This window comes from Scleropages formosus, chromosome 2 (assembly GCF_900964775.1).
Source record: "Scleropages formosus chromosome 2, fSclFor1.1, whole genome shotgun sequence".
NCBI lineage: Eukaryota > Metazoa > Chordata > Actinopteri > Osteoglossiformes > Osteoglossidae > Scleropages > Scleropages formosus.
The window spans coordinates 29,165,019-29,444,541 of NC_041807.1; the positions used below are offsets into that span (position 1 = coordinate 29,165,019).

The 279,523-nt window shown below is 41.9% G+C and overlaps 8 protein-coding genes across 12 annotated transcripts in view; 5 read left to right on the plus strand and 3 right to left on the minus strand.

Moving 5' to 3' along the window:
- LOC114909194 (zinc finger protein 585A-like) overlaps positions 1-1,732 on the plus strand; it is a 2,401-nt gene extending 669 nt beyond the window's left edge. The window contains exon 2 of the mRNA XM_029246751.1: positions 8-1,732. Coding sequence (XP_029102584.1) covers positions 8-573 — 566 coding nt within the window. The 3' untranslated portion in view covers positions 574-1,732. The remainder of the gene's footprint in view (positions 1-7) is intronic.
- Positions 1-8,128, plus strand: part of LOC108936983 (zinc finger and BTB domain-containing protein 46-like) — a 46,387-nt gene extending 38,259 nt beyond the window's left edge. Inside the window, 3 exon segments of the mRNA XM_018756670.2 lie at positions 4,529-4,630; positions 4,633-4,703; positions 6,950-8,128. Coding sequence (XP_018612186.2) covers positions 4,529-4,630; positions 4,633-4,703; positions 6,950-7,372 — 596 coding nt within the window. The 3' untranslated portion in view covers positions 7,373-8,128.
- A 5,784-nt stretch (positions 8,129-13,912) lies between these two features.
- Positions 13,913-55,309, minus strand: slc2a4rg (SLC2A4 regulator). Of its 2 annotated transcripts, XM_018756740.2 has the most exons (9): positions 54,787-55,309; positions 53,418-53,659; positions 28,489-28,589; positions 26,697-26,938; positions 23,962-24,062; positions 22,978-23,245; positions 21,474-21,578; positions 20,257-20,378; positions 13,913-18,246 (listed from the first exon to the last, which is right to left on the minus strand). In XM_018756740.2, exons 1-9 carry the CDS (start codon positions 55,081-55,083, stop codon positions 18,135-18,137), a joined length of 1,590 nt encoding a protein of 529 aa, XP_018612256.2. In that variant the 5' UTR covers positions 55,084-55,309; the 3' UTR covers positions 13,913-18,134. The 2 variants fall into 2 exon arrangements, with proteins under 2 accessions (XP_018612256.2, XP_029104451.1); XM_029248618.1 differs by lacking the exon at positions 21,474-21,578 and having other exon boundaries at positions 54,787-55,308.
- Positions 55,310-57,530: 2,221 nt separating this feature from the next.
- LOC108936928 (uncharacterized) lies at positions 57,531-93,684 on the minus strand. 2 transcript variants are annotated; one of them, XM_018756582.2, is made up of 7 exons: positions 93,567-93,684; positions 74,230-74,409; positions 71,149-71,206; positions 70,943-71,030; positions 69,503-69,996; positions 65,428-65,565; positions 57,531-60,621 (listed from the first exon to the last, which is right to left on the minus strand). In XM_018756582.2, exons 2-7 carry the CDS (start codon positions 74,352-74,354, stop codon positions 60,157-60,159), a joined length of 1,368 nt encoding a protein of 455 aa, XP_018612098.2. In that variant the 5' UTR covers positions 74,355-74,409; positions 93,567-93,684; the 3' UTR covers positions 57,531-60,156. The 2 variants fall into 2 exon arrangements, with proteins under 2 accessions (XP_018612098.2, XP_029105648.1); XM_029249815.1 differs by having other exon boundaries at positions 93,417-93,683.
- A 6,096-nt stretch (positions 93,685-99,780) lies between these two features.
- Positions 99,781-135,042, plus strand: LOC108936932 (sodium/potassium-transporting ATPase subunit beta-1-interacting protein 4-like). Of its 3 annotated transcripts, none has more exons than XM_018756585.2 (7): positions 99,781-100,125; positions 116,494-116,631; positions 120,400-120,507; positions 122,456-122,653; positions 128,859-128,919; positions 132,684-132,768; positions 133,786-135,042. In XM_018756585.2, exons 1-7 carry the CDS (start codon positions 100,072-100,074, stop codon positions 133,793-133,795), a joined length of 654 nt encoding a protein of 217 aa, XP_018612101.1. In that variant the 5' UTR covers positions 99,781-100,071; the 3' UTR covers positions 133,796-135,042. The 3 variants fall into 3 exon arrangements, with proteins under 3 accessions (XP_018612101.1, XP_018612102.1, XP_018612105.1); XM_018756586.2 differs by having other exon boundaries at positions 120,427-120,507; XM_018756589.2 differs by lacking the exon at positions 132,684-132,768.
- A 1,721-nt stretch (positions 135,043-136,763) lies between these two features.
- On the minus strand, positions 136,764-142,230 carry birc7 (baculoviral IAP repeat containing 7). Its single transcript, XM_018756621.1, has 7 exons — positions 141,640-142,230; positions 140,672-140,771; positions 140,008-140,089; positions 139,779-139,821; positions 137,757-137,966; positions 137,596-137,661; positions 136,764-136,966 (listed from the first exon to the last, which is right to left on the minus strand). Exons 1-7 carry the CDS (start codon positions 142,190-142,192, stop codon positions 136,764-136,766), a joined length of 1,257 nt encoding a protein of 418 aa, XP_018612137.1. The 5' UTR covers positions 142,193-142,230.
- Positions 142,231-142,998: 768 nt separating this feature from the next.
- Positions 142,999-151,412, plus strand: ythdf1 (YTH N6-methyladenosine RNA binding protein F1). Its single transcript, XM_018756752.2, has 7 exons — positions 142,999-143,378; positions 144,123-144,147; positions 145,010-145,089; positions 148,006-149,559; positions 150,249-150,293; positions 150,702-150,717; positions 150,985-151,412. Exons 1-7 carry the CDS (start codon positions 143,352-143,354, stop codon positions 151,020-151,022), a joined length of 1,785 nt encoding a protein of 594 aa, XP_018612268.2. The 5' UTR covers positions 142,999-143,351; the 3' UTR covers positions 151,023-151,412.
- Positions 151,413-244,133: 92,721 nt separating this feature from the next.
- bhlhe23 (basic helix-loop-helix family, member e23) lies at positions 244,134-245,508 on the plus strand. The gene has a single exon (XM_018756615.2). It carries the CDS (start codon positions 244,325-244,327, stop codon positions 245,006-245,008), a length of 684 nt encoding a protein of 227 aa, XP_018612131.1. The 5' UTR covers positions 244,134-244,324; the 3' UTR covers positions 245,009-245,508.
- Positions 245,509-279,523: the final 34,015 nt, after the last annotated feature.

The window sequence follows — 279,523 nt, forward strand, 5'->3', positions numbered from 1 at the left end:
GCCCCAGGTCTGGATGGCAGCCAGCCCCCAGGAGAGCAGGATCAGATGGCGGTGGAGGATAAGAACTGCAAGGACCCGGCGGAGCTGCCCCAGGAGCTGGCCTGCTCCCTGTGCAAGCGGCTGTTCGGCAGCCTGGACCAGCTGAGGGAGCACGAGTATCGGCACACGGTGTCCCTCATGGCGCTGTCCTTGGACTGCTTCGACATGCAGCGCCCCCTGCTGGTCCCCGAGTCCCCGGTCCGCTACTTGTGCTCGCAGTGTCCAGCCAGCTTCACCCTCAAGTCCAACGCAGACCGGCACGAGAAGACCATTCACTTCAAGCGGAAGATGATGCAGTGCGCCTATTGCATGAAGCACTTCCGGGACCGCACGGACCTGAACCGCCACCTGTCCTCCGTGCACTCCAGCGAGCGCGTCTTCGTCTGCCCCCTGTGCGCCAAGGCCTTCAGCACCCAGAAGAACCTGGCCACCCACACGAAGGTGTGCTACCAGGCCGGTGGCATGGTGGAGCGCCTCTGGGAACTGCTCCCGCTGAAGAGTGAAGCCAGAGACCAGGCCCAGGACCATGACTGACGCCGCCCACGGCCGGCCCGTTCCGAGATCTCCCGTCACGCAGTGTTCTTCGCCGCATCCAACACTCAAGACAGCCTATGTTTCTCGTGGATGTCAATTTGAATATATGCAAAGCACTGTTATTTTTTCTACCGCTTGTGTATTATTTGTATATTTTGTATTTTGAATTAAAGAATATCTATTTAAGGATCTGACATTTTATAATTCTGGTCCACTTTAATAGCTGAAAAGCATAACTGCTGCGCACAAAAAAGGAGGGAAAAAAAGAGAACGGTTCAGCACTTCTCAGGCCAGGGAGCAAGGTGCCCGTGTCTATCGCTGTTTTTCGAGATGTGGTTAAAGGAGACGTTACATGATCGTGCTCGAGGAACGCCGTACTCGTTTGTGGCCGCTAAACCTGGGTGGCGCTGCTCCGTGTGAGCGCTCCTCGTGTGTGTGTGTGTGTGTGTGTGCGCGCGCGTGCGCGCGTGTTCTATTCGTCCCTGGGTTCCGCTCACTGCTCTGTGCAGCCTGGAAGGCTGCCATCCGTTGCCCTTTAAAAACTCAACCTTCTGAGGGTCTGTAACGCAGAAGTGCGACTCCCCTATCAGACACACACCAGCGCCACCTATTGGACCGTAAGGTGGCTCATCTTATCTTTGTGTTTCCTGTCTTGTGTTGTTTGATTCACCGCGGTGAAGCTGCGAGATGAGATGACATTTGTTGCAACAAATCCTTCTCCCTCTGCTGTCCTCAATGCCTTTGTCTGAGCTGAACTGAATAATTGCGGTAATTGGCTCTGCGCTGGCCTGGCCCCGTTTGACCTCCGACCCCGGATGAAAGAATGGGAGGAGAGTTGTAGGCGTGGTGGGCCAGCAGATAGGGCTGTGACCTCTTGTGAACTGCACGGTGACCTCATGGTGATGTCAATACACCAGGGGATGAATAAGTAAGGCCTCTCCCCAAGTGTGCATTGGGTTAAGAAATAGGGAGGTTGGAAATGAGCAGGGAGCACAGAAGTTCAGGCTTTGCCTCACACATGCTTTAAAAGTGACGTCTTGACTTTGCCTGCTTTCTAATGAAACAAAACTGTAAATAAATAAAAGCAGCTCTTCCTTCGCATGAGCACCCATCAGCGTGGACTGGTGCGCAGAGGCATCAAAAAAAAAAAAAAAAAAAACAGAAATATACAAAGCACTGCCGTCAGTGTTTTTAGGCTTATTATCGGTGTAATGATTTTTAACAACTGTAATTTTAAATGGAAACAATTTTCAGTGCATCAGATCGCAGTATTTGATGGACTTTACTGGTGTAATACAATGTATGCAATGCAAGCAATTACTCGAAGGGTAAATCCGGCAAAACTTTTTAATTACGCCTCACGGTTTACAAAGCACCGAATTTTATTCCTGTGTGGTGTATGATCCCTAAAGGCACTACCTCTCTCTCGAAAAGAAATCCTCATGCTGCTGCTGAACTTTTCTTGTGTCTGAGCCATATGAACCTTTAATTGAAATTATTTTGTCAGTTACATTGTAACTTTTCTTTGTTCTGTTTTTATTTTTTTTTCAGCACAGTGTGTTATGCTATTAATAGCCGTGAAGGACAAACACATTAGTGTTTGCGCTGGCATTTGCTTTCGTTAATCATTCCGAGTCTTTTATTCCTCTTTGATTGTATATGCGCTGCGGGTGTTGTCCACGTTTAGCCGTCTATGAAAGTCTGATCTCCGGCTCTCGGTAAAGCAGGCAGGATCTGCGCGACAGACGCGATGTGCTGTTTTGGGTCTCCGTAGAACCGGGTCCGTGTGACTGCGTCCGGCTCCTAATGCTTGTATTATAAGGGCACGCTGTAGCCTATGCAGGTATGTCACCAAAAACACTAGTGCGCCTACATCGCGCCAGTGTCGTGTACCGGAGTGGACAATCATAAGGAAAATTATGAGTCAGGCTATTAGATGTGTCATTTGACAGTTGGGCTGTTCCGACGTGCCATCTCCCCACGCACGGCCTACCGCTCGAATCGTCACGGCGACTCCACGGTGGAGGGCATCGCCGGAACGTTCTGAAAGGCAGCGGGGTTAAAACCAATTGTTCCTTGGCGTGCGGGTTCGCCGGGCTCCGCAGCGGCTCCAAACCGAGCGGCACGTGGATTGCATTGTGGAACATTTAATAGCGCCAACCTGAATGTAAACTGTGCTTGAAAGGAACTCAGCGATGTAGAGTACAAAAGGGGAACTGGGCTTGAGCAGGTTTCGAAGCCCCCAGGTTGTAGTCTCCTCAGGAAATAAGGAGGTTCCTTATATCTTTTTCTGCTCCTTCTGTACTGAAGCCGAATAAAAGAAAACATTCATTTGAGATGAGAGAATATTTTAGAAACATATTACCGTGTGTATTATCTCTTCGGAGCAGCCAATGTTGCTGTAACGCGTTGCACTCTTGTGATTTTGTGAATTCTTCACAAAAAGAAAAGTCCATTTTAGACAGTATTATATCTTGCTTTAACATGCAAATTGACATAGAAAATATGTATTTTTATAAAAAAATAATGGAACTTTGTAGTTTGTATCTGTACTCAATAAAATTTTGAAAAAGCCGCTTAAGAGACTTGACCTTGAATTGTCTTTTTTCCTCATAAATTGAACTAGCGAAATGTAACCCGTCACGGCCTCTGTAAAATTACTTTTTTTGTCAGTGTTGCCGAGGAGGGCGAGAACTGTCTTATATGCGGGCGAAGTGGTGAAGAATTACAAAAAGCTCGTCGCGGAATTAGCTTTTTGTACACTAACCCTTGTACTAACCCTTCGTACGCTAAGGGTTTCAGATTTCCCCGTCTCGGAAACGGAGAGGACGTTTCGGGAGGCGAAAACACGCACGCGGACGGACGTGTACCGATTTCAGAGCCTGCGCTCTTCCCTGTCCCTTATGGTATCCGTTATCCTGCACAGCAAGCCTTTGAAATGGGGCCACGATGCAAACAGCGTGATTGACCTTCTTTGCATCGTCTTAACTCCACGCAAGTCTAGACCAGGGGATAATTGGCTTAGCAGCCTCTAAATAAGAAAGGACATGCTTCTTAAATGTACTGTGATGACCTGAAGTCACCGCTCTACCTACTGTTTCCTCTCCGAGTATATTTTGTGGGCTACAGCATAGATTTTCTGCATTTTTACGTGTGTGTGTGTGTGTATTCATATATACACACACACACACACACACGTATATATATTTATATATATATACATACACACAGTGTGTGTATATATATATATATATATAGAGAGAGAGCATTTCTTCTTTCTTCAGGCAAGGGCAGAGGTTGGCTATTAGTCCTACTTTTTACATGCCTACTGAAATAACTGGGAGGCTAAGAAAACTGGCATGTCGCGAGCTGGCATTCCACACTTAAATTACATTCTGTACAGCCATGGATGTGTACAGTCAACCCTCTTCTGATGCGTCTGCTCTCATGTATGAACAGATAAAGAGGTCATACATACTCACTGCCCACCAAGCATTGGTTATTTGGCCGAAAATCTTCGTTTTATTTGGTTGTTTTCACGGGACTGCGTGAGTGGGTCTTTTGGTGTGTTGTTTGTGTGTGTGTGTGTGTGTGTGTGTGTGTGTGTGTGTGTGTGTGTATTTCAGTCCAGTTTTATTCCGCTTTTTCCGGCGAGGGTAGCGGTTCAAATGTGTACGTTTATGTTTGCGGTATCTTTTTGAGACAACCTGTCCATATAGCCCAGAAAGGACTTTTGTCTGAGAAGAACCTATATGAAAAATTGCTTGTGCAGGTCATATTTTGACCATTTCTGCTCATACGTATAAGGCAGCAAAACGCTGGCTACACCGGATCTAAAGACCTTTGCTAACTTCAGCAACTGTTCCTAAGGGTGGTTTCAGCGAAGCTCGTAGTTGTGACACGGCGATGAGTGTGGCCCACGGTGCTCAGCTGCAGTTTCTCCCTGTTTCCCCAGTGAACGACTTCACCGTCATCAGGAAGAAGTTCAAGTGCCCGTACTGCAGCTTCTCAGCCATGCACCAGTGCATCCTGAAGCGGCACATGCGCTCCCACACCGGGAGAGGCCTTATCCCTGCGAGATCTGCGGCAAGAAGTTCACCCGCCGGGAGCACATGAAGAGACACACGCTGGTAGGTGCCGCTCATCGCGGGCAGAGGGCAGCACTGAGGCGTCACACGCGGGCAGCAGCCATGGGCCACTTAGGGGCCCGTTACCCCCTGTCGCTGCGAAACAGCATACGTTTACATCCGGGTCAGTTCAGAATACTGCACGGTCTTGGAGTCGGAACGGGGAGAGGATGCACTTTCCCTCCGTGGGGCCGCGGCCACAGGTCAGGATCCAGCTGTCCTGTCGTCAGGCCCTAACCCTAAGGTCCCGGCGCGCGCGGCCGATCCCCCCGTGCTCCTCCCTTGCCGGGCCTGCAGCGCAGCGAGCGAAACAACTCGCAGTTGAACATATGTGCTTAATCTGATGCTGGTGGAGGAGCACCGCAAAAATGCGCTTTGGTTAGCGACAGATGAAAGGCAGCCAGCGCCACGACATGCACACTGCTGGCGGCTTCATGGGACGAGTGCTGCGCTAGAACGACTGCGGTTACGCGACAACTGGCCCGAGCGAGAGACTCAAGCGGCCGCTGCTCCGCACACCTTCTCACACACTTCCTCGCTCCCTTGTCCTTCTTCCTGCTGCTTCCGCAAACTATAGTATTTATCTCACTTCTCGGTGAGATGAATGAGCAGTCAGTCGGACAGGTAACGCGCTTTTACATCAGATTTACTGGGAAATTAGCGGGGCTGTCAAAGGACCGTTGCTCGATTGGCCCCCTGGGTCCTTAGAGGGCAATATCGGGGTGAGGTTTTTACACTCCTTCTTTGAGGACTGGCTAAAAAAAATCAGAAGTCAGTTTATTGTCAGCATTGACACTTATTTAAAACATATTTGTACTATGATTTTTACTGTTCATTACCAAATCCAGTGTGAAATTTGTGTGGATTACCTGACCTGAAATGAGAGACAAGTGTAAATGTTCCCTCTTCTCTCCAGTTACTTAGTAGTTTTGTAAGTAATGTTAATTTAGAAGAACTAGAGGTGACAGTTGGCTACATTTACATTTACATTTCCATTTATTCATTTAGAAGACGCTTTTGTCCAAAGCGACGTACATCTCAGCAAAAGTACAATTTATGCATTATATTGAGAGAAGGAGGCATAGCTGCAGACACGAAAGTCTCAAGCAAAGTAAGTTCACATCCCGGAAATGTCAGCTGATTTGACAGCGACGGTAAACTGCTGCGAGGTAAAGCTGTCAATGGAGGTGACGTGTGTGCCTTGCGAGTGGCCAGCTCCCAATCGGACAACACCATATTTGTTGTTTTGTACTGCAGCTACATCTCAGGATAATTTCGCGAGTCGTAAACTGAGTGGGAATTTAGTGTTCACACCAGTGTGAACTAAGATGCTGCTGGGTAATACCTGCTCGATTCCCAGGTAGGCAATTTGGTGTGATTGAGGATTTACATTTACATTTATTCATTTAGCAGGCGCTTTTTTCCAAAGTGACGTACATCTCATAGAAAATACAGTTTGTGCGTTACATTAGGATTTGAGTTGCTTTTAAGTGTTAGCAGTTCACTTGAAGGTACATTTAAATTCAAGTTGGTCCAAATGCTGTTTCTTGGCATGGCTCTGGAACTGATGTGTGTGTGTGTGTGTGTGTGTGTGTGTGTGTGTGTGTGTGTGTGTGTGCATTTTAAATCGTCATCCTCTCTGACTTTTACTTTGCATAACCCCACTGTCACGGTCCCCTCCCCTCCCCCCCATCTCCCTCGCAAATTTAGAATTGGCCTGAATTACATTTCTGTACATATGCCAAAGCCAATAATCCATAAAAAGGCTGTGTATCGTGTAACCCTGCCCCTCAATGATAGGAAGTGGTGTGTGTCAGTATAGGGTGGTTCTCCTGCATCCCTAGGGATAAGGCAGGCGCTGATTTCCCCCAGTGAGTACCTAATGGTGCTAGAGCCATGCTTCCAGCTGTCGGAGTATTTTTTTCGGTTTATATACTTTATTATGGTCACCTTTCTTTTGTCCATGTAGACTATATCTACAATTCTGCATCTGGTAAAAGGCAGGTACAAGGAACGGTAAAGCCATATAATGCTTGTATCAACGTGCTAAGTTGGCATGTCAGGTATCCCCTACAGGTGCCCAGTAATGTGTGTGTGTGAGACAGTATATGTGGAGACCATACTGTATGTGGACATGTTTGACTCACGAGATGCACAGTAAGAGCGCATGAGTGTGTGACCGTACAGTACGTGCGGTAGCGCGCGGTGTGCGCGTGTACGCTATACTCAGGCGCGTCCCTCTCGCACAGGTGCACAGCAAGGACAAGAAGTACGTGTGCAAGGTGTGCAGCCGGGTGTTCATGTCCGCAGCCAGCGTGGGCATCAAGCACGGCTCCCGGCGGCACGGCGTCTGCGCAGACTGCTCCGGCCGCGGCATGGCCACCCTGCTGGACCAGAACGGAGACGGGGCCGAGGAGGGTTCCCCCGAGGAGGACCTGTACCCCGGGGACCACCGCTTCCCCGATGACCCCGTCGACGGGGACGGCGAGGAGGAGATGCTGGCCGACGGCGAGATGATGGTGGATGGCGACGAGGACGGCGGGAAGTGGAAGAAGCACTCAGGAATGTCTCACCGGGACGCCATGTTGGACAATGACAAGGAGGAGAGCGACTCGGCACAGGAAGGGGAGAACCAGACGGGCAGCGACAAAGATTTCGCCTGGATCTCTTAGTCCGGTTCTTGCTCTGTCACAAGCGTAGTCACGTGTCAGTGAAGAGATAGCCTCTGGCCTTGGGTAAAGTACAACGTTCGAGAGCGTGCGTGCCGGGCGCGAGTCGGACTGCCGCTCTCGTGCGTTCGGTAGAGCTGCAGTGGCGGAGATTAGGGTTATTTTCGGTTCTTTTTGCTGACGAGGTGTTTCGCGGAGGATCAGCTAGCTAATGCTCCCACACTTGCATTGGCATTTTGTATTACTCTGACATTTTGAAACTGGAGATTTTGACGTGTCTTCTCTAATTGAAATTACGAAGCATTGGCCTGTGTTGTTGGTGTTTGTGGAAATATGATGCTTTTACTTTTTTGAACAAGACGAGTACTGTCCTCTCGCCATGCAGTCAACGGTCCCCGTAAAGGGGAGGGGTGGGTGGGGATGTATCTACTGCAAAACTGTAGGTGTCTGATGATGATTTGCAGCAGTTTGGCACATTTTTTGCAGAAAACTGCCACAGACTTGCACTTTAATGTCAACCAGATTCCTATCGATTCCTATTCAGTGGTTTACATTTTTACTCTAATTTACGCAGAGGACTTGGTGACCGCGCCTACCTTTAAGGATAAACGTCCTCATGACTGTTATCTATATTTCTGCAATTTTTTGCATTTAAGGTATGCCTTTTAACATTTTCTTTCTTCTGCCACATCAGATTCTAGAGTTGTACTAAATGCTCTTAAGATACAACAGATTTGTACATACAAATATTATGCAGGACAAAATGGAACAGATGAGGGGCTTCACTCCTACGTTGGTATAATATTTACTGGACGGACGGAGAAAGAGCGAAAGGGAGGGCGGGAGGAAGGGACAGCGAGAGACAGGAAGATGTGGACGCCCCCCGTAGGAACCGGTCACAAAAATTCACTTCGTCCATTCGGGCCTCGACCGCTGGATGCTCAGCGATGGGCTGCTCATTGTTTCAGTTTTCTCCTTCTGTCTCCTACAGAAGTGACATGGCGTCCATTCCGGTGAAGGAGCGGAAAGCAGTGCTACATGTGACTTTAAACTTTTTTTCTTTACTCTACAGGTGCAGGTTTTCTAAGGGGAAGAAGGGAAGGGGGGCAGGAAAGGTGGCAAATTCAAGGGTGGTTTGGCGAAGGTGGAGGTCCATATGGAAAGTATGCAGAAGCCCCGTGAACATCAGATGGCCCTCGAGCGCATGCACATTTACTTAGCGGTTTGATTGTCTTCTTCCCCTCATTTTCTCTCTTTCCGTCTCCCAAAGGCGTTCCGATGTTCCTTTGTAAAGAATGCAAGGATTCAAGGACCTATTGTTCTTTAACGGGTGTCGTCTAGCCTTTTTTTGTACTCAAAGTTCGTATTTATGTTGGTTGTTCAGATATGCACCCTTTTATGTATTTTTATGGGATCTAGCTGTTTCATTTTCCTTTAGCGTGAAATCTTTACTGATGTATTTTCTCTTAATAAAAAAAGGAGTCACAAAAATACAAACAAAAACAGAAAAAACAAGCTGCTTTGCTTGAATCTTAATACAGAAAGTGACCTGTTATAAAGTGAATTTTTGACAGTTTATTTTGGTCGAAAGGTTATTTATTGAAAGTTGTTTTAAATCGAATAACTGTTTTATAAGACATTCCTTCCATTCAGTTCAGCCAGTCCTAAAGGCACAAATGGTTGTGTGTGTGTTTATTTTTTATTTTCGGAGACTATTGCTCTGTTTGTGCCAGGACATTTGACCTTGGGAGTGAGATTGATCTGATTTTTTAAGTGCTGGATGCTAAGCTTTATTATGTGTTTCATTTAAAAATTTTGTATCTGTAAAAGAAGAAAGCTTTTATACTTTGCCTTGTTGTGGACAGCAAGCTGTGTGTCTTTCAGAACTTTTTAATTGTGCCAGTTCTATGCTTTTTGTTGTAATTATTTTTTTTTTTCTTTTGTACTTGTTCTGCAAAGAAAGGATTTTTTTTGAAAAGCTAACTTATTGGTTATATATTGTTGGAAAGATATATGCTTCTACAGCACATGCTTCTATATTACTAACGTACACTAAATAACAAATATTATACCAAAAATTATCTAACATACATTGTATACATTAAGTGCTTTTGTTTCACCAGTTGGTGTGCAGGTTCAAAGCTTTGAATTTATTTTGAATTTGTTTTCCATAGTTTTGAGCAAGTTATTTACAATGCTGTGTTATGAAGGCTCTTGCAAATGGCGAATGGTGTGTTGGGGAAGCGGCCGCCGTGTCCCTGCTCCCGGTACCCGAGTTTCCTGAGAGGAAAGCGAGTCTGTCGGCGCGAAGGGTCCGGCTACTGCTGCATTGCGTTTTTTTTGTGTGTGGGAAACAGCCTGTGAATCTGGGGTCATGAAGGCAGGGTGCGGCAGCTCGTTTGGCAGAGGGGGAGGCTCACGGTTCAGAGGCGGTCGAGTTCCCGTGAACGAGCTGTGGATCTCGCTGCAGAACCCTCTTCCACTGCTCCGCCTGTTGAATGTGAACACAAGATTCTCAACCATTCTTAGTACTTCCTTATAGTTGGCACTGGGATTTCTTCTCTTTAAATTATTTATTGTGTCCTTTATAATTAACACAAACGTCTTGCAAAAAACAGAAAGGCATCGTATAAGTAACATTCAATTTACATTTTCTCGCCGGTAATAAAAATTATTATAATTTATGGTATAGTATTTTTAGAAATCATTTTTAGGAGTATTAGTCTACCACTGGTGCTTTTACCATCCAAAACCATGTACAATAAGGTTTTAATTTACCTCTATATTAAATCTCTATATAACTACACACAAACTTGCTGGCTATGTTGCAGAGATTTTGGATCTAACAAATAGTTAGTATTACTCTTTATTCAGGAATGAGTCATTCAGCCCAAAAAATGTGCCTAGATGTATTTTAACTAAGAGTGTTGTCTTTCTTCTTTTTCACTTTCAGTTTTCTCCTTACTCAATGACAATATGAGTGTTGTAACGGAAGGGTCTAGTTGAGTTGACCTTAATTGCTGCAAAAACATGGGATCTACCCAGATGTTTACAAAGCAGTGGAATCAGGCTGAAATTTCGAAAGGATCTAGTGTACGCCGTTTTATTTGACGTCCGCAGACGCACGCGCGTCGCCCCGTCGTGCCCTCGGCGGGGCCTGTAATGGCACGCTTGCGTTCATTCGTTATACCAAAGCTGTGTTGGACTTGCTGCACGCCGCTGGTTTGTTTTACGTAATGCAAAACTGGAACTCTTTGCAATATTGAAGATGGAAAGACTATTTAATAAGAAATATTAAGGTCAGATCTTAACCCGTTTCGCTTAATTCAGTATGTGCAAATCATGAAGCCATAGAGATGGTTGTTTTTAGATTCTACTATATTTCAAATTTCTTCTTTTTATTTTAGGTTTTTTGTTCTTTGCTAAGAGTGTTGTGTGTATACCTTCACATTATATATAAATAAATATATATAAATGATATATTATTTATTTTTTCCAAAACGTTTCAGGAGTCCTTGGTTGAAAAGGACTGCACTTGAAGCGATTATAGTTCTCTGTGGGGAATACTGTTCATTATAATACTGACTTTATAATGATTATTATCAACCTGTGTTTGCAATGAAGAAGTGTTGAATAATTGAAAAACCAATTTAGTTATCGCAATTAGTGGATGAAGATAACGGTGCATTGTACTGTTTTTCTGTATACGTATGATAGTACTGATCATGACCTTTGACCTTTTTCTAGTTGAAACATGAAACTCCTGTTCTTTTGTAGGCGCACCTGTGGTGTGTCTATGTCTCTTCTTAACTTCATGTTAGTGGGATTAGCTTGACTATTACTCGCAAAACCAATCAGTCTCAATAAATTGGAAATTGCTGCTGAAAATGAAAGCCTCTGATTTTTTTTTTTTTTCCCTCCCCTCCTTTGCATGCTGTGGTCTACAGTGACTCTTGGTGTGCAGAGCTTGGGCACGCAAGAGCGCCTTGTACTTTAAACAAAGCTGTTTTAGCAAGTGCCACATGGGGGTGCAGTAGACACGATGCAAGCATTAACTGAGCCGAAAACGACGACTTGTGAAAATGACCCTACACGCATACACATGCATGTTGTGTATTTCAGTATTTCTGTGGCATAACTCAAAAAAAAAAAAAAACCAAAATGACAAATGTTCACCAGCACACACTCACTGGGTGTATGTTGACAGACATCCTACTTTCTTCTCCCGCCCATTTCTGATGCCTTTCCTCTTATTTCAATGCTCTTTTCAAAAACTTGTTTCTGCAGCGTGCTGTTTATCCGTAGTCCTGCAGAAATGTGTTTAACACTGGTGAGCTCTTTTATAGAAAAGACTGATCTGCATAAGGCCAGGGAGGTCTCACCACCCAAGAGCACCAAAGGTGGAGGTCAAACCACCAGCATCTCCGCTGCAACACTCCACATCACAGAGATCACTGACCAGTGTCAGGATGGTGTGCAGCTCAGCGACTGACCCCCAACACCCACACACAAGTCTCAGAACTTGTCTGAGCTGGGTAAACACAGGCCTGAGAGCAATCGTGTGTATGAGATGTAGAGTTAGTCAGGATCTTGAAGAACAACACAGAATGTATGTAATAAATAACTGAGCCTTCAACAAGTACAAGAGGAAGCCAGACTGGAAGTGGGAAGCAATGGGAAGCTTTTTACTTCCATTTCACCTGAACTATACAACGGAGGGGAGAGAAGTTAAAAACAAGTGTGTGTGTGGAACGGCCTTTACACATTTCAAAACAGCATACAGGGGTTATCCGAGTTGACGGGAAGGGCAATTGACCAGCCACATACTTGTGGGCAAATTTGGGCTCACACCTTGCAGCGTTTGTGGTGAGGAAAGTGGCTTGGAGGCCATCCCTCTAGCGTCCCGGAAGCAGCCATGCCGTCCACCCAGCAGGGACACTTATTTATTTCCACCAAGTCCTACTGGTGCATTTATGATACGCTGTTACCCAGTCCAGGGAAACTGTTACACTGACTTTTTCTAAACTCTTCCCCATCTCGCTAATATCAAATTGTATAATCGTTAATCTTGTACTTTGTGCAGCACTACATAGCTTCATAAACTATACATAAAAACCTTCACAATTTGGTCATTCAGTTTTGTTTTTCGGTTCATCTTCTACTTCACAAGGTCTCAGAAGCAACACATGGCAAAGCAACTACTTGATGTGAATTAAAGCAGACAAGTCATATTTTTTCACACATTTATTTTTTTTTCTTTTCTTTTAAACCATGTGATTATCCAATCATAGGAGTATTCAGGCTCTATGCTCTGGCTGTCAGAAAGCTGATAGCGATTCAATGCTACAATTCTTCAGGCAAAAACAAGTCTTTCTATCACAGTGACGGTACCCCCCCAGCACCCCAACCGTCCAACAAAGTCCTCAACATCTTGTTAGGATTCCACAAAAACTAACAGCGCAGAAGCAACACTGGACATGCAACACTAAACTGTGACTAATCAAATGAAATTGGCCAATTAAGTACAATCAAAACAAAATGTCAGTTCTGCACGACCCGTGACTCAGTCACACGCTGACAGCACGCATCTGAAGGAGGAAACAAGGAAGGAGAAAACAAGCACTTACAAAAGGAAACAACACAAGTACAGATTCAATATTCTTGCGCTCAATGGAGCTGCCATAACATTTTATAGAAATCCATTGGCTTGCTGTTGACTTTTTTTCAAAAAACACACATAAAAGACAAACAAAATCAAACAAAAGCAAAGAAAAGTATAACCACATGATGCACTGGATACACACCAATTGGGTTTGGTGTTCGTTTAGCTTAATGTCCCGATTGGATCAGAGCGCATCTAGAGGATGTTCCCAGTGCTACAAAGATGAAGACAGACGTGAGAGAAGTACATGGGTGCTACACACAGACAGGTGGGTGAGCGGGCGGGCGGGTGGGCGGAAAGATGGGTGGACGGACAGACGCTGGAAGGCTGCCCACTGGAATGTGCAGGGCAGGACATGCACTCACACATACAACTACAAACACATTTTGAGAGAACATATCAGCAATCCAGAATTGGTCCTGCCTGACAAATAACAAAAGTAAAACAAAAATATAAAATAAAATCAATATCTGGAGGAGAGAAAAAGATATCCATTGCATCCCCACAGCACAACCAAAGAGTGGAAGCTATTCTAATATATGTGCTTACACCATTGATAGGAATAACAGGTAACAAAACAGCCGGGTGTGTTAATGGTCTACATAGTGAATTCAAACCACAAGAAAGCCAGATATGTGTTGGAAACTAACAAAAGCCTGTAAAAACATTCGCAGAAACATCTGACAAGCAGGATTGTGAAAGAAGATAGGCTTTTCTTTTTCCTTTTATACATTCATCAGTGTTTTTCCTCTCCATCCCACAATATACATGGAATATTTACATGATATCTTCACTTGAACTTCTCAATCGCTTAAAAAAGCAGAAATCTGAGCAATTCTATCTTACAAAGTTTTTTCCCCCCAATTTTATATTACAAAATAAAAAAAAAAAAAAAAAAAAAACATGACAAAAAGTATCATTTTCTTTACCTTATACATCTAAACGAAAACCTCAAAAATATATTTCAATAGTGAATCGTCACTGCCTCTACATTGAGTGCAGAGTTATCTATACACCAAATCCTTTCTTCAGGATGGATCTTCACATGAACCAGTTTGCCCTTCCCCTAAGTATTTCCCGCAAACTCCACATGCTGAAAGTGTTACAAGAAATACTAATGTAGCTCACTTTGATTTTTGACTATTCTGATGGTTTCAATATCTAATCTGTATTAAGACCGAGCCCTGAAAAGCAAGTTTAGTGCAAAAATAAGGCCGAAGACCGGCAACACTACACTCTCTCGTTTTGTGAAGTGGGGCTGGGCTGCTGTCAATCAAACAGGAAAAGATCCAAAATGTTATGCAACACTACAACACTCCTCAAAACCTCTTAAAAGGGAGAAACAATATTCCTTAAGACACGGGAACTGTTGAAAGAAGTTATGCCTACTAAAGAAAGCACAGTTCTGGTGGCATTTAACCTTTTACTCACCAACACCATGTATTACATCTAGCATCCTACATAAACAAATTCTCTATATTAAACAGCATTCATTCTAACCCAGTTTACTGCCCTAACAGCTTACAGCACGAGACCCCATCAAGAAATACTACGGTCCTGAACCCAGCTCTGAAAAAGGCAGTGACGACCAAAGCTAATTTTCTTTCAAATTTCAAATGCTGTATATAAAAACTCCACATACAAAATGTCTTTGTGCAGTACAAGTTAGTGCAATTCAATTAGATACTTTTTTGCTCTTCCCATTGGCACTTGGTGAAGTTTCCGACAACGATTTGACACTAACACGCTTTTTTAAACTGGATGAGAGCAAGTGCTGTGGCCTGAGAGCAGAGACCTCACCAGCCGCATGGGAGCTGCGCACAAGGCCCGCCCCCCCTCCCCAGCTGCTGGACAGCAGCCTAGTGCGGGGGCGGAAACAGCACCAGGACCGCCTAGCCACATCCTACCCTGTGCCAGGCAAAAGATGGACCGCAGAGGCATCGCTGGAGGTCATTGGGTCTGATAACTGTCTCAGACGGCCATCAGAGAGACACGGCATCGGTCCAGTGTTGAGAAGGAGACGGAGCTTGGGGGCACATGGTCTGGGTTCACATGAAAGGGACCGGCAGTCTCGGTCCAGTTGGAAGTGGAGTGGGGGGCGAGGGGGCAGTATGGAATGTTCCCATCAGCACCATCACAGCCACCAGAGCTGCTACTCCGGGGGAGACAGGAGAGGCAGCAATACAGTTCTACAAATTGCAATGTGTAATATTGTGAATAAGTACAAGTGAATAACTGAGTTATAAAACAACGGTTAATCCATATGAGAAGCTGCGACTACAGATGACCCCAGAACAAACGTGAGTTACGAAAAAAAAAAAAAAGTACATCAAGAGGCAAAGATAAAACAGCTGACTGGGATTTCCACATTTTTACACCGTCAAGCTGTTCTGAGTCAAATATCAGTCCAAGTAATGTTTATGGGAAGCAAATAATCCCTTTGAAAATAATGCATAGATTTTTAAAAAGCTATATACTCTAAAAATAGTTTTTTAGCCATATAAATGTGTGTTACAGTGCCTCTGGGGAGGAAGGGATAGACCCTTTAATGGTACCACAAACAATAGTTTCCAATTCCAGTCAGAAAATGATGGCATCCCAGTACTCTACAAAAGATAAATCTCCATTCTGACAGCAATTCTACAAGGACAAAGAAATAACCCCATAAACATAGGTTTAAAACATCCTACAGTAACACTTGCAAGAAAAGAGAGCCATGTACAATCATAATACTGCGTCTGCATATTGTTACAAAAATACCAGATTATCAAAAATACAGCAGTCTATTACTTGGCTTTACATCTGAACGAAACAATTTACCGAAGTATTTCAAAGTTAAATTTTAATGAAATGCTAAGATTTCATTTTTGTTTTTTTTTTTTTTTGTTGTTTTTTTTAATTCTACGCAGCATCATCTTAACTGTCAAAGGTATCGACAACCTGCAGGTGTGTACAGATAAAAACCTACTTCTGTAGATACACTGCAGATTTAAAAAACTGACTTGCAATAATATGTAGAAATCAATGTAAAATACAAAAAGGTGCAACTCTAGATAGAGGTATAGAAAAGAAGAAATATATAATTTTATGTAAAATAGTTTTGGGGTCTCAGAGCTGAACTTTATTTGGTGGTACAAAAAAGTCGAGAATGCATTTATCCTTGAGCAGAGAGAGTTGAAAGCGTTGCTCTAAATGCATTATTTGCTTCCCAAAAAAAAGCAAAAGTTTAAACATCCGAGTTCAGCTTCCAGGTAAGAGCTTAATTCTTATATTCCTGGGCGGAATGTAAAATATTCACTGCAATTCAGGTTTAAAGCGAATGAAAAGGTTCTGATTGTTCTCCTTTGGTAGAAGTGCAGCTGAGTGACGATTGTAATAGCAATTCTTTACAAAGCAGTTCAGGAAATGAACTAAATCTGGGTGCTAAAAGGGCACTTACCTGGAAAAACAAAAAAGCAAAGAACAGACTTAGAGATTCCATCTCTGGCATTTAAAACTGTTGGTACACAGTATTTCACGCTAAAAGAGACTGAAAGAGAACCATAGCTGGTGATCAGTGTGCACATCTCTAGTCTCCCTAATAACCTGTCTACATGCTTCACTGTTAAATTCACTGGGAAGCGTGTGCTCAAGTCACACACTGGGTGTAGACATGGAGCAGCGACACTGCCCTGGTGAACTGTTGGTTGTCCAAGTGCCCTTAATCTCACACTAGAACCCGAACACAGACGTGGCACTTCGCTCAAGGCCTACAGAAGCGAAAATTGAGCAACGAACCAAATTAACAGAGGTGAACATACTGGGATTACAAAAAATAGCTGTTCTGTTATTGCGTCTTCATTTTGTTTTCACCCATGATTCCCTCAGCGCATCTCCTCCAGCTCCAACTTAGCAACAAGACCAGTAGTTTCACAATGCTGGGGATTTGTTTTCTTGGGACTGAAAATCATTTTGTAAAAACTAGATAGTTTGTTACGAGCTTTTAGAGATTTACAGTGTTTCTGCACTGGTGGAATGTTCAAATTACAGTGCTTGGCATTTAAAAGCCAAGTGAAGTTTTGTCAGTTTGTAGTAAAACTTTTGTGCAACATATATATTCATATAAAACATATTCATCAGCATAATGCTGCTGAGGGGGCTACACAGTTTTGATTTCAGATGGATTTACCCATTCAGAGCAACAACAGCCACACTGGACAATCAGCTCGTCAGATATACTCAGAAGCATACAGTGCATGTACCATAAAACGCTGCCCTTGATGCCAGCAAAGATGCAGGTGTCACACTAAACACTTGGCTACACAATGCAACAACAAGCTCTTCTGCGTTGTCTGTGCTGTTCGCTTCACAGGAGGGTCATGGGTGACTACTGGCTGCAACAATTTTTGCCGTTTAATTGTGGCAGTCAAGAAGCACTCTAGCTTATTGAGTCATCCTCTGGCTACTGCGGCACTGAAAATCTGAATAAGACAGCTGAGCGCACATACCAACAGCTTTAAATGGAGAGAGATAAATCAAATGCTGAAATGACCCTCCGATTTTAGAAGACGTTCAAGGGGTCAGTCTAAAGATATAAAAAAAGAAACACTGACAGTTCAGTGACAAATATAGCTTAATCTTTTGACCAGGATAGAAGGACTTGCTAAAAACTGAGTCCACAAAGAGCTTATCTGAAATCTTCGACCAGTAATGTCTTCCACCGAAAACATAGGGAGGGGGGGGAAGAGAAAAAAAAAAAAAAAAAAAATCGAAAAATACAAAATGAGCAGACTAATCAACTGAATCAGGTGTTTTTGTTTTGCAAGTACATTCCCAATAAAGTATCAACCCACATAAAACAATGCTGCCCCAAGCAAACATACCATTTTTTGTCCAATTTTTACTTTTGTGTATTTTTATCTTGTTTTTTCATTTTTCTTAAGTGTAAGCCTCCAGTACACTTCTTTTGCCAGAGGGCCATTGCACGGCCCCCTTATTGTACGGCACACAAAGGGGCGAGTCCCTGGAGTTTTGTCACGAAGAAAGGTGCCTGTGTCTGCCCATGGCATCGTGGGGTCAGAGGTCAGGGGTCGCTCAGGAAGTGCCTATGCGTCGAAGCGGGGCTCAGTCCGTGAAGCGCTGACAGGCCTTCTTCCAGCGGCAGGCTGTGCACCACAAGTCCTTCTTCTCCATGCCATACACCTTCCGGCATTTCTTGGCCTCTCCGCGTGGCTTCCTGTAGAAGGACCCCCCCACAGAGCCAGGCCTCAGTAAAGTGGTGAACTTTCAGCTTGCGCAGGTTAGCCCCGTGAGGCTTTCAAACTCAGGCATCTCCCACATAGTCAATGGGTTTGCTCAGAGACAAGCACTGAAGACAACTTTTGCTGCAGTTGATTTATGCTTCTTCTTTTTAGTCTTTTATCACTTTAGTTGATGCTCTTCTCTGAAGTGACTTACAATGTTAGATTTGTGTACTAAGATATTTAAACGAATTTAGTTATTGATATGGCAAGGTAATTTTTACTGTAGAAGCTCAAAGTAAGCACCTTCAGTACTGTGCATTTGTACCTCAACGTACATTTACATTTATTCATTTAGCAGATGCTTTTCTCCAAAGCGACGTACATCTCATAGAAAATACAATGTGTGCACTACATCAGGAGAAAGAGATATAGAAGACGTGTGATTCTTAAGTACAGTTAGTTTGTTTTTTTCACCATATGCAGCAATGTTCATCACACGAGTAGCTGCATAAGGCTTTATCCTAATATTGACGATTCCTAAACATCTTCCTAGTAATAATTTTTCTATATATACAGGTATGCGCCAATTAAGGATGGGGTTATGTTCTGTGAAACCAGTCGCAGTGCGACTTCGTCATTAAGCGAACGCCATGGAGTGTACAGTACCGTCTTACATTACGAAACTTTAAGTAGAAAGAGTATACTCTAAAATAAAAACTACTGTACAATAAATACATAAACCAGTAACAGAATTGTTTATTATCATTATGTACTATACATAAATCGTATGTGCTATACTTTCATATGTCTGGCAGCACAGTTGGTTTGTTTACAAAACACGTTTAAAACGTATGAGCGATGCATCGCATTACGACCCATACGACGGCTACAATGTCGCTCTTTGATAGGAATTTTTCAGTCCATTATTTTATGGGAACACCGTCGTATATGCGGTCTGTCGCTCCCTGAAACGTCGTAAAGTGGCGCATACCTGTATATATACACATAAACATTTACGTTACATAATAGCAGTAGCGAACTTAGGAACACAAGTGGAACTGGAAGTCTGTTTGGAACGTGGAATTGTTCAAGCTAATTCGAACCACTACATCACAATCAATAAAGCATAATTATACAGCTTAATCTCTCCATTTATTCAGGTTAGGCTCTGCTGGACAGCTCACGTTGTAATGAGTTTAAAATTCACTGTAAGGTTTTATTCTACTTTCATAAACAGCTCATTTAATTCAGGGTTTTCGAATTCTTAGTGTTCCTCTAACCTTGAAGGTCAAGGGGTGAGACAAGAAGCAACATAGACTGGATGCCAGTTCTATTTTTTATTAACATGAAGTAACATCAAAGTCTTCTACTTTAAAATGACTGAAGATCCCCAAAAAAAAAAAAAAAAAAAAAAAAAAGCAACAATCACCATCTACTTTTCAGTATGTTGTGCTTCAGGCAGTAGAGGAGGAGTTGGAAAAAGTATTTATCCTGTCTGTATTTTACTGGTGATGAGAATGGGCCAAATTCATTTATTAAATGTTTGTCAGCATCTAGTTACTTAAACTTGACCATCAAAAAAGAGTAACAATAGACACATTCCTCCACTTATTTGATAGAAAAATTCTGTAAAAGTCTTGGATGTAGATATATTAATAAAAAATTCACTGGATGAAATCACTCCTGCATGGCTTAGCAGAACTGTTCCTCCCTCCACCCCCCTTTACTCATCATTCCTCCTCCTCCCCCACCCCCCGGGTGCATTTTACTACCATCTAATGGCGGAAAGAAGAAATTAAAACTAAATCATCTTGGAAATGTTTGCATCTTTGAAAATTCTTTAGTTAGATATTCGTAAGATGAGAAAAAATTCTAACCTGACCTCTTATACCTGTCAGCCTAGGGTAAGAAACGGATTCCGTTTTCTATGCGGGGACTCGGCTCACTGTGTCGTGCCCACACACATTCACGGCAGACATCCCTCTAGGAAGCGACACTTGTACCTGGTTCCTGTGGTGGCCTTGGAGGCGAGGACAGCTGGGGGGTGGCTCTTTGTGACAGTAGTATGCTGGAGAGGCTGTCGCTTCTCCCCAATGCTGACAGTCCGGATCTGAGCTGCAGGGCCCTGCATGGGGGAAAACGGTGAACGTAATCAATGTGCTGACTGTCACTATGCACTTAAACTGATCTCTGAAACTGGAGACAGCAGATCAGTGCAGAACATAAGCAAACACGAAGGCAAGGAGATAAGCAGGTACACTTTGCCCTGTTCTAACTGCTCGAAAGTTTCCTTAATTATAGCCACAAAAAAGAGCACCACTCTGGGTCAAGAAATAAAATGGAAGAAAACTGCTCAACTAAATTTCTGCTCCACACCTGAAGCACAGCTGAGCTGGAGAAAACAGAACGTCACGCAGCATGACAATACTTTTTTTTAGCAAGGGTGCTGGAAAGACAGGAAACAGGAAGTGATGCGAGAGTGCCAGCAAGCACAATGTTTTTCAGGCATCTAGAGGGTCTGACATGTTGCTGGAGTGACAGCAGCCTCGCCTCCTCTCCACTCCATGCCTAGGGCTTCTACACAGAGCAGGTGCTGCTTTTGACACATTATTTGCCAGCTCAAAAGTTAAGGCTGGGGGTAAAAGGTTAAAAAAAAAAAAAAGTGTCAGAATCTAAAGGTCTTTTGCTTTATGCATAGATGTAAGTGTGTTTAACAATACTGATAACAAATATCAGGGAGAGAAATGTGTAGATGCACTGGTAAAGACTTTGAGTTTGGAGCTTCACAGAGGATTTAGACATAAAATAAATTTTAAAATCCTTTGCTCAGGCCTCCTTATGCTTTGGTGGAACTTTTCACATTGTGTATGCACCATATTCGGCAGCAGGTAGTGCAGAGTTAGATCTACCTCAAATCTGATCTCCTGCTGAAAACCCTCGATCAAGGTTCTTGCCCAAAAATTGCTCCTGTAAAAATTACTCTGCTCTATAAATGAACAAGCAATGGTAAGTAGCTTAGTATAAAACCATCACCCTGTAAGTAAGCAACCACTTAATTTATGAATGAGTAAATAAGATACAACTGACTAAATTTAACTGAACAGAGGGACTGTTTTATTAAGAAAAATACATGCGAAGTGGCGAAGGCACTAGAGGTCGGACCGACCTGAAACGCCATTCTACAACAAGGAGGGAGAAGAATGAAGCTCAGCTAGCTCACCGGTAACCTGTTAAATAGCACCGGTGGGGACTGCCAGGAAATACTGATCCCACTCTCGCTCTGTACGAACTTGGAAGGCACAGGAACGCTCACAGGAGCAGTTGCCTGAAAAACACAGTGCAGGCCAGTGTGAGTGTGCCGAGACCACATGCGCAAGTGCGCCCCCCTTTGGCCAGAAACAGCGCCGCAGTCACTCTCCTTCTGAGACCAGGGTAAGACATGCATGTGAACACACACCCACACAATGTAGGGAAACAAAGGCCAATGACACCTTCGGTGGGTAAGTTGCTATAGAAACACGCCCCAGAGAACATGAACCGCATCACTTAAGAAGAATAGCCCCTCAAGAAGTCAGATGTGTCATTTCTTTAAAAGAAAAATTTAACAAAAACAAACCACTGAGAGTTAAGCGAAAAGCAAACGGTACCACAAATCACAACTGGATGAAATCATCATAAAATGGTGTTTGAAAAACAGAAGTGTTTCGGGTTCTTTACTCAGATCAGTAAGCACACTGACCTACTTTGTCCTATGATGGCAACTGATTAGTAACCACAAATTACTAAAGAACAGGGTTTTCAACCCTGACCTGGGTTTAAACCCCCTGTGTGTGCTGCTTTTTGTTAAAGGTGAGCTTTAAATTTCCTGTTATTGCTATCGAACAGGTCAAATATTTCAGACCTGACAACTCTAAATGTTTGGCTCAAGCACTCAATATGCTTCTTCAGTTATGTCCGATCAAATTTTTCTTGGTCTCAGAAAATTGTTGACGGGGTGTCAATACAACGTTCCAGTTATTTTTACCTGCCTTGAAGCAAAACAGAACAGATCAGTACTGAACTTATTTTTGATTAATGAATCACTTAACAGCTGAAAAATTCAAGAATGCAACAGTTGGCTACAGAGATCAACAGTTATAATAATAATAATAATAATAATAATAATAATAATAATAATAAAAAAATTATTCTGGCACCGTTTAGAGTAACATTATCTGAATGATGCAACGCATCCAATTAAAAAAAATCAAACATTAAAGCCCTCAGCAGGGAAACAAGGGGGAGGTCCACCTGAACTGTCACTGGAAACCCCCTGGTATCAAAATATGTACCCGATTATCACGGGATGTCAAAAGATCAAATTCGCACGTTTACAACTTTGCAGTAGTAGAGTCCCTTCATATACTGCAACTCAAGGTATGTTTCCATGTTAATTAAAAACATTAAAATAACGTGGATCATTGTGCTATAAGAATAAAAGCTTATGTGTGCCGGAAGCTATGTACCTAGCTCAATCTGTTAGCTAGGCTGAAAAAGTTAGTGCAAAAGAGAAGTCATGCTCTTTTCTTTATTAATTCAGTAAAAAAACCTTAAGATTCGAGTACACAGAACCAGAAAGTGAAAGTGAAGAACGAATTCCTTCGACAGGAAATGCAGAGACACAAGAAAAGGCAACACTGAGAATGCTGGGAGTGAAGCAGAACCTGAGAGCAGTGGGCTGTTACCTGGTAGGCGTGGTCAGTGCGAATGTGGCAGAGAGTGGAGGGCGCAGACTGGCTGAGTGGGGTGGGGCACAGCGGCCCCCGCTGAGTGATGTGGGCCGGCTCCGAGTGGGCCGGCTCGGGAGCGGGGAAGACGGGCGGCGATGTGGCCGTGGTGGGCGAGGTGGGCGTGAGGCTGGACAGCCCCTCCGACAGTGTGTCCATGTTCACCTCGATCTCCGAGTAGTAGAAGTCCTCTTCGCCGTCGCTGTAGTCTGAGTCGCCATTCCGCCTGCCACACACCAAGGCAAGAGAGCAAGGAGACACAAAGCTTGGTGGAGGAACCCTTCAATGCGCATGAGTAACAGCGGCTGAAAAGAGTCAAGAAGCAGTGTTGTCCTCACTGCTCATTGCCTACATCCAAGGGTAATGTTAAAAAAGACCTGTTTTTCTGCATTATTCTCCGCTGTCTTGAAGAAGCAAACACTACAACTCATGAGTTCTATGTTCAAATTGTTCTTAAAGAAAACAGACTGCTGTCCTACTGGATGTCTGCTACAGCAGGTTCTTTAAAGCATTTATGATATACCTCCTCCAAAGGACAAAACTTACTGGGAAACTACCACCATGTAAATTTATGTGTGGACTACTGCTGGGGGGGGGGGGGGTTAAAAAGCAAAAAAGAAAAAAAAAAAAAAACTGCCTTTGGACATAGCCCATATTGGCCAGCAGGGGGCATGGATACTCGAGTTCTTTTTCCATACAGACAGCTAGTATTAAAAGAGCAGCAAAGGATTGGATAAAAATACACAGCTCAGATAGTTGGAGTGCTTTCCGTTGTCAGTGTTTCTCACCCATTCCCAATTTAGTAAATTCCTAATAATAATACTAATCATACTGTATGTGAATAGCAAACCAGAAGACTGGAGGGGGGAGGGGGGAAAAAAAAAAAAAACTGGCGTTACACAAACACCCTGAAAATAGAGTCTGTGGCAGAGCGCAACCTACCCCAGGTGGACAGTGCGGATGTGTCTCTGGATCCCTGAGGAAGTGCTGAGGACCTTTTCACAGTTCTTCCACAAGCATTTAAACATAACCTTCATGGAATTCTGCAAAGAAAAGTTCAGAAGTCTTACGCGGCACTTATTGGCTCTCGCACTGCAGCTGAACTTGTGCCAAGGCCTCAGTACCTAGCTGAGTTGCAAACCACACCTTTATATAGTAAGGTCCCTTAAATACTCACAGAATGTCAACCCTTATGCAAAAAAAAATACCAAATGAAGAGGCTGCATGGAATTCTTTCAGACAAAGAGGTGTTGAACACAAGGAAGGAGTGAATACAGATAAACAAGGCTGATGGAATTCCAAAACTAAATATGCAGGTACACGCAGATAGCACTATTGTAGCATTTCATCTGAGGAGAAGGTAAAGGTTTCGGCGCTGGCAAGGGACATGCAGGTTCGGTGCTTTTTGTCCGTGTGTTTAGTTGGGTATGTTTATTCAGGCCTATCGACTGATTAATCATTAACTGCTGGCTCAGTACAGGAACAAGCAGAGCTAGATGTTGCCACACAGTGAGAGATGCCACCAGCACCATCTCTCCCCTGCTTTGTCTACAGACAGCTCAAAGAAATACCAGAGGCAAGAGGGCTGCTGTTTGGGGGGACACCGCCCTTTTCCAAAAAGCTAGCCTGAGAAAATTGAGCAAGGCAAAAGGTCCCACAAAAGAAAACATTGCACTAGTCTGGCCTAGATTGCATCCACCGGTGCCGTTTGCGGTGATCCTAGAGCAAACAGCCTCTCTGGCAGGGACCTTGTAACCGCCCCGGTGTGCCGGCAGCTACACGGCCCTGGCGCAGAGCTCACGCTGGAGAGAATGCACCAAGCAATTTACAGGCAGATAACAACTCTTGGACTCAACCTGACCGCTTTCCAGTTACTGCTCGTTGCTCTCTGCCCCTGTTTTTTTTTTTTTCCCCCCCCTTTCAAAGGCCCGTTTAAAGTGTTGCATGAAAATAGTCGGTGATTGGATATTTACTCCATAAAAAGCCTATCTAATTTTGGCACCATTTGCAACTGCAAGCCTGGGCCCGCTGGTCCATCTTTAATGAAGAAGGTGGGCGTATTCACATTGGTTTTCAGCAACTTCAGGCAAGCAGAGAGACAAAAACACCTAACATAACAGGTTTATCTTGTTTAAGTTAACCCTTCTTATACCGGAGGACGGCACAGAAAGTTATTTCTAACTTTAACAGCACTTCACACAGACCACTAAGCACACCACATAACTGCTTACATCACAGTAAATTATAAAATCTGTCACATTTCTTTATTTTTACAACTAGTAAAAAGTGACATATACACAGAATGAAGAGCATGAAAACTACCACCAGGGCTTTTGCTGTAGAATGAATGCTAGTAGGTCAGCTTATGAACAGAAGGGCAGGGTTTTAAAAAGTTATCCCCTATGGCAATTTAAGATTTAAACATCACACCCACTCCAATAATAAATATGAAGTTGTGTGTTTTGTATAAACTAATATGAAAAAACCACAGCAGCACTGAATAAAAAATTAAAAATGCTTTTATCAAACAAACCATAAAAAAGCAGTGAAAACAAATCCTTAAAAACAAAAAATAAGATGGGTAAATGCTATTGCCCACTATAGCGACTTCAGTCATCAGGGTGTAAAAATAAAGCTTAGTAATGAATTTTAATGTTACCTCAGACAAATGTGTACACCATCAACAAACCCTGGAATGTTATTCATCCTTACAAAAAACTATGTAAATTGTCTGTTGGTGTTGCAATCAGCAGTGGTTGCACAAAGTCCAGATTGTTGTCTTCCTACAGTAACTAGGCTCTCAAATGAAGTGGATGGACTTACTCATATTTTACTCCTATTTTACTGTTACTTCTACCTGAAAATTCCCTGTCAGACCCATTCTCGTTTTCCACCTCATCCGATCAGAGATTAATGGGGGGTGTAGCGAAGGGCAGCATTTGCTTCTTCATATTGAAACCACATTTTCATGCTGGACTGTTTCCAAAATTACTCAGACAAGGTGATAAAAAAAAAAGCCTTGATTTCCGAAGACACTCCATCATGCTCTGCGACTGCGGGAATACGGGCTGCTGCCCTGGGCGCCAGGCAGAGCCAGAAACACTCAGTCATGCTGGGTAATCGTGCTCAGGCCCTGCTGGTTAAGCTGGGCCCCAAATGCTTTAAACGAGGCTGTGGTCTTCAGTTTGCTGATCTACGCAGCTTCATGTTGCCAAGGGGCAGAAAACCCTGGTCACGTTCCACACCCAGAAGACCATCGGCCCCCTACCTGCCTGCATCTGACCCCGGCAGTGTTCTCTCCGCTTTGCAGTTAGCACTATATAGTATATTAATTAAAACTTACATCACCCCACTCTGTTCCTTCGACAGATAAGAACAACTTATTAAATACATGGCAGGAAAAAATCAATCATACCATCATGAATGACACCCAGCGATACAGTCCTCCGTAATCCCAATTCTCTCATATCAAATCAACACCAAAGATCACTAATAACCTAGTAAATGTAACTGTAAACGTACATAATGTAGTACATTCAATCCGAAACTACTTTACACTTCCAGTGCAGAGATCCAACATTAGGTTCCACACATAGACCCAAAGCACCGGATAATGCCATATCCAACCCAAATGTATCTTCCCAATTTTATGTGAATGTAAATCCAACCCAAGGCACCTTGCGTTTCCTGGGGATGGGGTCCTCGAACAAGAAGTGCGTGGTCTCCGTCTCCTCTGTGTTGTCATCCCCCTGAGAAGAGAGCAGGAAGCCCTTGTTGACGTCATTGGAGAGCGGCGGTGATGGTGTGGAGGGCACAGACTGGTCACTGGCATCCCAGCTCCAGTTGCCACTGGTGGAGCTGCTGTAACTGGCTGAGAGGCACTCCTTCCATCCCCTGCTGGCAGGCTCTGGAACTGCAGCTAGATGAGAATAACAGGTTTGGGTCAGTCTTCAGCAATGTTGCCAGAACTTGTGAACCTGGGATTCAGGATCAACCTATGGACTTCACGACCCTCGGCTGCTGCTCAACTCTATTTTACAAAGGAGTGAAAAAAATGATGAAGATCATAAAATATTTTATCTCTCATAACAAGAACATTTCAGAGATCTACTAAAGCAAACATGAAATCTCCTTTGCCAGAACAAACTTTATCAACAGTAAAAACAAATCCACCCACAAATTCAAATGAAAATAATATCTGACAATAATAATTGTTATTAAACACATGTTTAGCTTCAAATATCCCATAGTTTGTGTTAGTGGTGTGTATGTGTCTGGTTACCATGTTATGGACTGGTGTCCTGTTCAAGGTGTACCATGCTTAGCGTTGCACCCTGTGTTTCCAGGGTAGTCTCCAGACCACAAATATCCCTAAATCTGACAATCACCTACCAATATTGAGTGAGTATTTTAAAAAAGAATAAATATATATTTCTCAACGGGGGTTAAAAAATTTAGTTAAGTTTATTTCCAAGTAAATCGTAAAACAGCCACTCATTGGTGGAAACTAAGTGATGTTAAACTCCTGGCAAATCTTGTTAATACCAAATGAATTGTGCATTTCAAATGTATAAAATAAGATTAATAGACGCGAGTTAAACGTGTATTTCCATTAGCCCAAGCAAACCCTTCATTAACCCAGGCATAGCTTATGTGTCCTTCAGAAGGAGAAAACATTCTTTTATCGAGATGTCACCAGATCACAGATCAGTTTTTTTTCCCCAAAAATTTATCTTCACTGACAATGAAGTAAAACATATTTCATCTACAGAAGACAGTCCAGAAAGCTGGTTTAGCTCATTTCCTGTAAAAGTTCATTTCTTTTACAATGAATGTGCCTCGGACAGAACAAACATTAACATGACAGAAATACAGAAATAAACGTACACACAGTTTCCACACTTGTCCTTCAGAGACTGATGAATACCAAACTGCTCTGCTTTGGTTTTATAACCATCTCCAGGTTGATAAGCACTTGGAACTCCCATTCTGAGCTCTACTTGGATTCTGACAGTTTGTTACCCTGTACATCTAATAATAAGTTTAATTAATTTGATTCTGTCTGCTAAATGAAGTAATGTAACATAAATATAACGATTACCTTTATTCAGGAATGAGCCGCAACATTTGGCCATGGAATTAATGTTTGGTTCTTTTAACTCTGGCAATTTTCTATGCCCTTCAGGGTTTATTTCTTTTTGAGCGCACGCAATCCTTTTTTGCCTATTTTTGTTGTATTGCTTTATTTACTGTTCAAAACAACATGTATAATATGTGGATTTAATCACTTTCTTCATTCTTGAGAAAAGGAAAGAGGTTTTAAACATTTCATTACACCAGTGACATAATTTCATAATACATTTACAGAGCGAGATTAGGAGTTCACATACTTTGAGCAGTAATGTTTATTCTTTCTGTATTTGCTGTTTTGATAAAGCCTTGGGGGGAGTCTGGGAGAGTGTGGGATACCTGGTGGCCCAGATTGGGGGTTGAGAACCAGGGGGCTGGTGGACAAAGATGTCAGCACCGTAGCAGCCATCACCTCCTTGTCAGCGTGACCCGATGGCTTCCTGTAACACAGACAGAGGGGGCCCAAGTGAGATACAGCAAGAAGAGGCAGCAGACGTCACCCTCAGAGTCACCATGATGACCACTAGGCTTCGAGGCCCAGAAGAAGACAGAAGAACCCACTCTTCAGTCACATCTACTGGCAGTTCAAAAAGACAGGAAAGGTGATGGAAGGATGGCACACTTCACCGTGGAGAGCACGGCAACGCAGCGATTTGACTCACTGGACTAACAAACAGGTGAAACTACTCCCTGCCAAAACCAGGTTTTTAAAGATCTGTCCAACTTCCTTTTTTTGCCATGACCAAGGTTGTGTGGGATATACGTAGTGAATTCAGCCTCCCTAACGCTCCGGAGACACTGACCAGCCAAGGATGCCAGATTAATAAATGCTCAGAAAAACCAGAGCTGACTGATAAAAAAGATGGATGTACAATAGGTCTTTTTTGTTGTTTGTTGCCAGTAATGGAAAATTACAGTACAATAATAAATAGTGTTGCAAGTCCCCAGTGCATATTTCTTTTGTTGTGCTTTATAAAAACAGCTTTCCTCCCTCTGTCCGTATCTTACTACTTCAGTTTTTATGTGCAAAAAACGTGGCTGTGATGCACCAGGGCAGGCCTTCTGCATGGATGCAGTTTATTCATGGGAGAATAAGTGTGTTTGCCTCCACTGCTTTCAAAGCAAGCTGCAAATGGGCGTTGATTGTGCTTCTGATAGTGTAGCACAATGTACGTTGTGCCTTGGGGGCTGGACTGTCAGAGAGAGACAGTAAAAATAGAGGGAGGGGGGGAGAGAGAGAGAGAGAGAGAGAGAGAGAGAAAAGACAAGCAACACAAAGAGAGTGAGACAGTGTGAAGGACAGAAAGAATGAGAAAGCAATGGAAAGACAGACAGCGTGTGAGAGAGTGAGGGGGTGAGAGCCAAGAGACAGGAGGTGTGGCCCTGGACTGGGATATGAAACTGCACAGGCCCCGGTGGGACGTGAAGGGGCCATTCTGCGTGTTGGTTTAACCTCCCTCCGACCAGCACGCCAGCCCTCTATTTATACAGGCCTGCCTGGACACTGCACACACACGGAGACGTTGGCATTCGAGGGGAAAGGTCAGTGGGCAAAGCGCGTGCGCACACACGGGCTTCCACAGCAGAACACATCAGAAGACGGTGGCAAGGTTTTAGAACGTTCGAATGAAAAGGAATCATTATTCTAAAAAACTAGGGGCGATGCTCTGTTGCATTACATAACATAAAATTCCCACTAAGAGAGAGATGACTTTTTTTTTTAAAGAAGGAAAAAACTTTCCTAAAGCCAATGCCCAATTTCCTTTTCCCCTCTTTCTTTTTCCCCTGTCCAGTCCAAATGTGGTTTCATGCTGGAGTAGGGGCACAAAAATGGCCGAGAGCTGAAAGTGAAGGGAACCATCCGGCGACAAAACAAGGTTTGGGTTCACAACAAATGTAATAAAGCAATGCCCTGCGGTGTTTTCCTCAAAATGCAACGGCCGTGTGAGCACCTCGCCCCCTGTGGGCAGTGGCAGGGATCCAGGAGGGAGAGCAAGCGCGCAATGACAGAGCGCTGTCCCTTTAAGAGAGACTTGCTGGAGCTCATCCATCCCCACCCCCAGCCTGCTCCACTACACAACCAGAGCAAACTGGTTTGGGCCATGCAGCAAGCCAAGCCGAGAACTTGGCAGAGCTCAGCAAAAAGTTCAGGCCGTGCCAAAACTTTTTTTTTTTTTTTTTTTTTTTTTTTTTTAAATTTTTGGGTCAACTTCCAAATATCACACAAAACACGGACGGGTTTAATAGCAGACGGAGCAAAGCGAATAAATAAAATACGAAGCAAGAATGCTCTTTTTAAGGCAGGCGAGAAAGAAAGCAGAGACGGTCGTGCTCTTGCTGCGTTCCTCGCAATGCATGTCTTTCCCCCCCCCCCCCCCCGTTAAAAACAGAGCCTTTTCTTTGCATTTGTGGAGAAACGCGACTCACGAAGCCCACTGCACTCCCGTGATAGCGTCGTGAGGGTGGAAACGTCCCACAGGAAGCGCCGCGGTTACTCGTGGGTGCTGGTGGAAGGGCAGGGGGTCCAAATGGACAATAGTGATGAAGAGGAACAGGGATACATGCCCTGTGCACTAGCCACAGCATGCGAAACGTAGCTGTTAGCTTGAATGTCTCTTGCCACTGAGCTGTCGACACGGCAACTGACAGGAAGTTCTGTACCCGTAACCAGCACTGTTATGGAGACAAACAGCTTAAGACCAAAAGCAGAACGCCCCATATCTAGTACAGCTTTATCGCATAGGTTCTTATTCATCAGTCCGTTGAAATTCTAAGGAAAACAGTTTGCAGTGGAGCCTGACTTCCAGGACCGCACCATAAATCAAGTAAAAGTTAAAAACACTCCACTATCAAAAGGGTGACAGAATAATTGGAATTGATAGTGTGGAATTGCTGTTAGTCAGCTCACAGAGCCTTCAGCTTCATTTTTTACCCTCCAAGTCCATCAGCTCCCTTTCTAGATCAGTGCAAGATACCACTCCCCCATTTCTTCTGACAGTGAGGCTTTGCAACCCCCTTAACTTCCCGAGAGCCTACGATGACACAACGAACTCAGATGTGCGTGGGTGCCCAAAGACACAGGAGAATACTTTTGTGGAGTACTCACTCCTCTACATCTCTTATGCAGTATTTACTGTCTCATTTGATAGGATTCACATTCTTCAAAATTTCTAGCAGAGTATTTACTGTCTTCGGGGTGGGGCGTGGTGGCGCAGCGAATTTGGCCAGGGCCCCCTGTGTGGTGGGTCTGGGGTTGGAGTCCTGCTTGAGGTGTCTTGCGGCTAACTGGCGTCCCACCCTGGGTGTGTCCCCTCCCAGCCCCGTGCCCTGCGCTGCTGGCCTAGGCTTCGGCTCGCCGCGACCCTGCTCAGGAAAGCGGTTATAGACATTGTGTGTGTGTATTTACTGTCTTATATGGTAGGCTACCATATAAGACAGTAAATACAGTCAACATCTTTATGTCTCATTTAATGGAGAACTCATTCTTCAACATCCCTTTTGGTGTACTTATAGTCTCAGTCTGTCAAGTACTGTATTCATTCTACATCTCTTATAATTTATTTCCCGTCTTATTCAGTGGAGAAATCATTCAACATCTTACAGTATTAACTGTCATTTGGCAAATACTCATTCTTGAATATCTCTAAGTGTATATACTGTCTCATCTGGTGGACTGCTCATTGTTGAACATCTCAAAGTATTTACTGGCTCTTCAGTGGGGTACTCATCCTCCCATATAACACAGTGTATTAATGACCTTGTTTTGTTCACAGCTGATATATGTGTACTGTTAGTATGGCAAGAATTAAACGTGTCCCATAAGTGACAGGTACTGCTTTCAGTGAGAGGAGAGCTTTGTACACTGAAAGCACAACTGCGCTTCTCTTCCCTCTACGTACACAGAATCATGTGAGTAAGGGATTGACTTGGCTTCGCCAGATTGCAGGAAATCACACGATGTAAAAAGTGAACAAAACAAAAGAAGAGGGGGGGGGAAAAAAAAATAGGAAAGTGGGGCGCTCGACAACTGAAATACACATGGCTGCAGAGAAAGGCAGGAACCAGCGCAAGGTGCCGTGTAGGCCAGATCCACCAGGGAAGTGGCTCCATTGGGGTGTTTCTAAGTAGAGCCTGGTCCCCTTACCCTCCATCCCACTTGTGAAGGCGGAACTTTCCACTTCAGATGGCCACTGTCACAGGGGCAGAAACTCCTCTACTGCAAACAGAAACCTTTATCCAAAAACAGACAACCTTGGCACTGCTTGGCTAAACAATGGCCAAATTACAAGAAAGAGGAGCCATTCACACATTTCTGCTGGAAATCAGTGTTATATAGAGTAGAAACCTGTTGTGAACTGTTTCCCTGTGCAGTTGTAAGAAAATGTTTGTAAACCATTTGGAATGATCTTAATTTCTGTATGAATTGCTCAAAAGGTTATGTGATCGAAGTCATAACAATAAAAGTCTTATTAACAACACATGCACACAACATTTTACATTGTCATATATTTACTGAACAAATGGCTTAAACAATCAAGGTCACTGACAAAAATAGTATGTGAACCCTTATACTTAGCAACTACTAGTACCTCCTTGGCCATAACCTCAACTAGTGCTTCCTGTAGCTGGCTATGAGATCTGGACAGTAGTTAGGAGGTATTTTTATTTATTTATATTTTTATATATATATATATATATATATATATATATATATATATATACACACACACACACACACACACACACACAGTACTTGTGTGTCTGTGTATACACACACATATATATATATAACTTAACTTTGTTTATGTATATTATTGGGATGTCATACTCGAAACTGCCTGCTTCAGCTCATACCACAGCATTTCACTGAGGTCAAGACTAGGCCTTGGCAATTCCAAAACACTGAATTTCCTCTGTTTAAGTCACCCTGCTGTTGACTGATTCCTTTGATTTGGATCATTGTCATTTCGATGACCCAAATTCTTTGTTTTACATCTGTGAGTTTTAGGTCACAGACAAATGCCCTGACATTCTGCTGTAGAATTTCTGAAAACAAGCTGGAGTTCATTGGACCCACATCGATTAATGACAAGCTGCCCAGGCCCACAGACTGCAAAGCAATGCCACACCATTATACTCCCTCCACCGTGCTTCACATTTGGGATGAGGTTTTGCTGTTTGTATGCAGTATTTAGTTTTCTGCGAACATAATGTTGGCTACATTTACCAAAAAGTTCAAATTTTGTCCTATATGTCCACAGAACATTGATCCATCCACTCATGCTGTAGAGGATCCAATTAGTCTTTAGCAAACTTGATATGGACAGCAATGCTTCCGTATTAAGAAGAGTGGTTTCCTCTCTGGTAACCTCCTATAAACACAACTCTTGTTTGGTGTTTTTCTTTTGGTAAACTTATGAACACAGATATTATGAAGTGCAAGAGACAACTGCAGATACTTAATTGTCAACTTAGGGTTCTCTGTTACTTGTCTGAGTAGTGTATGACATTCCTTTGCACTCATCTTTGTAGGATGCCCACTCCTAGGGAGAGTGGCATCAATCCTGAATTTCTTCCATTCCATTTGTAAAATATCTGCCTGATTGGTCTGAAGGAGCCGTAAATCCAGAAAATTTTTACAACCCTCTGCTGTCTTATAAGCTTTAACTACCCTCTTCTAAGATCCTCCGAAACATGTTTTGATCAGGCCATATTGCAGGCCTGGACTGCATATTGAGTTCTGCTGTCAATATCAGTGAGGTTCATATACTATTTCCATCAATAACCTTGGTTGTTGAAACCATTTGTTTGATAAAGATAAGGCAATGTAAAACGTTGAGTGTGTTTTTTAAATGAGACTTTTGCCTGTGACTCAGTTGAAGACCAGATCACATTTTAGGAGCCATGCATGCAACATTTTAGATAATCCCAAACAATCACAAACTTTCTCTCACAGCTATATTTTCTTCAATAAACAGCTCTGCAAACATTTCTGTTCTGTGCTCTCAGACTTTTACAGCTATAGAGATTAATTCTCCCAACACTGGATGGCAAATTACAGATATGGAAACTTCATGAAAGTTTAGCACCATTATGAGCTACACACCACTTGCTTGGTGTGAACATTATGCATGTTAAGTAAACAGGAGGAGGAGGATGTAAAGTGTAACGGGCCCGCAACTGTTCTGCAGGTTGCTGCAAGAAAGCATGGCCCTACTTCCAACCACCCCCATTGACTTCCCCGCTGGAGCTGCAAGTGTCAGCCGATAGCCAGCTTAAGTAAACAAGCCTAGCAGTGCAAGATAGGGCTCCGGAGGCATAGGTTGACTAAGTGTCCTCGCTCCAATTGGCTGGAGAGCAGCCAGCAGGCCGGGAACTCGGGCCGCTGCGCTGACTCCCATGACAGAATGCTCCACCAACCAGCACTGGGACACACAGGGAGGCAGGGCCTAAGAGGGGAAAAATGAAAAGTAAAAAAAGGCAGCGGCAAACCACCCAACCATAAGAAAGGCTGTTCACCTACTGCAGGTCCCTGTCTCCATGCCTTTCTGTACAACAGCTACCCAGTCAAGATACCACTGTATCCACAAAAATACACTGTTTTTAACAAAGTATCCCAGGGTTGGGATCCCAGGAAGGATAAGCTTTAACTTGAAACAAGTTATAAACGTCTTAGAAGCATTTATTTCTCTTTTAATTTTTAAATGATAAATGTGTTTGAGTAGCATAGAAACACTATGATGAAATTAGGAAGGAAAAGCCAGTGAGGAAGGAGAAGTGGGGGCTGTAAAAAGTGAACAAGGCCCACTTTCCAGCTGGATCAGCGTCTGTTTCCCTTTCCTCCTTACCACCACCTCAAAAGGTATGAACACTATGCCTACAGGACAACCCCACACACCCCCCACTCACACACACTTCATTATTGATCTCCATTAGCCTTTAATTGATATGGCTGAAACCTATGTGTTTAGTACATAAAGTTAGAATATTACCATTAAGGGAGAAGCTAGATTGCAAGTTTAACTCAAACAAATGCATAGGCAAAGGCATCACAGAAATTATTTTTAAATGGGAACATACGAAGGCCATTTATCTTTTGAAATCCCCATTACGTATCAAAAAGTACTTCCGTTTTATGGCAATAATCCTAGATTTTATGAGCAATAAACTGATAATTCATCTCATTCATACAGAAAAATATCAAAATTCATTTGCCGCTTAATTACCAGTGTACTGGGAATCATACAGTTCAACATGGTCATCTTACTCCCTGTCTATCATCAGCTAGATTCCACTGAGAGTCCAGGTGATGAAATGTAGACCAGCAAAAATGGACACGTTCTGCAGTGCATATATGGGTCTGGTGTCAATGTCTGTTTAAATATCATTTGACAGCCTGCAGGGAAAATGTAATGGAAAAAGATGAAAATGAGCTGTATCAGCTTGCACATGGTTCTGTACCCTTCCACTCACTCTTAATTACACAGTAAAAGTGGACACAGCATGTCCATGCGCAATGTCTTAACCACAAATCATATCAAGGAAGGAGCAGAAACAGAGAATTTTACTCCCACTCCCACAACAGGGCAGCATTTACAGAAACCATATATTATAGCTATAGACTCATTTGAATGGTTTGCAGCCTTCAGTGCAGCTGTGGTGTTTTACTCCGGGTGGACAATAAGGAAGGCAGTGTGAACTGGTAATGTTTACCTTCGAGAAACCTCCCGCCCATACCCAAACCCACAGTTGGGCAGTAGTCGTGAAACATATCACTATATTTAACACAGGAGTCATGTTACCGGTGTGGCACGGATTTGCACGGACCTGCCATGCTGTTGTCGCATGCATCTTGCCAGCGCCCTCATTCTACTGACATACCGTCACACAGAGCATGCTAAACGTAGAAACGAAGACAAACATGGGACCACCTTAAAGTTCAAAACCAACATCTTTATACTTCAAACATAATCCATAAATAGCTCATACATATTATTAATATTACTTTATTGCTTGGTCAACACTTTCATCCATACTTGCAGTTTCATCCAGTTTAACTCCTGGGTTACCGGAGTAGTTCAGAAAAAAAAGTTCTCTTAAAAGGTAGCACAGCAGGGCACCCTTTGCTATCCGCAAAAATCTGGAACGTCGGCCACTCTGGTGTCGACCCTAAGGAATTACACCTCCCCCCAAGTCCTCCAAGTCACACCCAAAGACCTACTGACCTTCTAAATCCTCAGGCACTTCCACCTGAAGAAAACGCCTTGTGTTTTCAGGAAGCTACTCTGTGTCATACTGCTTGGCAGAAGAGGAAAAGGCATCACACAACAAAAATGCACAGATCAGCATATTTTATTGTACTTGTGAAGCTAGTGCCAAAATAATTAAGCTTCACATTTTCAGGTTTTCAAACTCAGCCAACAATATTTTTGGTATGTGTTCTACTGACCGATCTCAAAAAGTACAGAAAATGGACACTGCTGGACTGCTTTTCGTTTTTAGGTCTGAAGAAAAACGATTTCCATTAATTTATCTTGGCTTTGCATGATCTCTTTTCAACAAGCTCAAATTTTTCAGTGCGGAACACCCCTCCCGGTAGGAAAAAGGCCCTGTCCTATTGTATGTGTTTCACAGGAAGTCCTTCACCTACAGGGAAATATACATTTCCAATTCAGTACTCAAGCTATGAATAAGACAGAAAACGCACTGGGTGACGCTCAGCCATGTGGGCATGAACCCAGCCTTCCAACACAGCCATGCCTTGGGAGTGCATGGCCTTCTTTGCTTCCTTTCCATTTGATTGGTTCCACCATGCGGCTTGCTCCTTTCCACAACGATTTTCATGCCAGCTGCCCTGTGATCAGACGGCGGGAGCAACCTTCTGCTTCTTCTGCAGCTCCGGATGGATTTGGCTTGAGGCACCAGCTTCTGCTCATTCATCACTGATATACATGATCATCCATGTGCATTTACCAGAATGCGGGAGAAGAGGAGTTTTTATATATTGGTGGGCATTTCTGCCTAGGCACGTTTAAACAAGTCTGCTGCGCATTCCGGCTTCTACCCATAAATCCCTGCTCTCGCTTTTCTGGCACATGGGCACCTCTGGGCTTCTGAAACGCACAGCTCTGTGGCAACACGAGCGCTGCTTTGCAAAGTGTTTTAGTAAGGGATCTGATGCCTGCCACCACAGAGTCAGGTTATCAGCTGGTGGAACAGTAAGAAAGGGTTTTCCCCTTCAGGCATGTAGAGCGGTGTTGGGTTCCTTTATCTACCTCTCCTTTTCTTTCTTTCTCTTTCCCTCCTACCCTCAGGCTGTGTGGACCCCTCCCCCACCCCTAATTATAGAAACCAACCACTCCTTCCCCTACAGTATTACATAATATGCCTCCACAGTCCAGATTACATTCTCTGCTTGAGAAGTTCTGCTGATTCCTGCTTATGATACTAGAAAAAGTACGTATTTATCATGTTCAACATACTTAGGACAAGAAAAAAAAAAAAAAAAAAAAAAAAAAACACACTTGATAGCTAAAGAGGCACATGGTCAATGATTGGGAGGGCCATTTCTTTAAGTCAAACTACAAATAATGTTGGATCCTTTATGGCCACTTAAAGCCAAGGTGGTATTTTGGGACAAAATCAGATGGGAGGGATTTAAGGTATATCAGGCTCCACTTAAGAGGAGAATAAATTGTGTTTCTTCCACAGAACCAAGCTCTCTCAAATGAAACTCGATGAAGGAAGCCTTTAACTTTCACTAGTCTGTGCTTTCACCTCTTGCTTCAAGCCCACTCCAGCAAATAAATTTAGATAAACAGAAAAACCATATTGTACCCCACTTCAGAACAGGAAATAAAGATGACACAGGGGCAAAAAAACAGCCATCTCTAATGAGCCTACAGAAGCTTCAAGGTTAATGTGTAACTATGGAGACAAGTTCACCAATAAAAACACAGTTGGTATGTGACAGCATTCATTTGAAACTGACCATAATCCCTCCCCTCATGCAGACACAAATATACATTTTTTTTTTTTTTTTTACACACACACGCACACGCACACCCTATGCTTGCGATGCTAGGTGTATTGTTTCTCAGCTACTCTGGTTTAACAAGCCTCCCCCCCGAAAAAAAAAAAAAAAGTCAATAAACATATTTAAACAGTTTGATTTAAATACATTTCGCATGATTGAAAAGTTCATTGTGATATCAGTTCATAAAAATAGACACATTAGTAGGTTTCTACCTACAGAAGCCATTAGTCTGTCAACCTATCAGAAATTGGGGGCTCTGGAAAAGGCACATGAATAATTGAGGAGTGGTTTTGCCATCTGAGGATGTGAGCCGACCGTAACAAAACGATGAGTATCAGGTGACATCAACAAGCTAATTCCGACACTGTTAGCAGAGACCATGCCGCTTTTCATTTGTCTGTAGGCCTCAAAATATAACCCAGACTTCTCCAAATTTATCAGATCATAAATCCAAATAACAACAGTAACTTTTTACATCCAAAAGTCCTGGACCACAAGCAGAAAGAACAACAGCCATGAAGATTGAAGCAGGAGACAGCACTGTAGAGGTACTGAGAGGAACATCAGTAACATGTTAAATGCCTTAATGGATTATAAAATGCAATTTGAAAGCTCACTGCAGCAGTTTAGTACACTGAAGAAGATACTGACGATTGTGGAGGTGAAAACAGCTAATGTACAGCACTTTCCATTACACACATTTGCACTCCTTTCAGCATTAGTCCATTTTCCAGGCTTGGAAGCTAAATATGATATGATCCTACTTGTCCCTCATGTCAGTACGTGCAGTTGGGCTGGATGCAGAAATCAGAGATGGAAAGAGGAACAGAGCAAGAGAGACAAAACAGGCAGCATCTGCCCACTGTGGCCATTCATATTCCAGATTTTTGCACAGGCGGAGGCAGAGACTCAAAGACACAGACAGCTTGCAGATCATCCATGTGGGCTGGTGGACTCCCAGAATGTGACCTCATCGCGTTCGTCACACGAGCTTCCTGTCCAGCAGGCCCGAGCTCTTCACACTGGCTCCCTGAGGCTGGCCAATGGAACCAAAGTGGGCAGAGCCCAAACAAGCTACAGTGCCGACTGTAGTTGGGAACCGTGGTTCGGCAGAAGTCCCATGACTCCATTACTTTCCACAAAATGTGTGCTTGAATATGATCACAAGTAGTACAGAGGTCATGAATAATCACACAGTAGGTGCTTTAACGTGGGCAACAGGCAGTATGGCTGCTACGGATATACCACATTGGCATCTGAGACTCCAGGAGTGACTGTGCTGTAATATTCTTAATCAAGATACTAAACCTTACCCTGCAATGGGATGACATCCTGTCCAAGGTGTAACCTGTCTCAAACCCTGTGCTTCTGGGATAAGATTTGGTACACCATAACCCTCAGTTCCACAAACAGTTATTGATATTGAATGATTGGGTAAATGAAGACATTAAACTTACATTTATTCATTTAGCTGATGCTTTTCTCCAAAGCGACTTACAATGCTAGTCTACCTACAATTATTTACCATTTATATAGCTGGGTAATGTTAGTGGAGCAATTTTTCAGGGTTTGTACCTCGGTCAAGGGTACTACAGCTGGAGGTGAGAATTGAACCTGCGACCTTTGGGTCCAAAAGAAACAGCTCTGACCACCACGCTACCAGCTGTCCCTGGCTTAATTCCTCCAGTTAAATACCCAGCTATATAAAATATAGAAAACACTTCTTCAAGGAGGAAAATGTATACACTTCCAAGAGAGTAATTTCAAACAGCATTCGGAAAACTGCTTGTATGTCTTGAGGGATGAGCAAAAACCAATCTGAAGTCAAGAAAGATTCCCATTACCCAAATGCTTCTTAAGGAGTCCCGTGTAAGTGAACCGGAGCAATTGGCGGTCTATAGTTACAGAACCGCTTCCTCTAGCCGCGGCGGAACTCGGCCTAAGCTGGGACTGTTTTCACTGGCTGTGTTCCTCTGTTGTACACATCAGACTCTCCGTACCAGCTCAGAAACCAAGTGCCAAAGTGCATCCACTTGCAATAACACTGGTGAGGGTGCCTTAATCCCACAACCAGTTAATATGACTCATTAAAAAAAAAGCAGGCTAAAAAAGACATTTACAGGAGAGGGTTTCAGGCCTGGTCTAGCTTTTGGCCATGCTGTATTTTGTGATATTTGTGTTTGTTGGGAATTCGCTTAATGCCTTTTTCCATAAAACAACAAGGCTACAGTTACAGGTACTTTAGGCTGAGTAAATAAAGTTTCCTTAGGAACTTGGCAGTGTGCACCTGGATTTGCATAAGAACCAAACTACTCTTCTGTTGTAAAAGTTAAATATGGGGCAGGTGGCAGTAAAATGGCATTATTTACATTGCCATATCTCCTGCATTGCACTGTGCCCATAGCTGTGAAGGAGAGATGCGCAAGAGACTGCTCTGCACTGCTTTCTTTTATCTTCAATAACACATTAAGATGTCCCTGTTTTCCTGCACTGAGATAAATTTCACAGCAGAGACAATGTGCACGTAGCACCAAAGGAAATATGTCCATCTTCTCTGGAGGTCGTCCAGTATTGCTTCTGTCGAAATGAAGTAGACCTCTGCGCCAGTTGGTCATCGGATCCCGAACTGTAGACCCAGAGGTTCTGCTCCGGGGGTTGGGGGAAGCTGGCTACAGGCAGTGCAGCAATGATATGTGTTCACTAAAAACTGCTTTTGGCTTCCTTCCTCTTTTCGTCAATCGACCGCAGATTGCATGAGGTGCCTCTAACCGAAACAAAAACAACTCGATTCTAGACCCTCTCTGGAACCTTCCCCCCCCCCACTTTTATTACTTTATAGTGCATTTAACGCATTAACTGCTCTGCTTCAGTAAAAAAATAAAAATTCACAGAGAAGTGAAAAAGGTTGTTTTCCTGTAACAAAGGAAAAAGGGTAGATTTCCTGTGTATGTATGTATATAAGTATTGTTTGTGAGCATGCACGTGTGCACAGCCAAACATGCACATGCATGAGTCAGCTGCACACAGTGTACTAGAGAGATATCCTTTTTGAATGTTCATGTCTATATTTCACTATGAAAATTATTTGTTCAGTGCGACTTTTTGCTCAGCCACCACAGCTGTAATTTTCTGAAGATTTCCGTCTTGCATAGACCTTTCCCTTAGTTTCCTGTGTTTGTGAAGGAAAACTTGTCACCTCATCGTTTCCCAGTGTAACTTTTTTTAAATAACGTGAAAAGTTGTGAAATGCAGCAGACGACAACAGACTTATTTTCAACCTAAGAAATTGCCTTTTCCTTTTATGCATCAGGAATGGTAGTTTGAGGCATTTAACCCCCCCTTTTTTGCCACAAGAGGAAATTTGATACTTTTCTCAACAATGACTTCAAGTTGCCATTACAGTAACAGCTGACCCCTCTGTTCACTTATGGTATAGGACTGTTACCACTAATATTTTCAGAAATAATTCCCAGTGTCCCTAAGGTTCCACACTCCTCTTTCACAACCTCAGGTGATGCCAATTTGAAATGCACTGCTTTCATTTACTCCATGTCCTAAATTGTTGATATCCGTTGATAATAAAAAAAAAGAACAAAAAGCTAATTTTGTTCTAAAGTAATTTGATGTACTGGGAGTAGACCTGTGTCTTGCTGCACTGCTGATGTAGTGCATTAAATTTACACTTTTGTATCACAGAACCAAATCAGTATTAACAGGTCACAGCCCTTGTGTGTCCAACTTTTTTTTTTTTTTTTTTTTTTTTAAAATCTGATTCTGTCATGACTGGTATAACAGTATTCATTACGCTGTTGAAAATATATCATGAGTAAAATTGGTAAGTAAAGAAAAAAAAAGCTCCAACAGCTTCCAAAAGTCAGTAAATCTGGGCCAGGGTTCTGGAATCCAGGCTGGAATTAAATCAAAACTCTGTATACTGGAACCGTGCAACCAAGCCACTAATTTCAAAAATCCAGAAATTAGAAACCCGACACAACTGCAAGTGGCGGTGTTAACTAGTTAGAGGGGAACTGATTCACCTGTGGTCTCAAACTTCTAATTTGGCTGCTTTATGTGATTGTTAATTAGAGTGGGGGGATGTTTTGAATTCAGTTACACCACAGATTGAAAATGGAGCCTTGAACACTGGAGCACCAAAGTTGGTCTGGCGTTGCAGTGGGTGGGTGCGCATATGGATGACTGAATGAGTGTGCCTGTCTGCTTGTGTATGCCTGTTGTACTGCAAACTAATGGATTTGGTTCTTCAGCAGTAGAGACACCCCCTTCATCCTAACTTGGCCTGTTTCTCTCTCTGACAAACATACACACACAGTGTAGTGCACATCCGCAAACCTCATTTTATCCCAGCTGCTACCCAGACCAACTGTAAACACTGTTTACAAACATATAGTAAAGTAAATCGGGGGAGAAAAAAAAAAAAACACAGCTCAGCACATCAAAGAAAATGTGTCATTTGTTTCAAACCAAAAGAAGCTTCCTTTTTATGGGATGGACTGAGAAAGTTACAAGAGGCTGAAAGAGTCGGTTGATTTAGGTATTTCAGCAACAGGGAACGGAAACTGGGCAGGCCTGAGTTTGGACACACGTTCTCTGTTATTTATTAATAGCAGCCCATATCATAAATGGATTTCCACTTAGATCAAGGTTTTCTCAACTTCCCGGTGCCAAGAGATACAGATAAAGAGAATTTTGCAAATGCTGTTAAAGCATACTGTTAGGCAACAACATGGCTGGCTATCACATGCCCATGCCTTCCTCACACTAACGGTATGACTCCACAAGCTTCCAGGAGCACTCAGCCCCGCCTTTAGTCAGGTGGGAACGTTTGGGAGGGATTGGACTGCTAAGTAACCCACCCTGGCTCCTTCACAAACACATTCTCTGCACTGCAGAGCTCATCTCATTTAGGCCTTGTCATTTTGGGCTGCAGTCAGCTTTCAAGCTAAAAGCCATACAGTTGAAACTAGATTACTTTATGACTCTCCCAGATGAATCTTTTCACTTGGCCTAAAAAAATTAGAGCTCCCTTTGAAAACACAACCCAGAGCCAGGTTATTGACAGATGAAGCTCATAAGATTCAATTATGGAAAACATAGTGATAGTAATGATATTACACTTGCACTGCTGAAGAAATCATAGGAATTGTGCAATAAGCACAGAAACATTCCTTCTGGGAGACATCAGCATGGATAAGATATGGAGCAATTCTCCCTGGCTGGAGTGAGAAGTTCAGAAGGAGGAGGCTCTGTGGGCTGGGACAGCGATGATGAGCAATAGAGTAAGCACCCAATTGCAGGGGAGCCTGACAACTTAGGTTCCAGTGACTCTCAGGTGAGGACTTCTGGAAAGATTTTTTTTCCCCTAAATAGTCAAAAGGTCGTCTTTTGCTTCAAGCTCAACACTACTGAGCCAACATTTGAGGACAACTGGAGAAAGGTGTTTTTAAAAAAAAAAAAAATTAACAGCACTATATTCTCATAACTGATTTGACTTTAATCAAAGCAGTCAGTGTTCTGAGAAATAAAAACACATTCCTACAGGAAAACTAATGGAATCAACATATCAACATGTATTTGCTAGGTAAGATCAATCCAGCACTTGCGATTTCATTCAAAATGAAACTGATGAGGACTATAAAGTCAACGAAGGCCTTTTGTTCAATCTTACACAAATGGTTTGCTTAATTTACTTGAAATCCTCATCTTTATGAATGCTGCAGTCTCTGCAGCGCATACAGTGTTGTTGCAAGATGTAGACCTGATCCATTTTGACAATTCCACTGTGAAGAGTATTAAACTGAACTTCAAGCACAGACTAATTTAACTCTATATTATTGGTACAAGCCACAATACACTATTGAATTAAAGTTTTTCCTGATGTTCCCTTCCAAAAACAAGTATTTTGAATATTCCAAACTGAGTACTCACTTTTAGTAAAGAAAACAAAAGTATTCTAAACTGAATAAAACCAAGAAACCGAACCATGGAGAAGGAAAGGGTTACCACTAACAGGTTAATGTATAAGTGCTGCTATGTTGTTTTGGCATGGCAAATGAAAGATTAATTGACTAGGCCAAGGCATCTAGGCATTTTAACAGTTAAGAATGGTGAAGAACACGACATATTATTATAAACCTTCAGCATAAAGACAGTCTTTATGCTGTTAGATTCAGTTTTTCACACAGAAGTCCCCTTTACTGTTAACTTAGAAAAAGGTAATTAAGAGAGGTGGTAAAACCCTGAGCTCACATGTTTTGAATGTAAAAGAAAGAATACAAAGCCTGCATTTCATAATAATATATGGGGATTTCAAGATATAAAAGTCCAAGCCACTGAGTCAAAATATCAACATAGCCCGAGTCCTGCACATCAACATGTTTTGTGGATCGCTAATGGTCAGATGTCAACACGTTTACCCTAACCTCATGAACGCATGCAAACAAGGTTCATAATATCAACTTTGACCACAAATGTGTATTTTTGAAAGCGTCATCAGCCACTAATTAATTGTATCCATTTGATTCCTATGTCAACAAATCATTACCCTCTACTTAATACATGGAATCTGCAGGAAAATAATCAGTGAACAAGTCATTATTATAGTACACAGTACATCCCAAGGACCACAGTGGCCCATAGTGTCTCACTTAGAGCTCAGCAGATTTACAGGGTCTCTATAAGGAGATCTGTTTACTGATAACCTTCACCATCAGATGAATAGGCAAAATAAACCCATGTACTCACCAAAAATTCTGTATTATTCAGCCTACAGAACTTCCTAAGCAGTACTCGAAATTATGACTCAATCATTTGTAATAACAGAAGTCTTCAAAAACAGCATTGTTTTGAACTGTAACAAAAAAATCTTGCACATTGTGAAAAATAAGAGGATGTGCAACATTTTATCAACAGCAACCACGAACTGAGCATGGTTGCCCTGTATTATAATGACCAGTATTCAATGAAACTGCATTAAAATCTGAAGCGAAACCAGAGAAAGTATCAGCTGGCAATCATATCTATAAAAAAACAAAAACTTAAACACTGAATGCTGCACATTACAGTTCCCAGAGATGGCAATCATAGCATTTCAGCACTGGGACACCAGCCCTTAAAAAAATGTCCGTGGTATTTTATTTCTAGAAAATGTGGTCCCTCTTTTTTTCTCTTCCTCCCCCTAGAGACGTACAATTATCCTGAACTGCACACAGTAAATATAGACCCATATTATTTATGCGAGAGGATTTGTGCCGGTCTAAACTGGTGCAAACCATCCCAACGACAGGAGTGACATATTCAGGCGGCTCTCAGAAAACAGACAACACAAGGAAAGACACACAAACACAAGAAACCCTTAATTGCTTCCTTGGCTTTGTGTGGGCTTACTTTGTTTTCCATGTATATTTCCATTAAAAAAAAAATTAAATCGTCATCAGTATCTACTCACTCGCATGCAAGCTCAAAGTCTGCCTTCTGAGATGTGTCAAGGTAAGTCTCTTAAAAACAAAATTTCTCCCGTAACCAGCTGACCAAACAATAGTGAACACATGTATACATTTTCAACAAAGTTTAAGGTTTCTGAGAATGTTGGCTCTGAAGGATTCACTGCCAACACCATGATATGCAAAAAACAATGATTTACAGTAGTAAACCACACCACAAACATAGACAATAAAACTGGTCTGGGCACATGATGATGGACATATGGGGATGTGTGAAAATATGCAGAGAGGGTGGAAAATTGACCCTCTAAACTTACAAAAAGATCAAGGCAGCCGCCCCACAGTTCTGAATGACTAGATGAATATATAAAATTGAATTACCCTTCGAAGTAGTAAAAATATATGGGTGTTTTGATTGTCATTAAAAAAAAAAAAACTGAACGAGTACATAAGAATCGAAGAAGGAAATGAAAGTTCATCAAGCCTTCTGGAGATGGTAAAGATAGGAAAATTGCAAATGGAGGAGGAAAAGGATGAAAAATGAGAGAAATATTTCTGCCAAAAGCAGAGCTCAGAAAGCAATGTTTCTAAATGCTTTTAATCATATGTGATGGGTGATCTTCTGTAATTTCAATAGTTTTATCAGGAAAAAGTCCACTTGAAACAAATGTTCATAATGCACTTATATATAAATTCTTAAAGGAGTTACCAGTCTGAAAACAGAACCCTGGGTTACATAAACTCCCAAGCAGAAGAGAGTGAAGACAACTAGTTACTGAGATTCAGTGCGAGTCCAGCAAGCCACATACTAGTATTAGCTGAATGAGTATGACCGCATTGACCAAGATACACACACAAACTTATGCCTGCAAAAACTTGTGTAAGGACACAACTATGGACGGATTTGCCTATTATAAAAAGCCACATCTAGCTACTACCAAATGGATCCTCCCTCGTTTTCTTCAAAGAACAAAGCCTATTCTTCATCTCAACAATTAATCTGAATTAATCTATGAACTAAAGTGGCAGCCAGGTAGCCACACTTCGGTTACGTTCCACTGATTTTATATAGAAACAGGCCAGTAACACAAGGTCAGAAGGGCATCTTCTACTGCACATAGAGAACCTTTGGCAGATGCTGGAGGTTTTTTCAGCGAACCACAAGGAATTTTAAGCAAAACCCACACACCCACCCTCACTGTGACCTTGAGCAGACTCAAACTAGTGAGTTTAGAGAGAGGAGCAGACATGGATGTTGTGTCCATGTTTATTTGAACTATGATGGTTCCTGAATCCAAAGGATTCAGGAACCATGAGGCGCTTCGTTGGAGAAAGACATGACTGCAATGGGACGGGACTGACTTCTTGTGGTTAGTTCCAGGATAGGCTGAACAGCTTGACTTAAAACTGCAGTAGCAGATGAAGCAACCACCAGGAGTCTGGTGAGGATGAACAGCCACTCAAATACATTCCTCTGTTGACTTGGGCCGATACCTTATGCTTCAAAGGAGAAGGAATCATTACAGCCCCGTCCCATTTATCTCACACTACCCCATGAATTCAGCCTTATCATCATGTGGTAAACGCTCACTGTCCTTGTGCAAAGTGACGAGATAAAACACAGGGGCTGAATTGTGAGCTCCATGTGGAGAGCGAAAGAACAATTAACACTCAAGGGGAAGCCTGTCTGCAGGTTCTCATGTCGTGTGGATTTGGGCAGATTTAGTGCCATGCTCTCACTAACTGCACGGCAACCACGAGGGGAAGGCCAAGGACGGCCACAAAGGAGATACAAGAAAGAAAGAGTGATAAAGAACAAGGGGGTCACAGACCACGACAGACATGTGTAAACCTGAGCAATCTCTACAACGACTGAAATAATCATGAGGGGATGCTGAGGTAACCACTCTCCATAATAATTCAAACTGCAAAAATTATTCTAACAAAAAAAAAAAAAAACACCACAAAATTATTTTAACACATTTTAACATTAAAGTATTTCTACTGACTGAATAGGAAACATTTTGTCCATCTCATTTAACATATATCTAAGAAAAAAACATCAAAAATAACACTAGAAATGGCAAAACTGAACTTACAAAAAAATGCCGCATAAACAAAAAAGACTGGTGTACAAAATACTTTCAAGTTACCAGTTCCCTCATTTTTTTCCTCCACTGGAGAAAAACATTACATATCTTCAAAGTTAACTTCAAAGTCTCATTTTAATCAGACCTTTACATACAGAGATATAGATTTATAAATGCAATGAGCAAGCAAAATCACAAAAAATGTAAGGTTATTTGAAGTTATTAAACGCCGGCTGTAACTTTCTGTCCCACACATGGCATTAAGCAGTGTTCAGGATGCTGTGGGTGTAGCAAACTGCATAAAAAATAACCATAGATGCTGGTATAGGAGGTTTGCCTGCTACAGTCATGCCAAGGGCCAAATTATTACAGAGCTGTGACACTTCACGTCCTGTGATGATTACTTCATAACATCAAAACAGAGGGCAGACTTTCTACACTTCTGTTTTCAAGTGGAGCAAAACAAGCAGAGGAGAAAGGGCGAGCAAGAAGGTAGTACGGGTCAGAGGGGCTGACGAGGAGGCCATCAAGAAAAGTCACCAAATTCAATTCATTACTTTGGGAAAATGGGCCAATAAGTTCTTATAATCTCTGGTCTAACAACTGTCATGGCAATAATTATTATGGCTTATATAAGTGTATTAGTCTGGCTATGGGACTCATAAAATGTTCAAGGGGCTGCACAAGATGTTTCCTATCTGACAGAGATGCAGCTCTTTCTATCTCCACCTGGCTAATGGCCAAGTCAGCATAATCCAGCTGGAAAACTGTAAGGACTCCAGTACCAGGACCCCTCACTTGTCAGAAACAAACACACACACACACAAGCAAGGGCCAGAACCAATTAAGTGGTGCTCTAGTGGGTGTCCCCAATCCACCAATCTTAAGACTGGCTGACAAGACAGAGCCTCGTTGCCTTATTGGCTTTGGGTCTGCTGCTAATAAACATGAAGGAAATTACACTAACAGGGCCAAACGGTGCTTTAAGCCACTGCAATTTTTGCTGAGGATGATGATTCCACCGCAGGTCGCCGCGCTGAATCAACCCTCTGAAATGAAGTGAATGTGTTGGTGAGACAGCTTTCTGTAATACGATAAAGATCCTCGTTGATTTACAGGCCGATTAAATATCGGAACAGCTACTCAAAAGACACCCTGCAGGTCCAGTTTGTTCAAACGATGGTCGCGCGTAGCATGTTGTCCGACAGAACCGATCCGACCACGAAGACATATTTTCACTAAATAAGACACGGTTTATCACCGCATTACTACAACAATAAATGTTAAAAGTGAGACGTACAATTGAGAAGAAAATAGCTCCGAGCAAAAATGACCAGAAAGCCAATAAAAACGCCGAATTCATGTATAGTGCAAACCGAACACACCGAAACAAGGGGATACTCGAAAACTTTCCAAAACAACTGTGTGCTTGTTATAACAGATGTGTACTTCCCCCCAGACTAAACCAACAGACTATTGTTGGTCTCTATTCTGTTTTTCAGAGTCACACAGCATTGAGAGTCTGCAGGCCTTTCTCTCCCATGTGTCTCCTGACATAAGTGTCCATGTACGGTGTTTTCCGAGTCTCAGGATCCACTTTTGACAAGCTGATGTCACATGGCCCGCAGAGTGCCCGTTTCGTTCTACTACAGTTCCATTCCTCCTAATGACAAACGGCAACAACTAATGCTTTTGTGGGCTTAAGTAAATCACAATGTGGTGCTGAAAGTTTGTGATTCTTGTTCCTAGTAATTTAAGAAGTCGTTAGTAAATGAACACTCTGCACGAGCCAATTCCGGTGTTCCTTTTCGGACCGGCCTTCCAGCACGGTCTCTCATCCAGGAGAAAGGCAGGAAGTCAGGTTTAACAATGACAGCGATAGCACACCAACAAATAACACTTTTTCCTCAGTTTTACTTCTTTCAAACAACACACACTTATGGTGACTTCTTTAAATATACAAAAGAAGATAATTATTTATCTACGCATTTAAATTAGCTGTGTCCACCAAGTTACCAAGATATTTAGCAGAGTAAACACAACAACGTGGACTTATACCAACGCACTGTTCTAGATAGAGGTTCGACTGGGCACAAAAATGTCTAAAAAAACTGATTAATCAGTCTGAATATTTTAAAATTTATGCTGTATTTAGGAGGGTATAATCACTGATTTCTACAGCAACACAGTAGCACGGGGTTAGCCTAGTTCCTTGGGTTTCCTCCCAACAGCCCAAAAACATGCATTTCAGGAGAACTGGAGACTCTAAATTATCTCGAGTGTACGACAGAATGAATATGGGCGATTGCCCTGAGCTAGACTGGCATCCTTTTCAGGACGTAATCTTGCCTCACAGTCTAAAAGTCTGGAATATGTTCTGGAGCATTGCATCTTGCACTGATAAAAAAAATATTCATATTACTAATATATCATCACTGTGCCTTATCTGAACCTTTTCGCACTACATAATATTGCTTCAATGGTTTACAATGAAACAAGCATAAAAAATGTTTTTTAAATGTGTTGATGTTTATGTATGCTTGTATATACATAGATTTATGTTTAAACACATTGTGCTGCACAATGGCCACCAGCTGTGAGACCTACATACCAGTGATGCTTAAAAAAATAATGTAATATTTGTCACATTCCACACATGCATGTAGAGAACGTGAATGTAAGGTGTTTTGTATTTCGGGGGCGCAAAAGCTTATCTAAACAAATAACGACAATGATGCAGCTCAATCTGCACAAGTAAACCTTATTTTTTTTAACCAACAGAGCCAGTTCAGTAGTTCACAGACACAGACGGTGAGCGACAGACACAAAGCGGGGATAAGCCACATATGACTTGTGAAGCGTAATGTGCACTTCCAGGACAGTTAGAGGAGGTCTGCATCTCCTTGGCTTCATGATCTCACTTTAATATTCTTGCATCCACCAAGAAAAACTTAAGGTCCTGTCCTAATTCACAATGCTTACGATATCTTCAAATACAGTAATTTCATATATATAAATGGTATGCAGTTTCCCAAGTTTGAATAGTGGAAAACATATTTTATCTTTCTACTGCTTTAAAAACATTTCAGAAGACAAAGGTTGGCATGTGCAAGTTCCAGCCATTGATGGAGTATACATTTACTGCTGAGCAAGGATTAAGAAAGGGGTTGTAAGATATCTTCTGTGGCCTTTAAACATCAGAGTATTCATCAGATGGGAAAAGGAACATGGCACTGGAGATTCTGCTGAGACCTACAGCTCGCAGGTCACTGTGACAATGACGTACAAATCGGGATCAATTTCAAAGGTCCATGTTCAACTCTAAAAATGGGGCTTGTGAACTATTCTTTCGTAAACTTTTCATTGACTATGTTAGCAAAACCCTGTTGTCAAGATCAGACAGTAGGATTTAGGGATAGATGCCTGGCACACACAACTGTATAGAGGGTGTGACTGCACTGATTTTCCCAGCAGAGACATGTTTAGACACGTCAGAAGTTCAATAAATCCCCAAAGTCTTGACATTAACGTTAAATTAGAATGTCCCCCTCACCCAAATTGTGATTTTTTTTTTTTAATGCGAGTACCTATAGACATGTGGGTGCCATGAATAACTTTTATTCGTTAAAGATAATCCTAATAAGTAACACTGTAACTTAATTAAGTTTAACACAAAAAAACATGTTACTTCCATTTACCACAACAGGTCAATAAAATGAAGAAACAAACAAAAAAAACCGTCCAATTTTTGTCTGCACTGTAAGGGTTGGTTTAACTTCTTCCAATTTTTTTTTTTTTTTTTTTTTAATTTTTTGGCACTACTTAATGTTAAAAAAAATTTTCTTACACAGCTGTAACATAAGAACAATTAACACAAGTCTGCATGTGTACATGTATATTTACAACATAACCAGACAAGTCAAAAGTGGCTCAAGGCGAGACGGTGGACATCATGTAAAGCAGTGGAATAACATTTTATATTTTCATTAAAACAAAGGCAACACAATCCAATGCATCAGCCAAGTGTAAACACACATTATTTCTGAACGCCTATGCACAAACTGAAAGGACTCATTTCCCTAGATTTGAATGAATTAATGTACCTGGGGAGTAACACTGCAGGCCAGCCAGCAGCATCACTCTCTAAGAACAAACCTCAATGTGCTGCCAACCAAGAGTCCCAACACCTGCAGTAAAAATACAGTAAAACGGCAGTTGCTGAGAGAAAAGCGGTTTCAACATCCTGCCGATCCTGAAGTTGAACATCACACAGCCGTTCTAGGTCAGCTGCATTTTCTACAACGCGGTCCCACCCCTTGAGCTGGGATGCGCAGACTTGTTTGATCATGCGTGGGTCCCTCGGGACGTGCATGGCTGCGTGGGCACAAATGCGTTTCTCAACAAGACGAGCGTGTATAATGTAACTCACATATCTGCAAAGCCATCACACCTGCCCATCACTCAGTCAGTCTATTTGAATGTGTAGCAGTGTCCTTTAAATGCCTTTGCAACAAAGTGAAGGATAATTGGAAAAAGTTAAGGTTCTCACAGATAAACAAATACAGTAAAAACAGAATCAGTGACAGACAAAAAAAATGTCCTGCTATATAAAAAATCTTATCTGTAGCTGTACCCTAGCAGTGATCTTGGTCAGTCTCTACATCCGTCAAGCAATGATCCTTAACTTACTAGTATTAGGCCTTTCCCAATACATTAGGTTACCAGAGTAACAGTAAAATGGGCTTTAAAAAGATGGTAACACTGATTAAGGACAATCGACACTGTCAAGCACCTTTAAACAGCAAAATCAAGAGTCATCAGTCAAAATGCTCAGGTGAGGAAGATTTCATTTAAAAAAAAAAAAAAAAAAAAAAAAAAAAAAAAACATAGAATAAGGGAAGAATGACCATAGTATATGCAAGAGATATTTACAAAAAAAACAAAGTTTAAAAAAATGATCCCAATATCTGAGAATATCAAATAGTAAAACTAAGCTCTAAATGAAGGAGCTGAGCAGACAAAGCATAATTTCACCAAAAAAAAGGTAAAAAATTAAGGGTTTGTCATGAAGGGCCAGAGAAGCATCCACAGGTGAAGCAAGCCTTAAATATTGACCAAGACTGCCTCCGTGTTACACTTTGGAAGCTGAATCCTAGACTAAAACACATAAAGCAGAGCAGCGATATCCTCTTCATATTTTCTCTGAGGTCAGCTTAATTCAGCCATGAAGCAAAAAATAAAAATTCCTGCTACTTTATTTCACAACTCATAAAACTTTTCCCCCCCAAAAGCAAACACAACCAAGTGAGTCAGCAGTGCAAGTCTTTTTTCCCCCCTTAAATTAAGAATCAGATTTTCTTTTAGATAATGTCATTTGGGCATGTTTTTTTCCACTATTTCAGTGCAGTTGAAAGAAAAAAAAAAAAACTTTGAAAAGTTCTGCACCTTTGGCCCTTCTCAGCAAACTGCCCAATGAAGCATGGCAACATGCCTTGGAGAACCTAGAAAAACTTCACAAATAACAGGATGTTGTCATGCATCCATAAGCTACCATGGGACCATGTGAGGAACCCTTAACCCAACCCCCATCACTGCAGAGCTCCAGAAACCGGCAGCCAACTCAAAGGGGAGGAGGAGCGCTCAGCCTCGTTGGCCAGGGCTGACCGCTATGACCGGCTGTACCTGTTCCGTGGCACAGGGATGTGAGAAGAGGTGTGCAGGTATCCTTCCTCGGGTGGGCCGTCGGCACTAGCTGCCAGGGGGTCCCTCTTGGACTCCTCCACTCGCCGCCCCATGCCCCTGCTCTCCAAGTGTGTTTGGTCATCTAGCTTTCTTCCATTCATGTTCAGCCGATGAGTGGGGCTTCTCTTCTGGACTACGGGCGGTCCAGCATCCCTGTGGTCTGCTGCGCCGTTACCAAGTACCTGAAAAAAAGAATGCTATTCAGCGGGCATGCACAGCAAGGCAGCAGAAAGTCTTCTGCAATGAGCCCTCTGTGCCTTATCTGGTATGAGTATGGAGTGAAAGAAACTAAGCCTAAAGGAGACTGGTGGGATGGGTTTACACCACCACTGCCGGAATGATCAGTCTTACTGGACCTAAACTTTGCTAAAGCCTGTTAGGAATATTTTTTTTAAAGGACCTACTGTACTACTGCTGCTGATACAGGTCCAAAAATGCTACACTGGAGTGGCCCGGATGAAAACAACAGTAATTGCTTTTGCATTTCTGACAACCCGTGAAGACATGCTTTGAAATGCGTGCCACGAGCTACGGCGCAAGCGAGGAGGAAGCGGAGTGGCTGGAGTGGGGGGCGTGTCTCGCGCAGCTGCACCGCGCCGTCACGCGCCACAGCCGGGCCCGGGATTCGGCGGCTTCTCAAAAAAAAAAAAAAAAAAAAAAAAAAAAGAAAAAAAGACTGTCGCAGTTTGCTCTTCTTTTTTTTTCCAGAAGCACGTTTAAAGTAGATACTTCCATAGTTAATGCTCGACTCCGTTTGACGTACGAAATGGGACTTCCAAAGGAGCGAGCCGGTCACGACTACATTTAGCCCCCGCACCCGTCCGGCTGTCACTGAGGGGCGCACTTGAAACAAAAAGCTATAAAACCGCCCTCGAATTTTCACAAACCCACATAAACTTAGAACAACAAACAGACGTTTGTTACCCGGACGAAACGCACGATCGCCAGCGTTCAATGCTGTACAGTACGATACTCTCTGTGGGGGGAGGGGGCTGAGTCCCGGCCCCCTTTTTCCTTTAAACTTTGAACATGCGACGAGTCGCCATTTTAACAAATTAAAGTTCGCGCAGAGAGCTTGAGAGCGACGTGGATAGAGCTGCGTGGGAGCCGCGCGGCACCGTGACACACTGCCACGCGCGCTTATAATGCGTCTGTTGGGCGCAGGTGAAGCGAGCGAAGCTGCAAAAAAAAATAAACAGCCAGCAGCGCCGCACAACAAAAACCAAATAAGCGGAATAGGCGGAGGAGGGAGCAGCGGTGCGGTCTCAAATGCGCCGAGCACATTGACATGGCAGTACAGAATACCTACTGTGGTCTGATCGAAAAGGAGCTTCTCCTTCCCCGCTGTCACATTAATTCCATTGAGAAGGACATCTTCTCTGGGGTACTCTTTCAAAGCGCCTTCTTCCGACATTAGTGTGTATAAGAAGCTGCCCGTGGTGGGGTCGTGTTTGCACGCCAGTACGATCCCGCAGTCCACCGGTGCCACAGTTCTGCTGAAAGACTGGCCGTCGCCTGTGTGCTGGTTACCGGCTTGACCCGTAGCGGTGCTGGTGCTCACTCTAATTCCGACCAAAGAGCGGTCAACGAGACGTTTGGAATTCATGATCACAGACACAGGAGGAGGAAAGTGTGTTTAGCTGTACTGCAAAGTTTAGTGCTGCTGATCTCGCAAGAAAAAATATGCATTTAACAAGACTGTCTTCAGCTGGAGTCGCTCGGCTTATCGCACGGCACAACCAAGCGGTTTTCCTCGCACCCCACAAACCTAACAGCCGCCGGCGCACGGGGGGAAAAAGAAGATTGTTTTGCTTTTTTCCTCCGAATCGATGCCACGCCCCCCACCCTCACCCACTCCTCTGCGCGTGTGACCAGGCAAGACTTCGCAGGCCCCGCCTTCCATTCATTGCCATTGGCCGAGGAAATACATAAACATTGTATCTTGGCACGCGCCCGACCAGAAAGCGTGCGCTGATTGGCTGATGCGTGAAATGTCAGTTTTTTTCTCTTCAAACTCGGCGGAGGTGTGTCTGTTAGGTTTTGCCGGCCGGCGTATCCTGCAAAAAGTGCAGTTGCGCAGTTTGACGCCTTAAATCCAGTCTTCTGAAAGTCACCATAAGGTTGCTAGACCCCTTTTTTAAACGTGTTAGGTTTGCCGGTTTTATTCCACACGCCCACAGTTAGCGGTCCATTTCCGGACCGAAACTGAAGTTTCGTTGAGAGTTTTATTAATCCCTTTTCATACCGGCGTGTAAATTCATGTCTTGCCTGATTGTGGAAAACGACGCCATTATATATTTATGCTTGTCTTTTGTGGACTATCTATTGATAGACTGTCGTTGTAGGCAGACGGGGCAAACATAATGATTCATTATTTAAATGTTTCATTTCAAATACTTGCAAGTTTTCCACGATTTCGGTACTAAAATAAAATTGCAGAATAAGAGAGCGGCGGTTAGCACGCTGTAGGACCCCTCCCCCCACATGAGAAGTACGTGCGCTGGCTCCCGTTGTGCGGCCCCTCCCTCAGTGCAGCGCTAACGCGTAAACAGACGAGACTTGATCGATTTAAGATCCGCAGGTCGAACGAGACATGGAACAGCGGCGCGTTACAGCCCGTGCAGCTTTTGTGGGACGAAACGGTCTCGTGAGCTTCTTAAAGCGACCGTTGATTTCTCACTGCTGCCGTTTTAAGAAATAAAAGAACTCGGTGTTACATTAGAAACACCGGAGTTTTAAATTGATATATTTAAGTTAAGCTGAACAGGAAATATGCGCAAGAAGAATTTTGCCGTCGAGTTTGCGGAAACAGAAAGTGTAACGCGAACAAAATCACCACAGCCAAGTTTCGCTCAGACCCACACACCTCCAACGTGTATATTGTACCCCAAAGTGATTATAAGCTCTCGAGCTGATGATGATATATTCCTCACGAACATATTTCTGTCTGCTGCGTAAAGTTTGAACATGATTTTACTGTTAGAAGTACAAGAGGCAGTGAGTGAGCATTTCAACGTTATCGGTGGCCTCGGGTTAATGAGTAACATTCATTCCCCACAGTTCGGCAGGACGAAGCTCGAGTGCCTGTGTGTGTTCCTGCCAGGAATTATGCAAACGCCTCTAAATTGCGTTTTATTCATCTTCCCACATTCTTACGTTGGTTGTTTTATCTGAATATTCACACATCTGTCGCAGTCGCGGCTATGTCGTGTGGTTTTAGGAGGTCAAGAAACTGGACGAGGCTGAAAAAAGCCTCAACAAGCTCGTCGTGTCGAAACTATGTCGGTATATTTAAGTATATGATCCCAAAATTAAATCCACATCATTTATTTTCTACCAAAAAAAAACTGGCACAACGCGTTGCAGATATGTTAAACATGATACTTACCTGCTGTGGAGGTAAGAAAATGTATATACGCGGATATGTGTATAATATTGTGCCGAAGTACATTGCAAGGTATATCTGTGCAGATTGAATCAATATCTGCAGAAATTTTGAATGGCACAGAAAAGCTTTTTGGAATATAGTTGTATACCTTAATGCCAGAAGTATTGAAATATAAGTCAGTGACAATTTTTGCTTTTTGGGGACAATGATCAACGTTAAGGGATACACAGACCAGCACTTGGCAGAGCTGGAAGAAGGAGAAGATGTTCAGATGCGGAGACTTATTCACAGTAAAAAAAGAACAGGAATTGTTCAAACAGATTTTTTTCTGTCACACTAAACATGCTGCATGGGCTCGAACGCAGTAACAACAACATGCTCCTTTCAATACATGTTGAAGACAGCATTCTAGAGGCACTGTGGTTCCCAACAGCTGACATTGACTCAGTGGCACTAATTATCAGCAACAGTGAAACATATCCTGCCTTACATTATTGAATGGGGTAAATGAAAAGTCAAAAGGCACTGGAGATGCTCACTTTTAAGGTGCTACTTTATTACAAAAGTAAAAACTTCACTAGCATTTTTAAATGAATAACATTTCTGATATAAAACATTACAATCTTTTATCATTTTAGCACATAGTTACACAGCTTCATGATATATATTTTAAAAGTAAACCCTGTATTCTTTCAGCAAACATACAATATACAGTAGCTGCCGCACTAAATTCAGTTGGACATCGTCTGTTTAGGTTACCAGGATATATTTGTAATGACAGAGAAGTTAAGTGCTCTTACACATGTTCATGAATTATAACAAGATGTACACATGAAACACAACCAAAGAAAGATCTTTGATTGTTAAACAGTATCTATGACATTTTTCTCGTCTTTAATTGTTTCAACATACCACACAAAATAAGCAAATTTGTGGTAAACCATAATGTTCAAGAAATATACATATATTCTGCCAGTGTCTACAGGCACTGAGAACAGTGAGGAGTATTAAATATTTTGGTGCTCTTTCTTTGATATACTGTATATAGATAGCTGTTACCGTGTGATGCATTCCCGATGTATTGTTGTTGGTCTCAAAGTTGTCTCAAAAAGTGGCTGAAAATGACACAAAACTATGAAGTATTCCTTAACTGTCCCGGTATGGTTGAAATCCAGTCTTTGCCAGCTCTTTCATCTGTGATTTCAGACATTACACCCACTGTTACTGCAGCTGATGTAACGTAAGGGGGCTGGTCAAAACTTTATTTCCCCAGGGGGTTTAGATCAAAGATTGAACTGGTGCACAAAACATGCCTGTTCTTTACTGGATGGGTCTGAGGATGAGAAGAACAGGACAGGCCACGGGGAGTCGATCACCTCCCTCAGCAGCATGTTTCAAGGACGCTGTTTAATTATGGGGGGGCAGCTGGCTTACTTGCCCTCCTTGATTTGGCCTGCTTTTTCCTCCAGCCTTATGCTCCGCTCATAGAGTAAACACAGACTTTTCATCCACTGCTGGCTTATATCCTCTTGCTTTTTCATGGGTGTGTGCTACCTATGAACTACTTTACTCTGCACTGCGGAAAAAGCTTAATCTGAAATAAAATGTCATTGTGTTCTGATAAAAACTTTTTTCTCCCTTAAATAATGAACAAAGCAATAACAGCAAAAAAATTATTCTCAGGTATCACTATACATATTTCTATTTGCATGCATGTTCAAGCAGGCAATCTGCATCAACAGCATAAATAAAACAGAACATATACATATGGCAGTGATTTTGCCTGAAAGTCATGTATAATGTGCTTCACTCACTTTGCAATATAAAAAAAAACACTGCTTGTAAGAAAATATAGACTACATCTCTAACTTAAAATAAAGTGACATAGGGTCAGTTTTAATAGTTCACTGTGGTTGTCCTGACTTTTTCCCTGTACCTTTTCATTAAGGAGAGCTGTTAAAACCAATAAGTATTTATTCTATCTAATACAGCATTACATTTCTTTCCCTGAGCTCATTTATTCATCTTCTGTGTCAAGAATTATGCTGCCTGTAATACTTTAGTTATAAATCGCATTTCTCAGGCAACATGGGAAAATGTTTGTTTATAATAGAATGAGTACCGAGCACTAGAATAAGAGGCAAGATTCCAAAAACTCTGGCTAGCAGTTTTGTGCTCATTACTCTGTTTTCTTTGGATTCCTTTAGCCACTGACAGTAGAACCCAGAGACTGTGACTTAGAGCGCTGGAAAAGAGTCACGGCACTGCTATAATTATGCCAATAAGCTGTGTGGGATTAAAAACCCTTATGACTTTTTGCACAGTGTAACTGTAGCCTTGAGGCCTATCCATACTCATGAATTGGCTGCTAACTACTCACAAAAGAAATGACACATAAACTACAACCACTGAGAAATCTGGTGTTAATCCTAACAATTCTAAATAAGAGAAAGGCATGAAAAGGCTTTCTTCCAAATGGAAACCTTTTTCACACTGAAAAATTAACCCCCCGCTGTCAAAATTCCCAGGACTGGGCACAAGTTTCCATGCAAAATATATGTATGTCCAATATCAGCTTAAGACTTTATATCTTTTTAATCACCAATAGCAAACAAACAGAAACTATAGGCAACACTTGGAGGCCTCACTTTTAGGGTTTGATTTGTTTTGTGAAATGTGAGTATGCACTTAGGTTTAAATCTCAGACTACCCCATTTAGGTGATAGTGGAGAGCACTACAATACTGCAGAACACCACTGCAGCGACCCAACCAAACACATAGCTGTCACAATGCCCCAGTGTACGTACTGTATAACCTCTGAAAATCCACAATAGTATGCTGTTAATGCAAAGAAAGCCTGGTTGATATGTTAGACACTGAGAAAACATTTGAAGCAAGATAGATATGACTTGAATGTGAGCATTAGCATGAACATTAACTATGTAAGCATAAGTATAGAGAGAAATGTATATTGTCCCTTATTGCATTGCCTCAGCAAGCAATTTTGACTTGGTCTTTCTGGATAATGAGTTCTGCAGTCATCTTTGTAGTAACTTCTATAATGTAATACCCTCTGGTAGAAATTTCAGCTAGTGCAACAACAAAATCTGTTATGATAACAGATTGTGAAATTAGCTGCAGATGACAGCTGTCACTTGATATGTGGGCAGTTAACTGCCATTGACAGTTACTTGAAGAGGGCACCCCAGGTTATAGAAGCAGACATTAATAACGACCAAGTGAAGTTGGGAACATGAAGAACTGCAGGTCCTGGAGAAGAAGGAGAAGCACTACAGCCCGGTGACGTACATTTCCATGCCGTCGTTAAAGGTGAAGATGGTGGTTGTGCTGGAGTTGGCCAATCCATGCTTTGCATCATTGATGCTCTCATAGAAGTTTTCTCCAGGAAGCACTCTGGTTGATACTTGTTGCTTCTTCTCTTTCAGCTTCAGTGTGGCATTGGGAGGCCTGTCACGCTTCCAGTTGGTGTCGATGGTTTCGTAAGCAGGATCTGCCTCCTCCGTGCTTCCCCCGATGAACTCGTAGCATGGATCAGCCATAGGATTTGCTGTGCTCTTACCATCCTGTTGCTCCTCCGCCGACCAGGTCTGGCTTGCTACTGTCCCCGAATCACTCTCCTCACTGCCTGAGGAGCGAGGTGGGTTTCTTTGCCCGTTGCTCTCCTGTGATGTGGGGGGAGACGTCTGTGCCCACTTCTTGGTAGGCTTACACACTTTGGAGTACATCTCTGCAATCTGCAAAACAAACCAACTTGCGATCTACTGCAATATATCATGATTCTGCTAGCTTATTACAGGGGAATACACATCTATGAACCGTAATTTGTACTTTTCCTGAAAAATGTTTTTCGGCCAAAAAAATACCTATTATAGATTTGAGGTCGCCTCAGAAAAATGCATAATGTGTAACTGGCTAATTAATCAGTAAACAGATTGATAAATGTTCATTGGATGAAGATGTGGAAATGACAGAGTGGAGTATGAAGCTGGGCAGACTGCAGATAAAAGTCTTATCAAAGGCTCAGTGTGTCACCTGTCATGTACTCTGAAACTTTTCAGTAAAAGAAAATTCATGGCAATGTACTGTTTCCTGCCCCTATATAACTCTGTTGTAAAGAAAAAAGAGAAAAAGTACAGCAAAGGACTGAAATTATATTTACTACAGAAATATAGTCTGAATAGCAAAAGGAAGTGTGTGTCTGTTTTCATGTTTTGACTTTAGTTTTGGCTGACACTCTTGCTTCATTTTAGTGGAAGTCTGCATTCCTGTTATTAGGGTCGTCTTTTGTCTCCTTGTGTCAAATGTTTGTGAGCATCATTACTCCATCTTCCCTCAAGACATATATTTATTAGAAGTAGTAAATAACAGTTCATGCCCCCTCCAAGACCCATTCATTTTTTAGTACATAGGAGTCTTGACCGCAACTGTTTTTGATATCGGCTTAGGTTTCTTTTGGCACGACATGTGACTGAGTGTTTTGGGTAAAAAAGCTTTTCTTATACAATCTGTGATATAACTGTTACTAAATACCTTCAGGATAAATGGCACACAACAGACTGTCTGTCTAAGTGGAACGGCTGTCTGAGTGTGTATTAATTTAAACTCCAGTCACCATAGTTTGAATAAATATATTAGTTACTCATAAAAAGAATCGTTTAAAAATCAAAATTTTTGTGTAACTGGCAAACAGATTTAGAAGTGTGTTAAATGAATTGATTAAAAATGAGAATCCCATTGGCAGTATCAGAAAAACATGCTGCCGTACTTTTTAAGTGTTCAGAGCGCTCTTACACATTTTTTTAGAGAAATGTTAACAAGAGCTTTCAAATCCAAATAACACATTAATTGCTAATTCTGTGTCAAATCAAAATGTATTAAAATACCACCGAGATATGTTTCCATACTTTTATTAACTTGAAATACCATGAAAGTCTATTTTCAAATGAATGAATAGAAAAGTGCCATGTTCTGCCTGCACACTAGGTGCCACAAGCAAACAAAACAGTGGAGCAGAGAAGGAAGAGTAAGTAGAAGTGTAATAGAGGATTGTGTTGGAAGTGTTTTACCTTAAATACAGACTAAATGTCTCATTTGCCTCAGCGGACAAATGTGGTGGTGAGGACGGGACCGACCCATAAAAATGTGTGTTTGTCGGGATTTTGTTACTTTTCAGTTTACAAACAAAAGAGTGTAATAATAGGCACATATCTATTTATTTACTGGGTACTTTCTGTAAAAGTCTTGGATAACCGTATGAACCGTATGAGTTTTTGAATAATCTGTAAAACATTTAACATTTGTTCTAAGTTCAAGCTACATTAAAACTAATTCAAAATGACTCAAAATGAAGATTTATCATATTCATTAACTCTATTCTTTGCTGACTGTTGCCCTGACACATGTACAGAATTCCTAACATTTTTACTGATTATCAAATTCAGGAAAACCAGACAGGAGCTGTAAACATGGTAAACATTGTAGAAGCTCTTGTAATCAAGGCTATTTTCACCTCCTATACCTTCTGACCTGTACCCGCTCTCTGGCGGGTCTGGGTTTCGAGTCCTGCTTGGGGTGCCTTGCGACGGACTGGCGTCCCGTCTCGGGTGTGTCCCATCCCCCTCCAGCCCTGCTCCCTGTGTTGCCGGGTTAGGCTCCTGTTCACCCCAACCCTGCTTGGGACAAGCGGTTGTAGACATTGTGCGTGTGTGTGTACCTTCTGAATCCATTTTACTGCCAACTAATGGTGACAAGTGGAAGTGCAGGCTATTTTTGCTCTGCAGCAAAAATTTTTGAACATAGAAAGGTCAGTAATAGTTGAAAAAACCTGTCATGAAGGATTTAATGTGAATGTTTATTATGTATAAATATGTTGATATGAATATGTCTGTTAGGTATGTACATAAATATATGCTCATATATGAGTGTATATAAATAAATGTGTAGCCATAACTGTGACAGAGATCTGCTTGGACATGTATGTATTCGGGATGTATTAGGGACATGCTGCTAGCTGTAATCCAGTGAAAATGCTCCTGTCTGCCAAAGCTGATGGAAAACTGCAAAAGTGCCACTCCACAAGCAGACAGTCTGTTAAATATCCAACAGCATATTCCGGAAACCTGCATGGAATGCTGAAGGGGAAACCGGTTTTCAACCTACCATGATTATACGTGAAGTCATGTTTCTGTACTGTATTAACAGTAACATCTAGAGAATTCAGTATCAACTATGGATGCACTCACTGGCAAGCAGGTTTCGCCTGTTTCTTCGGCTTGGTGATTTTCTAGGATCCACTGCTAACCATTGAATGGCACCTAGACAGCCTGGAGTGAGAGCTCAGCCTACTGACAGGAGAGCTTTTTCATCTCCTTCATCTCATTGATTTGTCATCACCTAAGCTGAGGCATTCTGGGATACTATTTGTTTACCCTTGCCATGAGGCCAAGTGTGCAGCTCTCCCTGCATGCTGGAATGATTTTGATCCCCACTGGCATTTAATCTCTTTCTACCATACAGATGCATATGTTGATGCAGGGGTTTGCCATAGTTGGCCAAAGAAGGGATTACAGCAGGTTACATTTTCTACCTCTATAGAAAGGATGTCACATACAGTTCATGATTGGGAATAATGATATTTTTAACACAGATAGTCTTGGCTAGGAGGGAGAAAAGAATAATAAAGATACATTTTGGGTTTTTTTGAGTCATTTCAAAAAAAACTCTTGACTATTTCATGGTGGAGGATGTTTTAATAAGTCCGCTGTGGAGTGTCTTTGCACTAGCCTTGTTTCCCAAAGTAGATAACTAGTAGATACAAAGGTAGTGCGCTGTGGCTGCCCTCCCTCTACCCAAAGTGTCTCCTCCATTAATTAGCTCTTCAAACAAAGGCAGACAGGCTTTACTCTGTGGTGTACATATGGCTGCTTAGGGAGGAAATCGCAAGACAACAGAAGTCTTGAAATTCTGCAACAGCTGTTGAGAAGCTTTTTTTTCCTCATATATTGTTTTAGCTTCCACTGCACCTCCAACCACGCAGTCATGTTGCTGGGCTGCTTCTGTCAGGGTTACGCTTGTCTGTCCTAAATGGGTTACTTCTTTCAAACTGTCAAACAATCACAATTCTTGGTTCTGTTTTCAGTAGTGTTGGAGTTCTTAGCAGAACATTAACATCATGGTTGCTCAAAACCTTTTCACCGGGGTGCTTGGAATATAAATGTCTCCATTTAATAAAAAAGAATTCTAAAAAGAATTTGGCATCCACTCAGATGTCACTCTGCATTTCCACTCTACACATTGTTGGTGCTGGTTTGGCTATTCTCATAACCTTAATACATATCTTCAGGATGTTAACCCCTCTTTGGTTTTTTGTCAACACAAATCACTTGTGTCTGGAGGACAACTGCAATTGCAGAATTGAAAAATAAGGTTTTCCCTTAACACTAAATCCAACTCATCAGTTTAAAGCATCGACGCATCCTCATGCTCCCCAACTGTGGGCTAGGGCACTAAAGATTAACACAAACCTGGAGTAGTCAGATTGCTTGTTTACAGAAGAGTCTTTTAGAACCAGAGTCCCCAGGATGTCAGAGCCCAAACAGTCAGTGGTTTGGTAGTGTGGAAATGAAACATGTTGCGAGTGACGTAAATGTAAACAACCGACTGAGTCCCAGGGCCTGGACAGGAGAGAGAAGCTTAGTACCACACTGCCCCAGTTCTGCACACACTAGTGATAGCCTATCTCTGTCCAGACCGCCACAGGTTAAACTCCAGCTTTAGAGCAAAGGTAGAGTGCAGGCATCTGTTTCTAGGATCCCCCAACACATACTGCAATTTCTCCAGCTCCATTCCCTTTTGCACAAAAATGCAGTCTCACATTAACATTTTTGTGTGTGATGTACAGTGCAATGCAAAGTACAACCCAAAGTATACAAAACTGCATCCCACAAGAGCTTTACATGCAAGCGCATGATTATTAAAGGACACCTTTAGTCTTGTAATGCAGTTTTATACAGTTTCTACAGTCACGCTGTGTTTTGCAGTCATAGAACTGATATTTTCTGCAGCACTTATTTCCAGTATAACACATCTTTCCCTTTCAATAACCGTTGCATTTCTTTGTAGCCTTAATAATGTTGTTTTCGGTACAAAAACTCCCCTGACGTTCCTCCCCTCACAATCCCATGCAGAAGATGGCACAACTGCACTGATCCGGAGGTCATTTGTCACAGCAAAGACTCAACACTCCCTGGAACCCAAGTGTTAGGCTAAGTGTTCTTCCTCTAGTTCCTCCCAAAGCCCAGAATCACAAGTGTCCTTAATTTGCCATGTGTGCTGCTCTGTCCTTCCACTTCCTGTTCAAACATTGCACAAAAATATCTTTAAATATCACTTCTTCAAATAAGGACTGAATTGAAAAAAAATACTGTTAACATAAGATGTTATGACACGTGCTCCTGCTGTGAGAACATAATCCAGTTTGCCCCATACTTTTTCAAGCTACCACAGTCGGTGCGGTCACCTTCCCGTGGTGCCATCCTCACCTCTGCAGAACGATCCTGACCATTCTCACCATGGACATTGCTTAGAGCACCTGGCAGCCCAGGCTGGGGCACGACGATGTCATCTTCTTCCGGTGGTTTCCATATGTACTGTTCTCCATTCCCCATGAAGATAGACTCCTGGCAGACAGAGACCAGACACCAGCATGAGCCCAATCGCCATTGCGCCGCTCTGCGAGGCCGCGTATGAGTTATGGTTACACATCCAAGTGACCCAGGAGGGCAAGCATAAGAGTAAACAAGTATTACTGAGCACAGGCAGCATGCTTTGCTTTGGGTCTGGGGGTGTGTCAGCAGCATGGCATAAGTATTTTAACATCTAGATTTACATGTAGGCCTACATTTATGAATATAGCAGGCACTTTTCTCCAAAGAGAAATACAAGCGTGAAAAAAGTGTATTTCACAACAGATGAAGAGCTTTAGATACAGACACGTATTATCTAAGCATAGTTCGTTTTGTCTGATGCCATCTTTTTGGAAAATTGCAGGAGTAGCAGCGTAGAGAATTGTTGTTGATAGGAAATACAAAGGCGCGGTGATAGATGGTGTCGTGTTGATTTATGGAGCTGTTAAATCAGAGATGTATTTTGAGACCTTGCAGAATTCTGGAAGGAAACCGGAAGTTCCGAAGGACATGTGCAACTATGCACTGCATGTATTGCTTTTGTGTTCTGTACAAAAAAAGCCTGGTTTACACTTATCAAGCTCCCCAGTCTGACACCGAGGGCAGCCCTGTGATCAGCCTCTGAATGGAAGTACGTGCATCACACGCTCTTCAAAAGAGCACACAAGACAGAGGTTCTCATTAGCGTTCACCCCGTCCCGCACTGCACGCTGCTCAACTGAACGGAGCACATGATGTTTTCATCCGCTCGACCGCGTCAAGCTCGTGACGGCATCCTGCACAAATGGTGATGGCGGCGCAGCTTTAGGAGTCATCCCTCTTGCAAACAGATCGACACCGGCTGACGGGGATATCATATTGCACGTGCACGATTGTTTAATTAAAAAGCATGGATCTCCGTGCCTCAAGCAGCTGCAGCGTATGAGGCCGCACAGAGTTTATGTCACTCACGGCGAAGTAAGCTTCCACCCTCGCTCCTTAATGCACATGCGATAAACGGATTAGCCGCAGAGCTTCCCAGTATTCCGGAAAGTGTGGTGATTAATATAATGAGTTTCATATAAACATTCTTTCTACAGATGTAGCATCCACTGTGAAATCCACAGGCCGTCATACAGTGGCACTGAAAACAAACTAAAATTATAATGGAAATCATATGCCAGCCTCGCGTTTCATTGAGCTCCTCATCACTAGCTCTTCCTTGGCTAATAAATGAAGATATCCCTCACTGTAATCTGTGCTTTGCCAAACCAATGAAGTGACCTGTCCATCAAAGGCGCTGGCATCACAAGCATACTTCTTTTTTTCGTCCCCCACAGAATAGCCCGAAACCACGTACGCCTTATAAAAAAACCCTTAATTTATTTAACTGCTTTGCTTTGGTTTTGGAGTTTTCTGCCAGGGGGCTGAATCACTGTCCTTCTGCAGACTTGTATGTAAACTCCGCATTCCTCAGTTTATGAAAGCCACTTTTAAGTGAGTCTGATGTGCATCAGTGTTTGACATGAACACTCTTGCTATGTGCAATTTATTCCCCCTGTTATTTGTTGCTTCTTCCCCCCCTCTCTCTCGCTCTCTCGCTCTCTCGCTCTCTCACCCCCTCCCTCTGCCTCGATGTCTCTAATACCAAACACACACTCACAGCCTGGCTGCAGGCCAGACCCTTACATAATCATCCCCTCTGTGTTGGCACTTCACGCAACATGTGCTCGACAGCAGAGAGGAGCGGACCGACTCACACGCACACATGCGCAGAAAAGGACACATATGCTCTTGAACACACAATCATGTGCGTACACTCGAGGGTGCGTGCACAGACACGCACGCATAAACGTCTGCAGTGTCACACGACAAATATGCCCCCGCAAGCATGCATTCCCTCAGCAGACACACGAGCACACACATGACGACATTTCTGCACAGGAAAAACTTTCAAGTGCATCATGCATTTGCACGGAGATCCGCCATCTGCCGCAGGATCTCTGCCTCGCGCTCACACACATACACGAAGACGCTGAAACACACACTGTAAACACAGCTATTGGAGCTTGTTTAAACAGCACCATTTCTCTTAACTCATGACAGATTAGATTAGAATCGGCCTGTTTGTGCTCCAAAGAGACAGAAAACAGGTAGGACGAAAGGCTTGTCATTTGGCCACTGGCCTGATTATTTCCTTGTTTCCACAGAGGCCTCCATGTGATAAATATACAGCACAATTAAGTGCCTTTAAAACCTGATTTGCTTATTGGGGAATCCATTATTCGTACGATGGAAACAGACTTGGTTACGTTCAGAATTCTGGAATGAAGGATGACCCTACTAAGTAATGACACATATCTGCACCTCAATAAACTCTTTTACCAAAAGTGCATACAATAATAACTAAATGCAAGTGTGAATGTCAGCTGAATGTGAATAAGACTTCTACATTTACGTTTATTTATTTAGCGGATGCTTTTCTCCAAAGCAACTTACAATGGATACTACGTAGTGGTCCCAGCCCACACACCTTATTCACCAAGGTAACTTACACTGCTAAATACACTACTTACACTAGGTCACTCATCCATACTTCTCTTCCCTTTCCCTGTTCATAGGTGTGACACAGCCACATTAAAGACCCCCGAAAGGTCAAAAAATTGCGCTTCTCTTAGCTCTGAGATGAAGATGCAGCAGCTCTGCCGCGGAAGAAACAACGCACGCGGAGTGCAGTGTAAACCATGATGCTGATCGGAGTTAAACCTGCAGTTGGGGTCATGAGATGCAGCCATCGCGATGCTTTTCCATCAAATGACTGCAGGAGAGTATTAGTTAGTGGTGATCAGGATTCACATATCCTGAGTTTTATGCACCTACTCATGCAATGAACACACACACACACACACACACACACACACTTTCAGAACCGCTTGTCCCATACAGGGTCGTGGGGAACCGGAGCCTACCCGGCAACACAGGGCGTAAGGCCGGAGGGGGAAGGGGACATACCCAGGACGGGACGCCAGTCCGCCGCAAGGCACCCCAAGCGGGACTCGAACCCCAGACCCACCGGAGAGCAGGACTGCGGCCCAACCCACTGCGCCACCGCGCTCCCCCATGCAATGAACATCAGTGCATCAAGTGGGAAGAAACAAACTAGGTTTACTTAAGAATCACACGTCTGCAACTACGTCTCTTTATCCTAATGTAACGTACACGTTGTATTTTCGCTGAGACGTACGTCGCTTTGGAGGAAAGCGTCTGCTAGGTGAAAAAATGTGAATGTAATGTAAATGTATTTACTGAGTAGCCGACCCCTGGCCTTTGTTCTGCTACCTTCCATTGTTTCGCAGATTAAAAACGAGGCCCTCATGCATTGCCCTCTGCTGGTGTTCTTGAGACACTGCAACCTGACAAACTGCACTCTCGTAATCCATTCTATAACTGCGTGTAACCGATTCAGAGATGTGCGGGAAGTTTCGGCGGGAGAGCTGGAGAAAAAAAAAGGTATTTCAGTTGATTACACCATCCAGTGGCAATCGCATCCATCTTCCAGCACCGCATGACAAAGGTCTCATAAAATAAACCGATGGTCAACCTATGGTAAACCTATGGTAAAGCAATGGTACAGGTATTGACAAACTCAGTCGATACACACTGACACAGAGAGACCTAATAAAACCCACATGCGATTTAAGCGAGCTCTGTTATGTGGGGAAATCGAGTAAATGACGTTCAGAATTCCCTCTTTGCTATGGAAGTTATTCAAACTTGGATCAAAAACGAATGCTGAATAAAACATGGGGTGAATTTTTGTGTAATATGCTAGTATCATTTTATTTTTGTCATAGGATCTTGAGCGAAATAACGGGTAACTGAAAAAACAATCTCAGCAGGGAAAACAGCCAAATGAAAACAGGGCCATGCACTGAGGTGAAGTGCTGCCTACCTTTGGGAAGGAGTGCATGTGGAAGGGCTCCATGCTTTTGCGAGGCACCTCGTGGCTACGTGGGTGGGGCTGCATGGGGCCGGGCTGGGGGTCTCTGCTGGAGAAGCGCTGCTGCTGTGTCTCCGCCGCATCGTTATCCTTTCTGGTCGTCCTGTCCATCTTCCTGACTTTGCGGATGCAGGCGTACTCGGCGGTCACGGGATCTTGGGGCGCCATGCTGGGGACCGTGACGGGGGGCCCCCCGCTGCCACTGCAGGCTTCCCCCTTCCCGTTGGTCTTCGCACGGCCACCCACCACCTCGTAGAGGCCGTCGTCAAGGCCGCGGGGCGGGGAGGATCGCCGGCCCACCTCGGAGTACGTGTGCTCGGGGTCGTCCGCGGGGGGTGCGGGGGCCCTGGGAAGCAGGCGGGTCTGTGCGCTGCGCACGTCTGAGTTGGAGCGCTGGCTGGGAAGGTAGAGCAGGTCCATGCTGGCTGGTCGGTGCTTAGCTGTGCCTGCAGCTCACACAAGAACTAACGCTTCAGTCACAATCCTCACCAAGTCATCCCTCAATGGGGAAGAGAAAATACAGCCTGGATGCACTGAGCTAAATGTAAACATTTACATTTATCTGAAGCTTTTCTCCAGAGCAACTAAGTACAACGTTTTACCTAATTGTACAGCAGGGTATTTTTTTTTTACTGGAGCAACCCAGCTTAAGTACCTTGCTCAGAAGGTCGGATTCAAATCTAGGTCAACAGAAACATATTGATAATATCAGTTTAAGAACAGATTATCCAGGCAACTTTTAGACAGTACTGTGAGTATGTACAGCGCAGACCATTCCGTATATGGTGGTCTAAAAGCAATAAGGACCATGTTTTAAACAGGCCACTTAAAAAGTGGACAGGTTCTGATATGGGACAAGCCAGACACCAGGAACTGATGTCATTTAGTCAATGAAACATTATTATAGGTCATGAAATATGTATGAAGGGGGTGCGGTGGCACAGCGGGTTTGGCTGGGTCCTGCTCTCTGGTGGGTCTGGGGTTCGAGTCCCACTTGGAGTGCCTTGTGATGGACTGGCGCCCCGTCCTGGGTGTGTCCCCTTCCCCTCCAGCCTTGCACCCTGTGTTGTCGGGTTAGGCTCCAGTTCGCCGGAACCCCGCTTGGGAAAAGCGGTTTCGGTCAATGTGTGTGTGTGTGTGTGTGTGTGTGTGTGAAATATGTATGCAAAAATACTGAGCGCACTATTGAGCACCCCAAGGATTAACAGACACTACGTGTTAATCACGTTGAAACCATTGTGGGGTGTGGATGAAATATTGTTTTGTAGAAGTAAGAATCGGTAAAATTTTCAGCCAGCCGCGTACAGCGTTTACGACAGGAGCGTGAAGGCCCCACCCGCGGAGGCGGGCTTCCATGGCCGCTCCCCTCCCGTGGAGGCCTGGCCTACTCACCATTGCTATGACAGGCCAGGCGGCTCATCTCGTGCAGCCCGGTGTCGGACTTGCTGATGGAGCGCAGTTTGGACTGGCGTAGCGCACCCTGCGGAAAGGAAGGGACGGCCCGTGAGCGTGCTGGAGTGACCGCGGGGAGGAAAGGGCTTTCACGGGAGTCGGGGTCTGGGGGTGACCCCCCCTTCGCCCCAGCCCTGGTCACTCACCATGTCCATAAGGCTGTGTCTCTCCCCGTCCGACTGCACATTTTTTGTCCGTCCTTTCCTGAAAATCGTGAGGTAAGGAGACAGAGGCGTGAGGCCCACGCTTCAGAGGTGGAGATAAATATAACGGAGCCATGTTCTCAGTTGTCACAGACACTTATGGAGTGTGTGTGTGTGTGTGTGAGGGTGAGGTGCCGTGGGCTGCGCTCACATATGTCACAAAGCTGACAGCAAACGCTGGCATTAAAGACCGTAGTCACAATATAAGCAAACTAAAAACACACCTGTCTATGGAAACCACGCACTGTTTTTTGTTAACAGCCATGTAAGGGTGTCAAAACGGACGCGCGTGTTGCTCAAATGAACCTTCATGCAACTTGCAGCTCGCTCTCCTTCCGCCCCCTCTGACAGGAGGCTGGAGGCTCGTGGCGCTTTAAGGTGAGCGGGGTCACGTGTCGCCCCTGAGCGGTGGGAAAGCCGTCGCCATGGGAGACGGAGGAGCCGCAGCGCTCGCAGGTGTACCGTAGGTGGAGGAGTGGGTGTGAAGCAGAGATGAAACATTCGCGATCCCCCCGAGCCCTTCGACGCTCCGCCAATTACCTCATCTCCACTCTGACAATAATGTCTGTTTCGCACCAACTCCCCCTCCGTCGAACACACCAATGGCAGCACGTCCTTTTTTCCCAGGATGCCTCACACTTTAAAGTGTTTCTCAGCATAGCTTCACAATACCAGCTGGCAGCTGTCTGACTTCTTGTACATATTGAGTCAACTCTATAATAACTTGGCAAGCTAAAAATTATTGATAGGCTCCAAGCGCACCGAGGAAACTAATAGTGCCTTTCACATAGTTTGCAAGTCTGCTGAGATTTTTTTTTCCAATGAACTTGATGAAGACAGGAATTTCTTGGCCTTTTTTGGTCCGCACACTGCAGTACCACTCGCGTTACAGCTCATATCGTCGATAAGCGGTCTGTGTATTGGTTTTGACTGCCAATTTGTTATTGTGTTGACGCTCAATCATAACCTTCTCTGTATTCAATTAATTTTATGTTTGTGCTCAGCAAACAATATTTTTCAGCTTCAAAAATCCAGTAGCTCTTCCCAGACTTCCTGAGCTTCCTGATGTTGAGGCTTTTGATGGACAGAGAAAGCATGAATGTCAGCAGCACAGTTTTCCCTTCTCCACAACCCTGACTGTTGCACGCGCAATATTACAGAGGCAAAAAATGACAAATTTCTAGAAGCCATTTAATCAGTCCTCTTGGCTTTTGAGTAAGGTAGTCTTACAGCGACTTTACAATAAACGGGAGGGAAATGGCTTGTGGTAGGAACAATATGATTAAAGTGTCTTTCTTGCAGGTTCATGAAATGTGACCCCACAACCTTCAACAACAAAGCCACAAATCTGACTCTGACTGGTCACTGGGTTAACACAACTGAATGCCCCTTGGTCTAGTTGGGATCTGTCTCCTTGCCCTGGCAAAAAAAGGAGACAGGCTATTATAATAATAATAATAATAATAATAATAATAATAATAATGTGCATGTCTGGTGCGGTGGTGCAGCAGATTTGACTGGGTCCTGCTCTCTGGTGGGTCTGGGACTTGAGTCCCACTTGGAGTGCCCTGCGATGGACTGGCAGCCTGTCCTAGGTGTGTCCCCTCCCCCTCCAGCCTTACACCCTGTATTGCCAGGTTAGGCTCCGGTTTGCCGCGACCCCGCTTGGGACGAGCGGTTTCCGACAATGTGTGTGTGTGTGTGTGTGTGTGTGATAATAATAATAATAATAATACTTTCAATATCAAATGGAGGACATCTGACTGCCTCTGACAATAAACCACTTTATTAGCATTCATTTCATGTTGACTGCTCAGGGCCATAAAAGAGAAAGACCCCGTACTTTTAATTAATGAAGCAGAGCATCCAGAAATCTATCCCACCCTTTGTCTTCCATCATGTGAGGGAATCCATTTCCCAACAAGTTACCATTTTGTCACGCCCCGGGAACAAGCCGAGTGACCGCACCTGCGGCTCATTGACAAGACCAGGTATAAAGGGAGCCCCGTAACCACACTGGGGTGCGGATTCTTGCAAACGCCTCCTCGTGTGGATTTGCAGTCTCAGCGTTTACTCCTTGCCCTTAGTTCCCTGCTTCGTTCTTTGACTCCTGGCTCCTGACCCCGTGCTCTCTCGACTCCTGAGTTTAGCTTCACCCTCGTATTGACGTCTGCGCCTCGAAGATCTTCGCCTGTCCCCAACCATCGCTCTTTGTCTGACCCAATGAACTCTTTCGGAAATAAAAACCAACCCGCAATTGGGACCATTCACTTACCTCCTGTCTCCAGTCCTCTTGCCTGACACATGTCAATGTTCAAGTGGGTCACTTTTCCAAAAATATAGCTGAAAAGCATTTAGTCCTTGCAAGAGAAATAAACTGTATGATGGAGTTTACGCAGTAAGGCGCGTGTGTGAAGAGCCTTGATTTTGGAGGAGGACGAATGTGTGACATGTTTGGTTTTCGAAGACCGTGAGTATGAAGGATGTATAAATACAGGACACGTGTACCGAGTTAGAGAGTGCTGTATGTATGCAGTGTCCACTGTTTCAGACGATGGCAACGAGGAACAGAATGCGGATCACAGTCATTAGAGCCGTTGCTTTATAATCAAAGGACCTGGTTTGAATCCTGCTGTAGAACCCTTGTCCAAGATACTTCACCAACTGAATCAAAATGAACCAGCTGCATAAACTGGTAAATAGTTGTAAGTAGATGATGTCAAAGCCTGAAATATAACCACTGCTGCATTTGTTTCTGTGAAAGTTCCTTTAGTTACTAGCATGGTACTGAGCACATACCGTGCACTCTGAGTAAAAGTTGTTGTTCTCTGCAAGCGGCCATACAAACACGTGCATCTCACTGGCTGCCCTACTTAATAGCTTGCACGAGCACTCAGAGCCCGAATCTCAGTAACAAACAGATCGAGGAAAAGGAAGCTGCGGTCACACATGCTTTGGTGGTGCCGCGATCCCAGTGCATATCTCTGCGCATTGGTGCCGGGGTTCAGGGAGCGGGGGTCTTACCTGTGGCAGCCCACGCACAGCAGCACAATGAGGATGGTCACCACGAAGGCAGAGGCGGCAGCGATGGCTCCCAAGAGCAGCACCTTGCTCAAGGAGTACTCTGGGAAAGTGGGCATGAAGGCCATGCGCTGGGGGAGCGGGCAGCGGTCCCACTCACACAAACAGGCAGCTCCACAAGGCCTGGAAAGAAGGATGAGAAGAAGTAAAGGAAAGGGGTGCTTAGTAACACCGAAGCATGTTTCTGTGCTTCACTGTTACTCCTTGGCGTTATGTCAATCAACAGAGATGAGATCGGCAGTGGGGTTAGGGAATAATATCATTTGCCAGAGCTTCTTCTTTCGCTTTTCATTTTCTAATCCTTTATTCCTGCATGTCTTGATTGGACCTCAGAGACATTTCTCTGTCTCTCAAGATTTTTCTTCATACTACCTTCTACAGCAGAAGCCCAGATGAAGAGATACAGAGATACATACTTGCATGTCAACGTTTACTCTTCGATGTACAGCGATGTACCTGAAGTGATACAATGCTGATGGGTGGGGGAAGCACTGAATGTCACTGGGGAATATCTACACCCTGAACTTGGCCTCATCTTTCACCAGGAAGTACCGCAGCAATAAAACATACAACAAGACAACCCTTCAGTCAAAAGAAACTCAACCGGCATCAATTTTCCTCTCACCTCAGTGCAATGGAGCCCCTGGTACAGAATGCAGTCAAGTTAAAAGAGCCTATCTGATTTTCCTGAGCGTGTGGTTCACTGTGTGCTGCTCACCATGCACAGTATCGTGCACTTTCTGACATTCTTGCACAGCAAAGCTGTGGAGCAACTGTCATAGAGGCAACCGAGGCAGCTAGGCAACGTGTGATAGATCTGATCATTACCATAGGCAGTTGCAACACAACTTCCCAGGAGAACCACAGATTGTCTCAGCAGAAAGCAGAAACACACTTCAAATTTCAAAGAGAGGAAAAAAAAAAAAATCATTTGATCAGTGCACAGCGGCACTGCTGTTAATAATTCAGACATTTATTGTAAATGAAGAAAAATTCCCACAAACAAAACCACAGAGAAGTCTTTGTGTGTGAAGGCTGACTTTAGAGCTACTCATTTAGATTCAAGGAGCTTAACATTAAGTAGACAGTTATTGTCATACTCAGCTAACAAAAATCCCCAGTTGGCCCCGATAAGTCAGTATGAGTTTCACAAGTTTTGACTAAGCGCTGCCTGTGCTGTGAAGTCTTCTTCATCACTGATCCCAGGAGTCCCACCCACTGGAATGCTCTGCTTCATTCACCCCAAGGGAAGTTTGCACTGTAATGGTTAAGGACTGCTAGTACTGCATCAAGTCTCAGGAAGGGTCCTGCCATGGTACCCTTGAGCAAAGGTTTTCAACCTCAGTTGCTCCAATAAAATGGATAACGCTGCTTTGGAAAAAGGAACGGAAAACTAGACACACACACACACACACACACACACACACACACACACATTGTCTGAAGCTGCTTGTCCAGAGCGGGGTCGCAGTGAACCAGAGCCTAACCCGGTAACACAGGGCGTAAGGCTGGAGGGGGAGGGGATGGGGACACACCCAGGACGGGACGCCAGTCCATCACAAGGCATCCCAAGAGGGACTCGAAGCTAGACCCACCAGAGAGCAGGACCCGGTCCAAACCCGCTACGCCACCACGCCCTCCAACAGCAAACGAATAATAACAAAAATAGTAATGATAATGATAATAATAATAATCAGTAAAAAATCTCTGCTGGGTGAGTTATTCGTTCCTGGTCCAGGTGGTGGGTAACGCTCCCTGTCAGACTTTCAGGCTTTGCTCTGTCCCTCACACGCTGGTGTGGGAAGAAAAGCCTGCTGTCGTTCGGAAAGCAACCTCCAGTGACACGTGCGTGTTCAGCAGGACACCAAAGCCCCCCGTCAGTCCTTGGAAGCGGGAGAGGGGAGAAGGAGAAAGCAGGTGGATGAAAGGCCGGCTTTCCTTCAGTGCTGCCTGGGAGGAAGATTAATGTCACCGCAGTACCGGGGGCTGACAACGGCTGCTGTAGGCAGGTAGGCCAGCTTCTCGCCCGCTTTGCTTCCTGCTGACAGGAAGGAGGGCAAAGTCTCGCAGGGGACTCGATCCGGCAGTACTCATTTGAGCTCACATGTGATTCCCTGTATGTGTATCAATCTCCATTTGTCACAAAAATCCATTCGCAATGCTTTAAAAACAGTGAATTCTCTTTTCACAGCACTAAAAAAACAATCTTTGTACATTGTTATTTAGTCACTTTGGAAAGTATCCAAACATACATAAACTTACACAACCGAGGTTAAAAATATTTGTACATATTTATTATTATTGTAAGGTAATGGTGGTTTGGTGGCCCAGTGGGTAGAACTGGTGCCTCGCAGTATCTGGGGAGTTTAAATCTGGCTCAGTCTGTGTGGGGTTCTCATGGTCTCCGTGTTTGTGTTTCCACTGTGTGCTCTGGTTTCCTCTCACACTCCGAAGACTTGTTTCCAATATCCAGCAGCACGTCTGTCCGGTCACACCTTCTAAAACAGGCAGCCACAGGACTTCTTGTCTTAATACCTCAACTACACACACTTGTGCAAATAGGGGGATTCTTGGAGATTTGTTCACCTTCACCTCCCTATGTAATCAGCAGCATGTGGTGTTGCTGCTATTAATACACAGACATATACACAGGAAATGAAATGATGACATTTTAATGTTTCATAATTGTAATGCACAACAAACAAACAGAACATTTCGAGTGCAGAAATGAAGAGCGTATGATCTGTGGAGGCGGAGTTAAATAGCTGAACGAGATATTTGCCAACATTCCGAAGGAAGGGAAAACACACATTTTAAAACATGTTTCGGTCTTTGGAAAGAGACTGAAAGCAATGCTTAAGAAGATTAGTATAGCCGAAAAATTGATGCCAGAAAGTGAGTACTGAAAAATCTACACGAATTGAGCCTGAAGAAGGTGAGTGCAGTTGAATAATATGTTTTATCAATGCAACAATACCTGACTGGCAAAGTTGCAGAATAATGATTTTTCCTTATTAAATAATTACATCTGATGTTTACCTATTGAGTGATAGCCAGGCAACTAATGAAAATTTAAGTGATACAGTAGAATCTTTAAATGTTCAATAATTTGACAGTTCCATCAGTCACTTATAAATGGGTTTAAGGTCCGTCACATCAACACACACACACACACACACACACACACACACACATTGACTGAAGCCACTTGTCCCAACCGGGGTCGCAGTGAACTGGAACCTAACCCGGCAGCACTGGACGCAGGGCTGGAGGGGGAGAGGACACACCCGGGATGGGACGCCAGTCCGTCACAAGGCACCCCGAGCGGGACTCAAACCCCAGACCCACCAGAGAGGAGGGCCTGACCAAACCCGCTGTAAAAATGCTCTCAGCAATTATCAATTACATCATCCCTTCATTTTTATTCCACCTGTGCTGTAGCCATACCGATGCCATTCCGTACCACCCATGATTCACAGGCACGTGATGTATGCTTAAGAAATAGGTGTGACCCAGATTGTGTGCTCTGTTGATTCAAAATATTCAGTGAAGCCTTGCACTGTGTTTTGGCCTACATTCCGAGTACTCACTTTTCTTCCCTTAAAAGTCACATGGAAAAAAATCACAAGACTCAGCAGCGATAGTGCTAATTCTAGGGTCTGAAGTCAAGTGATGAACTACGTAATCTAATTTCCACTTAGAGGGCACTGCTTTCCAGCAACTGTTTTGTAGAAGTGCATTAATTACAAGAAGAGTCGTCCATCAAAACATGAAAAAACACTGCCTGCGTTAAAATACTTCAGCAAGAGCTGTCACTACAGGCCACCCATCTCGGTGATGTGTTTACAAGAACCGGATTCCTTAAATGATGGATCTGATGCAAACCTTTGCACTGCCTTCCTCAGGTACCAGTTGAAGAATCCTACACCAACTCAAAGCACTGTGTTAGGAGCACGGAGCTCCAGCAGCATTCTTTCGACAGCCACGGTGCAGCACTGGCCAGAGAATGAGGACTTGAGAAGAAGCGTAACGTGTTTCGTGTTCAGCTGTTTGTGCTGCGGCCCCAGATTGAGACGGCGCGTTAACGGCGAATGTGGGTTTGACGTGCTCTCCGTATCGATAAGATAACAGCACATCTCTTTGCAAGTCTAGATGCATGAGGGGTAGACCAATGAAAAAGGACCACATGACCACAGGGTCCAGCAGAGTCCCAGCAGGCCTTCCGAACAAGCGCTTCACAAACCACCAACAGCAAAAGCATCAGCAGGCAACTCCCCCGGCGCCGTCATTCAGGTTTTCTAAGTCGTTTAACAGGAGAGGGCGCTTAAGGAAGTGGTGTCACCATGGCAGTCCCTGAAGGGAAAGAGCATTCTGCTGAACAGAGCAACATGCCTTCCTTACACCTTAGTTACACCTGCTGACTCTGACCAACAAGCAGAGAGGCAGTATGAAACACAGTGTGTGCACATTTCCACTTCCCAGTATTCACACTCCCTCAAGCATTAACACACACGTTTTCTGATACTGTATGCTGAATTATGACAAGGCTGCGTTCTTTTTAATTTTTTGCCTTTTTTTTATTAAGTCATTTTTTTGCACGTTGAATCAGCACCTCCATATATTTAATTGTCTTCACATAACAAGTTAAATATTTATAGGGTGATGACTCATTTCTGGTGCTGAAAATATCCCTGCAGGGCTACAAAGAAGTAGGAGGCAGAAAGCTGCAAAATGCAAAGAAGCTGCTTGCGTTTTTGCAGACTGACCACAGGGAGCACAGGGTTTCCTTCTTCCAGCATGAATAATGATCTGCAACAACACAGGGGCAATATAACACATCAGGAAACTAACTGAAATTGGTTAATATGGTAGCACAGAGAAGGGTGTTAAAAAGCAAAATAATACACAATATACACATTATAAGATAAAACTAAAGAATTAATATTTTTGGGGTTTTTCAGGTGAAAAATATTTTTATGGGACAATGACATTGTAAAGATTCACAAATTTCAAGATTCACAAACACAATGTCACAAATAAATGAGAAGGGATACATGAAGACAAACTTGATGAAACCTCATTATGAAATCAAAGCAGAGACCAGTTGATCTATTGGGCTTATGGGAAACTACAAAAGGTCTGAACATGCACACATTTTCTTCTTTTTTTGGACATAATGAAACCAGACAACCCCTGTCCTTTGCCTCCCACACACACATACACACACACACACACACACACACACACACACTCACACAGAGTCCAGCTATACTACAGTCTGCACAAATGCTTTGCCAACAGCTGCTCCTCCCAAGCCAAGCCCCCAATGATCCTTTAATGGTTTCTCAGACCTAAAGCCTCTTTGTGTGTTCTAGGCAGGATTATGTGTCCTGTGCAATTTCCTAATTGTTGCCAGCGTCCTTGTTTCTCATTTCATCCTGTTCAATTTCCCAAACCAAACGCTGCTTAAGAGTTCCAGTTTGTGTGTGTTTCAATGTTGTCTCACACCCAAAACAGCAATTTCATGCTAACAACCTACCGGAAAAGAAACTGAATTACAACTAAATGTAAGTAAAATGATTAAAATAAAGAAATAAATAAATAAGTGTGTGAGTGGTGTATTTATGTGCTTAAGTGTCCATGGGACTGGACAGCTGTAAGTTATTGAAAGGGTGTGAATGTCCTTCTTTTGTGAAGCACGTGAATTAAGGTGCCATTTCTCCAATTACATACCCTGCCAGCTAAACGAAATGATGAATATTAGGTACATGGATTTGTACGCAAGCAATTGCTAAGCAAAGAAAAATATAACGTACAGATGAACTGTAATTTATTGACGGTAGCTGTATTTCTTTAGCGGCACCTTCAGGTGGTAAGTGGAACTGCACCTCAGCCGGCCCCGGCACCTTTCAGCAGGAAACCTCAAACAAACCACTCTTACACAGTAGCGTAGCTCGTCAGAAGGCTCGACCCACTTAGCAACGCGTGGAGACGAACAAACACTTTCCGCCGTGAAATCCGAGTCCTTAAATGAAGCTGAGCCCCAGACTTCACGTTGCAGTGCAGTCAGAGATAAATCGCCGCGATGGCAAGGAACGCTGAAGGCCTCTTCGGCACAGCAACTGATATTTCCACAGCACTTTTGAAGTGCACTCGCCTTATCTGCCCGGTTGGCGGGGTCTCGTTTCCATAACTCATTCAGTGTGGTGGAAACGAAGCTGCCCTCAAGACCCTCACACCTGCGCTGCCGTATGTGGTCATATCAGCCGCTGTACATCGAGAGTAGGCCCTGGGCTGCGACTCTTTCCTTTCACCACCTCCGAAAAAAATGGTACACAGTTTTAAGCTCCTCCCTCCAAACATGTAAATACTGCTTTGCCTTAATTATTATTTCTTACTACGTTGACACTTTCATCCCAAGCAAGCATTTGACCCACTTATACAGCACAGCACTTTACCGGAGCAATTCCGCTTAAGTAGCCAAATCAAGTGCACTACGGAGGAGTCGGAAGCACAGCTGGACCTGGCAACCTGAAGGTTACAAGACCACGTCTTTAGCTGCTGTACCACCTGCTGCCCTTACTTCACTGAAATGTGTGAGGCTGAGGCTGAGTGTTCATTATAAAGTAAATCTGAGGACATCTACCATGTGTAATGGCACTGCACACGCTTCTAGATACTTTAAAATTTTGGTCTGAAAGCTGGTGTCATGAAGTCTGCATGTAACTGATGATGCAACAATTGAGAGTGGTCTGGTTTAGATCAAAAAAAAGATACTGATTTAAATAATAATAATAATAATAATAATAATAATAATAACGCACATGAATGGTGTATTAAGTCATTTGTGGTGTATAAACACTTTCAGACATTCGGATGAATTTGACTACAATGTTTTCTGGTTAGGGGGGTATGGTAGCGCAGTGGATTGGACCGGGTCCTGCTCTCCGCTAGGTCTGGGGTTCGAATCCCGCTTGGGGTGCCTTGCGACGGACTGGCGTCCCATCCTGGGTGTGTCCCCTCCCCCTCCAGCCTTACGCCCTGTGTTGCCGGGTAGGCTCCGGTTCCCCGTGACGCCGTACGGGACAAGCGGTTCAGGTGTGTGTGTTTTCTGGTTGACATCATGGTAAGTAAAACTGCCTCTTTATATACAACATACTGTCTTCAACAGAGTCAGGCACAGATAATGTATTCAGAAGTGATTCAGGGGCACTAGTCACAGAAAGAGCTAAAGTGCACTGAGAAGCATTAGGCCTGACTTTCTAGATCCTTTCAAAACCAATGGCATCACAATGGTTGCCTGGAGTCACGATGTCACACCGTTCTTCACGGCCACTGCACAGAACAGGCACCCACAGAAAAGTCCACTTTCTCATTCCTGTTCACTTTTGGCCTCTGTCCCAAAGGTCTAACTCCAGACCCTTCAAATTATAAGCTTTCATGACTGGAACTTCAAAAACCAATGCATATAAATCCATCATTTGTACCACAGTTATGCTGTGCTTCCTTAACAACGTAAACTAACAACAAAACTGGTTTGAAAAAAAAACGTATTTTATTTTTCGCATATTAATTATCTGTCCATCTGTACATAGCAGTTTAGTTTCAATTAAAGTAACATGATCCCTACAATTAATTCCAGAGACAACAAGGGGTAAATGCTTTTCCTTTTGATCTCCTTTGAAAACCACTGCTGCCCCTTTTCTGTGACATACTGCAAAAGAAAAGGCTTATTGTTAAGGGACAGACAAGTATAAAATATTAATGTGCACTTCAGGGAGTGGGTTTCAGAGTGGGCATTAATCACAACCATTTGTGGGTAATTTTGGAGCATCGTGATTGCATTCACCACTGGGTTTTGTTCAAGTATAAGAGATGTGCCTTTGCTGCTGTACCCAGGCACCAGTGGGATGTTTTTAGCAATGCAAATGTGACACATAAGAACACGGTGACTGGGACTCCTGTAAAAACAAGAAGAAAGTGAAACATTTGCGGCAAGTCTCTCACCGCTACACTCAGAAGTTGGCCCGCATATCTATATCTCCTGGAGGACTTAAAACATAAACCTGTAAATAAATGATGTCCTTGCCGAAGAAGCAATCTAGGAATATTGTTCTTCCTCTCTTCAGCTGACTGGGTGTGTGACGAAACGCTGATAAGGAACAGCGTTCCTATAAACTCTGTACCATGCTAAATGAGCAGGTGGGAATTTTAGACCATCTGGAGGACCATTTCTCAGACTTGGCTGATACAAGATTAGATATAATTTTTTTATGTGAATTAATTTTTTAATGTAAGCCAGCAACAACAGTGGAAGCCAGCGACACAATGGCAGCTCTGCTGAACTATTTAAAAATAACTGCCTTGCGCAAAAAAACTAAATGTAAACTTCCTGCAAAAAGTCACTTGTTCGTCATCCACACTTCCGCTTCAGTGCTTGCAGATTCCGTATTGGATTTGTAGCCGCTTTAACTGCTGAGAGCACGGCGCTTAGACCGGAGCACATGTGGAAGCTTGCACAGGAAGTGGTATTTTCCACCCAGCGCCCTGAGCTAGGGTGAATCCTACTGAAGCATCATCATCGAAGCCACATCCCATGACTCCGAGGGCCGGCCTCGGCATCAGCATCCATTTACATCCCACTTTGTTCATCTGGACCGGTGCTCTTACCCGGAGCCACTTTCAAGACCACTGTGGCAGAAAGTAATGCATTAAGTGCAAACAGGGGCGCACGGCAAAAACAACATTGACAGCGCTCATATTCAATTACACAGCGCATTAGGCAATCAGCATGAGCATCCCATGCGTGAAAGTTCCCAAGTAAGCAGCACCGCAGTGGAGGGTTTTAGCCGGGAGGGCATCTCCGCCCACGAGCTCGGACACGTCAGCCTGAGGGAGCGAGGCACCGCTCTGAGCTCCCGCAACGCTCCGGTGCCTCCAGACAGTTTGCATCTCGATGAGCCGGCGAAACAAACGGTACGTCCTTTCCTCCCCACATTAATGACAGACGCACTTTGTTTTATTCATAAACACATGACAATGGGGGGCATCTGGATCGCCAGTGTGCGCGCTCTTCTGACAAACCAGAACTCAGCACTCAGGGGGGTGAAGCTGCCCTCCATGCATTCTAAACTAAGTGCTGTCTCAGCCTCACTTGGCCAGACTTCGCTCTCGAACCCAGTGCATGGCAGCATAGTCAGAAGTTGGACTGCTCATCGCTCTCAAATGTACCGTATGACAAGTTGTAATAAGCCACAATCCTCAAAGCGCTCATCCATTACCGTTCCTACAATCTGACAACTATTTTACATTCTCTTCATCTTGACAATTTGGATTTCTCTATTTTCTGAAACCCTTTCAAATAATGTACTGTAAGAGTCCTTTTGCCACAAATTACCCATGAAAAAAACATTCAAAATGAGAGAAGATTTAACTGGCTGATTAATTGAAGTCCTCCTGCTGCAGTGGTACAGTAGCTTAATGCTTAATAATTTACATCTATCCATTTGGCACACGCTTTTATCCAAAGCGACATAAAACTCGGCAAAAACAAAAGTCCGTATCGCCAAAAGAAGACGAGACTCAGATATAGACATGGGATTGCGAGACTACAGTCGGTTTGTGTCACATACACTACATGGGTAGCTGTGTAAAGAATCGCTAGAGTGCACATTTTTTGAACAGGTAACATTAAGAGGAACATTAAAAGAGTGGCAGCATACAGATCCCTATAATTCGCATAATCCCTACTTTTACAAGGTTTCTTCAGGAAAAGAACGAGTCCAAATTGTGAAATATGCTACACACCCCTACAGAGTTCTCAGAATGCTCCGCTGCCTGCCAGTTCGAATACGGATGCTGAGAGCTTTCTCCTGGGTCTGTGTGAGTCCACCTGTCAGCGGGACGCTGAGCCCAGTAAAAGCCCCCTCAGTCGACCCCCCCCCCCCCCCCCCCCCACAACCTCCCGCCTCCTGACATTGGAAAACCAGGCCTGGCAGAGCTGAGTGAACCTCAGAGCACCAGGTAGCACAGAAGCACACACTGTGCCCAGTGCCATCATACAGCGTGTACAGTTGCGATGTTGGAAAATACTACCACAAAAATACCAGCTGCCATCTTTCCATCGCGCACAGCAAATATTCGGTGCATTCATCAGTTTCCCTCTCACATTAACGAATCAGTAACTTCGTGATCTTTAACCAAAACAAGAGCAAAAAGCAAAGTGCATACAGCGCTGAAGCTGAAAGCTGATCTCACAGTTAGTAAATTAAAGAGGATCTGGCAAGACGATGAAAGGAGCACCTTCCTGGGTGGGGTGGATATCATAAGCCCACCAGTTTACTTCCAACTGCTATTTCCTTCACAGGTTTCGGGTATTGATTTAGCGTCTCTTATTGTTGTTTGGCGAAACATCAGACTGACTGCGGCTGGCATGTTGTCACTTGCTGTAAGACTGCTGGAAGATCTTCATACACTTCAAGTATTTTGACATCTTGAGCTGTGTAGCCAAGTGGAGCAAAGTGTTGCCAACACGCTGCCACTGTAGTTTTCAGAAAGCTGCGCTTAGTGCTCCAGAGGAACCCATCATCCAGAGTGGCCATCAGGTTCTCTACAACCTCCCACAGCACACAAGTCATCATCCCGGCATACCTTCACTGCGCATCAGGTGTGTATGTGTATCACTCTACTAAACTTTCACTGCGGATCAGACCACGTGTACCCAAGACACAGAGTCACTTTGATTTTTCTGCCTCCCTACGGCCCTGTACTTCATGAAGCGGTGAGGGAAAGGTCAACCCTAAATGTTAGGACTTCAGAGGCATTTAATTGTCCCTCATTCCAGAGTACAAGCGGTGTAGAATGCTTACTCCAAGAAACTGAAGTCGCCAAAGAGTGTGGAGATTTTAATAAAGCACTGAATAAATGCTGATTTTATTTCTTTAATGTCTCGGTAGACATGTCTTCCGAATCGTATCACTTTCACTGTTTCGCGCTAGCTGACCAATGGCAATGCCTCATAATTATCAGAGAAGTTGCGGCAAAATAATCACATTGGACTTTTGGCCAGGCTGCAAACTGAGTCCTGAGTCACTGCCTTCAGGCACTGCTAGTCTGATGACTCATTTCAAGCCACATAAGCACCAGAGAAAATTATACCACATGGTCCTTTGTACTTAAACACTTGATGTAATTCGTATTGCCGTGATCTTGCCATCATGACCTTATTTATCAAGCAGCGTAAGTACCTTTTCACGATATGTAGATCTGACACAGTTCCTGATTTACATAGGTCCGTTCCATTGCTGCAGACAGTCTGTAGTCGACTTTTTCCGACAGCTGAAGGAACTCACTAGCACTTGATCCCATTAAGCCACGTGATTACAAACACAGAGCAGTACCGATTTCTATTCTTCAATGTATGGCAAGCACACAACCTGCCAAGCAACATCTCACGAAGGAGAATGTAATCCCATCGATGCTCTCATGAAATCAAAGTGGGCAGTTTTTTTTCCTAGTGGAAGAAGAGGGTCTGCTACAGAACTCTGGATTGTGTCATCACCCAGACAACAGCCGGCGGAACGAGCTCCATCTGCATCAGCTAATCAGCTGGTATGGAAAGTCATCCTTTGGAAAGTAGGAACATGGGGAAGGAGCTGCTATGCATAAAAAAACTAAAAGAAACTAAAAATAAGATTTTTTTTTTTACTATGCATAGGCTGTGATCTCCCTTCGGTCTAAATTTCAGCTAAAGTGGAACCAAGAACGTTCTTAACTGACTTATTTCCATGAGGCGGGATAGGTGTATCGAAATTTGCCGTTCAACTCAGAAAGCTTTGAATCTTTTGCAATGCTGGGTTTACGATGCTTTACAAGATGCATTGAGGTGAAATGAACTCAGCATGGTCTTATGATCTCACACTTGAGTTTCAGAGAGCTGCAGCAGCCTCAACTGCAAAGGTACAGAGGCTTACGGAAACACAGATCTGAGAGTCGAGATTTTGTTTTCCATGAAAGCTGCCTGCACAGCGTCACTGTGGTTTTGGGTTGGTCTCATACACGTCGAACCTGAAGTGCGCCAGCGCAAAGATGATCGTGCAGCACAAAGACCCTGTCTGCTGTAGAACCTATCTCGCCCTTCCTGCCGTTTTTTTCTTTGTTTTACTATTCAGCGCGATTTCACGCACGTTTTCGTAGGTTGCTTTTCATTCCGTTCAACAAGAAAGGCTGCAGTTGACCCACTACGCTTCTGTCTGTCTCACGCAGCCAGCGTAAGGTAGCATTTCCACTGAAATGCAGCAAGTGCAATGGCACTTTTCTCAACGTCAACAGTAATCACTTATTCCTGTCAAAGTTAAGGTGTTCTCAAAGCACAGAGCCCAGGAGGGTGTGGACCTGCTGGCCTCACCGTAGCTGCCAACAAAAGTAAATTAAAGATCAGACCAAATTGCTGACCTACTCTTATTAAAAGCTGCGTTTACTATGTCAAAATGAAAAAAAAAAAATGTTAAAAAAAAAGATAAATGAAATAGACAGCAATTCTTGCCACATCCTTTTCCTTCAGCATTTTGGATCCTTTCCACACATGTCGAAAAAAAGTGCAAACAACTTATGTTCATGCAGAGCAGTACCGTCCAGCGTGTTGTGGACTGAGAGCGGCATACAGCCCACCATTTCACATGATGTGGCCCTCAGGTACATTTGTAAAATTATTAATGCATACTGTATTTACAATATTTATATATTATAAATTGTACAGAATCACATGATCATACAGTTACACTTAGATTCCCACTTGAACACACGACACACAAACAATATAAAGAATTTTTTAGTTTAGACATTAAAGATTCAGTATGTTATTTACGATGATTTTATCACGTGTAGCCCTTGGACACGTTCACAATAATGATTGTGGCCCTTGGCCGAAAAAGGCTGGACACCCTTGGTGTAGAGAGTCTGAAACGGACGTTCACGTATAAGGGTCATTGATCCGTTCATGGGTTTACCCTGCTGGAGTTCACGTAATGCGTTGGTTGGTGCGGTCGTGCGGGAAGACCCAGCTAACTGTAAACGGGCACGTTCCTGTCCATCACATCCCCCGGCGCTACGCAGGAAACTCGACCTATGGCTGCTCTGCAGGGATTCATTAATTGTGTGTTAATGGACTGCGCATTTGAGGGTTTAATACCTCACAAAACCCCGTGATACACAGGTTAAAACTCTGTGGCATTATCAAAATTGTCACCCATAATCCTAGATAGAGGAGTTGAGCTACTCCCTTACGTGTGTGTGTCTGTGTGTGTACGCCCAGGCACACAGCGACACACACACACGAAGACACACATACACACTCTATGAAAAACACTCACAATTAAAAAGGCCTATTGTCTTTTCAGTTCTATTTTTCTTCTTCATCTAAAGACAGATGTGCTCAAAGCTGATTCTATTGCTCCTGGTTTCACCGCCTTCAAACTGGGCTAAAAACACTGCCATGGAATCATCTGCTCTTCCGTATCAGACGGCACTTACTCCTTATCGATTACAGTGATCGATACGAGACGGAGAAGGAACCCCTAATTACTAGGGAGTCCTGGATTGGGAAGAACTAGTGCATTGACCCCACCCTCAAGAGTCACTGTAACTATGCAGAATTCCCTCTTATTCACATCAAAGTGTCACCTGGGACTGTTGTTCACCGTCTTGTACCGGCAAATAAATAAAGAAATAAAATAAAATAATAAATAACCAAATACTTTCTTCAAAAAAGACAAAAATAACTTGGTGTCTCACACTTGAGTGACAGTTTCACCTGAAGCAGCAGAGCACAGACACCCGCCGGTGTAAAACCAACACTTAGAGGAAGTTACTAAGTATGCGTCATTATGATGTTGCAGATCAACTAGGCCTTATTAGGCCCTTCTCATCTCTCACTCTGTCATGTAATGTGCTGCGTGCGATAAGTAACGTTCAATACGTTCAGTAGAAATTGCAATTTGGGCTTTCCCAGAGTAGCTATGGGAGCTCTTATTCTTAGCACAGGAGATTTACGATAAACAAGATATACCGTATATGTAAAGGCACCTTGTTGCAGAAATGCTCATTTCACTTTTGACCTCCCGTGCTGTCGTATTCCGTCGTTTTTAGTAAAACTTCAGCATCTTTCCACCTTTTTTCGGTAACTGCGACCCCAATTTTCATGCTCTTTGTTTTAGGATGTCACACCATTCCAGTGTGTTACTGCTTTTAGGTGAACTGGCAGCTCAATTTACACATTTCTAAATACGTAAATAAATATGTAATTATAGACTAAAAGGTGCATGCACACTATAAAATCTCAATGTAACAGTTAAGGAGCGTTTCCTTCTTTTCTGCAACGGACACAATAAAGGCGCAGCATCCCGTCTCTTACATTTTACAACCTACTATGTAGTGTGGAGGCAAAATAAAGAGCCTGGCAGGATCAGAGAAATGTCCCTCAACTTAAGTGTTGACAGAAACATTTTCCTCAAGCCAGAGCCCATGGCCAAGTAGACCGGCTTAATTTTCCCAGCCCTAGCAGTAAGGAAGGAAAGTAACTCCTTTGCAGTAATTATACCCATATTTACATTTATTCATTTAGCGGACACTTTTCTCAAAAGCAGCTTACTAGGATTAATTACTATTTAGTTGAAACCTTCATTCGGAGCAACTTACAATGTTAAATATGCTACATTAAACTCCCTACGATCATTTACCCATTTATACAGCAGAGCAATGTAACGTAGTGACTTATCCATACACTGTGGGCAATTTTGATTCTCCATTTCACCTGTCTTTGGAATGTGAAGGGGATGCGGAGCACCTGGAGGAAGCTGATGCAAACCGCACACTGAACGAGGGTGATTCAAACCCATGTCAGAATGTGCAGCCCAAGCGCTCTGAGGCTCCAGTGCTAGTGCTAGTACATCGCATAGCATAGTACAAAGGAATTTATTTATGCTTCCTGAGCTTATACTGGCCTTATTTGATCCACAGAAGCAAAAGTAATATAATCTAACTGAAAGCTGCAAAAAATATTCATTGCGGCACTCTGCAGGTTCTTCAAAAAGAGTACAAAGGCCTTTGACTACTGCCAGTTTGTGAGAATGCATCAATAAAAATTTTGTTTCAGTTTTCCACACTCTCGAAACCATGGCCAAGATATCTACGTACAACTGAAAATGACACCTATAAAATGCCAAATCACGATCTCCGCTCACACTGGAGCGCTCCATTCATAATTCCCACCTTACAAAAAGACTTTGCAACGATCTCAGAGAATTTCTCAGACAAAAAACAGCAGCTGCTTGCGAAAGCACAGGACCCAGGACGCTACAAACGCAAAACCGAACTGATGAAAAATAATGAATACTAACTTATCGCTAGCGTTAATATTTAGGAATCTCAAATCTGTTTTGCTTATAATTGTTGTGACGTAACAAATTAAATATTGAAACAGGTGCAGTGCAAAACTGAAATGAAAACCAATTATACAGTGCAAATTTCAAAAAAGCTGATAATGTTATGCTTACTTGACTGATGTGGTAGCGCCGACGCTGTCCTGGGGGTACTGTCTGATTCAGATGGCTGCACTCCAGAGTCAAGCTGTCGTTGTTATGCACTGTTACTTAACTGAAGATTTGCTTACAGCCAGATCAATAATGGCATTTGGCTCACTCTCTCCTCCAAGCTCACCCGAGAGAGATCACTCCGTCGAGCGGAGCCTTTGCATCTGTGGGACCCACAAGGTTATCCCCCTTTGCTACATCGGTAGGCAAGCCCCAGAAAGCCCAACAGTGGGAGACTAGAAAGAGTGTGTGGAGCACGTTCAGACAGAAGCCTCCTGTTCTGGCCTGCCGTGTTTTTGAGGAACTATCAGCAGGGGCCTTTGTTCATGGATTAGGAATTAGACCCCCACCCCCATTCCTACTCATCCCCACTACTCTGGCAGAGGTCTGATGGCAGGAATCTCCTAAGAATGAGAGGGGTTTAGAAAGTCCTGGGATAAAATGCAGGCCTTCAACACCCCAGGAAGGCAGCACTGGTGTATGTTGTTTGTCCAACGCATGATGCACAAAGGGGTCTCACCTAGGACACTGTGTTCATTCAGCTTTCCATCACATTTCACAAGTGTCTTAACAACTCAAAGGAGCCAAACTCAGCCTCTCTCCCATCTTCATCAGCACACTGTACTCGCTTTAAGAGCGTGTAACGCAGCACAAAACCCATGCCTGTCACATAGAGTTAGCCAAGGAGACCCCTGTCTCACTTATTTCATACTGTTAGAAAAGTGTTATTCTTAGGAGCATTCATGCGTAGGTGGTGCTGTCCTTGTTTTCGCTGGTCTATCAGGGATGCTCTGATTGTGATATTTAATGTATGAAAACAAATGTATACGTTTATCTTACTCCTGAGATGTAAAAGAAGCTCTGCTAATTACTCAACAGCTATTTCGTTTGCAGCATTCAATACGTATAATACAGAAACGGACACAGCGGCTTGCAAATCTGCATTACAGTGTATCTCAAAAATTAATCAATACTGTGCAATGGTTTAGAGTTATTTGCCTAAAGCATACTTAAGCATTCTGTAAAGTACTCGGCGCATATTCACTATGACATTGGTTGGGTATCTGAAATTTATAGTCTTGCAATCTTGACAATTATTGCAGGAATAACTTGGCAAAATCGGGTTCTTCGTGTCCTTGATGGCGCAACTATCACGGGAGTAATGCGAATTTCAAAGGACCTAGACCCAGAAAGGACCAAACTGTTTTTCTCTGCATGCACTCAGCAGGAAGCCGAAAGGTCCAGTTAGCAGGGTGGGTCCGTGACCAGACCAGAGCTAGGTCATGTCCCTCTGCTGTCGCAAGTTCCCCATGCACTCCCCCATCCTGCACTTAGCTTCTTATTGACTGCCTTGGCTAGCATGCCCAGGACTCCATCAATTATTGAGAGGAATTTCACAGTCACTGCATCTTGAGCCCAGAGCCCCTGTCACAGATCTCAAGCTTTAATCCAAGGAGGCGAGTGGGCCATGCTGCTCTGTTAGGGGCAGCACCACCAAACACCGGAGTAATTCTTTACTGATGATACCTGCGTATGTATTCACCCTCGATTTCACTGTCTCCAGCCCATGTGGCATGATGCCTTGAGAACATGCATGTTGTCCAGTTGAGTCAGTTTGGGGTGGGCAAGGGGCGATGTGTTTTACAGCTTGAGCATTCCTGAGTTTATACAGACATTTTAGGGAACCCAGAGAAAAATGTCATTATCCTGTCAAAGCATCTACAGCAGGTCAATTCAAATGTGCTCTAAGAGGAAGTCATTCATGACGTATTTCAGCTTAAAAGAGGGTCAAGTTGAGTTCAACTTAGACAAGTTGAGTCAGGTGTTCCACTTTCTGACTGGAACAAAGAACTCCTAGACTTAGCCCTCTGATAGTGTACTTGATGCAGGGGAATAAATTTTTTATAGTGAGTAGTTGTACAATAATAGACCGAATAGAATAAGACATGTGTGATCATACATGTGACATACTGTAACCTTTTAACCTTGAGCTGTTTGGGGTCTGTGCATGCGAACATATTTGAAATTTCTAGGCCTACTGCATCTATCTGTAAGTTGCTGTAACTCTGTGCTCGTCCAACAAAAAAAGAATAAGACATTTGGAGGTAAATGTATATAATAGGGTATACGTTTGAAAAAAGACACTTGGAGACAATAGTTGATGGTTTGTTGATTCCTGATGGCGGAAATGGTATAGGCACAAGAGGCCAAAACAAGAGGAAGATATGTAAGTATACAGTAAGTATCACAATAACAGCAATAGTGGCCTGTTCATATCTGTGGTTCATCTGAAAGCATAAAACCTTTGTCAGGCTATGTGCTAATCACATGTATCTGTGTGTGTGTGTGTGTGTGTGTGTGTGTGTGTGTGTGTGTGTGGTGAGCATTTTTACAATTAACTGTAAATAATGTGAAACACTCTTGCAGAATGTCATTTTTGTGCACAATAAAATGGGCCATCTCAGACGCTCCTCTGCTGCTCAAGTCAGCACCATGGATGTAAAGAACTGAAAGATGTAACGGCACTCATGTGTGAGTCTGTATAGGCCATTTCTACATCTCAGGGTGTACAAAACACCTCTGTCAGGGAGTCGGGGAGCTCGAAGAGCTACAGTATATAGGAGGTTGCTGACATACTGTCCCAGAACACTTTACATCACATACATACTGTCAAAAGTAACACGTGTGTCTGCGTTGCCGTTTTCTTTCATACATTCATTGTTCGTTTTGACTTCATATACTGCACTCGTTTGCACAACTGTTCCGCAAAGCGCTGTCCACGAAATTCTTTTGCACAAACGCACACTCGCAGTCCCTGACGTAACTCCACCTGCTTTCCAAGACGAACGGTGCACCATGTAATCTGTAACATGATTACCAGCCAGTAATATGATTTAGATGATTTCAAACTGGAGCACCAAAAGGAATCAAAAATATTTCAGCCATTACGATATTTCTGGATGATTACTTGTGGCCTATTTATTTTAGCTTTCCAATCCCGCTAAGTTAGAAGGAAATATTTTTAAATGCTTTTGCTTCACTTTTGGATTAACTCTTCCATATACATCCCACCACCACTGTTTGTATGGCACAGGGTGTTGGACATAATTATTAATATCTGATACCTGTCACTCTTTGCATATGAAACTATTAACACTCACAAGACCAAGGTGTCACTGCTATGGGATCACACTCAGAGTCCTGCACAGATTTGAACCCCTGTCCACTTAACTTCTAGCTGCTGCCCGACATGAAACAAAGTGTCGCTCTGTTTTTCATTTAGTTTCCTACACTTTACAAGCAGCAACTGCCTCCGACTGCCGTACTTCTCACGTCGCCCTTATTATGCTCAAAGAAGAATAAAAAGGAAGAGTATCAATGTATCAACGAAGTCACCCATGATGGGTCCCATGTGCCTGACATGATCATATTGCCAATATTCTGTATCATATTATTTATACGAGGCTCATGTAAAAACAAAGAGAGCGGTCTGAGACGCAGTGGAGGGGGAGTTTCCTCCTGGGTGCAGCGTTTCCTCCTTACCGAGGCTCCTCACGGTTCCCGAGGAGCGATGATGTCCCGCAGCATCGCCTTCACTCCCTGCGCTCCCACATCATCTTCTTCATCACGTTTTCGACTCTCCCAAGTTCTGCACCCGCGACGTTTCACGCGTGTCGGGACCGAAATACACACCTTAAAGACACTTCATGGTTACCGCAGCAGCCCGATCGCTTCCCCGCTGCGTGGAGCTCGGAGAAGGCAGAGCTGTCTGTCTGCTGATGCTCGGCGAGAAGCAGTGAGTGAGATTCGCCACCTCGTTTCTCTGGTTTCATTCCGCCGTGGCCGGTCGCGCGGCTCGGCGGCAGGACGACGGTGAGAAACAGCGGCACCCAGCGGACAAACTCCGAAAGCGCAACGCCGCGAACTCCGGTGCCCCCGCTGGGCGCACATCTAACGGCCCTAGATTAAGAACGAACGTGTTGTTTTCATTATTTCTTTTTATTGTTTACCACATACCATAGTTTCTAAATAGACATTAAAATTTGAAATGTTTCAGGTATTCAGGTAAAAAACGTGCAATCCGTAAACAGCTTCTTAAAGAGAATATACAGAGTAAGTATCAGTATGTGCAGGCCATATCATATGTTGTTTAAGAAAAAAAAACATTTTATGACCATTTTATGAGCGTATTTAGATGCATAGGGTGTACAGCAGGTGTACGGAGTTAATCGAGTAAAAGAATTCCTAGAATAGCAAGAGGCGGTCACTGTCTGACATACTGACCCAGTTATGACGTCACTAATAACGAGCCCGTAAATGGCACTGCACTGTAACTTGTCGCTGAAATTGATGCGCTAAGATGCCACTCAGTATAAAGAGAGTCGTGTCCTAGTAAGTGTAATAATAAATTTAAGAACTTTAAACGGGATTGAAAAGGGAAACTTACATTTTTTTTTTATCTCAAACATGTGCGGTTAACCATTTTATTTTGTATTTTGGCTATATTGGTTCTGTGCTCTTTTACATTGATTTTTATTTTCCAAAGAGCAGAGTACACTGAGGTGCAGAGATATACATACTTATTGTGCACAAAGACACCTCTTCAGTCCATATAAAAAGCATGTTTTTTGTCTCCACACATGTGGGTGAATGCAGTCTATATTTAGCCTCAGAAGTGATGGCATTTACTAAAGTCTTGCTCTCATTTATACTGTTACAACATTGCCGTCCTGTGAAGTCCTAATGCAGGTCTCCCTAGTGACCTTTGTCATGACATGCCTGTCATTTTTCATCATTCTTCATGTGGGGACAAGAATTGTACAATCATTTTGAAGCAGATCCTTATGTGGTTCAGGCTAATTTGAGCACTGGATCGTACAGAACCTAAAAGCTATCCATGTACACTGGGCGGCACATGTTCATATAAAAAATTATAGTATTAGATTAGATTATTTGGTTTCTGAGTGAACAGGAAGTGTAATAGTTAAGAACTGAGAAATGTAACCTAATAGGCCAGCCAATAGGTCAAGACTCCTTAGCAAGGCTTCTACGATTGCTACAATACTTAACCTAAATTAACTTAGCATGACAGACCCAGTCAGCTGTACAAATCATTAAAACTGTACATCTCCTTAGGTTATAGCACTGGTTAGGAAATAACATGTTAACGATGAAAAAAGTTCATCTGTGAAGACCAGGATATTTTAAGTATGTTTTTATCTAAAAGTGGCTTGATATCCTTCATACTGATCGAAGGGATATTTAGTTCAATGTTGCTCAAGTTAAAACATTTTTGCTGTTGTTGTAATTCCTTCTATGCTAGTTTGTGCTGAGAGAGTGTATTTATCTTTAATTTATCAAGTTCTTTGTCTACCTATTTCTTACACTTCTTGTTTCAGTTTTACCAGAATTCTTACACAGCAGACTTAAAGTACCAAAACTGCCTTTTCTCTTTGGGTTTATCTATGCTACTGTGAATGGGACTTGCAGAACTAAAGAAAAAAAACTATATAATGACAAACAAAGTACATACCAGAGTAAGTTTGCAGCTTCACTGTATCCTTTAAGAAACCCTTTGATTTGTTAATTTTTAAATACAATTATAACTTATACTAACAGCTGTGATGCAGTGGATACAAAAATTAAGAGTGCTCTGGAAAGAATTAAAAATAAACATTTCAGTAGAATCTCTTGTGGCGTATACTCTCAAAATAGCACTTTATTTTTAGCAGAATGGAAACTGTGTAGCTTCAGAATGAAATGCTTTTAAAGAGCTGGGTGGAAGTCAGCGTGATGTAATGAGAAGTGAAGTCTTCCCTCACTGCACAAGCAAATTTGTAAAAGATTTATCATCATCCTACAACCCAAGGGTGAGATGGGAACTCGCCTGAGGACTGCAAGAATGGCTTTTAAAGACCGTTCTATAATGAATCAAGGAAGATCTGAGGGTAGCATTAAAAGGAAGGGGGTGAATAGAGGGGCAGAGTGAAAGTTTGTACAAATTCATGTTTAAGTACAGTAAATACCACCATAAACTCATAAACAAGTATATTGATGTTCTTGTGTAAAAGGGTACCACGGGTGGACAAAATTTTGGAAGCACTACATGAAAAAGAGTTTAACTTTGAAGTTATTAAATCCCAGATACAAATGCAGCTACAACGGTCAGTCATGTTAGAGTGATGGCCAGTTAGCAGTATGTGTTGGTATAAAAGAGAGATAAAAAAATTGACACTTACTACTTTGATATGTGAGTTTTAAAAGCAACATGAAGTAACTACATGGGTGGCATGGTGGCACAGCGAGTAGCACTGCCAGTCAGAAAGAATGTGTTCCACTGATATGTATGAGGGGGTGCGGTGGCGCAGTGGGTTGGACCGCAGTCCTACTCTCCGGTGGGTCTGGGGTTCGAGTCCTGCTTGGGGTGCCTTGTGACGGACTGGCGTCCCGTCCTGGGTGCGTCCCCTTCCCCCTCCGGCCTTACGCCCTGTGTTGCCGGGTAGGCTCCGGTTCCCCGTGACCCCGTAAGGGACGAGCGGTTCTGAAAATGTGTGTGTGTGTGTGTGATATGTATGAATGAGTGACCCAGTGTAAGCAGTGTATCTAGCAGTGTAAGTCACCTTTGTGAATAAAGTGTGTGGGCTGGTAACACTACATAGAGTTCACTGGAAGTTGCTTTGGAGAAAAGTGTCTGCTAAGTAAATAAATATAAATGTAAACTAATAGTTGGGGGGTGCAGTAGCGCAGTGGGTTGGACCGGGTCCTGCTCCCCGGTGGGTCTGAGGTTCGAGTCCCGCTTGGGGTGCCTTGCGAGGGACTGGCGTCCCGTCCAGGGTGTGTCCCCTCCCCCTCCGGCCTTATGCCCTGAGTTGCCGGATTAGGCTCTGGTTCCCTGCAACCCTGTATTGGACAAGTGTGTGTGTGTGTGTGTGTGTGTGTGTGTGTGTAAACTAATAGCTTCAATGAGGTCAAATAGTAGATGTCCAAGGCACAGGTACATTGGCCATAGAAACTGCAAAATTATTTAATGTGTCATGGGAAGCAGCTTCAAAAATAATGACAGCATAAACCTAACATGGACAAATTGCATTGGCAGAGACCAAAGCTCGCTGACACGGATAGATGGCCACTACACAGGACAGCTGCAGAATAAAAGTACAACCTCAGAAATTACTACAGAATGAATCAGCACCTCTGTGACCAAGTTTCAACAAAAACTGTAGGGTGTCAGTTTCACAAAGGGCTGCCATTTGGAATCTAACTGTATTGAAGGCCAGCACAGAAAGCAACATAACCTCGCTTGGTTTGCTTGAGACTTTCATGTCTGCAGCTATGTCTCCTTCTCTCAATGTAATGCATAAGTTGTACTTTTGTTGAGATGTACGTCACCTTGGACAAAAGCGTCTGCTGAATGAATAAATGTAAATGTAAATGTAACCTGGTATAAGATGCACAAAATACGAACCCCTGAGCAACAGAGAAAGTAATACAGTCTAATGAGTGATTGTTCACCCTATTTCCCTCATTTCTATGGGTTTATGTTTGGAAAAAGCCAAAGGATTCCTTCAAACCCCAGTGTTTGTTGTCAATTAATAAACATTGTGGGTGATTCATAATGATATAGAAAACCACCTAGTGCAAATTATTTGGTCCAGTGATTGCTCTGAATGGTAGCACAAAGGCTAAAGAATATGAGTCCATTTTGCAGGACAAAGCGCACCCAATGGTGAGCAGATTTTCTCCTCAAAGAACTGGAGAGTTAGGGTTAGGGTTTTCTTCTGTAAAAATGGTACAATATCAAACTGCAATTAGTTCCAGATTGGCAGGACAGCATTTTAAGAAGAACTGAATCTGTGCTGACAGCAAAGGATGGCCCTATGCCTCATTAGGTCCTTGATGTTAATATATTCTTAGGTGCTTCCACACCCTGTATTTTTGTGGGTTAATTTATGGCTCAAATACACACACACACACACACACACACACACACACACATTTTCAGAACCGCTTGTCCCATACAGGGTCGTGGGGAACCGAAGCCTACCCAGCAACACAGGGCATAAGGCCGGAGGGGGAGGGGACACACCCAGGACGGGACGCCAGTCCGTCGCAAGGCATCCCAAGCGGGACTCGAACCCCAGACCCACTGGAGAACAGGACCCGGTCCAACCCACTGCGCCACCGCACCCCCTATGGCTCAAATAATGCATTACAAATAAAAACAGAATTTAAAATGTGTAATTATTCTAGTGGTGCCATAATATCAGTGAGCGGGTGTGGTGGTGCAGCGGGCTTGGCCAAATGCCTGCTCTCTGGTGGGTCTGGGATTCAAGTCCCACTTGAGGTGCCTTGTGATGGACTGGCATCCCGTCCTGGGTGTGTCCCCTCCCCCTGCGCCCTGCACTGCCAGGTTAGGCTCTGGCTAGCCACGACCCTGCTCGGGACAAGCGGTTTCAGTCAGTGTGTGTGTGTGTAATATAAGCGTATCAATTTACTACTAGCAGTAAGAATTAAAGTTAGAGGTTTCAGGGCCTTAAAATTTAACTGAGGGGTTTGGAATATCTGCTATACATTGACCGCCAGTCCAGTGTGTACCCTTGCCTTACCACTCTATGCTACCGGCACAGGTTACAGACCACCCTGCACTGGACAAGTGATATTAATAATTGATTCATAAATGGATGTTCCCCAATGTGCATTGCTAATACAGACTGAAGATATGCATTTCACAGTGAAATAATTCCCTGTGGGGTTGTTTTTCCCATAAGAAATCATAGAAAATCTAGTTCATGTGAACCAAGTTGAAAATACTACCTTCCGGTGCTAAAGGTAATCATGAACAAATATTTTATTATTATAAAAAACACATGCAGCGCTATACAATTTTAAAGACACACAGAAATTTTGTCAAAAAACACTTTTCATCTCAAGATGCACAGTTTTGAGGTGTAGGCCTAAATCACCGGAGAATACACACACACACACATTTTCTGAACCGATGGTCCCATATGGGGTCACGGGGAACCGGAGCCTAACCCGGCAACACAGGGCGGAGGGCCGGAGGGGGAGGGGACACACCCAGGACGGGACGCCAGTCCGTCACAAGGCACCCCAAGCGGGACTCGAACCCCAGACCCACTGGAGAGCAGGACCCGGTCCAACCCACCGCGCCCCCGCGCCCCCGCGCCCCCCACCGGAGAATACAATCTGCTAAATTAATAAACGTAAATGTATGTTAAGATTGCGGCGCTCTGCGGGTCTAGCAGCATATATGTGGCTGTTAAGTGTCTCGTAGCGAATCATCTGCCCTGATAAACGATCTGCGACACTCTAACAGTGTAAACCGGCGTTTTAACACGATTCTGAAACAAGTCGCCAAAGGGCCTTTCTGCTGCTTTACATGTGCGCGTTAAACACTGGCCAGAAGGTGGCGCCAAAACCCCGCCAGGTTTTTCTCCTTCTGAACGTTACACGAGGAGTTTGCAACACAGCAGCACAAGATGTGTCTTAAAAGTTGTTACCAGCAGCGGATCGACCGGGCACTCCTTACAAAGTACAGTCAATGTGCTCACGGTGGAAATACTTTTTTTTTTTTTTTTTTTTCCACGCAGCAAACTACAAATATACCACTGTAGCCGCAGATGATGAATGTTGCACCAGTGAGTGATCCTATTTGCATTTTACAAGGAATGCCTAGCCTAGGGTGTTGCGTTTTTTTTAAAACGTTTCTTTTCTCACTAAGTGTGTATAAACGAATAGTGCATCCAGTGCAAAACAAAGTTTTTACCCTCACTGGGACTCACAACAAGTCCACTCAGACACTTACTAGGCGGCCGCCCAAGCAGCGAGGCGCACGATACCCCCGCTCCCCTTAAAACCCGCCCCCCCTCCAAACCGAGGTGCGCGCGCGCACGGCGGCCACCCAGTAGCCGGCAGCGCGCAAACCGGAGCGCAGTGCGCGCGGCTCCCTTCGCGGGACGAGCATGGAAGCGCCGCGCGTGGCGAGACTCGTTTGCTCCGCGATCACGGACTGAGCAGCTGAGCGATCCTCCGTCACCGAGCGAGCGTCTGTGTGAGTCACTCAGTCAGTGAGTGATCCTGTCCTCCCTGTCCCCCCCCCTGTCCCCCCTAACTAACCCTGAGTCCGGCTCCTCCGCTGCGCGGCGGATCATCGCCTGCGGTCACGCACACAGTGACAATGGGGTGCTGCAGTGGACGCTGCACGCTCATCTTCCTCTGTACTTTCCAGCTGGTGAGTGTTTCCTCTCGCTGCCTCTCACACACACCGTGGCTGCAGTCGTTCTGCGCACTTTGGTTTCTTTGTCTTCGCTGACAGTCAGTGCGGACCTGATCCTGAGCGCTGTGTCAGTCAGCGTGAGTCCGTCACCGCGCCGCTTGCATCGCGCTTCCACGCTGCCTCTTTATTTATCAATTCCGAGTTTTACATCAAGGCTTGTGGACGTCCTTTAAATTCGTGTCTCTAAATGAGAACTCCGTTTTATGTGCTTTCATTGTATTTTACAATCAATGTGATTCACTCGCAGGTGATGTGCTGTACACCTGTCCACAGCCTCCTTTCCTTACGTTGTCGACTTTTCTTTCTTTTAGTAATAATCATCCCTTTTAATTTTTACTGGAAATCCGATGTATAGATTTCCCAAAACTTCTCAACAAATCAATAAACGTTTTATCATCAAGTACAGCACAACCGCACAAGCAAGTAGTCGGAAAGGACATTAGTTTTATTTTTGTTGCTTAACTAACTCTTTGCCCAGAGAGACTTGGGATGATGCTGATTTGTGCAGCTCAACCACTTACCGGAGCAGTTCAGGTTAAGCACTTTGCTCCGCTGTACAACAGACAAGCCCCTCCTGGGACACCGAAACCCTGCAGGTACCATGAGTCTCCGACTTCCCTTCCGATACAGTGACTCCAGGTCATGGCACACCGTGGTTTGCTTCTCCCCTGAATGTGTGAACCCCGACAGAATGACCAATGTGATATAAGGGGACAACGCTCTTTGTCTCCGCTCTGTGCCTTTTGTTCATTCGTACAGCGATAATGTTTTTGCTATAGTCGGTATTGATTTTTTTGGACAGAAACTGGGGCTTTTCCGTATCCCTCAGGCAGCAGAGCGCCGAAGTGCCCTGGACTGCTGTCGGGACTCAACTCGCTGGGGTCCCTCTTTCCCCGTTGGGTGAAGTGGCCCTCTGTGTCGAGGGTTTACTTTTCAGAAAAGCGCTGAACTGGGCCAAGGCGATCATTGTACTGTGCTTTCACAGGGAGCAAGACTTAAGTGCCTAGTCAGAAGTGTTTACTGCTTCCCAGATACAGTCTCTTGGCTAATGAACCGCGAGGGGTCATTCTTATTACACTAATGCTTTGCAGGCCCAGGCGACTCGCGAAACAACACTTAAGATGAAATCGCTGCTGAAATGGAAAGTAAGAAATATGTCCTTATCGTGCGTTCCTCATTTCACCCCACACATGATTTCCTTTGTTTCGCTTAGAAATTCTGCTTCTCAATATTTCACTACCGCTACAAATGACAGCATTTTGAAATTTTAACAACTCTCATGAGCTGCATTAATTTGAAGTTAAGTTGCTAAAACTAGCAGAGACAGATTTTTCATGCGTGTTGGTCCATGTGAGTGTTTGCATTCAGGCTGGGTGTGGAACTGTGGAATTTGTTGGCTGGTCCTCAGAGAACCAACTGTGATTTGATGCGATATTTGGTTAAATGACTAAATAGGCAAATTATGTCCAGCAACAGCTAGCGTCTCTTCAGTGTTTGCCTTTTGAAGATTGCTGAACAAATGGGAAGTTCTGCTCTGATGATGATTATGGTGACTGTGCTGTAGGACAAGTCTTCATCTCATTCTAAGATGCCTGAAGGAGTTTGTCAGATTTTATTCAGTCTATTTCCCTCTCTCTCTCTCTCTCTCTCTCTCTCTCTCTCTCTCTCTCATCTGTCAACAGCCAGCTGTTTTCTGTACGTCACTGTCAAAATAACAAATGAAACTGTTCTCCCCCAGATTTCATTTTAGGTTACTTCTATGTGACATTGTTAGGCAAAGCATCAACATCTCCTTCTTTTAGGAGATGTCTTTAAAGTCCAGACATGTAGGTTTAAATGCAATTGATGTATTAATGTAAATACTATGTAGGACAATTTGCCATTCTGGGGAAAATAATTGATTTCTTCACACCTTATGATGAAGATGCTCCTTGCGTTCTTTTGGATTGACCGTATTTTGTTTCGGACCAGCGATTGAGGGTGAAAGCTGTGCTCGTGAAGCACCAGGCGCCATGGTGGATTCCTAGTGCTGTGCAGATGGTCAGTTTTTAGATGTGATCCTGGGTGCAGTTTGTATTGATGAAATCATTTCTTCAAGGTGTAGTAGGTGTACAGGGTCAGGGAAAAGTCATGTAACACCTCTGCATCATCTTCATTATCTCAGACTTAAAGCGGTCTGTCTTCCGTCCATCCGTCGTCAACCGCTTATCCCGAGTGGGGTCGCAATGAGCCGGAGCCTAACCCGGCAACACAGGGCGCAAAGCCAAAGGCAGAGGGACACACCCTGGATGGGATGCCAGTCTGTCGCAAGGCATCCCAAGCAGGGCTCGAACCCTAGCCCTGCCATACTGTGGGCGCCGGCTGAACCTGCCGTGCCGCCACGCCCCCTGCTGTCTGTCTTTTAAAACTACATAGAGTAACTTAAAATGGCTCTTTTTGTGTGTCTCTCTGGTTTTTGTTACACTCCCTTTTTGCTTCAACAGAATGATGAGGCACTCGGGACATAGAAGCCACATTAAGAGAAAGGGCTGAAGCAGAATGTAGCGAACACCTGTTTCACAAATGGGCTCTGTCTGGGAAATGTGTTTTACAAGTGCTTTTAACCACAGGGGTTGGATGGGGTGGGGTGTGCAAGAGTTTCGCGCAGCACGGGGGTACACTTCCACTGCGTCCTGCCAACACATGCAACACCACACCTGTTTCTGTCTCTTAGCCAGCCTCATTAGGGTGAGGCACTGGAATTTGTTTAGAACTGTCAGTGACCTACTTGCCATTTCCCACTGAGCAAATAAACTTTTTTTTTTTTTTTTAAACTGTTAAGTTTGTACTTTGAGAACTGGTAATAATCACTCTTTTGTATACGGTATTTTTTTTTTTTTTTAGAAGTGGTCTTAGTGTTGTCAGTGTCTATATAAATGATCTTTTTTGTGAATGCATAAATATTTGCATTTCTTCACAAGGCAAATTGGGCCAACTCACTAAAAATATCTTGAATTTGCATGTAACAGCAAATCTTTACTGTACTCCTGAATTCTGAAGAGATGGCAGAAGTTATTTGTGTATGCTTGCTTTTTTTCATTTTGAAATCACCTCTCGGATGTCACAGTTGTGACTTTTTGTCCTTTTTAATTGAATTTGGATGTATTTCCAAGTGCAAGTAATCTTCATTTAGCCCCCAGATACTAATTAAAACTCTTTCTTTCTAATTGGACAGCTCAGTTTTCTTTCACAACAGCACAACATAAGAAGTAATTGCTGCTTGATGTTTCTTATAATGGAATTTCACGACTGTGAGATTTCTCCTGTAGATGCTTCATCAGATTTATGCTTTCTTATGAACTTGTTTTCCTTCATAATAAGGTCCCTCAGCTATCTGAAGAAAATGAAGAACAATCCAACTACAGTTTTGGTAGCAAAAGTGGAAGATGCACAAGTATACATCCCCATCACGCACATTCTGCTTCTCGCCAAAATATAGAACACAACAGGGAAGCCTCCTATTTTTTTTTTTTTTTTTTTTTTTCTTCTAGGCAAAAATCCCCAAATTTTTAATTAGTTTGTCTTGATGAAAGCTAGCACCAGAGCATCCCTGTGCAAATAGGCAGCACAGATTTGTAGATGGTACTGAAAGTGGTATGCTGGTGCCAGCACAGAGTGAATAAGATGTGGTGAAAGTGACTGATTTTACTGTACCATAATTAGACATGGTAGTTTTTGTCTCATCTGAGAAAGGGAACAAAGGCTAGTGCAGCAATGGGATCTTACAAATTTTTGCCTCAGTCTTGTACACTCTTTAGAAATTTGTAACCTGAAACACGAATTAGTGTTTTAGTAGTGTCTCCTGGCTCTTTGGAAAGGATTTATGCATTGAAATTACATGTTCAAATGAAATGCGGTGCCAGGCATTGGTCTACGGTGCATAATATACAGGTTTATACAGCTCTGTTCCAGTTTCATTCATGTGATCCGGTGTTCTGTTGCTTTTGTGTTGATCAAGTGCAGCGCTTATCTACATGTTGCCTGAAATCTGAAGAATGGAACACATTACTACGACAACATTTGTATATTCTGTACAAACGCTTGGCTATTTGATAGTGTTCCAAAGAGCAATTTACCATCAGACTTCACATCATTCTCTTCTAAAGCCCTCTTCATTTTTCATGTTGGGTATAGAAAAGGGGGGCACGTGGCGCTCTGGGTTTGGATGGGGCGAAGAAGGATGCACAGGCTGCATTCATTTTGTACATTTTATTTGAACAGCGGCACGCGGGGAACTACTGCTCTTGGTCCGAGGGCCCTATTTCCTTCACGATCTGCATTTCTGGCCAGCCTTCCCAACCTCCTTAGTCCCCAAGGCTTTCTCTTCTCCCCACTGGCAAACATAGTCACCCCATCATTTTTCTCAGAAGTGCCCCCAGTGGTTGCATACTTAAACTTTAAATTTTTCCCATAATGCAACTATTCACAATAAGCGCATTCCCTGCTTGAACACCAGTAACGCGGCTCGTTACAATAGTGTACCTTCTGAAGTAGGCAGCCACTGCTTAGCAAACTTGAATGGATCATGAATGAACTCCATTCCTTTCATCCTTTTCCTAAATGTGTTGTCAATCTTGAGATACTGGATTTGGTTTGCTTGCGCAATTTAAAGGTGGTATTCTTTACTGTCACATAGACATTATTGTGCCTGGACATGAGGACTTCAGACATATGCTATGCACTAAAAGTTCCATGTGATCTGATGTCAAGCTGCAGATGCAACCAATTTCATTTGGCAGAAAAAGTACTGCCACAAAAAGATTTACTGACTCATCTTGTAGTGTTAACAAAACCAGAAAGCAAAGTTTCCCTCAGGAGTAGATTGTCCCATTTTCACCCCAGTTAAGCAGTCTTTGGCTGCTGAGAGCCGTTTCTCTCTGGAAATGGGAAAGAGAATCGCCTGATGACCTTGTCATAGGTTAAACTGTTAGTAGCCGGTTTCTGGAGGATCAGCGACTCCTCAACTGAGAGGGACCAGCAATCCTTGGGCACTGAACCCAGCTAAGCAAGGACAAAGAGTGAATGCATTGATCAGCTCATATACTCATCAAATTAAGTGCTGTCTGCCAGCAAATAATGGCAGTTATTTTCCACTGCTGTGGGTCTGAATTGAAGACCCTTAGGTTTGAACTGAGGTCTCTACTTTTCAAAATGTAGACCGGTAAGGTTTTTAGAAAATCAAGACATGGTATTCCTTTATGCTCTCGTTGCTAGCCACAGTGTGGAGGATTTCCGAGTTATGCAAGGCCTTGGTGCAAACCCATGGCAGCTGCCCTAGCAGTCAATGGTGGAATGTAGGCCAGCGTGTCCGAGTGGGTTCGGTGTATTTGTTCATTGTTGTGGCAGGAGGAAGTGCTCTTTAGTGGGAAAAGGGCAGCAAAGCAGTCCCTAGGAAATGAGCGCAAAAGGCCAGGATTCCATCATCCCCCTTCAGCTGTGAGACCCAGGTCACTTCACCTCACCTCTGCTGAGGCGTACACATCATGTGGGATTTAGTATTTGTGTCCCTAGTAAAGATCCCGAATTAGAGTTGGCACTAAAGCCTGAATAAATGCATAACAAAGAGTGGGAGAACAAGGAGGTGCCTGCTGCAAAGGCATTCCAAGGGGAGTCGGGCTAAAAGCCTGAAGTCTTTGATAAGCGTGAGGCGAGGTGATTATCTGCAATATTAATGCTCCTTACAGGCGTTATCAAAGCGGAGGGTTCAGCGGCCCACTCGTTCGACTCCTGGCTGCTGCTGATGGGGAAAGTGTGCTGTTCCAGCCTTAATGTGGGGACTGTGAGGGCACAACCCAAAGGCCAGCGACACTGCTGGTGACCACTGGTCTTGCTGTGTAAAGCAGGACCCCATATCTGGTGCTCCTTTCTCTTCTCATTTCACGCCACTAACAATAGATCCCAGCTCTGACAGTGAGAAAGGGATGCGTTCGAAGTCTCAAAGCAAGGCATAGCCACTACTAATAACCTTTAATTTTGAGGTCATATACAAGGAAACATGGCTGTGCTTAGTTATTGATGTTCCAGTGTATCAGCAGAGATGGATGCCATTCACCGGGGGGGTGGGGTTGCTGCTGTTAATTCATAACATTTTCTTTTGGAAGCACGCATCGTGTCGACAGAAAAATGCAGGTTGCAGCTGAATATGTAATGCCACCACTTGAAACTAAACACTGTGAAAATGTCTAAATGGAGTTTATGAAAGTTAATGTGTGATAAATGGAGCACAGAAAGTAACATCCATAAGCAACTGATGTTTGACGTTATATTATGCTGTTTAATGCAGTTTATAAAAGTAAAAATGTAGTTTTGTCTCTAAGGATGTTTTTTTTTTTTTCCAGAGGAATATTGGAGGGAGAGTTTTTACTTCCCCCTTGACTACTGCTTCTCCAGCGAACTGTTTTGTAAAGGGTGGAGAATTGTCACATACTAAAACAGTTGGGGGTCTCTCACCGCCTCCAAGTGCAGCTGCTTGATCATCGAAACAGGCCTATGATGTGAGCCCTGCTGCGATAAGTCCTACAAGGACAAGTTGTGGCTCTTGTCAGAGGGGGCTCAAGACACCACTGAGATGAACCCATGTTGTGAGATGGCTCTGAGGTCCTCCTGGCAATTGTTCCAGTTGTTCAGTCATATAACATACTTATTTGTGAGTTCTTCTGAGGGTAGGTGGTACCTTAGTGGGTTAACTTTCAGCATACAGCCGATGTCCTATCAGTTTGACTCCCAGATGTTGCCCTGCTGTAGCATCGTAAAGCTGGATGCTCCAATAAATACCCAGCTGTGTAAATTTATGAAATTCATCTTAGGCCTTTCAGGTAATTCAAGTAAATCTAATCGATACTAGTAAAATTAGAACCAATATATTTGTGCTCTCATAACTCCTCACATACATTAAATGACTCACTGCCACAAGCAGTTTCTTAAAACTGCGCATTGAGCCAAAAAGCTTTGAAGTGTGGCGTACAAACCTGGAGGTGTTTATCATGAAAAGAATGATGGTGAAGTTTGATTTGCAGTTAAATTGTTGTCGTCGTCCCCCCCCGTCAGCATTGGGGGGCTTTGGCGTTGTGGTCTTGCAAAGGCCGAACATTGATAAACTTAACTGAACCATCAGATTTATGTCAGGGCGAATGAGGGGAAAGTTGACTAGGGGTGTTGCTCCCCTACCTAGCGTAGGTGGCTAAGCTCAGGGAAAGTGGTTCATGCATTTCTGCCATGCTTGGTCTCATTAAGCCGTTACCCTGGTAACCGGAAATATGAAAATCTGCCTCTGGATGAGGAATAGATTCCAAATGGAAGATGGACAGCTGGGGGGGAGAACTTTGTTGGGACATTTCAGTCAAATGGTATTTTAGGTTCTAGCCATCTTGATTCCAATTTAATGTCTGGGTGCAGGAACTCTTCAGTGTTTTACATGTTAATGGGAAAGTTAATAATGCATACATATGTTTTCATGACAGACATTCCATTTTATAGATATATATATAAAAATACACACACACACCCATTTTCTGAACCGCTTGTCCCATACAGGGTCACGGGGAACCGGAGCCTAACCCGGTAACACAGGGCATAAGGCCAGAGGGGGAGGGGACACACCCAGGACGGGACGCCAGTCCATCACAAGGCACCCCAAGCGGGGCTCGAACCCCAGACCCACCGGAGAGCAGGACCCGGTCCAACCCACTGCACCACTGCGCCACCACACCCCCATTATATATAAAAATACTCTCTGGGAATATGTGTTACACACAGATTAGGTGTTATGATGAACTATCGTTAAACCTTGGGATGAAAAATGACAGGCTTCATTAGTTTGTCAATGAAATTATTTTATTTGCTTTGTTCATCATTTGTACTGTACAGTTTAATATTCCAAACTTCATTCAGTTGGGCATGATTTCATTTTCAGCTTTAGTCTTGCTCCTTTAATATTACTTATTGCTATAATACCTGCTGCAGCTAGAACTTATGGGACACAGTACCATTTAAATTCATTCATTTTAGGAGCAGCTTTTCTCCAAAGCAATGTACAAACGTACCTCTCAGAGCAAAATATGAGTGCATTACATCAACAGAAGGACTGTATGGGTAAATAAATTTTCTCTGGCCAGTCATATGAAGATTGGATATGTTTTGTGCATCAACACGCTGACATGCTTTGTAACATCAAAAGTTCTAATTAACCATTTGACCTTAATCGGTGCTTGTGCTGAGCGGTTATCTTTATCGTGGTTATAGAGGCAGTTGTTATTTCCCTTTCTACTGGAAGTGGGTGAGGCCATAACGGAGGGAAAATGCTGATGCATTGTCAAGGAAGGAAAGGCCTGCTGTACTGGCACTGGAATGAGTGTCCTGCTGGAAGGCATTACAAAGGTACATGGGGTGATGCCTGTTGCCATCTGTTTCCACACGCCCAGTACCAGTCAGTCCAGGTTACTTGGCTCTCAGCTGAATGCAGTCCTGTTGTCTTCCATAGGTGAATATGAGCCACCTGAAATAAAACACTGACAGTCCACTTAGTGGTAGCCCTAAAGCTATGTTGGTAAAAACACTCTATATGGAATTTCTGTGTGAGCAGTAGCGCTGCTGCCTCTGAGCACCTGAACAGTCCTGACGAGGGTTTGAAAAACAGCTCAGTGCGTATGGAGCTAGTGTGTTCTCCCTGCGAACGCTTGGGTTTCGTCCGGTTTTCTTCAGTGCTCCACACGTGTTTCGGGAGAATTTGTGACTCTGAATTGCCTGTACTGTCTGAGCAAGTGTGTGTGTGTGTGTGTGTGTGTGTGTGTGTGTGTGTGTTATATTGCTCTGCTGTATAGATAGATAAATGATTGTAAGTAGTTCAGTGTAGTTTCCCCCCCCCCCCCAATGCTCCCATTCAGCTCAAAACTGTAAAGCTCCTATTCAGAAGAAAAGCTACTTGCATCGACAGTCCTTTGTGTTCACTTCCATCTGGTTGCTCAGAACTGAAAATTGTGACACCTCTCAGATACTTGGACACTATAACTAGATTCCCTGTTGTCTGAGAGGGAATGATGTGTTATGCCGGTGTCATTATATTAGATACAGTATGTTTTTCATGATGACTTTCAGACTGAAAGAAGATACAAAATCCTGCTATTTAATGTGGTTTTTTTTTTTTTTTTTTTTTTTTTTTTCCTGCGACACAAACAATATTTTATTGGCAACATGGTGTAAATTAATGATATGGTAAACAGAATAATTTTTAAACTTAAGGGAAGTCTGAAAAGGAAACAACTTCTTTCTATAAATATTCCTCGAAGAAGCTTGTGCTTCCTGTCATTATTTATTTATTTTTTTTTCCTGCAAAGTTACAAGACTGAGGGGAAAGCAATGACAAGCAGGAGCTCGAGGAGCATGATGATCGGGAGACAAATGAGTGCTGTTATAAAGACGGGATCCTTATGTTAATGATGTTGATACACTAAATATGATGCTAATGAATATGCTCATTAGGAAGAGCATGTGGCGATTGACATGGAGTTCTGATATGGATAATGGAGACTTCATTACACTCATGGCAATGGAGACTTATCAGTGTAGACAAGGTGAAGGGCTCGAGACTGGAGAACAAGTTGGTTGCATCTCTTTGTCTCATGTTCCATGAAGCCCCATGCCAACAAAGTCTTCAGCAAGAGGTGACCGAGAAAAGCTATTCATCTTTAGTTTTGAAAGGTTATCTAGAACATCCATCTCAGGCAATCTAATTACCACAGGCTACAAAACTGACTCTAATAGGAAGGCGATTAAGCCTTTTTTCTGTGTGTTTTGGGGAACGCTGAACCGTGAGGGTGACGACCTATGGCCGCAACACTTCTGCACCGAAACGGGAAGAGTTCTGGAGTAATTACAGGAGACCGAACTCTTCCATCCCTGGGGCCAAGGTGAGGGTGCTGACAGAAACATTAATCGCCATGAGCAGAAATCACCCTGTTAAGTGTGAGCAAAGCAGTAAAAAATTGACAGCTGAAAGAAGATGCTGGCAGCAGAGGGCAGCTTTTTTTTTTTTTTTTTTTTTAAAATTTGTGCTAGGGGTAGTGGTGATCAATAAATCAAATTGAGGAAAACCCTTCAGTAGCTGCTGTAAATATACCACATGGTACTGTGATGAAGCTGAAGAGAAATTTATCGCTCGCAGTATGAAAAAGCTGCGGTAACAGAGGGCTAATAAAAGGAGGTGATAACAACATGGATCTCACCCCTGTGAAAGGAGAAAACAGCAGTTCTCCACTTCTTGTACTGCACCAGTATCCAAATCAGATCACTTTAGTAATGGTGACATTTGCAAAATTATCCATCAGTTGGTAGGGAAGCTCTCGCTTTGTTTTGGATCATATTCAGTTACATGCACCAAGCAAGAGACTTATCTGTGCATTTTGAACTCACCCCCCCCAAGTAAAAATTGACACATCCCTTGGATTTTCTCAGAAATTTTTCTTTTTTTTTTTTTTCTCCCGCTCCTCCCAGTGAGACATTGAACTTTGCTGATCTCATCGCTGTCTTTTCAAAAGTCCTATAGCAATGCCACGAAGTAGTAAACATGCTGATATCTGACAGGATAGTTCAGTTGACATCCTGTGAAGAAAATCATTGACGTTGAGGACTCGGTTCAAAAACTATAAAGGAAAATGCTTACTACGAGAGAAGCATTTAAAAGCCGTCCTCAGCAAAACGAGAAATCAGAGCAACGATGAGAATGGTATGAGAGCGCAACTACAACCAAACACACGTGTGCATCGGCTTGGGACGGTGTGCTTAAGCACTTCCCGGCACCTTTCTGTGCTGTCGCTCTTTACATTATCACCCAGCTGCACGTAGCCTTTTACCGACACATTATGGTCTTCTGTGGTCAGCCACACTTCAGAGTGCAAGAGAAACAACCAGCCTATTAACAAAGGAAACTCGATGAGCGACCAGATGACCGTAATCAATGGGGGGGATGAGGAAGGTGCATTACTGAACCCAATTTGCGGGATAGCTGGGCCGTAATCTGGGAATTGGGCTTATTTCTAAAGCGAGTGAATTTGATCAAACGGCTTCATGTACTTCTCCAGCAGTGCCTAGCAAGGTTTAAAAGCACCGTTATCGCCTGTAAGCGTTACCTAATGAGTCCCTGTGGTAGTCTCTTCCCCAGCTTTCCTTTCTCCTCCCTCCTTCATGGAGATGAAAGCTTTGCAGTGGGCATCTTCAATCAAAATGTCTAAAGCGGCATGTCCTGACTGATTCTAAATGACACTCCCCCAACAACACAAACACACCTTTGAGAGCCACTCTTACTACCTTTGTATTCTCTGTTCTACCCTTACTGACTCCTATCAATGCAGTTTCTATGGTCCTTACCTCCTTTAAATCACTGAAAGGGTTTTGTTTTGCAGTTTCATGTCGGTGTTGGGATGTGGATTTCCGAAGTAGCTAAAATTCTTTTTTTTTTTTTTTTTCCCCTCCTTTGGCTTTGTGTCTCTGACAGCGGCGCTCTGCCTGCCTCTTCACGTTGTAAATATCGAAGAAGAAATGTCCGGTTTCTTTGAGTTACTGCGCTCCTTTGGTGTCCTGTCCAGGAAAATAGAGATAACAGATGATTTAAATGTTTCATCATAAAAACAAAACCATAAGCTGCCCAGCAAAGATGCAGTGTTTCTCGTCATTTAATGGTTTTGATTCCTGTGTTAAGAGGAATCATGTCATACTTCAGCAAGCACCTGCAGGGAGATATCTTTCTGCTACGATCATGTTTCAAGGTTTTGACCTCTAATTCCACTTTCCACAAACTTCCTTTGGTAACGGCCAGTGGCTCTTTCCACACAGGTCATAGGTGTTAGAACTGAAGTGCACATTAATTGTTGTTTATCTAGTTGCTAATTATTCTGGTTAACGAATACCTACAGTGCCAGTCAAAAGTTTGAGTATGCCTGGGCAATACTTATATGGGATAAACTGGACAAAAGTGTCAAAGCAACCCAGAAAAGCTCTTTATCTCTGGAGTGCTACAGAAAATCTGGAAAGACAGATCTCGTGACCTCCTATAGTTACACATGGTGCAAATGCTTTATGAACAAAAGCAAGTTCCTAGCAATGTATACTTACATACTTGAAATAGTTGTTATGCCTAGAACAGTGGCACAGCATGCAGTATAGCCCTGGTGCCTCAGAGGTCCTGGTTTGTGGTTTGAAATATGGTTTGAAGTTCCTTTGTTTGTTTGAGTTTGCATCTTTTCGTTTTCCTGTGCAATTCCTCTCTGTGCACCAGTTTCCTCCCACAACCCAATGATGTGTACTCGTGACTTCAAGTTACATGTATTTGTGAGTGAAAGAGTGTGACTGCTCTGCTAAAGATTGACATCCTGTCCACAGTGTACCCTGCCTCATGCCGGAAGTTTCCACGGTAGGCTTCGGACCACTGTGACATTGGACAAGTAGTTGCTCATAGAGGATATTTATTAAAAGTCCAAGAACATCGGTGTGGCACGTATATGGTTGATGAGCAGGCCAAGAGGCTGAACCCAGTTTTGGTTAAGTGGGAACAAGACTTCATTGCTCTTTAGTGTTACAACACCAACAATAGACAAAGTTGTGGGGAACACTGGTTCTGGGCTGTGGTGGGTTCAGGTTCTGGTTCTGGTATACGCACTGCACGAGCTGACTGAAGTCTCCTCTCTCTCTGCGCCAATTAATTCAGAATTTATCCAACTGGTTAAAAAATGCTTTGCTGTTTCGTGGCATTTTATTCTTTACCGTTGTGCTTGGGTGGTCCTTCTCCTCCCTTTCGGTACCAGACCTCCCGTGCCACAAACAGGAATTCCACGTAGTCTTCTTGGAGGTAAACAATAAGTGAAGTGTTCATTGCCACTACAACTATAGGATGTCCTTGGCAAATCTGCATCAAAGCATAAACACTAAGACACAATAAATCACTGCTAAATGTGCTGCTGTAGCTGCAGTTGTGGTGATAAGTTTAGGAATTTTTTTTTTTTTTATTCTTAAAGCAGCAGCCAGAGTATCATTGTCAGGAATCTTAGGTGTGTGTGTGTGATAGAGAGAGAGAGAGAGCAAGAGCCCGTATCTCAGAATGATTTGGCATTACTAGATAACTTTCTCACAGTAATAAATCTGATGTGACAACAGGAGATGGAGGCGGGTGAGAGAGACGACATTGATGATGATGCTGCTGATGAGGGTGGAAGTGAAGATTAGGAAGACAATGATGATGGTGTCAGGGCTGCTGCTTTTATGAGAGAGGGAGGAATACACTGATATTCTCAGTAACAAGAAGGAGGGACTTTTTTTAAATCCATTCCTTTTGAGAAAAGCTTTGGGTCTATTGTGGATAGATTGCAACGTGAGTTTTTGTCATGCGTTTTTGGGCAATTTGAGAGGTGCTTGCTGTTTAATTTGAGAGAGCAGGTAATAGCATTGGAATGAAAAATGTCAGTTTCCTGATTAAAAATTACAGTTCAGTCTTTGTTCTTTGTGATTTGGGGGTGGGGAGAAACCCTTTCTTGACCAGGCCACATGGCATCATGGACATTGCTGGGGATGAGTCAACACTTTTCATCCAGTTTGGTACTAGATGTTAAACATTGCAGTGAAATGCCCTGACTACACAACTGAACTCAGAAGACAAAACATCCAGATAGATGCAGGGTCCATGGGAAAAGTAGTGACCTGTTGCCCTGAGACCCTGACCTCTACTGACCATCTCCTGGATGTTTGGGTGGTCCATTTACTAGTAAAAGTTAGTAAATGATGCATCCTTGCAGAGCTAGTGTTGCTTATTTCTTGCATTCTTGTTGGAACTTCCTGATATTTAGAAATATTTTTGAAATTTCTGATCAGCTTCAAAACAGAAAATGGTTCACGGAAGTGATGTGGTGTTCTGGAAAGTCGTCAACCATGCAAGTTGCCTTGTTGGCTCGCAGGGAGCAGGTGGCTGGGACCCAACACTCCATGTCCTCATTTGCATCCACCACGCTCTGAATGGATGCAGTCTTTTGTGTGCTAGACGAGAAATGTGATGGTTATTGGGTGAGGCGAGCCGAACCAAGCAGTGCTTGGGAGGGTGGGCTTTGCTTTGGCACGAGGCCACTCTGCGCCAAGCCCCTGCATTCCCCCCGTCAAGATGAATGTATTTGAGAAAGGGGGGAAAAATAGAAGTATTCCCTTATCACGCATGGAGAGGATGACAAATACACGGCTGAGGGATGGACCTTTCTCTGTTTTCGGCTGTGTCTGTGTAATTGATGTTCTTCGGTTGGGTGGCAGCTCTGTGACTTGGTTGTCCTTGTCACTGTCTGCTCTGAGGTGCCTGCCCCCTCTCTCCCTTTTCTTTCTTTCTCTGATGGATTCAACATATGTATGTGAATTATTCTTGAGGTGTTTAAAGACAATGAAGTCTGTAATTGTTTAAAAATTGGAAGCCAGCATTTAATCCTATTGAAGGCTATAGATCACAGTAATTAGCTGTTTCTCCATTCTATAAAAAGAAGTCCTAGCAAAAATGTAACATAATACAGTAATGCGATAAATGCATGTCTTTTCTCAGATTATGACATGCCCAGTAAACAATTTGACATTTTTATGAGTAAAGTCCCTGTCTGTTATAACCTTATTATTTTACTGTAAAGTCTGTAAAGAACATAGTTAACATGACATGTACTGCATTCTTTTTTTACCTAAATGGCTCATTAGTTCATAAGAATTGAAGGATGCATTTATTTCATTGACTCGCACTATAGCATAAGTAGTTTTTCTGCCATTTTTAATAGATCCAGAAGTTGTGCTTTTGTTGCCCATGTAACAATTCAAGTGTCGGTCATATATCGCTTAGAAACCTTTCAGTTTAGATGGGGCAACGGGTCTTTTTCATTTTGTTGTTTGCTGTCATGCTCCCTGGATTCCTGCCCTCTTGCCCCCATGTCATGCTGGGTGTCACTGCTGGGACACAAACCTGCTCTTTCTTTCTGTCCCGTTCCGTTCTGCTCCGTCTTGCTGTCTGCCCACCTCCACTGAACAGAATTCTAATGAAACTCCATACTCCCCAAGTATGAGAAGGCATCTCCTCCTTACACCTGCTTTCTCCCATTCAGTGTTAAAATGCAAATGAGAACTCACCACCCGGTGCATCATGCACCTCTGAGAAAGGGGAGAAGAAAGCAGAAAGGAAATGTAGAATCTCAAACTGAACTGCTTTCCTGAAGATAGACATTTCCTTTGCAAATGAATAACAGTACAATTCAGCTTTGATATCTTGAAGCACCTTGACAAGACCTTATAAACAACTTGAGAGTTGTAGTATTTTTGTAAGGAATTCACTTTGCAGTTGGTCAGCTGGAATGCTTGTTTCTGATGTTTCCATTGTGGATTGACCACTATCTGTTTTTTAATATAACAGAGATAAAAGAGAACATTGTTACTCTGAAGGATTGGATTGATTATTAAATGAATACTGAGGCCGGCATTTTCTCTGAAGATTTGACACCGGTGATGGCAGAAATGTTTGTTGTATAATTTTACATTTGTATTTTTCCTCTGAGATGTACGTCGCTTGGAAGAAAAGCATCTGGTAAATGAATAAATGTAAATGTACCATAAGGGGGGGCAGAATGGAAGCAGTACATTATCAGGTAACCCTGGTAGGTGGACATTTGTGACCGGCTGATTTACAAATAACCCTGAGCTTTTGCTGTTGGCCTGTTTGGATTTCCAAATGTTCTGATTGTGTCCACTAAGCTGAGGGTCTGTTACCTTACCCCTCACTGGCACTTATGTAGCATCTAAATCCACATATTGGTTGCTAGAATCCAATCTTCCAGAAACTCCCTGCCTTGAAGTTCAGTTCATAATAAAATGAATATAATGGTCTTGGCTCAGATGTAATACATTAAGAATTTTTTTAAAAAACACTGCTGCTCTTTTTTTCCCCATCTCTTGCTGAATCTAGAGCAGAAATTGGAGATTTTCTATTAGTTTCGATCAATACACAAGTTGGTGTACCCTACTAGAAATGCATATAGATAATTCACCCTACCTCAAAAGCATCATGGTGAAACGTCAGTTTGAAAAGCGAAAGTTACGGTGCAACTGTTTGATTCTGCTGTATTGAATTTAGATTTCAAGGCTGATTTTTGGCTTCATGCCCTGATAATGTTTTTGGTAACAGTAACCAGTATTCTGGAAAATGCGATGATTAATGTCAACAAATGATTTTCTGTGCAATTCTTGTGGTGTGAGTTGACTCCTAAAGGCATTTTCTGTCTCTCTCCCTAGATGGTAGCATTAGAGAGACAAGTATTTGATTTCCTGGGCTACCAGTGGGCACCTATCCTGGCAAACTTCTTCCACATCATCGTCGTCATCCTGGGCCTCTTTGGCACCATCCAGTACAGGCCACGATACATTGTGGTGGTGAGTTGTTATGTGCAAATGGTGCAACACTTTTACAAATATTCACGATATCTTAGCATGTGCTTCTGAGACAATATTAATAGAATCAAATCCTGTCTTTTACCCCGTAACAGAAAATAATGTAACGCCTTGTATACATTTAGGATAGACACTGAATTAGAGACCAAAGCTGAAATGTGCATATATATATATATATAGGCCCTATTTTGAAAGACAAATTCCCTGAATACCTGCCTCTGTTTCAGCATGTTTCATTATCAAATGTCCATATGAAATTATAGGGTATTTGGTGTAAAGCAGTGGACATGATTCATTTATGGATTGGGACAGTTAATATATTTACATGTATTCATTTAGCAAACACGTTTCTGCAAAGCAACTTCCATTGAAAACTATGTAGCGGTATTCAGCCAACATCTTTCCACCCAAGATGATTTACAGTGCTAGATACACTACTTGCAGTGAATCACCCATGTATACACCAGTGAAACACACACACGGTATGGGCAGTTTAGAGTAATCAGTTCACTTCAGAGCATGTCTTGGACTGTGGAAGGAAACTGAAAATACTGAGAAACCTACAGTAACAAGGGAAGAACATCCAAACTCCCCACACACTAATTTTTATACATATAAATAATACGTCTTTAACATTCTTAACCAAAACAGTTCTGATCCTTGGCTTTAAAAACATTGTTTTCCATCTTAATCTTCCTTAATCCATCTGTAATTACAAGTAAATTAATTAATCCTTCCAGGCAACAGAAATTCAGATGATCTTACAGTCCAGGCAAACATTAAATCTAACTGTCTGAAGGGTTTGGGAGGAAGGATACGAGGGGAGGGTATCACAGCGGGGAGCTTAAGAGCTGCTTTCAGAAGTTGTTTTAGGATTTTTCCATATGTTTAGAAATGTATCAGAATTTAGATCTACATTCTCTCTGGGTGCTCCAAATGTCCTGGTTATGTTAACTGAGCACTGAAACAGCATGATGATTATCACATCAAGGTTTGGTCCTGTAATATTAAATTATTCAAAGCCTGCTACTTTTTCCCCTCTTTGTTAATGACTTACGGTAAAATAGATCAGTGCTCACTACCAATATTTCAATGACAGCTGAAACTGCTTGCTTAAAAAATTATAGGGGCATTACCTCACCTTAACAGACTGCTTCTGGATGCAGATCTGTGAATTTGAGAATGTGATTTTCCCCAGACTTGGCTTAAGTATGGCAGGCTGATTTATTTTTGCTCCCAGAGTCCATTACACTTGCATAGACAAGAGAGCCCTTTAGCAGCAAGATTAGGATGACATCTGACCAAAGACAAGATTATCAGATGCCAATTCTTCTTTCCAGCTTGCACTTTAAACACTTTCTTACTTTTTTTTTTCCTTTTTTCTTCCTCTATGCCACTACATGTATTTCTGTGGGCAGAAACTTCAATATCAATGGGAATGTAACATCAGAAATGACAGCTTTCAGTGAAACAGAATACATTTAAATCACTGTACCATAAGCTTTGAGTATTTGTACAGAGTCTACAAAGTTCTGGGTGTCTGCAAAGAATGTCAATGAATGAACTGAAAAATATGTGAAATGTTTTCCTTGCTTATTGTTAGACTAACACAGAAGAAATTTGAAACATTCTTAGGAAGACATACATACTCTATTCAAGTTGTTTGGTTAAATATTAATGTCCCGAATGACACACATTGGTATTCTTGGGTTGTGTTTTCAAGACCTCAAACTTAACAGAGGTCCGTTTTGATTGATTTGGTCTATGCCATATATGTGCTAGAAAGATCATAGCTATGTCATGGCGCAATCTGAAGATATCATATATCACACAATACATCAAGGGATTGCCAACTTGAGTTAACTGGGTGCAAGGCTGAGGGGGGTACACCCTGGATGGAATACCAGTCCATTGCAAGGTAGTCACACAAAGTCATTCACCCATTTGTACAGGCAATATAGCATCACCAATCCACCTGAACTGCATGTCTTTGGACTATGGGACGAAACCCACGCAGACATGGGGAGAGCATGCAAACCCCACACAGAATGAGCAGGGATCGAACCATGTTCTCTTGCACCATTTGGTGCTGTGAGGCAACGGTGTTTCTCGCTGCGCCTCCATGCTGCCTCTTTCCTTCTTCTTGAGTCTGTGCCCTGAAGGTTATAAATTGGGGTGTTATATCGTTCATTTTGGTTTTTTAAGATGAAAACTACCAGTAGAAATGATGACATTGTTGTCTTACATAATGGGGTCTGGTAGAAAGAACTGCTACAACAGTTTATGAAAGTGTATACCCTTTTCCGTACAAGTTTTGGTTCTCGGTGCAAAGGCATTTTTGTTATGCAGTCATTTTACTGCCACAGTTGGTTCTTCATTCTGTACAACAGCTTTGTGGCTTTTATCAGATGTTTTGGGACAGCGATACACCCGATGTTTGAAAGGTTTTTATCCCTCAGTGGTTTTCCTGATAAATCCAGCACATGAACTTCTAAATTGCCTTATAAAAAAGTGACCACTAGGGTAGAGTTCAAATGTTGGTGGTTATAGTCTTTTAATGTACGCACTGGATGGAGACAGATATTCCTTCAAGCACTTCATTAATAACAAATATCTGTTTAATTCAGTAAATAAAACCTTAATCTTGCGATTAATTGAAGATATCTAGTTTCAAAGATTTGTCTGCACACAGCACCTCTAACAGCATAGTGTCTGTATGCTTTGAAGATTCTCATAGACTGTTCTTCTTGACTTTGTTTATACTACAGCTCACAGATTTTTGTAATCACTTCTTCGCCCAGTGAACTGTGTACTGTGAACTGTCTTTCTTGCTCTCTACTCACGAAGATGACTTTGGACCATCGGTTAATGATAATGGATGAAAAAAAACATTAAAAAGCTACAAATAATATTAATTTAAAAATATGTTGTAATTGTCATACATAAATACTTTTATTTTGATTTGTAATTTATTTTAGGTGATTATTTTTTCCAGAAGAAATAATGTTAATTTGATGCTTTTACAATGGGGAATTTGCCTCAAGCGATAATTTTTTCGTTACATGAAGTTAACACCATTAGGCAAGGGATGGGAGTATAGAACAATGAAAGCTGTTCTTGGTGTTATGATCACTAAGTGTAAAAATGAATAGAAATGCATGGAGGTTGTATCTGTAGTAACTCGTGTGTGTGTGTGTGAGTGAGAGATTGTTTGGAATCGATATTGATATAACTTGTTGCAATATTTGACTTTCTAAATTCTGTTTTACATCTGGTAATGGAGCTGACATCCACTTTTTTCCTTTCTTTTCTAGATGTGTTCACACATGGTTGTGATAAAGAATTTTCCTCCTAGAAATAGACCTGGCAGGGTTTGCTTATCATTTATTTCTGAAATAATGCTAATTAGATCATTAGCACAGTAATGACTAAAAATTACTGTACACTTTCCCACTTGTTTTTAGCATATTATTGCACCAAGTTAAATAGATGCCCTTAGTCACTAAAATGTGCGGAAGGCTTTTAGTATAAAGTATGCAAAACTGATACAAGTACATAAACGATTAGACCTTCATTTCTTTATTTTTTCCCCCAATTTAGGCCTGAGGCTGATAGTTTTAAAGTGCATAAATTACTGTGTCTGTGTGGATTTATGTGTTTGTCTGCATGTGTGCACATGTTACCTTATTTTCTCCACTTTAACATTGTTTACCTCCATTACATTAAGTTCCCTATTATCTATCAGTGTAGACTTTTTTTATTCCCCTCTTCTCACAGTATGCTGTGTGGACTGCACTCTGGGTGGCATGGAATGTGTTCATCATCTGCTTCTATCTGGAAGTAGGAGATCTATCAAAGGTAAGGGAAGCTCTGCTTTGCCAAGACAACAGAACTACACATCATCGTATTATAAGCTGGAATCATATCACATGGATGCCATTTCCTTCTCTATATACATCTGCCTACTGCAAACTGGTACAGGCTCATCAAAATGTTAGGAATTTCCAAGCCACTAATAAGAAGCTGGGGTGAGAAATATCTCACTGCATATATAAATTGGCTTGGGTCTTGCAGTACAATTGACTGCTCTGCTCTAAAGAATCTGATGGTAATTACAGACAACTGACTCCCAAATCTACAGCTGTGGTTGTGATGTAGAAGGTAGCTGTTGGCATGTTCATTATCTCAAGTGGAAGACAGCCTATTGAGATGTCACGGAGGCACGGACTAATGGGGGTTCCCCAGTTCACGTGCTCTCTCCTCCCTCATTCCTCTTATTAGTGCAGAACCATGAAGCTGCTGTAAACTCCTGAACCAGAACCAAGGTCATGGTATCAGCATTTACCACCAGGGCAATGTATTCACTACTGATTAGCTTCTATTTTTTCATTTTTTGGAAAATAGATACCTCCTGTATAAATTTTGAGATTGTGCAAAAAGTGTGTATCCTTTGGTAGATGGAAAAACTGTCATAGATGGTCTGGTTGATGGCAGATTCTTTAATGGCTCTTAAGACTAGGTAACTTTTTACAGTTCTAAAATGCATAAATGAACAGTTTGTGTTTGACTTTTTCAAAAGAAGTGTCATCTAAATGTAATCAAATTCCAGAGGTACCATACCTCGTATTGTCAGACACATTTTTAAGAGAGGTTCCCTTATTCACTGAGGTGCATGTTGCACTTTTGTAAAAGCTTTTGTCATTTTCTTTTGGTGTGTGACTTATATCTGATGTGATACGGTACAGTTATGCTGTATAACACTATTAGGATTATGTACTGGTTCAACTACCCTGGTTATAGCAATGATGTCCTCCTCCCCCTGCTCCATCATTAGTCAACTCCTCGCAGTTGCCATATGCACTCACGTGAATCCAAGCAGCGTCCATCTGTTGGGTTAATACAGTCCGAGCCTTGCCAGCTGTACTCTTTATGCCCAATTATTTACTGTGCTCCACATAGGGGACCAGCTCCACCCACCCAATTAGCCTCTTCGTGGATGGGAACACGGGGGAAATTTTTTTTTTTTTTTTTTTTCTTTTTCCTTTTTTTTTTTCCTGGCCTTGACTTTTTTCCTGATTATTTTCTCTTTGTGTTTATTTCTTCCTCACTTTTTGAAACACCAACAATGTTAAATGCTCTCTTTCTTTGGAACCTTGTGGACATGGACAACTTTTTCTCAGGCTGTTGGCCTCTGTATGCTGGCATTGATCAGGGGCTATCCACCAGGCTGGATAAGTGTGTCTGACACCCCATGAGCACTGATGATCTATGCAGGTGCTGTTGACTCAGAAGCTGGGCCTAGAGTTTAGTCTGCACTGTGCTAGCTCTCCTTTGCTAAAGAGGCTGGATGACCTGGCGATCCAGTTGGCCTTCAGAATGACTAACTGTTGGAGAAAATGTGTTAAAATGGTACTGAGGTCTTTGTTTGCCAAGCGGCACAAAGTCTCTTGGCCTGTAAATATGTATGAGTGTATCAACTCAAAGAAGCACACGCCTTACACTCTGATGTGGTATTCCCTAAGAGTCTTTCTGAACTTTTCTGTCTTTGAGGAAAAGTCTTAGCATCCTTCTAAATATTTTTTGAATAATCTATTGAGGACTCCTGGATTAGTTTATACTTATTTTTATCTCACATCCTTCTGATGTTGTAAGCAACATAAATGTATTTATTCATGTCTCTTTGGGTGTGCATAGCGAGCACACATTGACGTATGTTCATAAAGCACAGTATGTATTCCTGATGCTTTTTTTTTTTTTTTTTTTTTTTTTTTTCCCCCCCCAACTCTCTCTTGATGTATCCTTGCAGGAGAGCGACCTCCTGACGTTTAACATCTCAGCACACCACTCATGGTGGAGTGAACATGGACCAGGCTGTGTGCGCAGGGAGATGCCCCTTGGTGGGATACGCAACTCAGACAGCCAGGCCTACATCTCAGTTATGGGCTGCTTGCTGGAGTACCAGTACATCGAGGTCTTGCACAGTGCGTTCCAGATTCTTATTGCTGTGAGTACACCCCAGCCGATGGCAAACTCCCCTGAGTCTAGCTGCACCCAGAGAGCATCTTTCACCCTCCCTATGTGATCAGACTACATGAAGGACTCTGTGAATTTGCATTAAAAGTGAACCGTGACCATTGTAAAGTGGTTAGTCATACTAATTAGTTTACAGTTTTCTTAGGGAAAAAAAAATTGCCAAAACTCAAAATGCTGAACTTTTTCCTTTACACTGCATACAGCAGCACTGAGGTTGTAATGATTTCAGAATTGCTTTCCATGCACTCTTCAGTATGGTTCAGAAAACTGTTTTTCACTTGTGCATGATGTTTTGGTTTCCTTCAGGGAATTGCAGCTTATGAGTTGCTCTCGAGTCCATATATTACTTTAATGAAAAGCAACACACTGTACTGTTGTTTAGTGCTAGTATGTCAGATAACTAGAAGAATATCAAGTTGCTGTGTCAACAAGTTATAATTTAATATAGTGGGATTAATCAGTTCTACCTCAACTGTTGTATGACTTTCATATTACCACTGCTCTCTAAAATATGCTCGTAAAGAAGTAGCATTGGGTTAATCTATTTTAATAGCTTCTCCTTGTGTTTAGAGCAAGTTTTGCCTGACATGACCTTCCTTGTTCAATAATAAAACCAGGCAGAAGTGACAACGGAAAAACTGCTGGAAGGTGCACTAAACATTAATTTTCTTGTTACGCCCCTTCAATGAATAACCCTTATCTGAGGTGTGTGTTGCCTCTGGTGCTCTGGTATTTGGGGTGGAATGTAGAATGTATGGATGGGGCTTGGGGGGGTCACACTGCATTCATGTTGTTGCAAGCTTTGCTGTTAGAGGAAAGATTAGGCATAGGGTAGTTTGGCCAGTTACTCCCCACACATGAGTGCACTATTCTTACTCTGTTCTCACACAGCGTCTGAGTGTCCCCCTCCCCTGCGGTGCCTCCTCAATAGCATTGTCCAACAGCATTCTCACCATCACTGTGGGAACTGCTCTCAATGGATAAAAAGGGAACTGTCAGAATTAAACCACATTTATTTTCTTGAAGGCAACTGTGGCAGGAATGGTGTTTGTTGAAATGTCTTTGTGAGCTACAGTATATGCAGGATCAGCACTGACTAAGCCCATAAAAACTTTTGCTTGAAGTGAAATGTTTAAGAGGAGGATTTTCTGTTCCAAACATAAGATTCTGTCATTGTTTTTTTCCCCAAAAAAATACAAAGAAAAACATGTTCTGACAAAGGTTCTCCAGGAGACACTGTAGTCTTCAATCTAGCCTCACAAAAAAGTTCAACAAGTTCAGTTAGTTACTCTATTTGAATGTGAGTCAGGAAGTAGGAGATTAATGGAGAGGGTGGGTAAGTCATGGCTTTTGTTTGTGCCCTGGTTGGGTGCTTTGGGGCTGCAGTGTTGGTAAGGAAAGAGATGTGAGCTCAGGGTGGGGGCTGAGATGAACTTAAAGGCAGAAATGGTTAAGGTGGTGTTCAACACTCAGCCTCCTGATTCTGACTCCTCTACTTAACAAATCCAAGAATTTGTAATTGAAGAAGAAACCCAGAATTTTGGGTTTATACTTTTTATAGACTTTACTGTGATATTTATACTTTTTAACATGTAATTTGGTTTCCTTTGCTCTAGTAAATGCTACCTGTAGGATTTTTTTTTTTTTTCTTTTTTGTTATGATTTAATGAGCTTGGACTGCATAGTGTTCTTCCAGAGAGGACCATCTGTTTCTCCTGGTGTGTTATTACTCAGCTGGGGCCTCTGAGGACACAAGAAGACACACACCTGGACCTTGTCACAGATGGTGACCTTCAAATGGTCCCCTTTCCTTGGTTCGCTCCTGTCCTGTATCTTTTCTGTCTTTCACCTGGTGTTGGATGAACTGTGGGTGTAAGGTTTTCAGAATTAATCCCCCCCCTCCCCCCAACATCGTTGGAAATAGGTGTTCCTTCAACATATGACACTCTCACACAACACTGAAGAAAGGATGAAGCATGTTGATAGGAGAAGAAACCATCTCTGAATGAGAGCCAGTGTTTATGGTGCCAATGTCATGTATGATGAATTCCCTTGAACCTGAATCAGATTAACAGTTTCAAGAGTGTTGTATGGAATAAAACTGCAAGTATAGTGCTATGTTTTCAGCCTTTAAATTAAAGAAGGATGTTTAGATTTTTTGAAATCAAATATACATTTTACCAGGTTAATATTGGGAAGGGATTCTGTTCATGTCCAAATCACTTAAAAATGTACTTCAGGAAAGAAAATGATCTCATTATGTCAAATAGGAAAGGAAAAGGATCTATAGGCATTTATCCTAGTTGAACGTGACACGCAAGATGTCTTACAAGATGAGAATGGAGCTTGAATATATTGTCCCTCAAGCCAGTCCTGTTTCGACACCCGTGTTCAACAGTTTGGTTTTCCAGCACTTACATTGCTGCCGAACTATAATGAAACATTCCCTTCCCTCAGGCTACACTTGGTGCCTGACCCAGCTGTCTTGTTCAGCTATGTGCTTCTCTCTCTCTCTCTCCCCCTGAAGAAAGCTTTCATATGATTGTTGCTTTTGGCTAGTATGTTCTCAAGTTTTGATTCTGCATATAACAATGCAGCACTGTCTAGCTTTTTTGTTTTTAATTGTATTTCATGGATTGTTCTTTTACTGCAAGATGGGGTGGAAGGAGTTCTGTGAACTTTCTTAATGGCTCAGAGTGGAGGTATTTTTTTTTTTTTTTGTCAGGGGGTTGCAGCATAGTTTCCATGGTGTCCAAAAGATCCACTCGTGCTTCAACAATGCAGTTTTTTTTTTTTTTTTTTTTTTTTTTTTTTTTTTGGATGTCCATCCCACACTTTGTTGATTAGCTGTGAGGGGGTTTCAGCACTGTCTCAACTTAAAAAAAAAAAAAAAAAAAAAGAAATCTGAAAAGTATGTCAGCGGATAGAGTACCAGAACTTTAGTAATGTGCTTGTAACATCTTGCCTCTTCAGTAAGTAGTAGTGTCTTTTACAATGAAGTACTAGATGTGAAGAATAAGGAATGAGCTATGCTATTTTAACAATGACATTCTTCAAGGGAAATTTACTAAATTATGCTGACAAGAATTGTGTATTTTTTGCATTCTGTTATCAAATGATGTTGTAATGCTGTCTTGTTATCATTTAGTGGCTTCTGCCACTTACTGGATTTGTAACAAGCGTTTTAGTAGTTTTATTACCCTATAACGTTCATTCTAAACATGACCTTATTGTTTATTTATATGCTAGGTTAGTAAGGTCACTCTCCCCTCCCTTCCTTCAAAGTTAATATTTCAATTGCCCCTGCCGTCAGTGCTAAATCCATGCTGCATCCCATCAGGTAGGCTGGGGAGATGCATCAAAATGGGCTGAAAAAGACCAGTGGACTCAGCAAACTTTATGCCGTATGTGGGGAATGAGGAGCTTGCCTACGCTGAAAGACTGCATAGACTGTAGCCTTTCCCTATCTTACCTCAAAGATTCCTTCTGTTTATGTGTTATAGGAAAACCACCCAACTACACAATCCTCATCACCCCCCCCCCCCCCCCCAGCTTAGTGCTTGCAGATGCACAGAGTTTGTGAAGGTTGTCTCTGGCATGTGTTGCTAATTGGCATATATGTAGGAGTAGGGTAGAGGTATACATGCCAGCTGCTGAGCCATGTCTCCCTATGTTGATAACTCAGAGTGTGTTCCTTACCCAGAGTTGATCTCATTTCAGTCACTGCAGGGAAGGAGAGCCATCGGTGGACCCCGCCAAGTAATTAACCTGGTGGAGCAGTGGTGTCTCTCACTGCCTGTCCCCAGTGGAGCTGTGATGGAGCTGCTTGTAGAACTGGGCAGCTTTTATCCCCTGCCATCTGTCTGGGTCAGCGTGTTTCCAAACCACTGACTATTCAATGGTTTCCTGCGATCCTCATGTTACAGAAGGTTGACTTCATTGAGATCATTAAAATGACAATATCATTTCTTAATATGATCTTTTTTTTAATAAACAATTTGTGTCATCTGTTAAGCACATTTAAGTGCACGATTGCTGGTGTGTGCGCTATCATTTTGACTTTCACTGAACCACTTGAGGTGATCTGGTAGTTCTTGTAATTTTTTTTTCCTGGTAATTTTTTTTTTTTTTAAACTAAATGGGGAAAATTGAACTATTAGTGGTGGATTTTTTTTTTTTTATTTTTAAATTTGTCATTAATAAAACAAAATAATGCCTTATTCCTACTTTAATTTACTGTAGGAACATTTATCATGCACCTATACCCCATGCCTCAAGTGTCCACAGGGAAAGCCAGTGCCTCCTCTTCCTTCTCTCTGCCGTGTGCTGATCTTTTGTCCACTGGTACCAATACTTAGGTTATTAGAGAGGAACAGGCCATTAATCTCCCGTCCGTCTGCCGCAATCTGTCTACTCCAGTTTATCCTGGGAAGCTTTAAAAATGTAAAATGTATGAATGGGATCCTTTTTAATGACTTGCTCCATGTAGTATGTAAGATGGGTTATTTCATTTTCTTATGTGCAAATCTTACCAGGTAAAGACTGTAGCTTTTTAGCCCCAGTTTTGCTTGCTTATTGTCACTGTGAGCTTTATCTTAAGTACCTTGACTACAATGGATTGCAGTTTTACGGAGCTCTATGTTAACCAAAGCAATTACGGTTTATTGCCTTTCTCGGTTGTTGTGGTATTTCTTATATCTGAACGTAGAATTTTAGCTTTGAGGCCAGTTGTTTAATCACCTTAACCTTATTTTTGTTTCATAATCACTGTGACTGCATGCGTCCATCTACATGGGCTTGTTTCTCTGATAATAGTTCAGATCTTCTCTCATCACCCACTGTAGAGAAATGCTTAATGACTCTGTGGTGTGAGCTGAGACGGACTTTTCCTGTGGTGTCCGGTTGCATTAGAAGACCTAATTGGCCAGAGAGGCGTGCGCAGCCATCGGGAAGATTTCCTTTAGTTAAGCTGTGCTGCGGGGGAAAACGGACAAGTCTGAGACTACTTGATGTAGTTAAACTTTTTTGGATTTTAATAATGGCTCAGCTTTTCTGCATAAGCCCAAAACGCCAAAGCCAACTTGCTTCTCTGAAGTGTACTTTTTCTAACATGGAGTGAGTGATCCAGAATGATGGGAAGCTTTGTTGAAATCTGTTTAAATGACTGTCAGTCTGATGATGAGCCCTGCCATCTTAGGTTTTTGAAACGGATATGTGCTATTTAATGCCCGTAGTGTAATGATTAGTTCATGTGGATTGTAGAGAGAGCATTTTCACAACGGAACTCGGGCACATGGTGTTGAGTGTGTTAATCGGGAGTCAAACTGTGCCACTTAATGCAGATCTGGAAGCCTTTTTGTTGCCTGTTGGTGGACTGTCTTGCTCTTGACATTTTGCATTAGTCAGTTAGAATCTGCATTATTTCCACAGTAATTCTCCACATCTATAATGTAACTGTTTTAAGAGGATAATTGGCTCCTCCAATTTTTTTGTGGCTTTTTGTGAAAGTGCCCAACCCCAGAGGAAGGACATGTGTGTAAACACCCGCCCACACACTGCCACTTCACATGCATGTATGCGCAAATACAATATGCATCTCCATTTAGATATTCAGTTGCCACTCGAATTCAAAGTGACATGTATGGAAAAGATCTGGAGCAACATCACGCTAAAGAGGCAGTCAGTGCTAGTAAGGGCTAATACAGGATTTCTTTCAATTACTTTTACTAGAACTTGCAGTGAAATTACTCCTAATATAAGAATATCTCACAAAACGAGAGCATGATGCCTGTGAGTTAATAGTTCAGTACGGTACAATGGATATACAGAATTTAAATGGTTGCTTATGTATTATTACAGTTTTTTTTTTTTTTTTTAAGGCTGTGTTAGACAAAGGCACATTTTTTGTCTGCCAACTGAAGCAGAGGTAATTTTCTTTGCTAGAACCCATAATAATGCATATCATTTGTGGGTTCCCTGATTTTCCCTACCCTGATTTTCTTGAGGCCAATAAAATTCGGGTCAGCTCGGGCTTTATTTCCACCCTACTACGTGTAGTGTGAAAAACAGATGGAGGGAACTTGTGGAGTCCTTTGACCTTGGTCAGCCCCCCCCCCGCCAAATGTATGTTCTCTTGTTTATTGCTGAGGTTTCTGTCTCGTTTTGTTTCCTTCCAGCTCCTTGGCTTTGTATACGCTTGCTATGTCATCAGCGCCTTCACTGAGGAAGAAGACAGCTGTGAGTATGCAAGGACTTGGCTGGTGTCCAGCTGAAGGGGGGGTACTTTGGCCTGTCCGTTCTGCAACTTTCACCCCCACCCCTACTTTGAAACTACATGTCTTTAGCATGGCTAACACAAACTTCATACCTTTCACTTCTCTGCAGGTGCATTCATCTCAATGCTAGAAAATATGTAGGCATTTTTCCATTGCTGATTTCATTCATTCATTCATTCATTCATTCATTCATTCATTTACTCATTTTCCTGCACAAGCTTTAGTCAGTTAAGGCTACTAATCCTACTACAAGTTATACTGAATTCATTATATTTAATTGGCAAATTCAACCTAAACTTAGTTTGTTGATAATGAAAAGGTCAGACATACCACTGGTATTACATTAAACAGTAGCATTAACTCAGTCCTGTGAGGTCAGACGTGATCTTCTGGCCCAGCTGGTAAGGAGACGATAGCAGACTGTATGGACTATGACACGTATTTTGATGCATGGGGAAACATTCCCCTCTTTTTATTAAGGAAAGGAAGGGAAGGGTTTTAATCTCGGTCTCTTGATTGTACTGGCACAACTTCAGAACTATGCAATTAATACATTTTTTTTAAATTATTGTTAAAATGCTGCATACAAGTAATTATATTCATTCAGTGATGGTGGGAATTTTAAGAGCCCATGAGACTGGCAAATAGTTTGCTGTATGTTTTGATATTAATGTCTGCTTTAATGTTGTTTGTGGTCCTTAACACTCCATAAATTCCAGTTCCGACTGCAGTTCCCTGGTCAGACTCTGCCCAATAACCCCACTCCTTCCATGTTTAACTGCTGTGCGCTCCTCAAGATCACAGTGGGAGTTGGTTTATGATACCAGTGTCTGGCATTCCTGAAGCTTCTTTTTTAGGCTTGAAGTTTTAAGGAACTGTATGAAACGATGATAAATTCACCCGAGTCTTCAAAATATCCCACCTCCTCCCCTCATTACATAGAATCCTTTAGAGATCATACCACTCAAAAATGATAGAAAATACAAAGAAGCAAGTTTTTTGCTGTATTTTTGTTATTAAAAGCTTTGCAGTGTACAAAAATAAGAGTGCATAAGTTTCTACTGATACTTATAAGTAAACCAACCAGCTCAACTATAAACATTGAAAAATGGGAATTGTTTTATTCATAATGAAGATTGTTCAAATATCTTCTCAATCTCTTTTGTCATCTGCTTGTATGATAATGCTACACTGATTTGTTGTCCTGGCTTTATGTTAATCAGGCCCAGTTGAAGGGTAACACCCCCTATGTTAATTTTCTTACTCATTTGAAGTGCCAGATTAAATTCCATACCAAAGCTCCGAGCCTTAACTGAGGCTGACTTAATTTTTTTTCCTTTCATCTGGAATCCTTTCTTTGGCCCTGCAAGTGGGTTTTGAATGATAATGTCAGTTTTTTTTTTTTTAGGCTTTCGCTGCACATTTCAGCCGTCAGTCTTTCTCTCTTGCCCTAATGAATGCTACAGATAGCAGGGCAGTACAGTACAGCTATATAGTCTGCTGCCTCATTAAATGTAATGCTTCTCACTGATGTCCTGGGCTACATATCTATACAAAGCTGCAGTAGTGCAGCTCAGTCTGACAGCTGACAAGGTGAAACATTGAAAAGACACTGAGTGCTGGATTACAGCTGAACTAGTTTTAAAAGAGATTAATTAAGCAACTTAGTGTCAACATTGAATTCCCCCCCCCCCCCCTTTCTTTCATTGTGGAATAAATTTTGCTCAGGTCAAACATGGAAAGAGATTCTCAAAACAGAGTAGCAGTGAGAAATGCATGTACTTCTAAGCTGTTGTTGTTTATTACTAATATTATTTATTTATTCATTTAGCTGACACTTTTCTCCAAAGCAACTTACAATGTTAAGGTTACAATTATTTACCCATTTATACAGCTTGGTAATTCTACTGGAACAATTTCAGGGTAAGTACCTTGCTTGTGGGGATCGAACCTGCAACCTTTAGATCCAAAGGCAGTAGCGCCAACCACTACGTTACCAGCTGTCCCTATTATTAATAATATTGTTATTTTAAATAGGCAACCTTACAATGATTCCCCCATTTATACAGCTAGGTATGGTCAGAGAAATTCAGGGCAAGCACATCAGTTAAGGGCAGTACAGCAAGAACAGAATTTGAATCAGGAACCTTCAACCCACTGCCCACCTTCAGCTGAAATGTCAGTTAACATGCAGCAGGGCACCATGGATAGGAATTTATTCTAAATTCCCTGGTTATGGAGTTGTGCAATGGCTTTACGTTGACACTATCTCACATTGTAGGGATGTCCCTGGGGGTCCTCAGCTATACCTGCTCTGGCCCCCATGGTGATATGCTGCAGGGGAGTGCAGACTTTCATTGCACTCATGGCTTCCACAATCTGGCCTTCGCAGTAAATGACATAAATGCCAGGCATTTATTGGGGTCTGAAAGGCTTTCGGTGTGGTTATGCCCAGTTACGAGTGTCTGACCTCTTTGGCAGATCCTTCCTCCTTGTCTGAAGAACTGGCCAGCATTCAGAAACCCAACAGCTCAATTAAAAGCCTTATTAATACCTTCAAGCCACCTGTCAGCACTGTTGGAAAATATTTAGAAAAGTCATCCAACAGATTTTTCAGTGGTCAAACTGACAATTTTAGTGAAGCTGAAGTTTGCTCAATGCCCACGAGAAAAACCATAAGAGTGGTAATTATGATTGGCTTTTTTTTTTTTATTTTATTTTTTTTTTCCCCCCCACTACAAAAGTGAGCCATGGACCTTGCTGAGGCCTTAACTGTAAGTAATAGAAGATAAACCCTGAAGTGGTCACTGTCAAACCCCTCGAATGGATAACCCTCCTCATTCTACAGGGCTGAGTTACTCTGCGACCACACTTTAAAATTTAAATTGCTATTCACAAAGCACAGATTTAAAGTAAGGTGTCATGCTTCTTTTGTAGTACGATATCTGAGTTGAGGAACAGAAGTCACTGCATTGACATGCTAATTTAATGCTCAAGTGATATATTTTCTTTTTTTTTTTTTTTTTTTAAATATTTTTTAATTGTTATACTGCACTGTTCGGGCTGTATATGATCATTGGTCATGTAGCTGGCTTCTGAAGTGATCAGCTGTGCCACTGGGAGTTCGACAAAAGGGAAAAGGCGCGGTAGAAAGCACTGTACTCTGTTTGCAGCAGCTGATTGTTGGCCTGTTAACCAGCATGCGACTGCCTTTTGGGAAGAAGGGTGAGGCCAACCCCTTTCTAAAGTGCATCTTTGGTCCTGCATACCGTACACAGCCAGCTGCTGCTTGAGCACTTTAAATATCTGATACTGCGAACTGGAAACATGTCAACTGATGTGTTGGTTCTGTAGGAACCTCTTTGTTTCTCAGCTGTTACAAAGTAGGTAAAAGTCCTAACTGCAAAGTAAAACCTGGAATGACTTGGTGACATGAATAATTTGGAAAAATGGATACCTGACCTGCTCTTGTATTTTTTTCCCCTTAACAGTAGCAATAACACCACTTGGCCTTATGTGCCTTTAAACATGAATATTAAACATTTTGCATTTAAGAAAACATTTCATTAATCTTTTATCCATCTTGTTTTCTTTAACCCCACGACACCCCGACATAGTCTTTCAGCTTTTGTGTACTTTTTGTGTACTGGTTATGGTGTTACTGCATCATTTATTCTCAGTTTGAAATTTTAATTTTTTTCATTTCAAATTTGTTTTTGGTTCCAGTTGATTTTATCGGTGGTTTTGACCCCTTTCCCCTCTACCATGTCAATGAGAAACCATCCCACCTCCTGTTAAAGCCCATGTACCTGTAAGTACTTGACATCTGTCCTCATCTAGCTTTCCAGTGAAAATGGTGTGTGTTTTGAGCTGTATACTTCAGGCACACAACCCTTGAAGTATAAAGCATAGTGCTTTTTTTGTTTTTTTTTTTTTTTTTTTTTCTTTTCTCCCCCCCTCCCCATTCCATTTTCCATTTTGTCAGCCAAATGGAAAATGGATTTTGTACCTGGAACAAATGGGCACTGTGTGAGTGAACTTCAGTGGTGTCCTTCAAGTGCTGTGAGGCATTGAGAGCCCCTGCTCATAACTGCCACCTGGAATCCAGCCTTGTTTGACAGGTGGACTCCAAAGGGAGCAGTGTTACCATCACTTGTACATCATTTTACCAGTTGCAGTAAATCGCACTGCAAATAGTGTTGTAATCCAAATATTCTTGAAGCTTGAAGTATGTTGTAGAGTTTGAATTGGGTTCAGATGATGTAGGGTGGGGTTGCCCTTTGACGAAATTGAGAAGAACGACTCTCCCAGTATGGCTGCCGTAACTGTGACGAGCCTGATCATGGCGATGCCTGCTGGAGCATGACCTCGCCATTGTACCCATGACTGTTGGAAAAAGTGCTAAACCTGTTAGCCTTATAAAGGCATATGTAGCTTTTATAATGATACAATGCAATTGTAAATCATTCATACCCTTGTATACTTCATCCTTGCAAGGGACTAGGGTGGCTTTCTTTGACTATAACCATAATTTTCCAATTTACTTTTCAAAAAAACCACAAAAGATAATTGTGTTTAATTTACTTTCAAGTATTATGTGGAATACATTGGCATTCTGTGCTTTTCCAACAGTTTTATCAGTTCAATTTCAAAAAAGAAGCTAATTATTTTCCTGTTATGAATACTGCAAAGAGGGCGTGAGTTTTAATAAGTCGCCCAGCGGGAGTCTGATTGCGATTTCTGTGTGCCTGAGTTTGCGAGTGTGCTCTGTATGTGTCGGCAAGATTTTGTGTAACTCGGATTCAAATCTGTCCCCCTCGTTCCTCAGGTCTACGTAAATAGACCAAGAGGGATGCTCCAGAAAGGTCAAATGAAGAAGGTGACCAAGATGGTGCGAGTGGGCGAGTTGAGAATGCACATCAGAACCAGCACAAGGGAGGTCATAGGGGCTATGCAAAGCACTCCTTTGAAATTTTCACACATATTTTAATTAATCCAGCTGTTCAGTTGTTTCCAATGTTCCTGAAGGAAATTCTACAAGTAAGAGTCATCATTGCAGGGCGAGTCTGACTTTTTAAACCCGTGTTCCAGATCGAAAGTATAAATGTTACTTAATGCCCAGAGCATGATTTTTTATTGTCTTTCACCTTTAGCCAGATCTAAAAATGTTTGTAACGGATACTAAACAGACTTTGATCTGAGTTTGGAATGGGTTCCCCCCGCTCCTTCCTGATGTTCTGATAACTGAGTTATAGAGTTTTCATCAGCCCCAACCTATGCACATTCCCAAGACAGTGCAAGAAAAGGCGAGAGATGGCTACCCAATGGAAAACAGTCGTCGCTGTCAAAAATACATTTGCAATGAACTAGAAAAGGATTGCTTGATTTTAAAATTAGACAAGCTACAGCTTGTCTGAGAAACATTTTTGAACTCTAGAGCTTATGAAATTTGTCATACTTTTAAAAATCTTTTGTCTAATGCAATGATGTATTTCTGTTTCTTAGAACTTACAGGTTAGCTGTAGAACAATGGTATGTATGTGTGGATTTTTTTTTTTTAAAAAAAAAAAAGCTACTGTAGTTCTGAAACAAAAGGGAATGTTTTATATTTTATGAGCTCATTCTTTAAGGTGTGAAACTGGAAGACAAAACTAGAAATAAGAATGCTGCATGGACTCATCAGTACCTTATGTTGATCTTTCGTCTACAGTATGTGCTTTTGTACAATAACAGCTCATGTATTGCATCCAAGTATCTATTCATGCCGTCTAGCTAACAATGTCCTTTCAGATGAACGTTCTAGAAGAGCTTCATTCTCTGGAAAACTTAAATATACAGGTTGGCAGTGGTATTTATGAATGAATTTATGGTCCACGTGAAGTGTTAAACAAGTGAACGAGAGTCTGTGAAAGTACAAGGGACTGATGTATTTCAAATAAAGATTAAACTGGAGAGGGGCGATATGGCTTTTTATTGTCATGATTCACTACTGCCCTCTAGTGTCGAACATGTGCAAAGACGTCCTGCGGGCTTCTCTCTGCCAGGACCTGTTTGAAATGTAGCCTATGATGAAATGTGTTGTGGAGGACAGCTAGTACTACTAGTCACATGGAAGATGAACAGATTAAAACATGTAATCACTTTGCATATCTTCTTTGAAAATGTAAAGGATTATTTTAAAGGAATATTCTTATTTTTGTACATGTACATTGCCAGTGACTTGTCAGTAGTTTTAAAAAAAAAAAAAAAAAAAAAAAAAAATCTCTATAATTTATGCTATTGTGGATATTGGTTAGCATGACAAATGCTTTTACATTCATTCATTCACATACTGTATTATTTTGACATCTACTTTCTGTTGCAGTCTACCTAGATACCTCCTTTGGAAATGACTGCTTAAATACTACATGTGTGCTTTTTTTTAAAAAAAAAAAAAAAAAATTTAACTGTATTAAATGGATAGCAATGTCCATAAAAATATAAGAACCGGGGTCTGGAAGACACATATCAAGTGGAAAAAGTAAACTATGTTCATTCTTAAAAATGCAACTTTTTTTTTTTTAGTTTATTTGGTTTTCTTTCTTTTAAAATCTTGAGGATTTACCATTCTGTGTGTGCTGGGCTGATGAATATTGTCCTCTGGAAAAATGACATGTTCTACCTGGTACCTGTGTTTTGTTTTACATTGAATTACATTTTAAGTATGAAAAAAGAGCAGGACAACGTTTGGTGGTATTAGTGTTTGTCGAATCTACTAGATTTGATTTTTATAAAGCTGTTCCACTGTAGCCCCTAGTATTTTGTCTCCCCAGTGATGTGATCCTCCCTAAATATGTGTTAAAGTGTAAATATCCTGTTGGCTAGTAAATGGTGTACTTTTAATTCATAAGTTAACCTTTTGTTGTATAGGCATTAAATTGTGCACAGTTTTGCGTGATCCATGTATATCTGGTACATAACTGTAACTAAAGATATCAGATTTACCAGTGTTTGTAAGGGTTTTGGAAATTAAAGAACATTCTCACAGTGGATCATCTTATTTCACAGCATTTTTTTCTATACCACTATTTTTAGTACATATACAGATAATGCGCAGTGGGTTTGGCCGGGTCCCGCTCTCTGGTGGGTCTGGGGTTCGAGTCCTGCTTGGGGTGCCTTGCGATGGACTGGCATCCCGTCCTGGGTGTGTCCCCCTCCCCTTCCAGCCTTTCGCGCTGTGTTTCTGGGTTAGGCTCCAGTTCACCATGACCCCACTCGGGACAAGCGGTTTCTCTCTCTCTCTCTCTCTCTCTCTCTCTCTCTCTCTCTCTCTCTCTCTCTCTCTGTGTGTGTGTGTGGACAATTTTTTTACTTTACACTGGGGTAAAATGTCACTTGGTATTAAATGGATGCATAGGAAGCCTACATGAGCACTCTGTCAACCCCAGTTACATTCTCCCGATGAGTCTCAAAATCAGGGTGCACTACAGCTGTGAGATTTCAAACAGAAGCTTCCAGAAGACTAGTACAAACAAAGTCTCAGTGGCACTCGTTTGCCGTCCTTTCAACTTTTCCTTTCTATAAGTATTGGCTGAGAAGCAAATTTGCCAAGTGACACATATTTCACTGAAGTATTTATTCATTCAAAGGTGTACAGCATCACCCTCCGGTTCATATTTTCACAACAGCGCCCAGCATGTGTGTCATGAAGGGGAGAATCCATGATATAAAATTCTTAAAATTAAAAGCAATATACTAGTCTGTTACTTTCAAGAAACCTGGTTGCCCTCCATAATATGAGAATGGGGGGCAGAATGAAGGGGACCCTCAGGACATAAACGCACGGACGCTGCCCCGGATGACTGCCCGGCAGATGGGGCAGTGCCGCAAACTGGCTGCGCAGTCCGTGCAAACCACGAGGTGGCCGCAGGGGATGAAAACAATAGATACCAACTTGTCCATGCAGATCTTGCAGGTACGCTCCTCCTGCAGTTGCCTCAGCTGTTCCTCTGGGCTCAGGTCCCCCACCACTAACAACACAAAGGCATGATTTTAAGTTTAATTAAAGCATTTTGACTGTCCTATGATTAGATTTTATTGTAAAAGGTGTATGGTGACAGTGGGTGATCTAGATCACTCTGACTCTAACTAGTCAGTTCCTGAAAGCAAACATTATTATGTTCAGGTTCACCCATAGTGTGTGAGTGACAGAGTGTGCTCCACTGATGTATGGATGAGTGACCCGGTGTAAGTAGTGTATCTAGCAGTGTAAGTCACCATGGCGAATAAGGTGTGTGGGCTGATAACACTAAATAGAGTTCATTGGAAGTCGTTTTGGAGAAAAGCGTCTGCTAAGTGAGTAAATGTAAACGAATAAATGTAGGCATAGCACATCTAACAGCAGAAGGGCACATTAACCAGTTCATTCCGTGTTACAATCTCCCATTGAGGTTTCAGAGAGAGAATTGTACTAATCCCAAAGGAAACCAGAAAAAAATCGATCATTTGCACTCTGCATCGATTATCTGCACTGTCTGAAAGACAAACTCACAGCTACAGAGTACATATTAAATTCTTGAGTATCTAAAGAGCTCACTGAGATTTTAGCATGATCTACATTTTTCTAAGTGTAACATGAGGTCTGAGCACTAATACCAACCTTTTTCTCTGGTGCGAGTCTGTGTTCTGTCCCCTCTTGCAATGAGATCCTCTCGTGCTGTCTGCTCTGGAAGCAACCACAGACATCATGACTGAGAGAACTGATCCCAGCTGAGTGTCCACAAAGCTCTACGTTGCAGCAGTCGCAGCTGAAGGACTTACCTTGGGCCTGCTCAGACCTCCGCCTGTCCTCCTCCTCTGCCTGCAGGACATCTGTCACCAGGTCAGACACGGAGGAGTAATGGGTGCCTGTCAGCAGGTACTTGGTCTGGACCAGACTCTCCACTATGCTGGGCTCAAAGCCCATCTGCAGAACAGACTGGACCACGGGGGATGCCAGTGCAGATGCGGCGTCCTGGCTGCCTACCGTGTCTATGGGAAATATATAGGCAGGCGTGGTTGTCAGAACATATAAAGTATTTTCGTCCTTACGTACAGATTACCTACAAAAATAAATGAGATGAGGGACTGTAGCTGGAACCTCACTACAGCAAAACATCTCAATTCCACTATTTTTATAGAGTGCTCTTCTCAGCAAAGTGATGCGGAGCAATGAATAATATATACAAATGGCAGCAACAGAGATAGCAAGTAAGCCAGCTGGCAGGTGAGGAGAGGAAAAGAAAAAACTCCCAGTCATGAAGAAAGGGAAAAGAAAAGAAGTTCCAGTGGTCGCACACCCCTCTTGGGAATACGAATATGACATTCATTCACTTAGCAGATGCTTTTCTCTAAAGCGACTTACAATGGATACTATGCAGTGTTACTAGCCCACATACCTTATTCACCAAGGTGACTTACACTGTATATGAATACAGAGGACTTTAAAAGATGGGGGAGCAACTTGTAACAAAAAAACATGTCAGTGTAGTTTATGTATGTTAGCTAAATATACACTTGAAATTCTTTTGAGTTTGATATTGATTTCAAAAACAGCAACTATGCTATTATGTGAGCCAAAACCTACAGAAAGTAATTGTTAGAGCTAGAGAATATGTCCTAACTTGTTTTTTGAAAGATTACCTTATTGATTTTATGACAGATGAATTGTATTAAAAGGAATCCAGTAAAAACACTGCATGGACACATGAGGTGCCAATTAGTTAACATTTGCCCCTTATATACAACAAAACATTACTTTTCATTTCAACCTGGAACCTTCCATTTGCAAATTAACCACTACACCAGCCGCTTTCCCTAACATGCTTCAATCTGATTATGAGATGAGCTTTGTCCTTGGGGAAAGAGATATACAAAACACTTTAGATATTTAAATAGACTCACGCACTATAACGTAAAGATGACGCCCAGATAAACCTTTACGCAGCTACTCCTGTATTGTAATGTAAATGTTCATATGCATCTCCAAAAACAAAATTGCTCAGAAGGTGATCAGGAATCATGGATATTCTGATAAAGTTTTATGCAGCCACTCGTATGATGAACATTGATCCTTATGGTGGAAAGAAACTAACTGTACTTAAGATTCATACATTTGCATCTATGTCTCTCTTCTTGCTAATGTAATGCACACATTGTATTCTCTACGACATGTATGTCACTTTGGAGAAAAGCATCTGCTAAATGAATAAATAAAAATATAGATGTTGATTTCTAGGACAAGAGAGTATTTACAGAGTAACATGCATCCATTGTCTGAACTGCTGAAAAATTATTTTAAAAAAAAAAATTAAAAACAATGTGGACCCCTTGGGTACGACTGGAGAGCTACCAGCTTCACATCTGACATTTGTACAAATTAAACTGGTGGTCAGTTTCCAACCAATAAATTCTTTAAATGTGATTTATAAATGGCTGCAGAATGCTTTGTTCTGGACAGGCAGCCATTCTGTTATTTCCAGAAAAATCCACATTTAGTTTTAGAAGAACAGATTTTCTGTTGAAATACAGCCCTGTGAATAAAATACACATAAATAATTTACAGTGTATATATTAATTGTTCTCAACAGCAAAGATTTTGCTTCTTGTAAATGAATGATGTTCTCATCACTAAAATGTATTGTGTTGAATCGGGATTGACTGTTTTCTCTGTTGTAAGACTATCCTGATACTTTCTCCTCACTTTGCTTTTTTGTATTAAAACTGAACACATGAAAAAAGAAGCTTCAGAAGACAAGAAAATTGGGATGAAATGTTAAACTAGAGTTTTAGATGACCACTCACCATGTCCTGAGCTGATGTCTCTAGCAGAAGTTTGCAATCCACTCTAGGGGAAAACATTTAGTTTCCACATAAAATATTTAAATGGCGCACTATATTTATTTATGTTTATATTTAAAATTAAAATGTATCCATTTGTAAAAAGCAGCTCCTATATATATCTGACCTTTAAGTGAATAAGCAGAATACAAAACAGATGGATGTATTTATAAAACATTAACAAACTGCTTACCACAGTTCCACTAATATTGAAATAAGAATCTTGAATGTTATTAACATATTCACGTCCTCTTGTCTGAAGCAAAAACTCACATCTAAAGGAAAACAACAGGATTATAATGCTACTGTGACATTAACGTAATTGTTACAAAACTAACAGAAGTTAGGTTAGAATAAGTTATGGTTTTGTATTTGCAGGCATGTAACTAAGTGAATCTAACAGTAGAAACGAAATCTGAAATAAGTTTGCGTATAATTTAGCTAACATACTCAAATCAGAGAAAATGAAGAAAAGTTGGCATTGCAGTGTAATAAAAATCCAGTTCTTTCCAAAGCATTAATGTAATACATGTATATATGTAACCTATAATATGTACCTAAATAGAAGATACTGTGTGGCTGTTACTATTTTGTGAAGTATTAAACTTAAACTTTTTCTGTATTAATATTTGGCTTAAAGACAGTAACAACATTTGTACTTATATGATTATTTTATTTAACCAACAATTAACCAGCAACAGAGTTCTGCTTTTGAAACAGGTGTCTAAAAAAGACCCGACGACAAAAGACTAAAAAAATGACCACTGCCAAACTGCACCAGTAAATGACCAATGAGTGACCAGTGTTGGCAAACCTGCCGCTGCACTTTTGTTTGAGCTGTGCGCTTCGCTTGTTACCGTGGAAACCACTTGGCGTGTTCCTGCCATGGATCATCCCCTGGTTCCCAGTTCCTCAGGCCGCCATCACAGTAGAAGCATTTCACATTGTCCCCATGCCCTGGTAACATATGGTACCATGGTCAGCAAGAGTAAGGGGTCATTATTCTAAGAATGTAGCTTCCATTCAGTCCAAGCAGATTTATATTTCGTTAAAACTGCCCGCATGATTGTTCGAGCTTTCACGGCACGATCGTGATGATGATGTTCTAGCTTTAAAGCCGGGTGGGCTCATCGGCAACATCTTCAGATGCTTATTAACCAAATATTTAATATTCAATATTTATGCGTCTGTAACAACAGTGTGAGATCTTTATACACCTGAGCACAAACATGATACTGCAACTACCTGTACCTTATCGTAGCCACTTGCGCTTCGGAGACAAAAGCCAGCAAGATCGGGTCTAGTTACGTCCAGCTTTTTCTACCCACAACTGCATGACTCTGCGCGTCCATTGTTAGACCTGTGGCGTGGAGCTATTATAATATTTCATGGAGCTATTTTCTGTGTGGTTTCATCCGTTTCCCCGGTGTTCACACCGAGATCGCGACGTCTGCAGTTTGTTTCAGTTCAGAAAATAGTACCACGTAGTTTCAAACTCTTCTTGTCTTGAGCTGCATGTTGTAAATTGTGATACGCCGGGTAATCGCTTTTACAATCATTTAGCGGACGCATTTCCTCTCAAAGACGACTTCCTACGCTTATCAAATGTAGGACTAGTTGCTCCCGTAAAACACCATGCTGCTGCAATAAATAACTGGGGGATAAGTACGCTGATGAAGGGCACGACTGACCACAGCAGGAATCATGGGGTTGTGAGAAACCTCAGAGTAGCAGAAGAAGGCAACAGCCCCGACCACTGCACTACAGACAGTGTGTCAACTGATTATCATTTGACAAGAGGCGCAAATATGGAATAAGGTCGTACCAGTGTAAAAGAAACCGGCTCTAGCAAGAACATCTGGCTGTACGGAGGAACCGGTGGGCCAGTTATGGAAAGTTGTAATCCGAGACTCCTCTGCTTCCATCTCTGGATACACTGCGGCTTGTCCTGCGAGAACCTGGTCGTCCACGGTCATTCTCTGCATCTGACTCAGGAGCTGCCCATCCACGGAATCGGAAGATCCCGGCGTGGGGAGACACTGGGTATTTCCCACGTCCCTACCCAGCACGAAACGACACGTGGGGAAGTGTCTCTTGTGCTCACCCAGCGGACTGTCTCCGTGAACCCAGTACCTCAACACTCCACCGCAACAGAAACACTGCACTTTATCCCCGGGTCCAAGGAAGTAAAAGCCTGCTTTGGCCAGGTCCATCGCGGTGACCGGGGCATCGCTGGGCCAGTTCTGGAAAGTCCTAAACCGCTCCTCTTCTCTTCTCATCCTGGGCTCTACCAAAATCTGCGAAAGAAGCAGGTTCCAGTCGTGCGACAGGCTGGGGACAGCGGTGCTCTGGTTTCCCACCGATCGTGTACCGGTCATCTGCGGCGATTGCCATTGCAGAGCGTGCGGCTGCAGAGCAAACGGGCCGCTGCTCATACATTTAAGCGCAGCAGCCTCACTCAGTGAATTAAAGGGCCTTCCAGAACACTCCGCTGACTCAATTAAAAACCCGTGCTCTTGGGCTTTCAATGGCACAGGTACAATAACTGTTTCAACAGCCTTTTCCAGACATTCATTGCATAAGCGTTCAGTTTGGGGGAAAAAAATGTTTTAGGAACTGTATCATTACAACCAAAGCTCTGATTTACTCAGAAGCAAAGTAATGCATTTTTTTTTCCAGTGTCTTTTCTCATGAAACATTGTCCCAATATTTAAGTTTTTTCTTTTTTTTTTTGCATTCACTTTTCAAAAGAGAATAAGTTGTGCCTGGTTCTATGTTCCGTCTGTTTTTCCCCTTTATGTTATCATCAATCGGAGATTGTTGGGAAAACAGTGTTTCAGAAAATTACAAGCGCATAAGCCGTTAAGCACTGTACTTTAAATTTAGAAAAATACTATGCTCCGTATGTAAGAAGTCCACGAGGACAGGCCCTTAAAATATAAGTTCAATTGTTTTACTGCTACGCTACAATTAAAACAAGTACTTGTTGCTATGATTAGCACTAGCCAGTAGAAAGATTAGGGCTACATCAATATGAAACGGAAATCACTACTGAATATTCTATATCATTTTAATACACCGCAAGACAAGACAGTCAACAACACGCACCCCCCACGCTCCTCTCCGGCACGCGGCCACCCTTTAAGGAGCCGGTGGTCGATGACGTCAATCCCTCGCGAGCAGAGCCCGGATGGAACTGCCATAGGGGGAAGTGCGCCGGGCTGCACAATAACTGAGCAGGTCTGCTGAAGTAAAAAAAAAAAAAAAAAAAGAAAGAAAAACAGCAAGGGATATCACACATTAAATAAAATTGTTTTAAATATAATAAGTATTAAAGTCCCTCCCACCCGGACGGGTTTCCTGTGAAGCGGACTGTTTTGAAATCAAGTGGACCGGAGAAAGAATTGTGGAACTTGGGGATACGTGCTTGGGGGGGAAAAAAAAAAAAAGCTGGTGGAAAGAGAAGGAAACACACACGGGGCTCAAGAACACGGTGGCCGACACTCCACTCCAATCCCGGGGCTTGCTTCATGAATTATGTCCACCACCAGCGTTGACCCTCAGGTAGGCAGCACGGGAAATGCCGGCGGCTCCACGCCAGCTGGGCGCTCGCTGTGTGGAAGGCCTTCTCAATGCAGGGAATCCTAGTGAAGGAGGTGCGCGTCCCGGCGATGCGGGCACCCGGACGGCGGTGCTAGCTCCCCGGCTAGCGCAAGCGAGCTAACTCACACGACGCACAAGGCAGCTTTCTCGGCCTTAATTTAAGGCTTAAAAACAGAACTCGGCCGACCAGCACGACGAAGCAGGATGGTAAAGCTAATGACGGGCCAATTTTCTGTTTATCTCGCTATAAATATATGATAATTATGTCGATTTTTAAACATAAACACGAACCAGGTCTGCCAGGTGTTTGTCGCTTTTGATTTTCCTCAGACGACGTGGTGATGGGAATTGACTTAGCATAGCATAGCAGGCTAGCTACCAGTACTGAACTAGTGCTAGTAGTTACTTGAGGGCAGTGCTCTTTATTCACTTTTTTTGCTGCCAGTGTAAGTGCTAGTTGTTTTTTACAGTTCTGATGATGATGATAGTTAGCAGTAGGTAAAGTAAGTATCTCTCAGTCTCAGCATCCATACTGGGTTTGTGTTCGCTGTGCAAGTTAGCTTACTGTGCTCCTATTCTAACACATCTCATCAAACAAACACAGTTTATATTAAAGGGAAAAGCTGCGGTTGAATGCGATTGCTGGTGTGTGTTCACATACTCATACTGATGCCTTTTTTTCCGTCCTTTTCGACGTTAATTTAGAGATCAAAGGCACAGGCTTCGAAAGGTAAGACGAGTCTCTCCTCCGTAACAACCTCTCCGCTCTCCTCTTTCGGTTTAGATTAATTTTGCGTAGAGAACTCATAGAATTTTTACACATAAATCCAGTAAGGAAAAGTTTCACAGCTAGAACTAGTAACTCTGTGACTGAAATCACAATTAGGAAATACTGACTCAGTACTGGGTGATTTTATGTGTCATGCGAAGGCATTTGATTTACTAACCTTGTGACACAAGTTGTGTTAAGCCAAATTTTCAGCACTAGTACAGTTTGTAGTTAATTTTTCACCTGGTTGAAAAGTGATTTACAGAAAAACAAATTGACCAGCTTACATGCCTATTTTGATTCTTCTAAATACATCAAGCAAGTAGTAATTACAGGATAGCCTGCCAAAAACATTTTTTGTTAATTTCTTTGTTGGCATTTAGCATTTTGCTTTTAGCTAGCAGATATATTTTTAAAGGTACTTCTAAAATACTTAAATGAGATTAAAATGACACTTTGGTCTAGCTCAGGTTGTAGGTAAAGTGGCTATTATCCATGGGTCACTGTCAGACACATGATGATTGGGACTGAAAAGTGCAACTATAAGTAATCGGGTCATACATGTGGTCAGATCACGTGTGGCAGTGGCAGGTAGCCACTTGAGCCTTTATATGAAGTCAGGAATTTGCTCTAGTGTTGAGCATGTTTGTGCAAATGACTCTGCCTATATTTGAAAGAGGTGTATGAATGATCTTCTGAAAGTGCAGCATACTCAGGCTTTTCATCTGAACTCTAAGACATATTTAAACCTATGTTTGTGTGTGCTTAATGTGATTATGACCGCCTTTAGAAGTGACCTCTGTGACATGGTTTCCCTTTTCAGTGCAAAATGGTTCACTTCATCAGAAGGAAACGGTTCATGACAGTGATTTTGAACCATACCTTACAGGCCAGTCCAATCAGGTGAGTATTTGGATTGACCTTTTGGAGAAATAACTTAAAACAAGGCTTAGTATTCATCAGTGGCTTCCATGGAGTTTCAGGTTGTCAGATTTTTAGAATCCTTTTGGGGTGTACCTGAGAGGGAAGGAGATGAACTCACACTGGCCGTGATCAACTTTGGCTAGACTTAGTCTTAATGCATGTGTTTCTTTAGAATGTAATGGGCACACTGCTGAACTGCTCTGCTGAGTCTTTAAGGTGAATCTAGCAGACAGCTAGAATTTAATAGCTTTTGTTGGGGTTAAAAGTATTGCTGCTTTTTGTGCTTGAAGGTACAGAGATGAAAGAGTAGAACCTTCATACAGCTCACTTGCACACTGGTACTTTGTTCTTCAGGGGGAATGTGTCTTTGGTTAGTGGTTGGTGATTGATTTTCATGCATCTGGTTTGATTATTTCTGTGCCAAACATTCTCACATATTTTTTAAAAGCTAGTAAGAGGAAAAACTTAAACCATCTGATATTTCTGTTTTCTTATTTCCTGCAGAGTGATTTTTGCCTCAGCTAGTGTGTTATCAGCATTAGATCCGTTTTAGTATTCTTACTGAAAGTCCGAGAGTGGCGTACTGGAATTGATTATATTTCTGTATGGTGATGGTCACCACTTGTGAATACTATGTATGTCATTGACCCCAGAGGCTCAGTGGAATTTCCTTTTAAACTGATGTCCATAAGAATTCCCATAACTGTTTTGAGAGTAGGAGTGCAGTAATGAGTAAGATTTGTCATGATTGACTGCAGCAAAGATTAATCAGTAGGACATTTCAGTTTAGATTGTCTTGAATTGCTGTATTTTATTTTGAATGAGTTGTATTTGACATGGAATCAAAAGTAGAAGATATTATATCCATCTCTTTGTTATTAGGGAGTCTTCTGTTAATTGTGCATTTTCAAGACTAATGTCTCTGGCTTTGTAGACATTGTAAAAGGACAAAAATCATTTTGAGTAGATAGATGCATACTAAGTGGTCTGCTGTCACATGGTATAAAACAACTGAGTCCAATCTCTTCTTTTTAACGGACAGAGTGGTGTCAGTGTTGGCAATGAAAAAAGTCACTGGTATCTCTTAATCGTTGCTCATCTTAGCTGACTGCATTCAGAGGTTTTGGTTAGCTCAGACTCTGTTTAGCTATTTTACATGTGCCAGAACTCAAAAGCCTTGTTGTGGAAGATGATTATAAGTCAAGGAACAATTATATAGAGCTTATGGAGAGGCAGCATGTGGAATTATATGGAATTAATGGGATCTTCCATGTGAGAAATGGAAAAATGCACATGCTTCCAAATGTTTCTGTGTGAGGTGCTCAATATGAACATGGGGAATGTTACAAAGAAGTACAAGCTTTTGGGGTGCAAAAAAGAAAATTTGCTAGTTTTAATTAATGTTATGTACTCTTAAGACAACCATGCTAGGGAAGATGTACAAAAAGAAACTGAATATCCAATTGTTGCCCAGGGAACTCTAAAGCCTAGGTTTCTGTTTTGGGCCCCTGCTTTCTATTCATAACCTGTATTCTGATACGTGTGTTTGTCACGATACCCATTGTTTCTTCTTACTTAATGTTTCTATACTAATTAGTATGCTCTTGTTCCCTTGCTCCTGCATATGTTGCTAGCAAATTTAAGACTAGTCTGTGCTGAGAATTTTGTACCCATTGTGCAATCTCTGCCGTGACGCATGTGCTTTGTCCGGTAGACCTGTAAAACATGGTAGAACTTCAGTGGTGCAAAACAATGACAGCAGTATTTACAGTTGAAAAACAGTAGGGGATTGTATTTTAGGGAGGATCTAATGTTGGCAAGTGAATATTACATTCCATAATTCAAGCAGTATTCTAGCCTAGATGTTCCTTTGCCATTTAATGATAGCACACTAAATTGCACTTCAATTTGCTCATTAGTTTGTGAGTTTAGTCCTTAATTGTGTTTAGATTTTGGAAATATGTCACTGGATGGATGTGTACTTTGTTGTATGTGGAGCATAAGTCTCTGCAAACACGCGAGATAGATGCATCACACATGTATGCACATTTGGAATGTAAGTATATCTTTTCAATCACTGTATGTCCAGTTGTGTAGAGAGAAACTAAATTTATGGCAATACCAAAAAGGTATTTTACTTTGTACATGGATTCATACGGTCCATTCAGCTGAAATTGTTTTAATGCCATTTGGATATCATGGAACAAATAAATAGAGTAGCATAATTTACACAAGGCAAACTTTTGAGTGTGATGTGGGAATGAGGTTTCAAAATGCAGATGAAGCTTCACATCTGAGGCTAGAGATGCTCACTCAGGTAGGTACCTGCTAGAATTAGTGGTTGTTTGACATACTGCCCTTTGTTTCTTGTTTAATTTTCATCTGCTGTATTAGTTAAACATGGCTTGGCTAGGTGATAAGTGTAGGCCAAGCGGAGCTTGTAAAAGAAAGGCTATAATGAAGTACTTTGAAAGAAATGGGGAAAAAATTGCTTTCTGCATGCAACAGGCTTTGGTGAAACATTGTGATTCATTGGCATCAATTCTCAAAAAATAAAGTGGCTATATTGCAGGAACAAGCTTGTGTGTTCTTTCATTATTTCTTTGTGGCTGATCAGTTATTTGGTTGTTTTTGTAGTTTTTACACTGTCATTTACAAAATGATTGTGGGATTCTTTTTAGAGTTTTGTAGGTGTTACCATGTTTTATGTGCTGTGCCTCTAAGCCAATATTTGCTTTGAAACTGTAATTGTTACTTGAATTAGAATAGTGTGATGTTTTTTCAGAGCAGAACTGTCGTTATAGCAGAATTGTTTACCCGTTTGTTTTTGTTCAAAAGTAAATGAATGTGAATTTATTAAAAAATGGTCTTTAATATGCATGTTTTACTTTACAGAGTAACAGCTATCAATCCATGACTGACCCTTACCTGTCGAGTTACTACGCCCCATCAATTAGTTTTCCATACCCTCTGAGTGAGGCACCATGGTCCACTGGTGGAGACCCTCCCATCCCTTACCTGACTCCTTATGGACCTTTGAGCAATGGAGACCACCATTTTATGCATGATACAGTTTTTGGACAGCCAGGGGGACTGGGTAGTAACATCTACCCACACAGATTTAACTTCTTCCCTGAGAACCCTGCATTTTCCACCTGGGGTCCTAGTGGATCCCAGGGCCAGCAGACTCAGAGCTCAGCGTATGGCAGCAGCTATAGCTACCCTCCCAGTTCTCTAGGGGGCACTCTGGTAGATGGGCAGACAGGATTTCACAATGACACTTTAAACAAGGCCCCGGGAATGAACAGCATAGACCAAGGTATGTTGGGGCTTAAGATTGGGGGCGATGTGACAAGCTCCGCCGTGAAGACAGTGGGCTCTGTTATTGGTGGCTCTGTGGTGGGCAATGGAAGTGCTACCATCGGTATGCCGCCAGCCAAGCCTGCGTCCTGGGCAGCCATTGCTAGCAAACCAGCCAAGTCACAGCTCAAGACCAAGGTTAAGCCAGGGTCAGCACTGCCAGGAGGAGCTCTACCGCCACCCCCCATCAAACACAACATGGACATCGGAACCTGGGACAATAAGGGCCCTGTTAGCAAGGGGGCTCCACCAATACAGCTGCCCCCTCACCCTCAGCAGCAACCCCTGCAGTCACCACAGTCACTGGCACAGCAACAGATGCAAGTTGGTGCCATGCCTCCCCCACTCCAGCCACCACTGCAGGCTTACCACAACCACAGTCAGGCCCCACCCCCTCAAACACGCTGGGTGGCTCCTCGCACCCGCAATCTGGGGTATGGTCAGGCCGGCAGCACTGACAGTAGTGCCTCCTCCAGTGGGAGCAATGGAGGCCCTACCACTTGTGGGCTTGGTCCCGGTGGAGATTCACACCCAGTCCTTGAGAAGCTCAGGGCCGCTCACAGTTACAACCCCAAGGACTTTGATTGGAACATAAAGGTGGGCCGTGTGTTCATTATCAAGAGCTATTCAGAGGACGACATCCATCGCTCTATCAAGTACTCCATCTGGTGCAGTACGGAGCATGGCAACAAGCGGCTGGATGCTGCTTTTCGGGCCATGAATGGCAAAGGCCCGGTCTACCTACTTTTCAGTGTCAATGGCAGCGGCCACTTCTGTGGTGTGGCTGAGATGCGCTCGCCCGTGGACTATGGCACCAGTGCTGGAGTGTGGGCACAGGACAAGTGGAAGGGCAAGTTTGATGTTAACTGGCTCTTTGTCAAGGACGTGCCCAACAGCCAGCTACGGCACATCCGTCTAGAGAACAACGACAATAAGCCAGTCACCAACTCCCGGGACACACAGGAGGTGCCTCTGGAGAAGGCCAAGCAAGTGCTCAAAATTATTGCCACTTATAAACATACCACCTCCATCTTCGATGACTTCTCTCATTATGAGAAGCGGCAAGAGGAGGAGGAGGTGGTTCGCAAGGTAACTACACTTCCCACAAAACTTCAGCCATAAGCTATACCCTAACTGGCCTACGTTTCACAAGTTATTTTGTACTAAGTGCATAACTTCTTTTAATTTCTTCTGTCAGTTGTAAAAAATTTTAATTTTGTTCGGTTTTATTTCCATTGAAATAGCTTTTATTTTAACTGAATTTAGATTTTAGCAACTTGATGACGGAAGTTAGTTTAGTAAATGAATACACAGCATCTTACACATGCGATGCATGACAAAAACACAAATTTGGTGTCTTTCAACTCAGTATAAGCATGTATTTGGAAATATAATTGGTGTGTATCACTAGGGTCTGCATATCAAGTTTATAGCCACATTACCTTTTAATCTTGTATTCACTGGCATGTGTACTGAGTCAGGGTTTTTTTTAAAATACTTAAAATACTGATTTTGTCTATACAAGACAAAAAATCTGCTTCAACTGGGGAAGGAATGGGGGGGGTTTCATCTTAAAATGGAAAAATGTTTGTGTATGCTTGATTCCAAGTTTTGTGTTGTACAACACAGTGAAGCTGACCTTTTTTGGCGCTTGTCTTTTGTTTTTTTTTTTTTTTTTTTTTTATTCATGCTTGTTTGAATGTTTTATTTGTGAACCTGACATGTCTGAGTGGGAGTCCAGTGACTGAGCATGTCTGCTTGCTTCTCTTCACCGATAGAACTTTGAGCCAGCTCCCATCCAGAACCGCTCACGCCTGGATCAGGTAATGTACCAGCCTTCAGAGTAGCTTCATGGAATTGATCCTTAACAAAGGCGTAACAATCAAAACACAACTCGGTCATGTCTTTGTTTAATAAAGCAAATAATTGTTTAAAATATGCATATAGCAAAGCTTTGCCAGCATCTCTACATTTTTTCAAGAACTTCATACAAATTGGGACACAATTATTTGCATGCTGTTAACACTAGTAATCTTTCATGTCAAGTTTTTTTCTTAAGGCTTTGGACTATTTGTCACTGATTTATCAGTTATAATAGTCTCTGTAAATGAGGGAGGGAAACAGTTGATATGAAAATTATAGAAAATAATGTGGGTTGACAGTACCCGAGATGTGCATGCACAATAATGTCATTTAGCTAATCTCTTTTCTCCCCCCAACTTATCCCCCAGGAACGCCAAAATCGAAGTAAGCAATAGAAGACTCCGTTCTTGGCTGTACTAACATAGAACTGGCATTGGATTCAAATACAAAGAAAAACGTTCAAACTATTTTAACAATCCTGGTGGTTCTAGCCAGTGTTGAGACTTAAGCTTTCTGCTCCAGGTACCTCTCTTGTGCAGGGATTACAAGCTGGTATGTGTATCAAGTAGCTGCAGTATTTCATTTAATTTGTTTCCAGTCTTTTTATTCGGATTGGATTTATCATTTCCCGTTCCTTCCCACTTAATTCAGGACCCAAGAGCAGCAGTATTTTTGCCCCGTTTTCCTGACTCTGCTAGCCATGTTCTCCAGCAGGGGGCATTCAAGTCTTGCTGCATTCAAGGAATTTATCAGCCCGCTGGAGTTTTTCGTGACTATGCTAGCACACAACACTTAAAATAAATAAATAAATAAATAAATTAGGTGTAAGATGCTATTTTTCAAAAAAGTATTTTTTGCATATTATTGTAAAATCTGAAGTTGGAAACAATATTGGTTTATTTTTTGAGGAATTTATGAAAAGTCTCCGACTGACCGTTCTCTGCTCGAACAATGGAAGTTTATCTTCAGTTTTTAATCCAGATCGCAGTTACAGTTTCAATCTTTCCCTTTGCCATTGTTGCTTAATCTATTCCATATTTATCACTAAAAGCGCTATACGTATTTAAACTAATCTGCGTAAAAATGTAGCATTTGCTGCTTTTAAAGTTGAAATGTATGCTTTTAAAATTAGAAGTATGTGATGTAATTGTATTTATGTTTTGGAGTCAGTTTCACCTGTCATTTTCACTACCTTTTGGTGTCTTCTCTTAATAGCTTTTTCTTTTTTTATTAAATAAATCTTTCAGTTGTCATCTGTAATGCTAAGCTTTAATGTAGAGCATATAGTCATTGAGGAAGCCTCAAATGTGTAACCTGAAGTTGATGTTACTGATTTACTGTCAAGAGGATGAAAAGATAAAAAGGTGTGGTTTCTGTGTGATCTCAAGTAAAATGCTGTATTTTCTTTCTGGAATGAGGGAATCTTTTTGTATTAAAAAGAAATGGGAATAGGCTGCTGACTGGAATTCTACATTACAAGACAAAGGAATCTACCCTGAGAGACTAAATAAATTATATGGAATATGCATTCTAAATGTTTAATCATTTTGTGTGCTTCAGTATAGCTATTGGGGCTGCTTTTAATGGCTGTACAACCACACTTTTACCGAAAGGTTACAGATTCACACTGAACAGAACAGGCTGTTTATCACTGAGGGAAGTGCCAATCCTGAATTACATCAGTAATCTGTGGAGCTTTGTATGCAGGCCAATAACTAAAACAGATGGTTTAAACCATTGATGGGCTTTAATTTTTTTTTTTTTGAGAGAATCTTCAAAGATGTCAGTCATAAGTGGGCTGCAGATTTTAATAATGCAGTTTTGAACATTTTGCATAACTGAAGATTTATTCCCTATAATAGTGACTTTTTTTTGCTCATTGCTATACAAAAAAGCCAACACCTTCCATACAGGGTATCTTGCAAGTCTTGTTTTCAGTAACTCCTGTTGTTCATGTTTATATTTTTGTTACAAATTGTCTGATTTTTGTACTGGACAGTAGTATAAATGATTGCCCAGTGGGTTTTTTTCTTGCCTTGATTTGATGAACCAGTCTTGCAGTATTTTTCTGAGTCTCTCAGTTAAGAGATACTGTTAAGATGAGCTTCTTTTGGAGAAACACTTTAAAACCGTTCAAATGTTGCAGTAGTTGGTTTTAAGAAGGAAAAAAAACATCTTGACCTACATCATGTAGGTTTTACTAAGACATTGTGCAATTTTTTTGGCTTTGCATCATCCAACTTCTCCAAACCATGTCTTTTACAGCAACCCTGCATATTCCTAGTAGCTGGGTTATGACTGAGGGGAGTTCCTTGCTGTCTTTGAGTGTAGAAGCATGAAACGATTGGGGTGTGTGTCTGCTACAGGAAAAAAAAAATGCACGTGCTTATTGTTAGAGGGTGTTTGCAACGTTAGGAAGCTATAGGCTACTTTATTGGTTTCCAAAAATGTTAACACAAAAGGACCTCACTTTATGAATAATAATAAAGGTTACTTTAATTTAGCCTTGTAATGGACCACTTAATGCAAGTGGTTATAAGCCTGTAAGGTCAAAAAGCATTGGTTTTATTTTTTTTCCTGTTTTAGAAGAATTTAAGCCTTAATAAATGAAATATATTTAGCAAGCAATGTCGTCTTGGTCCTTTATTGTATATGGACTTAAATATTTTGGCTATACTAAACATTTTAGTATATGTAATTCTTTGTAGTACCTTCTAATTAAGGAGTTATCCTATTATAAAATGCAGATTTTCATAATTTTGCGGGTGTATACAGGTATTGTTTTACTGTACAAGACTAGTTTAAGAAATTTCTTCTCGACCTATTCTTCCGTTTTAAGTTCATAATATTTGCCCCTAGATGTCGCCCTTGTTATAATAAAAAGGTCTCGTTATTCGCTCCTACGTGCTTAAACGTTTTCGTCAATAACGTTGTTGCATCCTGGCGTTCGCTTATTTAACATAGTCGCATTCGATCTTGTACAAAATGGGCTTTTAATTTTGAGCTGTTAAAAGCGGTGCGTTTTATTTGTCGCGTTGTTGTTGCCGTGTGTGATGTCTGCTCAGGAGAGCTATCCGTGGTGCTGAGTAATTGTGCTTTTATTTTCTTCCAATACCAGCCTTTTCCCCCCCAGTATAATTTTGAAGTTAAATTGCAAAAAAGAGCAATACGTACACTGCACCAGTTCACCACACTAAATGGGTGCGTTCTGTGTTCCTTGTACTTTACCCTTTGAACGGTTTTGTTACACCAACAAACGCCGTTCCTGCCTTCGAGAAAGGAATTGGTATTTTTTATGGAGGTTCTACAAATTTACGTTAGTGCGCTAGGAAACAATGTTAATTACTTTTTTTATTGCAAGGGGCTTTGAGTTATTTGGAATTGACTTAATTAGGACTATTATACACTATTAATTTTGTGGCATTTGAAAAAAGCTGAGCAATACATCTGAACACTATTTCTGAAAAGGGTTGGACTACAGACTTACAATCTTTTAAACTCACTTTTCCTCCATCTGTTACATGACAGTATACGGGTACCACGTATAAGACAATGTCGAAATCTGCCCACTGCTTCATTAGCCATCCTTTCTTCGGCGACCTGCTTAGGTGCAGATCTTGCCTTCATGTCGATATGGTTCTTCACATTTTTAGTTTAGTAGCAGCGTGTGATAAATGTAACTTTGAAACATGTTCTAGACGTGTTTAATATCTTTTGAAGTAACTGTGTATTGTGCTCGTCGTTAGTGTCTTTAAATGTAAAATTTTGTCATTTTCTTTTTTTGTACTTGTCTTAATTGAGCAGACGATCTTCTCCGAAGGAAACTTACTTACCCTAGAAACAACACGAAAGCGCATTACAGCAATGGAAGGAGAGATCTGTATGCAGACACGTGATTCTCGAGTACAGGCTTTTTGAATAATAAACTTTGACAGAAGTATATTATTCCGCTTAAATAAAGCCTATTGCTTTAGTCTATTAGTCCTCCATTCTTTCCGTGTAAAGGAGCAATAAAGGCGCCATTTGGACATTTTAATCTAGCTCAGTTGAGCCCTAATATGGTTATTACATGTGCACAACTTGAAAATCGCAGTGAGAAAACAGTATTAAAATAAATTGCTCTTAACGTCGATATATTGTCAGAAAGAAGCTGTTCACAGCACCCAGATTTTGTCAAAAAATACTGCATTTAAACAACCGAAATCCCAAAACAGAAGGTTAGAGACTTCTAGATCTGGGGGGGATAAGTTTCCAAAAACAATGTGCAATTGTTTTTTTAAAAAAAAAGATTGCAATTATTTTTTGTCTCCCGTTTTCATCAGACCATGACGTTAGGCGACCTAACAAGCGATTACACCAGTAATAAAATTGCCTCATTTTATTAAAAGGCCATTTTTAAGCATAGTGTGATTGTTATTTGAGTTTAATATGTTTGTTACAACACTCGAGCGTTTAGTCCCGATGTTAAATCGCGATTTAAGGGTGTAATTGAGAGTGGAAATGTGTGTACCTGCCTCGCACCCTTATGTGTCAGTAAATGAGAAAAGGCACTTCTAGTCCACGGAGATGAGAAGCTGGGGTCCGACTCCTGAGCATCACCTAACGGTATTTAAATTGTCCTTGGATCAAATGAATGGAAGTGGAGCTGAAGATCTAAATGACCCTCCTGTGATCGGGAGTCACCCGTTTGCCCTTCACAACTCTGTCCTGCGTTTCACATTTCAACATTAGGCCTACATTTGTGTCTAGGAAATGTGAAAATTAACATTTAGTTAGTTATACACGACTTCCTGCAAGGGTCGATTAAAGCATAAATTTTGATGCAGTACTAAGAACGCCACTGTCTTAATTTATGTGCAAGTACAATATAAACACAGCTATAATCAATTGTGTGACATAATGATGTCTGACGCCTGCTATTTATGACAGAATCACACAAACGATGTTATGGAGAAGACAATTTATTAAAATCAAGATCGTACAAGTCAGCTGCAAAGATATTGGTTAGTTTCGAAAGCTGTACTTACCAGTCAAAATGTGACAAAGGGTAAATGTATTCAGTGGAATAAGCTACACAGCAAATCACGCTCCAAATATATGCATATATTTACAGTAAGCAAAACAGATGGAACAGTTATGGTTGATTTGTGTCAAGGTGAGGCCTGGGATAATGTTAATAAATTCTGAACGATAACACAATGTAAAAAGTAATATTTGTACTCCGTTAAAATAAGCTTATGCACTGTAAATATATACACACACAATTCATGTCACCATCTATTAGCTCCTTACAGACTTTGAATAAAATCTCCCTGTATCCCGCAAAGCACGGATTTAAAATACAGAACGATGCTGTTCAGATCAGTTTTGGGAAAAATTTTAACTTAGATTACATTTCCCCTTTGACACGCTTTTCTCTTTCTCACAGTTTGTTCAAACATTTCCCTTTTTTGCGTATTTTACTGTCCGTTGCCCTGTAAAACTTAATTCCGCACGTTTACGTACATTTTTGCTTCAAAGCGCTGTTTGTAACTGCTTCTGGCTAAAATTTTATATAAACTCAAATTAACATGTCAATAAGGTTCTTTGTCTCAGTTATTGATTCACGTTATGTTTTCTTTTTTTTTTTTTTTTTTTTTTGAGGCTGAAGGAGAGATTTTTTGCGCTGCCCACAGCCTGATTTAACGCTTTAGCAGGTGAAACCATTCGGATAAATAAGTCTCACTTTAAAGGCTCTTCATGTGCACAGCCACAAAAGGTGCAATGACAGCTGCGTGTTTGCTGCAGACGTACATACAATTAATGAGTTACTGTCAAATGTACAAAAATCACTGTCATTCACAGGAACAATTGGAAACCCAAATGGTGAAGCCAGCAATGACATGCAACGTCTGTCAGTTGTGGACCTTCTTACACCCTAACCTGTGGGGTCTTCACAATTACTAGGCAATTATTTTAACGTTTTGTCTTTACAATTAATTCCACGTAACATGAGCTGTCACATCTTAAACTTTTATTTTAATGTTCCAAAAGGCAGGTTTTATATATATATATATATATATATTCATAGAGCTAAGATGGTTTTACATTTTTTTATGTTACCATTTTAATCATTTAAGTTATTAACTGTTACATTCCTCCAAAGGCGTCCATAGATGGCGCTCAGCAACATATAAGTCATATATATTGTGCTTTTTCCAGATTTAGCCAAGCTGTTACAGCGTTCCATTTTTTAGTGGCGGGTGATATTATGACATATTATCAAAATATTAATATGACGTGCACCACTTTGCTTCTTTCTTTGTTAATTCCTTCCTGGTACGCAATGGGAGTCGAAATTTATAGTGGCAGAGATTCGCCTATTATATAATCCTCGGACGTAGAATCTTGTCTTTATATATATAATATATATTTGCCTATATACGTATATAATAATGTGCACGTAAAACCTAATAAAGAAAGCGAATCTGTCGAATCTTTTGCATTTACAAAGTTAAAATATCAAGCACTTGATTAAACTGTTTGTTAAACTACATGTTTATTAACTTGCATTGTTCTTTGTTTCAGACCCTCTGGACCTCTGAGTCTATAAGTATGTAGCCCGGTTTTTGCTTTACTCGACAGGGTACTTATGAAATACATCTGTGCTGCAGAGGTTCTCTCCAATTAACCTCGTCTCCGGCGTGTAATGAGCAGTAATGTACGTCCTCTGTGCTCTTCTCGCAGACACAGCAAGTAAAATCCAGACTCTGGATACAACGGGTATCAAGCGAACGCCCCATATTTCTGTAGGCGTCTTGATGAGGCCCAAAAGTCAAGGCGCTATTCCCCATCATACAGCTCTGACATCTCAAAGTTAGTAGGTAGTGACACTTTCCTTAACACAGAAATCCTAATTTGGCTCAGGACATGCAAAGGCCTTCATATGTACAAATGATCAATTACAATAATCATTTCAATTCAAAGAATTCTTCGGAAGCAACTGCGGTTAATGAAGTGCGCCATAAATAATAAGCCTAATCAACGGACTCAGATTTAAAAGAAAAAAAAAAAAGAAAAAAATTAGCACACAAAGACAGACTGTTTAACCTGATGTTGATTTACAGTCCTAACTACGACCTTGCGTTGTTGACCTGTGTTGACTCAAAGAGTCGCTGTTTGAACATTTCTGCGCGTTTGCTGTTCTTGAGATTCCTCTCTTGGCATTCACCGCGTGCCTTAATTGTATGGACATTAAATCAAGGTCCGCTGTGAACACGCAGAGCGGTAACCCTGTGTGACACTCGCGCCCCTCCCCCACCCCTGCCCGACGCGCGCGAGAGCTTCAGCAGCACATCCGTCCGCGATGAAAAAAAAACGCAGTTCCACACGCCGGGACATCCTCACGTACAGCCCCGTTTAGCAGAACTCTCAAAAGGTTACTGCAACCTATTATTCAGTGTAAAAGCCTAGAGTCTAAATGTGACTGATAGGGCGGCAAAGCAGTCCACACTTTTACCGTAATCAAGTCAAAAGGGACACAATTGAGATCTGTACACTGAAAAGGCAGGTCATTTCCCCCCCGAATTTTTCCGATCTGGACTCCACACACCATCTATGTCACATACATAACATATACCATAAGCGAAACATTTTCATATTCTCTAGGAGCGCAGATAGTTTAAGTTATTCTGAAGAAAACGGCACATGACAGTGTTAAAATTAAGATGGGGAAGGAAAAAAAAAAAAAAAAAAAAAAAAAAAAAAACATTTTACCCACAATTTTTAAACTAATCCAGCAAATCCACGAGAACAAAGATCCTGAAAACAGAAGCAATAGATCGTTTAGGCGGTGCGTTGTAGCGGCGCAGTACCGACGCCCCGTGCAGCTGTGCAATATGGATTTAAAAATCATGCACTCGAATACATCTGCTGTGCTCGCTCGGTGATTTTCCATGTTTAAAAACGACTTCAGTTGCTTCCGCTTCTTCGTCTTCCTTCAACCGACAGACGAGGTGACTCTAGAACGAACCACTTTTAGAAGAGTCATAAAGGAAGCCATGATAATTACAGTTGAGCAATTCTATCTCTGATTGGTAATGCACCGATTCCATTCACCATTGGCATTGTAAGAGCGAGAATGACTTCCGTGGCAGAGCTCGACTGCAGCCTCTCCTCTTCTTGTCCACCGCAAACGCCCTCCTAAAGCTCGTCAGAGATGAACGTTGCTTCTCTTTTCTGCACTTGTTTGCAGGCTACACAATTCTACGGCACAAAAGGGACGAACAACCGTCCATCTGTTATCTTCGCCCATTTAGTGTAGTTTCTTTTCCCACAAAACGAAGAAGACGAGACGAGTAACATGGGACCTAGTCTTTTTTTTCTTCTTTTTTTTGTTTTTTTTTTTTTTTTGCTGTGGTCTTTGGAAAAATATGTTTAAATCTCCGTCAGACCTCCAAAACACATCCTCCGCGTGCCTCCGTATTCTCTCCTCTAATCTCACTCCGACAGCGTCTATAAGGACTGGGATGTGTCCTTTTCGATTTATCCCTTTTTTATCTTGATCGTCCGAGGCAGCAGTTTTTGGTCCAGCCCTGGGTTTTTTTCAGCCCCCTCTGATCCAGTCTAGCGGATTAGAGCTCCTTCCCATCCCAGACACTCGCAGCCCTTCTGCTGATTGGGTTCAGCACAAGAGGATTACATTGGGACACAATGACGTCATGGCCCGGGCCCAAGTTCTCCCCCATTAACCAAATCCTCATCAGCAAGATGTCCTTGAAACCACGGGGACTGACATTCTGCAGATCATATATGAACTGCACTATTGCAAAACATACATACATATACATATGTAAACAAATATGTGCATATATAAAATACATCCAATAACGCAACCTTTGCTACTGGTTTTTCTACACTCGCAGAAATGAAATCTATCTCCTTTCCTATACGGTGTGACCAGAGGATTTTTACAAACGTCCACATCCAAAGAAAATTGGTCCTAGGCTGTTTAGAGCAACTCGCACCGTTTTCCGCAGCTGAGAAATATTGCCAAATGCTCATTTTACTTATTAAGCATTAAAACACTCAACGGAGATTTTTTTTGTTTTCCTTCAGACGTTCAGGTGAAGTAATCGATTCTAATGGTGATGCACTAATAAAAATACATGTAACTGTAAGCAAATAAAGCCGCAATAAAAACATGAGATCAAATTACAAATTATAGTTAGTGAACCCGATATCTGTTTGATACAGATCCTGACGCAGACTTTTCACATAGTTTGTGCATGAATTTCTACCCACGGGATGACGTCTTTGATATCATCACCTGGACACATTCAGGTGTTCGACACCCTTTGTTAAGTACTCAAGTGAATTCGTACAGCTACGCGACCATGCAGCCTGTGCCAGAGACAGTAAGGACTTACTTGCTGCTGCGAGTCGGACACAATGATTCCTATACTTGAAGATGACAGTTCATTTGTTTGAGAATTCAGAAAGCAGCAGAAAATGAAATCTGGTACCTGCACTTGTTTGTGGTTTGAAGTGTCGGGAGCCAAATTGTTTACAAGCCCGGTCGTATCAATCGACTACGTGTTAAAATGCTCCGTTGCATTCAGAGATGCGTTTGATACATTTCGTGCTGGATTTGATGACTACGAGAAACAAATATTACAATGAAAAGAAGCGCCACTGCTGAGGATCATATGCCGTTGCTCTAGTAGACACTCTTAATTTTTAATACAATGTTGCAGCTGTGCTGTGTTTTTCTTCTATTTTTCATAGATTCATAAGCAGGACACTGTATGCTTGTCCACAGCAGTCATTTACTCCCATCCTGTCAAAACTGTGCAGGCTTCTTCTCATATGAGGTGGAATTCGCTGTCCATGGTATTGAATTTAATACTTGTTTGTGCGTGCCTGGTCGTTTATGGTTATATACACGTGCAATAATTCCAGTGTTTGCGTGTCTGCGTGTAGTCTTTGTTAATTAAGCGACAGATTGACTTCGCCTGTAAGCCTTCCGACTGTGATCTTCATTTTCGCGGGAGCGCGCACGAGAGCGCGCACCGAGATGCGCTGGGCCTTCTTTATGTGCATCGGCCAATGCATCATGAAGTGGAATTCGGCTGTTTCGGGGGAGTTCGGCGAAATTATCGAAAGCTGTGTGTGCTTGGTGTGGGAATTTTTCTAAGAAGATCTCGGTTTGCATGATTTTGATTAATCTTTCAAAGTCAGAATAAATTGAAGTCATTTGTGTCATATGCAAAAGCGTGACTCCAATCACTGGAGACAAGATGGAAACAGAAATGTGTTTTCAACGTTTAAATGCATCATAGACAATTTATACCTTAGAACTCCCAAGTGGTAGTGTAAAAGGTGCTTAAATAAAGCCATTGCTAGAGTTATTGAAGGCAATAATATTTGTATTTTCGGGACTTTTGGGAGCTGCGGGAAGGACTCCTTTGCCCGTAAGGCGAAGTCACAGGATGTGATGTACTTTTTTGTACCATACAACTGCACACAAGGCTGAATTAATTTGTAGAAAGCAGTCCTGGACATTCGTTGTTTCAGATGTAGGCCTTTTGCAGGGAAACATATCGAACCATTCCAGAAGAAAATGTCACAGGGTATTTTTTTTTTTCAGTCCAACCTCGCTATATTGATTGAACAAAGACATGGAGATGATGGGCGACTGAAATGCTTTAATACGCACGGAATTTTTCTGTGAATTTAAGCTTCTGATATATTGCATCCCTCTGCCTGCGCCTCTTCATGTTCATGCTTCTGGGAGGAAATTGATAATTGTATTAAGAACATTTTAAAATTCCGGATCGAACATTTTGGATAGCGGTGTAGCCATGATGATAAAGTGGCACATTAACGAATTCTGCTTTATTTATAACCTGTTCCGGGTGGCGTGTATAATACGTGCACCTATTACGGAGGGTGGCACCGGTCCACTGCGAAACAAAACGCTGATGTGAAAACGACAGTGTGATCGTGTGGAAACAGCATTAATGAATGAGGAGACGAGCTGCAAAAGAGAAGCTGCTCGTTTTCTTACACGGCGCGGGCGGCTCTGGCGCGTCTCTTTCTCCAGCGGCTCCCGGACCGGACGGCCTCCTTCCTCTGATACGGGATCGCGATGTTACGGATGTATGAAGTGAAACGCTGGCGCAGCTTTATGTTATCTAAAATGTAACGTGTTAAAAGCACCGAGTTAAAAGGGGGAAAGAAGCGTGAGACGGGAAGAGGGCTTCTCGTCTCCTCCTTCCTTCATTCCTTGTCTCCTTGCTCGGGCGCTGGGCTCTGCGGCCTCCACATCTAGGCGAATGAAGGAGGAGCTGTCCCGTTGCATTACAATGACATTCAGCCCTATTCATTCACTCTCTGTCTAACGGTCTTTGGGTAGCAAATCCACCCCATCGGGGGGTCGTAGCCCCTTCATTACGCCCCCGGTCCCGACACGCAGTCACCACAATAGTTACAACAATGAGTTGTGAGAGTTAGCTTCAATTATGTATAGCGTTCAGAGAGTTGGGTCGTAGTTTGGTGGGAAAAAAAAAAAAAAAAAAAAAAAAAAAAAAAAAAAAATTCGTTGATATGTAATGTTACAAATTGCGTTTAATGATTTTAACAACAAGATCCTTTCTCCGCAAAAACCAGTCGAGATAGATTTTTAGGGAAGCGTTTGCTCGTTTCGTTACGCAGCGTTTTGTTTGCGCTCACTTTTAAAAGATACACTTGTTAAAGGGCGTTCCATTGAAACAATGCCGTGGTTAGTCTGAATCCGTTTCATTATACTGTGTAAATAGTGCATGTGTGCGTGTGTAACGTGTTTATGGTGAACCTCAGAGTATGGCGTGAGGTGATGTTTAGGATGCATTCAAATTTTCACTGTCAATAAATGTTCACTGTTAATAAATATACGTTTTTATTTTTCCGCTTTAGAGATGAGCTCCTATGGAGCGGTTGTCTCTCTCAACCAGGTCGGAAGAAACGCACGATCAAGTTCTTCAGGACAGAGCTTCAGGTGAAACACAGCAACTGTACATGCCTGACTGGCAGATCTCCCGAAATTTACCCGAAATTACACGTCTTCATCTTAAATCATGTCATGTGTTGATTTCACCGAGTTTGATCTTCACAAAAAGTGTAATGATAAGTATTCCCGGATATGCTCTATGTAAACGTGTTTGAATTCACTGACAAATGCACCGTAGCTTCCGATCACAAAAGTAATTCAATGTGTTACGAAACAATATTGGATTAATGAACAATTGGTGTTTATTGGTGAAAGAAAGGGAAACAATGTATTTAGGATATGGGCAATTTGCAATAGACTATTGATAAAAAACAAACAAACATTTGTGGTGAATTGGGGTTTAAATTCCGAATTGTTTACACGTTTGACGATCGGGCGTTCCAATTAGTTGAAAAATTTCGTATTTTTTTTAATGGTTTTTCGTGCTTCTCTTTTTAATTCGAATCAAACTCTCAGTAGTGCCCATTGCATCGTTGCGCAAGATGGGATGCTCAGGACCAAAAAACACTCAGCCGCGTGTTGCATAACTGCTCTCAATTCGAACGTGAACGTCTACTGCGTTACGTGTTTTTAAAAAGCTCTGCAGTGTGTTCTGAACTGTCCATGCTGGAGTTTCCTGTGTGCTGAGTGAACTTTTCAACAATGATCCGCATATAAGACGAGAAGCAGTGAGTGTATTGGTATCAGTGACCTACTGGGAAATATTAAATACTGCTACCACTGCTACTACTTCTGCTGCTGCCACTACCACTGCAACAACAACAACAACAACAACAACAATAATAATAATAATAATAATAATAATAATAATAATAAACTCTACTTATTTACTTCCATTAAGCAATTTATTGTTCTAAATGCTTGCTGACATTTGATTAGAAAAAAGTGAAATGCCAACCTCATATTTGAACTCTTATGAAGGTTACTTGATCCCCGAATGGCTGTTTCCCAGGGAAATCATACCGATTTCTGAATTGATGTTGAAGGCCCAGATAGGCACAGCTGGGCGCTTTACTTATGGGACCATTGAAGCGCAGAGGAAAAAGGTCAGCTGCGTGTGTGTCTTGGTAGGCAGGTTGCATGTACCATCAAGCAAGCCATACGTCTCAGAATGCTTGCGCATCGCAAGGCGACATTTTTTTCTCATCATGCAGCTTTCAGTTTTAGCGCTTTTTTTTTTTTTTTTTTCTTTTAATTTTCAAAGAAACGCATTTTTCGCGCAAGGGATCCATGCACGAAATCGTGCTGAGTAACCGTCTGTAGATATGAAAAACATGGCTTTCATTATAATCCGTTAAATTGAGGGGCTGAAAAGTGGCCCTGCAACAGCTCATGACAAAAATAAATGATATTCTATCTAAAAGGCTTATGTGTTGGGTATTCTGGAAAAAAATATATAAAACTGTTTCTTTTTCCAAATGTAAACATGACACATTCTGAAAGTTTTCCTTTTCTTCTTGTCTATTTTTGTATGCTTATTTGAAGAGGCATATAGAGGGGTATAATTTTGCAAACATTTCCTAAGAGCAGGACCAGAAGGACCCTCAAGTATTGTGTAAGGAAATAAAGAGAAACACCTTCACAAAGGAATCAATTGTTTGCCGGGAACAATCCGAGGGGCCTGGTAAGCTGTCTTCCACAATCACGATGGTGGGCGATGATTTGAATGCGAGGGGGCCCCACACTTTTCACATGTGAACAAAAAAACAAAATGGTAATCAGCGAGTGAATTAAACACTCGGAGGAGCCAGCGCGAGGCACTAAACCGGCGCTCGCGAAGCGCCCCATGGCCCTCGCGAGGCGCCCCCCACCCCGTCCACCCCCATCCACCCAACCCCCATCCCCCCCGCCCCACAAAAACAGCCCCGAATCCGTAGCTGACTGGCGAGAACAAACGGCATCCCCACAGGAGAAAAAAAAGAAAAAAAAAAAAAAAAAAGTTTGACGAAGAAAGTTAAAGTTGGTGGTGAAAAGACGTGTTGTGGTGCCGCGGTTAGACATGTGTAAATGGAGTGTGTACCTTCATTCTGCACGTCTGAAAAGGGGCTGAAATAAAGCAGCTGTTGCAGATTTAACCACAGGTAAGCGCGCAATGTGGGCCAAGTGCTCTGTGTGTGTGAGTGTGTGTGTGTGTGTGTGTGTGTGTGTGTGTGTGAAAGTACGATTCAAACTAGGCAGCCTTGTGCATTCTTTGTGTGTTTATCGCTGCGAAGTGCGAACGATCCCGTCGTCGATCTCGTGCGGAGGATCAACAAAATCACACTTAACAAAGATTTGGGACGCTGGTTGCATTAGCGCCTTATTATATCGCTGTACGAATGGCTGTTTTCTGCGTTCGATTCATTTAGCGCATCTCTCTTTCTCCTCCATCATCTGTTAGATGCCTGTAGGGCGGAATCCTTCAAACAGCTCCGCGCAACCAAAAAAGTATTTAGTCTTTTAACTTGGGAGAGTTCTGCTAGGCTATTGTGTTGCATAATTGATGATTTTTATGTCAAGACAGTTTAAAGAGTGTTAGTTCTAAGTTTTTCAATCCAGGTTGCATATGTATATAGAGATCTAGATTTTAACAAGTTTTTTTTTTTTTTTTTTTAATTGTGTTCCCAAGAAGAGGCAAAGATGTTCAGTGTCGTCGTACAAATTATTTATCTGTATTGTTTGTTAAACTTTTATCACGTCCAATATATGCGCAGCACAATTTGATACTTATTGCTTACATAGACATCTCCTGTACAGGTTATGACTTGGTAGTAGGTGCATCCCATATTAGTGTAAAACCACCTTGTGTGACACATGGTATAGGTGCTGTACCTCTGTTTCTGTTATTTTCTCATAGATGCACTGCAGCTGGTTCGGTATGTAATGTAAGGCTGAAGGTGTATCAGTTTACCTGCACCCTCCCAGTCTAGCTTGCAACGTGCACACACACTCACTCATTCAGAGGTACAGATATAGGCTGATGGATGGACTATTATATCTATTCACATATAAAAACAAAACTTTCTAATAAATATACAAACAGCGTGCATGCCTGAATGAAATTTGGCTGTTTCTGCTCACCAAGCCAACTTAAGGCAGAGCAAGAACTGCTTAAATGTACCAACCATCTCTTCTAAGACAGACTTCATGCAGAAGGAAAGAGGAACTTTCTTCATGAAAACAATGCAATCAGTTTTTTATTTAAACAAATTATTTTAAACAAAGCGTGCCAAATAAAGGTATGCATGGCACTTTTTTGTTTTTTAGTTTGACCCAAATAATCCCTCTGTCCTACTACGGAAATAATAATAAAAATATATGAGTATCAGTTCCTTCTGTTTAGGTACAATTAGAAATATATTGTTTTGATTATTGTTGCTGTTGAAATACATTTGATGAATGATATAACCCTTTATTTACAGTTTTTGCCTGGGCAGTTGGAGCTGTTCTCGGAGAGTGATACCTATTCTGTATGCAAAGCTACTTCACTTGTATAATCAGAACGGCAATTTATGCAAGGAATTTAAGGGTTGGGCAAAAATAGTCCCCTTAAAACACACAATGCATTCAAATTATATCTAAAACTGAGGAAAGCTTGGAAGATACAAGTGGATACTTGGGTATGCCTGAAATTAAATTTAATCAAACTGAAAGGAATAAACAAAGATTTATTTCCTCTAAGGCAATATATAATTTAAAGGAAATTAATTTGACTTCTTAATACAGAATGAATCATACCTTTGGCCAGTTCTGTTGATGGAAAGTCCACTTTTCAACTTATTAACATTGATGAGGCTTTTGCCGCATTTTAAGGACCTAACTCGTAGCCCCGTAGCTTCACTCCGTTAGCAAATGCGCAGCAGATGTCAGGAAGGTCGTTATCGTTGGAACGTAGAGAGTGCCTAAACTGCGAGACCACAGCAACACAGCTGTGCATCTGCCCTTTAAGCAAACCCACCGCTTAGTGTCAGTGTGTTTTGTTTTGCTTAGCTTTACTGCATGGTAATGTCAACATGTTATTTTACTAGTCAAGGGCTGAAGTAGCGGAGCTGCAGAGGACGGTCTCTTGTGAAATACTAACATTTTAAAAATGACAAAAATAGGGTTTCTCAATATGACGTCTACATGCTTTTTGCGTGCAAGTGTAGAAGAGCAATGGTTAAAGGTAAACACATCCAGTCATTTTTGGGAGCATACTTTGGACCTTTGAGAGAATTGTCTTTATCTGCAGGTAAATCCTCTACTTTCAGTACTTTTGTGAAGTAACGGAAAAGCCTGTTTCCAGTGTTTTGAAGTTTTCTGATACAGCTGGGAAAGGCTTTGTGAACAAGAGGCTGAAGTCACAGCTGAGTCTGCTGCGGTGCTCAAAGCGAGCCGGGATCGGTGCGCTCCGATCCATTTGCAACATGGCTGCCATGACAATGGCTGAAAATATCCATCATGTTCGCTCCGTGCTTGTTTTTCTGACACACTGGGGAAACGTGTTGTCCCTGAGGTGGCGTTATGGTCCCTCTTGATTATGCTGTATGGAACGTAGTTAGAGTACACTGCAAAATATGAGCTGGACACAGATCAGGAAGTGCCAGTGTTATCCTAATTCAGTGTTTCAAAGATACTGGTTCAACAGCTTTATCAAGAGTCAACCTTGTTGCCCTAGATTAGCTTTGGCTGGTTAATTAATGCTCAGGCACTTGTGTTTTTTTTTTTAGCAAGTACATAGTTTTCACTCATTAGTGTAGCATCATTCATTAGAAGTAAAAACATAGTATGAATAATTAATTCTGCACCTTCTCTTATCTCGTTTTTCTAATGCCAAGGCTTAAATTATGGGAAGGAAATAAGAAGACATACAATAAGTTTTCTATTTTTAGATAAAAACTTCCAGTAACTAAGCTAAGTTTGTGAACTGTAATGCATGTCTTGGCTGTTTTGCATTAATTAAGAAAGCATATCTGCTGTCACCCAAACAGGTGTACAGAGGGACCTTTAATTTATCAACTTTTGCCACCCCAGGCGCAACTGCTGGTCTTTAGGAAGCAAAGGTTACTTTTCTTTACCGTGATCATTTAAAGTCAGACAGTTTAGTCATGACTTTTATTATGCTGAGTGAATTTCTGTCTGCCACTGTAACAAGCACACACTTCTTAAGTAAAATACCGCTCCTTGACATTCCATTTCATAATGAGTATTCCCAGTCTTTCACGCAGTTTTCCACGTATCCTAGTTAACTCGACTGTTAACCCTTATTCTGCCAAGCTTCATTAGGTGAGCTTGAATGGTCTGAGAATTAACCTGAAGTGCAGAGAAAAAAGGGCAGGGGGTAGTCATGGCCAGAAAATGTGGGAATACTCAGTAAATGTTGCAGTCTTAAGTTACCACATTATACACACAGCCTGTTGTGTTGTAAGGAAACATACTTCACTGGGTCCCAAAGGATGTCTTATCCTTGCTCTGCAACACCTGCTTACCTGCGGGATTTCTAGTTTTAATTTTAAAAAGTAAGGTAACCATCTCGTACAGAAAGGATAGCTCTTTGTTTTGTGAAATAAAAAAGATCGACATTTCAGGGGGAATGCAGGCGTCTTCTGTCCGACTGTTTTCTGCCTTTTGGGCAGCTGATGACCAGCTTCGAGATGGCCCTTGTCTGTTCCCATCTGACAAAAATTTGAGTTTGTCCTGAGGTGGCAGTACCAGATGATGCTGCTCGTGGGGCCCCATGTTTGTTCATGGTAGTTCATGCTAATAACTGAGGTTCAATGTCACCTCATCTTTGGAAGGCTTTAATGGCATTTATAGCTTGTACAAACATTGTCCTTGCTAGAAAAAGACAATCTGATTATAATCTTACACAAACAGTGAAATAGTATTCTAAATAATATTATTTCAAACTGATTATGTCCAATAATTAATATAAAAATAAATTTATTTAGGCTGAGTCAATCCTTGATACTTAATATTTAACATTTTATCTTGATAGAGATGTCAGTGATTTAATGAAATTTGTGACAGATTTTTGTCAATGTAATTTTTAGATATTTAGGGATTCATTGACTTCAACTGTACAACCTGACATCATTTTGTGAAAATGTTTTCCGTATTTGGTCTGAAAAGTACATCCTTACTACTGTGGTATTTGCCGCGAAAAATACTGAGCAAATACTGGAAACTTTTTTGTATGTATGTCTCTGCCAAAGGGACGCCTAATTCTCTCTAAAACCTGAAATATCTGGTAATCTGAAGCACGCTATTGTAGCATGTCATGGAACAGAGAGGTTTTGCACATATCTTTCAGTCTGCTTTTTCTGTTTGCTCTGCACAGGACACTGGAACTATTTTCACTCCCAATGTGAATCAGCCCATTCTGTTCAAATTTCATTTGAAGTTTGGGGGTTGCATGGTGGATTAAACCCCTCAGTAACATAAATATTTACTAACCCTCCCCACAAGGAATTCTATAGAAACCTATTGGTCTGCTTGTCATTCAGAAGCTTTGCATACAGCTGTGTTAACAGTTGGCGCGGGGCTGCCCTGTCGCGTCTGATCTAGCTGCCTCACGTCTGAGGTAATAGAATGTAAGCACTTAGCACAGACGGTTTGCTGACTGGCGAGTTTGCGGGATGGCTTTATAATGCCTGGCTTTACCGAGCCAGAAAATTCTGTATCTAGAATTGGCGTGAAAGGTCACCTTTCAAAATCTAGCTGCAAGGTTTGCAGCCAAAGATATTATTGTAAATAGCAGGAATAACTGTCACTCAGACAAAAAAAAAGGGTGAGGATAGAAACTAAAACCTTACTGTGGGCATCCATGTCACTCCGTGTGTTAAATAGCCACATGAATGTTTTCAATGGTATGTTTGCAGTTATCAAGATCAGTAAGTGAACAGGTTGACAGTGTGAATAATGGTCACTTCAAGAAAAATGCTCATCCAAAGATGCATTTTCGCACGGGATACACAACCTTTGCACGTAGCACCGGTTTTCGTCAGCTTCCGAAAAAGCTTTGCAAAAAGCTGCGTGTCAGAAGAATTTTACAGCTTGGCATTTGCAGTATAGGCACGTTCCTGTGAATCTTTATCATCTGAACTAAACAATGACTTCCACCAATAAAACGAAATAACTGGGACATGACAAAGATGAAAACGTGTGCTCAGTTGTAACGGCAGAAATTTTTGTGTGCGAGACAGCTGAGACATGGACAGGGAGCAGAAGGCAGGAATTTCAAAAAAGGGACAGGCTCCTGAACTTCCGTTTCTCTGGCTGACATATTGGGGTCAAGGAAACACAATGCATCATAAATGAACTAAACCACACGCGGCAGTTTTTCAATTGGCGTGATCTGGATGACTGCAATGAAAAGGTTTGTGGAAGTAATCATTTAAAAATAGTCTGCTGTAGCTTAATTTAGCTGCTTCATTTTTTACATTTTTTTAAAGTGGTTTACCCTCAAGATTTCAGTTTGTTAAAGTGCACTGTGGAAGCATTCACATCAAGGCTCCATCCAGAAGGAATCCACACAACATATTTGTGTATTAGGAAAATAAAAGGCTACATGCAACCAAAAATACGTTCAAAATTTATTGACGATTTGCATAAGACTGAAGTCTGTGTGTTCCACTAATTTGCAGATGACCTCATAGGGTTTTAGCATTTGAAATGTATGCTTTTAAAGTTGGAAATGTTCCTCACATAAGCATAAAGAAATTTAAATTTGCTATGCTGAAGCTTTTGAGACTTCTGTAATGAGTTAAGAACCTCTTAACTATGAGATCCGTCTTCTAAAGGCCCAATATCTCTTTTAATTTGGTGTGTGTTTTTAAAAAAAATGTGTGTATAATGCGTGTAGCTGTTTTCAGAATCATTGAAATTAATTTTTTTTTTGTCAGTTTGACACTACTCAGTGTTTAGTGTAACACAGGGTCAGTTAAATTTGTTTGTTTAGGTGCGGTACCTCATAACTTGTTTCTTTCATTTGAAATACATGTTTTATTTTTCATGTGTTCACTTAAAATTTTTGAAGAACAATGAAAAATTGAAAAAGCAATTATTCTTTCGTGCCTTTGTTTACTAGAGGGGTTACTACGAGATGAGTGTAATAGCTTTTTACAGTAGTGTATAGACTGTAGCTCTAATACCCTGACCTTGTAAGTAAGGAAACTTAAACAGCATTTTGAGAGCTTAATGATGCCTGTTTTGTATACAGTCAAAGTCAATTTTATCGTCATTCCACCTATAGGCGAATTACACATACAAGGGAATGAAATTTTGTTTCTCTTTGGACCTTTGTGCCACATAGGACATACAGCGGAAGACAAGTGCAAATACAGGACAGTGTAATACACAGGTCAGAGTCTGCCAACAATATACAGTACATAATATACAATATAAACAGACAATATAAATACTAAAAAGATTTACATATAATGTACAGTACAAAAAGAAAACGATACAGGACATGTAATTTACACTGCAGTACTAGAGACAATAAAACTCTAGACACTAGAGACAGTAGACACTAGAGAGGGTGCTGTGATCTATAAGAGCACAATAAATAAAATAATGGGACAGCATGTGCCCCCTGCGTAGCATCCCACCCGCCACAGGGATGCTCAGGACTGCTGCAAAAGACAATAGGCATGGTCTTCCTGTTCTATTAGTAAGCACATTGTTTGGCTGTATTTGACCCACTGTATAAGTGTCTTACATAACGTACACAATGGCCAAATATAAACACTGTGAGTGCTTAGGCTAGGGCTATCAAGAAAAACAAATAGATAAAAACAAAAATACATTTTGAAAAAGCATCCGCAAATCTTACTGTTTTTCTGTGGTGTCCATTTCCCCATTTTGCATAACAGTTCAGGTAATGTTACCTCTAGGAATACAGCTTTTGACCCTGTGCTTTGACTGAGGAGAACACAATATCTTTTAATGTTTTTACAGGTGTTTGCATTCAGTGTTTTGTAGGGTTGGCCGATTTAAATCATGCTGATTTAAATAATCGATTTAAATCAAATGTTTTTTTTTTTTTTTTAAATCATTTGATTTAAATCGAATTTACTGATTTTTTTCCATATATTTTTTGTAAAATCTTATAAGGTTTATTTAGTAACATATCTATAAGCTCTTGAAAACGGCTTTAAATTACAGGAAAGTATGAGCACAAAGTACTCTAGTATAATTCCAGCACAGTGTTTAATACACAAGTCAACTTTAAACAGCTGATAGCACATCGAAAAACGTCAAAAATTAAATTACATCTCAACTTTTTGATGATGATGATGATGATGATGATGATATTATAGTCCTTCATTCACAGACAAGAGCTTCACTACAGGTATGGGTTACTTATGGCTCACCGAGCTCAGTGTTCTTGTTTAGGGCTGTGAAGAGAAACAGGTTTTGCCGCATTTTCTGTGCCAAACCCGTTCCTAAGTTTGGAGTGGACAAGTCCATATGTGCTAAAGACACGCTCCACGCCTACAGAGGATGCAGTGGCAGAAAGAAGCTGGTTGACAGCAGCCATGGATTCTGCATCAATGGCATCCCTGTGAGAGAGCCACCATTCACATGGAGTTACACTTTCAACAACCTCTTCCTCAAATTTGAAGCTCTGAAAAGGTTTCGATCTGGCCTGAAATTTAATGATGAGAGAAATCAGGAATGGCCACTTCTGACGCGCAAACTCCATGGCTGCATTTTTTTCTCCTTCGCTCAACTTTTTCCCTTGTAAGCTGGGATGGAGAAGGTTGGCTAGGAAATGTGCTGGGGTAGTGGCCTGGTCATACCTCACTTGGAACAATTTCCTGACTTGCTGGGGACTGTTCTGAAGCTTCTCTCCAAGTACTTTCCACACTTCCACAGTATCGGCGATCATGCACCTGCCTCTCAGCACCTTGTCCAAGGCTACTGCTAGGGGCATTAGACGATCACGCAGAACTTCTGCTGAGCATTTCAGTCCAAGATTGGTCACTTTATTCTTCACCTGTCCATCAATTTTCCCCTTGTTTATTTCATCTTCACATATCTTCATAAGTGTGTGCCAGTTGTCAAGGTAGGAGTTAAGACAGTCCAGCATTGTGTTCCACGTCACATCCTGTGGCATGATCAGTGCTTTGGCTCCTTCCTGTCTGTATTTGGTACTGGCAAAGTGGTTGTTTTTAAAATAATTAACAACGTGAACCACTTGTTCACTCACATTAGGGATTTCTAGGTCATGCGCCAGAAGATTTAAAAGATGTGCAGAAGAGCCGTAAATGAAAAGACTGCTTCCTTCCTCTAGGATCTTTCTCATTTTGGCAATATTTGCAGCATTATCGGTGACTATGCTCCCAACATGACATCCAAAATCAGTCTCTACCTTCTCAATGGAGGATTTGGCCAGGCTAGTGAGATAATCTGCAGTTTGAGCTTCTCCAGAGATATCCACAGTATCTACCAAATATACCTCCCCCTCTGCTGTTGTGGCAGTCACACATACAATTGGTTCATTGTGGACATTAGACCAACCATCTAGTCCAAGGCACACAGTCTTTCCAGACAGGGCTTTTGCACATTTGTTGTACTCTTTTTCATACACCAGTGGAAGGTATTTTTCCGCAATGTCTTTTCTTGAAGGAGGAGAATACCCAGGTCTCAGCATCTGTACCATCTGAACAAAATGTGGGTTCTCAACCATACCAAATGAAGAGTTTGTCGCAAATACCATCCTGGCTACTTGTTCATCCAGCTCTGATCTTTGTGCGGCATTTGTAAAGACCCAGAAGCTTTTCAAGGAATTTTCTGAGGGCTTTTTGGAACTTGTCATGAAAGGTTGTGAAGCTGGCCTCTTGACAGCACTTGTCGATGGTGTGGCTGTTGATGTAGATGGGCTTGGCTGAGAGGCACCTTCTGGAATTCAAAGCAAATTAGGTGACAACTTGCGATCTAATCATTCAGATATGACAGGTCATACAGACATGTTTAACTATAATTATTGTAGTATCTAATATACAAATAATCAAGGTTGGAGTATAAAAATTTACAAAAAAATTAACATTTACCATTTACTTGCAGTGAAACCCTAATTCTCATGGTTTCATTTCTTGGATTGATGGTCATTAAAAAAACTTTCAGAAATGTCCCAATACCTTTAATTTTTTACTGTTGAAAAAATAACAGAAGTTAGCAAAAAGTTTTCTTACCAGCTCCTTCATCATCTAGAATCTCACAGTCACCAGGCTGAAGCTCACTGCATTTTTCTCTGTGTTTTTTCAGTCTAGCTACTAGTCCCTGTAGTTCCACATTACAGTTTTTACACCTAGCTCTCCATCCAGTGGCGGTTTTGGATGGTAGTTTGTCAAAATAACTCCAAACAGGGTCACTTTTCCTGCCTGACATCTTAAATGCATCTGTAACATCCAGGCTGTGCATGGTCTTATATAGTTGTGTCCTCCAGAAAGTTCTGTCCCCGAGAAAGTTATTTTCCTTTGATCAGATGTGTGCCAATCATTCATAAACAGATTAAAATAATCTACAAAGGTATCTTTGAAAGACTTGAAAAATTCTCTCTTTAAAGACTCCCATTGTAGGCAGAGAGAAAGTGCTGCCTTAGAGTTCAAAAATATAAAATGATCAAAGAGTTGAAAACCTTTGTAGTTTGTAACTTTGCATCACTCATGGAACAAAGGAATTACAGAATTATTCCATGGTTGGAAAAAGCAATGTTTTTACATCAAAAAGTAGCCTCCAAACACAAGTTTTAATCTACATGAAAGAAAATGTACAGCACTGACACTATCATCACCCAAAATACTGCTTTGATGTTATTGAAGAACATGATTATTCGCTATAGATGTAATATAGATATAATTATATAATTATAAACTAAAGATTACTTGTCAACAATTTTAAACATTTTCAGGAATAAAACAAATATTTTGGTAACATTGCTATTAAAACAAGCATTTAGTATTACGAAAAAGAATAAAAAATTTTAAAAATCTGATTTAAATCAAAAAAATCTGCTTTAAATTAAAAAAATCCGATTTGTTAGATTTTTTTTTTTAAAAAAGTAAAAATTGCCAAACCTGCAGTAAAGAAAAGCAGTATGAAATAGTATGTGCCGAGACATGAAAGAAGTCAGTTTGATATCTCAGAGGAGAAAGTGGATTGCAGAATATTTTTCTGTCACTCATTACATGTGAACGCCTCAACTGAAAATGCGTAAATTAATGCACCTAATATATAAATATATGCAAATATATATCATGTAAGCATGGAAGATCCTCATTAGAACCAATGTCAGTGAGACATTTTTTTTTTTTTTCCACTGAGAAAAATGTTTTTTGCTAAACAAAGTATTTTTTGTATTTTCTTACATAGATTTTCTGTTTTTTGCCAGTTGTTTCTGAAAAGAAAAAAGGACTTCTATAAGAAGATTAACAGTAATTTATTTTATTGACTGGTAAGCTAGTGTTTATAAGGCCATTGAGCGAGTCCTCTTTGTTTGGCCTTCATTATTCCACTGACTGAGAGAGGAGGGCTGGGGTCACTACTGGAAATGAATTTGATATGACAATAAATTGCCAATTATGTATATACAACAAGGCTGTGCTCCTTTTGATTTCTTTAGTCCAAGAAAGGTCATCGGATTCACGGGCAAGGATTTTGAAATGTCTATGCCAAATGAGGCAGCAGTGGGCTGACGTGTCTGAGGAGCTCAGCTTGTGATCAGGACGCTACGTGTTCGCATGCTGTGAGAGCCCCTGCGATTATGCCATTGAGCAAAGGGCTTCATCTGAATTTGTATTTTAAGTATCCACAAAGATGCAGTTCTGGTTAAGAATGCTCATAAGGCTAAGAAATAACAGTCCATATTTTGCTTTCAGAGATCCAAATGGATGTAGATTCGAATATTTTACACCAGTTACTTATCATCTTTGAACTGAATTACAGTAGTACCCCTTATTCAGGAGGGATATGTTCCAGGACCCCCAGCGGATGCCTGAAACTGCAGATAGTACTGAACTCTATATATACTGTGTTTTTTCTTATACAGAAGAAGAAGAAAGTAAACTAAGGACCAATGCCCACATCCTCATAAGTATTAATTTTTTTAAATAAAGTTTTTTTATTAAAGAATAAAAAAGGGTTACTTGAACACAAGCAATGCGAAACCGCGACAGTCGATCTGATAACCAAGACACTACTAAGTGACTAACGGGCGGGTAGCGTATATAGCGTGGATACGCTGGACAAAGGGATGATTCACATTACGGGTGGGATGGCGTGAGATTTCATCACGCTACTTAGAACGGCATGCAATTTATAACTTATGAATTCTTTATTTTGGGAATTTTCCATTTAATATTTTTGGACCGCGGTTGACCACGGTTAACTGACACTGAGGAAAGCAAACCCGCGGATAAGGGGGGGATTACTGTACGTGAATAATTCTAAAAAAAATGTAGCCTAATATATACAATTCATCATGAATTGGAACTACAAGTCTGAGCAAATATGAAAGTGACAGTGTTTGTTTAGGTATACCGTATCCTTATTTCTTTTCAAGAAACCAATCAGAGATGTATTGTGGGTCTCCATGGTGTCAGTGACATCACAGCAGGGGTTTTTCTGAACCCCCATAATCTTTTCATGTGTGCTTTTGATTTCCGTCCTGCAGTGTTCGTGCTAGGCCACTGTTAATGCATTCTTTCAGACTATATCATCTGAACATGATCTGCAAGCTGTAAAAGGAGTGTGCTGAGTGTGTGAGTGCGTTGGGGGAACTGTAAAGCAGAATGTTTTAAGTTAACCCTCAGCTGGGGGATTAATTCTGTGCCATGGTAGTGCTTGACGGAGTCAGTTAATATTGTAGTTGTAAGCCTCCGGTGACCCTAAAATTGCCCCTAAGACATTAAGAGTCAGCCGTGACTGGCAGGTTTTCTTTTGTTTTTCTTTCAATCATTTTTCTGTTTCGTAAATGAACTCCAGCAGCGAAACAAGACATGGAAGAACGGGGTAGCATCACAGCAATCGTATGAATCAAAGCTGCGTTGGAGGTTTGTGTCTGGAGCTCTGGAGAGCCTATGTGTTTGGACATTAATATTAGGAGATGTATTTGAGGACCTATTTATTAATAGTTGTGGTAAAGTTGCTGTGTGTTAGGCCTTGTTCGTTACGCTTTATATTTGTGAAATATAATGAAAAATGTGTTAGCTGCCCTTTGATAGGTTGTGTGTTTGGCGTTGTGTGCGAGGCTCTGTGTGATAGATGCTGTTTGTTAAGCTGTGTGTTAAGCACCGTGTGTTATGTGCTGTGTGTCAGCCCCTGTGGCGGAGCTGTAGTGGGAACTGAAATGGCAGCTGTCTTGAAGCTGGGCAACAGGAGGAGGTGATGTTTGGCAAAGTGGGCTCATAAATAGATTTTTTTTGTTCAACGTGAAGGTGCTAAATTATTCCAGGCTATTATGCCCAATTAATGCCTCCGTGCCGTGTTTTATTGTGCAATAAACTGGTATTGCATGTGGTTCAGTAACCAAACACAATGATTCACAATGTGGGCCGCCGCACGGCCTGGCGTAAGATCAGGCACAGAGGCATTTGGCCAGGGACCACAGGAGCAGGACCTTTCTAAATCAGTTAGTTTTGGAGTAGATCCTACTTGGATCTATAAAAGTGGTCATTATCAGCTTGTTAAAGCTTAAGCAGAGGGGGCCTTACTAATGTCTCTCTTTGTCCTTCTCAGTCACTCTTCCTCTTTCTCCCAGAATCACGTGCCCTCGCTTTTCAAGTTTGGACTTGTTTTACATAAATGTTGAATAATATCTATCATATATTCATATAATATATTATTCATTTGCTGTCTGGTGTCTTCTTTTGTACTTTGTGTGTTTGTGTGCGCCTTCGTGTGTTTGCATTAATATATGCCTTTTTTGAAAGTTTTAAAGTTTTATGTATTTATATATGTATAGGTGTGTATATACCTTAAATTCAAGATTTAAACACTGAGTACAAGGTGAGTGGAGTTCAGATCTGCTCAATATTACTTACTTTATATATACTTACTGTGCAAGAAGTTTATTGCCAGGCTTTGCTTCTGCCAGAGAGTAGGTTTATCCTAATGCTGAAAGTGAAAATCACAGCATATTTCTGAAATTTCTAACCCTAGTATCCATCCATCCATCCATCCATCCATCCAGCCATTCAATTTCGTTAACCGCTTATCCTCAGCAGGGTTGTGGTGAACCGGAGTCTATTCCGGAAGCATCGAGTAAAAGATGGAGGGAGGTACACCCTGAATGGGGCGTAAAACTAATATACTAGAAATTAATCACAGCTGGTTCAGAACATGCAGTTTTTCTCCAATGTTCCTTCAAAGACTGTGGTCTCTAAGTCTTCTTACAAATGTCCTGATTTTTGTACCCAATCGCTGTTTTTGTACAGCATAATTGTAGTAAACTTAATAAATGTGTTTCTGCTCAGAATTTTTTTGTCACCCTGCTCAAAATTTTAAAATACTCTTCATAAGGCTTAGAGAAAACTGATATTCAGCTAAGGAACATAATAATCTAAATAATTAATTAAAAGAATACACTTAATTTTCCAATAAACTCTCAGTTACAGAAGCTGTGACTCGAGTTTAACAAACCAAACTTTACTGGGTTCATTTGCATAGTAAAATTAAAGATTTCTATTTAGTTATCTTAAATCCCAGTGAAAATTGGCAGCTTTTGTCTCAAATAGACAAATTAACATGTCAGGATGAATGTTTTCTTCAGGCAACTTATATCCATAAGTATGCGTCAGACCAGTAGAACCATTATCAGCTACTAGGTAGCAAAGAGCATTACGGAAAAGATCTAAAAGGGATGATCGAAGCTGAATCTGCTCTCTATTTATTTTGTATCATCGCATTATTAGCACAAGCCATTATTTGATTTCTAGATATTTTAATGGCTGCTGACACATGGATTTCTGTCTCTGTCATTGTAGATGCTATGAAAAGTAGGCATAATCACCCTTGTCTGCACATCTGTATCTGTGTGCATGGAACCCAAAGCTAAATTGTTTTGATCCTGAAGGTGGCCTCAACAGCAAAGACTGTCTTTTTGGAAGGGGAGCTGATGTGAGAAACATACAAGTAGAGGGATATTGTTACCTGGTGAGATTTCTGGCTGGCCTGGTAGAGGTAATGTTTTAGCACTCAGCATAATGACATTTGCATTTATTCATTTAACTGACACTTTTCTCCAAAGCAGCTTACAGTGGTGAGGTTATAATTATTTACCCATTTATACAGCTGGGTAATTTTCCTAGAGTAGTTTAGGGTAAGTATCTTGCTTGAGGGTACTACAGCTGGGGTAAGGCTTAAACCAGCAACCTTTGGGTCCAAAGGCAACAGCTCTAACCACGACACTACCAGCTTTCCTATGAGAGAAATTTGTCTCACTCCAGAACATCTCACTTTACCGTTTCATTCTGCAAACTGCATTTACTCTTTGTTCTCACTTGTATCCATAGAACACAGTGGACACTTAAATTTAAGACATATAAGGCAGTTTTACTGTTTTAAGAAAGTGTTGAAACTTGTCTTTGTACTGATTTTTAATGGCAAACCCTAACAGCGTATCACATTTAGTAGCAACATTACATTAGCTTCTTATATGGTGGACAACTAGAAGGTCCACAACATCTGCATGCCCAACGCAAATTTAAAGCACTAATTTCAAAGAAAGGTCTTGCTGCCCTATAGCAGGTATGATTTGCCTTGCTGACTAACAAGTTTGTTTTATTGACTTGTATTTGCCTCTCCTGCAAAATTCCCTACATATGTAATTATTTCTGAATGAAATTCACAGATGTCAGATTTTCTAGATAAAGGTGGCTCCTGACAAAATTATAATTAAATAAAAAGACAATGATGGGAGAAAGTGGCGGTTTAGTTGCATATGTATGATAAAAAGGCTTGAAATAATGTCAAAATTTAGGTCCTCAGTAGATTTTTTAGGGAGAGATTATTTATTTAGTGCGTAGAATATACTGAGAAATATTTTTCATATTTTGCTAAAATTTCGTGTGATATTTCCAAACACCAGCTGGTGATTTTACAGCAGATTTTTCATTTAACAGCAGTGCTCCAAGACACCATCATTACCACCGTACATCAGCAAAATTAAGATTTGAGGATAAAGATCTGTTCTGTGATCTGATAATGTGGAATAAATCAAAGAAGTGAACAGTGGATAAGAATTAGAAAAGACATCGTAAAACTCTTCTAAGAGACTAGAGGCTTTTACTAAACACATTTCTTCGCCAAGAGTATAAATGCCTTCCAAAGTTTCTGTTATCCCTTTTCATATTCCTCTTTATGCCTGTATGGTATGACGAGATGTATTTGCAATGGCTCTTGTAGCTCAGCTCATGCTGCTAAAACCTGTGTTTGCACCCCAAGCATTTCGATGTGGCGAATGCACACACTGCAGCACATCCCTTCACATCAAGCCAATGTTCTATTAAAAAAATTTCCCTTGGAAAGAATTCCCCAGCTCTGAGTATCCAGGCTGCCCTGGTCAAATGAGTGAATTCAGATCTTCTTAAAATCATACACAACGTACCCCATCCCCCACTCCACTTGCCTTTCCCTCCGACCGCTTTGTGCACTGGGCAGAAGACAAAACCCTCTCCACGTGAAGCTCTCTGCGTCATCTGGGCCTGCAGACACATTATGACACATACTGCATTGTCCAAAATAATTTATTTACTTTATTTATTTATTTTGTCTGCAGACTCATTGACGTGACCATACATTAAAGAGGGGTGGTGGTGCAATTCATGTGTATGGCATTTTTAAACTCTACATTATATTTTTAAATGTAGCATATCATACTGAAGCAGCAGACAGAAGCACAACCATGACAGATATATATATCTGGACAGAAAAAAGATTGACTTTTAAAGTTTTCACATATAAACTAATACAAATAAGACTATATAAAGGGCAGAACCAAACCATTAAATAGTTAAATATTGGTGGAAATATTTAAAAAATTGTTTTCTGATTGTTTTTGTGCTATTTTTTTATTTTTTTGATGTACGCATGTATTTTTCTTTTGGTTGTATTTCATGGATGTGATGTTTTCCCAGTCATAAATATAATATTTCTTTTGGAAATACTATTCACAGTAGCTGGCATTAATTGTCTGAATTGTTGTTTGTCAGATATGTAAGTCAGATATCTGTATATGTTTATCAGAAATAATGTTGAATGATGTTCAATTGTAACAGCAGCAAGTGCAACAATAATAATAATAATAGTTTAATCACTGGTGTCCACTTTAAGTTTATTGTGGATGTGAGTCACTCAGAGAAAAAAGATGAACATTCACATTCTCACTTTACAGTCCACTGGGAAGTCAAGGATGCTGCGGCCTCTTTGAAAGAATTTGTGCACAATCAGGAAGACTCACCAAAGGCCCTAAAGTATTATTAATGATTATTCTCCACCTTGCTTCATCCGTGGTCGTGCCGCTATTAGAAGGGTCAGCAAGGACAGAGTATTACACAAATGTCTCCTTCGTTTACATGATGTCCTTTCACAAAATGACGACACGTACATTGCAAGAAGTGTGCTGGCTGGCATGCTTCTTCAGGGTGAAATTCACTCAAAATGGACCACCGAAATGAATATTGGACTTTCATACTTCTTCTTGGTAACCGTCTGCCTGTGCTTTGAAAAGTGGACCTTTCAAATGCTATGTCTCCTAGTCAAAATTTCACATTACCAAAATGTGAGAATTGCATACACTCCCTCCTTCCGGCTGAAGAACAGAATATTAGAGCAATGGAAACTAAAACAATACTATGGAATCAAATTAAAGGATGATACTAGTATGGATTAAATTTCACCAGTTGCTGCTCCCTTGCATTAATAAACTTCTCCAAATAACTTGAGAGAACATCTCCTCATCCAGCAAATTTGTGCTTTTTTTTTTGTTAAATTATTCATTTCTTTCATCTACCGTGATGGTGAGACTTGGAACTCTTTTATTAGGTATTTTTTTGCAATTTTATTCCTAGGGTGACAAAAAGAGTCCAGCGGAGTGAGGCTGCACCTTCAGATCAGCAGCAGCACGGCCTGGTGACGTATTTAGATACCGAGGTCCATAATGTGAGCTTACTATGAGGTACTTAGAATCTCCCTGACAAAGTAGTGCGTGGCTGTTTTAATATTTTTTACAATATTTTCCCTGACGTCAGAGACATAAGTGCTCCAATCCCGGCTGATAATTCTCTGGCAGTTTAAGCAGTTCAGATTTGTTGTTCATGTGCATGCTGAGAGATGACAACTGCTACAGTGCAGATGATGATATAGAAAAAAAAGTGCAAAGCAGTTTAATTCTTGTCTTTAATTACAACACCAAACCTTGGTTAATTTAGAGAATTAATATTCATTAGCGGGAATGTGTGTGAACATAGGCCTCTGTGTGTCGGCCACTTAGTGCAGGCCTGTTTCGCTTGCTGCCACGATGCATGCCTCAACAGCTACCCTTCCTGTCTGCAATGGCATGAAATTCACTGGCTTCGCTTCTTGCCCGCAGTTTATGCTGATTGGACCAGCTGTTCCACTTAAATTCACCATGGCAACCACAACCGGTCGCCTAGCAACAGTGCTCTTTTCCCTCAGCCCCAGCCAATTCTCCACAGGCCAGATATAAAGAGAGACAGAGGCAATTGAAATTCCCCTGGATTTTAGGTACAGATGCCTAATACAGTGAGGAGTTTCTTCCGCCGCGGGTTCAAATTGAAATGTATTCAACAGTCTGATTAGGCGGTAAATGACTCCAACTACATTAACAGTAGCCCTTTGCTCAGTTTAGGCTGGGAGTGGGGTAAATATTACCAAATTCACAAGTGAGCATTTCCTCAGTCTTGTCTGCTGGATGGCCAGAGCCATGGTTGGGAATACAGCAAGGTCAGCATTTCACGAATTTGTGTTTCTTCGCTGCGTTTTGCAGCGTTTCCAAACACCAGCGCTAGAGTCGTTCAGTGAACGTATGATGGTGATGTAAGTAAAATGAAGAGCGTGCCGTGCATACATGAACATGTATGTGTGGAATTTCAAGAACGTAATTACTGATGACTCATCGATTTTTTTTTTTTAACAAGTATATCAAATGGTCCCATATTCTCACCTTGACTTTCCATAATTTGCTCCTGCTTCCCTCATTTTTCTCTCCCCATCCTTCATACAGGCAAAATGTCAGAAGGATACTTTTTCTGTTTTGTCATCAGTCCACGGTAGCATTTCTGTCAGTTTTTCTACAGAACACTCAAAGGGAGTCTCTCGGCAGGTGATGCAATTCCAAGCAAAATGTTACAGACCACCTGATACCTGAGTGAGAAGGGCTTGAAGCAAATAAGAGGTACTGTCCACCAGGTGATCCCTTCAACATTTGGTTCCGATAGCTGAAATACAGTGGAAGGGCATTAATTTCAGTGTAACGCTCTCATTTTCAACGGGCTCAGTGTTTCCACAAAGGACTGCAACTATGTGGTGCACCACTATGCAGCGTGCTGTTCTGGTTGCTGGTCTAGCTGACCTTCTTATTATCTAACTCTGGCCAACTAGGACAGCTTAACTCTAATTGTCTTTTCCTAGGGCCTAAGCCGTTCAGAGGTCCTTAAACCACACCACGTCATTGTGTAGCATGAAGAAGGAGCTGCATTCTTACTTTTACATTAATAAATAGTAAGGAACGGAAGAAAAATTAATGGATTCCTTTTCACGTTTGCAAACTTTTTCGTTTTTCAAACATTGATGTTTGTCGATTTCTGTTTTTGTTTATTGTCGCTGCCCAATGTCAATGTGATGTCAAAGTATTGGTGGAGGATGTATTTAAATGCGACTCATGCATTAAGTAGGTTAATTTGGATTTGAGCTCGGTGTGGAAAAAAGGGCTTAAGTTTGAGATGTAGCAGTGTGAAGTCAGGACATGGCTCACAAAATAAATAATAATAGCGCAAATAATATTTAATGGGAGTGTGAAATACTGAAAAAGCTCCATATCTTTTGATCGTACAGTTTCTTTTGATTTCTTTGTTCTTTGTTCATCGTTTCAAGATCCACCAGTGCAAACTGATTAATGGAAAGGCATGCATGTACATGCATATATATTTCATTTTAGAGCCTTGACTTTAAAAAATCAGTTTGTTTGCCGCAACTCTTCCTTTACAGCAATTGTTACTGTAGCTTGTTAGGGGAAAATTTTCTGCTGCAATTTTTTTAATTAATAAAAACTCATAAGTTAGCGTACATTGAATTCTAATTATATTTATTTTTTCTGCAAATAGTATATGAAGGTATATCTATTATTACATAATGACATATAATCAGAATAAAGTAATATGTAATTGTAGATTTTTGATGAATTATTATGCCTCTGCTTGCTTCCTTGTATTAGTATCTTTTTTGGCACTCTCAAAGAACAATATCATCCCTTTTTCCCACGATTATTAATGTATTCCATTAGAGTGAGAGCACTGGCTCTGACTTCTGATGTAAATACTAATAAGAGCTGAGATCTGACTACTTCAAACAGTGAAGGATCTTCAGGGACAAAATCGTCCTAATGAAATGGGGGTGGGAGTCGAGAGCAGCATGTGCGTTCGTTGCCGCGACTTTGGGGCTGGCTTGGCCCTCAGCGTGAAGACAGGCTGGACTGGAGCTTGATCTGAGCTGCAAACAAACAATCTGGACACATACACAGCACAAAAGTAAAAAGTGTCCTTAAAATTGCAAAATAATGGTGTAATAAAATAACATTGTAGCTCACTGAAGTCCTGAATCCTGATACAATAGAAGGATTCAGACCCAACCTTTGTGTTCATGCATATATTCAATGTGTTTGAATTACATTATATTTTTTGAGGTTAAAATTTTTTAATTTTCAAATGTGGCTGAGACTGAAAACATATGAGGTAAAAAAATGGGAGAATAGCAACAGTAAAGATATTATAGTTAGCTGAATTATGCATCTGCATACATGTTGGTTGCCATGGGCTGAGTTTGTACCCATGACCTCTTGGTATACAGGAAAGGTGGTCTTCCTGGGCTCTAAACCCATATCTACATGTAAGCGTGCTGGTGTAGGTCTGCATGTAGGTGTGTGCTGGTAGGTGTCCTTTTAATCGAAATGTGCATGTTTGTTAAGACAAAGTAAGACTTCCTGAAGGAGTCATGTTGAGAACTTTGTGGACATATAGTCCCTCTGAGGACATGCAATGGCATTATTAAAGCACCTTTACAGCGATGGCTACGTCACAGCTGTCTGATCAGCCTCAGTGTTGTGTTTCATGTCCTGTTGTTGTTGTACTCAGGATTAGTCTGCTGAAGGCTAGTTATTTATGTAAGTGTGTGTGTGTGTGTGTGTTCCTGTATGTTTGAGCGTGCACGTCTGTGTGCCGTGTCATGCTAAGGCAGTGTGATGGTGTTGCTATGGAGATAAAGAAGCACTGGGGGAATGTCTTGTGTCAGCTACATTACAAACCTGCTAAGCCTTTAGTTGCTGGTATTCAAATTTGACAGCCGGTGAAAGGCATTAGAATGGCATACGAAAACACCCTTCAGGGCGCTGCTGAAATTTGATGATAGTTACTGTATTATTCAGCAAAGCTTATCTCCTTACTAGTCCTTCATTGATCTTACGTAGCTTCTGATTTTTCTGAGAATATGTTTGCTTCAGCTATTTAGCTTGATATATTTTATTATCATTTGCAGGAGTTTGTGAAGAGAAACAAAACTGACACATGGGGTGAAGGTTCCTTATTGATTATGGTTAATAATACATTAAGTATTTTTTTTTTTTTTGCCCACGCCTTTCTGCAGCACGGTTCCCTTTTTTTCACTTCTGTTGCATAGATCCATGTAGGTTTTTTTTTACATTAGTCTCTGTATGGAGGGCTATAGAACCTCATACATATGTAAATGTGCGCCTGCCTCTTTAATTTTCACACTACAAACTCAGTTGCTCCCTCTTGTCTGCAAAAGAGAAGAAAAAAAAGTTGGGATGTGTGAAGATTCTTTACTATACCCGCCCCTCTCATTTCATTGGGCCGTGCTGGTTCTGGAACGCCAGCGGACTAATGGCGCGGTGGTGCCGACGTGGAGTTTGGAGGCGCCCAAGGTGGAAGCCTGCAGCGGGGTCCGGGGTAATCCGTGCAGCTCATCCCTGATTTGAGCCCTCAAAATGCTGCAGGAGGAAATCCCTGCTGGCCTTCTGTAATGGGATAGGAGCAGCGCCGAGTCGCTCGAGGCCCACAGTCCAGCCAAGTGAGGCAATCCTGACATGACACAGAAACTTGGACCCCAAACACTGGGGCTGTTTTACTAAGACCACTGTTAAAATGCCTCCTAATTTCTAACATCCGTAAAAGATAGGTAAGCCTAAAAAATATTTTGCAATCATAACGCAAAATAAAACTGTGACTGTAGAAATCATGTACAAATCATACATACCGAGGAACGGAATAATAACTTTTAGCAAACACGTCGCATGAAACAATACACAATGGGTTCAGTTTCTAATACTGTTGATGTTCTTATTGCACTTTCTTCTTAAACATATTCACTGTTGACCATCCAGGTTAAGAGCAGAAGGAAAAAGAAAAAAGCCAACTTGGCACGAATAGTCAGAGCACGATGTCATCTTAGTGACACTGTTTCCGATTCCTGCGTGTATCAGAGATTTACTGTCTTCTTCTCTTTTTCATTATTATTCATTAATCAGATCCCCCACCCCCTAACTGGGGTGATAGTGGCAGTGACAAATGAGGAAATCAAGGTGGGGGAAATTTTTATTCGGTATTACATTAAGGCTCTGTTTTGCTTGGAGTCAGGCTGTAGTTGACGGCTGAAAGATGGTTACAATTGAACGGGTAATATTTCTGCCCGGCAACAATTTAAGACATTCAGGGACATCCACTGCAGCGTGCATATGGTTCTCAGGGTTCTAAACTCACTGTCAAATCAAAGTCTTATTTAACCATGACTTATTGCTCTCTTGTACTCGTAATGTGCTGGTTATTTATAACAATATTTCACATGTAGTGATGAGAATAAAAGAATATTAACTGCTTGAAATTCCACATAATTAGTGACAGCCTGCTAATTTTGTCATTTGATATCACAGATTTTAAGAATTCTTGCTTCAAAATCCAAGTGTGCTGTGGGTTCTTATATGAGACGTGAAATAATTTTTATGCTTGCTGACTGAAGGCAGCTTGTGACAAACAATGTACTGTACAGTTTGAGTATATATCAGTAATTATATATGTATGTACAGTATTGTATAATGTTTTAGTAATGTGCGCTGTACATCTAAAATGTAAAATGCTTGGGGCTTGTCTTGACTACATAGTGTTAATTGTTTGCATTTCATTGTTTATACCATATGAAGTTTGTACATCAGTGTGTCAGTTCGCTGTCAGGTGCTTTGGAATTCTGTTTGTATATGTGTGATGAGTCTCTGAGGTATTGTTGAGATGCATGCATTTCTATTTCTGTTCTTAATTTGAAATTCATTGATTAACCGCTGTGCTGGTGTTGCATCTGTGGAGGGTGGGCAGGAGGCTATTAAAATTATATGTATTTTTTATCAGAAGAGCCCATTGAAGGGAAGCTTGATTGAAATCAATTTCACCAAATAACATATTTTCTAGAAAGTAGCTGCAAATGTTACTTTCAGGAAGAAGTCAAGTATGTCATTTGATCTGAAAAAAGGAAGGCCACAGAAGCCTGTTGAAAAGGCTTCAACAAAAGTAACCAAGCACACAAATCCTTCCATTATAGCAGGCTGTTGACTGATTTGTGTTGCAAATATCCCCTCTCTATGTCTTTTTCAATGACTTAATGCTCATTCAAACATTCAAAAGTTGAGCTCTACTGCTGCTTTTGCTTTTTTTCGGAGGTGTTTTTAGAAACTTTTTTTACCACATTATTGAAATGGTGTCGTGTCGTATGCTTTTTCTCAGAAAAGAAATATTTTTTGTACTTTTTTGTACGGTTTTGTATTATCTAAGATACCATCATTGTAGTATAATCTGTTGTATTTTTACTGCATTGTTGTATGGTATGATCAGCATACCATAAACTTGCCGTTGTTAAGTTGCAACCAGCATTTTCTTTGTATTCAACACATGCAAACACCTTTCCTTAGAATCTCCTTGCTATTGTCTGCTATGAAAACCCATGAAGTCTACAAGAACAGTGCATGAGCTTTTATCTTGATTGAATTGTGTTTCCTTAAACACCGCCAGCCAGAGACACCAGGAAAATTCCTGCGGCTCCACTTGTTTGCTCCTCCGGTCAACTTGAGAGCATCACCGTCAACCATTCTCAGAGGAACATGTGGCCCAGTGCACAGGATGTTTAGGGAGTTGAGTGATGGTCCAAACATAGTCCTGTTTCCCCACTGACACCCCACTCATCTGAACATCTCACTCACACACCTGCTGAAATTGAACTTTTACTTTAACAATCCAGTTACCGGTGTCTCACTGGTGTTGAAAGCAGCAACAGTTCAGAAATGGAGCTGCAAACTGATATTTATAGTTAATAACAACTGAGCAGGAGATATTAATTTTCTTTCCAGTCTTTTTCTGTTTGTCAAAAGCTGAATAATGCTTCTATTGAAATCTATTTCATGATACAAAATGTCATGCAAAACCAGCCGCAGAAAACAAAATGTGAGACTTGATGGGATGTGTAGTCCAGTGTCATTATGTGTGATTAATTTATAGGATTCAGTGTTTGCCCTAATTATTCATGGTGCTTGAAGTTTTCCACCGCCTTTTGTCCTGAAAGCTTTATTTGGTTCAACTGCTCAAGAGTATACTAACCTCTCAAATCGCAAATGTTACAGGCGAGTTTTTGAAATATGGCCTTTGTTGGTTATGAAGCCGCGGTTACACAGAGTGCTGCTGAAACATTAATTTCGAAATACGCTTGCTGTAAAATGTATGAATATGTGATTATCAATTCATGATCATTGATTAATTAATCTGTGGTTTGTGGAGTGTTTATTGAGCATACTCTAAAACTGCAGGATTGGGACTGAAATCAGCACTGAAATACACGTGAGTGTTTTGGAATTAGAGATACACATCCATAATTAAAACAGTTTGGAAGGATTTGTTCTATTTTCCACAAAACCATCTCTGACTAAATGAGTAAAATGTTAGAAAGACCTGGCTTCAATTATCTCTAGTACTAGACATTAAAATGAAACAGAAAAGACCTTAAAAATGTATTTATAGTTGCATATAATGGGTTTTTAGTGGGAAAAATATAATATTATAAGACGTCTGGGATGTGTGAAGGATGCTTTATTACAAATTCTACTTGATGTCTACGGAATATATTGGAATGCACACACAGTCTGGAACCAGTTGTCCCAAGCGGGGTCGCGGCAAGCCGGAGCCTAACCCGGCAACACAGGGCGTAAGGCTGGAGGGGGAGGGGACACACCCAGGACAGGCCGCCAGTCCATCACAAGGCACCCCAAGCAGGACTTGAACCCCAGACCCACTAGAGAGCAGGACCCAGCCAAACGTGCTGGACCCCCTATGTTGGAATAAGTTTCCCAAAATACATTTTATGTGTTTTTTCAGATTTTTAATAGACTGCCCAAATACTCACTGGTGATGATGCAGTTTATTTGCAACCACTAATGTCATGGTTTCCAAACATTTTCTTTTACAAAAATAGCATAATGTAAATTGTTTATTTGATAATCATCAGGTTTATGAATTCTGGTATCCAAACTGAAATAAACTGAATCAGAATCAGAATCAGAATGAGCTTTATTGCCAAGTATGTTTACATATACAAGGAATTTGTCTTGGTGACAAAAACTTCCACAGCACAGACAGAATAATAGTGACAAGACACAGATAATAAAAATAAAATAAGTGAATAAAAAATAAAAATATATAAAAAATACACACACACACATTTTCATAACCGCTTGTCCCATACGGGGTCACGGGGAACCGGAGCCTAACCCGGCAACTCAGGGCGTAGGGCCAGGGGGGGAGGGGACACACCCAGGACGGGACGCCAGTCTGCCACAAGGCACCCCAAGCGGGACTCGAACCCCAGACCCACCGGAGAGCAGGACTGTGGTCCAACCCACTGCGCCACCGCACCCCCCTATAAAAAATACACAATATCCAAAATAGACACTAGACATTATATGTATGTATAGGTATATTATATACAAATGTAAGGGAATGTAAATAAGAGGTATACTGAGAGGTAAACTGCCACAAAATATCAGAATAACTTGTACTTGAAAGGCTCCGTACTTTTCAGAGTCGACAGTCCCTGTTGCTGAAGTAGGTGGGACAGCTTGTCTTTGACTTTAAATGGTTTCGTCCCCGAGTCTGCAGTTCGCTATCTATGCAACAGATGGTGGTTCAGACAGGGACGAAACGGAGACCTTTATTGCAAATGGTCTCACCCCAGAACAGGCTCCTAGCAGATGACGAGTAACATTTGTGACAGTTACCTTCTTCACTTAGTCTTCCCTGTAATGTTTTAGTTTCTTCACCTTCTCCATTACTTAGGTTTCAGGTTGTAATTGTTAAAATCAGTGATTGTTTGGCAGTGGCCGTTTCATCGCTTTGTTGTTCTAAAGAAGCATTTTGCTACTCAAATTCAGATGGTGATATTGTTTCATCACAGAGGGTGTTTTGAAATAGCAGATTAATATTTTCTATGTAGCAAATACCGTGAACAAACACATTAATATCAACGGATTTTAAACACACAAATCATTTTCATCTTCAAAGACTTGTCACTGTTGACTTCGCCGGTTTTTGCATAGAGCCGCGTCGGAAGGCTGATGTGGCCCTTTGGGAAGATGATGACTGCTGGCTCTGAGGCATCGGCAAGAACTGGGATTGTGATTCAGCTCTCCCGCATTCCCTGGCCTTAGTAGGGGTCTCCTCCATGTCAGATCTCCTTAATGCTGTGGCACATTCCTAGTTTTGTGTCCTGACTCACTCTATGGTTCGTGTTTGTTTTGGGGTTATTGTTTAGGTAAATTTTCTTTTAAAATGGCAGCCCCTCCCCGCGATACAGCCCATAATCAGAAGACCAAACTGCTGTCGAGCTTTTCACATTCCACTGACAAGGCAGCAACCATTTGACAGAAGTGAGAATTGCTGCAGAATTAAATTAATGTTAATAACATGCACGCTCAATCTATTCTGACACTTTCAGGTCTACATAAATGCGATTTTTTTTTTCCCCTGAAGATGAATGTATTGCATTGAAATGATTGTTTTTTCAGCCAGGTGAGCGGGGAGGGTAATGTGTCCTGTTTAGCCGACGGCTTTCAGCGTGTTTCGTTTTGCAGAATGAAAAGAGCAGAAGTGCGTTTGGCACTTACGAACCATCTGCCTGCGTTCAGGGAGAACTTGAAAACGTATATTACACAGGGCGTGACGAACTGGCCTCAAACGTTTTTATCTGAGTAAAAGCTGGGCTTTTGCCTCATAAAAGGGACTATGATTTGTTTCGGTCTTGCCGGGATCAGCGAAGACCACTGTGCTCTTGGACTAATGGAGTGTAAGAAGAAACTGTCCTCAGCTACTCTTCTTCTCGCTCTCTCTTTGTCTGCATTCCTCATAGTCTCAAGCAACACAAAGATGTGTTTTACACAGAGTGATAAAGTCTTAATATATATTAAGATGTGTGATGTATTCAAATGCATATTGCAAAAACTTTGGGTAACTATTCTAGATATTCTAGTATTTGATGGTTCTCTGTCCAACGGGTATGATGTGTGAAACATTCTACTTTATGGACAATGCGTATCTTTACTCCTGCTTTTTCTCAGTCAAATCTCCCACTTATTATTTCTACTCAGGTGGGTCTGCGGTTCGAACCCTGCTTGGGGTGCCTTGCGGCGGACTGGCGTTCCGTCCTGGGTGTGTCCCCTCCCCCTCCAGCCTTGCGCCCTGTGTTGCCGGGTTAAGCTTCAGCTCCCTGCGACCCTGCTCGGGACAAGCGGTTTCAGACTGTCTGTGTGTGTGTGTGTGTGTGTGTGTGTGTGTGTGTGTGTGTGTGTGTGTGTGTGTCTGTATATTTCTACTCAGGAAAGAGCCAAGGCCCCATGCAAACACTATAGACTGGTTGACACCTACTTAGACTATTTCCATTATTTTGTAATTGACTGCTACACAGTGATGGACTGGCGTCAAATCTAAGATGTACCCCCCCAGCCTTGTGCCCAATGATTCTAGAATAGGCTTCAAACCCCTGAGACCCTAGCCAGAACAATTGCTTCCTGAAAAGGAATGGATAGATTATTGAATGCAGTCCAGCAGTAAGGTATTTTAAAACCTCTATGACCCTTTCTCATTCATGTTATATAATCTTTGTATTGATTTTGATGTAAATACGCTGTTGTCAGAAATTAGTGAAAAATAAATTAATAGCAGTGATTCAGGCTACCCATCCTGGGTGTGTCCCCTCCCCCTCCGGCCTTGTGCCCTGTGCTGCTGGGTTAGGCTCCTGTTCGCCGTGACCCCACCTGTGACAAGCGGTTTCACTCGGTGTGTGTATGTGTGAATGTGTGTGTGTGTGTGTGTGTGTGTGTGTGTGTGTGTGTGTGTGTGTGTGTGTGTGTGTGATTCAGGCTAGAAAACAGTTACTTTTAATTTATGGGGGCAGCACGTGGTGCAGTGATATTCAAAGAACCCAGATTTGAATCACAGCTCCTGCTTCTGTGACCCTTGAGCAAAGTGCTTACCCTGAAATGATACAGTAAAAATAACCGTGCTACATAAATGGGTAAACTATTCTAAGTCGCTTTGTAGGAGAGCATCAGCTAAATTAAAAAAGATACAGGTAATTTTCAAATATGGATATAATTCATTCTTCTTGACGTGGTCTGTGATTTGTCATAGAAACAGATCTAGAAAAAAACAAATAGCCGCTGAGGACAATTTCGGTTCATCTCTAGGACAGAAGGCGTTGAATGAGGTTATCAGTTGCACGATTATCCCATGCACGTCTTTCGGTTTTAGGTTAATGTGGCTGAGCAGTTTCTAACTGCAGTGTCTAAACACGACGGAATGGATAAGGGATTACACAAGGATTAATGGTGGTAATCTGCCTCCGAGGCTCTGATTGGTCAGTATTCTCGACCCAAATGGCAGTGCGCCGCAAGGCTTAGGGCAGGGCCGCTTCCCTTGTGAACCGATAATGTGCCAACACACATCCCAGGACACAGGTGTAAAAATGAAAAAAGCCTAGAATGTACTGGGAAGGGAGCAGCTTTATTACCTGACCAAAGGTGACAGTTTTTGTGTTGATTGTTCCCATCCTTGTGTTTTTCTTTGTCTCTGTCTGTCATGACAATATATAACTAGCTTTTCTTCATTAACCCCCCCAGCCACTCTGTCTCCCTTTGTGCTCTGCTGGAAAGATGGAAGATGAGATTGAATGGCACGTGTGAGGATGGCTGGCAGGTTAGCTTGTCAGGAACTTTTTTTGGCTTTGCGCATCAACGGTTTGGGGCAGGAAGAAGTTTAAGACGAGGATGAAAGAAATCTTGGAATGCTTAAATATTGCCTTAAGTAGCACCCTGAGTAGAGTGGCAGTTTATCTTTATTATGAAATTCCGTAATAGAAAACTGAGCCCTTTGCTCTGCCCTGTGGAACATTATCGTCGCTGGCCTGCACTGACAGAGGGTGTACTCTCAGAGATAGTGCCAAAAGAAATGAAAAGTACATAAAGCAGAAAGGAAGAAATAGGAGGCTAAAAACTTGGTTTAGGATTAAAAATATTACATTCCTTTCATTTGACAAAAATCTAAAATATTGAAAGTACATATTTGTGGGTAATACAAAATGAAAAGGGTTTCTATTAGCCTCGAACCTCACAAAAGGTTCATCGTTAAACATTTTTTTTTTAATTCCTGTGGGACCGTATATTTAATGATTTTTAAAATATGAACCATGTAGTTACTGCTATAAAAAGGGGCTGAGGAATAAGTAAAAATAGAATTGCACCAAACACACTTCCTGCTCAGATTTTATTTAATATTAATCTCGAGACCTTAAGTAGCAATGTCAAAACTATTCTGCGATCGTCTGGCAGTGCTTATTCAGGTCAGGCTTTCCCTTATAGACTAATCTGGGGGTGGGGGGACTTGCATTGTGTGAAAATGTTCTATTTTGCAGCGCTCTGCTGGTCATTAGGAGTGCCGTGTCTGAACAATGGTGGGTTTTGCTTGACCGTGGCCCGGACAGCCACTGTCGGGATAATGATTAGGAAGTAGCCTTTAATGGCGGGCAAAGACAATGAGGTGACTGGATGGGTCGAGGCCTGCTCTTCCTGATGAAGCCTTTTCCTGTGCATGCAGGCCAGTGACAGATGGTTGGGCCGTCCTGGTGAATTTGGTACCTATGCGTACAGCATGCAATATGTCTGTGGCCTGATTGACCGCAGAGAGGAGGCAGATGTCTATTCGTCTATCCTTCACACTATCAAGCCAGGACGCTTCAGCTTTAAAACCACTAAGCTTCTCAACGTTTGGCTGTTTCAAGGTGAAATACTTAAGATAAATCACCTTGCATAAGAAAAAATATGGTGTCAGTTGAAGTAATTGCTCAGTTAATGATTTAAATAATAATCATAATGATAGGAATAGACAAACTGGCAATAATCCTAAGAAGAATATGTTCTATTTTCCAAATTAAAATGGAGAGTGAAAAATGTTTTCTCCACATACGTAAAATAACAGAGGTCTTATATGATGCATTTATTTCTCAACAACTTTGTATAGTCATGTTTAGTAAAAATAAAAGGACTTGGGACTGAAAACAGTAGGCAGTTATGGAATGGAACTCTTTTTCCTGCTGTTGATGTTCTAAGATGAATATTAATTCAGCTTAATAACATTCCTTAAGGGGGGGCGCTGTGGTGCGGCGGGTTTGGCCTGTGCACGTTACGTGGCGGGTCTGGGGTTTGAGCCTTACTTGGGGTGCCTTGCAGTGGACTGGCATCCCATCCAGGGTGTGTCCTCTCCCCCCCTCGGCCTTGCGCCCCGTGTTGCTGGGCTAGGCTCCATCTTGCCACGACCCTGCTTGCAAAAAGAAAAAAAAAAAAAAAACACGCATTACAATGCAAGCGTCTTCACGTTGTTCTTCAGAATGCATATTCTTTACCATTTTCAGTGTACAGTTTCCTAGCTCCAGAACCCTGTAGAAATGAGTGAGGGGAGGCAAGAACTGTGATGAAATACAGCTAAAGTGAGTTTCATGGAGCAGCATGGAGGTGAAGGTTAGGGCTACAGTGGCAGCAAGTATAAAAATTGCTACAGGAAAACAAAACTCAACAAACAAAGCAGTAACTAAAGGGCAGGAGCTACTTGTCACTAGAAGCGGTCTACGAGATGCGTACGGTGGTATGCCGAGTTAGCATGACGCGGTCTCTCTAAAGTGGACCTCGGGTTGTTTGTGCGACGGGACACTGATTTATCGAGGGACTAAGCAGCAATGCTATCTTATCGAGATCAGCAGCAGCGCTGTCTTTTCCCACTCGCTCCTCTCGGTCCGGTATCGTCACAGCGAAGCAAGGTGAACGTGTGTGGGAAGGAACGCCCTACGCCAACTTTACCCCTTGTGCGCCACCTGAATCGCAGCTATTATCGCCACCTCTTAAGACTTAGAAATATACCTTTGTGACTTTTGCGCTTCATGTATTTAATTTGCCCTGACTTATTAACGATTTTCTAATTAACCATGATTACTGAAATACTTCTTATTACGAGCAGAATTAATGTTAACACGTTTCGGCTATATCTTCGTGCTCCCCAAACTCCCTGTCGTAGATATCCTGAGGCATGCTGGGGTTGCTTGATCTCTCCACCGGCAAAGCAGCTCATCAGAGCCAAGGTGTCTCTCTCCTGTGGCTGAACGGTTGCACCCAAGCCCACGGAGAGCGCCTGTCTGTCCGCGCTCCCATTGCCGGCCAGCCGAACGAGTCGTCTGTGACGTCTTGTCCTCTGGTGATGAAACAAAAAGCGCCGCATTAAAAAGGGAGGCTTAGAACCGTGTCACGGAGTGGGGAGTAAAGGCTGTGTCTTCATCCTTGGGCTGCTTGCGATCCTTACGATACCTCTTCTTTGTTTACTCACTGTAAATATTTTTATTCAAGGCACTTTACATAGCTGATACGCTTACAGCGGTACAGGTAAAACCGCGGCGCACGGTTTGTCAGGTGAGGAAAACGGACGAAAGGCATGTCGCGCGCGAAGCAACGATGACAGAAGAGAGCAGACTGAAAATCTTCCTTTATTTCAGCGCTCAAAAAAGTTGCCAGCTTCGTGTTTGTTTTCTCTCACCGGCCTCGGCTGTATGCCTCAGAAGTCAAACACAATTGTCAAAGCATTTTCACCCTCATTTCCGTTTGCTTGTGATTATTTCAGCACATGACGTACTGTACGTACGAATGCAACTATCATAATGTTTGCCATCAGTTCGCTGGCAGATAAGCCTGGCACAACATTTATAGGCAAGTCTCATGGAAAGAGACTGCAAAAATATATATTATGTCCTCATGACACACACCAGTTAAATCCATTTGGGGTTTGAAGTCTCATCCTGATGCTGCCAAAGCTTCGGCAAAGAGAATTCTGCAGTATCTGTAGCAGTCTACAGAAGCTTGATTTTTGGTGTCAGATGGAGTACGTGTGCAGGACTCACGGAGAAGTTCCTGAATCTGACAAATTCAGAAAAGGTTTCCGTCATATTTTAATGGTGCTCGGAAAGTTTTCAGAAAACACAAATCTGAAAGTCAGCCAAGCGAAAAGAATAAAACTGAATCAAAGAGCTCCTTGCTGAAATAAAAAGAAAATCCAAAGACTCCTGTTGGCATATTCAGTAATGTCGAAATACTTTTTTCAAGGCCATTCGGAGCTCTCTGCAAAATTATTCTCTATGTTACCTTAGTATTATCGTTTTATACACATTTCATACTGGTTATAAAACATTTCAGGAAAGATACATTTTAATATTCGCTTTCCATAGACCGGTATAAATGACTGGTGATTCTTGTTATAAAAATTAAAAATGTGATAATAAAACGGCTAGTGAAGGAAGTTTGATCTGCAATATTTTCCTGAAAAACTGTAAGTTTTAAAAAATTAAGAAAAACAATCTGTTTTAAAATATATTTTATTAGCATTACTACTGGAATTATATAAAGAGTATAAACAATTACAGTAAAATTCTGTTTCAAAATTCAAAAGTAAAAATATGTATTTCTGTCAAAGCAAGGGAAAGCTAAATTATTACTTTTAAATGAATGCTACAACTAAACATATAAATGTATTACTGTATATGTTAAGTGAAACGTTGCTCCCCATTTATTGCTTTTTCTCTAAGTATTGTTTTTAAAATGTAGACCAATTTCTTCACTGTATCTATGGCAGTTATTAAAATCTAAAATCGGCAATACTTTGATGAGAGCAGAATGTGAAATCTATTTTGGTCCATCTTCACTGATTCATATGCACTATGTTTGAAATGGATTTAATACCAGCCTGTAGTTTTTTCTATGTTGTTCTTGCTGAAAATCATAAACGTTTTTAATGATTTAATAATTAAAACTACATATCTTCCTAAAGTTACTCCCAAAATGTTTACATGAAAAATAAATATTTCATATTTTTGCTGTATTTTTGTCGTAATGCTAGGTCTTCCCGTATTTACACGGTGATGAAATTTCTTAGGAATGCTTTTCAGTAGATGTTTACATATAATGTCAAATTAGGAGGAGATGCATGAAGTACCAGTAAATGATAATAAAAGACATGTAGCTGAAAAGAACCAACAGCAAGCCCAGTCCTTTCTGCTCTGTGCTAGAGATCTACAGTGTAGGGTATGACGGGGGGTCACCTGTAACGAATGGTTTTTTCTGAAGGCCCTAGTGTCAAGCCTCTGTATTTTTTACCTGAATCTTTTGTCCTGGCAAGAGCCTGCAGCCCAACCAAAGTTCCAGCCAGAGATGGGTGAGGAGCCATGAAGGTTAGCGGGCCATACGCTATCCCTGATAGTAGGTGCGAGGCGGCCTTGCTTGCTATGAAAAAAACAGGGAGGGGCATGGACTAGACCATGCGGTGCAATGCACCTTGTGACACACCTCTTCCTCGACCACGGGGCACAAGGAGGGATAGGGGACAGAGTACATGAGAGTAATGTGTGTCCTCCCCTAGGACAACAGAGGGCATGGAGGCAGAGGAACACAGGCAGGGAGGGAGCAAAGGGAGCAACATGCCTTCTTCTCCAGGACGTCAAAGCCATCTGTCAGACAAGGGCTTTGCTGGACTCTCAGTGGAGAGGAAGGAGTTGGACGCTGATGAACTACATCTCTCTTCAGCTCCATGTATATATTAACACATATGAAGTAAAACTTCAAAGGATACTGAAGAATTTAATGGCCCAGCTGTTTAAATGGGTGAAATTCGGAATAATACCATTAACAGCTGTAATAAATGTGTACAATTTTCACCCTTGTACGCATAAAGATATATTACGTATATTTATCGTAGCAATTTGCATAGATAGATAGATAGATAGATAGATAGATAGATAGATAGATAGATAGATATCTCATCATTGTATCATATATCATGTCTCTTACAAACTATGTACATCTGCTGGGGTCAGAATTGGCTGAGGTCAGAGGTGGTGAATAACAATGGCTGCATGGGGTAGGTTGTGCATCTGTCTCCAGTGGCTCCCATATGACAACCACACACGTGGCGCCCTCCTTTTCATTCAACAAATGCACTTACGTCTAATTTCCATACCAAATTTATGTCCCCCCTCCCTCTTCCCTGAATCCTTACCCCACCTCCTGCCCCGTGAACAAGTGATGAATTGAAGCGAGGCGTTGTGATTAGTTTCAGGCTTTGCCGTCCTCACCTCTCGTCTATTTTTCTAAATGGCTAATGAGTTGGGGACGTGCCGGAAAGTAGTTTTCCCCACACCTGCCCTTCCCTACCCGGCCCCCACAGCCCTCCCCTCCCAAACCCACCCACCAGGCTCCATTTCCTGATGGATATGGCAAGGATGGCTGGGACGGCGTTGGGGGTTGCCGGAGTGCGCGGCACGTGTCGACTGTCTGCCACTGATTCACATTCCCTAACCGCCACCCCTTCACCCCCTGGCTTTCACAGCCTCCCCCAGTCTGCCCCAGCCCCCATTATCCCAGAGTCCTCTGCTCTGTTTAACACGCGATGCCTGCAAGGAAGGGCTCACGCCAGAAGGCCTTCCAGCCTGAATGCTGGGGTAATTAAGGTCACATATTTACTGCAGCTTTAATCCTAGACAGTATCAAAAGACACGTTTTCTTTCTATAGTTATCATAGGGAACAAAGGGAGGGAAAGAGAAGCGAGTAGCTGGACCCACAAAGCCATGCTTGGGTTCTCTATTCCTGGGATTTGCTGGGTATGCAGAAGGAGTGTGGCTGGGGGTAGTTCTCCATCCTAGGGCACTGCTGTCATATTGCCGAGAGGTGATGCAGAGAAGCGTGCCCCCTGGAGGCAGCAAGATGCCTCACTGCCCGTCTTTGCACAGCCTGTGGGGCAAGTCTCTGTGTACCTTGTTCTCCCAACAGTGGTTTTATCACCCTTCCCCACAATGTGTCACACACTGTCTACGTTTCCTCCTTTTGTCCTCTCTTTCTTAAAGGTTTTGCCACTTAATCTGATTGACAGCAATCATTGCTGCCCCTTGCACCGCTACTCATGAGATACACCTCAAATACACAGTCTGCTGCTGACTCTCTCATACTAGAGGCAACATAATGGCAACTCTTCACATACCAAGTTATTGGTCTGCATCTCTGTGCTTTGTCCCCTGCCCCCTACCCACCACACACACACACACACACACACACACACACACATCCACACACATGCACACACATACACCCAGTTCTGCTTCAGTTCCTTCCATCTCAAAGCAGCCATGCGTCTCTCTAGGGCGGGGGGCTGGATGGGAGAGGAAAATATGGGCTCCTAGTTGCTATGCAGAACAGGCGCTTCTGGCCTGATCAGCCTTACAAAACAAGTTGTTTGATTCCAACGCCTGTCCTCTCTCTCGTGCCCATAGAGAGTTTACACTAACACCTCTTTTCTGCCACACTCTCACACACTGATTATTATTATTCGCTCCGGGGAAGCTGTTACTCCAAGCGATTCACATGGCTTACAGTTTTTTAAAATTTTGCTCATTCCACTGGATGCTAACTGAAGAGATTCACTTAAAGAGTCTTGCTCCAGTTTATAACTACACCAAGAAGCAGCCCACCTGCATCCCACCATTTACATGCACCTATAACCCGCCTCTCATTTCAGGCCCTGTCCCTTCATCCTCTTAAGGACAGGATCCATACCGGAGAGATCAGTGTATCTAAGTCTTGCTGGGATTCTCCCTGTGAGCGATCAAATACAACAGCAAATGACACTCAATCTCCCACACGGCACATTTAAACTGTGATTTGGGCTATAAGTGTTGATGCAACATTTACTTTCTGACGAAGAGAAAATTTTATGGATAACCACTACTGATCTGGGGCCAGATTTCTTTCCAAACACAAAAAGAAAGGATGCAAGAAAGGCAAAGTGAATGAATGTTTAACATTTATCATGTTTGTTCTGAGTTAAAGTGATTTGTTAGCAAGACCAAGTTATTGCGTTACATCGAAACAATTCATAGTTCTTTGAAAAACAGAATGCTTGTTTAACATTAAAATATGGATTTATGGAGTATGGAATTAACATATGGATTATGCTGTGGTGAATAAATTTATAAAAGGAATAAACTGTGAGGACGCCCTGCGTGAATGCGATGCTGCAACTAAATTTATCGTATCTACAGAACTTCTGTTTGTACAACACAGGCACATCACTTTGGACATGCTTTTTGTGCATTTTGTCCACAGAGACTCTGACAGAAATGTGGTCGACAGCAGTGGAGAGTTCCAGGCCGGCCTTGCGTGGCATGCAGCCCTAGTTCTGCTGTGAAAGACAGGTGGCAGGCATGTTCTCTGACGGTACAGGGAGCTGGGAGGCAATGGTACTTGTGGTAGTATGGCCAGTCGCCATGGAAACAAGAGGATATGGTTTTGGGGGTGATTCTGCTTGGATTATAAATGCAGTTCATGTATGAAACATGCTTTGTATAATATGCAAAGACACCGGCCTGATTTAGATGAAAGGGTACATAGTTTCCCTCTTTTTCCATGCTGTAAAATCACAAGTAATGTTTGTGTCTTCATTCTGATCCACCTTTTATTGACATTATTTATATTTTTTTGTTTTTCTTGACTGTCAATTCATTCATGGTTTTTGCTTACTGCAGGGTATTTTAAATAAGTAACACCGAATGCATGTGTATGTGTATGTCTGACATGATTAACATAATGGAAATGTGTTAATATTGTGTTTTTGTAGGGATACAAAAAACCTACATGTAAGTTATTAATGTTGCATTCTGAATACTCTTAATATTCTACAGAGTAACCCGTGTCTTCTGTAAGATTATTTGTCTACTGTAAAGACAAATGTGTTGATATATATAGACTTGGCGGTTTTTACCTGTCTTGTAATGCAATTTCCAAGAAAAAGCTGCACAACAGCATTATATTAGTGCAGAAGAAATGTGATCAGATTGCACACATAAATCTTACACAGGATAAATAATCTCACAGAAGACATGGCTCTTATAAGGAATACAGAGAGTATTTGAGGTCAAATATACGACTGGTAAATATGTTTGGTAGTAACTTACATTATACATTTTCTTGTACTCACTTTTCCTAAAACATTTTTTTGCAGTAATTAATTATTAAATATTTGGTTTATTTTCATGTGTATACAGTTGGGTTGAGACAGTTCACAAATGCCGTGATGCAAATGATATCACAATACAGTTATCACAATACGGGATGTATCACAGTGCCGTATTTTTCCGAACAAAAACAGTTATCCTTATGACATCGGTCTCCGTCAACACTGTCAAAGCACTACTTCTTTAAAAAAAACAATTGACCGAAAACAATGGCACAGATGCTGCAGGATCAGACAAACAAGTTTAACGAGAGGATGAAGTATATCTATTCATCAGGCAATGAGATTTTTTTAGCAAACAAGGCCTTCATTCCCTCAGTGAAAAATATGATGTCAGGATGAGTTTGCAGTCATCATATTTTCCTTCTTAGCTACTACTGATCACGCAACCTTATCCCAATACAGGGTCAGGGCAGCCTGGAGCCTATAGTGGAAGTACAGGACTCGAGGCTAAGCAGGGTATAACCTGGATGGGACACAACTTCATAGCAGGGTCGTCAAGCACATTCACACACTATGGGCAGTTTAGAGTGACCAGTCCACCTGAAACAAATGACTTTGGACTGTGAGAGGACAATAGAGCACCTGGAGGAAACCCCTCATGAAGACAGGAAGAACATGCAAATCCCACGTAGAGTCGGACCGAGACTGAACTTATGTCCAATTGCACAGCCCTGGATCTTTGAGGCACTCGCGCTTCCCAGTTATCATCTTTTATTTACAGTATTGATAATCAATGTGTACATGTTTAGCTGCATTTTTTAAGTTTATACTATGATATTCAGTTCTCTTATTTGCCAATGTGTCTCAAGACTAGTGTGGACAGTATACTGTTTGCATGTGTATGTTTGTGTGTGTGCTTGTGTGCATTGGTTTGATTCCACTGAATCAGCAAGTCATTGACAAACAAAAGCTGGGATAGTTTTAATTACTCTGTTAAACAATATTAAACAAAAAGACACTAATTGGGTGTAATGACATAATCAGTTCTTAGCCACAGTGGACCTAATGATTTAGCAGACTACCACTACCTCCATAATTGATTGTTCTCATGATGATTAACATATGAAAAGAAAATGAGAGGCCGTGGAAGAGCAGCAAGGAATAAAAGAAGAAACAAAAAAAGACAAGGAACGCAACCTTTTTAGCATGAAGACAACAAAATTTTTTTAAAATAAAACTTCATGTATTTGAAAAACAAAATTGTGCTCAGTAATGATCTGGTTTTTTGGCATTCTCCCTTTCTTCCTCATAAGTTCGTGAAGATGGTTGCTCTGTCACTATTTTCCCTGAAGGTAAAATCACGTGAGTCTCAAATTTCTACCGGGATTGTGTTCTCATTACATTGAACAATTTATTCTTTTATTTTCCTCCAATGGAGGATTGCTTTGTCTTTTTGGGATCCCTGCTGCGGAAGCTGATTGGGGAACCTGGGGATGGCTTGCAAACTAGGCCGCTGGGAACCCCCGCAGTGTTATCACTTCTGTGTGACCTGGAGCTATAAAAACATTGGGCTGCAGCACCTGTAACCCAATATCACAGGTTCTGATTGAGTCCCATGCTCAGGACTGGAGTGAGCACAGAACCATGAAATGTACAGATCCTTCCTGCTTCATAACTGTTTTTTTTTTTTTTTTGCTGATGTTTTCCCGGGATTTGATGAAAAGCATTGACCCACTGTGCCTTACAGGGGAGAAGTAGATGAGAGTACAGTAACAGAGTCGGGGGGGTGGGTAGCACCAAGGTCCTCTCAATGACATATGTACTGTGCTGGATGTATGGCAGAACACATGCAGAGAGCAAAGGGTATATGGGTTCAGGTTCTTGACAAGGAGCAAAGAGGAGGGGAGAGGGCCGGGAAAGGGGTGTCTTATCGTGTTGCCCAGAAACAGCCAACAGGTCCCCTTGCGCTGGGATCTCTGAAGAGTAAGATGTGGAGAGATTAGAACTGAGTGCGTAAACCCAAAGGCGAATAATGCAGGGGGTGGGGGGACAGCTCTTGGGGAGGGGGATGGGACCTAGAAACAGTCATAGCGGACGGAGCGTAAGACAGAGACAGGATGGAGAGAGAAAAGAGCGGAGGTGGTAGCTCAAAATATGGAACACCAAAACGTGTGCAATAGTCATTACTTCACATCTGAAACTTTCTAAACTTCTGTTAAATATTGCTTTTCTCATAAATGAATTAGATTTCCAGAAAGTCAATTCAAATCGAAAGTGAAAGTGATTTTTCCCGAAATACTTTGCAGTTACAACTGTAAGACCGTATACGCTGATTCATGCTGAAATTTTCACTGCAAACAGACAAATACAATTTGAATACTTAAGACATAAGGTCACCACATACATCCATTAAAACCCTGACGTGGAAGGTCATTTTTATATACTGCACTGAATTAATTTTTTTTTTTCCTCATGGCAAAATCTGTATTGGTTTCTTTACAAAGAAGGAAGGAGATGGGCGTAGCAACGGTGGCCCACTTGAGTTGGCGATACGATTTTGCTCCACGGCAGAAGAAAATGCGAAGAGACACTACAGCAGCGTCAGCGTAGGAGGACAGCTCTGCTGCCACGTTGCTGCCCACGGCCCTGTCTTTGCGCTGGCTGTCACGTCCACCTCGCTTCCTGCAAGACCAGACGCAGCCCGGTCAAGTGTGAGAGGCATCTGGACAGCGCCGCTCCATCCGCTCCCCTGTTATTAGCCTTGCTAATCAATGAATATTTGCACCGGGAAACTCGCGTCCTCTCTTTTTTAATGCGTTAACCACACTCTAATTTGTAGAGTGTGATTGTAATGGCTTTCTGGTTTGTGTAGAAAAACACATAAGCTGAGGAATAATTTTGTCCCATCAAACCGGACTGCAAATCAGCAGGAGAAACAGCTGTAAAATAACATTTCTTTTAATTAAATTTCCTGTGTTGTGCTGATTCCTGAATTACATCCAGGTAGTGTACTGTGAAGAAGTCACAAAACAAATTTACTGCACATAAGAGTAAAATGTCTTATATTTGTATCAGATTAGTGAAAGCAGAGGTAGTACATTGTGTTTAGTTTTGCCATGTCTTTTCCTGCTGTTGTTATATTGTGATTGCTTTCTGAAATCCCCCAAGGCAATTTATTTGCTGGCTTTTTGATTGCCGGTCCTGTGTCTCACAAAGTATGATGTTTTTCCTTCCAGTATGGTTCCCGACATTGTGGCTTTTTCTTCCCCGGTGCATTCCTCTTTGATTTTCTGTCTGGGTCTTGGCTGTCACTTGTGTTGTGTCCTTGAGGCTGACCTTCTGTGGGCACCTCACATATCCATCCTCCTCAAGATGACCTGCGTGAGCACTCGTTTACCGACGCTCAGCCAGGTGGATGGAAAACTAGAAAAATTGACCCCTTTTGTACCCAGCCATTTCTCTTCGGAGCACCGCCCCCACTCCCATTCTTTACACAGATGCACACCATGCACCTGCCCTTCTCTCCTTCCCTCTCCTCTACTGTCCTCTGCACACACACTAATGCACACACACATACACACACACACTCACAAGGCTTCAAGGATGGATGTTACCTGATGGGTGCGGGACACCGTTCTGCCCTGCCTGCAGTGGTTCAGCTATAGCTTCCAGTGTGAACACTTGAGATGGATTACTGCAGGGATTTTGGTTTCCAGTGTGAGGCGCTTATGGTGGATAACTCCAGTGATGGATTTTGGTTTCCAGTGTGACACTCTTGTGATCGAGGCATTCGGTGACTACAGATTCCTGTGTGGGGCTCTTGTAATGAAGGACTGAGCTATAGATTGTTGTTTCCGCTGTATGGCTTTCGGTTTCGAAGGCTGCAGTGATAGAACATGATTTCCAGTGCAGGGCTCTGAAGGTAGAGCTCTCCAATGACAAATTATGGTTTCCAGACCAAGGCACTGGTGTGTCCCACTTTGGCACGCCATCCGTCCTCTATCTTTCTACCCACATTTTTCTTCATCATTCTCTTCTACGCAAACTTCACTCTTCAGGTGTATATACAAGTCTGCTGACAAATTAAATTTGCCTTAAATTTGTAAAAAGTATCTTGTATTTATTCGTGTTGCTCAATATCAGTTACACCATACTAAAGCTGCAGCTTGCAGTAAATGAAAATGAAACCGTTACAGACAGTAAAGAAAGGGAGCAAGATAACATTTTAGTGTTTGGTAATTATTTTTATCCTCCATTTTGTTCTATTGTTATGTTTCTAAAATAAGGACATAATAACATTGCAGAAAATAGGGGTCAGCCATCTCATCATCATCACCATCATCATCATCATCGTCGTCATCAACAGCAGCATAAAAGCTTTAAGTACCAATAATGCAGGAGCCTATCAGAGGAAAAAGAGGCTTGCTACAAAAGCAGCACGCAGCTCTGGTCTTACAGCGAACGCTTGCATTTTTTCCAGCCTTATCTTCCCCGACAATGGAAGCGGGCCTTGTTTTGGCTCCTGCTGGAGCCGCTGCATTATCTAAAAGGCCCGCGGTGCGCGTGTCATAAATAGAGGTTATCATAAGTTGCAGGCAACGGCCATCCCCTGGGGAGCGAGAGGCGCTTTGGCGAGGAGGTGCCTGAAGGCAGTGCGGGCAGAGCCATCTGAACGCTCCCCGGGGGATGGGTGGCTGAATGGAACCGGGCCCTGTGATTTACTCCTCTGCCTCCGCGCCTTCTGACACCTTCGTGGGCCGAGAGGGAACAATGCAATGCCTTTTTGGGCTTTGTTGCAAAGACTACTTGAACAGGCTGACGGTTCTCTTGCATGCTGCTTCTGGATTGGGTCAGGGGTTCCTTTTCATTCTCGCTTCGGTTTTATCTGTGTTCGCGCGCGAGTGTGCGCGCAGTACGTGTGTGTGATTTCCCGTGGGCGTCTCAGGTGAACGCAACAACGGCACGCTTGGTTAGTTGCAGTACGACTAATAAATGGCCGTAGATTTCTACATCGGTGCCTGCGAAGCAATTGCTCCAACGCGGTGTCGCTGTGTCGTAGTATTTTATGCACGCGTGTCCGCTGCTTGTGCGCGCGCTTGGGCGTGTATTTCTGTGCGTTCTCCATACATCTGTGTTTTTGTGTGTATCGAGGTTGTGCTGTTGGCTCCTTCATGCATGTGAGCATATTTTGTGCAACTGTATGCATGTTGATAAAATGTTAAAAAAGTGTATACGCATGTAGAAGTTTAAAGTGCTGCTATCCGAACCAATAAAAAGAAGTTTTTCCTTCGATCAACAACATCCATTTGAATTTTCCGCGTGCCATTTTTCGTGGTGAACCAGAAAATATCCGTATAGTGTAGTTGCAGGGATCTCCGTTTAGAACCATTGCCCCCATAGAAAAAAAAAAAAAAAAAAAAAAGCCATAGCTACTCTAAACTTGTGTATGGACACACCAGCAGGATGGGGGAGCGTTTGTGGCCGTAGAGCAGGGACACTACCCACAAGAATGGTAATCTCTGAAACTTGTTCAAAGCCAGCAAATGAAAAATAACAACTGCCCTTTTGTTGTCTACGAGTCCGGTCTGCTCGCGGGCGCGTGCCTGGCTCAGGACAGCCTTTCACTCCACCAGATTCCACGCTAAATCCGAGAGGTGGGATGGAAACAAAAAAGGGGGGCAAAAACTCCAAACCCATTGGTAAGTGCCAGTGGTGGCGAGCATTGTTTATGCAAATTCTCCTCCTGAATTGGTGGTTGCTGGGTAAAGAGAGGAATCTGGCAGGGAGTTTCTGGGGCCAGCCTCCTCGGGAATAACATCGTTTGTTTAAATCATTAAAACAATGGCCAGAGTAAACCGGCCCATAATGTGTAAAATATGCTTTCGGCCCTGACATCGGTGGGGGTTCCAGAGTGGATTGTTGATGGAATAATGATTGCGGCATTACGGTCCCTTGGTGCAGTCGAGTGCCCCTGCACTGGCTTGTCTGTTTTCGGTGGGGGAGAGCGTGTGCGCAGTGTCAATATTGCATGGGCTCTTAAAGCACGCTCGGGCCTCGGAATAAAAAGGTGCATATTTTAGTTTAATGAGGCTGATTCATTGTCCCTTGTTGTTAGTCAAGTCACTTCCGTTTTACACGAGGCCTATTGTCATTGTTAAGATAAGGGCCGTTTTGTATCTTTTGTCCTACTCAGTGTTACATCAGACATGGCTCAAAAATGAATTAAAGTAAATTTTGTCATGTTTTTGCTGATAAAACGCTAACTTTCACCAAGGGGAGAAAAAAAAAAAAACCAAATGACTGCAAGGAGGAAGAGAGTTTAAAAACAGGGCACGTGCATCATCCGTTTATCAACGATGCTTTTGTCTACTGGATGGAAACACTACAACAGGTTCAGCGGAGTCTTAGCCACAATCCTCTCAGCATCACGCAGATGCTGGTATCACTACTGTACATTCATGCTCCCTGTGTTGGACTGCAACTTTGTCTCAGGGCCAGGGCGAAATCGCGCCAAACTATAGGAAGAGCCACTGCAAGCCGGTACAGCTTTCGTCTCCAGGTCTTTGTGTCTCAATCCCAGTTCCTACTGGTTTCCAAAACAAACCATTTAAAGGTCATGAGGAGTGACACATATGCAGATAGAGGTGTATATTCTAATCTGCTCATAGAATATACACGTATATAATCCGTGCTTATGTGAAATAATAATTATATTAATGCTCTTTAGTGGCATGCCAAATAAAAGTGATGGGCTGCGATGCAGTGTGAGAGAGGGTTCAGAGATTCAGACCAGAGGGCTGAGGTACACATTGATTTTTACTCCAAATGCCTCCATTATTCACAACATATAAGGACAGACGCGTCCTCTATGTGATTTTTTTTCTTTATAAGTAAAATTTTTTCTTCACATTTTCCTTACACATATTTTTATGGATGTGTACAGAAGTGGACAAAAATATAAAATATGTGTTCTGGGAATGAATTATTTGAATCAATGATGATCTTTATGGAATGGCTGGAATATAAATTATTGTACTGCCCACTTAACTCCTCTATGAAGTTTGACACAGTGCAGGTAAAACGTGTATAGGAACTGCTGGGTGGGGCTACTAAATATCACTGCAAATCCCGCTATTTGGACCTGCTCCTCAAATAAGAAGTGAACTGTTTCTCTCCACGATAACTGCAGCTGTTCAGTGTGTTTAATATAAAATAAATAAATAGGGTGAAATGATAGGTATGTTAGGGAATCCTTATACATATGCAAATGCAAAGTGCCATGTTAAAAAAATCTATATTGTATTTTTCCGTCATTGTTACTGAAAGCAATTACCAATAACAATAGACAATATATTACCCAATATGTGAAGTTACTGATGTTTAAGCATCTTAAAATTATGGAATGAACATTTTTCCCCAAAGAAAAACATGCTGTCACTGGTTATTTATTCAGATTTTATTCGAATGCTATTGCTATATGCCTCATTGACCATATTTAGTTAAATTTTTGAAATATTTGTTAACAGTTTTATTTTTAAATACATACAGTATGCTCTTTTCTTGTATTTCTCATATAGTTATGTCTGATTAAATGGTGTAAAGCAAATTTTAATTATTAATAAAGTGTAATTAATTATTTCAATAAATAAAAATCAAAATTTCTAAAATTGTAACACGTACAAGACAAGACTGTTTGTTGAACCATGTATCAGTGAATAAGCAAATAAGAAACACAGAAACACAGAGGAGTGCATACTGTACCTCTGGCCTTTTGGTGGTCCCATACAAAAGATGTCCAAAATCAACAAACCCAGAGGTTTTTGGTTCTGGTTCCAGTGTGATGGAATGAGGGATCTTTTCCTCTACGAACTGCTGAATCCATCTCACCGTTCAAGAAGGCTCTCAAAACACATTTCTTTCAGACCCAGTTCTTTCCTGATCACCTATCAACTCCGTAAACTTGCACTACATTCTCTATGAACAAAGCACTTCTGTACTGGCTATCAGTTCTATCGGCAGCAACTTGTGTAATGTATGCCAGCCAAAGTGATGGTACTGGACTAATTGACTGTACTTCGGTAATCATATCTCTGAATCTGTATCACCTCTTCTGTTGGTAAAATTCACCTTCCTTTACCCTAAGTTGTACTGCACTTTGGGAAAGAGAAACTGTCAAATGAATAAATGTAAACATGACAATATTAAAATATATTATAGGCAACTGTAGAGATTTCACATGTTTACCAGAATCATAATATATAATAATAATATTTTGAGTTTTTTTTTTTTTTTTTATTTTCTTTTTTTTGTTTTTGTGTTACTCACATTTTGCCAAAATAGACACATGTGTATATATAAATGCGTTCCTAATGCTTAATGTTCAGTTATTTAAAATACCGATGGTGTTTTGCATTAATAGCAGCAAGAACACTATCCATCTTGTTCTAAGGCAACAAGAGAGAAATATTATTGGAAAAATAATTCCAATAATTCTCCACTTGTGCCACTGCAGATCTCACTCATGTGCTGTGCGGTGAAGCCCATGCAAGACGTAATGCAGATTCATGTCTAGGGAATTTTCAGTGGGAAGAGTTCAGGGGTGATAATGTGTGTGAAAGTGTACTTTTAAGATCTGAGATCAGCTTCCTCCTACTGGTTCACTGACTTTTCTTCTGCCTTGCAGAATTTTCCACAGTGCAGCCAGAGGGTCATTGGTTATTGTTGCTTTCAATTCACTCACTTCTGAAACAGTAAAATTGCCCCCCCCCCCCTCCCATATTCTCAGATACTGTTTCCCCATCACCCTTTTCTCACACTCACGTTTGCATATTTCCATAACAGCTCAGTTTAATTGCACTTGATTCAAAAATCCTTGGCTGAAAACTCCCTGAAAAGTTCAGACTCTTCATTTATCCTTTTATGAAGTGTAGACATGTGGGCCATTGTTTGTGCATGATTGCAAAATGATCTCATAGGGGCATAGAATATTACCCTTTTTCAAATGGCACCTTTACAGTATCTGGAATTGTGACAGATCTATTATAGAGAGGGCAGAAAATTTGAGAATAAAATGGGAAAATGATAGCATCTTTACAGAACTGAGTTAATACACACTTAATTTGATGTTTAAGAAGGCTATTTTCTGTCTTCTCTAATATGTAGATGAGAACTATTAGTAATTATTCTAATTAATTACTTGGAAACCCTTGGCTGCATCAACAATTTGCCCTAAAGGATTTATAGAGATCAAAATTGCAATTTGTTAATGAAAATGTCTCTTTTCCAAATATTTTTTGCATATATTCCTATTACAGAAAATGAGCCAATTATACGAGCATTCAAATGCTCTACACTAAGTACAATGCATTACTTCGCTGTTAAATGTTACCCTTTTCCCTTTTCAGTTTACGGGGCAGTTTTATTATGCTCATAATTGAAATAGTAAAGTGACTTATTAGCAGTACATTTCAATACCGTATCTCCATTCAAGTGGAATCAGAGTCGGTGGGATGAGATTCAGCCAGAGCGACACGATGCCTTATTACAGTGTTTGTGATGGTCGAGTGTCCTTAATTCCAGACATTATTCTAGCCATACATGTAATATAAGGGGCAAGAAATGGCAACTGGAAACGATTGCTTCGTTATATCAATTTGGTTTTAATTGTTTAAAAATTCTCAGAGGTTGTTCCGATGATACACACAATTGTTTAGACACTCAGCTGAAAATGATCCTGATGCATTTGAAATAATGCATTCTGAGTGACTCAGTTTCATTAGTTTTTGACTGGTAGATGTGTGAAAAGAAGAGGCAGTCGGCCAAATGAGACGCCTACCCCTCGATTGCTCACTGCTGCAGAAAAAAAAATCTCCCACCTCTAAAGAGTTAAAGGCCAAGCGGGAGAAAAGCATGTTGGGTAACTTCTCATGATTTGACTCCTACACTGTGGACTCTGACTCCACACTTCATGAATCCAAATGTTTTTCTTACTTTGAAGAGAGTTATGTAACCATAGAGACCTCTCTGTTTTAGCACCTTACTGCTATGTGCTCGGGCCTCCTCAGCTGGACAGTAAATTCTTAAGCATATTCATTCGTTTTACCAACAAAAAAAATTCCCCATCTTAATCTGGATGTCTTTTTTTCTCCTGCACTCTTTTTAAAAATATTTTTGTATTGCCGCGAGCTAAGATTATATGGAAAAGCAACAATTAGAATTCTTCTCATTGTCCAGCAGTGTGTTATCAGACGGGAACTTCTCTGGTGTTAATCCATTCAGATCTCTGTTGCTTTCATGTGTAAAGCACAATAAATCCCATCTTTTCACACATTCATTAACCCAAAATCACCCAGAACTGCATAAGAAACGAAGATGCTGTAAGTGGAATTAAAGACGAAAACACAAACAATAAGTCTGAATTGATCGGTTGAAGTTTGCTGTGTGAACAAAACAGTTCTGCTCGAGATTATATACAATGCACAGTGAAAATGGTGCGTGTACATACACACACTTTTTCATCCCTCTTGGTGTCTTGTGGATGCGAGGCTTTGCACTTTTTCAGTTTGTCTGTGCAACTGCAGTTCTTAATTATGTGTCCCTTTTATTTTGTACAGTTCTCTACAAAAGTTGTATTTTGAGGCCTTTTGCTCCAACTCATGTCTCAGTGCCTTTTTCAATGTATTATTATTTTAGATAGTCTTCATATGGTAAAATATATTGAAAAAATTAAAATGTTAATTTAAAAAAAGGTCATTTTTTTTCCTGTAAATTTTGCTGGAGAGCATATCTTCAACTAATATTGCTTGACCTGTTATAATGATATACTGTATTTGTGGACCTGAGATCTGCTCATTTTATTCATACCACAGGAAGGTCACAGTTGTACTCTCAGGTAAAGTATGTTTGCTTTGCTCCTCCAGCATTAGCCCAGTGGTTTAACATGCATGTGTTACAAAGTGTGTAAATGTCTAATATCTGAGAGTAATAGCCTTGGATAAGGACACCCACTAGACAGAAATGTCATGTAATAACATTGTATACATGGAACTGTGCTCACCTCTTCTGCCCTCTTTGTAATACAATCATAGAACTGAGGTGTGCAGCTCAGAATCATCACATGTGAACAGGACCAACTCGGTTAAAGGTCTCTGAGTGCTTAAGCAAGGAGCTCTTACTCTCACTGACCTATAGTTGAGCTTTGCATTCTGTGGATCTTCTACTCTTCTTCCTCATTTTCTCTAATGTGGCCCTTCCCGTCATTGTTTGAATGCAAAATTGGGCTCACCACCTGGCACTCGCACCTCAGCAACTAATTTCCAGGTAGCTAATGGAGTAGGCGCAATGGTAATTTACACCTTTTGGTGTAACAACAATTTGTTCTTCGGGTGGGGTGCATCCCTTTCCATCTCTCTTTTTGTCCACCACCTCAATACAGCAAAGCGTATATGTGTTCCATGGGCATGTGGGGGGTGTCTGTTCATTTTTCAGTGCACTAATTACTCCAGCAGACAAAGGGTGCACTTTCACCTCTGACGCTCTGTGTGACCGCTCTGCCCTCTTCTTGCCCGCCCGAGAGAGAGGGAGAGAAGGAGAAAGAGAGAGTCGGGGGAGGGGGGATGGGGCGGGGGGTTGCCAGGCACACAGTTAGAGTGCTGTTGGGATGCTTTGCTACGCTGCGTCTGTCTAGTTCTGTCGTTACCTAATGCATCTCCTGCCCTGTCACCTTTCCCTAGCAAAAACAAATGCCATTTGTGGGCCCAACTAAGAACAATAAAAATTATTCATACAGCACCTTTCCATCTGGTGAGTAAGCTTTAAATAACAAGCACATACCACACATAAATGTGAATATTTTTAAAGCAGGTGCGTATGAAAGTGATGCACCGTGTGCGCACCCCCACCTCCACAGTATACATTTACACATGTAAAGCAAAAGGCCTCGGAAAACCAGAAACTCATAGTATAAAGTTCCATAAAATACAGGACTTTGGTTTTCAAATAGCCAGGTTCAGAAATGTCGAGAGCTAAGTTTGTTTGTTTTGAGAAAACACAGTATTTAACAAAAACCTATCTACAGTTATCTTTGCTTGGATCATTTTCGTAACAATCTGTCATGTATCGGAACACTAAAAAAATATTAGCAGTAGTATTCAATTGAGTTATACGCAGACAATGGGAGACAAATTAGGCTTTCCTGAATATTAGGGAGGACGTTCTCCTATTACACCTATGTCTTGGACAATAAATGTGCAGTTTTGCATATATAAACTCAATTTCTTCTCCAGGAGGAATTCAATTCAGAGTGTATCATTTCTCATTGTAAATCCGATATTTCATAATAATGAAGACATACATTCAAATAAAATTGCTGAATGTATATCCTGAATGGATCTGTAATGTAAAATTTTGTGAACGTCTATAAAACTGCGATAGGATCATCTAAAGTTCTGGAGATTTCCTCTTTAAAATATAATTAAAGAGACACACAATTTAACAGCAGATGTGTAAGAAATCTGAAATGGATCAGTCTGTCAGAATTGAACATATCTTTTATGAAGGAATGAACTAAATCTGAAATACTCAATGCAGACAACTTTAAATTGTGTATAGTTACAGCGATATCAGTCACGTAAGAAAAACCTCCTGCAACATATGGACAATAAGAAAATGTATGTGTAGCCTGCACCAGATACGGAATTGTAATTTTCCTGAGACTGCTACCATAAATTATAGAGCAGATGAGAATTTTTTTGCAATTGATTTGAACTGGTTGTTGCCATATTTTCTATAATGTTTTTGCAAAAGGTTGTGTACAATTTTTAGCAAATGTAATTGGTTCAATTATTAACTGGATTTCTGCTAACATCCCTTCATCTTGAGCGTGCAGCTGGATGAGAGCACACAGCCCATGTCTGAGAATAATTCATAAGCACACTGAGTTATTAGGGCTCCTGAGTCCTGGGTTTTGTTGTTCACTCGCTCGCAGTGAGCGGCCCAGACTCCAGCCCTCATATTTTAGTAATACCCTACACTGCGGTAAGTCTGGTTATTAAGGCCGCTATGGGCTGACAAAATAAAGTGACACTGGGGTCCCCCAGCCCTGCTCTCTAACAGGCATGATCAAATGGTGCACACAGAATGTGAGTGTGGGGAAAGTGGGATTTGATCAGCTGGCAGCTTTAACTAGGAGGTGGAACCGTGTGTTCAGTGAGAGTCAACAGCGTGTGTGTGTGTGTGTGTGTGTGTGTGTGTGTGTGTGTGCATGCAACCGTCCATGCTGCAGCACAGGGGGAGATGCCACTGTTTGCTCGTAAAGCCGAGGAGAAACGAAGCCAGAACCGTCGTTACATTCTTTCCACGGTGGTAAAATGCGGAGCATGATTCAGCGCTGTGTGTTTGTGCGTCTCTAAAACTGGCCTCTCACCAGTGGTCAGCTGCTGACACCCTCAGTTCACCACAGTGGCTAAGCAGTGAAAAGCCCTTACCGTGCTGGAACAGAAGCCAGTGTGGTCAAACACATGCCCTGCTCTCCATCTATAGCCTGTACCAAATATTGCACAGTCGAAACTGTCTGACAGAAGAGAAAAAAAAGCACTTAAGGCCTTTGGAAGCCTGCGGAATATGACCGGGGGAAAGCAGCGTATACTAGATTCAATTTGACCATTCATACTTTTACTGTAATTTATTGCCACCTTTTCCAAAATCTCTTTCGATGTCTTGGCAATTTTCTCACTCACGCGCCGAAGGAGGTTCTTTGTGTACCTGTAACCTGCACCGGAGCGCCTCTGTCGTTGTGCCATGGTCCTGACTTACTTGTATGTCAGGCCTCACTAATTCAAAGGCGCCCCTCCCTCGATGGCTCCTGATCACAATGAAATTGTCCTATTATAGCCGTAGGGGGGCTGAAAAACAACAAACCGAAATGATGCGATGGGGCCACATTTCAAAGCGCTTTCCTTTGCCGGTCCCGTTTCAAGTAATTATTTTGATACGGCATGGAACAAACAACGTTTCCCAGAGTCTTAAACAAATTGATTCTTCATCGTTGAAAACATGTCAGGTTGTGCTGCTCCTCGTGGGTCTCCCTAAAAAGCAGGAGGGACTGGAGACGCACATTTTGAACACACCTGCCACACTTCATGTCACACTGCAAAGCAGCCTGATGGCCAACCCAGTAAAATCAAGTTGCGTGCATTGGCGTATTGCTTTCAGGGTACTTCTGCATTATTTATGTGGACGTATCATTGTATATTTCCCTATCAGCTTTGAAGGATCATTGATTTATTTGTGTCTGCTAAGTTTGGGCGCGCGACGAACACAAGAAAAGAAAAAAAAAAAAAAAAAAAACAAACGCTGACAATGCAGTGCTCGCGCTGCCGTATTCTGCGCAGTAATCCGGTAATCTGTTTTGTTCTACGGAAGGTGACGGGCACAGAAACGCGCGAGCAGACAGACGGATCCTCGCGCTAATTCAGACGCGGGGCGCGTCGGTTATCGCTTCCAAACACGCCGCCGCCGATGCGCGCGTGAAAGCCCTCATTTGCCACGCGCCGCATAATGAGCGCGCGCGAGCAGAGGCAGGGCACGTGCGATGCGGGGCAAAGAAAAAAAAAAAAAAAAAAAAAAAAACAAATTCGTGCTGTTTCTTATGCTATCAAGATAACCGGGATTGTGTATTACTTACTGTATTTCAAACAAGGTGAGCCACATTCAAAGCCAGTCACTGCAAAAATTAGGATTTAATCAAGTAACTCCTGATTAAACGTTAAAAGCGTCGAAGTGTTAAAAATATTTCGGTTTGGCGCCTTCTTCTTGTTTTCTGACGAAAAAAAATATTCCCAATTGATTTATAGCAAATTAATTTGATTAAATATGTTGGTTATACGGTTGTGCACAAAAAAATTCTTGTCACTAAAAAAGTATGCTTGCAGCCTGAGGCATTTTTTGTGTTTCCTTGTTTTGTCATATTCACCGACAAGTTGTAGAGTCTGTGCACGTAAAATTAACGTAACGTTTTTAAATTAAAATAATGTTCATATGAAGAAATAGCGTTACAACGAAGGACAGCTTTATTTGCATATCATCCTTGTATGGAGAGGGGATATAAATAGTGTCGGTGAATATATGACAAAAAAGGAAACACAAAAAATGAAGTCAACGCTAACGTGTGAAATATGTCACACTTCCAGAGAGGAAAATGAAAGAGGCCAAATTACCTTTAGCTGAAGGGTGCAGAACTCTGCATTAATCTGTGTGCAAAAGTACAACAGTGATGTGTTAGAACAGAAAGAATAATGCGTAACTGCAAAGTACACTGCGCTGCTTCTGGAACTTTCCACATATTAGTGCAACACACTGCTGAAGCACAGCTTTCTATAACTGGGAAATTTTTAGGGAGCACAGTTTCATTTCACAATTATTTTCTCTGCACAGGCTGTGAAGAGGCGAAGACGGCTTTCTTTCAAAGCTCGGCGACAGCAGGGACGCTGTAAACAAGTGACACCATGCACAAGCGGTCTTCTCCAGTACCTGGGACCTGAAAAGAAACCCTTTAGTTTCCTTTATTATTACAGACAGTATCTCTGCTATGATAAAGTGTGTTAACATTCTAATGTTTAAATGTCAAGATGATGAATCGCTTCATGAAAATAAAATCTTCAACATGGCTGATATTTGGGGTTCAGGTGGGAGGTGGGCGAACTTTAAATCTGGCTTTTTAGCCATTCAGAGCTGACCTTGTAATCAAAGAGAGTTAAAAAGCAATTAGTGAGACAGTTATCTAGGAGAAGGGAAGTAGAATGGTTGACTAAGTAAAGCAATATGTCATTGAATGGAGATTAATTTGCCAGAAGGATACTTCAAGGTCTTCATTTGATTTAGTTGTACCCTGAAAATTAAATTTATAATATCATGCAAAGCAAAAAGACTGAGTTGTATATTTCAGTGTGACTCCTGTAGGTGAATTCAAACAGGTTTTTATAACAGGTGACTCCAGTTGGTATTTCTAAATTATTTCTAAGTATGAAACCAATCAAACAAAAAGAAATAAATTTGTATTTTACAATGCTCCATATTGTCATTGTTACGCAGGTGCTTTCATTCAAGGCAACTAAAAATATGTGAACATTATTATGCACCTACATTATTAACTGGAATTATTTACAGAAGATGAAGTAACCGGCCTTGCACAAGGGCACTGCATCAAGACTCCTCCTGATGCGTGAAGCAGCAGCGATCAGATTACTAGTGTCTTTCTTTAACAGCCATATTCCTTGCTTTGCACACTCTTTTTTTAACCTACTTTCCTGTAAAGCTTTCTGGTGTATAAGTTTCCCTATCTTTTGTGGGACCATTGCTTCAGACTGGGTTAAATGATAGGTGTTCTGGATTGCAGTGTCTCAGGGACGAATTCCCAATGATATGGATTTTTTTCAAACAAGGTTGATTATGGCATTTGAAATGGTTCTCATCATTCAGTACGGTGCTGTTCGTTTTTGTTTAAGATCAATCTGATTAGCAAGGCTTCCTTTGTGTCTGTTGTTTTATATTAGGTCGTTTGACGGTTTTCAACAATCCATTGTCTAGTAATCACTCAACTGGCAGATGTCCTGAGTTCAATTGTTTCAGTATGAGTTGTAGGTTTTATGCATTTCATTGTCACAGCATTGGGCTCATTTGGTGCTCTTCAGGTTCTTGTTGTTTTAGACTCCTTTGACTGGCAGGTTTCTGAGAGTCAAATTATAGTCTGCTGCTGCAAAGGCAATAATTTATTTAATCAACTATGAGAACCAAAAAGCCCCAATGAACATGTTACTTAAGACTCATGTGCATATCCATTCATCATATCTGTTTAAGGTTGTCAAGGTGTGAATTCTAGAAAAACCTTAAAATGCCACATTGATTTTTTTTTTCTGATTTTAGAGTAATTACATTTAAAAGTGGAAAAGTTTTCTTAAACTGTTTCTATGATGACATTCATCAGTATGTACCTAAGTTTTAATTTTCAAATGCTATCAAGTGCTATTTTACTTAGGTGCTGTTCTACCCACGTATAACAGTTTCTTGTACTGTCATTTACTTTGGCTATAACTGTTCTTGTACTAAAGCTTTTACTTGCCTCTTACTAGCACTATGGTTCTTATGTCTACATGCTACCATGTTTATATAGGTTTGGAATTTCTCCTCCTAATTTCACCCTGCCAGGTCACTCCAGGTTCTGCAGCCCTGCACACCCTCCTTCTTTCCAGCGATGTACCTGCACCCTGTTATCCTCCTGTCACCTCCCACAGGCCTCCCATAGGTAGTCTCAATTTCACATTAAGCATCAATCAATTTAAATTACAAAGTATTGTACGTTTAACAAAACAAACTGCAACTGTGTGGTTTACAAGAGGTTAAAATAAATATATTTGCCTGCACTTATACATTTACAGAAATATATTTGTCTGTGCATGACCGAATAATAAACTTACACACAAACTCACTTAAAACCTGGATATCAGGGAAATCTCGTTACAGGCAAAACCCTTAAATGAAATCTATTTTTCATTCATCCGTACAAAGAACTGTACAATTTTTAATATGTGAATTAAGCTTTCTACAGAAACTAAGAAAGCAACAGCAATTTGGAGGTTTCGTAGTTTAAAAATATATATGGGATGCTACATGTAACTTTCCTGACAGATTATAGTTTCTTTTCCCACATTTCTGGCCACAAAAGCACTAAAGCACAAAGTACAGATGCAGTGCATAATTTCTCAAGTTGAAATGTTGCCCAATAGCGAATTCTCCCTTGGCTGTCAGTCATGGGACTCCACTACAACCATTCACAACAGCCACCCTGTATGCAAAATAAAATGGCAGAATAGTAAAAAACAAAGGGTCTTACTGATAAAGCATCTTAAAAGGCGTGACACTTTTTTCAGCACAGAGATGAAGACAGAAAATTACAAAGTATAAGCACTGATTTGCATGCTGTGCTCCACGGCCTCATGAGTACGGAGCACAGCACATGCACACAAAACACAGAGCACGGAAGTATGGCAGAATGAGGAGGCCATGATAGCGAGCTAACTACCAGCCCTTGCTGTGTAATAATTTCCTCTAGCCCTACACTAGCCTAGTCCTCAATTAATTTTCTCATTTCCTGCCCTCAACCTGAATTTAACGCAATAAAGAACAACTGCTGCAATGAAGGTCTTTGCTGAACAGCCGTTGAATTTTCAGTTAATATTGCCTCTCGTTGGTTGACAAATGTTAAAATTCAGTGATCTTTAACTTTAAAATTAAGAGCAGGATATTTAATTAAAAGTAACAACTGGCAAGCCGCAGTGAAACCTTCTCTTTTACACACAGTGTGAAACCGTTTGTCTTGCGGCGAACCAGAGCCTAACCCAGTAACACAGGGCACAAGGCTGGAGGCGGAGGGCACACACCCAGGACAGGACGTCAGTCCATCGCAGGGCAGTCCAAGCAGGACTCGAAACCCAGACCCACCAGAGAGCAGGCCCTGGCCAAACCCGCTGCGCCACTGTGCCCCCTTTCTCTTTTACATTTACAGATTATTTCTGTAATTCGAAAATAGAACACATTTTTGATCATATAAATTTTTAATTTTAGATAAGTTTTTATTTTTTGTCAGAAAACAGTGAAAAGAATGTAAAAAACTTGACAATCTGACATTAGTTTCACAATGGCGCATTACCTTAGCACATGGGTGATTAACTTGATGAAATATCCAGCTTTAATCGATGATTGCAGTTTGGGCAGAAGCATCAGCTACAACAACGGCTAAATAATAATGCAAAATAGTAGTAGTAAACCGAAACTCTTTGAACAGACAGCACAGCCATTTGAGAAAAAGCTGATTGAGTGGAAACACAGTTCAGCCATCAGCATAAATCAGACTTTTATTGTGGGTTTTTCTGGCTTGAAAAATGTGGAAAGGATGCATCTGAGAAATCCTAAGACTTTGTAATTGTATTTAGGTTTATATATTTATTATATGTCTGTACAGAAAATTCTTTAGGAGATTTAAAAAAATCTTAACTTTTACGTAAGTCCACAACACATAAATAAAAATGAGCTCCGTTTCATTTTGCTACATGGGTCACATAAAAATTAAGTCATCTTAAACAGAGTCTTAGGCTTGCCAAAAGGAAAAAATAGAATGGATTATTTTTGGCCTTTGCCCATTGTATCATTCTCTCAGTATGCGGCTGACTTTGCATATTGACACTGATGAAGATATTTTATGTTTTGAAGAGGCACTACAGTTATGTACTGTGCAGGGGGTAAGGAATCCCAGGTTGCTGACTTGATGCACTCATCCTATATGTGATGAGCTAATACAGATGAGCAGTGAGGATCACAGAAGGCCTCGCGTGTGTATACTTGGAACTGAGCCGGGTCAGAGATTTGCTGAAGCACACCCCAAGGTGGTCAAGGCAGTAACTGGATTCTGGCCAAATAATGTATGCTGATGTTGATTTTGGGGCTGAGCATGTATATCGGGAAATATAATGTGCCTTCAGAGAGCAGGCATTTTCACTGGATCAACTTGCAGTTGCCAGGTTGTTTCACGACAGGAAAGACTGTTTCATTCTTCTGTCAGTCAAATACAGTTTTTCCTCCCTCAGTGCTTTACTTCGGTGCCAGACTATATCATACGTGACTTTATTATATTACCATGCAAACTGAATCAAAAGTCGCAGTTAATCAACTGCGTAGTTAGAATTTGCTCGTGTACCAATCTCTCTTTTAATTTGGGTAATTGTCCTTATAATTTTCTTGTGAAATAATTCAATAATTGTAAGTCCTCTACTTTGAACACCTATTTTTGTTTTTACTGATTTCTTAATAAACAAAAATCAGACCAAAGGGCAGCATCTCAGGAGTTTTGTTATGCTGGGGGAGTGGTCATTGTTCACACTAGATATAGCAACACAGACCTTACGTAAGAAATCTGTTCAACCTTAACAGCATACTGCTGCAATGGGCTGGCATTCCATCCAGGGTGTACCCTTCACAGACTCGCGCCAATGATTCTAGAATGGGCTCCGGACCCCCTCGACCCTGAGCAGGACAAATGGTTCATGAAAAGGGTGAATGGATTACCAGCATATTGTCTTCTGTGTGGCTCCAGATTTTGCAGGTATTCAGGTAAACCTAACCTTTGTTTCTGTTGTGTCAAATCTGTAAAAATAAATTTAAAAAAATTTAATGTTTTTAGCTCAGAGTTGCATGTTTCTGCAGTTTCTGCATTTGCACCTATTAATAATACATCTGTTTAAACACATGCCAGGAATGCAGTTTTATTTTTCTCAATTTTGAAAGACAGTCAACCCAATTAGACTCAAACGCTAACCGCTTTCCTCTTTTGTTATTAATGATCTGGTGAGCGAATGGAAGCACAGAGCTGTGGTGCAGTACCTCCAGTTATCAGTGCTGTCCAAGCATAGCCAGGTCTCACATGAACACATAGTCAGCCAACAGTGGATAAAATGCAGTGAATCCCCTGAATGGAATAAAGAAATAAAATCATGTTTTTCCCCGAGTGCGGGAGTTCAGGTTTGTGGATCTAGGGATCATCTTTAACACAGCTTTGAACTAGATACTCTGTTTTGTGTTCCTGAGGCTCTCCTTTCAATGGCATCCTGCATACAGATCCTCTGCTGCTAAGGCTATGGGGGAAGTTTGTGCTTTTTGATGTAGTGCTTTATTCATTTTAATTTTCAATTAGCAGCAACACCGCTTGCACCGACATTGAACAGTGCCACCTAGAGTTAGGCAAAGCAGCACGCACTGGGACACTAACAAGTTGCCATCCATGGGTGGAATGAAATATCTCTCCACAAAGTAACTTGAAATATCCATGTTGAGCTGCGCAAGTTTTTATTGGCTCAAATTTCCTATGCTGACCCAGTTCAGTGATGAATACTTAAACTGCAAGATGCGGCTAGTCTCCATGCAAAGCTGAACGTTCCCCTCCCCCCAGTGAGACAGCAGTTCTATGAAACGGTTGGATGTCAAGTTGCTATATATTTTATTGAATAGCTGCTGGCCTGAATGTTATGTTAGAACTAAAAGCATACTTGAATCAGTCGCCTTGCGTTGGCCTCCAGAAAAACGGTATAAATTGCCCAAATAAACCATGAAATACATTTAAATAACTAGCAGAGAATAAATCAGTTTTCCGTGTCTTTTTTTATTTTTGATGTCATTCAGCCTTCGGTTTTTTCAAACCAGTTCTTAAAATTCCGTGTATTCATGAATATTTTCCAGCGGACGAGAAAGTACAGATGTACTTGTTTCCCAGTCGCAGCCTTTTGCTGGAGCCACACTTCTCCAGGTGCCTTTGCTCCTGAGGGATTTTTTTCTAAGCAAACCATTTTCCATTGTGCCTTTGCATTGGCGAGTGTAACAAACCAATTATGTGCTGGTCACTGAGGTCAGGAGTAAGAGGAATTATTCTTTTTGTGTCACTGTATTCATCTTTTCTTTTACACCCTTAGTCTTTATGAAGAAAAACTCCCCTTGCAGTGTAACTAAAACAGTGGTGGGATGTTCATCGTATTTATTATTTATTTTTTACAAAAGGATTGTGTAGCATGCATGGGTGATAACCTGTGAATTTTCTCGGTAAAGTCATTTCCTTACATGATTATTATTACAAAAGCAGCCAGGGAAGGTGGTAGTGTAGTGCTTAGAGTTGCTGCATTTAGATCCGAAGGTTGTAGGTTTGAATCTCACCTCCCGTTATAGTGCCCTTGAGGAAGGTACTTACTGTAAATTATCGCAGTAAAAATTACCCAGCTGTATAAATGGGTAAATAGTTGAAGGCAGCTTATCATCGTAAGTTTCTTTGGAGGGAAGAGTCAACTAAATGAAAAAAAACATTTTGTATCGCTTTTCCGCTGGTGTTTAATTTTGAAATGTTACTATGCCCTTCAAATGCAGAGGGAAAAAATGCAAATATGCCCACTCACACACAGGCAAACAGAGACAAATAATGAAACAGACACGACTCAGCATACCTTTAAGGGTTACTGCACTTCATTGCACTTGTGACTAGGACCCAGAAATCTGACAGATTCATTCACAGATACACCAAAGGACAAATATTGTTTAGTACCATTAGCATAAACAAATTAGGGCATTACTGTCTCATTAAGCAAAATGCTGCTCGTTATTACTGCTCCTGAATAAACTGCTGGATTGTTTTCCAGTGGTTCCCTTTGAAGCTGCAAAGGAAAGTCTGTTTTTAATTAAACTCATTTGCATTTACAAATAAAGTCTAATTAATATGAGTCATTTACAGGGTTTTCTTTGTGTGGAAAGGAGTGTGACAAACATTACGTACGTCTCCTGAACACAAAGGGAAGGCAGAGGCGCGTGTTCAGAGCACGGAGGTCTATCACAGTGCCATACACGCTAGCCTGTGCACTTTGCCTTGGCCGACCGACACGTGCGAGTATAGCATGGCCAATCGATGTAACTATCACCTTTTTCAGCGATCGACGCACATTGTCTTCAGCGGTGGGAACAAGCTGTCATTTTTTGTCTACTTCTTCATCATTGTGTGTGAGTGACACAGAGAGAGTGTGTTCCACTGATGTATGGATGAGTGACCCAGTGTAAGTAGTGTATCTAGCAGTATAAGTTACTGCGGTGAATAAGGTGTGTGGGCTGGTGACACTACATAGAGTTCATTGGAAGTCGCTTTGGAGAAAAGCATCTGCTCAATAAATAAATGTAAATGTAAATGTGAATGATTGTCTGCTAATGAGGATGCATCACGATTGCATTCAGTGATGCAACTCTGTAAGAGTCTTCTCAATGTGTCTGGACAAAGCAGTCCAGGTCCTGTCCCAACTTCTGTCCCACATGTCAAGTCACCATATCACTTCTGAGATGTAGCTGGTCAGACATCCACGGGGCCCTTGGCTGCTCCTCATTGCTTTGCTTAAATTCTTTGCTCACAACGCTTTGCGGTTCGGCCCAAGTTGCCTCGCCATTATTTCCACCTGCAGTGGAATCTCCCGTGTGCTACGGCACTTTCGTAAATAAAAGGAGCAACATGCTCATCCATTCAATTCCCGTTTACAGTCTGCTGGCGTCTTAATGAATGCACTGTGCAGTAGTCATATATGTTGGTAATTTTCGGTCGAAACGACTAAATGTTTTGCAATTATGCGAAGCCACGCTGAAAGATTTGCACATCGAGTCACGTCTGTGTGGCGTTCTTCGCCTTTCGCTTGCTCAACACAGGGCCAGAAACACACGCGAAAAACCGTGTTCGACATTCTAGGAGGGTCTCCGAGAAGCTCTGCTGCCGCGTTTGTACATGTCTTGTCAGCTTTGTAAAAATCTAACCCTTGCATGCTATTGCAACATTTCCCACAGAGGCATCCTCAGATGTCTTTATGTCTAGAAAACCTATCGATTGAACTGCGTTTTCCTCAGGAGCAGCTGACCGGCAAGCTCTGTCCGCACAGCGGGGCAGAAACCTGGAATGAAGAAGGAGGGAGTTACAAGATGGCGTGTCAGGGGTAACCCGGGAACGAAGGGGGATGGTGGCAGGGCAAGAGAGTACGTGAATGAATGGGGGGAGGGAGGTTGGGTGGGTGGGTGGAGGTGGGATTTCTGTAATTATACAACCAACCATTTCTGGACTGGGTGCTATCTTTTCCTTTCTTTCTCCTTCTCTTCCCCGCACTTGCTCTCTCTCTCACGCTCCCTCACTGTTCTCCTTCTGATTTAGGCAGTTTCCCAGTGTGAGAGAGACATGACTGATTCACTGGGTGAGGTTCAGGGGGAGAGAGGTTTGCATTAGAGAGGCACAGAGGGGAAATGAGGTAAAGGAAGGTATGGGACTGTCTTATGGGAGCCCAGTGACCACAAGGTAATCGGGAGATGCACATATTCTCATTATGTTGCTAATTAATTCCCAACTCATTACACTTCCACTGCTTAATTTGTACTCGCCGCTTGATTTGATTAAACCTGTCTCTATGCTAATGAATGTGTTTTCTCTTTATTTTACAATTAGTTTGAGACATGCTGGGTGCTCTGTGTGCAAGTGTATTGCATGTGAGTGCCTCCATGTGTGTACATGACAGATTTTATGAAAGCAGTTTATATTTATCTGTATTCTTTGTCATTCATTTAATATGCTCATTTTATTCAGGGGTTACTGGAATACTTTGAAGGCTTTTCAAACAGAAAGCAACACTGCTTCATGTTTTTCTACCTACAAAGAGGTTGATTTTCGCACAAATTTATAAGCCAAGGTATGTATTAAGTTTTAACAAATGAAAAAGCCTATTAAACTGTAATTATGGAATGAGGTAATTAATTTCTTGTTTGTTCATTACAATAAACAGAAACGTAGATAAATTCACCTTTCAAATGTTAATTGTATTGCAGTGATTACAGGAAAATTACCCTTCTATATTAAACCTGCTGTCAGTAGGTTATATACAATTTTTATTTATCACAAAGGCAATGTTACTTAAGAACAGATGTTTCAAAGCTTACAATGTAAACAGCCAATATTAGTAACGACAGCAAATTCCTACAAAACCTGTATTCAGGGATTTAAATATACAAGTTTTTTTCACTCCATGAAATTGGATTATGTATTTAATCTGCTTTTGTGTACTGTATGTGAGACCAGGTGCAACATAGTTTTATTCGCAATAGATCAGAAATGTGCACTGGTTGTCAGATGGACTTTGTGCAATAAGGTATTACGATTTTGACTACATCGCCTCTCTTTTCTAAAGCATTGCCTAAATTTGCACTGACCTACATTCATACTCATTTCCACGTTTCCCACAAAGAAATTCTGTCCCATTCAGCAATATTTCTTCACGTACATTTGTATAAAAGAAGTTACACGAGGGCTTATTCCATTGTGCCCTTTTTTTAGTTAACCGTAAACACAGCATATTCAACAAGAATGTCAAGAACCATACATCCAAGTAAATCTGGAAATAAATAAATTTGTTTTATTCAAACATTATGAACATAAGGATTTGTCATGCAAAAGATCATTTGCCTCCTGCTACCGAAATCAGCGTTCCTACGAACGTACAAAGACATTAACAAATTTTGGAAACATTGTTAGACACAAACTGTTTATTTTCACTGATTTATTTTTATTTCATGCAATATATTAATTTCTGGTGTACTTAACTATCTGTACTATCCCACTTGAATGAAAGGTTTTTGCCCTGTGCTTACTAAAATCCAAAGAGTATCAGCCCAGTATTCAGCTTAACTGAGATAAAATTATTCCTTCTGCACTTCATAATTTTGTGGCATTTCTGTTTCCCTTTCTCTGTAGCAGTTTTTCTTGCACTGATTTAAAGATTCCTTGACATTTAATTCTGTTCACTTTTCTTATAATGTCTTTGGATGTGGCCTATTTGAACAATAGTAATGTTTTTTGCAAAAACACGCAACAGCGTTATATACATGTCTTGTCACATTTTATATGTATCGAATTGTGCCGTGAAATCATCATTGCTAGAAACTGCTGCTCTTCCTTCATCAAACAAAATAAAATAAAAATAGAGAAAGCTCCCTTGTGCCCACCTACAAACTAAATTCAATTTAATCTTGTATAGCGCCCTCGCAACGTGTTGCCTCAGAGCATATAACAGAATATAAGACATGAAAAGATCCACATAATAAGAAATGTTAGCAATAACAATAATACGCAGTTAAAAGCATGTATGAGAAAAAGGTCAGACGTCAACATAGGACAAGAAACAAAACTCCTAAGGCTGAAACTGAAAGAAAAACATCTGAGGCTCATACACAATGAGAAAAAGGTGAAATGGAAACAGTAGTAATTATATTTACTGTCAACTTTGCATTATTATTATTATTATTATTATTATTATTATTATTATTATTATTATTATTATTATTTCTGTTTAGACAACAGCCGTTTCAAACAGTGATAATTTTTGTTTTATTTTTATTTTATTTGTGTGTATTTCTGTTCATTTTGTGGTATTATTTCAGACACATTACTTCTTCCAGTACTGAGATTAATGTGTTTTTGTGACCAGATCATTCATGGAAAGATACTAATAAAATGACCTTGAAACTATCTTGACAAAATCATTACAAAAATGTATTTTCAAACTATAGTAAAAATACTACTAGTACTATTACTGCTACTGCGTGTATCTCTTTGTTAACTGAGCTTTATGTGCTTATTATTTTGACTATTTTAAGAAAAAGCTTGCATACAGCACACATGCATTTGATTATATTAATAGATATATAAATTTTACAAATTAGTTTTTATCTTTGAATATTCAACCTGTTCAATCATAGTAACGAGCAAACGATAATAATGAAAATGTACTGAGGATTGCGTTTTTTTATTTTGCCTTTTTGTTTTCTATTTCCTGCCTATTGTCTGCTGTAACATTTAAATATAATTATTGGCCTTGGGAAACAAGACATATTCTTCCCATATTCTCTAAACAGATGTGTTCTGAAGACAGTGTAACCAAACTGAAAAGTTATATCTTTTGATAATTTCGGGTCAGGGACAGTGGCAAAATATATGTGCTTGTTTCTGTTTGAGTGCTGGCATCGCAGTGTGTGTGTGTGTCTATGTGTGAGAATGTGTTTATGTCTGTTTTAATGCCTTTATGCGTAAGCATCAACGTGTACGTACATACGTGCCGGCAGTGGGGGAAGGGATGGAGACCGAACACAGAATGCAGATGGAGCATCTGAAGCCTCACTTAGGATAGACATGTCAGCATTGCCAGAGGTCCTTGTCCTGATGGAAGTTAATGCAGGCTGACGCATGGCATCCCCCAGAGGGAGAGCAGGGGCAGCATGGGGGCTGCAGCGCTTTTTAATCTGCTCCCTCCTTTGGAACCTAGAGAGGAGGCACCAAAGAAAGAATAAATAAAACAGCTCCTGTCCTGGAAAGACTCGCTGGTCCTTGCAGGAGCACTTAGAACACATTTTTCCCTTTTTGAGAAAGGGGGTTGCTTAATTAAAAATGGACTTTCTCGTTCAAAAAAGCACGGGAAAATATTCTCTGTGACTTTGCGTGATCAGACAGAGGTGGAGGGGAGGGGGGGGGGGGTGTCGTCTACCAATTAAACCGAAGGTCTTCGGTGATGCTCAGGACATGCCGCCTCTGTCCCACCCACACACCCGCCGCCCACCCCCTCCCTAACGACCACGAGCGCAAACTCACATACACATAATCGCACACATGCGCACACGGCGGGTGAGGGATTCGCAGCGGGGTGGGGGTTAATATTCGGCACGTGTTCAGTTCAAACAGTCCTCGCTGGCTACAGACGAGGCTCTGCTTTTAAGATTAGTGATGCAGCTTATGCTGAATATTCCCTGAAAAAAACCATTACAAAGCGCAAAGGCCATGGAAGATCACATGTCCAAAAGGCGGCTCCCTCTCGACTCCGCACCTTTCGGTACATATCAGAGCTCCCGTTTTCAGAATTTGCGCTGTTCCTATTATTTCTGCAGGCCATGAGATTTGACCTGTGCTGCTTGGCGCTTTGAGCGAAACAATGCCTTGTTGTTTGCATGTGCATAAATGCAACACGTTCTGCAGCAGCCGGCTAGTCGCTCTGTCTGCAAGAAATGAGCGAGAAAAAATGAGTAACAATTTGACCTTGTTCCTTGTTAGTATTTTTATTGCGGCTTATTGACCTGAGTTCATTAAAGAGAGCCTTAACAAGGTATGTTGTATTGTGTCATATTGCATAGTAAATGTGTCCAACAGTGGCGGTTCTGTCCTTCGAATACTGGATAAAAAGCCATGTCCACCTGGTTACTTTTGTCTCAGACTCACTGTGAAATTTTCTTATTTAGTCCATTGTCTGCTGATTTTCGTTTTTCCACTGAGAACACATTTCATATGACCTTGCGGACCCGCCAGCGGTCATTGTCCACGGTGACAAGGAGCATCAATCAAGGCTATTGGCAGCTGATCCCAGGCTTCTCTAAACAGTAAGAAACATCCAGAAGAAGCAGGTGATTGTCGAGAAGGTCCTGCAGGAGGAAGAGCAGTGGCTGAGTGCAGCTGAGTGTTGGCAGTTGAGTGTTGGCGATGTGCATGCAGAGCGGTGGGCGACGAGCTGTCAGCTTCCACCGTGCCGTTGCATTTTGCTGCAGAGTGCTGACAGCATTGTGACTCGCACCGTCATCTCCGTCACGTTGTCACCCTCGTCGCATTGCCATCACTCTGATTCTATTCCAACAGCGCTTTAGGAATACTCCATATACGTCCTGACAAATTTCCTTCAACCGTTCAAAACCTATATACATTCTGTTGGTAAATGTGATGCGTGAAGTAAATTTAAATTATTTTTACACCTATCTGAATAAAGCCCTTTGCAATAATTGCTCCAGCGTGTATGAATTGCATAACTGTGTGTGTTTTTTTTTTTTTTTTCTTACAACTTGTACAGAAACATTTATTTTAAATATGCAGCACTACTATAGTGGAGTTTCAATACTGATGCAATTCTGATTTTGATTTCTTAGTGCATCCATAGGCAAAGACTCCTGTGCAGAGCTTTTCTCCACACTTCCACATTCCAGCAGATGTCTGACATTTTGTTTAGCCCTGAGAAAATTATATTGTGTTGCTTGGCTCCTCTGTCACAGCTCTAAGATGTCTGCTGTGCAGCAGTGACTAATGTTGCCTCTTGCCTCATAGCTGAAAGGCTAGCGCAGGTGAATGTGATGTCCTTGCCACAGTCAAAGCTGTCATTTATAAAAAATGACGGCATGATCTCTGTTGTAGCAGGGGAATGGAGACAGTTAAATGCAGCTTTTTCCTTGATTTAAATCTTTACTGGTGCTAGACACAAAGGTCCATTGCGTAATGTGGCAAAAAAAATGCAGTCCCGGCAGAGCGAATGGTGTTTATACACAAAGCCGTGTCTCGATTTTTGAAATTTTCAAATGTTTTACTTGTGTGGATTTCTGCAGAGAACTGCAAATCACACCCGCGCAGATAAGAGCGGGGATAACGCATTATTCACACCCCTGTTCACGCCTATCGCTAACTGCCTGCGTATCCTGGTCAGGAAGGAGCCCCGGCCGAGTCTGAGCCATCGCCGGTTGTTTCCGTCAACCGCCTCCAAGCTGGCTTTATGTCGGGTTGGTACCGGAGCGTTCGTCCGAGCTTCGGCCAGCAGCAGAGCGCATCCACTGACACCGAGAGCCAGATCAGCTCGGGCCCAGTTCGGCCACACGGCAGAATGTCATTCGCTGGCATCTTATTCAGTTTTTTTTTTAAAATAGAAAATGTTTGCAAAATGTTTCATAGTAGTTGCAGGGCTGGTTCCCTGTGTACTTATTAATACGAACGAAACAAGTTCTGAAAAATCGCTTTCACTTAGTGATCTTTTTTACTCTAGACATTATGAAAATAAAAAAAAAATGTTTATAAAAAGATATATATGATTAAAGTGTAATAAGTATGATGGCCAAATTCAAGCGCTCTCTGAAATGCAAAAGCAACTTTAGACAATTTCCTTGCACCGACAATTAAAAAATACACACGATGCTTTTATTATCTTCAGATGATGAGGGAAAAACATTAAATCCCATAAATATATGAATTCATTAGAAGGTTAGTTGATATATTTTGTTTGCAGAGACTCTGTTTTATAGTCTTCTCAGGGGTTCGTATGAAGCAGTAACTGATTCTGTTATACAGAATTCAAAATTCCGTCATGGAGGCTGCATAATTGCAATTGCACCACGGTGCCCTGGCGAAGAAATGCCTTTGCACACCTCGGAATTCGCAGGCATTAACGTCCACACTTCTGAAACCAAACCCACACCCAGGAATTGCTCACAGACAGAGCGTGATTAAAAAGGATATGAATGAAATTCTTCGGCAACATATGGGCTCGCGCTCATGTGTTCCCAGCGGTTCAAACTGTACGTCTTAGAATTAATGACGGTCGGCAGAAAGAGATCAAAGGCATCGGCTCTGTGTTTATGGAGAGCAGCCTTTTGATGTCTCCTCCAGTTCGTGTGCGTTTGTGCGTTTGTGCGCACACACGTATGCATGCATCTGCCTTTTGTTTGCCTGTAACGCTCTCCGCTGAGATATTTCACACATGATTCTGCTCCTTCTCACTGTGACATTATCTTACTTTAGCAAAATTTTGTGCTGATATTATGACTAATTTTTACACAGAGTCGACAGATACTCTTGATATAGATCGTCAACTCTGTTTTTTTCTTTTTTTTTTTTTTTTTTTGCCCATCAGTTAAAACCCTCTTTGACCTAAAAACATCAGTTGGACTGAACTTCGCTCACAGTAAACAGAGAGAGGAGACATGCAGCAGCAGCACTGGAGGGCAATGTGGGTGTAGCACATATGTGCATCATAGGCACTGCAGGTTCTGTGCATCACGAAGCTGTTCGTCGCAGCTGCGGCCTCTCCGCGGTGGCCCCGTCTCCGCAGCGGCACCGTGTCCGCGGTGGCGCTGTCACAGCACGCTTCATTCTGCACTGCGGGTCACGCGTGTCAGTGAGCCCAGGGGCAGATGTCTGCTCCAGCAACCACACCAATGCTCCTGTCTGTGGAACAGCAGCATCCAAAAAAAAATAAATAAAAATAAAAAAAAAATACAATATTAAAAATAACAGAACCGGCATCTGGAGTGACCAAGATCAGACAGTACAATAGTTATCATTTGTGCTTCATTTTCCCATGATGTGCTTCTATTTCCCTCTACAGCTTGGCCTCAGCGTTAGTAATTCATAAATGAGCGCATTATCTACAGTGTGTATCTGTACCTTTGATGAGTGCAATAAATGCAGTGAATTGGAACTCGGGTTTTGATGATTGCTTCTTTTTATTTGCGCTGGCAGCGTTGTGTTTTCCATCACAAGGAATCAAACCACATTGCAGAGCAATGGGTACCGGGCGGTATAGACTGTTGTTGCCCTTAAACAGCCGGGTGTCACAGGACTCCAGCGAGCAGACAAAAGGGGTCAGAGGGCGCAGCAATGGAGAGGGACTGCTATCTCGCAATTATTTTGGTAAGCCCGAGAAGATGACGCTGGTACGATGCAGACCGCGGACGTCTGCTCGCACGTCCATTTTAACGGATGAAGATCTGACAGAGCGGGGGGAGCGCAGTCAGCGCAAAGCAGCCTGGGATTGGGGCCGAGCAGGAACAGAATAAAGCTGCAGACATCACAGATGGTGCAGGAGACAAAGAGGACACTGGCTTTAAAATATTACAGCCCCGAGATGAGAAAATCTGTTGTCTGGTAAAATAATTATACGTGGTTATTATAATGTGTTTAAAAGCAAATCTTGTTTATCATGCTCTCTATCATTTATGTGCATCTGTGGCTGCCATTAATGACTATAAAAAACACCGGTAATTGATTAATACCCAGTGCTATTACTATGTATATTTCTGGAGATATTTTAAAAGTTGCTCGTTGGACCAAAAACACTTTGTCCAGAGTAAATAAAAGGTTTTTGGTTCATTATTATGACCATGAAAGTGTGAGGTCCTGGTCTGTATTCTATATGCACACAAGTTTTCACTTTTTTCTTTCTGTACCTGCCGGTCAATCTGTCTATGGGGTGTGTTCACACGGAAATTACTCAACGGACCTTTCTGCTTCTGTATTCCTGGGTATATGTTGCGCACTTTCCGTTGCTGTATAAATATGAGTTTCTGATGTATGGACAGTGTGCGTAATATTAAGTGTGTTTCAAATGCGGTGCTGTGTGTCTCATACAGAGCACGTTTAAATTGCAGTGGGGGGATCTGTCATGGAGCAGGGTGTGTTAAAAATGTGCGATGTGACAAGGTTTCTTGAGAAATGCATGTGTGATCCACCTGGTCCTTCTCACCTCCTCTCTCTCTCTCTCTTTCTCAATCTCTTTCTCTCTCTCTCTGGGCCCAGCTCTGCTCCAAGCAGATGGAGATTATCTCAGTGGAATGATTTGGGTGCAGACAAACCAATGTAATTTAGACGCAGCTTCTGTCATCCTGCCCCATCAAGACCCCGGTCTCTTGCACAGTGGCAGCAGAAGCCTCTGCTCCCTTCCACTCCTCACCTTGATTGAAGTAACCCTCCACCCCGGGGCTTTAGGATAAAATGGGGAGGAGCATCAGAGGAATCCTAAGAAGCAGGGTACAGTGTCTGTGCAGTCAGATGCAAAGCTGCCCTTACTTACCCAGCCACTTGCAGACAGGCACACACACGAAGCCTCGAGGCGAGCAACCATGCAAGCCCATACAGGAAGTCTGCTGCATGCAGCACTGCAGGCATATACATCCTGTCTACCTGCATGTCGCTTTGTACCTTCTATGTCTGCAATCCGCCAAACACCATTCAAAGAAGCACGTGGAATAAATAAAAAAAAGCAGCATTCAAATTCAGCATCGTGTTCTTTTAACGCATAGGATGCCGAGATTTTTAACACTCACACCTGCATACACGCACACACGCACCACCTGCAGTTAAAAAATTAGAACCATCAGGTGGAGGGTTGACATCTGCATTGTTGTACTGTAAAAGCAAGAGAAAGGATCTTGTCTGGTGTGAAGTGTTTGATTGCAGACCAGCCGGCCCACTCTCCACGGTGTTTGTGTTCCGCTGCCAGACCCACATGTGGATTCCTGCTTTGAGCGTTCTTATTGACACCGATTCATCTCTATTCATATCTGTGAATATGTAATTAAAAGCTCACCTTCAAAAGCTCCTTCTCTATGGCTTCAGGCACCGGACCCTGTGGAGTCTGTTATGGAAGGGGGTTGATAGTCCTCATCACACCTCTATATCCGTCTAAGAGCGTCTGTGTGTATGAGAATTTGGAAGGCCAGTGTTTACATTTTTTAGAATCCTCTACAATCCACTTAACTGAGTAAAAAAAAAAAAAAAATGTATGACGGGCCCTTATTGAGAAAAGCTATTTTTAGGGGTTGTAATTGTCCTCTGGATCAATTTGTTTTATAAAGGCAGCATTTCCACTAAGGGGAGAGATGTCAAGGTATGAATGGAAGGGTAAAGCACGCAGGGAGATAGATGCAGAATGAAAGAAAAAGGCGGACACCATACTGGCTCTGGAGGATGTGTCTGCACATCATAGCCTGTGCTACAGCAAAATCATCACCAGGATCTTCCACAAGAACAAACCTTCATGTTCAATACCACTTGCAGCCATTGATACCGTCTCAATGTTTAAACCTCATAATTTTTCACTTTGTTCTAAACGTTCTTAACGGTATTTAGATTTACTTAGCAGAACTAAAACAGCACATTCAAACATTAGGAGTGATTTTTAAAAAGTAATTGAGAATACCTCTATATCAGCATTCTCTAGATCAGGTCAGACATCATGAAAGTATTTACATAACTACAGGCATATATTTGTGATCAATGAAGTGCTGCTGCTGACATGGCGCACGTGTCCCTTTACACTGTGATTACTCAGTGCCCCCTGTAGGGCACAAGGCTCTACGACAACTCGATGAGCGTAGCAGTAACAATCCAGTCACCTTTGTTTAAGGCCTGGCCAAAGGTTTCCATGGCAATCGGATGATGCAGACTGGGTCTTTCTCAAAGAGTTGGCATATGTCGCAGCATGCCATTACATTAAGAGACATGTGTTTTTTGTTCTGTAGACCCCATTGTGTTTTTACCAAATGAGCAGGCATTTCAGTCTACTTCCAACTTAACAGGGAGAAACCGCATGTGGGCACTTTGTATCAGTCCCTCTTTGCCAGAGTGGTGCTCTGCGTTTATCTAAAGGATTGACCCTGGTTGTCCACAGCTAAAATACTGACAGCCTTGCCAGATTTGTGTTAATTCACCTTATCCATTCGTGCATTTACGCAACAGTAGGTAAATACCATATAGAACAGTGAGTATTTAAATCTTAACATAAAGGCTTGAAGATTCCTTTTTAACCCTTTTATGCATTCTGTGATGGAAGTGGAGTTGCAGCGTTACACCAAACGTGAGTGAACTGACTGGTTTTACAATGTCCGGTACATGTCGCTCATCTCAGCCCTGCTTGGGAGCCATGGCAACGGTGCCCCCCCAACCCCCACCCCTGTTGTGCTCTGGCTGCTGCACTTCTCAGCTGCGGTGGTGGAGGAACTGCAGGTTCTCTGGTGCAGTTACCAACAACGCTGCTGCAGCTGCTTCTGAGAGCTACATCCTCGAAGGTGGAGCTTGGAGGCAGAACCAGGAGGTGGGGCTTGCTGTTATTCCCAAAAATGAGACCAGTTTCAGGTGCTTCTCAAGGACAGCTTGCTTCCGACATTCTTCATTTCTCTCCAGAAGGACATAAAATAACTTAATTTGTTATTTTGAACAGATGCTGGATCAGCTACCATAACCGCTGTGTTTCATGCTGCTGCCTCTCTGCAAATTCCTGTGCTCCAGAAATACAAAATGATGGCTAAGGGAAAAGCTGTCAGGAGGCATATTTGCACAGTGAACGCATAATGTTTTGCATGCTCTGTATCATTCCTCAAATGATCCATCTCTTCTATAAGTGATGTGGACCCAGGAAGGAAACTGTCACACTTGCCAATGTTTATTTGTGCCTCCTGCCATATCACTAGAGACTCTCCACTTTGTGACAATACGATGACTCTCCTAGAATATTCCCATCTTAAGTGACATTAAAATGAATGAATGCGTGTTCTATTTGTCAAAATATGGTAAATAGAACTAAGTGAATTATTACAGCAATTTACCATAGAGACTGTAAATACAAACTTCAGCTTAGTGGCAACCAGCCGTTACAGTTCGATGAAGGGGGAAAAGTTCAAAACGAAAGACAGAATAACCTCAACACTTTAATTTCATGGCAAGTTACGAGGAAAAGAGCAGCAAATCCTTCAGTGACTGGGCTTCAACCAGAGTAACTGGTTTTCAAGGGCAGCTGTTGAAGTACATTCACACAGTCAGCCACTTTCTAAGATGAATTTCTTAAATTGTTTTTGAAAGAAAACATTTGATGAGGTCACATAATGTGTGAAATCATTCTTTTGGTCATATCTCTATTGCTTGATGGGAATGTCAACTGGGACAAGTAGTCTATGACTACAAAATGAATTTTATTTGGTATCTGAATCAGTTTGCAAACAGAAATGAGTGAGAGTAGATATTTGGTCATGCCAATAAAGAATACTGAATGTGAGTCTGAACATGATACGTAGACACATAGATACATACATAACCCACCATACATGTTGGTTACTTTTCGTATATGATCAGTACAACTGTATTTTGAGCAGAAAATGTAGATTGGGGTTTTCCCTTGATGAAGGTCTGAGAATTGCTTGGTTATTAGACAAATTCAGTGCATGCTTTTGTATGAGTCTGTCTTCTGAGATGTATTTACTATGCAAATACAGCCAGGCAGAGACCTTCAGGTTTTGCTGACAGAAAACAAGCCGGAACCTATTTGCGTTTCCGATTTTAAGAGTGTCATACGAATGCTTGTTTTAATGACATATGACCCCCTAAAATTTGCAAACACTACCACCAACCAACACACGAACAAAAATACACTTACACATTCATACACACATAATAAAGTGCGATATGTTTTCCATGTCCTAGATAAAAGCCACATTTGACTTCATTGAAGGGAAACAGCAGGAGTCCAGTTACTGACACAGTCTTATCTTTCATCTTCCCTAGACTCAGAAACCGCGAAGAAAGCACAATGCATTCGAGAACCAAAAATATAGAGACAACCTCTACTTCCAATATATATATTCATCTTCTTAAAATGCCGGTCCCTTCCAGAGGAAAAAAAAAAAATCATTTCAATTGGTCCTTATGTGTTCACAAAGAAAGACTGCTGTTCAAATAGACGTTTATTAGGCTTTCATCTCCTGTGGAGTCTAGAGCTGACACGTGACTCCCCAGAAAAAAGTATGTGGAATAAATTGATAGATTCAGTATCTTTACATTGGAAACATCCATACTGAATGCAGTTATGAAAATGCAAAGAACTCAATTCATTCCCTCCTACATCTCTTTTGAAACGGTGTAGACAGTTTTATTTTACCAAAGATTCTCTTCGGAGCAATTTACAATTTGGTACCTGTTTTGACATTAAAGGCTGCATTCAAACTCTATACAGCAGTGTGCAAAAGTATGGTTCTTAGGGGCAGCAAGCTGCATAGAGGCTAAAGGCCTAGGTTTTCAAACTGAAATTGACCTATTGAAATGCCAGGAGGAATCCAGCCCTTGTAGGCTATGCCTGAGAAAGGTGCTGGCACTATGGGCAATTTAGTGTCCCCAGTCCACCTAAACTGCTGTCTCTCAACTGTGGAAGGAACCTGGAGTGCCTGGAGGAAAGTCACACAGACACAGGGAGAACATACCAACTTCACACAGACTGAGCAGAATTTGAACCCACACCCGAATAGGCCCGGCACTACCCGCTAGCCACTGAGGCACAGAACAAAATAAAACTCTATATCACATTTATTCAGTCACTTTTCTCCAAAGTGACTTCCAGTGAACACTAGGCAGCAGTATCAGCACACAGCTTTCCACCCAAAGTTCCAGACATACTATAGTACACTACTTTTAGTGAGTCACTCATTTACACACCAGCGAAAGACACTCTGTCTCACAGACGCACACTCACTGCAGGCAGTTTAGAGTTACCAATTCGAAAATGAAAGCATGCCGTTGGACTCTAGGTGGGAACACACACAAAGACAGAGAGAACATGCGAACTCTACAGAGACTAAGTGGAGATTGAACCCACATCCTCTTACACCACCCAGGCGCTGTGGAACCCATTTTAGTAGTAATAACACATTCAGTTCTTGCTTAGGTTTTAACCATTTTAACTTGACATTTTTCCAATCGTATTAATCATATAAAAGCTAAATAAACTGCTCATATATATAATGGCAAAAGTACTAGTCATTCTATTTCTATCATTTTTTTCCAATAAGAGTGAATAATTATGTTAATAATTGACATTTATCAATGATTATGGCCACTTAATCTTTCATGGACTACAGCCCTTGACAAATTACAAACTAAATGATTAAGAACGGTACAGACACATTTGTGTTTAATATATTACATTTTCATTAACTTAAATCGTAACAATTATTTAATGTTTTACTTAGTTCAGTTTAATGTTTATGTTTGTCACTGTAAGAATGGGAAGATAACTCATTTAATTTAATGCAATGTCATAACTTGTAATGGAGAACTGAGGAGTCCAACATCTCAAGTGTTTGTGTGCACCAAGTGGACCACGTTCCTGCTTTTTAGACAATGCTGCCATCTTCTGGAAAATCTCTGTCCAACTCGTGCCTTTTCACCAATTCTCTCACTTTCAATGGTGTGCATAGAGGCTGTAACTGAAACTAAGGTTTTTGTCATCATGTAAATATGGGCATTCGAAAAAAAATTTAAAATGGTATGAGGTGATTAAAACAATCATTTTGAACAATAAATGCTACAAAGCTATGAAATAATACTAACACCTTTCTTCTCATTTCCCCGCGGAGCTACAGAAGATTCCTCACGCATGGGCGCTTCCTTCTTGCGTGGCATCTCTACCAACAGCTACAACTGAACCCCTCCAAAGCAGAGATCCTTCACCTCCCAGTTGCTCTGTCCTTCTGTCAAGAACCTTGTCAAACTGAATAGCTCGCTCATTTTGAATACCCCCCCGGCTAAGAGCCTGGGAGTAACGATTGCCTCAGGTCTCTCCTTCTCCCAAGGAATCGAAGCCACAACTCAGACCTGGACATACATCCTACATAACATCTGCCCTTATCTCACAACAAACCATATGGACCTTGTGGTCCAGGCCATGGTGATATCCCACCTAGCTTACTGCAATTCTGTCCTGTCTGGCCTTCCAGCCTCTGCCATCAAACCTCTTTGGCTGATACAGAACGCTGTTGTATGAGCTGTGTTTGACCTGCTGAAGTGTTCCCCATGTATCTCCCCTCCTTATCTCTCTGCATTGGATTGCTATAGCTGCTCAGATTAAATTCAAGACCCTGGTTATGGTCTACAAAGACATCAATGGATCTGCACCCCAATATCTACAAGACCTGATCATTCGCTATACCCCAACCAGACTGCTATGCTCCACCATTTCTGTCCACTTGGTGGTCCCACACACAAGAGATCCAAAATAAAAAGAGCCAAAAGCACAAGTTTTCATTTCTGACTTCAATGTGGTGGAATGAGCTCCCTCTCTCACTCAGACCTACTGAATCTCAACATTCAAAAAAAATCTCTTTTAGACTCACTTCTCCCCCAATCCACTACAGGCTCAATAAACGTGTACAGTGTTATTTTTAATAATTAAAACAAAAAAAGCCCTACATGCAGCTACTTGCGCAGTGCACACTGGTCCACTTGGTGGTATGTGACTAAAAGACTGTACTCAAAAATTATCACGTGTCTGAATTCAAATCTCTCCTTCTGTTGATGTAATGCACCTTTTTGCCTTGTTCTTTGAGAGCTTCTTCGCTTTGGAGGAAAGCGTGTGCTGAATGAATAAATAAGTGTAAACGTAACACTAAACGCGTGGGGGGTGTGGTGGCGCAGTGGGTTGGACCGGGTCCTGCTCTCCAGTGGGTCTGGGGTTTGAGTCCTGCTTGGGGTGCCTTGCGACGGACTGGCGTCCTCTCCTGGGTGTGTCCCCTCCCCCTCTGGCCTTATGCCCTGTGTTGCCGGGTAGGCTCCCGTGACCCTGTATGGGACAAGTGGTTCAGAAAGTGTGTGTGTGTGTGTAACACTAAATGTAAAAATACATCCTATTCTGTTGAACGGCTAAGTGCGGTGTTCCTAGCAGCCTGTAGGGTGTAAGTTTAAAAAGGTTGCTCAATTGCCATTGGTCAGTTCTTGATTTAGGCGGGAATTTGTTATAACAGGCTGCACCTGGTGCACCGCACACAGGCTTTTTGCGCGGGAGCTAGAAGGTTCCACGGGAAAAAAAAATGCAACACGAGCTGCTACGTGTTAATAAACTCTTTTATTTATGCATTCAAAGTGCCCCGGTGTCGTGTTTCCGTAAAACCGCCAAAGAACGGTGTACCTTCCTTTCGGACACCACACAAGGTGTAATGTTTCATAGTTAAAAACCTGTATGTGACTGGATGGAGAAGGGATGCTGTCTATATGACATCATATATGTACAAGTGTATAGTTTCTATAAACAAATGCCTCCGGCGGAATACAATTTCCCCATTTGCGTGTGTAACTGTTTATTTTAGCTGGCCCCTATCTTCACAAAGATCTTCAACAGATCACTGGAGATGTGCGAAGTTCCTTCGTGCTTCAAACGCTCCACCATCATCCCCATCCCAAAGAAAACCAAAAGCACAGGACTTAATGACAACAGACCGGTCGCCCTAACGTCTGTGGTCATGAAGTCACTTGAAAAACTGGTGTTGGACTACCTGAAAGACATCACTGGACCCTTGCTGGACACCCTGCAGTTTGCTTACCGAGCAAACAGGTCTGTGGATGATGCAGTCAACATGGGACTGCACTACATTCTACAACATCTGGACAAACCAGGGACTTATGCGAGAATCTTGTTCGTGGACTTTAGCTCAGCCTTCAACACCATCATCCCAACACCTCCTCCTGTCCAAATTAACCCAACTCTCTGTGCCCACCTCCATCTGTCAGTGGATCACCAACTTTCTGACAGACAGGCAGCAGATAGTGAGGCTGGGAAAATTCTCATCCAATACTCGCACAATCAGTACTGGAGCCCCCCAGGGATGTGTGCTCTCCCCACTGCTCTTCTCCCTGTACACCAACGACTGCACCGCAAAAGACCCCTCTGTCAAACTCCTGAAGTTTGCAGACGACACCACACTCATCGGCCTCATCCGGGATGGTGACGAGTCTGTTTACAGACAGGAGGTCCAAGAGCTGGCTGTCTGGTGCAGTCACAACAACCTGGAGCTGAACACGCTCAAAACGGTGGAGATGATCGTAGACTTCAGGAGAAACACCTCAGTATTATCCCCACTCACCATCATGAACAGCACTGTGGCAACAGTGGAGTCATTCAGGTTCCTGGGCACCACCATCTCACAGGACCTGAAGTGGGGAGCCCCACATAGACTCCATCGTGAAGAAGGCCCAGCGGAGGTTGTACTTCCTTCGCCAGCTGAGGAAGTTCAACCTGCCACAGGAGCTACTGATGCAATTCTACTCTGCAGTCATCGAGTCTGTCCTCCGCACCTCTATAACTGTCTGGTTCAGCTCAGCTACGAAATCAGACATCGGAAGGTTACAGCAGATAGTTCGGACTGCTGGAAGAATCATCGGCACATCCCCCCCAACTTTCCAAGAACTGCACTCGTCCAGAGTCGGTGAAAGGGCTAGCAGAATCATTCTAGACCCCTCACATCCAGGCCACTTCCTCTTCGAACCCTTGCCATCTGGCCGGCGCTACAGAGCACCGAGCACCAGGACAGCCAGGCACAAGAAAAGTTTCTTTCCTCAGGCCATCTACTTCATGAACAGCTAAATCCTCCCTAGAGAGTAAACCAGTGCAATACATAATGCTATTTATATTTATATTTATAACTATTTATCACATATCTCTTACTTACACTCCCTTGCATTTGTATGTAGTGACTATTTTTGTATATTGGGTACTTTATATTTTTAAATATTTTTTATCCCTTGCTCACATACTCTATCTTCTCACCTGTCTTGTCACTGTCATTCTGTCTGTGCTGTGGTAGTTCCTGTCACCAAGACAATTTCCTTGTATGTGCGAACATACTTGGCAATAAAGCTCGTTCTGATTTTGATTCTGATTTTTGTTACATTCGGATTAGCTATACGAGCGACTTGTGCCACGTGGCTCGGAGGATCACGTGCAATTCTTTGATGGACCACACAGTGTCAGTGGTTTCCACAACTTGAATTAAGAGCGACGCGCTGATTTTTACACCTTTCCTATCATTTTGTAAGTACTGTATTGTTTTTAGTCAAAGTGGTAATTAGTTCGTCTCATCCATTTAATCTCAATTAAAGAAGACGGACTGACGTGTTTAAGTACGCACAGTATGCCTCATGTGTATTATATACAAGTGACGTGTGCATATAATGTTGTTTCACAGTTTTTTTGCATTTTCAGAGTATTCAAGATACCGCTTCTTACACTTTTCCCGAATTGCAGAATCACAAGGAACAGCGGAATAAGCTTTGGACTTGCACATTGCTTAGAACAGACTCTTAGGCCAGGTTTTAAAACGAAAGTTCACGAGTGGGATGAGGTTACGTGTTGCCCGCGAGTATATTATATACTATATGTAAATATCGTGATATTTTCTGTTATTGTTATTGGTCCTTACGATCCTTAATTGTTGACTAAATCATGAATGAAAGCAATTACGAAGTAGGCCTACTGGTGTTCAAACTGCTAATGTGCAAACCACGCCTTGGGCTCCCTGTCACTAATCCGCTCTTTTGGTGCGCATCCAGGCAATGTGATTATTCCCCTCAGCACGTCTACTTCGTGCTTCTATTCTTTCAAAGACTCCTGTACTAAAAAAATCATCACGATGGTGTGTTGGTGTATGTGAAGCTGACTCAAGCATTCTCCAAGTCTATTATGCACAAACGTTTCCAGTTTTATGGCATGTAATAAAGAGCTCTTTTGCAAATTCATATTTGTCGATGAAACGAAATGTGCCCATATGCATAACAACTTGTTTATTATCTTGAAATGATAATTGTATTCATTTAAGTCCTCTGTTCAATTTTCCATCACCGGGTGGCGTTGTAGAAGTCAAAAATGCAAAGCCATTTTCCTTTAAAGACGCACTTTCCACCTCTTGTGCAAAAATGTACCTAACTTTTAGAAAATGGCAATAACTTGTCATAACTCCACTTGTTTGCATTTTTGCACATATAGAGTTACAACATGGAGAATTAAGATTTAATTAAAGAATATCAAACGTTCAGTAAAACTATAAAAGTTTAGTTGAGCTGGAAATGTAGTTTTTTTTTTTGCTAATGTGCTTACTTGCAAGGGTTTCTATTAAACATTTAAAGTTAAGTTATTTACTCATGTAGCTGACACCTTACTCTAAGGAGATTTAGAACGTTGGACTACTTTACAGTTATTTACCCATATATACAGCTGGGTAATTCTGGATAAGTGCCTTACTCGAGGACACCAGAGTCAGAAATGATACTCGTACCTGTGACCTTCGGGTCCAAAAGGCAGCACTGCTAACCGCTACCCTACCAGCTGTTCTTCCTTGCTATATATTCGTGTTCTGATTATAGAACGTATTTATTGTCAATTGTGTAAGAAGCAACGCTAAACCTATTCAAATTAATGACTCGAACATTCCCTGTATTTTGTTCTTTCAGTGAAATATATAAATAAAAGTGCTAAATATTGTGTGAAAACTGTTAGTCAGGTACATTTTCATGAAAACAAATCTATAAGCGTGACGCCGGAACAAGAAGCATTACACCAATTAATATTATCGCCTGCTTTTTGTCAAAAATTTGGTCAAACGCTACAATTTCATAGGGAAAGCGATGCTGCTTCGACTTTCCCATGCAGCAGTAGTCGTTATGATTATTGAAATTTCTACCTTTCTCGCTTTTAATCTTGTTAATTAAACGTCCTTTCTGATTGGACGAGCAGTTAATCCCTGTGGGCTACACTTTCCTACTAACGTGAAAGTGGGACGGAGAACGAGTCACTATCTGCCCAAGGCGAGGGCAAGACGCACTGCGAGGAGCCACCAAGAAGACGTTCTTTAAGTCTCGCTGGAGCGTCCTAGGTACGTCTCACGTTGCTGTGCTCAGAGTAGTGGCAGACATATTTATATATATATATATATATATATATATATATGCATCTTTATGTGCAATACGGTCAGTAAGTTTGGAAGCAGGCTTCCCTGAAAGCATCAGCATCAGCTAGCAGCAGCCTGGCAGTCCAGACACAGAGAGAGGGGGGAAAAAAAAGACTCGCAGAAGAAGACGAGACTGAGACTGCATTCACCCAGAGAAGAAAGAGAGCGAGGGGATACGCGTTTGCCTAACCGATCAGCGATTTAAAAATGAACGTTGGGGAAGAGAACCTGCTGAAGTCGATCAGCAACGATACTCTTCTGGATCTGACTCAACGCTACGGCCAGTCCACGTTCGGCTTCGGCGCTGGCCATGGTGCTGGAAGTCCCGGGCGCTATCCGCTCACGCCGGCTGCTGATTTCCTCTCCGCTCAGACGGCCAAGTCCACCGAGAGCGGCGGGGAGCACACGAGCGACGAGGACGACGGCTACGATCCGCTGGACCCCAGGAAGAGAAGCTCGGCGTTCGACGACGACAAACACTCGGGCTCTCTCGCCAAGAAGCCCAAAGAGCAGAGGTCGCTGCGGCTGAGCATCAACGCGCGGGAGCGCAGGCGAATGCACGATCTCAACGATGCCTTAGATGGTCTGCGGGCCGTGATCCCTTATGCACACAGTCCCTCCGTGAGGAAACTCTCCAAAATTGCGACTTTGCTGCTGGCGAAGAACTACATCCTCATGCAGGCGCAGGCTTTGGAGGAGATGCGACGTCTCGTGGCTTACTTGAACCAGGGACAGGCCATCACGTCGCCCATTCCCACGGCCCTGGCTCCTTTCGGACAAGCGGCCGTGTACCCTTTCACGGGCTCGGCTCTGGCAACCTGCGCCGAGAAATGCACTTCTTACTCCGGAACATCCTCAAGTATCTTCAAACACTGCAGCGATAAGCCTTGACTGGGTTTCATCCCCCTCCCTGACCTGCTGCATCCACATGTTGGACTCCACTTACTTTGAGTTATTGCATCGAAAATGAGTTTAGTCGAACGCGTAACCTTACACCATGTTTAAATAACTGCAATGTTTCATTCCAGCCCAAAACCGATATTTGCTGAAGGCTTAAATAATTTCGGGAAGAAGCATTTAAAATGCTGTTAACCTTAAAGATGTACTTTCACCCTTTTTTTCTCTCTCTTTACGTAATTCATTGCAATTCCGTGTAAAAAGCATTCATGCGATGATGTGATGGGCATGAACGACTGCTTTTGTCTTTAGGGTGAACATGCTGGATTTGAAAAGTTTTCACCGGTTTTCATTTAAATTAACTTCTTGTAAACTATGCAACATTATGAAAACTACATGTTACCATTAATGTTCAGCAGCCACTACTATGAAGTTTGATCGTCGGTTTTTGCCGATTATGAATGATGTATTTCTCATGACTGCCGTTTCAGCTATGTGGGGAAAATATAATGTAGTATATTTTTGAAAAGATGTATAAAGGATGTCGACTTTGTTATTGCACAGTTAACTTGATTGTATTGTACAACTGTGGGACACTTGATCAAACTATGGATATCCAGACATTAGTTGCAAAACACTACATTGATTAAACATTTGGTTGTGTTGCGACATTGAATTTCATATATTGTTTATATGTCTTTATAATTAAAACATATATCTATGCTTGAAGAGGACTTGTCAGTGTGTTGCGACGTATAGGCGCATTTCAAAGCTCAGAACATTTCTTTGCTCTTTATCCATTATTTTTAAGCAAATATTCATCCAAAACAGCTTTGCGTTTCAGAACGTTTAAAAGACCATTATGAGTAGCAGTGCTTATTTCAAAAGAGAGATATAGAGTTATCGCATTTTAGTGTAATTACTGAATAGGCTATATTTTTAAAGCTTACAGTGAACTGAACAGTTGTTCTCTTAATGGTTTACATAAGATATATGTCTAGGGTGTAAAACACTGTAAATGACATAGTATTTTAGGATGCATTCAAGTTTGCAGTCACATAATATTGACTTGGTTGTGCAACGTGTTTATCTCAAATCGTCCCGTGCTAATCTATTTAAGTACTGAGTTCCGACTTGTAACGTTAATTTTATTAGTTAGCAATATTATCATGACTCACTTGAGTCCGCAGTACGTACAGCCACAAAATATTTATTCCACAGCAAGCTACGCAAAACGATTGCGAAACTGAGATTCATCAGCTCCAGAACTCTAATATCTACTAGTAAAAAATCGACCTTTTGTTTGCCGAATTTTGGGTTAGTGGACACTGACACTCTGGCTGCTGCACTAAACTGCTAAATCTGAGTTCAGGGTGTATTAATCTAATTATTTCGATCAGTCCGCTGAATCCCTGTCAGAAGACCAGCCCTACAAACGGGCTGCTTGTCGGCTCCATGTGGCCACGGGACCAACCGCAGGGCGCGAGTGACCTGTCTCCGTGTATTTGTGTGATTGCGAGTCTCCCCTGTAAGCAACCTACTCTCCTCACTATTAACCCAATTCCAGCTCCTGTCTCCTCTGCTGTGTTCATGCGACGAACGTGCGGGGGGTGTAGAGGGGCAGCCGTGGACAAATGAATGATCTGTGCTCAACTCACTTTTGAAGGAACTCATATGGAGCTGAATGTAGACCACGTCTGAACTATTGCATGGCAAGTGCGAGGGGTTTTCCAACAGTACCAAAACGGTTCGTGTTTATTTCAAACGAAAAATCTGTCACTATAGGATGCTCACTTTTGGGTAAAAAACAAGCTCTGCACAGAAATAAATAAATTTCATTCCAGCGAGTCCTTCGACGACGGGTGGTTCTGGAAATGCATTCGCTAAATAGCAATCTACTTCTCGGCAATATATAATAAAGAATTATTTTAACGTTACTTCAACACCTTACTACTGAGTTTAAACGGTTCCTTTTAACACATTGGATAAAAAAATACAGCACTGAAGTTACAGCGTTATGTTGTGAATTTATTAGTTGCTTTTTTTTTTCGTAAAAGTGCTGCGTGTTTAAGCAGGTACTACAGGTTCAAAATTGTATAGAATTATTATGTACATTTTATAGACGGCGGTAACTGTAATGATAACAAGCGCTCAAAATCAGTCTTGTCACAGGACACCTAATAAACGTGGTTCGGAAAGGGGCCTCTAAAAGAGGTATTCTCCGCTACAGTCTTTAACGACCAACTGATTTATTTTATGTTTTTCCACATTCCTCAGAGCAGAGTCAGAAATCTACTTAAAAAAAAACATTTTACAGGAGTTAACCAGTAGCTAAAAATGCTACAGTTCCACGGTATGTGCGACATAAACATGGCATTTTATCTGAAAAATAAGTTACAATAAACAGGGCTGAAGTCAACGTTTTTAGAATTGTAAGATGTTCCGCCAGAAGACAAAACGCGCAGCTCTAAAGTGGTGTCATTTTAAATGGTTTTATCTTTCAAGACATACTAGTCATTCTATCTGAGACTGATCAATGCAAATACTACAGTGATTCAAAGTTACGCCACGTAAATGGAACCAGGCCCGTTTCGTCGTACAGTATTGCGAGTGGCGAAAGTGCGTCGCCTACTAAAAACGTTGACCCGGGAGAAGTTTTGGCACGCTAATAAAAGCGCAGTCTCACTGTGTTCTTTTTCTCGGTCACACTTTCCATCTCGTTCGACGTCTCGGTGTGCGGTATCGCTGTACACGTAGAGAGTGCCTCTCAAAGTCAAAGCAGGCGTGTGTTGAAGATTGACAGCCGCGCTTCACCACGCAGCCGCCTGACTGACTGCCTGCCTGCCTGACTGCCTGCCTGCCTGTCTGTCTGACTGCCTGACTGGTCGCGAGCGCTGCGCGCAGACTCGCTCCTCTTTAGCTCGAGACCGCGACCTGTCATCGCAGAACTCGGCGCGCGGCGTCTCGTGCCGCCGATGACAGGATGTCAGAAAGCGCGCGCATCCTTCTTAACGCGGGAACCACGCTGCTGTTTTGTTTGTTTTATTTTATTTTACTTTTTGTCTGTATTGACTGCCAAGGTTAATTAGAGTGAAAGAAAATGACATTAAGACAAAAGATTAAGGGCTGGTACTTCCTTACTGTCGGTACTTACCGTACTTTTTAAATTGTAGTTAATGTTCATCCTGAAAACTGTAGCTATTTGATTTTAAACAGGTGTTTGTATATTTATGCACTTATTTTTTATCATTATTATGTCTGTTTTTAAATATTGCACTATGGAAATTGTGCTATATAACTCAACACTGAAGTAGGTACAAGTAACATGTCTGTCTTAGACTGTTACAGATACGTAAGTGACATGTAAGGTGCAGAGTGTTTTTTTTTTTGGTGCACAGCTCCTAAAGGTGAGAGAACGTGGAACAGTTGGAATTTGCTAACAAACATTTTTATCTCTGAAAAACTATGGTTGCTAGTTCTGCTCTGTTCGTGAGAAGAATGGGCTAAGGCCTGCTGTGTAGAAGAAGTGACGGTGCACTTCTCATGAAACTTTTACAAAGTTTTCATTCCACACTTTACATTTTGCATGTAAAGTATTTACTTGAGATTGCAAGAACTTAAATATAATTTCGCTTTAGTTTTCCACCACTCTTTGAGAGCATACACCCACATGGACATAATGCTCCTGTATTATTTTGACAGCACTGCTGAAATTAATTGACTCGTTACAGATGAAATGCGTCCGAGACACACCGTATCACTCTTCAGAGAACCGACTCCTTTTACACATTTGAATATGGAGCAGTCCAAAGCATATAGGATCCCAGAGGAAGGAATAGGGGCTGACTTAAAATACTTAAAATTCATGTGGATTTCTTAAATCAAGAAACTAATCCAAAACACTAAAACTGATAAATTAACCCAGCAGTACAGGTGATTGAGGTGTGTATTTGCCACCTTTGCTTGATTGTTTTCGGTAGAAGGAAATGTTTAAGTCGCCAGTGTTGTGTTCCTTTCTCCGCCGCTAGGAAAGCCTCCCCACCACCCTCTCAACCTTCGGTGCTACTCTATGACATCACAACCTCTCATTCCTTCCAGCTCTGTTTTGTCGAAAGTGATGAAGGGGGGAGTCAGTTTGTTTTGCGGTGCTGTGTGATTCAGTGCGACGTTGCTGCGAGTTAAGGCGAGACAGGCCTCCCGTTTGTTACTTTAATCAGGCGGATGGGGGGAAATTTCTGCACAAGGCCCCAAACCCCACGATGCCGCAGTCAGGCGAAGAACAAATCTATAGCCACAAGGCACCTGACACCGTGCATTTTAAATTCACCGCCATTGTGTAAGCAAGAAAGCCCTGGTCAAACACAAAATGAAAGAGTGGTGGCCAGGATGAGGGGGACTTACAGGGTTCATTTTTAAGAAGCAATTTTTTTTTTTTATTTAGGCTGATATTAGATGGGCTCGCATGCTTATTTCAGTGAAATCATGCACAGAGACCGTGGAAAACAAACAAAAAGAAATGTGCTTGATGATGGGTGCTGCAAGCGTGTTCAAGTCTGAGGAGACAAAAGGTCAAACAGAGCGAGAGCGGAACATGGCAGCGGCTTGCCCTCTCTGTCTCTCAGCTTGACAGAGTATCCAAGATGACAAACAGGGCAGCCATTAGCAGATAGACCTTAATCTCTGTAATGGTCCCCCAGACACAAACTGGTGGAAGTTTTTCTCAGACAAAGACACAGGGAGGGAGAGGGCAGAAAAAACGTAAAAACGTGCATCCATTGGACACCGACATCCCAGCCTCTGTCCCCCCACCTTCAGCGCCCTCTTTACCAGCTAATCGGGGACCTCCTCTGGATGGAGCAGGGGAACCGCTCATTAATTACTGCCAAAAGCAATGGAGTGGGCTATCAATAATCCGCCAAGCGGAGAGGTTGCTGACAGGCAGGCAGGGCGGATCCTAATTGTGGCTGATAAACACATGGGAGTAAATGAGGCTCTATTTGCACCCAGCACTCACTTTCTGGTGTCCTGTCTTTCTTCTGCTGGTATTAGTGAATAGCACAGATTAAAATTATGGCAATAATTTTTGTCTGTAAACCAGTGGCTTTCCTTCTTTTTTGTTCTTTCATTAAAAACCAATTCACCTGGCTGGGCTATACCTGTGTCAACTGTGGTTCAAGGTCTTATGTTCAATCTCCATAGGAGGTTACACCAGTGTGGAGGAAATATACCATAGATAAAATGGACCAATGAGTACCACACTGTCATAATCACGGAATCTCACTTGTACATGAATATATGCATACATTCTCAAAACCGTCTTTCTCTTAGAGAGATATTGCATAGTCTCCTTTGTCTCCCAGTTTTGACAACCATTACTAGTAGCAACAGGGGGTGTGTAATAGAGTCCCACATCTTTAGATTGGTGATTCCAGTGTCATTGGCAGATACCTTTGCACATTGAGTGGCTACTGCCCCATACTCATTTTGTATAAAGCAGCTGCTAAGATCATGCTCACCTGCATTCCACTGGTTGCATGCTATGTCTCACCATTGCATACAGTAGCCTGTAATCTGTGCTTTGGACAGCAAATAATGTCATAGTAGCCGTAGCTGTTGAAGAAGTGGAAGGAGGTGAGTCCAGATCTTTCCTTTTTATTCATTTAGCTGTTTCGCTGATTTTTTCCTCCAAAGCAACATAAAGTATTAAGCAATACAATTTTAGTTTAGATGAAATTTAGATGCAATTTTAGTCTAACTGAATGGTCAAGGGTACTACAGCAGAGTGTGGAATATGAACCTGGGCCTTTTGAGTTCAAAGGTATCAGTGCAGTGAATGCCTAGCCAACCATGTTTCAGTGTGAGATGGTAAAATCAGCTGATCTCCAAAGATAGTGTCTGATCGCCACTTATAAACCTGATATGTACGACCCTAAAATAATGGTAGTGATGATAATGATGATGGACATGCTTTCAAGTTGACCCCGACTCATAGTGACCACTCGCATGCTTTGTAAGGCAAGTGAGGAATGGCACTGGATTGCCCTAAAATTATATTGAATCCAAACGGGAGTGTGCCACACGCATTTGCTGTAGGACTCTGAAATTAGGCTACTGCAGTATTTACGTTGTCTCTTGTCAGTTTCTTTTGCTTTTGTAGTATTTGCTTTGTACTGGGCAGACCTTGTGTTGCATAATAAGATGAGGGAAACAAACTCTCGAATCTCTAAGGAATGTGTGCTTTATAGAATAGGTTAAAATGAAATAGAACCATTCTGACTTACCGGCTTAGAGCAAATAGTCCAGGAGAGAACAGGTTTGTAATTCATGGAAAAATTACATGAAACTTTATTAAATTAAAGAAAGGTGGTTTATTGTGCTTTATACATTTTTTAAGGTTCATTTGATGGTATTTGTAAAATTTACAGGAGGGAACGCTTTTACCTTCATCATCATGGGAGAATCCGTGACTTCTACCTGTACTGTAAATTTCTATTTGTTCTTGTTAGCATTCTACAGATAATTTAATTGTTTTTCTCTTTTCACAACATGTTCTTCTTTCAACGTGATGTCACATGATTTTTCTGACATTTCTGATTTTATAATACCACTTCTTCTGACAAAATAATGATCCTTTGGTAGGGAAAAACTTCTAATTGTTTTTACACAGACATACAGTACATTTTGGAGCTTATGCTGAAGCTTGAGGGCATGTTGTTGGACAAGGAGAGAGGGATGCAGGAACCGGGCCGCTCTGCTGCAGTGAGTCAGAGCCTGCATTTGAGCTCGGCACCAAATGAAAGGGAAGATTAATAGCATTTATCACAGCAGATAGACTTGCGCTTTCCTAATTAAAATTGTTAGAACATGCATGCAGCCAAGGATCAGTAGCTTTTAATGAGGACCTTGTAGGCTGATTTGGGTCTAATTTTCTGCTTAATAAGGCTGGTTTAAAAAGTAATTTTGGAGGGATGTGACTCTTTTAAACCTGCTCATTATCAATAATAGTGCTTCACTTAAGCACTTCAGGAAACGTTGTGTTTAATTAATATAGCGCTGGCACGTGGATTAGCTGACAGACTGGAAGGCAGAGCGGGGGAGAATTGATGAAGAACTCTCAAGGACACTGTTTTCATGAGGCAGCTTCATTACAGTCTAAATAGCACTGCAAGTGGCAAAATTCTGAAACTAATGCCAGTTTCAGATGCATTATAGCACAGCAATGCTTTTTGTGTGCTTGCATGTTTCCTTTCCTTGGAGTTTACAAAATCAACACTAGGGCAATGTTTTATTAGCTCTGGGTTTCAAATCAACCTTTATAAATTTGCCGATTCTGCTTGAAACTTGAAGTGTGATGTTTCCACCAATGTGAATGGAACAAATGTTTCAACTGATCTACAATTAAATTCATTTATAGCTTATCATTTTCGAATGTTTATACTTCAGATTGTACTGTTTCTTACCAGTGCCTCAGTTTTTTTTTACTTTCAAATTAAGACCTTCATTAAAAAATTTTACAGTTCGATTTTGACTAATGTAATCATTACTCTGAAATGATTTTTAAACTTGTTTTTTCAACAACCACACATCCATGCTATTGGATTAAATTTACAGGCTCAGTTTAGGGCAAATGCCATGCAAAATTAATTCTATTACATATGAAACCGATATACTCTCAAATTTTACTGTCAGGAGTAAGTTTTTTATCATTATAAATTCTGTAACTTTAATGGAAGCAAATATCAAATGGTGTTTACTTTGCGGAAATGCAAAATAAATTTGGCAGGATATGGTGCTGACAAATATTTACATTGCATTAACTTTTACGAACTTTGACATAATCTCGAGGCAGAGTGATTTTGATAAGTTCAAGTGAGCACCCTGAATAACACATTAAATTGCTTCAAAACTGATGGGAACAGACTGTCACTAAGTAGACAAATGGAAGAATGTGAGAATGAAGAGAATTATTGTAAAAATTAGCCAGCTGTGCAAGTGGGTAAATTCTTGTGAGTACCTTAACATTGCAAGTCACTTTGGAGAAAATAAGATAAATAAATAAATGTTGGTGTTGGTGGTTCACAAAGGGGCATTTGTCACTGCTTCCCATTAATATCACAACCAAAGGCAGAGTTTAAATTCAATTCATTTTTATGGTGTCTTTCCTACGAGTGGAGGTGTAAAGTAGTCAATATAACACCGAGAAAGTTTTAGCAAGATTAAAAATACACACACACACACATTTTCAGAACCGCTTGTCCCATACGGGGTCACGGGGAACCAGAGCCTACCCGGTAACACAGGGCATAAGGCCAGAGGGAGAGGGGACACACCCAGGACGGGACACCAGTCCATCGCAAGGCACCCCAAGCGGGACTCAAACCCCAGACCCACCGGAAAGCAGGACTGTGGCCCAACCCACTGCGCCACCGCACCCCCCAGATTAAAAATAGAAAAAATAAAATCAAAATGTGTAACAAAATCCTCAGTTGACAAAGCCTATATTTTATACTATGACACGTTGTGTGCAATACTAGATAAACTGAAAGAGTTCTGCCGCTCATGCTCTTGTGAGTGGATTTCAGTGACAGCATATTAATTTTGCAGAGTAAAAATAACATTGTTACATTTGGTTAACATAAAACAATTGTCATGACAACATGGCAGAAATGTGAACTATTTTAATTTATATTACTGCAGCCAAAACTTCATAAGTGTGAATGCTCTGTGAAAAGATACAAATTATGAATAATTTATTGTTAAATTATAAGAAAAAGATAAAAAGAAGATGTAATAAAATATCTAAACTCCTAAGTTTATCAAAACTTTAGGCTCATGTCATGTGCTGTATACAACAAAGGGTTATGATAACAAAAAACACATGGCTTTGCAAGAATTAACAAACATTAATATACATCCTTATACATTATAGTCCCACAAATTCATTATATTCCCAAATCTTGTCAAACCTATTTCTTCCAATTTTTTAGGTATTAGACCCAACATTATTGTTTCTGCTTCTGATAATAATGTGGTAATAATAATATATTGAAAATTATAACAGTGATGGTGGTGGAGATTCTGATAATGATGACTATTGCTAGAAGCAGTGGAAGTTACAGTACAGCACATATTTTGGTGTAACATGTAGGAATATGGCAATATTTGCATTTTTACATCTGTTTACCTGAACCCCTGATAAAGACCATGGTGATCAAGGCGGTTGGCCGATAAGCCCCGACTTACACTCTCAAATGCTGTGTATCTCTCTACAGTAGATCGCTAAAGACCCACAAAGCTTCTTTATCCCATTGAAGTAATCAGCTTACTGCACAGCTTCAATGTTCAATATCTATATCAGTGGAAACTTGTTGATTTGTGGGGCTTTAGAGCAGACTAACAATCTGAATGATTTTATTTCATTAAAATCATTTCTTTTTTCCTCAAACCATGTACATCATAAAAAAATATAGCAGAAGTGAGCTTAGGTGTGATACCGGACTTCCAAGATTAATAGGACCTGGTTTGAAAAACAGGCTGGCACCCTTAGCTGTTGAATGCAACATGTAGGATCAGTCAGCCTATCCACACAGATGGGAGATGCTTTAGGCTCAGCCATCCAAATGGTGAAGGAAAAGAGGGAAAGGGAGGTGAGAGGGGACAACTTTCGCCAATCTGACAAAATAACCCAAAATGTGCTTTAAAAAAAGCTTCCGTGATATGTTGACTAAGTACATTTTTGAGTACGTTTATGAGAATAGACACACAAACACAGTTCTGCGCCCAGTTTAGATGACAGCCTGGCTCTCCTCACTGCCACCTGATCCCGATCAAACAATCATTCCAACAAGTATTTGAACAGCATTTCCCACACCACCGTGAGCTTGCTTTCATTCACTGCTGTGCCTGGAAAGTCTCCATGTACTAGTCTTCGAGAATTTACTGGTGCCCTCGGAGACTCCGACAGTCTACCATGGGTCTAGCACTTCACAGGTACTTGCTGCTCCCCAAGGTTATAGACCTTCACAAGATTTTACTAGCGAACCACCAGAGTTTGATATTAGCCAAGGTTACAACCAGTCTAACCCTTCATTGGAAGTCCACAAGAGTTTTTCAGCGTAACATCTTGCAAGAGTTTTCCAAATTCATAAAAGTTCATAAAGCTTCCCATTGCAAGACTTCACCTGAGCCTAGACATCCATAAAATTTTAATATGGGTTTTAAGGTCTTACGTATCTGTTGAGACCAAGATGAAATGTGTAGATTTACTGTATTACTAAAGAAATGAAAACATCAATTCAAATAAACCAACCGCTGAGTTATTTAAAACTCTTTTTTCCATTTATACGTTCTTGTCACAAGAGAGCCATTTTTTCCTTCATATAAAATATTGTTTTTTTGAAATGTTCATATGAAAAGCAGCTGAATGCTGCTGATCTTCTTTCTTTGTTTTCCTTTTATAATATATTAAGCTAAGGACCATTTCACTTGTGAGTGTCTGATAAGAAGGATCAAGCTAAATGGTTTCTAATCCATTAAGTGGAATTGCTTATATCAGATTTAGCCTTGGAGTGAAGTGACCACTCCTTTGGGTGGTAGATACCAGAGCTGGTTTCATTTTAATAATCAAAATAAGATCCTCCTACATCATTTCAATTGCTTGGTTGATACCACTCAAACAGATACATATTTCAGGTACCATGGGCAAGTCCTGAAGCTTTAAAGGAATTAAGGGGTTTATTCTGTTGTTTGGTCGGTAATACTTTTTGAAATACTCTAATATAGAAAGTGTTCTAATAAAGAAAATGGATTTGTTTTGATGAAGATATTGCCATAATTTCCCTATTGGATAAGCTCTTATTCTTTGAATCTGTTGGGCTACTGGTGCTACTGAAAGGATCTGATTGTTTTCCAATTCTTGGGGAAAGAACTGAAAGCAACTGAAAGGGGTTAATAAGCATTTTGTTAATACCTATGTTTGGGATAAGCTTTTAGTTCTGTCACTTGTTCAGAACTTAATGGAAATGAGCAAGACAATAGTGAGCCTATAGACAACACGTTGCAATAATACACACACACACACATTTTCTGAACCGCTCATCCCTTACGGGGTCACGGAGCCTACCCGGCAACACAGGGCGTAAGGCCGGAGGGGGAAGGGGACACACCCAGGACGGGACGCCAGTCCGTCGCAAGGCACCCCAAGCGGGACTCGAACCCCAGACCCACCGGAGAGCAGGACTGTGGTCCAACCCACTGCACCACCGCATCCCCACCGTTGCAATAATAATAATAATAAAAATAATAATAATAATAACAATGATAAGGTTGCGAAGTCCAGTAACAGTCCATCGTGTTGGTTTGGCTCTGTAGAAATAGAAGTTCCTTTTGCTGAGATGGTGTGATTCTGTGCGTGAACTGGGCCCAGAGTGGTGTGGCTGTGAGCGAAAGGAGCCCAGGAGCACCCCCCCCCCCCACTCCCACTCAGGTGGACATCAGCCAGGCAGCCCACTGTGTGAGGGATTATCTCAGGAAGTGCAGCAAAGCAACAGTAATATGGAGACTCTCTGAATGCACATCACATGCAAGCCCCACACCCTCCACATGTGTTCCACACTTTGCACAGATGTACATGTTCACATGCGAGCTGTTCACACATGGTCTGGATAAACGCCACAATGACTCGTAACATGTTACACATGCATTCCACAAAAGTCCTGTACATTCCACACGCATTGCATACCTTTTCCACCGTATTTGTATGCATTCCAAAAAGGCTAGACACATTCCATGATCACACCACACTCTCCAACGCTTATTTCATCTTGGTCCTCTACATTCCTCAAGGCGGCTGTACATGTCCCGCACATTATCGGTAAAGGCTCTGTACACATTCCATACTCACTCAAAGCTCGTTTTGCAAAGGTTCCGCATGGTGCACAAAGGCTCTACACAAATTTCACCCATGTTCCATAAAGGCTGCACAGACATTTCACACATTTTCCTCAAAGTCTCCACACACTCGACAAACATTCTTCATTATTCTGTCAGCATAAAGGATCCAGTTTTAGCCACACACCACTGAGGATATTTAAAAATTCAAATTTTTTTCCCTGCTTTCTGTTCTCTGACTTTTACTGAGATTTAAACTTATCGTTCTGCAAATGTTTCCTTCCTCTGAAAACTTGGTATAAATAAAAATGTGTTTTCATTGGTTGCCAGTCTCAGCAGACCAATCGGCTTAACCTCTTTATTCAAGAACACAAAACAATGCGTGATCTCTGTCAGACAACAACATACAATACATTTGTATTATCACTTCTATTCTTCCTACTCACCCCCTTTGTGAACACGGGATTTAGATTATTCATTCTTCAGCTCAATTTTCATTTTAATCATGGCAATGGGATCATTTCATCCAGTAGGGGGAATGGGTCAATTGTTCCTATTGAGCTCTTTTGTTTTTTAGATGTGTAATATGACTGAGTAAGAGGATTTGAGGAAATAAATTGTGTGATTAAATCATGTTTGCTGAGGTAAACCAGTAGTCATGACTGTTATGCACAGAGTGGCTTTAACAGCTCTAGGTTAGGATTCTTGGCAGCAGGGAGGCATAGGGGCTCTCTATCTATATAAAACAAGCCAAGAGGTCAGGAATCAGGTGGTATATCCTGTTAAACATGACAGTATAACAAGACATCCTAAAATTGTCAAAAAAATAAGGATTTGAAGACAGTGATGTCATTATGTTGAGGACAGCTGAGGACATCAAGTATGGAATACTGGAGATAGCCTTTAGACCCAAAGGTTGCGGGATTGAATCCTCTCCAAACATAGCAAGGTACTTACTCTAAATCACTCTGTTTAAAAAAGAAAACCTTACCTAGCTGTATAAATGTAAGTTGCTTTGGAGAAATGTTTCGGTGACATGATCGAATGTAGTATAGATGTTTGCAGGACGAGAGGGAAAAGAGGATGTTGAGCAGCAGGTAGTTTGTTAGAAAACTGGGCTTGTAGCAAAAAGGCTGCATGTTCTTGTCAGCTGTCTTGCCTGTGGCCAAGCTACTTATACTGAGTTACTTCAGCCAAATACCTAGTAACACAAATGCGATCAAGCGGCGGTTACGAGCATTTACAAAGCAATTGTGCAGATAATAATGCAGATTAGTGGACAGGCAGGGCATGGTGGGCAGTCGCAGGCAAAGAAGAGGATGCGGTGGGGGGGTTGTGCGTCGTCTGCTTGGTCGGGTGTGCCTGGGCATCGATGGCTCATCATCCCTTACTGCTGGTGTGAAGCGTTCTCAGTGCTCCACAACTAGCATGTGGCCAGACAGACAGCCCTCAGCAGTAAGGTAGACAGCAGCACAGCATGAGTAACTGGTGCAAGCTTCACTTTCTCAAATCTGTCATTATTATTAAAGTTATTGCTGTTTTCATTGTTTTGCAAAATAATTTTTGCTATGGCAATGCCATCCTTCTTAAAATACAGTAGTATAGCAATCATTTCAGCTAGGTGTGAGTGCATGATAGTACCATTTTTAAATAATTTAAATAAAGAACGCAAGAGTATGAAAAATTACAACTGTAATAATGCACACACACTATTATGCATTAATAGTAATAATGAGATCTACCTCTGCCAGCCCCCCACCCCCATTCCCACTACTGAGAGTGAAAACCAATGGCAGCGAAGGCCAGCAAGTCACTGGGACAGTAAGCCAGCGAGCAGGGGGTGCATCATGGCTGTTTCACTGCAGATCACAGGAGTAAATTCTCTCCAATTAATCCTCATAGTGGGGACTCAGCCGGCCTGGCTCAGCCATTTCACCACCCCCCTCAGGCCTTATTTTGTGCCCCCTCTTACTCTTTGGGCATTTGGCATGGGATACAGGGTGTACTCCTTAGGGATTCCTGCTAACCCCGCTATGGGAGCAATGCCACCCATCTCCCCTGCCCTGGCCTCAAATGAGTATAAATAAATGCCTTCTTTTTTTCTTGGTTTTCTTTCTCCGTGACATAACCCATAACCATCGTAGAAAGCAACTGAATTTGACTGCTCACAGACTCTTTGCTGGAGAAAGTAGCTGTCGTATCCAGAGGTCAAGGTCCTGCAATTAAGCTGATTATTATTTCCACAGCTTTATGTACCAGTATTTTTCTTCAGCTAAAGAGTCATAATTATTCCTTCTCTTTCCCTATTAACTAATTGTATTGCTGTAGTTAATAGCTTACCAGTCTTGGCTTTTCTTTACAGTTCTGGTACATGTATGAAGTGGAACGCGTGCTTGTGAAGTGTGTGCACTGATTTCAGGAAGGTGTGTGCAATTACTTTTTGTGGTACCATGCATAACCATAATACATGTCAGATTGCAATGGAGACAGGCTGGCTGGGAGGCTAATGTAGTTAAGCTGCGGATTGGGCTCGCTCAGTGGCCCTCTGCAGATCCCTCTGCCGCCAGAATCATTATTTACATTAGTCTAAGACGATGGATTTCCTAGCGCCTGCTAAAATGCATGCAGTTTAATGTAATGGACTAATCCAGCATGGTGCAATGTCCAGACTCAAACAGGGAAGCCAATTCAGTGGAAGCTTTATGTCCAGACATCAAGATAAGTTGTAAAATGGTTGGAAATGGGAAAGACTATTTTTTCTCTCCTCCTTTTTTAAGGAGTATAAACATTACAAAAGCATTACATTTTTAAATTGTTTTTTTTTTTATTTTAGGTGTTTTCTTTAATGGTTTTTCACACTGCTGCTGCCTGAAGGGCACTGTGCATTGCTTTTTGTGGTTCTGTTTAATTGTTTAGTGGATGGATGGATGGATGGATGGACTTCATGTGCGCATTCTACAGCGCTTCTCTGTGTCCAGCTGTGGAACCCAGGATGCTGAAGTCTCTGTCTCAACTAATGAAAGCGAACCGCTTCTCTACAGTCCCTTTTTGTTCCAGAGTTCTTGTTGTGGCTGAAGGATATTTCCCACAATGCAGAAACTTTTACACCCAGCATAATCAGCTTCCAAGACAAATGTCTTCATGCTTACCATGTTTACCATTATTATAAATATCAGGATGGTGTTTCAGATTATCACCAATAACTGTAATGGCAGCAGCTGTTTTCCTGTCCTCAAACTGCGTTTGACTTAATATGCCGGCACAGTGGCTCATCTCTGGTGGCTTAACCATCAGATGTTTGCCGGTCCAAATTCATTGCAAGAGATTGTTTTAGATTAAGTAGTGGGGCACTCCGCACAAACGATGATCCATATTAAATCTCTGTAAAATGAAAATTGCTTAGATTTAGTGGGGATCATCAGCAACGGTGAATTTAATCACAACCTAGATGTGTGCTTGATGGGGAGTGGGGGGTCACATCAGCAATGCCAGAGGGGGAATTCATGTCATCATCCCCATAATTCAGATATACCAGCCAGGGATTATGCATAAATACAGCATCATATACCCAGTAGGTATTCCCATTTACTTCAACACTTCTTGTTCCGCCCTTAATCTGTCTGACATTTTTTTCCTGGTCAAACATGGGGATACATGACAGTAACCACAGTAACGTAAATTGCAAGGATGTAAACAATGACTTTTTTGAAAGTAGACAGAGAAGTATGAATAATGCTGTAGCTGTGGTCACTACAGCTGTAATCTCCTAAAGCCTTAAATACTCCAGTGAGGTCTAAATAAAGATACAATGAGAGGCTGTTCATTAATGTTAAGAATGAAAGAGCTTTGCATAGAACTACATGTAAAAAAAAAATCAAATTTTTTTGTTGTTGTCAAAAAATTTTTGTTGGTGGTTTTGCTGGTGGTTTGGGAGGACACCTCCAAACCCAAAATATAAAATATATGAATGATGAAGAAATTCGACAAGACATTCATGCAAACATCTGTATTTGCAGTATATAGATGTATAAATTGGTTGCATCTGATCTGTGCACAGTTTTTGAACATGTGTTATATATGTTTTGTTGGACTTGGTTCCTTCAGATGGTAGACTGGTGACTTGTTGTTCTGGCTGGGTGCTTCTGCTTTTGTCTCCAAGGTGACAAAATTCACACAGTACAGTATAACCTGAGGGTGCAGTTCCTAGCACAGCATCTCAATTTTTCACTCTCTCCTGCTCTCTCCTGACTCTCTCACGCTCTCTCTCTCTATTTTTCTCTCTCTCTGTTTTGCAGAGCAAGGGGGAGCATCTCAGGCAGTAGGGAACATGCACTAAACAAGGCCGAACATGGAGCAGATGGTGACCGTATTCATTTTTTGTCCTTGTATTAAATGTTTGGTATCAAGTGCCCCCCACTGGTGCCCCTCCCATGGGGCCTCGGGTTTTACCAGCAACCCAAAACTTCCCTCTCAGTTTCAGGAGGCCTCCTTAATTATGATCCCCTCATATGGTGCCTTTCTGTCCTTGTGGGAGGAGGGGGTTTACTCCATCTCTCTGTAATCAAAAACGCAAAACCCCAAAACCTGTTAGGCAGTAAATCAGGTTTAATCTCCTGCTTGAAGAAAAGATGAACATTAATCCACATCTGTCCATACAAATGTTTACCGCTCATATTTCGTGCCCTGTTCTGAGCGTAACGCAGCTTCAACAGCAAACCTAACGCAGGGCATCGCGTCACCATGGAAATGCCCACCGCACCGGGAGGTCAGCTGAATTACCCACGGGGGTCACAAGGGTCCATCTCGTCCGCAGGCCGCGATTTGCAAACATATCCGAGAGATGGTGACACCTCCGTATGCGAGGAATGGAGCGCTGCCACACTTCTTACACAGAGCCCGCAGCACACTGGGCGTGACATCCTTGCTGGAGACTTGCTGCCGCATGACATCTGACACAGGCACTTACTGTCATTAACCCCCAGGTGGAACATTGCAAGGTTAAAACTAGCTCCGGCTCACAAATGCAAATCACTACCTGCCACAAGAGTGTGGAGAATGGAGAGTAGCATTTCACTTAGGTTGGATGGTCATGTATACAGACTCCTCTGAGCATCCTTGCTGTAATCCCATATAACTGTCTGTTATGCATCGTAAAAACATGATTTCTTCATACCTGGGGTTGAACCTGGGACTTTCACAAAATCTTGTGTCTGTAGTTAGCTTTGTTTCAAGGGTATTAGACCAAAGATTTACTCATCACTTAAAAGGCAGTGAATGTGCACAGTATATCTTATAGTCAAAAAAAAATCCAAGCTCTACCAGGCAGATGATTGTTGTGTTGTTCTTTGCTAATAGGCTTGATGTTACTTTAAGGGATGGCTCTTTCTTCCTCTCTCATGACTCCCTGTCATCCTCTTTACTTCTTGTCATCCATCGCTGTGCCTTTCCAAGCTGTATTCTCCAGCCCCCCCCCCCCCCCCACCCCCCACCCGTACCAGGCAAACAGAACCACCCCCTGGTGCTCCACACACACACATGCACAGGCACACTCACGCAGACATACACAGAGTGACCCACCACCTGTCTCCTGTGGCGCTGATCCTGTTGGTTGTGCAATCACGGCATCCATCGGTTTAGGCGGCAGTGCTGGCAACTCTACTGCTAGTTTCAGATGCTTTCATTTAATTACTGCGGGGGGAGCGAGTGCTGGCTCATCGACGGGGGAAGAGTCGCTGAACTTTGCCGTTAATGGGGACTAATACATCGCAATGTGCAGCATGACCCCTACAGTCAGCCCACTGCTGGCTGAGTTCATCCCTGCACAACATCTAACTGTGATGTTGAGGGGCAAAAGCACTTCCCTATGGATTGAGAGGATTGATTTAATTACTGTGATCTGTGCACCGTATTTTTTGGGATCCCAGAATAAAATCTGTGCATTTGGCACTTAACTAATGCGCACCATTAGGTTGATTGTTTTTTTATTCACACAGACCACAGATATCCTTCCCTCTCCTCTAGCCGCTACCACCCTCCCACCACCCGCACACACACACACACACACACACCCCACCCAATAGCACCTGCATTTGTAATACGTTTTAAATAATAGCCCACTGTTAAAAGTAATCCAGATTAAGGGGATGGTAATGTGACTGAGATACTTTCTGACTCTGATACATTTCAATCAATGACCTTTTCAAGCAATAAAATTGCATAAATTGAGTATATGGACATGTAGACAGAAAATAAATATGTATGTATGTATACATATATATATATATATATATATATATATATATATAATTGATTCCGGCAGCATTAAAATTATTCCCGCGTGTATGCCTGGCCATTACAGTAAATATCCAAGTTAAGCCGCTAACTTTCCAATAATAAACAGTTCATTTCAGAGTTTCTGTAGTTCTGTTTTCAAGGGATTTAAAGGATGATAGAAAAAAAAACTTAAAAAAATGCATTTTCAAATGACAAAATGCGCTTTCTTTTTGGACGTCTGGGAGTAACTAACAGATTGACCACACTCTCAGTTCCAAAACCTCCCCCGTTCAGGCAACACTTTCGTCACGTCCATCTTTGGTGTTTTTCACAGTGTTTTGTGAGAGAACAGGATGGACCCCATGCCAAGCCGTGCAACCTCCGTGTTGCGAAGTGGCTGAGCTTTTAGGAAGAGAGTGCTGTGACTGGAGGGGGGGTGGGGAGGAGGCGCTCCGTCATGCACGGCATTCTGCGGGGCCTGGCGTCTCGCCGTTGCCTTGCAGGACACACGTTGATCGCCACGCTGAACCCCAGACCCGTTTCCATGTGTTCCTCTTTGTTCCTGGGCTTTCTGCTGGTGCTGCGGAGGCGTGCAAAATTAGGCAGCATCTGAATGTCTGTGTGGCATCTCTGTAACAGTTCCTGATGTATAGACCAGGGACAGAAGAGACGACTGTCATCCGAACCCCTGCGGACGTTCTGTGATTTAACCTATTAATCCCAATCTTCTGAAACTGAAACCTTGCGTCCTTGGTGATGTCACATTAGCAAACACACAAAGGTGTTTCAGCTGACCTGTTACGCGGTTACGTGAGCCCTGCAGCCTCTCGGAAAACCGCATTCACCAAATTTCCAGCTCCTGCGCCGACTCTGCCTTTCTGCAGCGGTGTTGTCGTGTGGCACTGACATTCTGGGTGCCGCACCAGTGCCACTGTACATAACAAATAGGGCAAAGCCATTTGCCTGTTACACAAAGCGCTGATTGTGATTACATATCTCATTCGGGGGATAATCAGACTGAGTTCTCAGAGACACTGGACGAAATGGAGAGAGGCCTGTTTTTTAATTGTACCAACTGTGACCATTGGTAGTTGGTACACTGCTTAAATTAAGCTGGGTCTGTGCCACCAAGTTCAGGAGCTTGCTCATCTGCTGAGGGTGGTCCTTAAATATCAATCTCCTAATATAATTTTAAAAAATGCCTGTATGTTGGGAGGAAAGAGGAAAAGACATCAAATTTATTCAAACACCCGTAAGATAAGACAAGCTTAGCACCGATCTACCAGCAGCATTCTCCTTTCTCCTCTCTCTTTCACTCTCACCAAAATTGTCTCTCCAAGAAAATCAGATCTAGCCACAGAGCTGTACCTTAAAATATGCAGAATAAAATCTTAAACTCACCAAAGTGTGAACCGATGAACTCAGCCAATTCTTATTTAACCCAGTCAGAGTTTATATAACTGTAGCGGCTTTAGTGGGACAGTAAACGTCTTCAGTCTGTGTTTTAAGCTGTAAGCTGAGGACTGGAAGACAAGGCAAAAGCTCCTTCTCTAATAATGTGATTATTTTCAAAACTCTCAAACTAAGGTTTTGTTAATTCAGTCAAGTCTGTGTTTTTTGCATAATTTTATTGCAAAAAAAAAAAAAATCTTTTCCCTTCTGTGTTTCACTGAAAAGGGAGCTTTACCGAAATGAAAAGCGAGGTTAACCAGAATGTTCTCTGGACGAGGAGCTCATTAGTGCAGATGCATGCCTGCTGCTGGACCTTGGACCGGACTGGGCACACAGCTGAAGTGCAGACAAGGTCACAGTGGACAACCATAACCCATATTTGAAATACTCGCTGCGGACAGCAACGGGGTTTTATTCCCCCTTCTTTCTCGCTCGCTATAAAGTTTTATGTCTTCAACTCCGGGAGCAGAGATGAGTACACAGATATATTACTGTAATTATCTAATTTTACAGTGCCTTTAAAAGTCATGAATGTTCAGAGTTATGGCACTAATACTATAAAGAGGGCTGGGGAAAGGGGTGACTTAATAGCACAGTGCTGGAATAGGTGCAGAGACGCAAAATATCAGAGTGCTGAACAAGTGTCCATTTTCTCAAGATCTAGCTTCCTGAATATGTATGTGTACACAATATATGTACAGCGTGAAATATCGGAGGGCAGTGAGGTGCTGTTAATGATTGGAGTTAAGTGCCGAACGGGTTTTCAAAAGACTGGCAATCTGAAGCCTTTGTAGAAGTGAGATGGGGAAAACCTCTCCATATGTGGGACTTTTTGCAACCTTTACGATTAATGAAACGATTGACCTAATATAAAAGGGTCAGAATCTGGCTAACAGCTCGAGGCAACGGTTCTCTGAGGCACTTCCGCAACTAACAAAATCTCTGAAATGGGCGGAATCTCCAGCAAGCCCCATGCACGATTCTCTAAAGGATGTCACTACTCCTCCCATCTGAAAGGGCGCCTTGATGGACTGGTCCCTCAGTGAACCCAGGAACGTGTAGTCCAGCATAAAGGTTCACGTTTTACAGGTTTCCTCTTGTCACCTTTACTGAGACCAGAAGAAGGGAAAAGGAGCTATGTGGGCAACTGTTTAATCTCCTTGAATGTGCTCCTTGTGCAATGTGCTACATGTGCATGGCGCTAAAAGCCGGGACTACGAAACCATGGCGACTGCAGACACACCATAGGGGCTTCAGCTTGAGTCAATTGTGTTGTCTTTGGTACATTTATCACAGCTGTGCAAGATATAGATTTTAATCATAGATCATATTAAAGCGATCATGCATTGCAAGAAATAAATGTTACAAGTGTATTCATGTACTGTATGTCTTCCTGTTTATCCTGGTGCAGAGATTAGATCTCATGTAGCATGTGCTGCCTTCTGTCTTGCACCCATAGGCTTACATGACAGCACATAACCACATAATGTGTTTAATATAGTAATTCTACTAGAAATTTGACCAAATGACCAGGGGGAGCTTTTAGAAAATTTTGGTTTGTTAAAAAATTTGTTTTTATATGGTGTCTTCAGCCAAATAAGAGAAGAAGTGAACAAGATCAGCAAACAATATTTTTCACCCCAGAGACTTGATTTCAGATCGGCTACTTTGTACTTTGGCACCTAGTTGGCCATTTGTAAAGGCAGAAGTGATTATGAATTTTCGTTGCATTTTAAAATCAGTTTGTGATGCGTTCATTTTTTCATTTACCGCAGCATTTTCATCTTTTTCATTTAAAGGTCTTTCTTTTTTAAGTTTTCTGTACAAGGGACCAGTGCTCATAATTTGCAGGTTCAATACAGATTATTGTGAAGATTTGTATAGCACCTTTTATCATCCATGATAAAACTATAACAGTAGCCGTTTTATGAGTTAAGGTGAAGAGGCTCCATTTTATAGCATGCATGCATTAAATCAAACATTAGAAATCCAGCCATGTGGTTACAGTGCATATTTGCACATTTACAAAAAAAATTAAATTTGGCGTGATCTGAAGTATGTAATCAGCAATGTCTTGATATAAGAAAGCAGCCAAATTGTCTTATCATAAATGGTCACCACTGGTCACCTATTACAAGGCACTGCAGACCATGAGAGAGAAAGTCTATGAATTAAGGCGCTTATGCAGGGTTCAAGGTGTAACTTTTCAATGGGCAAGGATCCCCATTTTTTAGCCTTTAATAACGATCACATTCTGCTCTTTTTCTGAATTTTACACCGCAATCCGGATTTGCGATGAAATATTTACATTTCCCCTGTTTCCGAAACCTGGCCCACCAAACTGTTGTTTACTCTAGGATCGCAACGCACTTGGGATCAGTTCAAATTCAAAGCCATGCCAACTCACTCTTTCTTTCTTTCTAGTGTTTTTTACTTATTTATTAATTTTTTTTTCTTCCTGATTGATGGAGATGTGAAATATTTAAACACACTTTGTTGTTTGGGGACAATGCACTGTAACAGATGGGCCAGCCTCGCACAGGCTGAATGTATGCAAATCTCCATACAAAGCAGCCCAGGATGTTTTCAATATAACAAGACTGCCTCAGGCCTGGTTTTAATCCCCTTTACCCACAGCCAGCTCTTTTTTTATCAAGTCAAATGCCTTAAGCGTAATGTCAACTTGGACATCTGGCTGCATTGCAAAAAAAGAAAAAAGAAAAAGATTTTTATTCGGTTAAAATATTTTGAGATGAAATCGGGAACCCAAGCCCGGGCCGTCACATCAATCGCACAGGCGATTCTGCATTCAAGGCAACAGGACGACTGGGACCTGTTTTGCCATCTCTCTCTGTGGTCGACAAACTTGGTGTGTTTTCAGACGTGTTGTGCCGTTGTGCCTGGTGGACTCTGGTGTTTTGTGCTTCTCTCAATGTTCTCGGTGAACGGGGCATTGCCATCCTTCTGTCAGACGGTACTATTCCCACACTACCGTACTGGGGCCGCTGCGGAGGCAGCACACAACACACAGCACACGGCATCATGGCCAGAGCTGAGCAAGGTAATCCAGCTGGCGTTGGAGACATAGCATATGCATGTCGTACATGTGTGTGCACCTGTCCACACAGGTCTATATGGCAGGCTGGGTCCCACCCTCACAGGCTCCTTCCTCTTCCTCAAATACACTGAATTTCATGCCACATTAATTCCTGGAACTGTAGGTCGTCCCTTAGAGCTGGGGTGCAAGGTGTCAAGATTTGACATGGTGCAACAGTGAAGCTGTTTGGCTCCTGGCATTATTACATGTTCTTCATGACCTATATTGGAGAGAGAAGATAAACAGGTAGGTCAAAGAGTGTTGCTGTTGCAGTACCAGGTTACAGTGTTAGTGTAATATTACCAGCAATGTCAACAGTCAAGTCTTTTTTCAGAGAATTCTTTGTAGCAGGTAGCATATTAGAGCCATCAAGGTACTTACCCTGAACCGTTCCTGTAAAAACATCTTGCTGTATAAATAGGTGAATCATTGTAAGTAACCCATCTAATGTTGTATGTTGCCTTGAACAGCAGCATCAGCATTGGCTAAATAGACACAGTTCTGTAGTGGCAAATATAGCCTGAACTTAAGGTGTAGTAGAAATAGCTGTGAAATTCCATTCCTTGGAAAATCCAGAACTGATCATGATATTTCCTCTCATCTTCTCACAGAAAAGATGTAGAGGCTGAAATGGGTTTCTGATAAATGTGCATTAAATAAATGTTAAAACCCGCCAGAACCCAAAACAAGCAGCAACATACTCCCTATGAGTGTAGCTTCTCCCTCTTCCTATTCCCAGAGTTCTTACCTCTGACTTTGTTCTCATTTTTAACAATTATGTTTTCCTAACTAAATATGCGTGAACTGAACTATATCGTATAAAAAAGTTGTGTCTTTTCCCATCATCCTGCCCCTAAGACAAGAATTGCACAAGGACAGTGGGATCACTCATAAGCAAAGCATAGACAGAGGAAGGGGATGGTAAGAGGGACATTCCTTCACCGTAATTAAGGGCAGTGTGTTCTTCCAATATTTTATCTCTATTGAATAATATTGCTATTATTTTTTGGTCTCCACAATACCTGACAAATTCTTACCTTGCTGAGCCAAAGAGTAATAAAGAAGAGAACCGGGCCATTCCAGCTGTGCTACTGGAGAACTGCAGTGCTTGTGAACTCTTACACAGCTTCAGGTGGTCATACCATTGCCACACTGCACAGGTAGGCACTGCAAGTCCATTGCAATCCAGTTAAATATTTACATGCAAGAAATTTCTGTAAGTTCAAAACTCTTTTTTTTTATCAGAGTAGAGCATCACTGACTGCTATTTTCCTACTGCTAAATTAGTTTAATCCAGTAAAGAAACATAGTGTGGACAAGAGCCTTCTGTTAGTGCCTTTTAAATCCTGCAGGCAGAATCCAGTGTGTGCGTGTATGTATGTTTCTGTGTTTGTTTGCAAATGTGTGTGTGCGTCTTTGTGTCTATTCCATACAGAAACTGCCATTTAAATAACTGCACATAACCAAAATAATATATATTGTTTTATGTGGTAATTCTACCATAAATTTCACTCTGAACTGAAGGAGCTGTGGAGTCTTCAAGAATTCTTTTTAAATTAATAAAAAACTAGTTGACCTAACTGCTTTTCATCACAAACATTTCTTTTTACATCACCTAGATTGTTCAGAAGCGATTCTCAATTGTTACTTTAAAAATTAGATTTAAATAAACTACAGTTTGCAGCCAACAATTTCAACAAACCCTATATCATTTTTCTCCCCTCTTCCTCCTTCCTCTTCCCTTACTGCTGACAATTTTGCCTCTTTCGCCCAACATGATCTTAGCTTCCACCTGCCCCCATCCATGCTGGGACTCCCAGCAAAGCCTCATTCTCTGCATTTCAACCCCTATCATAGGATGAAATCTCAGACCTCCTGCTCTCACACAGAGCCACCACCTGCTCCCTTGATCCCATCCCATCTCTTCTCTTACAGGCCATTTCCTCGCAACTTATTTCTTTTTATCTCTCCTGTCATTAATTCCTCACTCTCCTCTGGTTACTTCCCATCTGTCTTTAAAACTGCTCACACCTGACTGCTGTTAAAAAACCCTCTCTGGACCCAAACTCAGAGCAGAATTGCAGTCCAGTTTCTCATCTCCCTTTATGCTAAAAAACTCTGGAATGGACTGTGTATAACCAGCTATCCATATTCCTTGCTCAGAATAATCTCAGTCTGCTTTCCAGTCTTCTCATTCCTCATTCTATTCCACCTTTCAGCAACATTTGACACTGTTAACCGCCAGATCCTGCCTGCTTCTTTTCAGCATCTTGGAATCAATGGAACAGCACTGAAATTTTTTTCGTCTCACCTGTCCGGTAGTGCTTACTAGGTGGTAAGGTTTGGTTCCCAGTCTTGTCCTCAGTCTAACTCAACTGGGGTTCTGCAGGGCTCAGTTCTGGGTCCCTTACTGTTCTCCAGCTACACCTCTTCCTTTGACTCTATCATTGTATCTCATGGGTTCTCTGTTGAAATAGAATTAAAATCAAGTCTACTTTAAAATTCCTGAAAAAATAATCTCCACAACCTCCTATTCAATGCCAGTTGTTTACTGATTCATTCCATAAGTAAGTACAATATTTGTCGTTTGCTTTGCTTTATTATCTGTACAATCAATAAAAAAGCAATAGTACAAGCACACCTTGAGTTACAGCTTGGTATGTTCTACAAAATTCTTGGATACAGCTTATATGAGTTAAAAAGTAGACTGATGTTTACTTTAACATTACATTTGAGTGCAAAGACTCAGTCCAAGTAATTATCTTCCTGTGTGATTTTTATGGAGATGGATAGATAGATAAATAGGAAAATACATTTGTAATATCAAGCTACATTACAATTAAAAATAATTTTGAAAGACCGAAAATAAAAATATATTGTCTCCACAGCTTCTGATCAATGCCAGTTTTTGACTGATCAGTCTCATAAACATGTGCAATATTTGTCTCCTTGTTATTGATCGCCAGCACTCAGGAACACAAGACACAAACTGTAAACACTGTGGAAGGCTAATTAATCGGTCCCACTCTCCTGTTTCGATTTGATTTTAATTTAACAACTGACAACTGGGTATGGAAGTGCTCGTTGAGTTTACTCTGCAACAAACCATTTTTATAATAGACAAGTAAAGCAAATAATTTTATAAAAATAACCAAACAAAACATACAGAAAAAAAAAATCATTTTTCAAACTTTGTGATTTTGTAACTTTGCTTTTGTGGTTTTGTAAACTTTCTCATATTTCAGGAACACTGCCTTGAAAAGAAACCTGAAAGCTTCATATTGTGATTCCTTGTGCCAGCCATCATTTTACACATCTCAGCAGACAGGTAACAGGAACAGAATCTTACACATGTTCACCGGGCAGTGATAACACTTCATTGGCAACCATCAACTGTCATTGTGCTCTATAATTATCTAATTATGCAAGCATGCATGCATGTGGGGCACATTTAGACAGCTTGAAATGACTTCATTCATTACAAGTTTGTCTCTACTGCTGTGCTGTTTTGATAAGGGTGCAGGTAAGGAGGGATGATGACTGCCATGCTTAGTCCAAGTAGCTGTGCATATTTCATGAGGATAGATAGATAGATAGATAGATAGATAGATAGATAGATAGATAGATTTTTATGTTTGCATCCCAGTGTTATTAGCGTTTCTGGTGCTGTGCAGAATATGAGCTGTGATTATTTGCAGATAAACAAAATCCTGTGAAACCTGCAAGTTTAAACATTTGAGCCGAACGTAGGAGGCGGTTCAGTTCCTCTGCACTCCAGTTTTCTCCAAGAGATCAAAAATGTTGAAATGTGTTTGTTAGACCTCACACATGCGTGCGGGAGCATTGCTCTTTATCGCGTTAGTGTTTGCGAGAATGCAGACATTTGTAAAAATGTGTAGGTGAAGTTGAAGCTAAGCTGAGTGTTTGTGCGGTGACGTGTGCGCTTGTGTTACTTTGCATCTACTCTGTGTCGATGTCTTTCAGTATGTTACATGCATACTGTATACTGTATATGGTTGTGTCTTTATATATCTAACCTCATGCTGGTGTGTTGTGTATCCTTATACTGTATGTATATCCATATGTGTATCTGTCTGACTTTCTTTCTGAATATGTGAAGCCCTGAATGTGCATCTTTGTGAGTTTGCGTGAATCCTTGCGTTTAATTATGTGCGTGCTTACCTACTTGCACGGTTTTGAACATGCAAGGTCCTGCCCTAGGCGATCCTAAATGACTCACACCTATCAGCTCGCAGGGGACGAGGACAAAAGAGGTAAGCACAGCGGACACACCTGTCACAGCCACAGCTGGCTTCCTGACCGGAGGGGCCAACTGGAGCAGGGTGACACCTCACACATCGGCCAGCCGTCTAGACCCTCGCAGCTATGGGCATGCTGCAAATCTGCCATCTCCTGCTGCCTCTCCATGCTCCAAAGGCTGCAGGCCCAGCCAGAAAGCGTCCTCCCTGACCCCACGTGTCTCTACTCCTCTGCGTGCTGCTCTCTCCCGCTACCCTCACCAGCCCCTCCTACTGGTAGGAATGGCCAGCTGCAGGCTTTGTGGCACTCCACACACTGACGGCAGAGGCCAAGACTGAGGCCTTACTTTTGCTAAGAAAGAGTTGTTTCCGCCAGCCTGTGTAAAAAATCAAATCCTTGGATACATCATTGAGGGAGCGACGGGTTGCTATGACGCTGCTGAAACCGACAGACCAGATTGCCTGGCACCAGAGTGACCATCATCTGGTTGTGGAGGGGGCGGGGGGGCGGGGGGGGAGCATGGCTGGGAACACATGAAAGAGGGAGGAAAATACCGTGGCTTCTTTTTTGTTTGTACTGCCAACCCTTCCACAGTCCAAATGCAAAATAAAGGAAAATAAAAATGTAGTACAGAAAAAGCAAATGTTTTTACCTACCAGCGTAGCCCAACACGATCAAACAATTGTAGCGGTTTCAGACGGAACATACTTCTCTCATCCTTGTTTTGCTATTTTTACCTTTGCATATAGTGAGTGATCATACAGCGTTAAGCATTCACTGTCATACAATTAGGATGCGATGGAATCCACCCAGAACTAATGTTCTGGTTTCAGCTGTCTGTTTGAGAGAAGCTTCACTTAGAACTCAGCTAAGCTGTTGAGACCAAGGAGAGTGCCAAAGGCATTATCCAGTGTAAAATAGCACTCTCCCTCAACAGTGAATAGAGTGCATGTAAATATAAATGGTAAAGTACCTTACATTTCTCTTACGCTGCTGTTTTTTTGTGATATTTCATCAAAGAAACTTAATACTGAACTTATAACGTTATATTCTCCGAAACTCAAGGGAGCAAGAAGGGAAGTTGGTACAAAATGCAAGCGGAAAAGCGCAACTGCCGCAAATCGCCGCATGTTCCGTGATCTGCTGTTTTTGCATTGGGGGGTGTGGTGACACAGCGGGTTTGGCCTGTGCCTGCTCTTTGGTGGGTCTGGGGTTCAAGTCCCTCTTGGGGTGCCTTGCAACGGACTGGCGTCCCATCCTGGGTGTGTCCCCCTCCCTCTCCAGCCCTGTGCCCTGCTCTGCCCGGGTTAGGCTCCAGCTTGCTGCAAACCCACTCAGGACAAGCAGTTTCAGACTCTGTATGTGTGTGTTTTTGCATTTTTCCGTTTTTCGTTCTAGCCCAGTACAGATGAAACACATCCCATAATGCATTCCGCCGGTGTGCTGTTCATAAACCAAATAACTGAAAAAGCGAGAGACTTGGCAAACAGGGGCTGCCTGTCGTGACTTAGCGTTTCACTTCTGGGGCTACTGAGTAACGATCCACAGCCAAGAGGCAGCTGTGTGTCACCAAGCCCACTGTATTTTGCGATCAACTTCTGCTAAACACTAGTGGTTGAATATTTAGTTAAGGTGCCCTTTTTTATTGAATCTCTTTGGTATAAACATTAATTATGACTCTTTCTTTGTAGCACAGTCATTGTTATTCTACTGCAATCCCCCGAGGACAGAAGGCAGAGCGGAACCAGGTTGGAAATAATACTTGGAAGGCCATTCGAAAGACCTGGGAATCCACACAAGTGATATTTGTGCTCGCAGATCAAAAAGCGTTTACCTTCAGATGTTCTCTGTTATGAATATTCAATGCACTTATTGAAATCTGATTTGGATTTCCTTATCTCATGGGTGTTTTAATCATTGCACATTGCCCGAGGCGAGTGCTGATTGACAGGCCAACTTTTGTGACGAGGGAGGGGAATAGGGGCTCCGGCAATGGAGATGTGAACTCCTGTGGAAAGCGTGCAAGTATGAAAGAGCGTGCGGTACTTTAACCTCTTTGCCAGCGAGCATGAAAGAGATCACAGTTTTAACCTTCTCCTTGCTGAACCAAGCAGCAGAAGACAGTGCTTTGCTGTCAATGCATGTGCCGGGCAAAATGCAGGAGAGCTTCATACAAGTCATGTCTCTGTCTGCAGTGCTACTAAAAATGGCTGTAACAATAAGGTCCAGTAACAATGGTGAACAGAAACTTGCACTTTCAAGACTCAGTGTTCTGCCCTCAATGCTCATGTGATAAAATCACACACACACACACACATTGACTAAAACTGCTTGTCCCGCGTGGGGTCACAGCAAACCGGAGCCTAACCCAGCCACACAGGGCACAAGGCTGGAGGGGGAGGAGACACACCCAGGATGGGACGCCAGTCCATCACAAGGCATCCCAAGCAGGACTCGAACCCGGCCAACCCCACTGCACCACCACACCCCCCACACCCCCCGATAAAATGACCAAATTATAAAAATTTTTGTAATAAAAATTACTGATAAAGCCAGAAGTGCACGATGTATGCAGCAAGTGTGCATTTCAGGGTTCAGATTTGAAGATGTTGAGTTTGTCAGCAGAGGCATGAGCACTTTCAACACGCTTTATCTGGACCAGCTGAGATAAATTTGAAATAACTGCAGGGGAGGGTGGTGTAAGAGAAGCCAAAAAGAGGATCCTTGCCCACAACAACAGAGTCACTTGATTCCAATGTTGAAAAGTGACTCTCTGAAGTACTGGGAAGTTTTTGGGGACGTTTGAACAAATCGTGCTATTAAAAATGGCTTCTTTCATTAAAAAGTAAAGGGGGGCAAGAGCGAGCTGTAGTAATTACTTTCTCTATAAAGGCATTGTTTCATAAAGCTCAGTTGTGATCAAAAAAGCCCTGCCATATGACCGTTCTTTGCAACGGGGAACGCACCATATTGTTTTCTGAAATTACATTTCTTTTACATTGGCTGAAATGTGCCTCTCCAGTACCATTAATGCAGTTTCTAAAATTAAGTCGCTTAACGAAACGGGAGAACAGTGGATTTACGCTCTTGTTCAGGTCCAGGGATGTCAAAGTGTTTGGCCCAGTTTGTGTGTTTTTGATTTTGGGTTGTTAGGTGACATTTAAATATTAATAATGAACAAGCAAAAGTAAATTGAAATGACATTTCTTTGTAATGATGGACTAGTACCCTGTCCAAGACTCACCCTTGACCAGCTTGGCACCAGCATAGGCTCTGGACCACCGTGACACTGACTTAAACAAGCCGTTACTGATACAGCAGTGAGTGTGTGAGCAAACATTTCTTTTTTCTTTGCTTACTCTGTGTTTACCAGTGTTTTACATGCAGCACAGATATAACGACAAACAGCTTAAAAGGTAGTCACTGCTACATACATGCTTACTACAATATAAATAGTCCTGCGAGCAAAAAATGGGCCTAGAAAGAAAAGGCAGCTAAAGTATTGCCAGCTGAAGGATGCTCCTGTTTCATTCTGGTCTAATGCGCAACTTATTATGTGCCAAGTACATGGAACTTGTCAGCTGCATTTATGAATTCCAGAAGAGAGCATAGCCTTTCCATCAGAATTATGAATTGCGGCTGAGAATACAGCCTTTCAGCCAAACTAGTGAACTCCAGCTGAGAACACAGCCTTTCCACCGCTCTTATAAATTCCAGCTGAGAGCATAGTTTTCACTCAGATGAATTCCTGAAGCTCCGGGGCTCCGCTGTTCTCATGCCCCTGCACCACGAAAGGATGTAAACTGCTGTTAAATTATTTTATAATGCTCTGTATGGAGAACGGCATCGGTGACGTGTATTTAAATTACTCCTCATTTAACATTCTGCCTTCTTCTGATGCATTTACTTTAATATATTGTCATCTCATACATGAATTTCCCCATAGCTTAACATTGTACATTTGAAACCTTAGTCAGAGGGTGACGCGCTTCTGGGATTTCTGAATTACCAAACGGCGACTTCTTCGGAAAGCCAAATCACCAACGAAGTGCGAGGAATCGGCTTTTGCAGTTTGCAGACGCAGCGATCAAGCGGACACAGCGTACAAATACAGGACAGCGGTGTCTACGGATAGATGCGAATGACTGCATAGGCTGTAATGATGGAGAAGATGGGCACCGAGCAGAAAGGGTTACATTGTGCTGAAAAGGGACGGGGCAGGAGTGGGAGGTGGTACGGATTAGCATTAATGACACATCCCGATGACGGCGCTCTCTCTTTCGGCCAGGCCAGGCTAGCAGGCGCGGGTTTATGTTCCGTGCGCAGGTGCAGACGCTGTCCCGAAGGGTTCCATTAAAAACGGCGGTCTTGTGTCGCCCCGGCCCCTGCGCTTCGTATGTAACGCAGACCATATGCCAAGCAAGAGGCCAGCAGCTGATTGACTTTAATTGACGGGAATAAACATATCCGGGCTCGCTGTCAGGCCCCTGCAAAGGCACCGATCCAGCGAGGAGGAGTCCTCATCCTCGCCCTCGCACCCCCGCCTCAACCATCAGAAGCCGCAGCAGCGCGAGCCAGGGGAGAAATGCAGTTTTTGGGCCTTCTTTTCCATTTCCCAGAATGCATGAGGCGGCATTGTTCCGTCCCGTCGCTTTGTCTCTCCGTATAAGTGGCTCAGTCAAAGGCTTTGTGAAAATGCAAGTGGGAGCACCGCATTAAAGAGGACATGGCTATCACAGAGAGCCCACTGTCCTGTAGGACCACGTGTTTGAGGGCTCTAGCTTATAGTGTGCTAATTAACATTCGGATCAGGGCTCCAGAAGCCCCCCGCCACAGAGGTAGGACATTCGCTGAGACGGTGACACTGTGACATTGTCATTAACTTGATGTTAATTGCTAATTAACGGGGCTATTTCATTTACATGTATCCTTCTCTCTAACTGACAGGGCTCCTCACTGCAAGGGTTTTTCCGAACCTTCCGCCATGGCGGGGGGGGCTCTCATTTGGTTCTTGAGATAATTAAATACTGAAACATTAAAATATTGCAATTCCTTTAAAGGGGTGTAAAACTGTCTGTGCTGAGCTTAGCTGCCCTGGCAGTATCGGGCAGGCTCGGCTATGCGGCAATGAGGTTGTGTCACTGAACGCCACCACAAGCAGGATCAAGCAGGTGCTCTCCGTGGAAAGCTGTTAAATTAAATGCCATTGATGACGACCGCTTCAAAACCAAAGACAATTATACCTAGTTCTCATAAATAATATGATTTCTCTTCCATTTGACAGTGTGGTGGGGAAAAAAAAAAATCTTCTCTTGCTTAAGTATGTCTGTCAAGTGTGCAACTCTTGCTCAAAACACCGTTCCTGAGCAGGTTTTCCGCGACTTGGTCTGATTTCATTAAATCCTTCCATCAAACTGCCGCCACTACACCTGGTTTCAGCGTAACATTTTTTACTTGCACATATCTGAGATTCAGACTCCCCTAGAAGAGATGCATGTCAACAAGGATCGGGATGGCGTCCTCAGTCTGTCAAACGTCTGCGGCACCAGCGTGATCTGATGTGCTGTTGTTGAGACTGAAGGCAGGTAGTACAAGGATGAGCAGCTCTGTTACGGGAGTGATGCCGAAATATTTCCTCCTGTGGGTCTGTGACAGGTTTAGTGCTCCTCCTCAGCACTTACTCTTGCACCCTGTGTTGTGCTGCACAATTATTGAATTAGACAATGAATTTTCCCAAAGCAACTATTTATCCATTTATTCAGCTGGGCAATTTAGGAGACGAACTTAAGGCTACGACAGCAGTAAATGAGAGTCAAACCTGCAACCTCCTAGTCCACGAGTAGCAACTCTAACCACAAGGCTGCTGTTGCTGCTCCCTAATACCTCGTTTACTCCTGAGTTTTTACCACAGCCGACACATTTCCATATATACCATGGGCCAAAGTGGTACGCAATGGTTTAAGAACTGGTGTCATTGCCACGAAATTTTGCAGACAGAAGTTCCTGGCCCTGCTGGTTGAACCTTTGAATTAAGAGTGTGCCTTTACAGCACTCATATCTAAAAACGGGTGCAACTGCTCTTCACTTAGCTTTGGAATATCTCCTGAAAATCTGAGCATGCTGGAGACAGCTGGTAGCGTTGTGATTAGAACAACTTCTTTCAAACCCAAGGGTTGCAGGTTTGAGCCTCACCTCTGGCTGTAGTACCCTTGAGTAAGGTACTTACCCTGAATTGCTCCAGTAAAATTACCCAGCCATATAAATGGGTAAATAATTGTAAGTTGCTTTGGAGAAAAGCATCAGATAAATGTAATACAAGTGTCTTACTATACTGCACATCTCTACTAAGGGGGGGTCATGTTCTGCCCTCTGCTAAGCTGTGAACAGAAACCTTGCTTTTATTCAGCACTAGAAAGATGCGGCTGGTGTCTTCCCCTTTCCACAGCATCTGGGGACATATTTCCATCTTATGAACCTTCTCACTGAATGTACAAAAACCAGTAATCCGTGGGCATGACACATAGCGTGGCTTCGTGCCTCTTTTCAGGGCAGGATCTATGCAATGATGATAGGAGACTAACAGCGAGTGCAAACGTGATCAGGAATCGCCTATTCTGAGTTTTATACAGCACCTCGTGTGATGAACATCGGCGCATAAAGTGGAAAGAAGCAAATTAGGTTTACTTGAGAATCACACGTCTGCAACTATGTCTCTTTCTCCTAATGTAATACACACATTGTGTTTTCTCCGAGGTGCGCGTCGCTTTGGAGAAAAGCGTCTGCTAAATGAATAAATGTCAATGTAAATGTAAACGTGTGGGGCAGCCTCTCCATCCTGCAGAGAGGCACAGGTGCCACCTTGTCCCACACAGAGGTACCGGTGCCTCCTCAGGCTTCCACGCCGGCCAGCTTTCTCTCTTTTCAGACTGATCCTTGATTCTTCAAGGATCGTGTGAATGTGTCTGTGTGGGTAGATGTGTTTGAATATTTGCACTCACATCTGGTCAGTGATGTGATACATTGCTGGAGATGGACTGCTTCATTCTGTTTCTTTCGTAAACATAATAGCTCTGTTTGTCTTTTCTTTAACATGAATCTTATGGGGCTGGTAAACAGAGTCAATATCAAGGTGATACATTCACCTACATGAGGATATTACTTACTCATTCACCTGTTCTCAGGAATGACGTGCGTTTCGAAAATCCAGCTTGAAGACTGCGAGTGGCCGCAAGGGGAGACGGGAGCGGAACCCCGGGAGAAGCCGAGCAAAGTATCAGACATGAGATCCCTGGCATCGGGACCTAAAGCAGTACGAGCAGGGGATTATTTATACCCGCTGTGCCCAGCCAATTTCCCGACCTACCCCCACCCCCATTTCTGTCGGTACGGGGGTACCCTCATGCCTGCGACAGTCTGCTATCAGCGGATATCTGTGTGGTGTGTTAGCATTATCTCTGCGTGTGGAGGGCATTGCAGTGGAATGTTCCTCTCCACAGGTTACTGTCATTGCTCTCCACCCCTGTCCTTTGACACAGAGC

Coding starts and splice junctions, on each gene's coding strand:
- slc2a4rg (XM_018756740.2), bottom strand. CDS start 55,083: ATGAATTCCAAACGTCTCGTTGACCGCTCTTTGGTCGGAATTAGAGTG. Junction 23,246..23,961: donor ATCCGCACTGTCCACCTGGG/GTAGGTTGCGCT, acceptor GGTGTGTGGCAG/GCGGAATGGCGACTCAGACT. Junction 20,379..21,473: donor TGCTATTTAACAGGTTACCG/GTGAGCTAGCTG, acceptor TCCCCCATGCAG/GGCCCTGCAGCTCAGATCCG.
- LOC108936928 (XM_018756582.2), bottom strand. CDS start 74,354: ATGGCCTTCATGCCCACTTTCCCAGAGTACTCCTTGAGCAAGGTGCTG. Junction 71,207..74,229: donor CTGTGCGTGGGCTGCCACAG/GTAAGACCCCCG, acceptor CACGATTTTCAG/GAAAGGACGGACAAAAAATG. Junction 71,031..71,148: donor GACACAGCCTTATGGACATG/GTGAGTGACCAG, acceptor TCCTTTCCGCAG/GGTGCGCTACGCCAGTCCAA.
- LOC108936932 (XM_018756585.2), top strand. CDS start 100,072: ATGGGGTGCTGCAGTGGACGCTGCACGCTCATCTTCCTCTGTACTTTC. Junction 120,508..122,455: donor AAGTAGGAGATCTATCAAAG/GTAAGGGAAGCT, acceptor GTATCCTTGCAG/GAGAGCGACCTCCTGACGTT. Junction 128,920..132,683: donor CACTGAGGAAGAAGACAGCT/GTGAGTATGCAA, acceptor TTTTGGTTCCAG/TTGATTTTATCGGTGGTTTT.
- birc7 (XM_018756621.1), bottom strand. CDS start 142,192: ATGACCGGTACACGATCGGTGGGAAACCAGAGCACCGCTGTCCCCAGC. Junction 140,772..141,639: donor AGCCGGTTTCTTTTACACTG/GTACGACCTTAT, acceptor ATATGTTACCAG/GGCATGGGGACAATGTGAAA. Junction 139,822..140,007: donor TCAATATTAGTGGAACTGTG/GTAAGCAGTTTG, acceptor GTTTTCCCCTAG/AGTGGATTGCAAACTTCTGC.
- ythdf1 (XM_018756752.2), top strand. CDS start 143,352: ATGTCCACCACCAGCGTTGACCCTCAG. Junction 143,379..144,122: donor CCACCAGCGTTGACCCTCAG/GTAGGCAGCACG, acceptor ACGTTAATTTAG/AGATCAAAGGCACAGGCTTC. Junction 145,090..148,005: donor TTACAGGCCAGTCCAATCAG/GTGAGTATTTGG, acceptor TTTACTTTACAG/AGTAACAGCTATCAATCCAT.
- bhlhe23 (XM_018756615.2), top strand. CDS start 244,325: ATGAACGTTGGGGAAGAGAACCTGCTGAAGTCGATCAGCAACGATACT.